This window comes from Sorex araneus, chromosome 1 (assembly GCF_027595985.1).
Source record: "Sorex araneus isolate mSorAra2 chromosome 1, mSorAra2.pri, whole genome shotgun sequence".
Classification (NCBI taxonomy): Eukaryota; Metazoa; Chordata; class Mammalia; order Eulipotyphla; family Soricidae; genus Sorex; species Sorex araneus.
Genome location: NC_073302.1, coordinates 20,627,852 through 20,912,559, shown reverse-complemented (window position 1 = coordinate 20,912,559; position 284,708 = coordinate 20,627,852). Strand labels below are relative to the sequence as shown.

Genomic DNA, 284,708 nt, shown 5'->3' with positions numbered 1-284,708 from the left:
TATATTTACGCTTGGGGATAGTTAATCTGTGATAAAGAAACCCGTTGCTTAAACTGGAGAAAGTCTCTTCCGTATGTCCTGTGGGGAAAATTGGGTGGCTTTATCCAGAAGAGTGAAATTGCTTCCCAGTCTCACATCTGCAAAAGTGTTAACTCAAAATGGATGTTAGACCTCTAATCATAAGATGAATTTTATAAAAACTGGGCAAAGCTTTGTTTGGGGGGCCACACTTGGCTATTCCTAACTCTGTGCTCAGGAATGACGTCGAGCAAAAACTTGCTCGACGGTGCTGGGGTTTGAACTGCGGGGGCCACAAGCAAGGCAAGTGCCTTCACCTCCTTCCTGTCTCTTTGGCTCATGGCTGAAATTGAAGATGCTGATCTCGGGAGAGTTCCTGCTTGGGATGAAACACGTAGGGAGTGGTTGGCTCAGAAGAGACACGGGGAAATTTTGTGACGTGATAGAAGTGTTGTCTTTCTTGACCGTGGCTTGGGTCTGACTCATCCAAAGACACACTTGAGAGCTTGACCATCTAGGGATTGAAGCACTTGCCTTGCTCTGGCTGGACCCTGTTTGCTTATCTCCTGAGCACTGCAGAGTGTTCCTCTCAAACAAAAACCAACGAACAAAAAAGGCGTACTTTAACTGGGTACTTTCTAAAATCTGTAGTGGACCCACAAGTACAGTAAAATTAATTCACTGTATCACTGTCATCCTGTTGCTCATCGATAGCTCGAGCGGGAGCCAGTAGTGTCTCCATTCATCCCTGTTGCATGCTGATATAGCCCAATGGCGTGTGCTTGCTCCACGAACATGAAGAGCACATTGTTGCTACTGTTTTTGGCATAACGAATACGTCACAGGTAGCTTGCCAGGTTCTGCTGTGCAGGCAGGATATCCTCGGTAGCTTGCCAGGCTCTCCGAGAGGTATGGAAAATGAGTAGTCAAGGCCGTGCAGTCCAGGAATATGTTCACTCATATGTGAGGCTTGGCCCCAGTGTGTGGAAAGTGGCCTAGAGCATGGCAGCAGCTGGATTGTGGAGGTCGACTGCCGAGGTTGGGCCCGTTGGGTGGAGAGGGCTCTCACCCACCCTGCTCTGGGGTGCCCCGAGTGAAAACAGCCTGGTGCAGAGTCCAGCGGCATGGTTATGGGGCCTCCTTCTATGTCCCCTTCTGGGAGAAGCAGCCGTGAATTCTGGAGGGTGGCCGATGAGGAGATTATCTGGCGCCAGCAGGAGGTGGCTTATGGGCACGGCCCCTGGGTCGCCGGAGACTGGGGGAGGCAGGCAGAGGACCTCTGCTCCCGGGTTCTGTTGAGCCTAGAGTCCAAGGTCACAAAGGTCTACATTGCCTGGGTTCTGTGGGACTTCACTCATGTGTGAGGCTCGGCCCGAGCATGTGGAAAGTGGCCTGGAGCGTGGCGGAGGTTGTGTTGTGGAGGTCGACTGTCTGGACTGGATGGCCTGGGGTGGGGAGGGCTCTTGCCTGCCCCCCTCTGGGGCGCCCCAAGTGAAGACAGCCTGGTGCGGAGTCTGGTGGCAGGGTTATGGGGCCTCATTTTATGCTACTTCCAGGGGAACCAAGAAATAATTATAAATCCTTACTAAATCGAAGAAGGAAGTAGAGGAACTGAGTCACATAGTTAAGTGTGTTCGGCAAGAGGGAAAAGAGAGTGAGATAGAAAGATACTATTACTCTCAAATGTTTATAAAACAGATTTTTTAAATGGGAGATTTCATAGGCAACCAAGAAAACAATATCTCCTATACAAAGTACTATTTCAGGGGCAATACTACAGTGGTAAGGGTACTTGAACACAGAACCAAGAGTAATCTCTGAGTATATCCAGTGTGGGCCCTTACCTCCCCAAAAGTAGGATTTTATTGACAAACTAACAAGCCACAATGATATAAAAGGAGCGGATCATAAAATAATAAATATCACTAGGAACATAGACAAAGCTCATAGATAAAGCTCAAGTGAAAACCAAAATAGAATGGCAACTACAGGCTGAAAAAAATATAAAAATGTATTATCAAAACTTATGAGGCTCCAAGGTAATGTTCAAATGATAATTCATGGTTTTTATTGTCATTTTTCCTGAAAAAGAGAATAATCAAAATTAACAAACTAAGCATTCATTTAAGAAGTGAAAAAGGAAAAGAAAATGATTTAGCTAACAAATAAGGAAAGAATAGTGTTAAATTAATGAATTGGAAAAAGGAAAACATACTAATGAATTCTATATTTTGTTTTTAAATTATTAATAGTGAGACAAGTTTCTGACAAAGCTAATAAAAAGAAAGCGATAAAGAGAAAGTTAAATTAACACAATTTGAGTGAAGTCAATGAAAATGGAAAATAAAGATTGTCAAAATGTTTTCTCCATAATAGTATGAGAAAACTAGAAAAATAAAAATCAACTTTTTCAGAACCTGGGGAATTAACCAAAGGTTTTCAGCAATGTGAAGAGTACTTATTTAAAAAAGAAAAATAAAACCGAATCTCTGTCAGAACAGAAAACTTTATGGTATTTTAATTGTTTTAATCTGATCTTTCATTATCTGGCTCTTAAGTGGTCTTGAAAACTAACAACCAAATCTGAGTTGAAAACAGGAGGTTGGTAGCTACTGGAATGAACAGAACAGGACAGTATCTCTTGCGGGACCCCATTTCCAACTAGTTTTCATTATAGACCATCTGGGGAGTCTCTGGAAGACTAGGTGTTCAAGAGTGCCTTTATTTGACCTAATTCAGTTCTTGCCCATTAAAAACAGTCTCTTCTCTAGAGATGCTTGTGATAAGCAACTACAGGTAATTTTTTAATATCTTGGACTTCTAGGGATGGGAATAATGGTTGGACCAAAAAGCAGACAAAACATAATTGAATCATTTGGGAGATAAATGTGCACTGGGGCTTTGAAAACTTCTCACATTATATTAAAATTCAGCTGTTTTTTATAAGTTGACAAGTGAGCCTAAAATCACATGGCAATGCCAGGGGCCAAGAGTAGTCAAAACAACTTGGGGGAAAAAAATTGGAGAACTCATACTTTCCAATTTAAAAATGTAATAGGATGCTATGATAATCAAGACAGTATACAACTGTGGGCCCGAGCAATTGTTGGCAATTGCCTTGCACATAGTTGACCCAGGTTTGATCTCTGGCATCCCAAATGGTCCCCTGAGCACTTCCAGGAATAATTCCTGAATGCAGATCCAGGAGTAACTCTTGACCCTTGCCAAGTGTGGTCCACAAACAAACAAACAAATAAAAAAATCAAATAAACAAAAGCAGTATTGTACTAGCATAAAGAGAAACATATAAGTCAGTGGTTTATAATTAAGAATTCAGAAATAAACCCATGTATCTGTGGGCAATTGTTTTAAAGAAATACACAGGTGACAAGACAATTCAGCAGGGAAAATAACATTCTTTAAGATAAATAGTGATGGAATAACTTACCACTCATATTGCATAAGAATGAAGTTGACTCCCTACTGTAACCATATACAAAAGTTAACTTAAAATCAATCAAAGGTGCCAAAGAGAAAGCACAGCGGGTAAGGTGCTTGCCTTGCACACAGTTGATCCTAGTTCAATCTCCAGGATCCCTTAGAGTCCCCGAGCCAGCCAGGAGTGATCCCTGAGTGCAGAATCAAGAGTAATCCCAGATCACAGCCTGGGATTGCCCAAAAGCAAAACAAACAAAAAACCAAAATGGAAATAAAAAACAAACCAACAAAAAACTCCAACAGATCAAAGATGGCATATAAATACTAAAACTATAAAATTATTAAAAGAAAATTTAAGTAAGTCTTTTAGATTTTTTGTTTGGTTTTTGGACCATGCCTGACTGTGCTTAGATTTCACTCCTGCCAGGGATTTAGGGACCATACATGGTACCAGGTATTGACCCCTTGGTTGGTCTAATGCAAGTGCCTTACCCACTTAACTATCTCTTTATCCCCAATCTTAGTGATTTTTAATTAAACAATATTTTCTTATATATATAAAATTTAAGCAAACAAAAATGAGATAAGTTGAACTTTATCAAAATGCAAAACTTTTAGGCTTCAAAAGAAACCATCAATAAAGTTAAAAGAAATTATCCACAAAACAGGAAAACATTTGCGAATCAAATTATAATGGAACTGACTTGCCTTCAGCATTCACAAAGAACTCCCATATCATAATACGAAAGAATATCCCACTGGAAATGACCAAATAAGCAAAACAGGCATTTGTCAAAAAAAATATTGTTGGGCAGCGGTTTTCCATCATGATCCTTCCACCAGTGCTGATCAGCAGGTTTAAAGAGATTAAAACCAGGGCCACACAATAGTACCAAGAGGAAGGCATTCACCTTGTACACAGTGGACCCAGATTCGATCCCCATCACCCCATATGGTTCCCCAAGTCCAGAGGGTTGAGTGTAGAGCCAGGACTAAGCACTGAGCATGCCTAGAGTGGTCAAACAAAAAAAAATACGGAAATATTCCTCCAAGGAAATGGGAGTAAAAGTCACAATAAGACAGCACATCACATTCATGAGTATGCCCGAGATTTAAAAAGCCTGGAGCGCACACAATGTCCACAGTTAGAACTCTGGCACCGTACCACACTGAGAGCCCTAAATCACACTGAAAACAACTCTTGAGCACCAAGTCAGGCTGATCCACTGAACACTGCCAGATGTGGTGCCAAATAAAAACCAAAAAGGAGAGTATTTACAATGCTTTCACAAAATTGCTTTGAAAACAATAGTTTACCACCTTTCAACCTGCCAATGTGTGTTCAGTGGAGGTACTTCTCCCTCAGTTAACGAGTCTCTGTTCAATTGGCCTCTCGTGACCTTGAAACCAGACCTTCACGGTCCTAATTTGGTGAAGCCTATCAGGTATGGAGTCTGCAGAGGCAAGCTGAAAAGCGGATGGGGAACATTTCAGGTAACCTCCTGGGGCCAGTAGGGCTTCATTGCCCTCGGATCTGTCTCCTCCTTCCCAGCCCAAATGCTGGCTCCCTCTCACGGCACTGCTAAAGGGTCAGAGGAACAGCCAGGAATAAGCACATTGATTGTGTGTGGCCACTTTGGGGTCTGTGACTAGGGAAAAGAGTCTTGGGCGTGCATGTTCTAGAAACTCTTTTCTCCCCCATCTGGGTTTCATATCCTCGTGGACCTGGGGCAGTTCTCTGAGCATGCATACAAATGACTGGGAATGATAGTCATTGAAGTCAAAGATCTAGAGAAAAATATTGCTTGTAGTGCATATTTCAAAGAAATTATTTTAAGAATTATGTATTATATATTAGACTATAATGTCCAACTAATGAGCTCCAAAAGCAATAGAAAACCTATATACTAAAAATCATAGCTGAATATGGTATGGTTATCAAAGAACTCAACCCAGAAGGCATCAAATATGTATTGTGTCATCAATAGATCTTTCTAACTCAAAACTGATAACACTTAATACACAGAAAAGAAAACTAATAATGAGTCATGCTTTGAGTTATGGATATAAACTTTTTTAAAGACTAAAAGAATGATTGAATCCAGATGTATATTTTTTTAAAAAGCAGAATCACTAAATAGAACTCATTATGAATATAGGCCAATTCAATATTAAAAATCCACTATTCTAATCAATCATATTAATGTGTCAAAGATAGGAAATCATGTTATTACTCTTTATATACCAGAGATAATACCTACCCAGTTTTATTTTTTAAACCTCTATCAAATTAAAGGTTGGCAAGTGATCAAGCACTAGAAACACTAAATAAAATTAGAAAAAAGGCAACCAGACCCTCAATATTACTTGACTTTATGATGTAAGTGCCTGCCAATGCAATTAGTAGATGAATTACATGAACAAAAAAAATGAACAAAGCTTTGGGTATATATAAAGTACTTAACAAGAAGTTTAGCTATATAAACTGATAGTTACTAAAATTTGGTCCTTTCTTGTGTGTGTGTGCGGGGACTCTTTTTGGGTCACTCCCAGTGATGCTCAGGGCTTACTCCTAACTCTGTGCTCAGAAATCACTCCTGATGGTGCTTGGGGGGACCATATGTGGTATTGGGGATCAAACCTGGGTTTGCTGCATGTAAGACAAGGGCCCTATCTGCTTCACTAATGTTTTTTACTAAGAAAACTAACCTACATCATAAAATTGTTTGCCAATTAATAGAGACCAGAGTTAAGATTCTTCATCAGGTAATCCCCAAAATTTCAAAAACTGCTGATTTTCAGAAATGGTTGGTGCATTGGAAAATTTTATAGCCATAGTTAATTCAATGATGCTCTCTTTGAGCTATAATCTGACATATAAACTAGGTCAAATTTTTTCAACCACATGCCATTAGTTGGAAATCGGTGAATAACTGCATAAATATGCATCTCTTGGAATCCAAAACATTGTTCATAGAGTTCATTTCTCAGCTTCTGCTGAACATTGAGAAATTAGTTTAGAATTTTTCTACCTTGTAAAATAGTAGGGATTTTTATACAGCTATCTTATCAAATACTCACAAAATCTCTACTATAATACTGTAGAGATGTTTCATATCAATTATCAACTTTTAATGCAGGGAATCTCATAAACACTATTTGGCCTCATCAGGGCCGAAGTAGCATTACTAATTTACTAAATTAAACAACACAGTTTAATGAAGAAATGTAGTTAAAATTTAAAAACCAATTTGGGGAGAAAGTATAGTGGGTAGAGCACTGGCCTTGCATGTGATCTATCCGGGTTTGCTCCCACTATAACTGGTCCCCAAACACCACTGGGATTGATCCCTATGCACAAAGCCAGGAGCAAGCCCTGAATACTGACAGGTGTGGCCCCAAAACAAAATAATAATTTTTCATTTTTTGTCATTAAACAACAAAATATATTTCTAATAATGAATCCATTAATTATATTTCCCCTTTTAAAATATAATTTCAGAGTCTGTTGTAGTTTAAAGGGTTTGTTTTATATCTATGTACATCGTTTTCCTTTCATTTCATAGGTTCAAACATTTAAAGTTTGTAAGCACTAATCATCTGCTTAGCAAAACTACCTAGAAAACATATTATTAATATTTTAATTAATAAGTTAGCTTAATGTGCAATCTTTTAAAAGACAGTTTTCTAAACATTTGCTCCTATTCTGCAATTTTTGTACGACTGGTGAACCTGGAATTATTTTCAAAGTGCTTTTGAAACTCTAGAAACAAGACTCAGTCATTCTAATTTTTATTGTCTCCACTTCCAAATCCTCAACCAAATTATAATTTTTTCCTGATGTTATGTGATATATGGTGATAAATTAAGAAAACACTTATAATTACTTACTTGCTGTATGCATTTTATTGCTTCATTTGGGGATAATTGAATTCAGTGACTTAGACAGTGCCAAATTAAAACGTTCAAAATTTCCCCCCAATTTGGCTGAAACTGTACACTCTTTCCCTAGTTATTCACAGACACTGTTTCTATAAAATCCAATAAAGCTTTCATGGAAATATTTCTCATTGAAACCATTTTTCTCAGGTGTCAACAATAAATTTTGATAAATTATTTCAGATGTCATTCCTTCCTGTTTCATGATATCAACAAAACCCACTAAATTATCTTCAAAGTCTTAAATTTCAAGTTTAAGTCAATTATTAAAACAATTTCATAAGGAACAGTTGAAGCTTCATCAATAATGGTTGAAATTTTACTGTCTTGATTTATACATTTTTACAAAAGCATTGTTTTCTCATATCAGTAGATAAATATTTTGCAACAAGCAAGTCCATAAATTCAGGTTGCCATAAGCTTGTGTTGAGATTGCTCTTTTTTTGAAGTTCTAGTAAATATTTTATGTTTGGCATTGCTCAATTATTTTTAACCAGACAGATGTTATTTTTTAGATGTTTTTCATTTGCTTTATCAATATTCTGATAATTTTTAAGAAATATTTTATTATTGCTAATGTTATTTATATGAACTGTATTTATTTAACTTATTTACAATGCCATTATACTTTTCTTCAGGGATGGAAGGAATTTTTCTTTACTCAAAATATGAGTTTTCACAGAGCATAATTGCCATTCTGATGAAATGTGGAATGTGGAGGTGGTCATTTTCAACTACGTTTTGGACTTTCTTTGCTCATCTGAACAATGTTTACATTCTAACATTATAAAGTTGCTCATGTAATTTTTATTGAAATTGTGTTTGCCCAGTTGTTTTCATTTTACTGTCCATATTGTTTTATTTTGCATTATTTCTTCCATAGTTTTTTGTTTGTTTGTTTGTTTTTTGCTTTTTGGGTCACACCCAGCAATGCACAGGGGTTACTCCTGACTCTGTACTCAGGAACCACCCCTGAGTGCTCAGGGTACCATATGGGCTGCTGGGAATTGAACCCCGGTTGATCGCATGCAAGGCAAACGCCCTACCGCTGTGCTATCATTCCAGCCCCATCTTCCATAGTTTTTTGAGGGAGGTGCCAGGTTGGGTCATGGCAAGAGATGGCTGTGAACTACTATCTCTGTGAACTACTATCTCTGTGAACTACTATCTCTGTGAACTATTATCTCTGTGAACTACTATATCTGTGCTTGGGTTTTGATCTCGGCAGTACCATGTAGTTCTGGGGATTAAACAGGGGTCAATTTCATAAAATGCAGGAGACTTAATCTCCAGTTCCCTCTTTCACTGACGTAATAGATATCCTGGGTTCTCAGAAGCTATTGCTGGTGTCATTTATTACCAGTAGAATTGTTTCTTTGTTCTTCCAGTCAGAGGATTCATATTTGTACTTAACAAGAACACTAGAAATTTACCCAGGGGCCAGAGAGATAGTGGTGCTCACATTGCACGCAACTGACCCGGGTTTGAGCTCCAGATTTCTGTATCGTCCCCGAAGTGTTGCCAGGAGTAATTCTTAAATGTAGAGCCAGGAGTAAAACTTGAGCATTGCCAGGTGTAGCTCAAAAATTTTAAAAAGAAAATAGAAAAGAACAAAAAAGAGAAGAAAGGAAAAGAAATTTACCCAAATGTTGCTGTGCTTTATGTGGATTTTATTTTAAATATTCTCTTGTTACACTACCATGTGACCCATAGACTGCACTTCTTGCCTCTTATCCCCAAAGCACACATACACACAAAAGCATTCATTGTAAGGATGTATGCATACCTGTGTTCATTGCAGAACTTAGTATAGTAGTGAAGATATGGAAACAACCCCAAATGTCCAACTACAGATGAATGCTTTAAGAAGTTATTTTATATATATTATATATAGTATATGTATATGTATAAAACGGAATCCTAGGCAGCTATAGGAGGCATGAAATGATGCAATTTGCCACTACCTGGATGAAACTAGAGTACATTTCACCTAGTGAAGTGAGTCGAAAGGGACGGGTACAGGATTGATCTCTCTCATATGCGGGATTTAAAGATATACAGTAAGAAAGCAACAAATGACCTGAAACGATAGAACTGGACAGTTGGTCAGGGAATGGAGTTGGGTCATGGTATAAGAGGGAGGGGCCTCTGGGACCTTAAGGTGAAGCAAAGTGAGTATTCTGATGACGGGTGTGGTATGGAGTGATGTGCACATGAACCTATCATCAGAAGCATTGTAAACCACTGTACTTCGAGAGAGTTAAAAATAAATCAATACATTTTCTCTTATTAGATCCTAAATTTATAAATATTATAATACTGAACATCCTCCACTTGCACAGAATTAAAGCATAATAAGAAGTAAAAAAAATCTACTTAGATGCAGAGGACATTTTTTTCATTTGGTCATAAATCATGAACTGTCCTTTATCAATGAGCCTCAAACTTTTGAATCCAAAACACTTCCACAGTGCTTATAATTATTTAGAGCACCTTTAGAACTTTTATATCATGACATGCACAAAATGATGCTTAACAATATCACAAAATAAAACTTCTAACTTTTCATTCTGTATGTTTAGTCTGCTAAAAACAGCATACCAACTGAATGCTAACAAATAAAATTTTCATGAAAATAACAATTTTTTTTTGCTTTTTGGGTCACACCCGGCTATGCACAGGGGTTACTCCTGGCTTTGCACCCAGGAATTACCCCTGGCGGTGCTCAGGGGAACATATGGGATGCTGGGAATCGAACCTGGGTCAGCCGCGTGCAAGGCAAATGCCCTACCCACTGTGCTATTGCTCCAGCCCCGAAAATGACAAAATTTTTAATGAAATCACCTTGAATTTCAGAGTTACGAAGTTATTCACAATTAAGTGTCAGAGCTGCAATGTCCCAACACCAATCCCTTCACCAGTGTCCACTGCCCTCCACCAGTGTCCCCAGGCTCCTTCCCACCCTCCAGTCCACCTCTCTGGCAGGTACGGTTCCCCTTCACCATTATCTTCATATTCCATACTCTGACTTATTTCTCCCCACCCACCCCACCCCAGTGGCAAAGCCTCCGACTAAAGATCAGTTCTCCTACTCTTGACAATGATCTGGTTTTTTTTCATGACAAAAGAGCGGGGGGAAAGGTGCCGTTCTTCAACAGTTTTTGCAAAGCTCCTTCATATTTGGTTCATTAGAATCCAGCTGGTTCTTAGATCTGCTTCTGAATCCAGCCCTGTGTGATATCTCCTATGCAAAACACCATCTTGCTCAGGGGAGAATGTAAGTGGAAAAAGTCATCTTTGTATTAAGGTAAAACTTTGTCCTCACAGACTCCTGGAAGGAGCTTGAAGACCCATCAGTATTCGCCAAACCAGTGACGGAACAGTGACACAGTGCTAACTGTGCGTTCACAAAACGTGTGTGGGTGCTCTTGGCATGGGTATTTGGTGGCTATGAGCCATTTCCCCACCCCAGCTGCCACCTCTGTCAAAAGACGCATAAAGGAGACCACAGGGCTACCAATCTGGTTGGCGATCAGTTGCCATATATTCCAATCTCCCCACTCGCCTATTCCAATCTCACTGAGAACCCCATTCCGGTCTCACCCTGCCCCTCCTTCCTGTCTCTCTCACAGCCTTAGTCAAGAGCCCAACCACCAATGTAGGGGGTAGCAATTACACATAGATCAGATAGCACAATCACCACACGTAAAGCCCTTCCTTCCAGGGAAGCTCTTCTAAGACAAAGATCTCCTGCTGATCCCCTCAAGGGCAAAATTCCACCAAGGGGTGTATTTCTCCCTTCCTTAGTCCATATACATTTAAACAGTCATCTCAGATTTACTTCTTAATAATCTTTCTAGTCATTTTGTATGGACACAGTTAAGAGATATAATAAGCTTAAAGTGTGGCTTTCACTATAAATCTCAGATGACAGACTTCACGCCAGATTAGTCCTTCCTAACCCTAGCAGGATCATTGTCCAGTCACTTCTCTTTGGGTCATGACAGAATTTGTCCACGACCGTGCTCTTAACTTATTTTAAGTTTTAAGGCACTTGTGGCAAGTCCCATTTCAATGCCAGGGTAGCTCACAGTTTGCCCTGGGTCCATCCAGTCCCTTTGTCAACACCCTGCTTGGTGGGGGGGGGGGGGGAGTGCTAGAAACTAATGGCAACTGAGGCTTAAGTACATATGGCAGATGCCCAGGAGTAAATATTTTTTGGAGTCAATTAACTCCCAAGTTACAAAAGCATTGCATTAACTGTCTTCCTGTGTCTATACAAAAAGGACATTGCTCTAAAGTAAACTAGGTAAAGGATCTAAGGGAAAGAGGAAAGCAATATTTCACTTACGAATACCGAGGGCCCTGAAGACTTTGACTTTACAAGTCACAGGGTCTGATTTGGGGGAAATAGGTGATTAACAGATAGGGGAAGCAGAGCACAGAGAAGTTAAAGATAAACACAGAAAAATGGGAGTGCCTGGAGAGCACTGTGATAGGTGTAACCCAATAAACTTTGCAGCAAGGGAGAAAGGACAAACCAATTTTATCTTACAGCTAACAGTGCTCAAGTGTGTGTTACACAAAGCCTTAGGCTTTCTGTTAAACGTCACACTGGCAGGAGATGTTGTGTCAGCTCCAGCTGCCACAACTGGCCAAGGCCCATTGATCAGCAGTTGTTTTCACATGCTCTAGCCATTAGCTTGAGCTAATGGGTTTAACTGATTTTGCCATACCTTGCTTTTCTGCCAGATTCTTCACTGACCAGCTGGTGTGGAAGTATTTCAAAATTTAAAGAATCTAAGCCATACTGATAAGCATCACAGAATAGCAACCCTGATGAAAGTTGTACATCTTTAAAACAAAGAGTTATAATTGTTATTCTCTGCCAGTAATGAATCGACATATGAAAGCGAAGAAGACCAACAGAAACATTTAAATCTATTAGGGTATCTGGTGAGAAAATCTCATACAAAATTCAAATGTGCATGTGTGTGTGTCAATATCTATAACTATATGCATAGATACTTAGTTTTCCTATATAGCAAGGATAATTAAAATTAAAAAGAAGTAGTCAAAATATGTATAAGGGACAGAGTGCAACTAGAAACATATAAAGAAGATGTATTAATATCTCATGTAAGAAGGGTCGATATTATAACTGTCCCAGGTATATGGAGGCTGAAGAGACAGTACAGCCAGTAAGAAACTCACTGGATTTGATCCCGGGCATCCCATGTCATATGGTCCCCCAAACTTAGCTAGAACTGATCCCTGAGCACAGAGTCCTGAGCACCACTGGATATAGGCCCCCAAAATACAAAAAATATATATCCACAGGTATATAGTTAACAATGTCTTTACTATAACAATGCTCTTACTTTTACTTTCTAAGTAACTTTAACCTTCTTTATGTTGAACTAAGTTTGATAAGTACAAAATGTAGGAATAGAGAAAAAGTTGAAAAATGGGGCAGAGAATGTTGGATTTATTTTATTAAATAAGAATATACTGCAGACCACAAATGCCCAAAAGGAGAGAGAAAGAGAGAGAGAAAGAGAGAGAGAGACAGAGACAGAAACAGAGAGAAGAAAAGCCCCTGCTATAGAGACAGGCTTGGGGATGGGGGGCTGGAAGGGGAAGATGGGAGGGAACCTGGGGACTCTGGTGCTGGGAAATGTACATTGGTGGAGGGATGGGTGTTGGAATACTGTATGACTTAAATCTAATCATGAACAGCTTTGTACGGGTCTATCTCACAATGATTTAATAAAAAAATTTTTTAAGAGTGTATATGTAAAATTTACAATATAACTCTAATGTAATTCTGAGAACATTCAAATTTGAAAGGAAAAATTATTCAATATATAGTGGTACAACTGGCTAGTCATTTTGAAAAATAAAAGTTAGATTCCTGACTTACATCGTATATAAAAATAAACCCCAATAACATTAAAATTTAAGTATCAATGAGCCATTTAGAGCAATTAGATTAAAACAGAGAAATATTGATATGATCTTGAAATAGAAATGGTTCTATGCTTCTATAGCTTCTATTGCCGGAACAATCATGGGGGGGGGTTTAGGTGGCAATTTGGAAATATTTAAGTTTTTGAAACATATATAGCCTTTAATATAACAATTCCACTATTAAGGAAATATCCAGAAAGGATCTTAATAAGGAACGTTCAAAAGGCTCTTGGCATTGTTAATAAAAATATGAGAAAGAAGCTAATTTGTCAGTTATAAAAGTTTGGCATATTCTTATGTACCATTTATAATTTCGCATGAATCATAATAAAGTTATGCATGACATACTAATATGATAAAATATGATACTGTTAAACATGGTATAAATATGCATTTATTGATTTGAATATATGATTGCACAATTTGAATAGTAAAAGCACTATCTATAGATGGAACATGCTTCAACATAATAAAGTCATATATGAAAAAGCCACAGACAACATTATTCTCAATGGTGAGCAACTGAAACTTTTTCTCTAAGATCAGGAATAAGACAAAGAGATCTGCTCTTACCTCTACTGTTCAATATAGTATTGAAAATTCTTTCAAGAGCAATTAGCCAAGAAAAGGATATAAAAGGGCTCCAATTTGAAAGGAAGAGGTAAAACTATCACTATTTGCTGATGACAAGATAACATATGTGAAAACGATAGTGAAAAAAAGTCTTTAGAAATAATAAGTACAGAAGAGTGGTAGACTAAAATATTATAGAAAACGCTGCTTTGTTTATTTTTATGAACAATAACCTATTAAAAAGAAAAATTGGGAAAATTATCTTATTTTAAATTGCAGCAAAAAGAATTACCTTAAAATAAATTTAACCAAAGAAGTGAAAGACCTGTACATAGAAAACTATAAGACAAAGTTGAAAAAATTTGAAGAGACAAAGAGATGGAATGCTATTTCATGTTCATAGATGAGAAGAGTTAAGACATTATTAATTGGTGATGTTATCTAAAGCAGTTGTTTTCAATCTCCAGCTCAGGAACCAGTGCCAGTCCACAGGTATAAAAATGTTGAAAACTACTGACATAAAGCAATATAACAAATTCAGTGCAAATCCTATCAAAATACCAATGAAATTCTCCTTAGAAATAGAACCCCAAAAGTCATGAAATTGATTTGGTAGCTGGAGCGGTAGCACAGCAGGTAGGGCATTAGCCTTGCACACGGCAGACCTGGGCTGACCCGGGTTCGATTCCTCCGCCCCTCTAGGGGAGACTGGCAAGCTACCGAGAGTATCTCGCCCACACAGCAGAGCCTGGCAAGCTACCCATAGTGTATTCAACATGCCAAAAACAGTAACAAAAAGTCTCACAATGGAGACGCTACTGGTGCCCACTCAAGCAAATCAGGATGACAGTGATACAGTGATACAGCACAAAAGACCTAGAATAGCAAAAACTTCCCTCAGAATAAGAACACAAATGAAGATGTCATAGTTCCACACTTCAAATTATACCATCAATTGGTAATTATTAAAGGGTTTGAGATGAGTTAAAAACAGATACACAGCTCAGTGGAACAGAATTGAGAGACCAGAAATAAAATTAGAGAGAGAGAGAGAGAGACTCACATACAATTTTTGATAAAGTATCCAAAAGCATACAAAGGAGAAGAGAAAATTACCTACAATAAATGATGTTGGTTATCATGTATATCCCTTTACCTACTTTCAATAGTCAGTTCTTGTTGAGAGTGATCATTTCCAACTATTATTGTCATTATGGTCCCTTCTCTATCCTAACTGCCATTCACTCCCCACATACTTGAGACAAGCTTTCAATCTTTCAGTATCTGTATTGCAAACCATAACGCCTAGAATGAGAGAGACAGACTGAGACAGAGAGAGACAGAGAGAACTGTCTACCTTAGAGTTGGCGGGGGGTAGAGGGGAGGAAAACTGGGGACATTGGTGGTGGAAAATGTACACTGATGAAGGGATGAGTGTTAGAACATTATATGACTAAAACTCAATCATTAACAACCTTATCACTGCATCTCACTGTGATTCAACTTTAAAAATGAAAATAAAAAAGAAGTGATGTTGAGAGAACTAGATAGCCACACACAAAAGAAGACTAACACCATGCACAATAAATATAATTCAAAATTAATGAAAAACTTGATTTTAGACCTAAAACCAGAAAGCACGTAGAAGAAAATGTAGGCACTACAACCTTTGATGTTAGCTTTGGGATCTGGAGACTTGACTCAAATAAAAGGGAAACAAAAATGAGAATAAACAAGTGGGCTGCACTGGAAAACCTCTGCAAAACCAAAGTAGCTGGCATCAAAATGAAAGACAAGCCTACTGAATCCAATGTACAAATCCTACCCTACACCTGACAAGGAATTGATAGCCAAAATACACAAAGAACACATAAGACTCAACAATAGTAAGCAACAGGGCCAGAGAAATACCTCAAAGGAGGTCACATGTAGAAGAACCAGTGTCTACCTCAGGCACTGCACGGCCTCCTGAGCGTGGAACTGAGATGCCCTTGAGGACTGCCAGTGTGACCTCCAAATCAAAAACATAAAAGCAATTGGAAAATGGGAAGACTATGAAGATGGATCTGAAGTTAGTCACGAGAGGGACAGATACAGAACTATCTCTCATGTGTAGGAACAGAGCCTAAGAACTGGCCCACAGAACTAAGCTTGCCACGGGCTGGATGGTGGGGGTGACACCGAGGTAAGGGTGGAGGGAAGACGGTGTGGTTTTGGAACATTGTATGCATGAAACTACCACTAGCAATATTGTAAGTCATGATGCCACAAGGGCTGGAGTGATAGCACAGTGGTAGGGCCTTGCCCGCGGCAGACCCGTGTTCGATTCCTCCACCCCTCTCGGAGATCCCGGAAAGCTACTGAGAGTATGGAGCCCGCACGGCAGAGCCTGGCAAGCTACCCATGGCGTATTCAATATGTCAAAAACAGTAACAATAAATCTCACAATGAGAGACATTACTGGTGCCCGCTCGAACAAATCAATGACCCGGGATGACAGTGATGATGCCACAAATAAATTTTTTTTGTGGGCAAGGATCTGAACAGATACTTCTTCACAGAAGATGTACAGAGGCCAAATGTAATATAAAAACTTGTTAGTCATCTCTTATTGTTTATTTAAAAAATCAAATCAAAACACCGAGATGGTTTCCAGAGCTATGAGCATGGCCATTATTCCAAAGATAAAAAGTAAGTGCTGGAGAGGATGTGGAAAGAAGGGGTGCCTGTTTCAGTGATGATGACAATGAGATGGGAGTCAGAATTAGGGAAAGCCAGTAATGTTTTTAGATTCCTGGAAGATTTAAAAATAGACATATCATAGACTTCAGTTATTCCATTGTTGGATAGTCAGGAGAGAAAGAAAGAAAGAAAGAAAGAAAGAAAGAAAGAAAGAAAGAAAGAAAGAAAGAAAGAAAGAAAGAAAGAAAGAAAGAAAGAAAGAAAGAAAGAAAGAAAGAAAGAAAGAAAGAAAGACGGAAGGAAAGAAAGAAAGAAAGAAAGAAAGAAAGAAAGAAAGAAAGAAAGAAAGAAAGAAAGAAAGAAAGAAAGAAGGAAGGAAAGAAAGAAGGAAAGAAAGAAAGAAAGAAAGAAAGAAAGAAAGAAAGAAAGAAAGAAAGAAAGAAAGAAAGAAAGAAAGAAAGAGAAAGAGAGAAAGAGAGAAAGAGAGAGAGAAAGAAAGAAAAAGAGAGAGAAAGAAAGAAAGAAAGAAAGAAAGAAAGAAGAAAGAGAGAGAAAGAGGGAGAAAGAAAGAAAGAAAGAAAGAAAGAAAGAAAGAAAGAAAGAAAGAAAGAAAGAAAGAAAGAAAGAAAGAAAGAAAGAAAGAAAGAAAGGAAGGAAGGAAGGAAGGAAGAAAGAGAGAGAGAGAGAAAGAAAGAAAGAAAGAAAGAAAGAAAGAAAGAAAGAAAGAAAGAAAGAAAGAAAGAAAGAAAGAAAGAAAGAAAGAAAGGAAGGAAGGAAGGAAAAGGAAGGAAGGAAGGAAGGAAGAAAGGAAGGAAGGAAAAGGAAGGAAGGAAGGAAGGAAGAAAGGAAGGAAAAGGAAGGAAGGAAGGAAGGAAGGAAGAAGAAAGAAAGAAAGGAAGGAAGGAAGGAAGAGAAAGAAAGGAAGGAACAAAGAAAGAAAGAAAGAAAGAAAGAAGGAAGGAAGGAAGGAAAAGGGAAGGAAGGAAAGAAGGAAGGAAGGAAGGAAGGAAGGAAGGAAGGAAGGAAGGAAGGAAGGAAGGAAGGAAGGAAGGAAGGAAGGAAGGAAGGAAACTAATTTAAGGAGATATTTGCATCATCATTGCTGTATAGGTTTGGTCATTAGCACAGAGAATGCAAGCTAGGGCATTAATTGTCAAATTCGTCTAGAAATAAAAACTGATATAACTACAAAAGAAAGCTGTAGTATTTTAAACATTTTGAGTTTTGATTTCTGTGCTATAGCTCTAAAATATTTCTTTCTTCCTTCCCAGTCAATTTCAATAGACCTATCTTTTCTCTGGGCTTTTGACAAGTGATGAGACTCACAATTCTTGACAGCTCTCAAGCTTGGATTTTACTGAACAAAGTAGAGCTTTAGTGGAGCAAGTGGATTTCATATTTAGAACTTCTGGTAGGGGTGCCCGTTTGGGGAAATATCAGACTATAATTGTTCTTATGGCATCCTACATCCATCCTTTTAATGCTTCAGAATTCCTCCTGAAAGAGAAAGCATATTTCTTTTTCTTTCTTTTTTTTTGCTTTTTGGGTCACACCTGGCGATGCACAGAGGTTACTCCTGGCTTTGCACTCAGGAATTACTCCTGGCGGTGCTCAGGGGACCATATGGGATGCTGGGATTCGAACCTGGGTTGGCCGAGTGCAAGGCAAACACCCTACCCACATTCAAGTCACAGTCCATCTTTGTGTTGGATAATATAACTTTTTTTTTTGTGACCTTTTTTTTAATGTGACTTTTAGAGACAAAGAGAGAGCTATCAGCCTCTTGGCCAAAAGGCACACTTTCAAAGAGCAGACTAAATGGATAGAGGTATAGACCTGCTGTCTCATCCTACAATGTGGATTGTACCATTAAAGATAGTACCAGACAAGTATGCTCATTAAAACAATATTCATCATAGTGAAAAAAGGGCCCTATAAAATCTGGAGGCAATTTTTTATCCAATGGAGTAAGCAATATCCATTTAGATTTATGTTTCTTTACATAAACTACTGTAAAGTTTATACTATATTAAGGAAAAAAGAAGACGCAGAAAGTATTCAAACTGATAGACATGAGTATGTGTGTAAATGTGTCTGTGTGTGCACATAAGTGTCTCAAAAGAAATGCTCACTAAACTGTTAAATAATTCTGATTCATGAGTTTTTGAATGATCTTTCCATTTTAATTTTTTTCTGTATTAACAAATTGAGTAAGGGATATTTATATTTATAGAATATTAATTTTTATAAACTCTTCTTTAAAGACATAAAAAGCATATTAATTTTTGATGCTCCTTGAAAGCATACAGATAAGTAGTAGAAGCAAAGATTAGGGAATAAAACATCATGAACAGTGTTATGAGAAGCAAATAATTAGAATACATTGGCTTCTTTCTCAAATGAGAAAGTATGTGAAAAGTGTATTCATACCTTGCAAAATTTCAAACAAGGTGTAAATATTCCTGTAAGATAAATTTTCTTGAGATGCTAAATGGTGAAAGGATCAAAGCTTAATAAAGATGAAGGGATGTAAAAGGTTTGAGAATTCTTTTTTATTTTTTTAATTTAAATTTTTTTTTATTTTTTAAAAATTTTATTTTATTGAATCACCGTGACAAAAGTTACAAAGCTTTCAGGTTTAAGTCTCAGTCATATAATGATCAAACCCCCATCCTTTCACCAGTGCACCTGTTTCCCCACCAAAAACTTCAAAAACTTCAAAAAAAAAAAAACTTCAAAAACAACTCCTTACAGACCTCAAAGAGGACATCACTAACAGCACAATAGTAGTTGGAGACTTCAATATCCCCCTATCACCTCTGGATAGATCAACAAGAACAAAACTCAGCAAGGAAACACTGACTCTGAAAGAAGAAATGGAAGAGAGAGGCCTAATAGACCTATACCGGGCTTTACACCCCCAAAAGAAAGAATACACATTCTTTTCCAGTGCACACAGAACATTTTCCAAAATAGACCATGTACTGGGCCCCAGAACATACCTCAATAGAATCAGAAAAATAGAAATTGTATCAACCATCTTTTCAGACCACGAAGCGCTGAAGATAGAAGCCAACCACACACCGACACGGAGAACCAAATCAAACACCTGGAAACTAAACAACTCAATGCTGAACAATGAGTGGGTCAGAAAGGAAATCAAAGAAGAAATCAAGAAATACTTAGAAACAAATTAAAATGAGGACACGAGTTATCAAAACCTATGGGACGCAGCTAAAGCCATGTTAAGGGGAAAATTTATAGCTCTCCAAGCATTCCTCAGGAGGGAAGAAAGGGCCTACATAGAGAATTTGACATCACAGCTCAAGACCTTAGAAAAGGACCAGAAAAAGGAACCCAAACCAGACCGAAGGAAAGAAATAATAAAAATTAGAGCCGAAATTAATGACATAGAAACCAAAAAGACAATCCGAAAGATCAATGAAACAAAGAGCTGGTTCTTCGAGAAAATAAATAAGATTGATAAACCGCTAGCAAGACTCACAAAGAAAGAGAGAGAGAGAACCCTAATAAATTGAATCAGAAATGAAAAGGGGGACATCATAACAGAAACCAGTGAGATTCAAAAGATCATTAGAGACTACTTTGAAGGTCTATACGCCACAAAACAAGAGAACCTGAAAGAAATGGATGAATTCCTTGACTCCTACAATCTCCCAAGTCTGAACAAAGAAGACTTGGAATACTTGAATAGACCCATTAATGTTAAGGAAATTGAAACTGTAATAAAAAATCTCCCCAAAAGCAAAAGCCCAGGCCCAGATGGATTCACTGGTGAATTCTTTCAAACATTCCAAGAAGACCTGTTGCCAATTTTCCTCAAGCTTTTCCAGGAAATTGAAAAAACAGGAACTCTCCCAAACAGTTTCTATGAAGCACACATCGCCCTAATACCAAAAGCAAACAAAGACACCACTAAGAAAGAAAATTATAGACCAATATCCCTGATGAACACCGATGCGAAGATCCTCAACAAAATACTAGCAAATAGGATCCAACAACTCATCAAGAAGATCATACACCATGACCAAGTGGGATTCATCCCGGGGATGCAGGGATGGTTTAACATCCGGAAATCAATCAACATAATCCATCATATCAACAAAAGTAAAGATAAAAACCATATGATCATATCAATAGATGCAGAGAAAGCATTCGACAAGATTCAACATCCGTTCATGATGAAAACTCTCTCCAAAATGGGTTTTGGAGGAACTTTCCTCAAGATAGTCAAAGCCATCTACCACAAGCCTACGGCAAGCATTATTCACAATGGAGAAAAACTAAGGGCCTTTCCTCTAAGATCAGGCACAAGACAAGGATGCCCACTCTCACCACTTCTCTTCAATATAGTACTGGAAGTACTTGCGATAGCTGTTAGACAAGAAAAAGAGATCAAGGGCATCCAGATAGGAAAGGAAGAAATCAAACTCTCACTATTTGCAGATGATATGATACTATATCTAGAGGAGCCCAAAGCCTCTACTAAGAAACTCTTAGAAACAATAGACTTATACAGTAAAGTTGCAGGCTACAAAATCAATACGCAAAAATCCATGGCTTTCCTATATACAAACAATGAGGCAGAGGAAAGGGACACGAAAAAAGCAATCCCATTCACAATCGTGCCCCAGAAAATCAAGTACCTCGGAATCAGCTTAACCAAGGATGTAAAAGACCTCTACAAAGAAAACTATAAAACGCTACTCCATGAAATAAAAGAAGACATGAGAAAATGGAAACATATACCTTGCTCATGGATAGGGAGAATCAATATTGTCAAAATGACAATACTCCCCAAAGCATTATACAGATTCAATGCGATCCCTATAAGTATACCCATGACATTCTTCAAAGAAATGGATCAAGCAATCCTAAAATTCATATGGAACAACAAACGCCCACGGATAGCTAAAACAATTCTTGGGGAAAAGATGATGGGAGGCATCACCCTCCCCAACCTCAAACTCTACTACAAAGCAGTAACAATTAAAACAGCATGGTACTGGAACAAAGGCAGAGCCGTAGACCAATGGAACAGGGTGGAATATCCCTACACACAACCCCAAATGTATGATCATCTAATCTTTGATAAGGGAGCAAGAGATGTGAAGTGGAACAAGGAAAGTCTCTTCAACAAATGGTGCTGGAACAACTGGACAACCACATGCAAAAAAATGGGCTTAGACCTTGAGCTGACACCATGCACAAAAGTCAGATCAAAATGGATTAAAGACCTCAACATTCGACCACAAGCCATAAGGTACATTGAAGACAAGGTCGGCAAAACCCTCCACGATATTGAAGATAAAGGTATCTTCAAAGGTGACACAGAACTAAGCAATCTAGTAAAAACAGAGACCAACAAATGGGACTACATTAAACTAAAAAGCTTCTGCACCGCAAAAGATACAGTGACCAGAATCCAAAGACTATCCACAGAATGGGAAAGGATATTTACACAATACCCATCAGATAAGGGGTTGATATCAATGGTATATAAAGCATTGGTTGAACTCTACAAGAAGAAAACATCCAACCCCATCAAAAAATGGGGCAAAGAAATGAACAGAAACTTTACCAAGGAAGAAATACGAATGGCCAAAAGGCACATGAAAAAGTGCTCTACATCACTAATCATCAGAGAGATGCAGATCAAAACAACCACGAGATACCACCTCACACCACAGAGACTAGCACACATCCAAAAGAACAAAAGCAACCGCTGTTGGAGAGGATGTGGGGAGAAAGGGACCCTTCTACACTGCTGGTGGGAATGCCGACTGGTTCAGCCCTTCTGGAAAACAATATGGACGACTCTCAAAAAATTAGAGGTTGAGCTCCCATTTGACCCAGCAATACCACGGCTGGGAATATATCCCAGAGAGGCAAAAAAGTATAATCGAAACAACATCTGCACATGTATGTTCATCGCAGCACTATTTACAATAGCCAGAATCTGGAAAAAAACCGAATGCCCTAGAACGGATGACTGGTTGAGGAAACTTTGGTACATCTATACAATGGAATACTATGCAGCTGTCAGAAAAAAGGAGGTCATGAATTTTGTATTTAAGTGGATGGGCATGAAAAGTTTCATGCTGAGTGAAATGAGTCAAAAGAGAGAGACAGACATACAAAGATTGCACTCATCTAGGGTATATAGAATAACAGAGTGGGAGACTAACACCCAAGAATTGTAGAAATAAGTACTAGGAGGTTGACTCCATGGCTTGGAGGCTGGCCTCACATTCTGGGGAAAGGGCAACTCAGAGAAGGGATCACCAACTATAATGTAGTCGAAGGCCATGTGGGGGAAGGGAGTTGCGGGCTGAATGAGGGCTAGAGACTGAGCACAGTGGCCACTCAACACCTTTATTGCAAACCACAACAGCTAATTAGAGAGAGAGAACAGAAGGGAATGCCCTGCCACAGTGGCAGGGCGGGGTGGGGGGAGATGGGATCGGGGAGGGTGGGAGGGATGCTGGGTTTACTGGTGGTGGAGAATGGGCACTGGTGAAGGGATGGGTTCCTGAACTTTGTATGAGGGAAGCATAAGCACAAAAGTGTATAAATCTGTAAATGTGCCCTCATGGTGATTCACGAATTAAAAATAAATAAATTAATTTAAAAAAATTTATTTTATTGAATCACCGTGACAAAAGTTACAAAGCTTTCAGGTTTAAGTCTCAGTCATATAATGATCAAACCCCCATCCTTTCACCAGTGCACCTGTTTCCCCACCAAAAACTTCAAAAACACCCGAGTGGCCAAATCTTCACTTTATTCTCTTTATACTTTGGATACATTCAATATTTCAACAGAGAACTGACTATTATTTGGAATTTTCCCCCAACAATCAAACCTGCTGAAAAGGCATCATTTGATAGTTTATTTTCCATTGCTAAGAATGAAGATTATAGGAGCTCTGTTGTTTTAGCTCAGTTTACAGTCTAGATGCATTTCTATGAGTCTCTGGGTGCCAAAATGGGTTAGTAGACCTCCCGGATCATAGTCTTTAAGGAGCAAAGGGGCGGGTCCAAGGGTGGGTCAGTGGGCAGGTGGGGTGTCTAAGGGCGTGTCACAGGGTGGGTCAGAGGGCATGTCTAAGGGCGTGTCTGAGTGGCTCATTTGTTTAGAGAATGGTGGTTTGACTGGTTGGCTGCATCTGTTTTATCCCTTTCTTATACTTTTATTACTTTTATTAATCTTTAGTTGTCTTTGCATTAAATAGCAAAACAAAACCAAAACATTCTACAGAGCACCATTGATAAAATAGAACTTGAGAGCCAAATCCAAAATAATAAAAATAAAATAATAATAATATTGAGTAACCTGTCAGAATGTCAGAGCAGTTTGGTTGTTTAATTTGATCACCAATTGGGGCTGGAGTGATAGCACAGCGGGTAGGGTGCTTGCCTTGCACACGGCCGACCCGGGTTCGATTCCCAGCATCCCATATGGTCCCCTGACCACCGCCAGGAGTAATTCCTGAGTGCAAAGCCAGGAGTAACCCCTGTGCATCGCCAGGTGTGACCCAAAAAGCAAATTAATAATAATAATAATGATAATAATTTGATCACCAATATACATATCCCTAATGATCTTGACAAGAATTAAGGACAAATTGGGGAGGTTCTATTAGAATAATTTCTGTATTCTAGGATGTTTTTAATGTTTTTAATGTTTCTTAAATAAACTTTTTCTTATGGAAACATATTCCACTATTTCTCCCTCCTCCCCCAAATATTTGCTTTTAAAAATAATTGCAAGAATGGGGCTTGAAAGACAGTACAGCCCTTAGCATGCTTGCCTTGTACTCAGGCACCCCAGTTTGTTCCTTGGCACCCCACATGGTCCTCTGAACCCTGCCAAGGGGTGATTCTGGAGCACTGAGCCAGGAGAAACCCCTGACACTCACTAGGTATGACCTCAACCTCCAAATAATGATAATAGTAATAATGGCAAGAACTACTATCAGTGGCATCATCACATTTTAAAAATAAGTTACATCATCCTATTTATTCTTCTTCTCGATATCATTTTTTATTTCTATCAAAGCTCCCCTATCAAAGGAGAGAGTCTCTTGCCCGCACACCTGGCTGTCTTCCCCGGGGCCCCTCGGAGGGGATGGGCTCCAGCTTCCCTCCCTACCCTGAGCAGAGCTCCCCGAGGCCCAAGACCACTGAAACCTAGCTACAGCCATGCTCGAGGCCCCTCTCCACACGTTCGGACAGGCCTCACGCATGAAGGTACGGGCAGAGGAACCCAGGTGTGTGTAATTCCATCAACGACCAATATCCAGAGACTTAAAAGCAAGCTCCCAGAAGTGATATCTTGTAGCCTACTCTGGGAGAAACTGGCAATCTTCTGAGAGTTTCCTGCCCACATGGGACAGCCTTGCAAGCTTCCCATGATATATTCATATGCTAAATCCAGTAACAAGCTGGATCTCATTCCCCTGACCCTGAAAGAGTCTCCAGTGTGACATCCTTGAGAGAGACTTCTAAGATCTCAGGGAAAGGACGACTGGAGAGGTTACTGAGCCCGCTTGAGAAATCGATGATTAACGGGGATTTCGTGATTCATGATTTGCATCATCATATTAATTTCATTTACAATAACCAAGCACTGGAAATAATCTAAGTGACAATCGACTTCTGAATGAATAAAAAAATACTTTTGACACACACACACACACATAATGGTATACTATTCAACTGTGAAACAAAGAAATACTGCGATTTACAATGCAGATGAACCTAGAGGATACCACATTTAGTGAAATAATCCAGATAGAGTAAAGCAAACACCATATGATTTTGTGTATATGCTATATATAAAGAAAACAAACATGGATTTAATAAAACAGTTACAAACTTTTGGACTATAAGACCAATTAAAAGTTACCAGAAGGAAATAGGAGGGTGGAGTGGGAAATCAGGACAAATGGGAGTAATATCTGGTAAGAGCCCACATTGGACTTTCAGTGTTGAACTGAATGTAGTATAGACACATGTTGATTTTCAATGATGCACACCTGGAACTTATACAACGTTAGACTGCAATGTTACTTCAATTTAAAATTTCTTAAATAAAATAAGCAATCAAAATGAAAAAAAATACACTCTCTGGCAGTGCATAGGATCTGATTTTATTGTTTCTTAAAGCTCATTATTCACAACTTAGTTTTACAGATGTAAGTATGAAGTGTCTGCCAAGATCTGCGGTAAAATACTAATTCTCATCTTTCGTAGTAGGTTTAAAGATGATTTCATGTTTTTTGCTGATGTATGCTTTTATTCAACACTTAGACATAGATGGCCTCTGCAAAATATTCTTAACGTTAAGTCTTACTTATTCTGCCACCCAAATTGAATCCTTAACACCTTACGCGTGTGTGTGTGTGTGTGTGTGTGTGTGTGTGTGTGTGTGTGTGTGTGTCTTGGGGCGGTGCAGGGGGGGGGAAGGGGGAGCTCTGTTCTCAACCTAGAGGGGAACGGGGGTAGATGGGGACAGAAGGACACTCTCCAGCTCTGGAGCGGATGCTTGCTGATATAAATGAAATAAAGGGATGAGGGAAGGCTGGTAAACCGCCTGGCTTGCTGGTGTGCATCTGATTCCTCTTGGGGCTGGAGGGAGGCCTTCAGGCCCCCAGGCAGTTGGGAAGAATATGTGTGTTGCATTGTCCCATTACACAGATCTGTAATGTTCCTCCCTCTGGCATCATACGCCAATTGCCGGGAGTTTGGGCTTCACCCTAAGCCCTCTCTGGCAGTGCTCACCCTTTGTCCTCCTTTAGGTCCCAGGAGAAGGGTGATCATGACTCTGAGTGTCTCCCCAGTAAACTCTTCCATCTTCAAAAACTCCTTTGTGGGGCCGGAGCAATAGTACAGCAGCTAGGGCACCTGCCTTTACACAGTCAACCCACATTTGATCCCCAGCATCCCATAGGGTCCCCTGAACACCACTAGGAGTAATTCCTGAGTGCAGAGCCAGGAGTAACCCCTGAGCATCTCTGGGTGTGAACAAAAAAAAAAAAGCCAAAACGAAAAAGTCTTTTGTTCTGAAAATCCAAGGCACTTATCACCCTGTGTCATTATTTGTTGATAAGCCTATGTCTCCCCTAAGATGCTGTCTTTAACCATCCCAGAAACTCACCATCTTTGAGGCCCTCACTCGGACCCCAGTGCTGTTAACCCCTAGACATTTGTTGTGCAATTTCATTTCGCTTGTTTGATCCCCAGTACCACCCACTCATTCCACAAGTGCTCTTCGAGGAATATTTCTGTGCCTGACACATACTGGCTTTCCTGCCTAAATAGTGCCTCCCAACAGCTGGCAAAGACCCCAGTCCCTGGTGGGAAGCCAAGGTATGTGGGGGTTTGGCATGGACTCGGAGTGAATGGGGAGCCTTCCTTCCTGGCTCCCTCACTCAGAGGGCCGAGCCAGCATTTGAACAGAACATAGGATTTGGGGGATCAATTCACAGCTTAATTGTTTAGATGCCTGAGGCACCTGAATGAACTTTTCTGAGTTTGGGTTTGTTTTTGTTTTTTTTTTTCTGGCCTGTTAACTTGAGGCCAGTAATGGCATAACCTCATGGAATGGTTTTGATTATTATGTCAAATGATGCAAGTGAAATCCACGGGTGAGGATCAAAAACCAAAAGGTTGGTTGTTGCTGTCATGTCCCCTAGGGCTATGAGTAGGGTCTGGTGACAACTCAGCACGTGGGTCACGGTGAGGTCTGGAAACTAACTCCCGTAGGCCAGACTGAGCTACTGAGGCTCAGAGAGATGACTCGCTGAAGCTCGCCCAGAGAAACTTGTCATGGTCGTTAAGATCCAGGTTTTCTGTCGCCCAGACTTCTACCAAGCCCCTACCTTCTTTGAAGAGATGAGCCTTGGTCCAAATTTTAATAGTAGGAGGAGTCCTCCACTTCACTGTCTTGGCCCCATACATGAGAAATGAAGTTGGTGTTTCTTAGTACCTGATTTACATTAGCCAATTCCAGCTCAGCTGCTAAACACTTGTAAACCCTGATTATACTCACTGAGGGTTTCTGGAGGAGGTGAGATTCCCTTATCTTCAGCGACTAAGATGCATCTTGGCTGTCACATGTTTTATGGACCTGGAACATGGTACACCGGATATTGTAGCACTGTCGTCCCATTGTTCATCGATTTGCTTGAGCGGGCACCAGGAATGTCTCCATTGTGAGACTTGTTGTTACTGTTTTCGGCATATCAAATATGCCACGGGTAGCTTGCCAGGCTCTGCCATGTGGGTGGGATACTCTCGGTAGCTTGCCAGGCTCTCCGAGAGGGACGAAGGAACCGAACCCCGGTTGGCCGCGTGTAAGGCAAACGCCCTACCCACTGTGCTATCACTCCAGCACCAGATATTACAACACTAGAATCCCACTGCCTTCTCCCAACAAAACCACACCGACAGTTTCTAACTAAGGACCATGGTTACCCATTCTCTGAGGTTACAGTCCAGAATTTCCTGTGGACAGGTGGTTCTGTAGGCTCTTATGAACCTAGAGCTTGGCCAGAAAAATTAGGATGTGGTGTTCATCTTTATTTCCCATATGATATGATCATTGCATTTGACACTATAAAACCCCAGAAAAACAACTTTTCAACACCATGACCAAGAGGAGTGTATTCTAAGAATGTCATGAAAAACACATCAAAGGAAAGTAGCAACTCACACTCACACTGATCACAAGAAAATGTGATCACAGAGTAAAAGTTTTTTATATTTTAATTTTTAACACTGTGACTGACAAAGTTGTTCGTTATGCAGTGGCTTCCAGCATTCACTGTTCCAACACTAGTCTCACCACCAGTGTGACCTTCCCCCCGCCAATGTCCCAGTTTCCCACCCACCACCAAAGTCTGCTCCCCTTTGTAGGTACAAACAAATTTACTCCACATTGCTTGTTACAACGAAAAGGCAAAGGCAAATGGAATTATTGCAAAATGTACCACTGTCATGACATTGTTCATCGATTTCCTCGGGCGGGCACCAGGAATGTCTCCATTGTGAGACCTGTTGTTACTGGTTTTGGCATATCGAATACGCCATGGGGAGCTTGCCAGGCTCTGCTGTGTGGGTGGGATACCCTCGGTAGCTTGCCGGGCTCTCTGAGAGGGATGGAGGAATCGAACCCGAGTTGGCTGCGTGGAAGGCAAATGCCCTATCTACTGTGTTATCATTCCAGTCCTTATATATAAGCATATATATATGTATATATATATATATACTCAATATTTATTGAGTACTCCCCAGGTCCTACCCGCTGTGGTATCACTCCAGCTCCCCTTTGGAGGTTCAAACAAATTTGCTCCATAATGCTATTACAACAAAAAGGCAAAATCAAATGGAATTATTGAAAAATAGAGCAATAAAAATCACTTTATGATAATTGTTATATTCACAATGGTGTTAATAAAGTCACTGAGAATTTACTGAGCTGGTGTCGAGCTTTTGTGTTACTGCTTTCTCTCCTTGAGCGTGGTGGTCGTCTATGCAACTTTCTCATCAAATTTTCTGTGCTTTTACTGGTCTGTGAGTACAGTAAAATTTGGAGGTGTCGCATGTATGAGAACTCATGCTCCAGGAGCCATGAAGCTGGAATGATTTGTATGTCTTGGTGGCTTTGTTCAGTGGTGCAGATGAGCCCTTTCTGTGTTGGAGGATGTCAGGTGTGGGTGAGGGCAGCTACACCTTCAGGCTGCCCACCCCCATTCCAAGAAGGTTCCAGAGTTCTCAGCCTGGACCAGTCTACGTGGGACAATTCTGAAGCATCCTATTTTTCTCCCAGAGTGCAACTTTTTTTGTTTGTTGTTTTACTTTTTGCTTTGGGACTAAAATCAACAATGTTCAGGAGTTACTCCTGGCTCTGCGCTCAGGTATTACTCCTGGAAGTGCTCAGGGGACCATATGGAACACTGGGAATTAAACCTAAGCTGACTGCGGGCAAGGAAAGAGCCCTTCCTACTGTACGGCTGACCTGACCCCAAGAATACAACTTTTTAAAAACGCAAACTGTTAGCATGGCTGGTTCCCTCAGTTGAACTTCTCTCTCAGATGAAATGTCATCTCAGAGTGAAATTTTCTGGGGCTCCTATCTAAATCACCAGCCCCCATCTCTTTGCATCTTCATCCTCTTTATGTTTTTTTCTAAATTCGTACCCAGTGCCACATTTGTTTTTGAATACATGTAAATTCGCTAAATAATGTGCAGGTGCTGCTACAATGACTCATGTGCATTCGTGGCCCAGCGCTGCCTCCCGTCCTCCTCATGCCTCCCTAGCAGAGAGACAGCGAGACAGCGAGACAGGGGACCACAGCCTAATGATGAAAACGTCCCCACTTAATGCAGAGCTGCTAGCCTACTTATAGCACGTCTGAGGAGGGTTGAGGCATAGCACCTAGGTGTGATTGATCATTTACGTCTGGAAATACACCTAGATCATTTACATGTACAGGAAAGGAAATTTAGCACAGGAAATTCCCTTGGGGAGATTAACTCAAGGGACGTCTACATTGCATTTATCTTTCTCTCTAGTTGTATATGTTATCAGTACCTGCAATCGTTTGGATAAACACAGTGAGAGACAAAGATCCCAGAACTCAGTTTGCTGGAGTCTGAGACCAAGCAAGGCTTTTGCAGTAAATCCCAGAATAAGTCTCCTCAGGCCAGTCCAGCTTATCCTTCCCCACATGGCGTTCCTGTCTCTTAGCAGCTTGCATCAGGACCATGCATATATGCTTTCTAGACTGTCCTATTTTGATGCTGGTGTAGCTTTGCCATTCGCCCCAGGTCCATCCCAGTCCCATGGTGGGACCTCCCTTTTGGGGTGTTAGAAACTACAGCAACTGGAGCTTGAGTCAAGGAATTATGACCAATGTCCAGGAGTAGATATAGTTCATAGTCAATCAACTCCCAAATATTAGGAACATAGCATTAATGGTCTTTCTGTGTTTAACCAAAAAACATTGCTCTATAGTAAAATATAAAAAGGCTTTAGGGAAATAGAAAAGCAAGTACCAACACACAGCACTACAAATACAAAGTTCAGAATTTAATTTTTTTTTCTTTTTGGGTCACACCCAGCGATAAACACGGGTTTCTCCTGGCTCTGCACTCAGAAATCACTCCTGGCACCATTACATGTGATGCTCAGGGGACCATATGGGATGCTGGGAACGGAACCCGGGTGGGACGAGTGCAAGGCAAACACTCTAATTTCTGTACTATCACTCCAGCCCCCAAAGCCCAGAATTTCCAGAAAGTTTTGGCTTATAAGTAATCAAAACTGACATGAAGAGCTGAGACAATGAGAGGTAAAATACAAAGGAAAGGTCAAAGATAAACTTTAACTAAATTAGGGGATGCTAGCAAGGGCACGATAAACTTCTCTGGGAGGAGGAAAAGGGACAATGAAGCCTAAAACACTTCGGGTTAATATCCAACAGATACATTTATCTGATTTTTGTTTGTCCCTCTCCCTAGGATGTGAGCCTCATGATAGGGCATTTTGTCTTTTTTCACTTCTCTCCTTCCAGTCTCTGCACATAGTCGGAGATAAAGCGATGCTTGTTGAAGAAATAAAATGTTCTGCAAAATAATTCAGCACCTACTTTCTTAGCAATAAAATTTCCATGGATGTCAACCAAAAGGTGATCTGGGACCATTTCTTTGCTTCACACCTGAATTTCTTAACCAATAATTTGCATGTACAAATTAATGTAAGCTTTGTGAAAAAGGAAATAAATAGTCTGAAAAAAATTGGCTGACTTTGACCGTGAGCGTGGAAAGGTCAGACTGCAGCTGAATCTCACGAAGACAATGTTCACGAGAAACGAACTAGTCCCTGACGTTCCATTTGCTCTCGACAGAACGAACATCTCCGAATGCAGCAGTTTTGTGTCCCTGGGTCGAGAACTCAACATGACGAATGACTTGGTGCCAGAGCTGTGCAGGAAGAAGAGAGCGGCATGGAACGCCTTCAAGAGCGTTGAAGAATTTGTAAAGAGGACAAACAACCTCCGGCTCCAGGCACATCTTTTTGACTCCACCGTTCTTCCTGCACTAACATACGCCTCAGAGACCTGGGCCCTACGAAAACAGGATGAGAACGCTATTCGGGTCTCCCAAAGAGGAATCAAAAGAGCTATGCTTGGAGTATCACATTTCACTCAAGTGAGAGAAGGAATCTGGAGTTCTGACCTCCATTGACGACCAAGGATCAGGGACACTGCCTCGTTTGCCAAGGTGATGAAAATCAGATGGGCTGGACCCTTAATACTATTTGGAGACGACTGCTGGACTAGAGTCATTACCGATTGGATTCCACGGGATGTCAAAAGAACACCTGGCCGCCCCTCTACAAGATGGTCAGACTTCTTCGTCAAGACCCTGAATGATGCTTTGATGCTCTTTGTGTTCCAGGAGCAAGTAGACACCATTGGACTACACTAGCACGTGACAGGGTCGAATGGAGACATTACTGGCGCCCGCTCGAGAAAATCAATGAGCAACGGGATGAGAAATGATATAAGTGATAAAATTCAGAAAAAGCAAAAGGGTTGTGATAAAAATAGAAACAGAAACACAGATAACACCTTAAAAATTGTTCTTACCTACATCAGAAGTACAACATGGATACTTTTATTATAATAGAATTGCTTTATTTGAATTGTTTCTAGTATATGAAAATATTTTTTTGTATAACAATCATGTATCCTTCTGGACTTTCTTGACTTAATTTTTGGTTATAGTAGTTCTTCTATAGATTCATTGGGATTCTCTATATAAAAGATTGTGTCACCTGAATAAATGGAATCTTACTCTTCTCCCTTATTCTATAAGGTCATTTTTCCTTACTATTCTGGAAGAAACAGTCTATAATGGGACATAAATAGCACTTAGTCTTTAACCATTAGGTTTGATGTTAATTGTGAGGATTTTGTAGATTCCTCTTTCTAGTAAATTGGAATTTTAACATAAAAACTTGTTGGATTTTTTCAAATGATTTTTCTCTGTTAAGATGGTTAAGTGATTGTTTTCTTTTTTATTCTGTTAGTATGTTATATTACAATGATTAATTTACATTTGTTGAACCAATCTTACATTCCTGGGATAAACCCCACTCAGTCATGGTGTATATATTTCTTTTAATATGATAGTAAATCCACTTACTAATATTTTATTGAGAATTTTTTGCATCCATATTTACAAAGAATAGTAATTTAGTTTTTATTATATCTTTGACATTGCTTTCAAGTTCATATAGAATTTAAGGAATAAATTAGGGAGTACTCTCCCTTTTTGTATTTTGAAAGAGTTTGATGCTATTCATATTATTTCTCCCTTCAATATAAAATGAAATTCACCAGCAAATCCACCTGAGTCTTGACTTTCCTTTGCAAATATACTTTAAATTTCCAGTTAGGTTTTTTATTTACTAGAGTCTTTACTTATTGTAGAAATACATTCTGATTTTCTATTTCTTCTTGAAACAATTTTTGATAATTTGAATATTTCTAGGAATTTGTCTATTTCATCTAAGTGGCTAGACATGCTGACACAAAATGTTTACAAACTTCCTTTATAATCCTGTAATCTTTTTTCAAAATTTGTATCAAGTGTTCATGAATGACTCCTCTTTCATTCTTCATCCTGGTAACCTACTTATTCTCTCTTTTGTTCTTGGTCAGTCTAAATAGAGGTTGTGATTTTGTTGACCTTTTATAATAATCAAATTTTGCTTGAATTTTCTCTATTCTTAAACCTTAAACATTTATTTCTCATTTTTATTTCCTTTCTACTACCTGCTTGAATTTAGTTCACTCTTCATTTTTCAAATTTCTAAAAGTGAGGGTTAGCTTATTAATATGATTGAATACAGGACCTCACAGATGTACTTAACTTCATTAAGTTTTTTATCACTTATAGACTGTCACTGTCACTGTCATTCCATTGTTCATCAATTTGCTCGAGCGGGCACCAGTAACATCTCCATTGTGAGACTTGTTGTTACTGTTTTTGGCATATCAAATACGCCACGGGTAGCTTGCCAGGCTCTGCTGGGCGGGCGAGATACTCTCCGTAGTTTGCTGTGCTCTCTGAGAGGGGCAGAGGAATCGAACCTGGGTGGGCCCGCGTGCTAGGCAAATGCTATACCCGCTGTGCTATCACTCCAGTCCTATTATAGACATTTAAAGTTATTCATTTCTGGAGCTGCAGCGATAGCACAGCAGGCAGGGCATTTGCCTTGCATGAGGCCTACCCAGGTTTGATTCCCCGAATCCTATATGGTCCCTTGAGCACTGCCAGGAGTAATTCCCGAGAGCAGAGCCAGGAGCAACCCCTGTGCATTGACGGATATGACACAAAAAGAAAAAGTTATACATTTTTTTCTCAGTACTCCTTTATCTGCTTTTTTTTTTTTGTTTTTCTCTTTGGTTCACACCTGTAAGAGTATGCTCAATGGCTAATCCTGACTCTGCACTCAGAAATTACTACTGGTCTTCAGGAGACCCTATGGGACACCAGGGATCAAACCCAGGTCGGTCCCGTGCAAGGCAAACACCCTAACCGCTGTACTTATTGCTCTGGCCCTTGTTTTCATTTTTAATCGGTTAAACCATTCTTTGTGATATCTTCCTCTTGTGGGATGGTGGTGAGAGATTTGGGGCATACCTAGCCCGGTCAGGGCTTACTCCTGTCTCTATAAGCAAGGATTAGTCCTGGGGGGTCTCAGGGGATCGTATGAGGTGTCAGGGATTGAACCTGGTTTGGCAGCACGCAGCACAAGTGCCTTACTTCCTTACTGTCTCTCCAATTCTGATATTCTCTTTAATTAATTTGTTATTTAGAATTTTATTTGTTGTTTAATTTCTAAATATTTGTTAACTTTCAAAACTTCCCTGTGCTATTGGTTCCCGACTTAATTCCGTTGTGATTTAAAAACATATTTTGTATAATTTCAGTCCTTTTAAGTTTATTGAAGCTTCTTTTATTGCCCAGCATATGGTCTATCTTGGAAAGTGTTCCATATGTGCTCTAAAAGAATGTAGACTCCCCTGATATTGGATGGAATGTTCTATGGCTGTCATGTTTGTGCAAGTTAGTTGACAGTGCTGTGAAAATCTATTTCCACGGTGACTCTTGGGCCCAGGACAACTGAGAAGAGGGTCTCACTGCCATACTCCGGCTCTTAAGCACAAATGATTGAAACTTCTGATTCAGATCCGCTGATCCTGTTATCAGAGCTCAGTAGAACTCAGCAAATGCTATACCGCGAAGCACAACTTTCAGTTCAGGAGAGAGACAACTCAAAGAGCATGCTAGCCAGTATGCAGCAGCTCGAAACTGCAGGCAACAGAGTAAACGCAAAAGCAAAAGAAAAAAAAAGAAGAAGACTCTGAATTTCATTAGAAACTCAGTCTGCTTATGGCCCTCATTGTAGACCCCACAGATGTGACTTGCTTTTGTCACTTCATATTCCATCTGGGTGTTGAATCTGGTGATGTACCAACAAGGGTTAGGAAGGGCCTGTTTGTTTGTTTTTTATTGTTGTTGTTTTGCTTTTCAGATCACACCCAGTGATGCACAGGGTTGCTCCTGGCTCTGCACTCAGGAATTACTCCTTGTGGTGCTGGGGGGCCATATGGGATGCTGGGAATCGAACCCAAGTCGGCCACACGCAAGTAAACAATCCTACCCACTGTGTTATTGCCCTAGCCCCCAGGAAGGGCTTGTTAATCACACAATGTTGTTTTCTATGGAGCTCATCCCCTCACTTGCTAGTTAAATAAGTTTAGACAGCAAAGGAAAAAGACTAGTTAAGATTTTCTTTTTCTCTTAAAAATTTATATATTTTCTAGCCAGAATTTGGGAAAAAAAACCCAAGTGCTTGAGAACAGATGACAGGTTAAAGAAACTTTGGTACATCTACACAATGGAATACTATGCAGCTGTGAGAAAAGATGAAGTCATGAAATTTGCATATAAGTGGATGAATATGAAGAGTATCATGCTAAGTGAAATGAGTCAAAAAGAGAGGGACAGACATAGAAGGACTGCACTCATTTGTGGAATATAAAGTAACAGGATGGGAGATTAACACCCAAGGATAGCAGAGATAAGGACCAGCAAGATTGCTCCACAGCTTGAAAGTCGGCCTCACGTGCTGGAAGAAAAGGCAGCGCAGATAGAGAAGGGACCACCAAGCAAAGGACGCTTAGAGGGCCCACTCAGGATGGGAGAATGTTGCACTGAAGGCAGACTATAGACAGAACATGATGGCCACTTAATGCCCATATTGCAAACCACCACACCCAAAGGGAGAGAGAGAGTAAAAGGGAATGCACCTGCCACAGAGGTGGAGGGGGGAGGGGCTGGGAAGTGGGGTGGGGGTGGTGGGAGGGATACTGGGAACATTGGGGGTGGAGGGATGGGTACTCCATATCATTGTATGACTGAAATGTAAACATGCAAGTTTGTAAGTCTGTAACTGTACCTCATTGTACCTCATTGTAACTGAACCCAACTGTACCTCATTCCATGGTGATTCATTGAAAAAAATTTAAAATGTATTTATTTTCATAATGATTGAGAATTTCATTTTACAAAGATTGTTTTCATATTCATGTAATGTTTGTATCTGTACTATTATTAAAAACAGAGAGCAAAGCAAGGTAGGTGCCATTTTAAAACTATAAAAAGTTTAGGGTTTGTTACATTTTTCTTTCCATTAGATACATGAGAATTTTTTTTTGGGTCACACCCGGCGATGCACAGGGATTACTCCTGGCTCTGCACTCAGGAATTACCCCTGGCGGTGCTCAGGGGACCATATGGGATGCTGGGATTAGAACCCGGGTCGGCCGCGTGCAAGGCAAACGCCCTCCCCGCTGTGCTATCGCTCCAGCCCCTACATGAGAATTTTTTGATGGTTATGAGAAAGGGCCATGTTGAGCTTCCCAGGTCCACAGGTTGACTCTCTGCAGTACCAAATTCTCCGCTATTGTTGTTGTGGTTTTGTTGTTGTTGTTGTATGTGTGTTTCTCTTACAAACTTATAAGATTTTCATGACTGTGAGACTGCATTATAAGATGCACATGTAGCTGTTATATTTCCCCATTGTATGTATCATTACAGTACCATATTCACCTCTTTGTCTCTAGCTACATTTCTTATTTTAAAAACTATTTTTATGAAATTAATACAGCTAAACTCCCTCTCTCATTGGGCTCTCAGATACAGGACATATCTTTTCTGTCCTTTATGTTTTAACAGATTAAAGATATAACATCATTCTATCATAGAATTTAGCATCTTTTGTTTTTTTTTTCATTTTGAGTCACATCCAGAGATGCTCAGGGGTTAAGTCCTGGCTCTGCACTCAGGAATTACTCCTGGCGATGCTCAGGAGACTATATGGGATGCTGTGGATCAAACCCAGGTCGGCCGCATGCGAGGCAAATGCCCTATCTGCTGTACTATCACTCCAGCCCAATATCTTTTGTTTTAATCTTTATGTGTGACTTTGAATCAGAGGTGTGTCTTTTAGAAAGAAAGTTCTGCTAGATTGGACATTTTTACCCAGTTTGACAATATGTTTTTGTTTACTAAAACATTTACATTTTCATAGAGTGGGTTAACATTTGCTATTTTGTCATTTGTTTTCTATTAGTTCTCTTACCTTTTTTTGTTCTTATGATTCTCTTTTAATTTCTTATTTTGTATTAATATTTTGTGTTTTATTTAAATGCATACATATTTTTGGTAACTTCTTATAGGTTGTTTTACAATTAAAATAGGAACAGTAAAATTGCCATGCTATTTTTTACATTATAAAGAACTAAATTCAGGTAAAATATGGAAACTTTGCTCCATTTCTTCTTTCCTCCTTAAGCTATTATTGCAATGCATAAATTTAACAATGCAACATTAAAATATCGGCTTATAAAATCTAGATCTCTATATAATTTTTGCCTATTTTACATCGTGAAAACTTACTTACTAAAAGAGTAATATTAACATCCACAATTCCACCATCTAGAGTCAAGAGTTGTTGTAAGTGTACAGTGATGGAATTAGGTGCATGAGGAACCATCATTAAAAGTATTGTAAATCACAGAACCTTGAGCTTCGTGAATTCCATTTGACTTTTCTCAAGCTTCCTCTTACCCTTTCTCTTTGCTGAAATTCTCTTTCACCGCTATCCTCACTGGAGTGAACACAATCAGGACTATTGCTTTGAAGTATTTTCAGGCAGCTCGCATTGCTCTGTTTCATTGGGAGTCCTTACCAGGCTACTGTCTTTACCTTAATGACATATGCTTATGTCATTTAAAATAATAACTCATCATGAGTGGCTGGCACCAAGGTAATATAAACTTGGAGGTGACCAAGACTTTGAGACGCCAGTACTCAAAAGGTTTTGTGCACGACATTCAAATAAGTATTGGTGGCAACTAGGAGTTCAGGATTACAAGTGCTCGGGGGTAGCTTGACCAATTTTGAGCACGCTTGGGTGGCACCAAGGGATCAAGGTCTCCAGTGCTTGTAGCAGCACATCCGGACCTGGGGTGTGGCAGCATAATTCGTGCAGAGTGTAGGTTTCAGAGGAGACTGGGGCCGGAGAGTCTGTGCACTGGGACTGTCACAGAGTCTGGTTGATGTGGGCCAGCAAGGGATCACAGCAGGCCAGCAGGTCCCCTCGCTAACTCGGATACGTTTTTGCAGGTTCTCGGGTCTTTTTCGTCTTTCTAACAACAGCTGCCAGAAATCAAATGTGGATCGATAGGGGAGAGGTCTGTTTACTAGGATAATTGTCTAGCTGCACACTTGATAACTGTCTGTCAGAGCCCAGATCGCCCGGTGGGTGGGGGGAATACTGCTTACAGACATGCCCTGAGGATACGACTTCTGGAAAGTGAAATCCAATATGGCACCCACCTGCACTGTCATCAATAAGGGTGGGAGAGATAGACAAGATAACACCTGCCGCCTGCTCCAATCCCTGCCAGAGATTCCTCTTCCCATCCAGTCTTTGTCAATGTAGGATCGTACGGGTGGGGTGCTGGCTGTGTATTACAAACTCCTTTTCTCCCCAGGATGGAGATCTCTTAGAGATCTTAGAGATCTCTTCTCAGTTGCAGCTTGGAACTCCTTAGTGTTTTGTTTATTTATTTGTTTGTTTGTTTATTTATTTATTTTTGTCCCTGTGTGTAAGTCTCTCAATGAGAGACGTTACTGGTGCCCGCTCGAACAAATCAATGAGCAACAGGATGACAGTGACAGTGACAGTGTCCAATACAGGGTGCTATCTTTTGCCCCCTTACTGTGGGGGCTATTTGGGGTGAGGGAATAGGAGGGTTAGATCAATTTCTGCATAGATTATTTCAAGCTTTAACTTGCTGCGGTTAAAGGAGGAGGATCAACAAGTTTTGACTAATTCTATCTTACTCTCCCACATAGCATTTATCGTTGTTTTTTTAATTAAGAGAATAAAACTTAAAAAATTAAAGATACTTTCCTATCAATTCTCTTGTTTCAGTCTTGTTGCACAGTTGTCTTTATTTCTTCTTGTAGATGGAAATTACCATCTGGTGTCAGTTCCTTCCCGCCCTGCGCACACTTCATGGACTTTTTATAGTATCTCGTGAGGCAACTCTGATAACTACGGAATCTCTCGGTCTTTTCTCTTTGCTTGGTTTGTTGTCTGTCCGATTTTTTTAAATTTTATTTTATCACTATGTGGAAAGTTACAAAGTTCTCAGGTTTATGTATCAGTTATACCGTATTCAAACACCATCCCTTCACCAGTGCCCATACTCCACCACCAAAATCCCCGGCTGATTTTTTTTAAAAAAAAAACTCTGTCTCTTAGCTTTCCATTTCCATTGGGTTTTAATATAGAATTCTTGGTCGGGAGTGCTTTGTATTGCCAATGCTTTAACATCTTTCTGGTCGCCATAATTTCACATGGAAAGTCAATAACTGAAGGTTCAGGTGCTTCCCTGTATGTGTTGAGTCATTTTTCTCTGGCTGCTTTCAAGACCGACTTCTTGCCTTTCTATAGCTCTACTCTGATGCACTCAACTATGGACCTTTTTAATATTGATCTTGTTTGGCGCGCACCTGGGGGCCTGGGGTGAAGAACCATTATCTCTCTCATTTCCTTTCCTGCTCTCTCTCACTCTCCTCTTCTCTTAACACTGCCGTGGCTCAGGTATTGGGGTACTTGACATTGTCCCGCAGGCCCTGGGGGTTCTATTTATTTTTCTTGAATCTCTTTTCTCCCCGTCCTTCAAAATTGATCATTTCTAATCTCTTTTTATATTTACTGATTCTTTGACTCGATCTGAAATTTTTGGCGAAAGGTCTCTTGGTGACTTTCTCGTTTCAGTTTTGTGCTTTTGGTTCTAGAATTTCTATTTAATTTATTCAATTATGTTCATTTCTTTCAATAATTCCCCTCTCTTTATTAAGATTCTCTATTGGCTTGATTGTTATTTTTATCATTTCTTTTAAATTTTAACACATTTTGCTTTATCTGTTGGAGACAAATAGCTATTTTGAATTCTTTGTCTACCACATCAAATAAATATCTGGCAGTACCCAGAGGTAATTTCTATTATTTCCTTGTTTTCGTGAATATGGCTTGCACTTCAGTTCCAGATTCCCCCACCAATATCTCTTTTGTTTGACATTGGATATTAAGAACTAGACAATATACTTTAGAAAGTTTCATTTCTGCTCTACCTTCCCTTAAAATGTTACTTTTGATTTTGTTTCTATTACTGGTCCGGTAACCTATCTGAACTAATTCTGTCTTTCCAGTGGTGTCTTCCTTCTGCTGTCTCTATCCAGATTTGCTATCTTACTTCTTTGGAGCTGGAGCGATAGTGCAGCGGGTAAGGCGTTCGCCTTGCACGTGGCTGACCCGGGTTCAATTCCTCCATCCCTCTCAAAGAGCCTGGCAAGCTACCGAGAGTATCTCTCCCGCACGGCAGAGCCTGGCAAGCTACCCGTGGCATATTGGATATGCCAAAAACGGTAACAAGAAGTCTCACGATGGAGACGTTACTGGTGCCCGCTCAAGCAAATCGATGAACAACGGGATGACAGTGACAGTACTTCTTGGATTTAAACTTGGTTTCCCAAGGTTCCGCCCATGTCCAGGGAGGCTGGTAGTCGGTCAGCCAGTCTTTGGACAGAAGCTACTCTCTGTTAAAAACTGTGTGGGTAAAAGACCACCTCCGGGCAGTTTTTAATTCTACCCCAACATTTTGCCTTCTCTGTGTGTTTTTGGATCCCTCACATCCATGTGAGTTTCCTGTGTGTCTTCCTGTGCCCTTTCTGCTCCCCCTTGCCTACCATGCACAGAGCCCCAGCCAAGAACAGACCCTCCTAAGACCAAGATCTCAGACCACGGACCAGTTGTTGTCTCAGCTCGACTGCCACTTCACCCTCACAAACACTGCTGGGACTCGCTCTTTCCAATCAAGTCCCCTCTGCTATCAGCAGTGCAGCCGCATGGTCCCCTGCCCTGTCTCTCCCTGGCAGGACGTCTGCACTGGTTCACCCAGAGGGAGGTGGGGGTCGGGAAGGTGCACAGGCAATGACGCATCTACTCTTCTTGTCCAAAGTTCATTCATTTTCTTGAGCACAAATGTTTCTCACACAGACTGTCGTATGTTGTCGGCAGACTTTCAGGAGACTCAAGAGCTTGCGTCCCTGCTTCCTAATTGTGCTTTGGGGAGAATATTTGCTGATCTTCTCACTTGGGTTGAGGCAAAAGTCTGATGCTGGAGGGTCTGGTTTTAAAGTCAGGCTTACAGTTCTTGAGCACATGCTCTTTCTTCTTTACCATGTGGCTTCCACTATGGCAACTTTATTTTCTTATTCGCGTATTGGATATGCCAAAAACAGTAACAATAAGTCTCTCAATGAGAGATGTTACTGGTGCCCACTTGAACAAATCGATGAGCAATGGGATGACAGTGACAGTGACAGTATTCACCTTATTTAGTGATAAATTGCTCACTTTACTCAATGTAGTCCTGTTTTTAAAGAACAAGTTTGCTTCTGTGAGTCCACTTTTAGAGGTAAGGTAGGCATAAGAGGCACTAGAAATGAGTATTTTTAGGTCAATGAATTCAGATTCAACGAGAAGGGCCAAGGAAATATAAGAAATTGATGACTTCCAGGATGAGAATTTGGGGCTAATTCCCATAAGCTGAGGGTCCTGGTGTATCTCCTAGATATCTTCCTGTGGTTGAGAACTGAGGATTAGAGTAGCCTTCTCCTGTTCCTCTTCTCCCCTTTTTTTTATTGCTATTCAATCTTCAACACCCTTCATGGCCTTGTCTGTCTGTATATAAACAAAAGCATTAGGTCAAAGAAATTAGCGCATAGGCATTCCCTGCCCCTAGAGGGCGCTGCTCTTTCTGTAACAGATTGCCTACAAATTACACGGGAAAGCATTTTGGACTGTGGCAAATGCATACATTCTTTCAGTCTAATTATAGCAGGATTAATCTGTCTCTAATAGAGGACTATTCATAATTTACATTGTTTTCTTTAATAATATAGTTCTGCTAAAAATGGCCTTTTGCACTGCTCCGCTCAGAGACTCGCCCTCAATGAATGCCAGTGGGGTGTTCAAGTGGGAATTCAGAATTGTCTATAAAATCATCTGTGATTCTGTAGAGGGGGCATTTACCCAGGCAATTCATAGAGAAATAAAGATCAGTATTCAAGGAAAGGAAAGCCTCCCAAATTGCAAGTAGAGGTCGGCGGATCATAGTTAAGGAGCAAAAACCGGAAGTCAGTCTACACCCCGAAGGCTTCCCATTCACAAACAGAGACACTGGGATTCTTTGGGGGAGGGGAGTAAAGTCTCCTTACTTTGCCTTGACTTGAAAGCGTCATCTTTTTGTCTAAATCCAAGTGTCAGGCCAAATGGCACGGTGAGGGCTGGAGAGGGTACGTGGAGGGACAGGCGTGCTCTGCCTGGAGAAATTGCAGACTCTCTCCCTGGTTCTACGTGGTCCCCTGCGGGGGGGGGGCCTCCAGGAGCCCCTCCCTCCAGAAACTCTGAGCTGGGAATAGCCTCTGAACACCAACAGGGGAGGCCCCTTTTTCCATTTGTTCCCAGTTTGGGGGCCTCAGCCAGTGGGCTACACCTGGCTCTGTGCTCAAGGTGGCTCTGGGTGGGGGAAGGGGACTCTAAGCTGTGCCCGGGACTGAACTGAGGTTGGGGGCTTGGCTGCACACGAGGCACTCACCTTAACTCCTATCCCATCTCACTTGCCCGTGACCTCCCCCTCCCCCCTTTTTTGGAAATACTAACCACTTAGCACAGTGGTAGGGCATTCGCCTTGCACATGGCAGACCTGGGTTCCATACCTCTGCCCCTCTCAGAGAGCCTGGCAAGCTACCAAGAGTATCCCGCCAGCATGGTAGAGCCTGGCAAGCTCCCCGTGGCGTATTCGATATGCCAAAAACAGTAGCAGCAAGTCTCACAATGGAGACGTTCCTGGTGCTCACTTGAGCAAATAGATGAGCAATGGGATGACAGTGACAGTGACTAACCATTTTGCACCCAACAAATATTTTTTTGGTGACCCTCCCAGGTCCGCTGCCCTCTCTCCTCTCTTCTGCTCTGCACCCAGGTGACGCGTTCCTAGGACTCTGTCCACCGGCCCCATCGCTTCTTGGCTTCTGTCCAGTTTGGCCAGGGGGAGAAGTAGTAATGGGTTCCCCCAGTGACTCCTGCTAACGGCTTTCTCACTCTGCTCCTCTCGTTTAAAGGGACGGAGGGGACCCGCCTGCCGGCTCGCGTGTACGATGGGAATGGCTTTGGGCTTGCGCGTTAGGCCTGGGGATTTTGCCAGTCCTGTTGCTCTCCTTCACCCTGCCCTCACCTCTGTAAACAAACACATGATTAACTTTCCTGCCTTGTGTCCTTTCTGAGCGCTGGGGCCCGCGAGGACTCTGATTCTGAGACGCAGCACGGACGAAGGGAAGAGGGAAAGAGGGAACCCCGTTAGGGATTCCCAGGGCTTCCCTCTTTTCTTTTTTTTTATTTTTAATTAGAGAATCACCGTGAGGGTACAGTTACAGATTTATACACTTTTGTGCTTATACTTCCCTCATACAAAGTTTGGGAACCCATCCCTTCACCAGTGCCCATTCTCCACCACCCGTAAACCCAGTGTCCCTCCCACCCTCCCCTCTTTTAAATCCATTTTACTCCCTGGATTTTAAGCATCGCATCTGTAAGATTAGAAAGCTTTGCACATGTCTTTGCTTATCTACCTCCAAAGGAATTCTAAAAATCCATATTATCACATAATTAAAACTTGTTTAAGTAGCACTGTTTTTTTTTTACAATGTTCCCAGATCATTTTTTTTTTTATTTTAAAAATTTTATTGAATCACCGTGAGATAGTTACAAGCTTTCATGTTTGGGTTACAATCTCACAATGATCAAACACCCATCTCTCCACCAGTGCACATTCCCCACCACCAATATCCCAGGTATACCTCCCCTTTCCCACCCTCCCCCTGCCTCTAAGGCAGACAATATTCCCCATACTCTCTCTCTACTTTTGGGCATTATAACTTGCAACACAGACACTGAGAGGTCATCATGTTTGATCCATTATTTACTTTCATCATGCATCTCCCATCCCAACTGGTTCCTCTAGCCATCATTTTCTTAGTGATCCTTTCTCTATTCTAACTGCCTTCTCCCCTCCGCTCACGAAGCAGTCTTCAGTTATGGGGCAATCCCCCTGGCCCTTGTATCTACGGTCCTTGGATGTCAGCCTCACGTGATGCTACCCTACACTCCACAAATGAGTGCAGTCCCTCTATGTCTGTCCCTCTCTTTCTGACTCATTTCACTTAGCATGATATTGTCCATATTTATCCATTTATAAGCAAATTTCATGACTTCATCTCTCCTAACAGCTGCATAGTATTCCATTGTGTAGATGTACCAAAGTTTCTTTAACCAGTCATCTGTTTTAAGGCACTACTAAAAGCCTTCCCTCTAAGATCGGGCACAAGGCAAGGTTGCCTGCTTTCTCCACTCCTATTCAATATAGTACTGGAAGTCCTGGCCATAACAGTTAGACAAGAAAAAGATATCAAGGGCATACAGATAGGAAAGGAAGAAATCAAGTTATCACTATTTGCAGATGATATGATACTATACTTGGAAAACCCTAAAGACTCTACAGAAAAGCTCCTAGAAACAATAAGTTGATATAGTAAAGTGGCAGGCTACAAAATCAACACCCAAAAGTCCATGGCTTTCTTATATACAAATAATGAAAGAGAAGAAAGAGACATTAAAAAAACAATCCCATTCACAATAGTACCTCAGAAGATCAAGTACCTTGGAATCAGCTTAACCAAAGAGGTGAAGGACCTATACAAGGAAAATTACAAAACACTACTCCAAGAAACAAAGGAGGCCACTAGGAAATGGAGACACATCCCCTGCTCATGGATAGGGAGAATTAACATTATCAAAATGGCAATACTGCCCAAATCACTATACAAATTTAATGCAGTCCCTATTAGGATACTCATGACATTTTTCAAAGAAATAGACAAAACACTCCTGAAATTTATAAGGAACAATAAACCCCCACGAATAGCTAAAGCAATCCTTGGGGAAAAGAAGATGGGTGGCATCACCTTCCCCCCAACTTCAAACTCTACTACAAAGCAGTAGTCATTAAAACAACATGGTATTGGGATAAAAACAGACCTGCAGACCAATGGAACAGAGTTGAATATACTGTCACAGACCCCCAAATATATGGCCACTTAATCTTTGACAAAGGAGCAAGAAATGCAAAGTGGAACAAGGAAAGCCTCTTCAACAAGTGGTGCTGGGAAAACTGGATAGCTACCTGAAAAAAAAAAATGAACTCTGACCTCTGTCTAATGCCAGGCACAAAAGTCAGATCAAAGTGGACTAAAGACATCAATATCAGACATGAGTCTATAAGGTACATAGAGGAAAATGTAGGCAGAACTCTCCATGACATTGAAGCTAAAAACATCTTTAAGGACGAAACAGCACTGACCATGCAAGTGGAAGCAAACATAAACAAATGGGACTACATCAAACTAAGAAGCTTCTGCACTTCAAAAGAAACAGTGACCAAAATACAGAAAGAGCACACAGAATGGGAAAGAATATTTACCCAATACCCATCTGATAAGGGATTAATATCTAGGATATACAAGATACTTGTAGAATTGTATAAGAATAAGTGGCACTGTTAAGTAGCACTGTCGTCCCGCTGTTCATCAATTTGCTCACGCAGGCACCAGTAACGTCTCCGTTGTGAGACTTGTTGTTACTATTTTTGGCATATCGAATACGCCACGAGGAGCTTGCCAGGCTCTGCCATGCGGGCGAGATACTCTCAGTAGCTTGCCGGGCTCTCCGAGAGGGACAGAGGAATCTAACCTGGGTCGGCCACGTGCACTGCAAACACCTTACCCACTGTGCTATTGCTCCAGCCCAAACCTTGTTTATTTGTTTATTTTTATCAGTTTTAAGTTGTTATAAACCTTGCATAATGTAATTTGATTTTCTTTTCCAGTCACACTGAGCCAGGTTTAGAGCTCTGAGCTCAGGGATCACTTCTGGCAGGGAAACCATATGTGGTACCAGGCATTGAACCGTGATCAGCCGCGTACAAGATAAGCACCCTACCTGCTTTTCTGTGTCTCTAACCCAGTAATGTTTATAAATAGAACTGTGACTTCACTCCTTTAAATATATTCAATGCAATTTAAATACCATAGTGATTTTATACTCACCGTCATCCATTTAAAAACATAGATAAACAAACTCTTATCAGCTAGGAATTTTACAATGTTTCTCCTTCTCCTTTAAATCATTTTTTCCATTCCACTTCCCCCACAGAATTTTATAGGAATATAATATTTTTTTTACTTGTGAGTCTCATATGGGTTGTCTTGGCATAGTCACTAAATCAAAAATATGTTTATAAATGGAAAATTCTAAATGTTCACATTTCCTGTGATCAAAAGAGTCTATAAGAGTTACACATTTTTCTAAATCGAGTCACCGACACAATTAATTTTAGAAGAGTTGATCAAATTTCAATAATTGTTAGAGAGAGAAAAAAACAAATTTAGGAGAATTTGTATCTTAATGAGATGGGAAGCGGTGTTACAGTGTCTTAAAAGAAACTTCTGCTTCCCAGTATTGAAAGGAGACCTATTTGGTGCCTTATTTGGTGCTGTCTTCATCCCAACCCTGAGTTTCCCACCGGGGAAATGCCCTCTCGCATGATTGGGGTGGAAGGGCCAGTCAGAGCTCAGTAGGCGAAGTGTTTGCTTGGCCTGTGGGCAGTCCAGGTTCAATCCCTGGCTCCACATGGTCCCTTGAGTAACCTCTGTATAAAGCTAGGACTAGCACTACTTGTGTGTAACCCAGGAAGAAAGGAGGAAGGAAGGAAGAGGGAGGGAAGGTGGGAGGAAGGAAGGAAGAGGGAGGAAAGGAGGGAGGAAAGAAGGAAGAGGGAGGAAGGGAGGTAGGAAGGAAGGGAGGAAGGAAATCAGGAAGGAAGGAAGGAAGGAAGGAAGGAAGGAAGGAAGGAAGGAAGGAAGGAAGGAAGGAAGGAAGGGAAAGGAGGAAGGTAAGAAAGGAAGGAAAGAAAGGAAGGATGAAGGAAGGAAGGAAGGAAGGAAGGAAGGAAGGAAAGAAGGAAGGAATGAGGAAGGGAAAGGAGGAAGGGAAGGAAGGAAGGAAGGAAGGAAGGAAGGAAGGAAGGAAGGAAGGAAGGAAGGAAGGAAGAGGGGAGGGAGGAAAATTGGAATGGAAAACAGATCATCCTTGCTTTATCCAACGGAGAAGCACGGCTGAACATGGGAGAGCAGATTCCTGCCTCCACACCCAAGTTCTAGGCGAGTCGGCTTGAGGAAATCTTGCCCACGGAGCCTGGGAATCCAGAAATGCTTCTCATGACAGTCTCAATGGCAACTACTCCTTGAAGCCTGTCTCCCGAGTGGACGTGCCTGGAATTTGAGGCTGGGCTTGGTACTGTCCAAAGAGCAGCCCTGCAAGAGAGCCGACATGGGACCCACTATCAGGGGCTGGACTGGACTTCAAACTGCCCCCAGTGCAGGGAGATGTAGGCAACACAACTCTGCACCTCGGCTTCCTCACCTGTGAAATGGGCTGCATGCAAAACTACCTCCGCGAGATTCTTTCAGAAAGAATTGAGGAAACTGTGTAAAGCACCCAGATTGTGGCGAGCAACCCAGAAAAAATTGCAGTGGTCCCCCCCCCAGCTCTGGGAAAGGGTGTTCGGACCCTCTGAGTGTGGTCTCCAATAAGCCTGTCTCCTAAAGACAAGGACCCACCATGGTAAATGTCCCGATAACTCTGGAATAGGAAGCTGGATGCTTTAGGCGCTTTGCTTTGGGAAGTTCTGTTGACTGAGGTTTTTTCTGACATTTCTTTTTATGTTGTTGTTTTTTTAAAAAAACAAAAATTGGTTATGATTTATCCGCAGGGCTTGCCCTTTTCCACCTCCAGGAGGCTGCTATTTCTGGCACATTGTCCTGGCAAAGAGGCCATAGAATTTAAGGTTTAGAACCCTGTTCTGCTGCCTCAATAGAGCTCCCCAGTCTCCAAGTAAGAACTATAATCAGGCCATGTGCAGGGTATGTGAGCCCAGAAAATCGCAGTTCCTGCTCTCCCGGAGTGAGGAGGAGGTTTTCTATCCTCCTGCCCCCTCCTGGAAGTAGCGGGGGACCCAGGGCCCAATTTCCAGTGGTGCCAACCCATGGGGTTGGAGTCTCCTTCCTCTCCAGGAACAAAAAGAGAGGCGAAGAGGCTAGAGGCTGGGAACAGTCGGTCTTGCTGTCACCTGCTTGGACGTGGCTTTTGTGCCTACATCATTGCTCAGACCCTAGTCCTGCACCAGGCTCACGGAGGGCCACTTTGTCCCCGGAAGGCAGGCCTCCTCTGGATCTGGCGGACCCCTGCTCTGTCCCTAGATTAGAAACGGTGTGTTGAAAATAAAAGAAATGGTGTGTGTCTCAGAGCATAGATTCCAGTTATGGACTTGCACTGCATTCGGTCTAAATGATTTTTTTATACCAAAATTTAACTTTGCTCTGGCAGTTTTTGAGAGGAGAGCAAGCTGGAGGTCAGTCTGGTAGATGCAATGCTCGCATGACCCTGGTTCTTGAGCCTTCTGTGTATCCGCCCCGCGTGACCCACAAGGACTGTCCCCCCCTTGTTTCTCACCAGGGGCGTCCACTGAATGTCTGGCACTGGCCAATGGGGTGACTGCAAATGTGGCTGCAACAGAGGCTGGGGAAGTGTTACACACTTTGTTTTGTTTTGTTTTTTGCTTTTTTTGGGGGGGTCACACCCGACGATGCACAGGGGTCACTCCTGGCTCTGGACTCAGGAATTACCCCTGGCAGTGCTCAGGGGACCATATGGGATGCTGGGAATCGAACCCGGGTCGGCCGCGTGCAAGGCAAGCGCCCTACCCGCTGTGCTATCGCTCCAGCCCCAGTGTTGCACACTTTGGAAGTGTCTGTGTTTCTCCCCTGCCCTTGCCAAGTGGACCTTCCTGGGCTAGTCTGCCTGAAATGAGGGTCCCAGAGCCAACTGGCCTGCAGTGTCCCAGTCATGGCCAGCACTCACCAGCAGACACGCAGCCAATTTCAGCCACAGGAGTAAAACCCAGCCAAGACTGAGAGAACCAGCTGACCTGTAGACTCATGAGCTCAACTCACCCTCATAATATGAAGCCACTGAGTGTGGGACTGTGTGTTACAGAGCGGTGTTACGGTGACAGGCAGTGGCGATGGTAAGCTTTAGAGGCTCAGTTGCCCTTAGCATCAGCAGCAGCATGCAATGTCCCCCAAGACTCCAGAAACTGTGAGGTTAGAGAGAGGACGGAGCCTTTCTAGGGAGGCCCAAAGGCTTCTGTTATGGGTGTAGGAGTGTGGGGTGTGGGGGGGGGGACTTTCAGCTGTGGGATTATGGGTAGGGGGTGATTCGCAACTGTGAGGACCAGGGTAGCAATGTAAATTTGAGGACAGGGGGCTGAAGTGATAACACAGCGGGTAGGGCATTTGCCTTGCACAAGGCCGACCCGGGTTTGATTCCCAGCATCCCATATGGTCCTCCGAGGACCGCCAAGGGTTATTTCTAAGTGTAGAGCCAGGAATAACCCCTGTGCATTGCTGGGTGTGACCCAAAAAGCAAATAAATAAATAAATAGATAAATAAATACACTGTCATCCCGTTGCTCATCAATTTGTTTGAGCGGGCACCAGTAACATCTCTCATTGAAAGACTTATTGTTACTGCTTTTGACATATCCAATATGCCCGGGTAGCTTGCCAGGCTCTGCCTCTTGGGCTTGATACTCTTGGTAGCTTGCCAGGCTCTCTGAGAGGGGCGGAGGAATCGAACACGGGTTGGCCGCGTGAAAGACGAAAGCCCAACCGCTGTGCTATCACTCCAGCCTAAATAAATAAATAAATAAATAAATAAATAAATAAATAAATAAATAAATAAATAAATAAATTTGAGGACAGGTCCTGGAGGAAACACCCCCACCCCCCGAGCATCTGAATCCAGATTCAGTAAAGACCTCGGTATCCTTGATCAAGCTGTTTGATCGCTTTGTGCCTCAGTTTCCTCATTTGTAAAACAAGGAGGATAATAAACAGTACCTGCTTCAACAGTTTATTCCAAGGATGGATGGTTCTAAAGCAGAGGGATGTCTCACTGCACACCTGAGGTAAGTATTTGTTAAATCAACAAGTAAAGTGTAGTACATTCAGTGTCTGTGTTGCAAGCCACGATGCCCGAAAGTAGAGAGAGAGTATGGAGAATACTGTCTGCCATGGAGGCAGGGGGAGGGTGGGGAAGTGGGGGGGTATACCGAGGAGATTGGTGGTGGGGAATGTGCACTGGTGGAGGGATGGGTGTCTGATCATTGTGTGATTGTCACCCAAACATGAACGCTTATAACTCTCTCACAGTGATTCAATAAAATTAAAAAAAAAAAAAAAGTAAAGTGTGACCTCATCTGCACCCACAGGCTAGTGCGGCCTGGAGGATCTGGACTGCATTTGTCTTTGGGCAGAGAGAACACAGGTGGATGCGGAGGGCTGTTCCTCATTTCATAGAGCCGAACATTGAAACTTCTGAACGAAATATTCAACAGATCGCAAAGATCTGGGTTGGGGGGGGCTTTCCCTTGCCATATTTGCTTTTCAGTTGCTGTGGGGAACCCCTCCGGCCACCTCCCTCCCAGCACCACCAGGCAGAGGTGGAGGGATGCGGCACGTGGTGTCCAGGATCAGTCTCCCGGCCCCCTAGGTGCAAGGCATGTGCGCTATGAACTCAGCCACTTCCCCGGGAGATCTGCCCGGTGTTGTGGAGTCTGGGGCTCAGTTTTTTTCTTTTCAGCTTCCTGGGCTCTAGGGCCCTGCTCCATGGGAAATTTCGGAGTGGTTGGGGTTGGGTGTGGAGCTGTCTGTTGCTTAGCAGACAGGGGAGGATTTCCACTCTGAATTATTGAAATAACAATGCCACGCATAGATCTTCTTCCACTCACATCTTGCGTCTCAGCTGCGACGAGTCGGAGGTTTGCTCCGGGGGTCTCTTGTGGACCCACAGGCAAGAGCGAGGGCCTCCCTGAAGGCTCCCGTGGCTACTGTCTTGGGCCCCATCCTGGTTTGGGTAAAGACTGGGCAAGTGTGAGGCTCTGCGGAGGACAAAGCGCCAATGCAACAAGAAGTGTGGCCTGGGGAGGGGCGTGCTCGCTGTGTCATGTGATATTCTAAGGGTGACCCTAGCAGTAGGCGGAGGCTGTCTTCGCAGGAACCAGGCGGGACAGCAGGCGGCTCCAGGACTGCCTGAGCAGGACGAGCGCTCACACCTGCCCTCGTTCTCCCTGTGTTGGGGGTCAGTCTGGGGGAAATCATGTTGTTTTAGGGTGTGTCTCTGTGTGTGTGTGTGTGTGTGTGTGTGTGTGTGTGTGTGTGTGTATTGGAGGACTTTGCCTCAAATTTGCGAGTGATGATAAGCCATGATAAACCACATGGCTTTTTCATAGTAGTGGGGCTGACAATACAGCAGAAAGTCCCAGGACAATAAGTAACAATATGATCAAAATGGGCTGGAGCGATAGCACAGCGGGTAGGGCGTTTGCCTTTCATGCCGCCGACCCGGGTTCGATTCCTCTACCCCACTCGGAGAGCCCAGCAAGCTACCGAGAGTATCCCGCTAGCATGGCAGAGCCTGGCAAACTCCCCGTGGCTTACTTAATATGCCAAAAACAGTAACAACAAGTCTCACAATGGAGATGTTACTGGTGCCCGCTCAAGTGAATCAGTGAGCAACGGGATGACAGTGACAGTGATGATCAAAGCATGACTACACTTTGGAAGCCTACCTCATGTGCTAGGGGAGTTGGCAGATGGGATAGAGAAGGGACCACTAAGTCAATGATGGTTGGAGAGATCACTCAGGAAAGGGAGATGTGCGCTGAAAGTAGACTTACGACCAAACATGATGGCCTCTCAGTGCCTGTACTGAAAACCATAATGCTCCAAAGTAGAGAGAGAGTAAAGAGGGAATGTACCTGCCACAGAGACAGGGGGTAGGATGAGGCGGGGGCGGGGGGGTGGCAGGAGGGATGCTGGGGACATTGGTGGTGGAAAATGCGCACTGGTGGAGGAATGGGTGTTCTATCATTGTATGACTGAAACTCAATCATGAAAGATTTGTAACTGTATCTCACGGTGATTCAGTAAGAAAGTAAATTGAAAAAGAAAACATGACCCAGAAGGAATACAAGACAAAATCATTTCTTCGGTTATGAGGGACCTGCTTGTTAAGCCAGGCTCCAGTGGGCTTCACAGCAACAAACAAGGTAAGACAAAACCTTAAAATACTTTTCTTGGGATTCATATAACTAAAAGTACAGAGAAAGAGGAAGAGAGAGACAGAGAGAGATAGGGAAATAGAGAGAGAGGGAGAGAGAGATAGGGAGAAAGATAGGGAGAGAGAGGGGAGAGAGAGAGGGAGGGAGAGAGAGAGGGAGAGAGAGAGAGAGAGCTTCAGGCCAGGTGGGATCTAGGGTATCTAATCCTGCCATAAGAATTTCGGTCTTTCCCTCTGTGCTAGCAGTATGTAGTTGGGCTTTTCCTACACAGCAATCCCACCTCTTCAGTGGAAAAGGAAACTTTGCATTCACATTCTTGAAACAGCATGGCAGAGCCTGGCAAGCTCCCCGTGGCGTGTTCAATATGCCAAAACCCAGTAACAATAAGTCTCACACTGAGAGACATTACTGGTGCCCGCTCGAACAAATCAATGAGCAACGGGATGACAGTGACCGTGACAGTGATTCTTGAAACGGACTCCCACGGGTTTGGCCTGTCCGGTGGCCATTTGAGGCCAATAGGGTGGATTGGCAGGATCTGGTCCTTTGTGGAGGGCTCTGAGAGATGAGCAGGGCAACCCTTCCCACACACAGGCTGCACATAGGCTGAGACGGGGCTCTCTAGGCAGCGATATTAGACTGCAGGGCCCGAGAGAGCAGGTAGTCCCCATTCCCAACAGACCAGACAGAAGATGAGAAGTGAGCCTTTAGGCTGTAGCTGCCAGGCGTACACTAGGCCAGCGCTGGCGATTCCTACTCACAACCTCTCCGTAAGACCCGTTGTCTTAGCACCCAGCAACAGATGCACGAACTGCTTCCAATTGGCCAGGAGAAGGGGGAGAGGTATTGGTCAGCTATTGCCACAACATTGCCACGTAGCACACGATCCAGAACTCAGAGACACAGAGCAGCCCGTGTTTATTAAGCGCTTGAGCGTGGGGTTTAAGGACTTAATTGGGATGGTTCTTCAAGCCTCTCCTGAGCTGTTTAATACACTCACATCCCATAGCTGGGGGCTCCCAGGAGTGAGGAGGGGAGAAGGAGCAGCTTCAGCTTTCTCTTCTCTTCTTCTAGGAGGAGGCTAGCCTGGGCATATTCCCACGATGAGGGTAGAGAAGCCAGCGCCAACACAAAACTAGGGACGCAAACACTTCCAAAGTTGCTACTTATGCAAAATTTGCCAAAGGTCCCCCTTGATCAAAAAGCAAGTCATGTGATTAAATTCAGAATTAGAGGATGGGGAACTAGACCCTGTCTTTTCAGAGAGGAGGTCCACGAAGATGCACGTAGGAGTCGATGCACAGAGCTGTGAAGAGTTGACGCTTTCCGTGCAGTGAGTCTACCATGGAGACGAGGGGGATGCATGATGTCCCATGATGCTCTGAGGCTGCCAAAGATAGATGTATGGATTTTGTTTCTCAATAGACTTGGGATGAAAGTCATGAATGATTAATCATTGTGCTACCTTTATTAAAGTGGCTTTTAAAAATGTTCCTTTTTTTTAATGCTATAGAAAACATTATGGTGATTCATCAAAAAATTAAACATAGTATTACCATATGATACAAATATTCTGCTCTGCAGTATATACCTGAAAGAAGCCAAAGAAGAGACTTGAACAGGTATTACATATACAAACACTTAATTTATACCACTAGCGAAAAGATGTACAATCTGAATGTTTTGGATAAACAAAATATGACCCAAACATACAGATGGAGTATTACTCAGCCTTTAAAAGGAATGAAATTTATTAACTGTAACATGAAGACATTGTGCTAGCTAGAATAAGTCAAAGACAACGGGACATATATGGTTTGATTCCACTTTACGCTGTAGGGAGAATAACATCCAAGTCAGAGGGGAAGAAGGTGAGAACAGAGGTTTCCAGAGGCTGGGAGGAAGTGATGGAGAGTTACTATGGAATGTTACAAAGTTTCATTTTGGAACCATAAAAGTCCTAGAGGTGGACACACAAAACGGTGAGTATACTTGATGTCATTGAACTGCATACTTGAAGATGGTTAAATTTGGATCATTTATTACATATTCTGGGGGCACACTCAGAGATGTTCAGGGGCTAAATCTGGCTTGATGCCCAGGACTGATGCCAGGCAATGCTTGGGGGAACCATATATGGTGCCAGAGATTCATATCAGGGTTAGCAGCGTGCAAGGCAAGTGTCTTACCTCCTGTACTATCTCTCTGATCCCTGCTATAAATATTTGAATCACAATGATAAAAGGAAGTTCCTTCTCTTAATACCGAAAAGAGAGTCAAGGTCTGGGTTGATTCAACAATCAACCGGCTAATATTTTTTTCAGCCTAAGATCCATTTTTAATGGATCTTAAAGGCTGTGCTGGCCTTCTAGAGATCATGAACTTGTTCAGTCTTCCCAGTCGGTTTGGCTGCTTAGCAATAAAAGGCAAGCTGGCTGCCTTGACAAGCAATGGGCCAGTGACTATTCCAGATACTAATTGGTGAGCACTTGTTAAAATTACAGGTACCTGGAGGCCAGAGCGATAGTACAGTGGGTAGGGCACTTGCCTTACATGTGGCCGACCTGGGTTCAGTCATCCTATACGGTCCCCTGAGCCTTGCTAGGAGTGATCCCCTAGTAGAGAACCAAGAGTCAGCCCTGAGTACCACCAGGTGTGGACCAAAGACAAACAAACAAAAATTAAAATTATCCATGTTTTACCAGACAAGCTGATCCAGAATCTCGGGGGTTGTGGGGGCAGACAGAGGCTAAGAAGCTTGTCTATGTCAAGAAGAAAAAAAAAACCCACCTCCCAGCCCCCCACCTCACCCAGGCAATTCAGATGCCTTACTAGGGTTTATAATCCTCCTAAACTATACAATAATCATTTTAGAAAGGGGGAAAAAAGTCTGACTTTGATGAATTAAAAAATCCTTCAGTAATACTGAAAATGACAAATTCTGCAGAAGAAAAATAAAAACCTAACGTGGTAAAAATAAGCAACAGCAAACTAAACAAAGACAAACACTGCACCCAGCAAAGATTATTACTGGCTCACATTGCCTGACAGACCCTCAGTTTGCTTCAGAAAGAGTTAGAACACCAAATTTGCCTGTGAAAATTGGCACTAGTATGAGTAATCATCACAAAAGGAAATTCCCGTTACTCACATTTTGATGGGTACAGTAAAACATTGATCAATGAATCAAATTTTATTGTCAAATATATAACGAAGACTATATTCTGGTGAAACAATTTCAGTAGGCTTTGGACTTTTGAAAAACATTTCAGCAATGTTTTCTTAATTTTTGAAATAATTTTGGTTCCATAGAAGGATGAAAAGAATAATACCAAGAAGTCTTACTTATTCTGACTCACTGACATTGATAGACAGCCAAGCAGCCCTGTTCTATTGCATATATGATAAATGTACGCATACATGCAGGCATGTGTATCATATAAATGCAGTGTTTTTCTTGAACCCTTTGAGAGTTATAGGCGTCATGTTCAGCACATCGAAAGTATGTACTTTCAGGCGGGACAGATAGCACAGGAAGTAAGGCACTTGCCTTGCCTGTGGCTGACCCCAGTTCAATCCCAAGGACCACACGTGGATGCCTGAGCATCACAGGGGCCACTCCTAAGAGCACAGCCAGGAACACGGGGGTTTTTACCCAAATCCCTCCCCTTTCCAGTAAAAAGTGTGTACTACCAAAGGCAAGAACATCAGCGTCCTGGGTTACAGAACATCTATCAATTTGGAAATTTAGTATGAGCTGATACCATTATTGACACTGTGATCCCGTTGCTCATCAATTTGTTCGAGTGGGCACCAGTAACGTCTCTCATTGAGAGACTTATATTACTGTTTTTGGCATATCCGATACGCACGGGTAGCTTGCCAAGCTCTGCCGCTCGGGTTCCATACTCTCGGTAGCTTGCCGCGCTCTCCGAGAAGGGCGGAGGAATCGAACTCAGGTCTGCTGCGTGAAAGGCAAACGCCCAACCACTGTGCTATTGCTCCAGCCCATTATTGACACATCTACTATTATTTAGGACCTACCTCAGCCAACGCTTGCCAGTTGTCCCCAGAATGTTCTCAAGAGCAACTTTCTGCAGCCTGACCTGGGGTCCACTTCTAGATCGCTCACTTTGTGCGTTTCCTTTGCAGCCGTTCCTCCATGTTTCTTGTCTTCTGGAGCATGAAGCATTTTTTTAAGCGCCCAGGCCAGCGAGGTTGCAGGATGCCTGGCCCTGAGGGCCGTCTTGTTTCCTCACGGTTAGGGTGGAGCAAGGCACTTCCTGCTGGGCTCTCCCCATGTGTCAACGCTGCTTCTTGGTGTCTCACGTAGGGAGGGCCAAGTGTGTCCATCGGTCCGTGTGCCCGTTTACTGGTGAGAGGGGCGCTGTTGGCTCCCGTGCCTCAGACTCTTCCCCTGGTTATGGGGGTTCCCTGAGCAGCACAACCAAACCAGGTCATTCACACATGCCCACACCCCAACAGCAACACAGCTACGCACGGGGAGGCCCGGTGGTGATTAGAACCAGCCTCACTCACACCTGGAGTATGGACTGTGCAATCTATGAGCACCTCTATGTACACACAGCGTCTTTTCTGCGCTCCTGGAAAATCGGTCTGTCTGTAGTTATTCCCATCGAACCCCAAAGGCGAGGGCAATGTGAGGCCTCCACCAAGAGGCGTGTAGAGCTGGAAAGTGGCTGAGCTGGGGTCAGAGGCTGGAGCCTGAGCCCTGTCCCGGGCCAGCTCATGCGCCATCATTTCTCCTTCTTTCTTCCCCGAACTGGGTCCTCCTCCAGCTGTGATTCCCACAGCAGAACTCAGGTTTGCTGCCCTCTCCTGCCGGGTGGGGGGTTGGGGGGGGACACAGTCGTCCACACTGAGAAGCTGCTGCCTCCAAAGCTGCTTGGATGCCTTGTGTGGCCAGATGACCTTGTGCCGGGAGCTTAGCCACCTCCTCCTACCTACCCAGGGCGATGACTCCCTTCAACGTGTTAAAAAGAAAATGTGTGGGGACAGAGGCTAAAATGCAGTTTGTGCATCGGGGGTATAAGTCCTTGAAGTAACCTGCTTTGGTTAGCTCCGGGTTTTGCCCATTTTAGAGATGAGGAAGGTGAGACTCTTCGCTGGATCCCAGGTCATACTCTGGTGAATGCAGATCAGTGATTCCTATGCAGGTCTATCTGGAGACACGGGACGGCATTGTCACCGCCACGCTGGTCTTTCTCCAGGCTCCGGGAGATGCGACTGTGCAAACAGTTGTTCATGCAGATGCACAGAAGCATTTGCTGTTGCTCTTGGGCACCGTGTGCACCAGAGATGGGCTACTCCGATTTGGCCTTGATTCTGAGTCTGGGTCTGGGCCAGTCATGAGTTTGAGTTATTTTTTTGAGGACTGGTCTCCAATCCTGGAATCCCTTCCTTCTGCCTTTCTCTTCTAGACTCACCTCCCCTGGGTAGGGGGAGGAGAAAAGAGGGGGTTGGTTAGGTCCTATGGAGATGTGGAAATCTCCTAAAACCTCACCAGGACTCACTAGGAACTTAACTGAGGAATTAAGTTGCTCCGACCTTTTGCCACTTCTTTGTGCTGAGAGAAATTTGGAAGAAAGGCAAATGGGAAAAACGACAGCTCCATAGCAAGAGGCTTGGAAGTATCTCTTTTGCTTCCAATCACCAGAAAGTTCCATGGGCTCAGCCAGAGCACCCTGGAGGGAGTATTGCAAGCAAATCAGATGGTCTGCCATGGAATGTGTTGGTTAAGGATCTGAATCTCAAATTCCTTATCCTTAAGACAAGGGAGGCAGAATCTCCTGCCCCCATGCCAGGCTGTCTTCACCACGGCCCCCTCAGAGAGGGGCGGGTTGAATTTCCCTCCCCTCCCCAAGCAGAGCCCCGGCAGCCAAAAACCTCCAGAACCCAGCCTCAGTCATGCTCAAGGCCACTCTCCACACACTCGAGCAAGCCTCACGCATGAAGGAAACGACAGAGGAACCCAGGTATGCGAGACCCGTGGCTGAGATCTCCAAGCCTGCTCAGATCGGGACTGGGCCTCCTTCACCCAGATCCCCAGTTTTCCAGTAGCTTGGCAGCCACACCCACAAACTTGCCCCTGGAGCCATGTAACCTCATCAACGGCCAAGATCCAGAGACTAAAACAAAGTCCCAGAAAGAGAGCGACACAGTTTTTCCTGGAGTTCGAGGCTGCGATACTCTAGCCCACTGATGGTACCTAAAGCAGCACACAAGCTTATCATACTTGCTTGTATTCTCTTATATATGGGCTTAAAGTGCCCCAGAATGAAAGCAACAACCTTTACACACTTCCCTCTTTTTTGTGATTGGAAGATGCTTGCTGTTTGGGTGGGTGCTTGAGTATTATCTGTAATGAGCTATTGTGAACTACTTTATGAAAATAAAATGTATAGAAATTGCAAAGACAGGGAGATGTTGTCCTCTCTGCACAGAGAAGAGGCGAGTGATATAATGATAATATTTTAGAATGACAGAGAGATCAGGCATCAGGGGATGTACTTTGCAGGTACAGGAATCGAGTTTGTCCTGGCACTACTTGGACCCTGAGCAGCATCGGTGGCCCTGGTGGTCCTGGTGGTCCCTGGCAGCACTGGGAGGGAGCAGTAATGCTCACCAGGCCCTGGCACTGCACCATCCCGGTAGGTAGAGTGTTTGGGTGACCCTAGGCCACTGGAGCAAGTCGCCGTCCAATGAAGACGTCGGAGAACATTTAGGACTGGGTTGTGTGGTTCCTGCCCCAGTGTAGAAACCCAGGGAATCCACATCGTCCCTGGGGGGTGGGGGCTGGTACAAACAAGCACTTCCATTATTTTTCAGACGTAGAAGAAGAAACCCAGGGTGCAAGAGGTGGGGAGGGAAAGAGTACCGTGGGTTGGGCACTTGCCTTGCTCACGGCCAAGCCCGTCTGAGCCCAGCCCCGCACAGGGGTCCTAAACAGGAGTGAGCCCTGAGCACAGAGCCGGGGGGAAAGCTCTGAAACTGACGACAGTTAAAACCAACAACACTCACAAACAAACAAAGAGCAAGCAAGCAAGAAATTGGGCTGGCAGAAGAGATGATTGCACAGCATCTGTCCCTGCCGTCCTTCTGTCCCACACACACCCTTGAGAACCTCCCATGTCACCTAAACAGCATCTTCTGCAGCTAGACGGAACTATAGGAAGTTAGCCAAGCCCCAGATTCTGTTCAGGGACCCACAGGCAACTTCTGAGACACTCCCAATCTCTCTGTTCTCCTTCCCGGCCTCTTACTTTTCTGTGACACTTGTCATCTATTTCATACCCTCATGGGAAATATTGCCCCATGCTCAACTCCAGATTCCTTCTGCGTGACACATGCCTCCTGAATGTGTCAGCGGGTCAGGATCTGAGCCCCACAATCTCAGCAGTTCCTCATGGTCCTCTGTGAGCTTCAGCAGGGGAGGGGCCAGTGACCTGCCCCTAATGTGGTCTGGTTCCTGGGGTGCTTACTGTCTGGTACCTGAGCCACACTCAGCCCTACAAGTTCCTTCCTGAGTTGCTGGTGGAGGCTGTTTTGACCTGTGTCCAAAGAAACAGAAAACATGGACTGGTGAGAGGCAGAGAGGGAGAGACAGAGAGACAGAGAGAAACCCAGAAAAGAGGGGTGAGGGCTCAGTTAACCTAAGCCTGTGCCCCAGAATGAGGAGAGCTAAACCAGGTCCTTCGGACATCCTAGTTCTTCAATTCTTTCAAGGCTTTCTCCCATTTCCGTTCCTTAGGTTCCAGGATCCATGTCTTCTTTGAACCAAATAATACCCCCCCTTCTCTCTCTCTCCTCTCTCTCTCTCTCTTTCTCTCTCACTCTTTCCCCTTCTTTGAGTCTCATGTGAGTTTCTTTTACTTTTTATTTATTTATTTTATGAGAGGGTCACACCAGCGATGCACAGCAGTTACTCCTGGCTTTGCACTCAGGAATTACTCCTGGCAGTGCTTGGGGGATCATATGGGATGCTGGGAATCGAACCCGGGTCAGCCGCATGCAAGGCAAACACCCATACCCGCTGTGCTATTGCTCCAGCCCCTCATGTGAGTTTCTTTCTGCTGATGACCACAAAAGCAGTGTAGCTCAGGCCACGCAGCTGGTTGGCATCTGAGATTAGCAGATTCTTTCCCGTTCCCGTGCTCGCTGGGTTGGAGGGCATGCCTGCATTCTCAGGGACACTTGTCAAGGTTTCACACGCAGGTGCTTCCATTCCCGCATACTCCCGAGGAAGGGGATGCTGTTACTGTCAGTCAGTGCCAATTGAAGGGGAGGGAGCGAGGCATGGAGGCGGGGAGCCGTAGGTTGCAGATCATGGAGCATGGACGGCTGGGGCCAGGCTGGACCCGAGGCAGCTCATTCCACTTTGCCAGGCTCTGGAGAACCATGTTATGTCAGTGCTGTGGAGCATTGCTGGTTCTGGGGGGCAGCGTGCTGGGTCAAGAAGATTCCAGAAATGTGTTGCGTCAAAGCGTAGGTCCTTTGAGGTGGGATAAGCTTTTGAAGGGCCCCAAATGACTTCGTTTCTGTCTAATGTAGAAATCGGTTCTTGATTCGGATTTTTGGCTTTGGGGGGGTCACACCTAGTGATGCACAGGGCTTCCTCCTGGCTCTGTACTCACAGGTCACTCCAGAGAATGCTCGGGACCCTGTGTGGAGACAGAGATTGAGCCGGGGTCAGCCGTGTGCAAGGCACAGTACACACTGCAGAATCTCTCTGAAGGATTAAAGGGGAGGGGGGGAAGCCTTCCCCTTACACACGTACATACACACACACACAATGACCGAATGTTATCTGGTTTTGGCTTTGTTCTGCTTCAGGGTTGGAGACCAGGTTAAGAAGACTTGAGACTGGTCCTAGGAATCTTTGTATAGAGATGGAATCAGAGAGACATCCAGCGTGGGGTATGTGTGGGTAACAAGAGCTTAGAGACTTGATGGCTGAGGGATGGCTGGGCAGGAGACTCATATGCCCAGAGTACAGGTTCCTAACTGTGCCGGACCCCGGAGGTTGTCCCACTCACCCGCGCCCACTCTTTAGCAGCCTTGGCAGAGGCGGCCAAACCTCTGCCAGAAACATCCTGGCCGTGACCGGCGTCACTTTTCTTTAATGACTCCTAGCCTCTCGCAGGGTGGGGGGCACCGTTAACAGATTCTCCTCAGCCTTCCCTGTGTGTTCCACCCATCCTACCTATATTTTCATCTTTCAGGGAGAGAAAGCGTCTGCTGTGCCATCCTCCAGTTTTCTGACATTTAAGCAATAATCACTTTGCTGGGAGTTGCAGAGGAAAAAAAAAATTGGGCAACCCTTCCGGTGTCATTGCCGTGCTATTCTTCATGCATTACGACTTAGAAACGGATTTTTCTCTTTTTGAAAGATAGGGTGGAGAAAGAGAGGCTTGCCCTTAATTGCCCATGCTTTTATTTCTGAAAAGTACTCTTCTCTTGGTCTCCCGGGGAGGGATAGAGTTTTCTCCTCCTTGACAGTTGTTCAAAAACTTGGTGTCAGGATCAATCCATGGAGGGAGGGGTGGGGGCAGTCCTACAATCTTTCGGGAATTTTGATGGGTCCTTCACCCTTTTAATTTAAAGAGAGAGAGAGAGAAAAAAAACCTAGTTCTGATTTGGGGGAACGGAGAACAAGCGGAAGAAGAAATCCCCTTCGAACTTTTCCTAAGTCGCAAAGAGGCAGTTGATCAGCTTTGTACGAAATCGGAAATTTTTTGCACGGCGAACAGAACAACTTCCATTCACTATGAATGTCACATCCGCACAGCGTCTAAAGTTTTCATTTAAAAATCAACTTGATGGTGTGTGCGTGTGTGTGTGTGTGTGTGTGTGTGTGTGTGTGTGTACCCATCTGGGATGGTGGGGCTGGGAGGGGGGGGTAGCTGTCTTGAACCTGCCACCATCCTGGTCTTCCCTGGAGCCAGTCGTTGTTCAAACTTTCATTCTGACAATAAACATGTTCTTAAGAACAAAAAAAGAACAAGAACAGGAATGGGGGGGGGGAGAGAGAGAGAGAGAGAGAGAGAGAGAGAGAGAGAGAAAGAGAGAGAGAGAGAGAGAGAGAGAGAGAGAGAGAGAGAGAGACTCTTCTTCCCGCCTGTCACCGAAAAGCAGCTCCTCAAATATTTATCTTAAACATCAGTGTGATTGGGGGGGGGCGCTGAATAGGGCCCCCTTGTCTGACGGGCAGCCAGTTCCCCAAACTTTTATTCCTAAATCGCCTTAGAATTTGGGGAGTGGGGGAGGCAACACTAGGGCTGGCCCCATTAACCCCGGAGAGTCTCCCTTCCACCAGGCCAGCCCTGCAAACTTTATTTGAAAAATCCATCTGATTTTCTTTCTTTCTTTTATTTATTTATTATGTGTGCGGGGGTGTGCGTGTGTGTGCGTGTGGTGTGTGTGTGTGTCTGGGGGTGGGCGGGCTGCGGGAGCGTTCCCAGGACCCCCCTGTCCCCCCTGCCCAGCGCCAGCTCCCCAAACTTTCCCCCCACCCCCTACCTAGGTCCCCCGGCCCCCCGTGTCCCCCGTCCTCCCCCCACCCCCTCCACCCTCCAACGTGACCATGACCCCGCGGAGGGGCTCGCGCGAGCCGGGGGTGTGGGTGGGCGCGTGCGCGCGTGCCGGCGGGGGCGGGCGCGGCGGCGCGGGAAAGTTTGGGGGGCGTCGGCGCGGCGCGGCCCGGGGGGCCCGGCCGGCTTTGTGTGCGCGGCGCGGAGGCCGGCGGCGCCCAGGCCGAGGCCAGGCCCGGAGCGGGCGGCGGCGGCGGCGGCGGCGGCGGCGGCGGCGGCGGCGGGGGCGGGCGGGGCGCGGGGGGCGGCGGCGGCGGCGCGGCGGCGGCGGGCGCGGGCCGGGCGGGGGGGCGAGGCCGGGCCCCCCCCCGCGCGCCCCCCGCGCCCCCGCCCCCCCGGCGGCTCGGGCGGGGGAGGAGGCGGCGGCGGCGGCGGCGGCGGCGGCATTGTGCGCGCGCGGGCGCCGGAGCAGCGGGACGCGGACCCATGAGCCAGCCGGGCGGCGCGGCGGCGGCTCCGCAGGTACGCGGGGGCCGGGGCGGGCGGCGCGCGGGGGGCGCGGGGCGCGGGGGGCGCGCGCGGGGGCCCCCGCCCGGCGCCCCCTCCGGCCGCGGGCTGGGGCCGGAGCCCCGAAAACAAAGCGGCCGGAGGACGCGGCGGCAGCAGCCATTTCAGCCTGGACAATTCTCATTTTGCAAAAAAAAAAAAAAAAAAAAAATTTGCCACCCCGGGGGCAGCTCTTTGCCCCCCTCCGCCCTCCCCCCCAGTTGCCAGTTTCTCCCTGACCCCCTGGGCGCGCGGGGGGGTCCCCGGTGACCCCCTGCCACCCCCCCGGGAGGTCCTTCCTCCCTGTCTCCCCCCCCCACCCGTCTTTGCAACAATTTTTTTTTTTTAGGCCCTATTTCCCTTTCTCAATTTTTTTTTCTAATTTTTCTTCAAACGGTAGTTTTTTCCCATTAAAACGACGCCACCTAGAGGATACTATTTTGTAAATAGAAAAAAAAAAAAGAGAAATTAAAATTGAAAAGAAATAATTCTTATTTCTTATTTTCCCCAAAGTTTGCACTTTGCAGACAGGGGAGGGAAGAGATTCTTTTTTCTTTTCTCTTTTTCTCTTCTGGGAGGGTGCAGATTTTCACTTTGATCTTTCCAGGAATATGGAGACAATTTTTTTTTTTATTTCCGAAGCCAAATCCAGATAATATGTAAATGAAAATTAAGCTAGAATTTGAATGAATTTAGGTTTTTGAAGGGGAGAAAGCAAAAATGTTCCGAAAACCAAAGTCAGTTTGGCTGCTCAACTCATTTTAGTTTGAGAAAAAAACTAATTGAGATGAGGAAAGGAGGGAAATTGTTGAGTTTAGGGAAATCTGAGAGAATTGGCTTTATGAAGCAATTAGAAATTGTACTTCATTGCAATTTGGAACTTGTTTAGCTCAGCGGGTAAAAAAGACTAATTTCACCATTTGGCAATATTTAAAGTTTTTCTATTTCCAAGAAGGAGGATTTAAAAAGGGAAAATAGATTCTTAAAATATTGGCTTTGGACACACCCAAATTTGTGTTTTTTTTTTTAAATTTGCATTTACATTTTACTGCATTTAAACCCTAAGATTCTAAAGAAAAATAGAAACTGGAAAAGTTAGAGTGAAACCTTGTCTTTTTTCTCCTGCATTTGTTGGGTTTTGTGTCTTTTTTCTTTTTTGATGGAATAATTAAGATTGTTTTCTGATTTTGTTTCCTGAAAGGTCTAAGCATTTCTTTTTTTGTTGTTGTTGTTTCATCCAGAAAATATGAGGAACCTTTTTTGAGCAATATTCTGTAGGAAAAAAATGGAAATTTATTGCATTATACAAATTGAGTAACCCACAGATTTGTAGGAGAGACCGCCATTAAAATAAGATATGCATAATTAACATTATTATGAAAAAACTAACAGTGGATTCACAGAAGCTCATTTTTTATGACATGCAACTGAATCTGGTGATAAAGACAAGGTTTGAGGAATCCTTGGTAGAAAGAAATTTTCCTTCTCTATGCCTGCTTACTCTTTCAATTTGAAAATTTTATGATTTAAAAAAAAAATCCAGATTGGTTTCTGGCCTCTCTGATGGTGATGTGAGGTTGATAATTTATTAACATTTGGTGTTTTCCTTTACAATTTTGATTACTTTCAAAAGGAGAAAAAAATCCATAGCTTTCATTATTTGGTGGGGGGGTGGTCTGTGAAATTTTTTTTTTTTTAAGCACAAATTTTACTGACTAAATCAGAAGGAAAGAAGAAGAGGGAAGAACAGAGGGAGACGCTTCCTACCCTTCTTCCCTAATGGAACACTTACTTTGAAAAAAATGGGGGTAAACCAGCAATTCAGCTGATTCTAACCTCAAAATTTAATTTCTTAAAGGAAAAAAATAAAAAGACAAACAAAAGCTTAAGCCAAGGGCAGTTGTCTCTGGAAGATGAAAGCCTGTATGCAAACAGTATTTGATGTAGTTTTTTGGCCTTAAGATGAATCAGATGAAGGTGAAACAAACAAAAAAAAATCCCTCCCCCCCTCCCTGGCAAATATTGACTGAATTGAAATTTAATTTAACAGATGAAAATAAGGTACCCACCTCAAGTTGAAGGTTTATATTTATGATTCATTAGGAGCTGATTGAACATGCTGGGAATTTTGAATTTAAAAAAAAAAGTTACTTTTTTTTTTTTCTTCCTTTCCAAAGGAAGAGCAATATTGTCGGGTCTTGCAGGGTGAGATCTGGACGAGGCTGTCGATCAGATTGCCCCCTCCCCACAGGGTCCCGAAGGGAAACGCGTACCTCCTTTTGCTAGCCTCCAGATGATCTTGGAAGAAAGGGTGCCCCAACTCTTGGGTTGATTGCCAACTCCATTTTGTGGGGATTCAAATTTCTAAGGGGAGGTACATTTTGTGAAATCTATTTGACAATGGCAGAAATCCCACACTTCCCAACATGGCCATTGCATTTAGGACATTTTATACACACACACACACACACATATATATATATATATATATATTAGTAACACAATCCGTCAAGGCTGACTGGCCACATTCTGACATCTTCAGAATGAGATTTTTTTTAAATAGCATAATTAAAAATTTTCTGTTTCCTTTTGAATTATTTAGGCCGATGCCTTAGAACCGTCTAAAAATTTATCATTTTTAAGAACTCAGGACGTTTCTTGCAACGGTGGGCCTGAGTTTTGCAAGTGATGAAGGGGGAGATGGGGAGGAACTGGGACTTGGAAGGGGGTAGCTGGGCCCCCGTCTGGACCGCCTACAAGAAACCCCAAATGGTAGTAAAGTGCGATGGTAGATAACAGGTCCTGGCTGGTGCAAGGAATGAAACCGTCTCGGCCCATCCTTTTGTCCTGACACCGGGTTCCGAGTCCTTGGTTCCGTGCAGCCAAAATTTGGTTGGTTTCAAAGAGAAGCCGGCGCAAGAAGTTGAAAATCACTCATTTCTGGTGTGTCGATTCCTGTGCCCTTTCAAGAATAAAAATATTGGTCCCGCGGATCGAATTGTTGGAAGGGCACTTGAGGTGCAGGATGGTCTGTGGCGGGGAGACAGGGGTCAGCTCTTTGTTTCTGGTCGTGTCTACCCAGATGCAGGGCTGACCTGGCCTGGCCCCCTCTCCCGTCCTGCTCCTCGTGCCAGTGGACCAGCAATGGCTCTATGCGTTCATTTTTTTTACTAGCCCGAGTCTGTTCCCCGTCCTTGCCCACAGCCCGGCATTGGCTGGATTTTGTGTCCCTTTGGTTTGTGTAGAATCACGAAGATGGTTCCCCATACTCCCTTCCAACATCGGGCGAAAAATCTGGCATTGTGGACTCGCGGGGTGGTAATTTGATGATGGGCTGAGTTATTTTGGTGAAAGGTCATCATTTATACAGTTTCACAGTGGAGACTCTTATTACTTAATGTTTTGCTTTTCTGCCTTAGGAGGTTTTTTTTTTTTTTCTAATAAGGTTTGAAATTTCAAGGGCCCTCTTTAGAGCTTGACTTTAGACCAAGCTTGGGGGGGGGGGGGGGGGAAGAATTTGCTTATAGTTTCAGCCCCGCACAGAGGTGAACTCAAACAAGGCCTCTGGCTAAGATGGCTCGTCAGTGGGCGGCTGACGCTCTCTGGGCCTTGGAAGGAAACGGCCAATGGTTTGTTTCATTGGGGACACGGAAATTAAAAACTCCCTCGTTGTTGTACCGTTTCCTCTTTCCCGCCTTTGGCTTCGCTCTTGTGTGTTGTTCCCCATGTCGTCCTTCTCCGCTGTGATGTGAGGTGGCCATCCATAGCCTCTTACTCTGCGAGGGTTCAAACTGAGTTTGCATGATCGTGGTGGAATTTTGAGTCCCCCCCCCCCCCCCCCCCCCGCAATCCTTTTGTGTGTCAGAGGCATTATCACCCTGGTGATGTGGCTAGCGTGGCTCTGGGGGTCTCTTGGGGTCTTAACGGTAGTACCGCTTTGGCCAGACCTTGGTTTTTCCCCCCTCTGTGCATATGCTTACGGAACGACTCCAGCTTTGGGTCAGAACATGGGTCGGTTAGTGGGATTCTATCCGGGTTTTTGACACCAAGTGATTTACCAGAGCTGCCCAGGCCAGTGCGTGGAGGGAGATGTTGAGGTCACATCTGGAGGGGTGCCTTGGCCCAGCCGTAGTCCCAGCCCCAGTGGGGAGACTGCCCCTCTCTTTCTCCGCACCCCAGCGAAGCTGGGAGGCAGGGCCTGCTCGTGGCTGGCCAGATCAATGTCTTGGATCTCAATTCGCATTAGACCAATACCAAGAATCGAGTTCGGGGGACAGGAAATGACAGAGGCTCTGTCTTAAAGGGAAGGCAGGGCTCATGAAACGACTGTTTGGTTTCGACTGGCCCGTGTCTGTGCATGGTGAGAGCTATTTATAACTCCTGCCATGACCCCTGGGCCCAGGATTCGGAGAGGAACAGGACCGGGTGGTCCTTTGGGAGGTGCAACTGTGTCGTAAGGTGCGTTCGATTCTCATGCCGTGTTTTTTTTTTTTTTTTTTTTTCTTCTCCCCCTGGGTCCTTCCAACTGACTTCACTGGGAACCTTGGAGGAGGAGTGTCCTGTGCCACATGCCTTGGCCCCAGTTGAGCTTGTCACAGGGCCATCTATGAAGAAGCCTGAGCTTTGTGGCAGCCAAGTGTTTGCAGGCATGGGCCGTGGACGGAGCATGGGGGGTGGGGGCAAGCAGGGAATACGTGCAGGCTCTCCTGCCGTCGAGGGCGCTTCGCGGGGTGGGGGTCCCCTGGAGCACACCCTTCTCTTGGTGGCAGAGAGAACTGTCCCTTTTATTCCTCACTTTTAGTTCAGGTGGTCCGGGGCGGTGGAGGGTGGTGATGTGTGTGTGTGCTTCTGGTTAGAGAGTTCCTGTTTGTTTTATATTTATACTTTATCCAGCCACCGTGAGTGTCGATGTCTCTGTGTGTGTGAACGTCCCATACAGTCGTCAGTTTCCACCAGGAACGCTGTCTCAGTCTTAGCCAGTTTTTTTGCATATGTCGGGTGGGTGCTTGACCCGTAGGAACAGGCTCCACGCCGGACACGCGAGCCCCCTAGGTACCGTGTCTAGTAACGCTCCGAGAAGGGAAGAAGAAACGGGTGAAATTCCTTGTCCTAAGACGGTGCAGGACGTCCCTCGTCCGTGCTGGAACATGTCACCCTCCCAGCCTGCCGAGTGCCCTCCGTGGGGGGATTGTGCGTGTTTGTCGTGTTTCGTTCTTCGAAACCTGGGAGAGGGTGTGTGTGTCTCCAGGCACATTCCGGGTCTCAGAGAGGACCCGGGGCTGGAGCAATAGCACAGCGGGCAGGGCGTTTGCCTTGCATGCGGCCGACCCGGGTTCGATTCCCAGCATCCCATAGGGTCCTCTGAGCACCGCCAGGAATAGTTCTGAGTGCAGAGCCAGGAGGAACCTCTGTGCATCGTCAGGTGTGACCCAAAAAGCAAATAAATAAATAAATGAGAGGACCCTCAGCTCAGCAGTCTCGGGGGGCCAGTGCTTCCTCACCTGCCTGCCAAGAGCCAGGTCCACATCCATCAGGGCTGGTCATCCCTGGGTGGCCTCAGCCGGGCCCCCGGAGGCTCATCTTTCCAACCTCTCGCTTTTCTTGGTGGGGTTCTGTTCCGAGCTCTTAATGGCCGGGAGGCCTTTTGACCTCTCAGTAGTAGAGACCCGTTTAGCCGCATCCACCCCCCTGCCCCCGACGGTTAAAGTACTGCTCACCTCCCTTTTACGTGTCCCAGAGCAGTCTGCCGGGGGCAGCCCAGAAGTCTCCTGGTAAAAATGACAAGGAGGGGGCAGGAGTCTGGGATTGGTGGCAGATTCAGCCCGTGTGCCCGGAACGTGGGAAGTGCAAGTTGATGAAAGTGAGTTTGAACTCTGGGAAGTGGATGACGGTGGCTTTTTAGTCTCCTGAATGAAGAAGACGAGGAAGATGCTGGGGAGGAAAGAGGGAGGGGTGGTGAGGGATGGGGGTGGCAAGGAGGGTCTGCCAGTAAAACCCTTTTCCAAACTGAACAGACACCCACCAAGAAATCCCCCCCCACCCCCCGGACTTGGCCGTCCGCTCTATACAGAAACTTTCTCCCCGCCATGTCCCTACATGGGTGATTGGATCCTCCAGACCAGAGTTTGAACCGCAGCCTGACTGCTGGGAAAATCATGTCTGGTTGGAGAATCACGGCTCCTGCCCCTGGGAAAGGGCACCAGCACTGCCCAGCCCGGCCCGATGTGCATTTGACCACGAAATGAGGCGTCCTGGGGAACCCCCCCGCCCCCATCTGGCCGTCAGCAGAGGGTCCTTCAAAGGCAGGCCGCACGTGGTAGATGACCGTTGGCCCATGAGTCTGGGGGTGATGCTCTGACCCTGGTATTTCTGGGAATTTGTTGGTTTGTGGGTGCAGCAAGGGAAGAGTGGGAAACGTCCCACGTGGGGGTGTGCTCTGGAATGAGGCGTCCTTGCGTGCGGTCCGTGCTTCATCTGGGGGGGCCCTCACTCCTTTGGGTGAAGCCCAGTGTTTATGCAGGGGTCCCTTCCTTCCCAGGAGAACCTTGTGTGGTGGCTCACACCCCTTTCCTCTGCTCCCCAGGAAACGATACCTCCTCAGGGCCCAACCTTCCCTTCTGCTAAGCGGCCCGAAAGTCCGCGCAGTACATCACTCCCGCCCTCAGCCCTTCCTGACCAGCGCAGGGCCCACCCGAGAATGGGGGACACGCAAGGCTGCTTTGCCCACGGGCTTGGGTGGTCCCTAAGAGTCCAGCACCGAGCAGGGCTTGCCCCGTGTTCAGGGTCTCTCTGGACTTTTTTTTTTAATTTCATTTTCATAAGGTTGTTCTCATTAATTAATGACATTCAATATTTCAACACCAATCCCACCCCATTACACCTTCCCACCACCCTTATTTTGAATTTTCCCACCACCACTCAAGCCTGCCTGCCAGGGGCAGATAGATGCTGGATAATTTATTTTCTGTTGCTTATTATGAGCGATAGCACAGCGGTTGGGCGTTCGCCCTTCACGCAGCCGACCTGAGTTCGATTCCTCCACCCCTCTCGGAGGGCCCGGCAAGCTACCGAGAGTATCGAGCCCTCTCGGCAGAGCCTGGCAAGCTACCCGAGCATATTGGATATGCCAAAAACAGTAACAATAAGTCTCAATGAGAGACGTTACTGGTGCCCGCTCGAACAAATCGATGAGCAACGGGATGACAGTGACAGTGATTATGAACATCACGAGAGGTCGCGCAGCCACGTTAGCGGCTGCGTGCTTCTGGAATTCTGGAATTGTGAATGGTTGGGGTCCAGACATCTCTCTGTAGGGAGCTGGTCCATTCTGAGATTCTTTTGGGAGTCTCCGGATCAAGGCCGTCGATGCGCTGACTTGGCTCCCGGAGGCAGATCATGGGCGTGACAGCCAGGACCCCAATCGAGCGAGCTGGCCAGCCTATCTCCGCCACCACCACGTGGCCTGGACTCCTAGTCCCTGACCCCGCGTGCCTGGGTTCTGCTTCTGGACGCTCTCGGGGGTTTCTTCTGGAGCGGGCAGAGAGGGTGCCCCTGCTCCATCTGAAGTGCCCGGTGGAATTGGCTCAGTGCGGGGCCCTTCACTGGACTCGGGGAAATGTGCTCCCGGGAGTTTGGTATCCATGCGTGGTCTGGCCTCTTAACAGTTGGGCTGGCTTGGCCCGTTTCCTTAGGGCCGGCCCCAGCGCCCATAACCCGGGCAGGCGCCTTGATGAGTGCAGAGTCCCTTTGGCCTTCCAGGTCTCGGGGTTAGAAGCTTCCCCGTGCCTCTCACTGGGGTGACCACCCAGGTGGCTGGTGTGGGGAAACCCCTGGAGGTGGGGAGGACCTGGTGGTGCTCAGTACCTACTTTGGGTGCTGCTCCTCTTGGCTGGGTTCCCGGGACCAGTGGGGGCTGGGTACTGACACCGCCCCCTCCCCTCCCCTCCCCCTCCCTGCCCTCCACCGCCCGCGTAGTAGAGAGGTGGCGAGGTGGCAGATGCATGGTTCCTTCTCTAACCAGAGCCCAGCGTTGATCGGGTTCTGCTTCGCAGATGGCGAAGGTTCGAGGCGAGTTTATTAGAAAGTCGAGGACATTCTGTGTAACTAGTTGCTAAACAAAAATTGTTGTTTCTATAAGTTTTTGGAGTCAGTCTTTCTCGCCCCCCGCCTCCCCTCTTTCCTTCTTCGCTCTGGTGACCCGAGGTCACGTGCTTTAAAGGTGGTGCTCGCCGGGGGGTTCTCAACGCTGTGTCGTGGCACTGGAGGGTCTCAGACAGAACACACTGGTCACCTGTGTCCTCAGGCCGGTGGGACCCTGCCCTCCCCGCCTCCCCCCCCCAGAGTCACTTGTTATTTATTTATTTACTTTGGGCCACGCCTGACAAGGCTCAGGGCTCACTCCTGGCTCTGTGCTCAGGGATCAGTCCTGGAGGGGCTCAGGGCCACGTTAAGGTCTTCCGGTCCCGCTCAGCACGTGAGCCCAGGAGTCCCAGTGGGGGGAGATCAGTGTCTGTCCCTAGTAGCCAGGCAACACATTCTCTTCTTTTTCCTTTTCCATTTTTTATTAGGGGGGGTCACACCCGGCGATGCACAGGGGTCACTCCTAGCTCATGTTCTCAGGAATCACCCCTGGCAGTGCTCAGGGGACCATATGAGATGCTGGGAATTGAACCTGGGTCAGCTGTGTGCAGGGCAAACGCCCTCCCCGCTGTGCTATCGCTCCAGCCCCCTACCAGTCTATCCTCCCAGCTGATGTTTCTCTCAGTGCACTTCCCCCCGTCTTTCCTTCTCAGGAACGTGAGGTCTCGGCGAGGGTGTGTCTAGGAGTCTCTCTGGGCTGCACAAATGCTGGGGTCCCGATTCCGGGGTGGTGCTGACCCGTGCGCCGACGGGGAGTGTGACTGTTCTGTCTCCCCTCCCTCCTTTCTGGGCTTGGCTCCTCTTCCTGGCCCGGGAGGACTGGCCCCGACCTTGGAAGGAGCATCGGGAACTGTGACTCTCAGGGGGGTGTCATCGCTTTGCTGTGGCCGCCTTGGCGAGGTGGGAGTGGGCAGCGGGGCGGAGGTGAGGGTGGGCTGAGCTGCCCCCCGTCACGGGCACCAGGGTGACGTTGGGAGAATGGTGCCACTGGGCCTGGGCGCTGAGCTCGCCGGTTCGGTTGGCTGAAGACCCCATCTGCAGAAGACCCCAGCCCCTTGAGCACTGCCGGGGGGTGGGTGGGGGCTTCCCCTGCTCCTGTCCCAGCAAAACAGAGACAACAACAGAAAAAGGGTCGACGCTGGCGGGACAGGGAGTGGTTCCTCTCTGCTCTGCCCCTTAGCCCTCGGACTTCATCCCCTGCCTTTGGTTTTCCTTATCTGGCTTGGCCTCACCGGGTGGCGGGGAGGCTCAGGGTGGGCCCGACACAGGGGCTGCTCCCACTTCTGTGCTTCCGGGCTTACTCCCGGCTGTCCTTGGGGGACCATGTGATCCTGAGGCTCAAACTCGGTTCTCCTTCATGCAGAGCTCGTGCTCAGCCCGTTGAGCTGTCCCCTCTGGCCCCTGTTTTCCTCATCTGTAAAGTGGGCCTGATGGTTGTCAGAGACTCCTGCACTTACTTGGCCTTTGCCTCCTTTCCAGAAAAATCGTTAGTCGGTGCCCCCCCCCCCCGAAATTGACCCTGTGTGAACAAGCAGGAAGCGTCCTCCCCTCAGCTCACCCCCAGACCAGTCCAGCCCTCCACGCCCCCCTACTTAGTGGGGAGTGGCATCACACACAGTGGCGGAGGTGGGTGCTGAGATCTGGGTCCTTGGGAAGCACGGGAGTGACGTGGGCACAGGTTGCCGCTTCCTCGGGCTGGGGTTGCCCTGTGGGCTCTGCGTCTGCCTCTCCCAGGCCAGGGACAGGAAGTCAGGACCAGGCCGGCCACTGCTCCCGGCCTCCCAGCACCTGGCGGACAAGCCTCCGCCCCCGTCACCTTTCCCGCTGAGGCCTACCGTCCTTCTGCGTGTTGAGGGTTCGGGCCTGACCTCGAGGTGCCCGGGGCCTGTTCCTGGCGCTCTATGCAGGGATGACCCCTGGCGGTGCTCTGGGGAACCGTAAGTGTAAGGGGACTCGAACCTCGGCCAGCTGAGTGCAAGGCAAGACCCTAATCCCTGTGCTGTCTCTCTGGCCCCAGAGCCCTGCTGGGTACAGTGCCACTGGGTAGTTGGGTTTGACGTGGGACAGGAAGCCAAGCTCTCTTTACACACACACACACACAGACACAGACACACACACACACCCTCTGAACCTCTGAACTGGGAAGGGTCTGGCCTCCTTACACACCACACATACACACACACACACACACACACACACACACACACACACACTCTGAACCTCTGAACTGGGAAGGGACTCTATACACATCCTCTATACACATACACACACAGACACACACACACACCCTCTGAACCTCTGAACTGGGAAGGGTCTGACCTCCTGTACACACCACACACACACACACACACACACACACACACACACACCCCTAGGACTTATCCCCACACCTCAGTGAACCGGCAGAGGTGTCCTGTTAAGCCTGGACCCCTCAGCCCTTCAGCCCATCCCATCCTTGCAGCCTGCACATACACTGTCAAAAGGAATTGAAGTTCGGGGCCGGAGCGATAGGACAGCAGGTAGGGCGCTATCCTTGCACGCAGCCCATCTGGGTTTGATCCCCGCCCCCCCCCCCGGACGTGACGTACTCAATATGCCAAAAACAGTAACACCAACGTGCTCTTCGTGTTCCTGGAGCGAGCAGACGCCATTGGGCTACACCAGCATGCGGCAGGGACAAATGAAGACGTTACTGGTGCCCACTCGAGCAAATCGATGAGCAATGGGATGACGGGGATACAGTGATACCCCAGGGTGTGGTTCCTGATAGCTGAGTGAGGAGTAACCCCTGAGCACTGTCAGGTGTGACCCCCCCCCAAAAAAAAAGCACAAAAATAAAAAAAGGAATCCAAGTTAGTTTAATTTTGAGAAACAGCTGAGGGATTCTCCCTCCCCCCCTTCCGGCTATAATTAGCTCCCCCTGACCTGCTTCTCCGCCGGCTCCCAGCGCCGTCAGGCTTCCAAGGGGAGAGGGTGGTGGTGGTGGGGACAGTGGCCTGGGCAGTGTCCCCTGGAGCCTGGCTCCCGCCCGGGCTGGGTGCTGTACAGGTTTGCCGTGAGCTGCAGTTTCCAGGGTCCAGGCAGCCCGACGAGTCCTTCAGCTCTTTGGGAACCCGACTCTCTCCATCTGGGAAATAGGAGGGTAGGAATCCTGCACCGGGATGCGGTGGGGTGGTGCACTGGGAAGGGTCTCTACCGCACTCCAGCTCGGTGAGACTGATCTTTAGTAACCCACACGAATCCCTCCCCCCTCGGCACCAAGTTCCCTGGCAGATATATCGTGTCAGACCTCAGTCACAGAGTGGGCGGATTTGTCCCTTGATTTTGTTTTTGGGGGACTCCTGAGAAGTGCTCAGGAGGCCCACCTGTGGTTCTTGGCCAACTGGGCTGGTGTTCACTGCAAGGGAATGAATGTCGGGGATCATCCCGGCTGCCCTGGCGGAGTCACATGGCTTCTAGGCTTCACCCGGCCATGCTGGAGGGACCCTGTGGTTCTTGGGGTTGACTCGGGACCAGCCACATGCGAGGCACGAGCCTTAACCCCTGGATTATCGCTCCAGCCTCCCCCCAGACCCCCCATTTGTTTTATTTGCCTCCTGAAGTTTAAGACATTGGGGACCTTTGCAAGAGACTGTGCCCTCCTGTGTGGTCAGGCCACACCTCCCATGGTTTTCATTTTGGGTGGGATGTGCCTGGTGCCAGACGCTAGGACGGGCCCACCACCTCTGTTTGCTCATCTGTAAAGTGGGAGAGCAGCCCGCCCCCTCACCCGCTTTAGGCTCCCCCCCAACCCCGCAGGAGTCAGCCCCTCAGACGCGCTCCATCAGCAGCACAGACGAGAGCCCCGGTGCCTTTCATTTCTTAAAGATGCCCAGGTGAGGATGGCGCCCGTCAGCCGAAAGGGAGATGACCCTCCGGCTGACGGGACAGAAGGCTAATGTGTCTACTCTGGTGTGTGGTGGGTGCACGTTGGCTCCGGACACACAACAAACTTGCTTCCGAGTGAAGCCAGGTCTCGATCGGGATGGGAGGGAAAAACGGGAAACCCTTCCCCATCGTGGAAATGACGGCGGCCAGCGGACGAGGCCCCAAGTGTCTCTTGGCACGTGTGCCCCAGCTACTGGTTCTGCGGGAACATGCAGAGCCGGCAGCTAGTTTACGCTGAGTGATATTATCCCAGACAGCGCGCCCAGGGGCCTCTGCCTTTCTGCGTGCCGGCTCAGAGCCTCTGTATACAAACTCCCACTAGACCACCCCCTGTTTTACAGAGCACCGGGGAGGGGAACATTTACATCCAGTGATATATTTTATTTTTTTGCATAAACTTTGCGTCTTATTTTCAGCTCAGAGTTTCGCAAGCCAGGGCACTTGGAATACCCAGAGAGGAAAGAACACAAACATTTTTTTTTTTTCCTTTTTTCTTTTTGGGTCACACCCAGAGATGCACAGAGGTTACTCTTGGCTCTGCACTCAGGAATTACCCCTGGTGGTGCTCGGGGGACCATATGGGATGCTGGGAATCGAACCCAGGTCAGCCGTGTGCAAGGCAAACACCCTACCCGCCCTACCCACTGTGTGCTATCACTCCAGCCCTTGGTTTGCTTTTCAAAAATAATTTCATCGACTACGAAAAAAATAAATAACCGAAAAGAATTGAAGTGTGTTTAGATAGGGCTTATTTGTTTGTTTGGGGGTCGTAGGGCTTATTTGTTTGTTTGGGGGTCACGCCTAGCACTGCTCAGGGCTTACTTCTGGCTCTGCTCGTTCGTGGGTCTATGGAGACAGGACTCGGGGACGGTACCTGGTGATGGGGGATCCCACCCCAGTTGACCTGTGCAAAAGCGCCCTGCCTGCTGTCCTAGCCCGCCACTCTTATGTGGGTGTTTCTTGGACGTTTGTAGAGCAGAAACTGAAAGTGATATGAAACAAAACTGAAACTGGCGGTGATGAGGCCTGGGGGAGGGGATGTTTCCCCGGGACTCTCCTGGGCTTGCGGGGGGAATTGGCTGTGAGGTTTAGTCTGGAGCTAAAAGGTTCTCGGAGGACAGCTAAGCTGGCGCTCTTGAGTAAATTGGGCATTGCCGGTGGCGTGCATTTGTGGAGCAGTGAAAATGTGACAAAACATACTTCAGTGCATCGGGTTTTAAGAATTAGTGGGGGAAAAAAAAATACGAGGCGGTGGAAGAGCTCGGTAATTATTTGTGAACAGGAATTACAGGTTAAAATGATAGCGTGTTGTATACTGGGCTAAATGGTATTATTAAGATGCATTTCGCTTGTTTTTATGTTTTACAACTGGAAATGACTGCGGTGGCTGGTGTGACATTTCTCTTCCACGGTGCTGACCCCAGACCTCCCATTTCCTGCCCGGGCAGGGCCGGGTGGGGGTGGGGGAGGTGGGGGCTTGTTCAGCGTCACTCGGCGGCTGCGTCAGGTAACTGGACAGACGGGAGAGCCCCGAGGTTTGGCGTGAGAAGGCAGATGTCCAGCGAGGCGGGTACGTTGGAGGACTGGGAATTTCGGAGCAGGTGAGATGGGCGGAGGCAGGGTTGGGGATTCAGGGTGAAGATTCAAGTATTTCCCGCTTTGCTTCTGCAGCCCTTGAGCGTCAGTCACATGGCAGGGAAGAACCTTAATCTAAGGAGGCGAGTGATGACTCCCTGCCCCCGACAGAGATGACTCCCAACAAGTTTTTTCTGTGTTGCCCCCAAATCCCAGAGTCTGTGTAGTCTTTGGGCTTTCACCGAGGTCTCGTGGGGTCACGGCGGGGCAGGCCCGGGTGATGAACGGGAACTCAGGTCACTGTGGGGGTGGTGGGGTTGGAGTCTGGGGCTGCTGGAAGCCCTGGCATCTCCCAGGGATGGTGTCGGGGGCGAGGCTTCTACTGCTAGGAGCAGAGGGGGCGGGCGTTGCCCTGCCGTTGCCATGCCAACCAGCTCCCAGAGCTGCCCCTTTCCCTTGTTGTTTCGGGGCCATGCCCGGCGGTGCTCAGGGCTTACTCCTGGCACTGTGCTCGGGAGTCACACCTGTTCAGGGCGCAGGGGATGTGGTGCCGGGGCTTGAACCCGGGTCTGTTGCGTGCACGGCAAGCACTCTCATCGCGGTGCCGTCTCCCCTGGCTTCATCCAGAGCAGCTTAAACTTCTTTCCACTCGTGACCCCCTTTTGCCCAAGGAGGTCTTCCATGATCCCGAGTACCGAGGCACAGGAAGTAGGTCTACAAACCAAGCTTTCACTGAGAAGAAATCCTGCAGAAATTTATGTATGTTTTTCTAAACTTTTCTAAGCTTCTTTTTCCTTTGTTTGGTCTTGGGCCACACCTGGCGGTGCCCAGGGCTTATTCCTGACTGTGTGCTCAGGGATCACTCCTGGTGGGGTCAGGGGACCATAAGGGGTGTCAGGGGTCGAACCCAGGCCAGGTGCCTATGGGCCAAGCACCCTCACTGTACTCGCTCTTCAGCCGAAGGTATCAGTTTTAAAATGTACCCTTCAATTTAAAATTTTAAATGTTAATTTAAATTTTATTTTATTTTTGCATTTTGGGTCACACCCAGCGATGCACAGGGGTTACTCCTGACTCATGCACTCAGGAATTGCTCCTGGCAGTGCTCGGGGGACCATATGGGATGCTGGGAATCGAACCCGGTTCAGCCACGTGCAAGGCAAACACCCTACCTGCTGTGCTATCGCACCAGCCCCCTAAATGTTAATTAAAATTTTAAAATGTACCTTGACAGGGGGCTGGAGCAATAGCACAGCGGGGAGGGCATTTGCCTTGCACACGGCCGACCCAGGTTCGATTCCCAGCATCCCATATGGTCCCCCGAGCACCGCCAGGAGCAATTCCTGAGCGGAGAGCCAGGAGTAACCCCTGTGCATTGCCGGGTGTGACCCAAAAAGTAAAAAAAAAAAAAAAAAAAGTACCTTGACATTTTGACTGGAGTAATAGCATAGCGGGTAGGGCATTTGCCTTGCACGCTGTCAACCTGGGTTCGATTCCTCTATCCCTCTCAGAGAGCCTGGCAAGGTACCGAGAGTATCCTGCCCACACGGCAGAGCCTGGCAAGCTCCCCGTGGCGTATTTGATATGCCCAAATCAGTAACAACAAGTCTCACAAATGGAGACATTACTGGTGCCCGCTTGAGCAAATCGATGACCAGCAGGATGACCGTGCGACCGTGCAGTGCTGCCCTTACATTTAAAATTTAAAACTTAATTTTAGAGGTGCTCAGGGATGGTTCCTTGGTGGACTCTGGATTTTTCGACCAACCCTGGTCAACTACAAGCAGAGCAAGAGTCTTCACCTTGAGATGACCTCTCCAGCCTCACGTGTCCCTCTTGTGATCAGGAACGCTCCTTCCCATCAGGAGGCGGGGAGGTGGCCCCGTGAGCAGGGGAAACCGTGGATCCTGGCTCTTGGCCCGGCCGAGCGTGGCCCTGGAGGATCCTGAGCAGTCCCTGGGGTGGCCCCCAGCCCGGTGAAGTGGAGCTTCCGAAGTTCATGTCTGGGCCGCAGCATTGAATGTTCCTGTGGCCAACCGAGAGTGGCCCTGGGCTCCCGGAGCATGGCTGGGGAGGTCCCCGCCGCTCCCCGGACACACAGAAGGCACGTGGGTGTATCGGCCTCGGGCATCATCCACTTGGTACTTTGCGGACTGGACTCTGCCTTGAAGTTTAATCATTGTCCAGCGAGTGTGTGTTTCCCGCATGCCAGGCCCTGGACACGGAACATCTCATTGACTGCAGTCACCTTCGGAGGGCGTGTCCTCCCGTGGGGCGCTGTGGTTCCCACAGGAAGGGGGTTACCCAGGCGGACGTGACTGCCGCCCCTTTCACACTCGCTGCAAACCAGACGAGATGGAGGGAAGGAGGGAGAGAGGGAGGGAGGGAGGGAGGGAGGGAGGGAGGAAGGGAGGGGGGGAGGGAGGGGGTGGCCATGGCTCCCCACCTCTGAGGAAAGGAAGGGGCATGTCCTGCCCGAGAGGGAGGTAGTGATTGATTGCTTGGGATTTGAACCCACATCCAGTAGAGGCTCCATCAGTGCCCCCACTGTCGAGGAGGCGGTAGGTTGTGCCTCCCGGTGTCATGGGAAGTTGCCCTCCCCACCTCGGGTAGGGGTCCCCTACTCCCGTCTCCCGGCTCCCCAACCCTGGAGGCCCAGCAGGCTGTGGGTCTCAGCCACACCGAGCCTTCAGTACCGCGTTTGGAAACAGTTGCAGAAGGTTTGCTGTAATTAATTACATTTGACATACTTGGAACCGGGGCCGCCTGCATTCAGAATGCAAATTTATGCCCAGACAGATGTAAGGGAGCTTGACGCCAAGAGCCAGTGGCATGTCCCAGCCCTGGCTTGCAGTGGCCCGGTTGCTGGCTGGGGCTCATGGCAGCGAGCGGAGGAGGCGGGATGCAGGTTTGGGAACACCCGGGGACCCGCCGGCTGGTGGAGGAGAACTGAAATTTGGCGCAGGACCCAGGGGGACGCTCCTGCCTTAGCCCTGGCACTGGGTGATTGCTTGCGCTCTTCCGGTTCCCAGTTTCCCCTGCCAGACTCTCGGACGGGGCATCTTAAATTCTGTTTTCTACTCTTGACCTCCCCTTTTCAAATTTTAAAAATTTGAGACACTGGGATTTACAAATTTATTCATAGTTAAGTTTCAGACATACAGTGTTCCAGCACCAGTCCTGCCACCGGCCAGATGAGACGGGTGGATGGGGGCCGGGGGGGTGGGGTGGGGGGATGTCATTGCTTCCCGCTCAGAGGGAAGGAAGGGGCGTGGCCTGCCCCAGGTGGGAGGTGGTGATTGCTTGGGATTTGAACCCACATCTGTCAGAAGCTCCATCTCTTTCAGCTTTCCTCCACCAGTGTCCCCAGGTTCCTCCCCGCCCCCCCCCCACCCAACCTTGCTTCTTTGACTGACAGGTGCATTTTCAAGTTTTCATTGTAGTTTTGACCTCATGCTTTCTTGCCTCTGTGGTTCAGATGTCTAGATATCCCACATCTCTGCACCAAAGGGTCGAGGCCCCTTTTGTCCAAGGAAATCCACATTGCCCCCGGCAGTGCTCCGTGGTCACACCTAAGGGTGCTCGGGAGGCCGTGTGTGGAGGCCGGGATTCAGGCTGGAATCGACCGTGTGCAAGGCGTGCGCCTGGGCACCGGTACTGTCTCTTCAGTCCAGAGGGAGAATCTGATGCGACCCTGGCAGTATGAAGTAGGGCTACAAATCAGGCGTTGAGTGATGATAAGTCGTGCATTTATTTCAGAACAATTGTTTGCAATTTCCATATTCAGTTATGACCTATGGTTGAGGAAGCTGAGCTCGAAGGACTTGGGCTCGGAGAATCCAGAGGAAACTTTGTCGGGTGGGGGGGGAGAAAGTGCTCAAAGTGGTGGGGGGAACTCAGGCTTTGAATTTGGACAGGCTGGTTTCGTCTTGAGCACCACAGACCCCATAGCCTGCCCGCCTCCCTCCCCCCTCCTTCTCCCTTCCCTCCCTCCTTCTCCCTTCCCTCCCTCCCTCCCTCCCTCCCTCCCTCCCTCCCTCTCCTGCACGAGGTTTCTCACCTGACTGTTCCACGCGGTGCTGTAAGACTCTGAGGGCGCTTGCCTTGAGAGGGGTTCGGAGTGGATGTGCCACCCCCTTGCTGTGGCTGCCCCGGGAGCCACACACTCGCTTCCACCCTGCTGTGGGTTGGGGAAACGACAAAGCTGTGCCAAGGTCTCGGCAGACATTCACCCCAGCTCTCTAGGCACTCATTCCCCTCTCACCTGGAGCCCATGGGATGGGGTGTAAGTGAGCGTGGCCACGTCTGCAAATTCTGCCTGTTACACTCACTGCCCACCTGTCCGTCCATCTGTCCTGCTCTTCAGGTCTGTTCATCTGCTCTTGCTACCCACCTGCTTTGTCCTTTCATTTTTTAAAAATGTTTGTCCTTGCCTGTACATCCATCTATCATCCATCCATCTTCCACCCATCATCCATCTGTCCATTTATCATCCATCCATTCATCATCCATCTATCCTACTTTTATCCATCATCCATCATCCATCCATTCATCGTCCATCCACCCTCCATATATCCTCCATCCATCATCCATCTGCCCATTTATCATCCATCCACCCATCATCCATCCATCCATCATCCATCACCCATCCATCATCCATCCATCATCCATTCATCCATCACCCACCATCATCCATCCATTTATCATCATCCATCCACCCTCCATTTATCATCCATTAATCATCCATCCTCCATCATCCATCCATAATCCATTCATCCTCCTTTCTTCCATCACCCATCCATCACCCATCCATCACCCATCCATCATTCATCCATCATCATTCTGTTATCCATTCATCATCCATCCTTCATCAACTCATCCATCATTAATCCATCATCCATCCATCATCCATCCTCCATCATCGATTCATCCATCATCAATCCATCATCCATCCATCGTTCATCATCCATTCATCCATCCATTTATCCATCCATCCATCATCCATTATCCATCTATTCTCCATCCATCCATCCATCATCCATCCATCCATCATCCATCCATCCATCCATCCACCCACCCATCCATTCATCCATACACCCATCCATCTATCCATCCATTCATCCATCCATCCATCATCCATCCATCCATCATACATTATCCATCTATTCTCCATCCATCTATCCATCTATCCATCCATCCATCCATCCATCCATCCATCCATCCATCCATCCATCCATCCATCCATCCATCCATCTATCCATCCAGCCATCCAGCCATCCACTGGCCTGCTGTGTGCCAGGTACTTCACAGTGATGGGCTAACGGGAGAGAATGAAACTCATCCTTACTGAGAAGCTACCAGATCTTCATGTCTTTGTCCTCAAAGTGGCTCAATGATATGGAATTATTGTCATCTCACTTTCACAGGTGAGGAAGTCAGGGCTCAAAGAAGCTGCAAAGCTTGTCCAGATCATTTGGCTCATTAGCATAGGATCAGAACTCAATCTCAGGCTCTCCCCACCACGCTCTCCTGAATAGCGCCCCCTGGTGTCTCTGTGTGAATTGTTTCCGTTAGAGCTTGTCCACCTCCTCTTTTGTCCCAAGTGAAAATCAGTTTTTTTTTCCTCCCCTGACTATACAATAATACATTCTTTATAAAAACACTCAGTACCAAAAATGCAATTCTTTAATAAAAAAACTTCCCAAATTCTACCACCCAGAGATAATCAGTGTTCACATTTTGATGAACATTGTTTGAGTCTTCTTGCTATATATTTAAATATATATATATATATATATATATGATTCCAGCTTTATACAAATGGGATTAGACTGTACGTGCTGTTCTATAGCTTTCTTTCTTTCTTTTTAAATGCACAACTATCTTTCTTTATCAGTCTATGTCTTCTGTATTAGTTTATTATCTCCATTGTGCTCTCACTGTGACCGTGTCTAACAAACTTAGCCCCCTCTAGGATTTGGGTGATTCTTAATCTTTTCATGCGTAATCTGTCTCACTCGTACGAGATTCTTTTTAGTATCATGGTCTATACAGAGAAAAAAATTGGGCTGGTTGCTATTCTGCGTGTAGACAGAAATTGTCAAATGCCCCTAGGAAACTTACCATTCCCCCTTTTCACTGGGAGATAGTGTGTGCTCATTTTACTGTTATTCTTTTTGGTGGGGGAAGGACCACCCAGCTGTGGCACCCAGGGCTTTCTCCTGGCTCTGTGCTCAGGGAACACTCCTGGTTCTGTTCAAGGGGCCATATACAGAGCAAGAGGCTGAACTGGGTTCAACCGCATGCAAGGCAAGGGTCTTAATCCCTGTTTTACCTCTCTGACCTTACATGCTTATTGTGCAAGCTGTGACCAATTCCTTGTATTTTTGATCTTAAGTTATTTTCTGGACAAACCAATGAGGTTGAATCTTTATTGGTGTATATTTATGAGCCACTTGTATTTTCTCTCTTATGAGTTGCTTGTTCAAGCATTTTGCCCGTTTTCCCCCAGGGGGTATGTTTTCCTTTATTGGTTATTATTATTTTTTTGGCTTTCTGGGTCACACCTGGCGACGCACAGGGGTTGCTCCTGGATCTGCACTCAGGAATTACTCCTGGCTGTGCTCAGGGGACCATATGTAAGATGCTGGGAATAGGACCCAGGTCGGCTGCATGCAAGGCAAATGCCCTACTTGCTGTACTATTGCTCCAGCCCCTTATTTATTAATTTTTAAAGCATATTTTGATGTAGATGTGTTCAGTCTTTACTGTTTAGGTTCCAAGTATTTTTCTAGACTTAAAACAATGCTACTTAGTAGTGGCTGAATACAACGTTTATTTTTAAAAATATTTCCACTTTTTTTTTGTTTGGGATTCTGTCCCTATTTTTTGGTATCACACTCAAAAAGGCTTCATCACATTAAGAATTCATAGAAAAGACAGCTTAGAGAGCAGAAGATATTTACAGATAATTTATCTGCTAAAGGGTTTTATCTCCAGAATGTATTAAGAATTTTTCCCACACAAAAAAATATATACCCAGAAAACCAAGAGATTGATCACCTGATTTAAAAAAAATAAAAGATGGGCAAATGAGTGAATGAGACATTTCTCCAAAGACAATCCCTTACGTGAATGATTGGCAAACGTGTGAAAATATTGTCAGTAACGAGAACCACTGAAGAAATGCAATTCAAGCTTCCTGAGAAATCACCTCACACCCACCCTTTAGGTTGGCGATTATCAGGAAAACCAGAGGATACAGGGTGAGGGTGTGGAGAGATTAGAAGCTTCTTGTGTTGTTGGTTGCGACTGCCTTGGTATGGCTACGGTGTTGACATTTCTTCGAACAACTGAAAATAGAATTGCCCTCTGTCCTCCTTCTTGGTGCAAAGCTGGCTGAATTCAAAGCAGAATCTCAAAGAGACAGTCCATGAACCCCTTGTTCATGTAGCATCAGACATAGTAGCCGAGTGTCTCGAGTGCCTGCCATTGGCTAGTATGTACCTAGCCAGCTGCCTACCACTGACAGGCGATTGGCTAACGGAAATGTGGTACCTCGGCAAATAGAATCTTGCTCTGCATTAAGGGAGGAGGCGCGCCTGTCACCAGGTGAGTCAGGACTCAGAGGATGTTTTGCTAACTGGAACAAGCCAGCTTCAAAAAGAGACCCACTGTCCCGTTGCATTCACACCGAGTGTTGAACAGGAGCATGGCAATGGCCAGAGGGAAAGACAGGTGCGGAGATGTCCACGGGGTACGGAGTTTCGGTTTCCTTAGTGAAAAACTTCTCGACTTTTGAGTGTGTTGCTTCGTACAGCACTTTGAATATACTGAGCTGTCCTCTTACAAATGGTGAAGATGGTAAAAATTTTTTTTTGAACATTTATGTAAACTGACAAATCAGCAATTTGTCTTTTAGAAACACAAATTTTTCTGTGTATGTGCCCGAGTACTCACGTGAGCACTCTTTCTAATATTAACTGCCTGGAACCAAAAAAAAAAAAGAGTTGATAAAAATATTTATCTTTTTTCTATCATATAGGTTTTGCTTTCCTTTTATTTGAATTGTTTTTAACTATTTGGAAGGCATTTGCTTTAGAGAAGGGCTAGAAGGACAGGCACCATTTCCCCACCCCTGTAATGGTAAGTTACTTGCTGGAACAGGCATCGTTCGACGACCCTTATTTTCCATCCTGCTCCGAAACGCCATCTTTATCTTATATTAAATTTCCATACACCTCTGTCTATTTCTGGACTTTGTTATGTTCTCTGAGAGTACAGCTGTAACACTGTTTTAATTGGATGACGTTAAAATAAACTTTAGCGCTAGAATCAGGAACAGACCTATAAGCTATGGTACAAATCACCACATATGGGGTTCCCCAGTGTCGGGCAACTTTCCGGGGTTTGGTGGGGGGGTGTTCTGGATAAGACGGGCGTCTTGCTACATAGATAGACTGGCCTCAGCTTCATTATAGAGATAAAAATTGGGGCCCAATGAGGTGAACTCATCAGGGGTAGGTCTCTACCTGTGCTCATCCACCATTTCTGGGAAGGGCGGGTGCGAGTGGTCTGTCCAACTGTCCCGCCTGTGAGTCCTGACCCACCTGCCCCATCCCTGAGGACCTCAGGCTGCCTGGTGCTCGGCACAGGGCAGTGCTTGGATGGGAAGCTGGAGTCCTGGCTTCTCCGTCACGCTCCCCTGGCCGCACTTATTTATGTGCTGACATTTGTTGTAATTAGTTGACTTTGAAATAATTCAAGGAACATCATGATGCTGCCAAGTCATCTGAAAATAAGGAAATGAAAAGTTTGTGCAAAATGATTTTCCCAGCCCCTTGTCCTTACTATTAAAGTCTTGGTGCATTTTCTTCTAGTTTTTTTTTTTTCCTTCTAGTTTCTTCTGCATTGCCTTCCATGCAGACTTCTGTTATTTGGATTCTAAGGTAATAGAGTTTTGCCTCCGGCCTTTTCCCTTTATCCTCATCCTTTTAGTTCCGCCTCTATGTTTTTCTGAAGAGTGATTTTTCAAGACTACATAATATTCATAAGCAAGAATCAGTGTAACTTATGTAACCCATCCTTAATTGGCGAGTCATTATGTTGGTTCTAGTTGTCTTCTTTTATAAAGCTGTACTAGAGTGAGCATCTTTATATATCTTTATATAAGATATTATGATATTTTAAAGCCCTCTCCAAGAAAAATAGCTGAATCAAGAATAAATATATATTCTTGATTATATATCAAGAATCAATTATATATATAATTGCCTCTTTATGGACATTTATTGGTACTAAGTTGAGAACCTGAATTGATTTGGAAGAAAGATATAAACCTTTATCCTTAAAAGTTCTCTATGGTCTAGAGAAATAGTACAGAGATTAAGGTGCTTGCCTTGCTTGCGGCCAATTCTTATTTCATCTGTGGTACGATGTGGTCCCCAAGCACCACTGGGAGTGGCCTCTGTAGAGAGACAGGAGAGGTCACCAGGCACCGTTATCTGTGATACCCAATGCCAAAAAACAAAGTAAAATATGAGAGAGGTCATGTTTAAGGAGGAACCTTAATCCTATACCTCCCCAGTATGACCCTGCTAATTTCCTATCCTCGTATTATTTATGCAGTATTTTTACCTTTCATCTTAATTTGTTATCCAAAATTTTCTACTACCGTGCCTTTCTGTGTTTATGGTGATGATCCTTTGTCTTTCAAGACCCTAAATTTAGTCTTCTGAGTAGATCCATCTGTGAAATGTTTGTTCCAGCTATAGAGTGATGCCAAGGTGTGGAGTCAGTTTGAGTTCTCTCCATAGAGTACGAGGCCTTGTCACGATGTTCTGACTCCAAGAAAAGTTGTTTAGTTTTTGCTTAGAGAAATGATACAGCAAAGTGGCAAGTGGGACTCCTTGAATACAAAACCCAGAACTTTCCCTTTTAGACCTGTGGCTTTTGGCAAATCGCTTTCCTTGGTTTATGTGCTCACCTACGAAACAGACAGAGTGAGCTCAGATGGGAAATATAAACACAACAGAGCAATGCTTGAATGGAGCACCAGGTCTCTAGAATAGTTAGCTGGCTAATTTAGAGTGAATTGCTTTTCTGACAGTAAATGGGTTTTATTTGTTCTTCTTTCTAGTTCCTTCAGGTGGGCGGTTCGGTTGTCTGTATGAGATCACGTTTGTCCCTGATGTAAGCTCAGATCGTTCTGAGCATGCCTCCAAATACTGCTGTTGCTGTTTCCCATATGTCCTGATAACTTGTATTGGCGGTCTTGTTTGTTACTAGGATTTTTTTTTTCTTCTTCTTTGATATTCTCATTGAACCAGAGTTATTCAGCAACATGCTCTTGAGTCTTCAGATATTTTGTTTTCTCTTCATGGGGATTTCTAGTATTATCCCAGCATTTTTCTTTTTTCTGATAAGGTCCTTGATGCAATTACAATCTTAATGACTTTGACATCTTATTTAATATCCCAGCATGTGATCTAATCTTTGAGAATATTCTGTGTACTGTAGAGAACAGATCATATTTAGCATTATTTTTTTTGGGGGGGAAAGAACTTGCATAAAGGATATAAATCTTGTGTAGAGATGTTGGAGGTGTATATGGGTCCCGTTGGAGTTTAAGATAGAGAGTGTGGAAGGATATTACTCCCAGATGCAGAAAACGTGGTATTGATGGCTGTGGCCCTTACCGGCTCCCAGCTGCCTTTTGGATATTATTCTCACTCAGAAATATTGTTGTGTAGAATATGAGATAGTGAGATTATTTTCCTCTCTGCCTTACAAAATGATGATTCAGTTTTAAAACTTTGTTTTTTCTTTTTCAGGTCACACTCAGCGATGCTCTGGGGTTACTCCTGGCTCTGCACTCAGGATATTAGTCCTGGCAGTGCTTGGGGAACCAGATGGGATGCCAGGGATTGAAGTCAGGTCAGCCACATGCAAGGAAATGCCCTACGCGCTGTACTACTGCTCCGGCCCTGCCTCGCAAAATTAGTAAAAGGCTAAATGCGGGGCTGGAGCGATAGCACAGCAGGTAGGGCGTTTGCCTTGCATGCGGCCGACCCGGGTTCGATTCCCAGCATCCCATATGGTTCCCTGAGCACTGCCAGGAGTAATTCCTGAGTGCAAAGCCAGGAATAACTCCTGTGCCTTGCCAGGTGTGACCCAAAAAAGAAAAAAAAAAAGGCTAAATGCTGGTCCACCCATAACACGAAGGGATTGCATGGTACAGACGCTGGAGTGTTTTCATTATGAATCCCAGCCGTGGCTGTTTGGTACCAGTCCCGTGGGTCAGCCCTGGTGGGACAGTGATGCTGGGAGAGTGGTCAGTGATATCTCTCCTTAGAAGGTGACTTGCGATGGGCAGGACCCACATTGGCCGACCCAGGCTGGCTGGCCGGCTTTGAAGTTCACGCCTTTTTCTTACTTGTGTGGTGGGGTTATGAAAGGATGGAGAAATTGGCCGGCTGGAACTTTGACCAAGAGATGGGTGGGTCTGAAGCCATATTTCCTGAATGTATTTGTTTCAATGTATTAAAACTCTAGTCCTGAAAAGAGAGTAGGAATGACACGGTTAGGCCTGGGCAGCAGGGCAGATGGGACAGGTGAAGGCGAGGGACAAACATGCCGTGTATTAACTTTACTTCCAACAGCCCGATTTGGGTTAGTGATGCTTTAAAAAAGATTTTTGACACAGGACGGTCTTTCTTGATTCTGTTTTCAGAATTTTTCATTAGTCTCACTCGTAAATTCCACCAGTTAACTTCAGAATTACTTTGTTCAGTAAAAGTTGCTTTGTGATTGTCATTGTAGCCCATTTTTTGACTGAATGGAGTTGGAGCGATAGCACAGCGGGTAGGGCATTTTGCCTTGCATGCGGCCGACTCGGGTTCGATTCCCAGCATCCCATATGGTTCCTTGAGCGCCACCAGGAGTAATTCCTGAGTGCATGAGCGAGGAGTAATCCCTGTGCATCGCCAGGTGTGACCCAAAAAAACCAACCAAACAAAAAAAAATGAATGGAGTTGGAAAGACATTCTCAGAATTTAATTTTCTCTGCCCGATTATTCTATCCAGGAACATGGTCTGTCTCCTTTGTGACCCCTAGCCTGACCCAAGGCAAACATTTGCTGTTTTTCACCTGTGTTTTAGATATTATTATTAGGTGGATTCCTCTTCTTTTTATTGAAAACGTAATAATCTCATATATATATTTTCGATCATTAAATATGAACATAGAGAAAGACTACCAATTTGTGTGTTTTATTTTGTCTTTAGCGGGTACGTTACTATATTCTTTTTTCAGTTCCTGTGTGTTCAGAAAGTGTGTGTGTGTGTGTGTGTGTGCTCTCTTGCCATGTGCGTTCCGTGGCCGTGGGCCGCCTCCCCGTCCCGGCCGGCAGCCGCCAAGGGATGCTTGAAGGAAGGAGCAGAGCTGTCGAGCTGCTTGGGGGTCAGTCCCCGTTTACTCCAGTCTCTGTCCCGCTGTTCATCCCATTCTCCCCGCGCGCCTGTTCCCATCTCTTGAGCACCCCTTCCAGCCTCACGCTGCCCCTCATTCCTCTCCGACCCTCCCCAGGCTAAGTTTCCTCGCCAGGAGCCCAGCCTTTGCAATGGGCCGTTTCCGCCCGTCTGCTGCAGATGGGGGTAGGTGCCGCCCCTCCCTCCACCTACCCCCTAGGATCCCGGCGGGCGCCGTTTTCTAGAAGCCAGCCATAAGCTCCAGGTACGAGTGACGGTGGCACCAAATGCCAGGCCTCACGGGAGGAGGGGAGGAGGAGTGGGCACTCCTTCATGCCCCCTCCCCGGGACTCTGAGATGATGCCACACCCGGCCACCGTCTACTGAAGCTCCCACGCGGCCAGGATCCAGAGACACACACAAACGAACCTCGTTCCTGAGCAACTTGCTGCAGCGACCTCTTCAGACCCTAGTTATTAAAATTTTAGAATTCCTAAGACGAGAGCGGCTGCACAACATTATATTGCATCTATTACAAACAATACAAAGCTACATTGTCTAGCATTGCCTTTTTGGCAGGTATGAGTGGTGGTGGGTCTGGTCTCGAAATATCGAAGGTAACTAAAATAGAGAAAGAGAGTATTGTACAAATTGTCTGCCACCCAGGCAGGGGGAGGTGTGGAATGGGGGGAGGGAGGTGGCTGGGGATTTTGATGGTGGATAATGTGCACTGGGGAAGGGATGGGTGTTGGATGACTGTATGATCGAAACTCAAACATGAAAGCTTTGTTACTGTACCTCATGCTGAATCAATAAAAAAGAAAAAGAAAAAGGAAAAAAGAGCCCAATCACCAAGGTAGGGGGTAGCAATTACACACAGATAGTACAATCAACATATGTAAAGCCCTTCCTTCTGGGGAAACTCTTTTAAGACAAAGGCCTTATCCTGCTAAGGGATCTGATTAAGGGCGAAATACCATCCGAGGGCGTATTTCTCCTTTCCCTTAGTCCATAAACAAATGGTCATCTTAAATTTACTTCTTCATAATCTTTCTAGTCATTTTGTATGGACACAGGAAGAAATATATTAAGCTTTAAGTGTGGCTCTCCTGGGGACATCTCGCTATAGATCCCAGACTACGGTCCTCACACCAGATTAGTCCTTCCTAACCCTAGCAGGGTTGGTGTCCAGTCACTTCTCTTTGAGTCATGACAGAATTTGTCCACGACCGTGCACTTAGCTTATTATAAGTTTTATGGCACTTGGCCTGTCCTGTTTTGATGCCAGGGTAGCTTACGGCTCACCCTGGGTCCATCCCGTCCCTTCATTGGGACCCTGCTTTTGGGGTGGAAGGAGCTAAGGGCAATCAAGGCTTAAGTGGAGTAAATATGACAGATAGATGCCAGAAGTAAATATTATTCGGAGTCAATTAACTCCCAAGTTACAAAGGCATAGCATTAACTGTCTTCCTGTGTCTATACCAAAAGGACATTTCTCTAAAGTAAATTATGCAAAGGACATAGGGAAAGAGAACAGCAGTATTTCACTTACAGGTCCAGAGAGCTCTGAAGAATTCGACTTTACAAGTCATGCGGTCTAATTTGGGGGATATAGGTGATTCACAGATAGGGGTAGCAGAGCACAGAGAAGTTAAAGATAAACACAGAGGAATGGGAGTGTCCCGGGAGCACCGTGTTGGATGTAACCCAATAAACCTAAGCTCCCTGCAGCAAGGGAGAAAGGACAAACCAGTGTTATCTGACAGTTCCAACAGGTTTGTATGGTTCCTGGCCTGGGATAATGTGTAAGAATAACTATTCCCCTTTCGTTTCCTTTTGGTTGCCCACAAGGTCTGGGGGAGTAAGAGTAGGGTATTAGTGTGGTATTTGTTATTTTCGTTGTTCTGGTTTTACTTTGTAGGACCAAGAATTGAACCCAGAGCCTCACACATTCAAGGCATGACTGCTCTCATGGTCTTCTAGCACTGTATCACTGTGTCCCGTTGCTCATCGATTTGCTCGAGCGGGCACCAGTAACGTCTCCATTGTGAGACTTGTTACTGTTTTTGGCATATCGAATATGCCACGGGTAGCTTGCCAGGCTCTGCCGTGCGGGCGGGATACTCTCAGTAGCTTGCTGGGCTCTCTGAGAGGGACGGAGGACTCGAAACGCCCTACGGGTTGTGCTACCGCTCTCTTTTAAAATTCTACCTCTCTCTTTTTTTAAAAAAAAATAATAATAATAGGTATTGACTGGACTTTATTCAGTCATTTCAGTAATAGCAAGGATAACAAACATTTTTGTACTTATTTTAGTGGAAAGGATTGTGGTGCCTTGTAATCAAGCCTGCAGTTTTATTTTGATTTTTGATATTGTTTGTCATGAAATAAGCATCTCTGGGAGTTGCTAAGAGTTTGTTGTTCCTATTAGTTTAATTTTATCATGATGGAGGTGAGCGATTCGATTCAGGAGTGATTTTTCACTTCACTCTCTGAATTTTTCTTTGGCATTAGCCTGAGAATCGCTCTCCTTCCCCCACTATAAAGCTATTTAGTAATAAGAAGAGAAAAAAGGATGATGAATTTTTCACAAATGCCTTTTCATTATGTGCCCAGATGGCCATATGGTTTTCTTACTTTGATCTGCTGATGTGATGATTTATATTAATAGATTTCATAATATTAAACTATCCTAGAAGGAACCCATTTTGTTCGTGTTTCATTTCCCTTCCCCCCCACCACCACCACTGGATTTATTTTTCAGGATTTTGTGTCTATACTCTCTGATAAGAGTGTCCTGCGGTATTATTTTGAGTGTTCCCTTTTTACTAATAGGAGCTATGCTAGTAGATTGGATTATAAATTGTTGAGTTTTTTTTTTTATCATTCTCAGTGATCTGGAGCAAGAAGGATAAATACATTTTTAATGGATCCCCTATTGGTAGTTATTGCTGAGATGGTTTTGTCGAGGCTTGTGAGGCCCTATCATGTGTAAACAGTTTAGTATTTTGTTAAGAGTAGAGGAAGTGAGAATTGAAGCGTGCATGCCAGATGTTTATTTGTAATTCCTGCTTGGGATGATTGATATTGTATGGAAATTATCTATCTTTTGGAAGTTGAAAATGACTTGGCTTTAAAACCATCCTGTTAGGTTTTGGGAGATAATTATTTTCCACTGTATTTCTTTTTCAGTATTTTTTTTTTTTGGCGTTTACCTTTTGTTGAGATAGTGTTGGTCATTTTTTAAAAAAAATTATCGAGAAGTCTCTTCATTCCATCAGGTATTTGACATATTTGCCTAGAGCAGAATATAATGTTTCTATAGGGAAAAAAAAAGCCCTCTTACTATATTTCCTAAAATACTACATTTTTGTAGTTTTCTATTTTTTTCTCTTTACTTTTTGGTTGAATAATAGTACCCAGTCACACCTTTTCTTTTTTTTAATTCTCTTCTAAAAGTTTAAAGTTTGTTAAAAAATCAATTCTAACTGCTTAAACTGTTTATCAATAATTATATATTTGTGTTAAAAGAATTCACCTTTTTTAGATGTCTCTGGAATTGAATGCTTGTTTTTTTTTTTTGCTTCTTTTATCCTGCTTCAAAATAATAGTGCTTAGTCAATGAATTTTTCTCTGACTACATTTTTGGTTACATCCCATAAGCGCAGTCAAGTGCTGTCTCCCCTGTCTTCCTCTCCCACCCTACCCCCCCAATGTGTTCTGTAATTTCAGTTTAGACATTTTCCTTTGCTTAGTATAATTTATTCTTATTTTTGGTAGTTCTTGCTTTTACATTGGTGTTTATTTTTTATTTATTTTTAGTTTATTGTGGGAGAAGTTTTCAGGGACTGTTTTGCTTTAAAAAATTTATTGAAATTTTTGGATTTCTTTTTGGATGATAGATTGTATAAATATCTCTTCTGCTTGTAAAAGAAGTTATTTCCACTTTTAGGGTTTATTGTTTACTCCCTGTGTATATACTTTAGTTTACTGTGTCATTACTTTTATTAATTACATTTTTCAGATTCCCTATAGAGTCCTTATCATATTGGGGGTTTTGGGAAAATTAGCTCAAGGAATTGAGAAACTGTTAATGTCTCTTGATACCATAATGTTTCATTTGCTCTTAGCTTTTGTTTTATGTATTTTCCTTCATCTCTTTATTGCTAGGTTGTTCAGCAGAAATAGACCTGTCTTCGATGTTTTATTATAAATAGTATCTTTAATCTGTAAAAGTAGCCCTGTTTGACCTGTTTTATGTTTTCTACTTTTCAGTTCTTGATTTTCTAACTTTTAGCAGCATTCATTTCCTACTTTCACCTCTAATTTTGTGATTGTTATTGAATACTTCCTGCTTTCTTTCGTTGAAAGTTACCTGGCATAGTTTGCACGTTTATTTCACTTAACCCTTCTCTGCCTTTTAAAAAACTTTATTTCTTTTGATTAGTTTCTCATTTATTGTTTGTGGGTTTTTTTTTTTTGTTTTGTTTGTTTGTCTGTTTGGTTTTAGAGTCACACCTGGCGGTGTTCGGGGGTCGACTCCCGTGTTGGTGCTTGGGTGTCCTTCATGGTGTTGCTCAGGGGACCGTTTGGTGCCGGAGTGAGGGCCCCCCTCCTGTGTACCAAGCGGGCATTCACTCTGCTGAACTGTCTCTCTGGCTCAGCCCATCATTTGTTTGTTCATATTTAAAAAATTCAGAGTCTGAGGGGCTGAGTCTTTGACTCTGAAGCCTACACCTACTTACCTCGTTATTTATGTAGTGTGCGACACTTTTCCTGCTAGTTTTCTTTTTTTCCTGAGGACTTGCATAACTATTTTTTTTTATTTCTTCACATGTGAGCGGCATCTTGGATGAATAGAACTTATTTATTGAAAAAAATATATAGTCACCTATTTCCCCCTCAGCATTCTAGAACTGCTCTTTGCCTGATACTATTAATATGGCGAAGGATAATTCTGACGTGCCGTGCTACATTATTTTTGTGGTCAGTTTCCTTACTTGCAGCCCGCCGCCTTCCCGAGTGCCGGTGTTATTCTTGAAATCCAGGGGTTATCCCAGGAAGTATCTCTGTCTTGGTGTCTTAATTTGTTTGCTAGGTACAAGGCGTATATATATATATATACATGCCTTGTACAGTTGCAGAGAATTTGTGTTCCCCGGCAGGCTGCCAGGAATTCATCTCTTGTTTGGAATTTCAGTTATCCATCTCTTTCCAGAGATCTCTGTTGTTTGTTTTCCATAAATAACTGTGTGTGTCGGGGGGAATGAAGAGAGGAAGGGGTTTGGACCCCACAACTGTGCTCAGGGCTTACTCCTGGCCCTGTGCTCAAGGAGAATACTCCTGGTGGGGCTTGGGGGGGGCGTGTGTGGTGCCAGGGATCCAACCTGGGTCGACCACCTGCGCAGCAAGCGCCTGACCTCCTGTGTGTCTCTCCAGCCTCACAGCGGGCTCTTCCTTGGCTTCTTCGAGTGTCTCTCTCCTCGAGTTCTCCGAGTGCCCCTCCAAGGGGTCCTCTGCATCCCTTCTCGGTTTTCTGCCCAGCCATCGCTGCTGTCCGCTGCTTCCAATGCCGCAGTCAGTCCTTGATTCTCCGCCCTCGGCTCTCTGCGCCTCGATTTTCCTTTTCATCATTGTGTTCCCTTGTTTTCTCCTTTTGTCACGAGTGCAGGGAGAGCGGGTGTCAGAAACCGCTCCTTTCTGGCTTTCCGCACTTCGGCTTCAGTCCCTTTCCTCCGACTTGCTGCCGTTGATCCGTCCCCCATCGGGAAGGGCCTGGGTGGGTCTGCCGGCAACCCCCAGTGATGCCGGGCGCTGCTTCTTCAGAGCTCAGGCCGTGGTCACTGGTCGTCTGTTGCTGCGATGGCTTGGTGATGCCTCTCCAGGCCGAGGGTCCCGGGAGGGGAGCTCTCTCTCTCTCTCTCTCTGGGTGCTGTTGCTCGCTCTGCTGTCCTCTGCTGTGGCTCCCATGGGCTCTTCTGGCTTTTGTCTGTGTGGCTTTATGGGTCACACCAGGAGATGCTCAGGGGTTACTCCTGGCTCTGCACTCAGGGATCACTCCTGACGGTGCTCGGGGGACCCTATGGGATGCTGCCTATTGAACCCAGGTCGGGCGAGTGCAAGGCAAACGCCCTCCCCGCTCTACTGTTGTTTCGGCCCCTCACATTGGCTCTGGATGAGGTCAGGGGGCAGCCGGAAAGCCCTGCCTGGACGCAGCTTGGCAATTTCCGGGGCCCTCTGTGGAGACTGTGCAGGGGTCCCCCTTGGTGCTGGCACTTTCTGCACCTGCCTTTGTTGCACTTGCCGTTCACCGTAGGAGTATCAGAGTCCCAAGCAGGGCAGCTGTGAGAGGGGCCCCCCTCTTGCCCCGGCCCCATCTCTATCATGGTGTGGTCTAGTGGGGAAGTCCCTTGGGTTTTTTAGAACAGGATCTTGGTTTGTTCACTCTGCAGAACTGTGCATCTGTTTCTGGGTTCACTTTGCCTTACCTGCCGGTGTCCATCGTGCAAAGCGACCGCCATCCCGGTGCTAGCGTGGACCATTTTACTTGCTGCTTTTTCACTTACTTTGAAGTGTGGCATAGTCGGGTACCTCCGTGAGCTGTCACATTGATGTGGCTTTGGGGAGGCACCATGCCCAGTGGCACTCAGGGGCTCACTCCTGGCTCTGTGCTCAGGAGTTACTCCTGTGGCACTCAGGGACCCCTTGGGATGCCGGGGATGAAAACCTGGGTCGGCCACATGCAAAAGCAAGTGCCATAACCACTGTACTCCCTTTCTGGCTCTGGGGAAAAAATTTCAACCTTTCAACATAGAACTTGTGGAATAATATTATCTCCCGAAGCCAGCGGTATTTTTATGTTCATTATTTGGTCTTCAGGCCGTGCCCAGTGGTGCTCGGGGCTTACTCCTGGCTCTGTGCTCAGGGCTCACTCGGGGAAGTTTGCTCAGGGGATCACACGTGCTGGGGATTGAACTGTTGTTAGCTGCGTTCAAGGCAAGAACCTCGACCCCTGCACTGCCTCCTGGCCCAGTGGGCAACTTCCTGAGTGCTGCGTGCGTGTGTCTCAGAATCAGTACAGTTGTCACTGGGACATTCCTGCTCACCTCCCTCTCCCCCACACACCCATTTTGCAGATGGAGTGTCTGAGGCCTAGCAAAGTCGCACATTTGGTGAGCAGGGAGGCTGGGGGCCAAACTCAGTAACTCTGCCTCTTCTCCCCACACTTAGGCACAGTCCTGAACGTCACCATCCCTCTTCACAGCTCCTTTACTGCCTCATTTTCATGGGTAAACTGAGGCACGGAGAGATTGGAGCACCCTGCCTGGGGTTAGGCAGTGAGTGAGGCCAGCCCCGTAGCGCTGCCCGCTCCCGTGTTCCTGGCAGGTTTGGGGCAGGGTCCTGCTGGTCTCTAGCCCTGCCTCGGGTGCAGTCACTCCTTTTCCTGAGGCTTCTAGCCTTCCTTTTTCCTTCCTCCTCTGCCCTCCTTCTAACAGCTCCCAAGTCCCCTGGGAGTGTCTTGGGCCTCAGTATTTTCATCTGTAAAACGGGCATCTCCTCCCCTTGCCCGTTTCCCAGGCCCGGCCTACGGATTGCAGCCGCTGTCCCGCCCGGGCCCGCCTGGCGCGTGCCAGCCCCTCGCTGGGGACTGCTCCAGCGGCGGAGCCAGCATCTGCTTCCCCATCTGGTCCCAACTTTTCCCCTAATTACCCACTGAATTGGCTCTAACGAAACGCTGACAACTTGAATGAGACATTAGCGGAGACATCAGGGCCCATGCCAGGGCCTCCCGGGCTTCTCTGGGGCTCGCGGGACCCGGGCCCGGCGGAGCCCCCCCCCCCGAGGGTAAGGTCCCGCCAGGGTGCTGGGTTCCCCCCCGCCCCCCGGGTTCTAGTAGCTCAGGAATGGCAGCAGGGAGCAGCCCCCACCCCCAAGTTTTTGTTATTGTTGTTGTTGTTGGATCTGGAGTTGGGTCACAAGCCTGGAAGCTTGGCCCTCGCTCCCGCCCCTCTCACTCCTGAGCACTCAGGGTAGGCGCCACGCTGCCACCTGCCCTGGGGTGAAGAGCACGGGCTCTGGGGCCAGCCAGCCAGGGTTCAGATTCGCTTCTGCTACTCCCTTCTCTCTGTGATGTCAGACAAGTTGGATCACAGGCAAGATGTCACCGTGTCACTGTCAGCCCTCGAGCGGGCACCAGTAACAACTTGTTGTTACTGTTTTTGGCATATCACATACGCCACGGGGAGCTTGCCAGGCTCTGCCGGGCAGGTGGGATCCTCTCAGTAGCTTGCTGGGGGCTCTCCGAGAGGGGCGGAGGAATCGAACCCGGGTCGGCTGCGTGCAAGGCAAACACCCTACCCACTGTGCAAGTTGGCTGGAGTTCATTATTGTCAGTGAATTATTTTCAATTTCGGGCACTCCATCCCGGGTAGTGTCTAGTTCCTGCTCTCCTTGCCTCCTGCTTTTTCCTTCCTACCTCCAGGCAGTTCGTTCGTGTGTTGAACGCACACCTCTGAGTCGATGACTTGGAGAACACGTGTGGTGGTTCTGTGTTTGGAAATCTACACGGTTGCCGGGATGTCTGGATCTAATTGTGTGCCTTGCTTTAGCTCCTCCGCTCTAAGTCTTTCAGATTTGTCACCTTCCTTTGACGTGGTTGGGTATAGCTGCCGAGTCGCACTCATTCACCTCCCAGCAAGGACAACCTGGTGGCCTTAACTTCCTCCACCTCCCTCCCAACCCACAGTGCTGCAGTGGCCCTGGGGCTCTGTGGCCTTGGAGGCAGGGGGAGGGTGGGAAAGGGGGGGTATACTGGGGATATTGGCGGTAGGGAATGTGCACTGGTGGAGGGATGGGTGTTTGATCATTGTGAGATTGTAACCCAAACATGAAAGCTTGTAACTATCTCACGGTGATTCAATAAAATTAAAAAAAAAAAAAGATCTGATACGTACACAGGGGCAGAAGTTAGGTCTCATGAATGAGAGGGTTGGAAGGAAGCAAAGGGGGTGCCTGTTTTTATTTCATCAAGTGAGGACCTCAGAAAGAACCCTCGGGAAACTGAGGCACTGACGATGTTAAGACTTGCCTTGAGTTCTCAGGAAGGATGGCCTCTTACCTTTTTTCATTTTTAACTTGAAATCGCACAAAGACATATTCTTTGAAAACAATTCAGAGGATACAGAAGGAATAGGAAGAAAGGAAGAATGAATGTGGTATGCCCCTGCTCCGTCAGGCCCGGTTTCCGGTGGGTAGGTACCCACTCCTGAGAGTGGAATGTAGCCTGTTGGGTCTTTACTTAACCCATTTACAGTACATAGGAGACGCCTTCCCGGCATTTTATGTCTTAGCTTGGCTTACCGGCTGGGATGTCATAGGTCGTGCCCGGGTAGTGTGATAAATTATTTTCATCCCACAGTTTTCATCCGTGTAGGTATCTATCCCAACCATCTGCCATCGTTTATGTGACTCACCCCCTTGTATATGGGTATTTTCCCGGGTACTGCCAGTTTTCTGCCTCTAATAATCCTGCACCAGCCCTTCTGTGATGTAGGTCTGCGGGTCGTGAACTGCATTAGCTTTCGTACTTCTTCATTTGGCCTTGGTTTTTCTACAGCGTGTTTCCTAGCTAGAGAAGTCTACACCAGCAGCTTTCTTCCCCCTCGAAGGCCTTGAGACACTGCCCCACTGTCTCCTGTCTGCCTTGCTTCCCGTGAGACATTGGCCGCGCCTCGTGGTCCTCACTCCACAGTGTCTTCTTCAGTGTGGGGCTGTTTTCAAGATGATGACTTGATCTCGAGTTTCGAGCAGCTTATTATGATATGCCCAGAATGGGGCTTCTTTGTATTTCTTTTTGCTTGGGATTCATTGAACTTTTGAGTTCTCTGGGTTTATAGTTCGCCCCAAATTGGAAACGGCTGGCCATTATTTTTCTTTCCTTTCAAAGGTCTTTTTCTCCAGACTTCCACAGCTCCATAATCCTCCCCATGCCCAGTGACTTCAATTGCATGGATATTAGACTTTTACGACCAGTCCCATAACTCACCAGTGGCCTGTTTATTTTTGGTTCCTATTTTTCCTTCTTCGTTTCTTTTTAATTTTTTTTCTGGTTTGCAGGGCCACACCCAGTTGTGCCCAGGGCTTACTCCTGACTCTGTGCTCAGGGATCACTTCTTGCAGTGCTTGGGGGAGGATATGGGGTTCTGGGGATCGAACCTGCCAGGGAAGTGCCTTAACCACTAGACCATGTCTCCAGCCCATCTCTGAGTTTCTTGTGTGTGTGTGTGTGTGTGTGTGTGTGTATAGGTGGAATTTGGGGGATATGCCCAAGAAGAGGTCAGGTAGCCCCGGGATTACTTCCTGTGACACTCAGACTGACGGTGCAGATCTGGTAGTTGAGTTCTGGAATCCGGCCATGTGACGCTGGTCAGGCTCAGTGGAGCTGGGGCCATCAGGGCTCACAGAGTGGAGCTCATGGGTGACCACGTGGTGCCGGAGAGTGTTTGTGTGGCCTCGTGCCTGCAAAGCTTGTGTTCTGGCCCTTTGAGCTACTATTCTGTGTTTCATTTTTAAGTTTCCCTTCAAGAATCTTCAAGTTCATTCATCTTTCCTCCTTTAGTATCTGTCTGTTCTCAAGCCGTCCAATGTATTTGTCATTCCAGGGATTATGTTTTTAATCTCTACAAGTTTGATTTGGATCTTTTAAAATACCTTTTATTGTTCTCCTATGCTCATGTCTTTCCATATTTTCTTAACCTTAGGGGGTGTATTTGTGATATATTTTATAGCTATTTCAATACATGTAGTTGCTTTAGCGTCCTTCAAAATCTATCTTCACTGTCATTTTTGGATGTCTGTTAATTTTTCTCTTTCGTGTCTAGTAATTTCTCATGATCAGACTATGAATTTTGTAGTGCAAGGTGCCAGAAATGTTAGTAATCCTTAAGTATTATCTTTGTTTTCTTCTGGTACTGCAGTTGTATTAGTTTCCTTGTGCTACAGATTACCACAAAGGAACTGGGGAAAAAAAAAACACACTTAATATATTTTTATACTTGTTGCTTTGGAAATGTAAACATGGGTTTCACTGGGCTAGAATCAAGGTGTTGGCAGGGCTGTGGCTTGAGGGAATAATTCGTTTCCTTTTCCAGGTTCTAGAGGCCACCCACGCTCATTAGCTTTTGGCCCCATTTCTTAATCTTCAAAGCTGTCAGTGTGGGGTCAAGCCCATCTCATGCTTGACCCAGCCTGTCTCTCTGGGCCATGTGCCTGGATTCCCAGGAAGGACTCTTGTATTGGGTCAGGCTCTTGTGTTGTATTCTCCGAAGGACTCTTGATTGGGCCCTCCCCAATATCCTGCCCGATATCCTCCTCCCTGCTCATCTGATTTGCACGTGAATTCCCCTTGCACGGATCCTACTATTATTTGCAGGTTGTAGGGACTAGGATCAGACTGTCCTTTGAGCCCCTTATCCTGTCTTCCATAGCAGCGTCACTGGTTTGGGGACCAGCCAGTCTTTAGAATGAAGTGGGGCTTGCTTGAGAACGACCCACGGGGCAGTGTTGTGGGAACCCAGTTCTACGGTCATTCTTCCCTATTTCGTCAGAGGCTGCTTGCCTTCTACATTGAACCCCCCAAGCTTGAGATGTGTACTCTTTCGCCCTTCGCAGGAAAGGTGGCCTGTCTTCTACTCTAGGGGGCCAGGTTGGTAAAACCATTCCTATGCATGGTATGAGCCCACAGTGCCTCTTCCAGGATGCTGGCTTCCAGGAGGAATAGCCTCAGTACAAATTGAGTTTAAATGAAGAAGCACGGGGGACAGGAAGGGGATGGACTAGTTGGGACAGAGTGAGAGTGAGAGAGAGAGAGAGAGAGAGAGAGAGAGAGAGAGAGAGAGAGAGGGGCCAGATTTACCGCCCACCTCACACAACCAAGAAACCAGGAAACAATGGTTTCTAGTCATTGGGAAGCAGGCAGGGCAGGGCAGTAATTACTGACCGAGCAAAGCAAACAAGGCGAGTTGGTCGTTTGTCCCAGCCTACTGCCTGGAAAATTTCCAAGCTGCAGCGGAGGGAGAAGGAGCCCAGGCGGGAGTTCAGGGTTGCCTGTGCACACAGGAGGCAGAGCTAAGAATTTATGGAAGGCAGGGGAATGAAAGGTGCCGCCACTTTGTCCTTTGGAGAGTTTCATTCTATAATAACAGGCTTGTGAGGTTAGATGATGATACAAAACTGCTTTGAGCTCTGGCAAGTGCTGGGAGCATGCCCAGGGTGACGGTTCCTCCAGAAAGGGCTTTTCCGAGCTCTCCTTCCTTTAGCTTGGGTCTCTGAGGGTCGTTTTGCTCAGCCAGGCTCTTTTTAGGCAGGGCCTTGGAGGATTTTTTTTTTCTATTTCATTAATGATGGGCAGGGGGGAAGGGGTGGTAGGAGTAGGGGGTCCTCCAGGGAGCCTTCTTTCCTGGCATCTCGGGGGCACCCAGGCATGCTAACGAACTACAAGCACATCAGCTTTGCATAGTGATGGAATTTAGCTCCCTTCCAAAGTCTTGGGGACTTGGGGTTGAAATGGAAATTTGGAGAGGTGACTTGGCTTGCCCACGATCATACAATGAATTCCCCACTAATCAGGGCTCTAGCTGCCTTTTAAACGGGATCTGCTGGTTCATGCATCATTTATTACATGCAATTTATTCAAAACCCTGTAGCTTGCAAGTGACAGAAACTTCCCTTAGACGGACTAACCCCACAGGGACATTGATTGGTATACTTAGTGAAAAGCTCAGGGATGGACCCCGATTCTCTGATGCTTCCACGTTTTGCTCCCCATCTCTCAGCTCTTGTTTCCCTGCACTGACAAGGTCTGCAGGCAGGTCCTCCCCAGGTGCTGGCATAAATGACAGTGATGTTGCCAGTGTAGTTCTCACCCTTGGGACTGGATTCAGTAGGAGGAGAAAATCTGTTTCCCCAGAAACAATCTCAAGGAAGACTCTCATTGGCTCATTCCTGAGCCAGTCACAGTACTAGGACTCTCATTGGTCCATCTTGGATCAACGGCTCATTCCTGGGCCAATCGGTGTTAGGAGATTACTTTCTTCTGATTGGATGGACTGAGATCACTGCTTCTCCTCCAGTAGGGAACTGAAGAAGTCCCGTTCTAAAGACTTATGTGACAAGGACCAGCCAGTTCTAATTTGGAAAAAGGTGCTGCATAGTGGCTAGAAACAAAACACGTACTACTGCACCCGACTTTGGCCTCCGAAAGCTGGTCAGGCCCCCCTTGTTCTTCATGGTGATCACAAGGTAATTTGGTACCTGCTTGGCCGGTAGCCCTCCTGATGTGGCTGTGGATGGACAGGGACCGTCCACCCCCGTGGCTAGCTTCTGCACTCTCTGTACCAGCCTGGCAGGCGAGGGTCCCTGGTCAGCACTCCTCTTGTCCGGGATGGGGGGGCGTCATTTTTGTTTCTTGGTGAGGTGCAGCGAGAGCAGGGCGCAGCAGGCCTCTGTATCCCGGGTTCCAGCTGGCAGGTTCACCCGCGGGTGCTAAAGATGGACAGTGCCCTGAGGCTCCGGGCTGGACTCGCAGATGTCTGTCTCGGTGTTATCCCCCGAACAACACTGTCTTAGCAACTATTTACATGGCATTTACACTGTATGCGGCCTCGAGATAATCCAGCGATGATTTTTGGGTTCTTTTTTTTTTGACGTAGGAGCAATGCTATTTATTCAGCCATTGATTAAGCTGATTGAATTGGGCATGAACTCCACATTCCTTTTTTTTAAAAATTCTATTCTGAATGTTAACTTTCTTTTATTATTACTTCTCCTCCCCCCCTTTTTTTCTGATTCACCGTGAGATACAGCTACAAAGCTTTCATGTTTGAGCTTCGGTCATATAATCATCAAACACCCATCCCTTCACCAGTGCACACTTTCCACCACCAAAATTCCAGCATTCTCCCTCTCCCCCTCCTCCCCTGTTCCAATCGTTCCCCTGATTTTAGGTTGATGGGAAGATGGGAGGATTTGATCTTGGAACCAGCACTCTTGGAACCCTTGCTCCAGGGACAGTAAAGGATGGAAAAGTGTGTGTGTGTGTGTGTGTGTGTGTGTGTGTGTGTGTGTGTGTGGTGGGGTGCTGCCTAAGAAGAGAGCCCCTCAGCACTGTGCTCGTTCCCCTTCCAAGGCCGTGCACCCCTGCGCTGTGGAGTCTGCCCCAGTAATCAGCCCCAGGAAGCAGGATGCCCCCCACGCTCCCCCTTGGGTGAGTGTTTCCTTGAGGCGGTCCTAGGACCTACAGCACCAGGGGAGCGGCACATTCGGCTTCCCGCATCCTCAGATCGAGAGGGGAGGGGACGAGCAGTGGGACGGGGCCTCTGACCCTGACACCTCCCGTGCGCCCCCCTCCCCGCTGTCCTGCGCTGTGGGTGGGGTCCTTTGCAAGGGCTGTTTTGGGGTCACTAGTTGTTCCTGTGTGGAGCTTTTCTTTAAAGCATCTACCCGCATCCTGATGGCCCCGAGGACTGGTAGCCTCCTCTGATCCCGCCATTGGGTCAGAACCACTGCTTTCAGAGTAGGGGCGGGGTCGCGGTGTGAACATGGGGATCTAAAGTTGGGGTCCCTCTTGGAGGTCCGTGCGACCATTCTCCAGCCGACACTTGCCGAGCCTCAGGATGCATCTTGGACTAGCGGAAAGGAGGGTGTGCCACGTGCCTGCATTTATTTATATTTTGGTGGGGGATGGGGGTGACTTTTGGGCAGTGCTTCGGGGCTATTCCTGACTCTGTGCTCCCTTAGTGGTGCTCTGGGAACCGTAGGTGGTGCCTGGGATCAAACCGGGCTTAGCTCTGTGCACACCAGCCTTGTTCCCTGTACTGTCACTCCAGCCCAGTGCCACGATTTACCTGTCTGTTCAGTCCAAGACTCTGCCGGATTGCTCCTGTGGGTTGCATGCACTGTGAGGGGCACTGTGCCCAGAATGGGGCCATTGCTTGGAGAAATAGGACTCATTGAACCCCACCTTTTATTTTTCTTTTAAATTTTTTTTTCTTTTTGGGTCACACCCAGCAATGCTCAGGGGTTACTCCTGGCTCTGCACTCAGGAATTGCTCCTAGCAGTGCTTGGGGGACCATATGGGATGCCGGGGATCGAACCCGGGTCGGCCGCGTGCAAGGCAAACGCCCTACCCGCTGTGCTATCGCTCCAGCCCCTTAAAATTTTTTTTAATGAATCACCGTGAGATACAGTTACAGACTTACAAACTTTCGTGCTTACGTTTCAGTCATACAGTGATCAAGTACCCATCCCTCCACCAGTGCCCATTCTCCACCACCAGTGTTCCCAGCATCCCTCCCACCACCCCTGTCTCTTCCCACCCCCTGCCTCTGTGGCAGGCACATTCCCTTTCACTCTCTCCTTTTGAGTGTTATGAGAACCCCACCTTTTCTTTAGTTTATAATAGAACCCTAATATTTTGCAGGGGGAAAAAAAAAACCCATGATTTTACCCACCATGAGATTCCCGAGTCTCTGTAGCCAAAGCACCCTTTCATTGGTGAAGTTATATATCATCATGGTGCTCAGTTCTGTGGATTTGATAAAAGCGATTTCTTTTTTAATTGGGGGAGGGAAGACCATGTTATGATTTTCGTGGGCCCTAGGCACTTTTGCCATCCCGGGCTGCTTCCTCCATAAAAAATATTAAAAATTCTATTTTATGACTGCATGGGTATAAAGATGAGTCGATTAATATTCTATGTTAACAATTTTCTCCCACCTAAAAAATTCACTTTCTTCATTCTAATTTTAAAAAGAAGTGAAAGTGTTTGAGGCAGCCGGGAGCCCAGGAACTTCTGTGTCCAGTGGGAAACTGGGCCTGGGGAGATTCACCCTTTCCTGCCTGCTCGCCCTGGGGAGGCCCCCGGGAGGAGCAGACACAGGCACCCGTTTGCAAAGGACCTTTGCCGAGAGGCCTCACTTAGCCCTAATAAGAGCCCTGAGATGCCGTGTCCAAGCTGGCCCCTTGGCTTTGCCCACTCTGGTGTGTCCTTTTATCCTTGGACGCTGTCTGTCCTGCGCTGCTCGAACCCCTCTGGAGACAGGGAGCTCATCCATGCGTCCAAGCCCCCCTCTCTGGCCCAGTTCTCTAGGGTGTGTGAGACCCCGGAGCTTTCCTGTTGATGCCAGAGCGACGCTCCTGGTGCTCGAGGCACCGTGGATGCAGGTTCGGAGTCAGGGAATCTGGGCTTCCTGGCCTGGCATGCGCCTCCGCAGTAGGGTGGCCCGAGTAGGGAGGCCGGGGGTGGGGGTGGGTCGCTGTTCATTGCCAAGGGGCGCTCGGGCCAGTCCTGTGCCCTGAGCCCTTGGCCAGCTTACCCCGGGACGCAGAGCACTTTTGGCCTTGCTGGAGGTCTGGGGACAAGGCTCTGGGTGTCCTGGTCTCTCTGTTAAAAGCTCTGACGGCAGGTGCGGAGGAAATGCAGGGACCGGGATGGGAGTGTTGGGGGGACTCAGGGTGGCCGGTCCTGGTTTCTTTTTTATTTTATTTTATTTTGCTTTTGCCGCCCCCCCCCCCTGGTGCAGAGGGGTTACTCCTGGCTCTGCACTCAGGAATTACTCCTGGCGGTGCTCAAGGGGACTATCTGGGATGCTGGGAATCGAACCCAGGTCAGACATGTGCAAGGCAAACGCCCTCCCTGCTGTGCTATGGCTCCAGCCCCGATCCTGGTTTCTTGCCGCCGCAGATGGACTTTCCCTGGAAGGTTTAGGAAAATTGCATCTTCCCAGAGCCCGGGGGTGTCCCCCCAGGAGCTCTCTGCTTGGTTGGTGGGTCTCCTTGGGGTCTGTTTATCTCCCCGGGGGCAGGAGCGTGGCAAGGTGGAGACTCTGTTTCCTTCCACCCTCTGTCCTGGAGACTTTGTTTCCTTCCACCCTCTATCCTGGAGACTTTATTTCCTTCCACCCTCTGTCCTGGATACTTTGTTTAATTCCACCCTCTGTCCTGGAGACTTTGTTTCCTTTCACCCTCTATCCTAGAGACTTTGTTTCCTTCCACCCTCTGTCCTGGAGACTTTGTTTCCTTCCACCCTCTATCCTGGTGCTTGGACCCGGGATGCCCCCCTTCATCCCATGCCACACCCCCCTCCATCCTCCTGCCTCACTGGTGATCCCGCCCTGCCCTCGTGGGAGAGACCACTACTCCCCACACTGGCCCTGGGCTCCCCTCCTTCTGGCATCATGGTGGGTATGATGATGGGTGGGTTTTTGCAGATGACACAACAAGGGCGGGTGAACAGGGTGAGCCCTCTACTCCAGTAAGTGTCGTCCCGGATGTCCCCCAAAAGCACCATGAGGGTGACCTGGTGGTCCCTGGCATCACCTCCAAGGGGCTGGAGAGAGAGGACAGCAGGCAGGGCACTTGCCTTGCACGCACCCGACCAGGGTTCGATTCCCCAGATACCCTGTTTGGTCCCCCCCCATCCCATCCCGTCCCAGCTGAAGTGATCCCTCAGCTCAGAGCCAGGAGTAAACCCTGAGCACCTCCAGGTGTCGCCCCCGCACCCAGGGAATAAGTAAATGGACAGTGGGGCTTAGTTCGCCGGGCTCACTGGGCGTGCCTCCCTCGCCACGTGGGCGGCTGCACCCCGCTCCACAGAGCAGCTCTGTCCTTCGGGGACAGCGCTGGAGAACAGCGTGGTGAGGAGGACGCTCACCCCGGATCCCCGCTGACTCTCACACTTTGATCCGCCACTTGTAATTTTTTTCTTTTTTAACCAAGAGGTTGAGATTCTCCTCCGTGTTTGTGTGCTTTTTACATCACAAGTTACCAGCGTTGGTTTTCCAGATTCTGCTGTCCCTGTGCTGGCTGGGGCCGCCCGGTGTCCCGGGAGCTGACCGTCCCAGATGCGCCCGCAGTGCTGTTGGGGGACTGGGGACCGTCTCTGGCATCCCTCATTCTGAATTCTGCTCTGAAGATGCTCGTGTGAGAGACGGTTTGCAGGGCGGTGGGTGGTGGCTCGGGGGACCCTGTGGGTTTAAAAAAGCACATCCAAGCCAGGTGTTGGCATGCCCTCGGCGTTGAGGTACCCAGGTACCCAGGGATGGAGCGGGTGAGGCAGAGAAACAGGCCCGAGGATGCTGAACCGCCTTGAGAGAGTGAGTGACAGCTGTTCCAGGAAGCAAGGGGTTAAGCAGGCACGGCGTCCCCGGAGCCAAAGGGGGAACTCAGGAGTACGTGTGACTGCCTAATTAATTCAATTAAAGCCCTGTATAAGCTCCGCTGGTGTCAGTAAATTGTTAAAGTCTATTAAAAAACGAGTGGAACGTGCTGAGGGTTTGGGGACACCACATCACCTTCCTGGAATCCTTCACCTCGCCTTCCTCCTCTGGAGGAGGGGCGTGCCCAGGAGGGGGACCGGCTGGCGGGGTCTGCTGTGTGTGTTGGGGCCGAGTACCCCCCACCCCACCTCCTTGGGCTTCCGTTTCCACATCCGTACAGTTAACTCACGGCCCCTTCAGCGCCAGACTTACCTGAACTTTCCATTTGTGGTAGAGGCTGCTCGCTGTCGCTGCATCGTTTCCTCCCTTCCTTCCCCTCAGGTCCCGGCTTCTTGGGGCCGGGGCCGGGCAAGACTCTCTGGGCCGGGCCTGGACAGGCTGTAGGGAAGGGAGTCAGCTCAGTGCATTTGTCTAGGATGTGGGCACCGGTGACGGCTGCCTTCTACCTACTGCTTGGTTTAAGGAGGAGAACGGGCTGATGTTTGGTCAGCGCCCCTCCCCACTGGGTCTAGGAAACCTCATTTTTATGTAATTTCTTTGGGGGATGGGGTACCAGCAATTCTTGGTCAATTGGCCCAGCAATCTGGTTCCATGCCAGAGCCCAAGGCTGCCCGGGGTCCTGCAATGCTCAGGTCACTCTGGGAGATGCTCAGGGGACCTTGGGGTGCTGAGAATTGAACTGGGCTTGGGCACCTACCTAGCATGCATCCTAAATAGAGTCTATGTTTGTTTGTTTTTTATGGGGGACCACATCCGGTGATGCTCAGTGATTACTCTTGGCTCTGTGCTCAGAGATCCCTCCTTGAGGTGCTTGGGGGACTTCATGGGATGCCAGAGATCGAACCTGGCCGGTGGCATGGAAGGCAGGTGCCCTCCCTGCTGTACTGTGGCTTTGGCCCCTGACTGCTGTTCTAGCTTCTGGCCTAAACACCCAGTCGGGGGTACAGTGGGGGTTTACGAAAGCAGGGCTGCCCCCTTCCAGGGTCCCGGGAGCAGTGAGCTCTGCCTGCGCATGGTTTACACCAGCGCTGCCCTCCGCCCCAGTCCAGACCCTCTCTGCGTTCCCCGTGCAATGCCAGGAAAGGCCAACGCCAGGAATCTTGCTCTTTTCCTCTTTCCAGAATCCAGATGCGAAGGGAGGAGGGTGACACTGTCTCTGGAGGGGTTCGAGCAATGGTGCATCTTTGCTAGTTTTATTTCTGGCCACACCCGGTGATGCTCAGGGTTCCTCCTGGCTCTGCACTCAGACACTACTGTTGGTGCACGGCAGACCGTATGGAGTGCTGGGGGTCAGGCCCGAGTTGGCTGCGTGCAGGGCAAGTGCCCTCTCCGCTGTGCGATTTCTCTGACCCTGCAATAGCATATTTGACTGATTCCTCCCCCCGACCCGCAGGAAGCCTCAGGGAAGCCAGATTCTGGAGTTTAGGCCTGACCATTGCTTTCGTGGCTCATGAGCAGGACGTCGTGCTTTCCAGTGCTGGGACACTGGCCTCACTGTCATGGTCAGGGTGGGTCAGCCACATCAGCAGGCCAGGGCAGGGGGCTCCCGAGGGAAGGTAAGGGGGGGTCCATCCATCTGCAGAGGCTCTTGTGCCGCCGTCCCCTCTCCCGAGTGGAGTTTAGACAGTTCCCCTCCGCTTTGAAAGGTGCCTCCCTGCTGGCCCCCCGGGGAGAGGGGACGGGCAGGCTGTGTCGAGGTCAGTCAGTTCTGCGTGTGACTCCAGTGCTGACTCACGGTGATCATTGCACCGTTAAAGGCTCTTCCTGCTGTCTCACGGGGGATGGAGCAGCCGCCTCCTGGGCATATACCTGGGATTGGGTGAGTGGCTATGAGGTCAGAGGGCACGAACACTGCAGAGGACCCAGGAGAGAGCCGCTTCCCCCACTTCTTTTTGGGGTTCATTGCAAGGCAGCTTCGGGAGCCAGCCCATCCCATGGTGCCCATGGATGGGAGCCCCAGGGCAGTGCTCGCCACAGAAGTCATCCCCGGATCCGTGTGCCCGCGTGAGAACGCCCTGCCCTCCCTGCCTTTCTGGGTCTACCCGCGCCCACGCTGGCGGCCCTTAAAGCACATGTGTTGGGGAACGCAGAGACCCTCTCTCTCTCCCCGGAGCCTCCCACTTGGGGCCGGGGGCGGGGGAGGGACGCCCAGGAACAGTCAGGATGTGGAATCTGATCCTCGCGGGTGCATTGATCTGTAGAATTTGCTGCGGTGGCAAGCCTGTGGCGGGGCTCGGGAGCTGTGGGAACGCACGAGGAAACCCCACTCGACACGGCCAGTTTGGGAACCCGTGAACTGCGGCTGACCTTTGCCGAGTCTGGTGTGCTAAGGAAAACGGGAGTGTAAACAAGAAATTTAGGGTGGGGGCATGGGGGAAGGGGTGGAACTCGAAGGTGTGTAAGGAATCGTCTATTTTTAAACCTGAACGCTCCTGCGGGAATATCAACACTATGCTAATTATAAAGACACCTTTTCTGTTCCAAATGGTAAACAAGATGGGGGCCGGGTGGGGCGGGGAGCCTTTTCTGAAGCGGGGAAGTTCAAGCAGACATTCGTTGTGGGTTTTTTTTTAATTAATTAATTATTTATTTTTAATTTTTTAAATTTTATTGAATCACCGTGAGATAGTTACAAGCTTTCATGTTTGGGTTACAATCTCACAATGATCAAACACCCATCTCTCCACCAGTGCACATTCCCCACCACCAATATAATATCCCAGGTATACCCCCCCGCCCTTTCTCACCCTCCCCCTGCCTCCATGGCAGGCAATATTCTCCATAATCTCTCTCTACTTTTGGGCATTATGGTTTGCAACACAGACACTGAGAGGCCATCATGTTTGGTCCATTATCTACTTTCGGCACGCATCTCCCATCCCGACTGATTCCTCCAGCCATCATTGTCTTAGTGATCCCTTCTCTATTCCATCTGCCTTCTCCCCTCCGCTCATGAAGCTATGGGACAATCCCCCTGGCCCCTGTATCTACCATCCTTGGTAGATACAGCCTCATGTGATGCTACCCCACACTCCACAAATGAGTGCAGTCCCTCTGTGAGCAGGCATTTGTTGTTGTCCCATGAATGATGAGTTGACTTTTATTTTTTTTTTGGTGGGGGGGCCGCAAGGGGAGTGGTTTATATTATCTGTTTGTTTCTCGGTCCTATTGGTGATGCTCAGGGGCTGTTCCTGATTCCGTGCTCGGGAGTTGCTCCAGGCTGTGCTTCCGGGACAGAGTGTCGGGGATGGGATCTAGAACTCCCACGTGCAATACGCGTGCTCAGCCCTCGAGCAATCTTGGCAGCCCACAGTTGCTCGTTCAGAACCTGGTTGTCCCACGTGCTCTGTCTGATCTCCGGGCATCCGGGCGGTGAGCCTGTACCCCACTAGCAACTTGCTTGGCTTTCTTCTTGTTTCTGTCGGTCCCCACCCTGGGGGGCTGTTCCTGGCTCTGTCCTCAGGGGACCACTCGGGGCCCTGATTCAGGCCTCCAGCCTGCAGAACTTTCTCTCCGGCTCTACTGCCCTGCCCTGCGTTGATTCTAGGAACAGTGGCCCTTAGTGCCTAAGGGTGTACTCAGCATGTAATCGCCTGTTTCCTCTTCACCCGCAGGGACAGGAGTCTTCTACTTTATTCAGCGCGACTTTCCAGGACAAACAGTTTCAGTGACATCCCGGCTGCCGCTACGGCTCCAGGCACTGGGCATGGCCGCACGGCCCTGGAGGGTGGGAAACCGCCACTGGACCCTGCACACGTGCGGCTCCGTTCAGGCTGCCGCTCCGCCCCGCTCACTGGACCGTTCCCCAGAGCCGCCCTGGCCCTGCCGTCCTAGACAGGCTCCTGACCTGGTGGGCGGGCGCCTTGCTGGGTCAGGAGAGGCAGGGCAGGGCCCGGGGGCATGCCCAGCAGTCTGGAGTTTGAGGGGTGCTGAGGTCCAGGGAGGGGCTGGTGGGGGGACCTTGTGGGGACTTCAGGGGTCTCCCCTAGAGCCGGAGGAGGTGAGGGAGCGTGTGCGGTGAGAGGGGACTGGGGCTGGCCAGGCTCGGGGGAGGAGCCGCAGGGATTATAATTAGCGGGGCTTTATATGCAAATGGCATTTCAAACTGCTTAAAATATCTTCCCAGGGAGGCGGAAAGAACAGGTGGTCTCCTTCAACAGAGTGTGTTTGGGGGAGAGGGGGGCCCGCGGGGAGGTGGGGAGTAAAGGGGGCAGGGAAAGGAGAAGAGGGGAGGGGGGACAGGTGGATGTTGGTCGCTAGGTGCCCTTGGGAAGGGTCAGCCTAAAACCGGGCGGAGTTTGCTGACCGGTGAGGATTACGCAGGGCCACAAGCCTGCGGGTCTGTTCCGTCCCCAGCACAGCCTGCCGCAGGAGATGGCTCTTCAGTATCTGCTGGGGGAAGAAACGAAGGGCGTTAGTGGGATTTACCGTATTTCTCTCCATGGCCGTCCCATGAGGAGATAGTTTCACTTTGTGCTGATGAAGATGGGACTGTGTGTGAGGGTGCCTGTGTTTGTGTGTGGAGTTTGTGTGTGTGCGTGTGTGTGCGCGTTTGTGTGTCTGTGAGTGTGTGTGTGTCTGTGGGTGTGTGTGTGTGTCTGTGAGTGAGTGTGTGTGTCTGTGAGTGTGTGTTTGTGTTTGTGGGTGTGTGTGTGTCTGTGAGTGAGTGTGTGTGTGTCTGTGAGTGTGTATTTGTGTTTGTGGGTGTGTGTGTGTGTCTTTGTGTGTGGAGTGTGTCTGTGTGTAAGTGTGTGTGAGTTGTCTCTGTGTGTGTCTTTGTGTGTGGAGTGTATATGTATCTGTGAATGGTGTGTGTGTGTGTATGTGTGTGTGTGTACGTGTGTGTGTTGGAAGAAAGCTCGGGAGTGCCAGGAAGCCTGTGCGTGTTCCTGTGCCGTGAAGTATCGATCAGTTTGACTCCATTGTGTGACCCGGGAGCCGCTGTCCTAGCAGGAAGTAGGACCATGGTGGGTGGCTGCTGTAAACGCACACCCAGGCCCAGCTGGCGCTGCTGGTGGCTCCAGCCTGGGCCCACGCGGAGCAGCAGAGCCGCCGCAGGACGTGCTGGGGACCGGCCTCCTGCTGGCCGGGCGAGCTGCCTGCCCGGCCTGGCCGAGGTGCGTGAGGCGCAGCAGCCTGGCCTGGGCGCGTGGCGGGAGAAGAGTCCGAAGCCGGCGAGACACAGAGCACTGGCCGTGGAGGAAGGGCGGAGGCAGCCGTGGGCGCGGGGGCAGCTGTCCTCCCCCCACCCGGAGCCCCCGCAGACTGACTTGGATGTCTCGCCGCTCGCACTTGGGTGTCTGGAGACGCGGGAAGGCCGTCTGCAGGCGCCCTCCCAGGAAGGGCCGCTCGGATGTTTGAGCCAGGCGCTCTCGGCCTTTGGTTGCTCCCCGGCAGAGTTACTGGTGCCTGTGCTGAGTGTGACCTCATCTTCCGGGGGCCCAGGTGACCACTCGTCCTGGGGCCCTGGGACGGGAGGCGCAGGGCGGCCAGGCTCACGCGGCCAGGCTCACTCTGGGCTTGCGTTCTCCCTATCACACCAGGTGCTGCCACAGGGCCTTTATACCTGCTGTTCCTTGTCCCTCAGTGTTCCCCACTCCGGTCCTTTTCTTGGCTCCTTCCCATCCTGGAGCAAGTGCTTCTCTGTATCCCTCTCTGTGCTGTTCGGAACGATGCGTGCGCTGCTTGGTTGTCCCTCTTCCTCTCCGCAGCGCTGTTTGGCCCCTCCAGTCTCCTTATTCCCTCCCTCCCCTCCCCTCCGTGGCTGCTGGGGTGGCGATGACCAGAGCTCATACCTTTTACTTGTCCTGCTCAGTTATGTAGAGTTTACCGGGTATCTGTCCTTTATTGTGAGGGCGGGGGGGGGGGTGCGTGTGTTCAGTTAGACTTTTTCCATCTCCCCGCTTCCCAAGTGCTTAAGCTTGGCGGGGGGCCGAGCATCACCCTTCCCACCCTCTTCCTTTTCCTTTCAAGAGCACATGAGGCTTCTAAAAAGTCACGCGTTTCATCAATCCGCGTATCGGCAGGTTCCGAGCGTCTGCGTCTGCGTCCATGGTACCCACCTCCTCCGCTGTTGGCACCTTGTGCAACCTCGTCGGATGCCCCCGTTGCAGAGCCAAGTCAGAAATCCAGGACAGGACCAATAGGACAAGTCTGAACCTAGTGACACGGCGTCCAGCCCTCCCTCGGGGGCCCACCAGTGACCTCATGTGGGGAGCCGGCATCCAGCCCAAGGCCCCCCACCCCCATTGCACTCCCTGGTCATTGCCCCGTGGACTCTGCCAGTGTTGGAGGGACCCTTGACCTTTCCTTGGGATTCTGCCCCTGACCCCTCTGCAGGGGCTGGCATGTTACCCCGGGGGACGCCCCGTGGGCTTGCTGGCTGTGAGTGGGTCAGGTGCAGCTGTGCCTTTCTCCTAGGGTGTGGAACCCCCACGCCATGCTGTGGTTCCTTCTCTGCGCAGTGTGGACGCACCGGCACGTGCAGGGGATGGCATCTCTAGTGGACCAAGACCCCCCGGAGGAGGGCGGCCCTACCCCTCGCTCCCCTTTGCACTCGTCAGTATTTCTTGGTGCCACTGTTTTTCCTTCGCGCTTTCTGTCCACGCCTTTCAGCACCGCGGGGTGGTTTCCTGCACCTCTTGGCGCTGCGTGTCTGCCAAGGAGCAGTTTCCCATTCCCGGCGCGCCTCCCTCCCTCCTCACTCGAGTGGTGGTGTGGAGAGCGCCCATCCCCGACGTGCCCACCCCCCTGTTTCCTCCTAGACTTATTCCCAGTGGCCGAACCATCCTGGCTGTTTCTCATCCCGGCTCTAACCCCGGGCGCTGTAACACTGTCCTCGGAAGGTTCTAGATTGGGCGCTGGCGACCCCTTCCTGTGGGCTGCTCTCTGGTCCTGCTGACGTGCCCCCACTGTTCTGCGAGGCTTCCTGCTGCTCCACGCACGTGACGTTCCACACTTGCCCTTCGCTCTCCCTGCCCAGCCCCCGGCCGTCCCGCATTCCACCAGGGGTTTTTTCTCTGTTGCCCCGTTGCTGGCCCGGAGTCCAGTGCAGAGCAGGCCATGGCGGGGGGCGGGGGTGAATGAGTAAATCTAGAGAAGGGAGATCCCGTAGCTCAGGGCGTGGCGGCTGACATGCAGGCCTGGACCAGCCCCTCTGGGTTCTCTTGGTGAATTTGTGGTGGAGCCCCACTAGCCGATGGGGCTTTTCTTCTGGGCTCCCTCCCTCCCTTCCTCCCGGGCTCTGGCCCCTTGAACAGTTTTATTCTGTCCCTTTCCGCGTCCTAGAGCTGCCCCGTCTGAAAGGGAACCCAGGGCATCCCCGCGCGCGTGGGGCAGCAGCCAAGACCACGGGAGTTGGCTGGCTGCGGCTGCGGGAGCTTGGCCCCGTGTCCGCTTAACGAGTGGGTTTGCAGCCCGTCCGCGGTGGGCAGGAGGCTGCCGCTGCGGCTGGGGGCATGGCCCCGGGCCCCCACGGGCGTGCCAGTTGGCTGGCGGGGGGCGGGGGCGGGGTGGGGGGCTGCTGAGAGCCACGGCTAGTCTCCTGAGACACGCAGGCCCGGCTTGAATATTTTATGAGTTTGTCTTTATAAAAGATTAAAACTCAGTCGCATTGGCTTTGGAAAAGCCTGTGATAATCAGGTTTTTATTTATGAGTTGAATTGTGTATGTACGCGCCCCTGAAGAGGAAAGCTGGGTGCCAGAGTGGGTTTGTTTTTTTTTTTCTCCTCTCCCTGTTCCTGCTGGTAGGTTTTTATGCCAGGCGTGGACTTGGCCAGTGCTGGCCTTGCGTGGTCAGGAGAGAGGCCTGACTGGCGTCTGGGCCCTGGGAATCCTCCCTGAGGAAACCGATACCCTCAGTGACCAGTCAGTCCCCCCTGAGAAGGAGGGTGGCACCTTGACTGGGCAGCTGAGGTTGGCCCCTTCCTGTGTGTCCTCACTCGTTCCACACAAGGGTCCTGGGAAATGGGCCAGGTGGGGAAGCCTTCCCCCGGTTTACAGATGAATAAACTGAGGCCTAGAGTCGGGGTGGGGGGGTTGGGTCTGGGTATGTGACTCTAGTGGTACAGTACATGCTTTGAGTATGTAAGGCCCTGGGCTTGGTCCACAGCAACACAGGGTCCCGTGAGCACTGTCACGTGTAGCCCATAGAGCGATAGCACTGCACTGCACTGTCGTCCCATTGCTCATCAGTTTGCTCGAGCGGGCACCAGTAACGTCTCCATTGTGAGACTTGTTATTACTGTGTTTGGCACATCGAATACGCCACGAGGAGCTTGCCAGGCTCTGCCATGCGGGCGGGATACTCTCGGTAGCTTGCCAGGCTCTCCGAGAGGGGCGGAGGATTAAAAAAAAAAGAAAGAGGCAAGGTACTAGTACAGGAGTTAAGATGCTTGCCTGGCACTTGTCTGTTGGTTTGATTGCCAGCCCCAGATATAGAGCGCTGCCGGGAGTAAGCCCTGAGCATCACTGTGCTTGCCCCGCTCAAATAAATTCCCCCAAATACACACACACACACACACACACACACACACACACACACACGTGCGCACACATGCAATTCTGAGGCAGCTGGAACCCGGGGAAACTGGAAACGTGTCATGAGAAGCTAGGAGCACCTGCAGGGGGAGGAGCCCCACATACCAGCTCCTACTCTCAGTCCCTCCCGGGATGGGGGCCGTGGTGGGGGAGGTGTGGAGGGGGGAGGATGGAGAAGCAGGAGGAAGAGTCGCCGTGCCGGGGCGGTTTCTGGGGGGAGGCGGCCGCGTGAGCTTCCTGCCGGGTGTGTCCATTGAGCATCTACTGTGTGGTGCTCGGGGCCCGGGCAGGTGTGGAGGGACGCCAGCAGGGCCCAGAGGGAGGTCGCCTGTCGGGGACCCTGGGCCTTCCGAGGTCTCCGGTTCGGGACGTTGGGGGCCTCCTGCTGCTCTCCGGTGTGTGCTCCCCCTGGTTCTCCCCGAGCTTCGTCCTGGCGGGCAGGACCATGTGCAGGCCATGGCTCACCACGGGGCCCTTGCTGCCCCTCAGGCTGACCGCCGGAGAAGCAAGGAGGGTGCCCGCAGTAGAGCGGGCACTGTTCGGGTCCGACCTGCCCCTGGCACTCTCCCGGGGAAGCTGGCAGGCGGCGTCCGCTCTGTGGAGAAGCGCACGGAGAGTGACACCCCGGGAGTCCGGGAGACCTCGGGCCACCCCCAACTCTCACCCCCGATGGCCCTGGGAACAAGTGCTCCCATCCTGCGGCTGGCCCGCGGGGAGAAGCCTGGCTCGGCTGAGCCGGCTGGGGCCCTTTGCCCACTGCCCAGAGCGCCCAGTCGGCCCGTGGCAGAGCCACACCGAGGCTTCTCCCGTCCCAAGGGGGAGGCGGCAGCGGCCCGGCGTCCCCTCCCGGGCCGGACCCGAAGGCTGGGTGCCGCGGGGAGCCCTGGAGCCCTCTCTGGGCTTGCGCCCCTCAGAGCTCATCCCTCCCGAGGTCCGTGGGACTGACGGCTGCCCCGCCCTGCCCCTGCAGACGTCACCTCTGAGAGAATTCTGCCCTGAAAGACTTGGTTCCGGAGGAGGCCCCTTAGCTTTGGGGTGTGTGTGTGTGTGTGTTTGTGTGTGTGTGTGTGTGCGTGCGCGCGGGCGGGATGTTTTAGGGGGGGGGGCTCCCTTGGGGTGCAGCACATGCCGAGGTACTTCTGTGCCGTGCTGGGGAACTCCTACCGAAGGATCTTTTGTCAACTTCCTGTTCTCAGTGTACCCCCCTGAGAAATGGACAGAGAGGAGAGTCCCCATGACTGGGGGGATTTCGTGCAGACTGTATATGGTGGGCCGGGCCTGGGGCCCGGCCCTTGGAATGCCTGCCACCCCACCACATGTGGCCGCCGCAGCCACTTGACCACACATCCGTGTCAGCAGGCTGAGGACTGAGTGGTCTGCAGCAGCCTGTGAGGGGTTTCCTTGGGCCTCTCCCCAGCCTGGCACATGCGAGGCACTCAGGACCTTGCCATCTTTGGGACATTCCGGATGGTGCCGCCGTAGCGTCCCTCCGGCCAAGGGTGGCGTCCCTAGGCTGCTGCTTCCGAGTAATGGCTGGGGGACTGTCGGCAAGTTCCCTGCTCTGGGCGTCGCTTCCTTCACCCCATCCGTCCCTCCTGATCCTGTTCTGCCCAGGCACACAGGCTGAGCTGGGCCCTGGTGGCCGTGCGGAGGGGCTGCCGTTTCTCGGGGGACCCCTTTTGAGGTTTGGGGGGTTCATGAGCCCCATTCTGGCCCAGCCACATGGGAGGGCTCCTTCCCACTCAGCTCAGCGTCTCCACTGGCTTGCTGGAATCTCCAGGAACTGGAGCCAGCTCGAGTCCCTCGCAGAGTTGGGGGCCGGGGTGTCCGCGGAGGCCTCCCAGGGGTGGGGGAGAGGAACACAGCCCCGTGCCTGCTATTCTGGAGACAGGACACCAACCATCACACCATCCTGGAAGGCCACCGGAAATCACTGGGGCTATTCCCTGCACCCCCGAGAAATTTTTATCCCCAAACTTCATACAAAGCCAAAACCAAAACCAGAAACATCCATTGATGCAGTGAACCATCACTTTTGGTTTAAAACTTGACCTTCGGGTGTGCTTTTGTTGCTGACAATTTTTTTTCTTTGTTTCTTATTTTTACTGTCCAGAGTGATCACTGTATAGGACACTTTGGAAATCCAGATGAGAATATTAGGGATACAACAACAACAGAATTTCAGAATGGCCCATCGCCTTCCCACTGAGATGACGTCTGAGGGGTTGGCGTTTCCCTTAGGTATTTGGACACCGAGGGGTGGTGGGCACATGGCTTAGCCCCAGAGCACACTCCTTAGGCAGAGTGCGTGTTGCCGTCCACTGCGCCCTGTGGGAAGAGTCAAGTTGAGGAGAAGAAACAAATGCAGTGCCTCAGTAGGACCGGGCAGGATCAGAGCGGACACGGCGGCACGGAGGAAGTTCCTGACCCTGACGGTGGCAGAGGTCCGGGCCCAGAGCGTCCTGGCCTCACTCTGTTCACAGAGCAGAAGGAACAGACACCGTCAACGGCTCCAACGAACTGCCCACGGGAACGGTTTGGGATTGGGGTCTGCACCCTGGGGAATGAAAGACCTGGGAGGAGGGTTTCGGGTTTGTTTGATTTAGTTCCTAGTGGTTCTAGAACTAACTGTTGAGAAGAGTTCTTCATTGAATCAGTCGAAGTCCACTTCCAAAGGCGAGTTAACTGTATTTGTGTGGCTCTTCTTCTGAGCTCTCCACTCTCTCGTATTGACCCATCTGTCCACACGTTTGCCAATATCACAGTCTCTCTCTCTCTCTCTCTCTCTCTCTCTCTCTCTCTCTCTCTCTCTCTCTTTCTCTCATCAGTCTCAAAGTGGGTGGGTAGTGTAAGTGTTCTGGCTTGTTCTCCTCGAATATTGTGCTGATTGTGTATCGTCTGTCTTTTCACATATTCTTTGGCATCTGTGTATTGCTCTCCACAAAATAACTTGCTGGCCTTTTGATGTCCGTGGAGTCTTATAGCACAAGTTGAAGGACTGACATCTTGAGTTTTCCTTCGAGGTCTGTAATTTTTCTGATGTTGTTTCCTTCATAGATCCTTTATATGTTTCATAGATTTATACCTAAGTATTTGGGAGGTGCAAATAGACGTGATATTGTGTGGTTGATTCTAGCTATTCTTCGTTGATGTAAGTGACGGAAACTGATTGGCTTTTTTTCAGGGGAGGTTGCTGTGGACAGACAGTTGGGAGCTGCTCAGGGCTTTGTGCGTGGTGGTGTTTGGGGGGATGGTGTGGTACCAGGAAATCGAAACTGCGCCTCTTGCATGCAAAGCTTGCACGCAGCTTGTTGTATTCTCTCCTGCCCTAACCTTTCTGTATTAAACTTATATTTTGCAGCGATCATGTAATCATTTTTTAGGTTGAGTTTTTCTAATTGGTTCTTTGGGGTTTTCTACATAGTCACATTATCTGTGAATAGTGATTTTTTTTCCTTCCTTTCCAATACATACACGCCATCTGTTTCCTTATCTTGTCATATTGCATTAGCTGGGACTTCTAGTCTGATGTTGGGTAGGAGCAGGGAGAGGGAGCTTGCTTGCCTTGCTCTCAGCTCACAGAAAAGCCATCCGATGTCTCAGGAACAATACTGCTCCATATTAGCTCCATATTAGGTTTCTTTGTAAATGTTCTTTATCAAACTTCCTCAGTTCCCAGTTCTCAGAGTTATCATGAAAGGGTATTGAATCTTGTTAAATAAACATCTCTTGGTATGAGATAATTTCTTTTTTTTTTCTTTTTGGGTTACACCCAGCGATGCTCAGGGCTTACTCCTGACTCTGCACTCAGGAATTACTCCTGGAGGTGCTCAGGGGACCCTATGGGATGACAGGGACCAAACCTGGGTTGGCCTCATGCAAGGCAAATGCCCTACCCACTGTACTGTCTTTCCTGCCCCGAGATCATTTCTTTAGCATCTTGCTAGAATGGGTTATGTTCTTTGATTTTTCAGATATTGAGCCATCTTTGCCTACCTGGAATACAATCCATTGAGTCTTGGCATACACTTATTTTATACTTGTTGGGGTTTAGTTTGTTTTAGTATATTATATCTCTTAAAAAATTGCCCACCTGAATGCCGACTGGTTCAGCCCTTTTGGAAAACAATATGGATGATTCTCAAAAAGTTAGAAATTGAGCTTCCGGGGCCGGAGCGATAGCACAGCGGGTAGGGCGTTTGCCTTGCACGCGGCCGACCCGGGTTCGATCCCCGGCATCCCATATGGTCCCCCAAGCACCGCCAGGAGTAGTTCCTGAGTGCAAAGCCAGGAGCAAGCCCTGAGCATCGCTGGGTGTGACCCAAAAAGCAAAAAAAAAAAAAAAAGAAATTGAGCTTCCATTTAACCCAGCAATACCACTCCTGGGAATATATCCTGGAGAGGCAAAAAGGTATAGTAGAGATGACATCTGCATTTCTATGTTCATTGCCGCACTGTTTACAATAGCCACAATAGGGAAAAAAACAGAGTGCCCAAAAACAGATGACTGGCTAAAGAAACTCTGGTATATCTACACAATGGAATACTACGTAGCTGTCAGAAAACATGAAGTCATGAAATTTGCATATAAGTGGATCAACATGGAAAGTATCATGCTGAGTGAAATGAGTCAGAAAGAAAGAGACAGACATAGAAAGATTGCACTCATATGTGGAATATGAAGTAGCTGAGAGGTACAAGCTTACAATGTTGCAATTTCTGACAGATATTTCTCTGGACTTAGTTACTAAAATACTAAAATATAGAAATCCAAAACTGTGTGACTGCTTGTGCGGCCTCCCGACCTCATATCTCTTCATTCTCAGCAATGGAAAACAAATTACCAAATGCTTTTCTTTTCAGCAGGTCGACTTTACTGGGGAGAAACTCCAAATCAATAATAGTGAATTTTTTTTTTGAAATATTGAATGTAATCAAAGTAAAGTGAAATTAAAGTGAAATTTGCCAGTTACACATGTGGGGTGGGGGGCTGGGGAGGTGGGGGGAAGGGGGAAGGCATACCGTGATTCTTGGTGGTGGAATATGTGCACTGGTGAAGGGATGGGTGTTTGAGCATTGTATAACTGAGACTTAAACCTGAAAGCTTTGTAACTTTCCACATGGTGATTCAATAAAAGAATTTTTAAAAAAAAGAATAAAATAAAAAAAAATTGCCCACCTAAGTTATCAATTTGTGGACAAAGTGTTATTCATGGCACACCTTTGTTATCCAGTTTGTGTTTTTGATCTCAGTACTAGTAGCTTCTCTTTCACTTCTCATCTTAGTCATTTATGCCTTTTGTTCTTTTCTTTTGGTTAGCCTTGACTAGACATTTATCAAATTTATTTCATTTTTTTCAGAGAAAAATTCACTTCTTTCATTAATCTTCTCTGTTGTTTTCAAGTTCAAATCTTATTGACTTCTGCTGTAATTTTAATTTTTCTTTTCTTCTGATGTAGCAAGTTTGTACTACTCTTCTTTCTCAAGTTTCCTAAGGTAGATATATAGATTATTGACTTTTAGATTTGCTTCCTATTTTGTGCTATAAAATTTCAAGCACTGAATTTGCTGCTTCCCACAAATTTTTGACAGATGTACTTTTATTTAGCTCAAAATATTTTAAAATTTGTCATGAGGCTTCTGTTGACCCATGTGTTATTTAAAAGTGTGTTGTTTGACCTCCAAATATTTTTGAATTTTCCAGAAATTATTTCCAGCCAATATTATTTAACAACAATTTGCTTTGGTTATTTCTGGCTATTTGTTTCTAGTTTATTCCATTGTGGTCTGAGAGCGTACTTGGTTCCTGTTTTTTTTCCAAGCCTGTTCAGATGTGTCTTGTGGTTCACAGAGTGATCTGTCTTGGCGAATGTCTTCTATGAACTTGAGAAGCACGTGCATTTGCTGTTATTGGATGAAGTACTCTATAAATGTTAGATCCCGTTGATTGATGATACAGTTCAGTAGAGCTAACTGATTTCCTGCTTGTTACATCTGCCAATTATTGATAGCGGAGACTGATGGTGGATGTTTATTTTTCCCCTATCAGTTTTGGCCTCATGTAGGGTGCTGGGATACCATTAGGTGCATATGCGTGAAGAATTGTTGACCTTCTTGAAGATTGGTTTCCTTGTAGTGATGTGATGCCGCCCTAATTCTTTATCATTTTTCCTCCTTCTGACTCTGCTTTGTCTGAAATTAATTTATAGGTTCTACATGACTCTCGTGTTGCCTTTAACTTAGTGGTATACCTTTCTCCATATGTTTTACTTGTAATCCAAGTATATGTGACCTTTCGGCTTGGAGACTCAGCTCACAGTGCTCAGGGCTAACTTCTAGCTCTGGGCTCAGGGGTCACTCCTGGCAGTGTTTGGGGAACCCAGTGTGCTGGGAATCCATCTGGAGTTGTTGATGTACAAGGTCAATGCGTTAACCCTGGTACTGTCTGCAGCCCCTGCAACTTTACAGTGAAGTTTTATATAAATAGTTTTGTAGATTATAGTTAGGTCTTTTTTTAAGAAAAAAATTAATATTCTCTGTGAGTCTCTGCTTTTAAACTATTTAGGCGATTCACAGTTAACTTATTTCATGCTTGTATTAATATCTGCCTTATTTGTGCTTGTTCTTTTTGCTCTTGACTCTTTGTCTTCTACTTTTTCTCCTGCCTTCTCAGTTCTGAGTGGGCTTTCTGAATTGCAGTTCCCTCCCTTTCACAGAATGTCAGCTCCTAGAAAACGCTTTTCTGTGCTTGCCTTTGGCTTTGTGATATCATTTCCAATTGACCTATACCCCTTTTAAGGAGCATCAGACTGCTTCATACATAGTATCGGTGCCTTACAGAGAGTATTTCCAGTTGTTTCAAATTATCCTGTGTAGCATCGCTGTTGTTGTTTTGATTAAACTGTTACCTTTTAGGTCAATTAAGAATAATTTTTTTAAAAAACAGATCACCCATGAAGCCATTGTTTAGAGAGGAGAAGGACAGAGAAGAAAAGAAACCCAGGGTGGAGGAAGAGAACAGGAAGTAACGGGGGAACGGGCATTAGGGCTTCAGTTAGACTGTGATACGGGTGAGTGGTATAGCCACACAGCCGAAACACAGACTCAGCAAAACCAAAAACATGGGGTCAAGGGAGATCATTTTTATTTTTGTTGATTTCTTTTCCTTACACAATTCCTTTCTGTGTATGTATGAAATTCCCAGCCTTTGTTATTTTCCTTCTTTCTGAAGAACTTTGAACATTTCTTGCAGGGCAGCAGTACTGGTGATAAATTCCTAAAATTTTTTCATGACTATTCCACTTTCGAAAGATAATTTTACTGGAAACAGACTTCTAGATTATTTTTCTCTCCTCTTGATACTTGGAATATTTTACTCCTTTATATTCCAACCGAATGGCTTCTGAAGAGAAATCAGATGTAATTATTATATTCTCCTGGTATAGGTAAATCGTTTATTATTTTCCTCTTCTGACTTCTTTCGTGGTTTCCACAATCTTTTTGTGTCTTTGATTTCCTGCAGTTTAAATGGCATACCTGGGAGTACGGTTTTTAGTTTTCGCTTGTAGCACTGTAGCACTGTCATCCCGTTGTTCATCGATTTGCTTGAGCGGGCACCAGTAACATCTCCCTTGTGAGACTTGTTGTTACTGTTTTTGGCATATCGAATACACCATGGGGAGCTTGCCAGGCTCTGCTGTGCGGGCAGGATACTCTCGGTTGCTGGGCTCTCCGAGAGGGATGGAGGAATCGAACCTGGGTCAGCTGCGTACAAGGCAAATGCCCTACCCACTGTGCTATCACTCCAGCTTGTAGTTTGACTATCATTCATGACTCTGTATCGTGCCCTCTGAGATGTCACGATCTGCTATTAATTTTGGAAACTGGATTAACATTACGAAATAGCACAGGGGTCTAAGTTCTTGCCTTGCATGTGGCCGACCACTGTTTGGGCTTCAGTACCACCTGCATATGGTCCCTTATAGCACTGCCAGAAGGCGTGACTGAGCACGGGGCCAGCAGTAAGTCTTGAACTCAGCTAAGTGGGGCCCCCAAACCAAGCTCTATCCTGTCTATTTCTTCCTTCTTATATTTTTTATTAAAGAACTGTGATTTGCAAAGTTGTTGATAGTTGCGTTGTAGGCATATTTCAAACACCAGCTCCACCTCCAGTGTCAGCTTCCCTCCACCAGTGTCCCCATACTCCCTCCACACCCCAGTCCCTGAACCCATCCCCACAGGTCAGCTTGTCAGGCACATTGCGGAGTTCCAGTGGTTGCAGCTTGGATCTTACGATTTCAGTGTCGTTGAGTCTCTGGTGTGGATATATAGCTGTAACCACTCACACACGTCACTGGTATTACTGCAGCCCTGAGACCTGTCCATCCGTTACTCCCTGTGTTCTTTGTCCTCACCCCCTTGATTTACTTCCTTCTCTGTCCTTCTCCTCTCTAAACACTGGGGTGAAGGGTGATCTAGGGATCTCCTCTTTACCACAGTACACTTCCTCACCCAGTGTTCTATCGACCAGAGTATCTATCTCTTCTGATCCTTTCTGTCTGCTCTTCTGAGATTTTCCTATGCCTAGGAACACTTTTTGTAATTGTGCTACAGTTCTTGGATATTCAGTTTTGTCTTGTTTGTTCAGGGTGGGAGGGGGGCGCGCGATTATTTTGGGGCAACACCGGGTAGGTTCTCAGGAGCTACTTGGCTTGGTTCTGCGGGTCACTTTTGGTTCAGCGGGACTCTGCATTCTAGGAATCCAACCTAGGACGCCTGCATACGCTCCCAGACTTCCAGCCATCTCTCCAGCTCCGTTTTACATTCTCGTTTTCTCTGTCCACTTGGGAAATTTCTGTTTCTAGCATTTCCTTTTGATTTTTGTCAGAGTCCTCATCTCTGTTTACATTCCCGTCTATTTTTGTATGCCGTCCACTTTTTCCGTTGAGGCCCCGAGCAGACGAATCGTGATTACCTTCGGTCTCTGGTTTCAGGATTCCCAAATCTGTGTCCATTGAACCGGCTTCTGCTGCCTGCCTGCCTGCTGTGTCTCTTCAGACCGTGCTCTTTGCCTTTCGCACACATTCTGATTGTGTTTTATTGCTAGTCAGATATGCCGCAGCTAGCGCTGGGAACTGCAGCGATCAGCGTTTCGTGTGGAGTTCACAGCCACACATGTGAGGTTAAAAGCCACCTGTTCTGCTTTAGTTTCTGTTTTTGGAGATGCGCCCAGTGATGCTTGGGTGCTCTTGCCCGCTCTGTGCTTGGAGGTCACCCCCAGCAATGCTCAGGCCTGACCCTTGGCCTCCTGCAGGCAACGCATGCTCTCAGCCCATTGGGTTCCATCTCTGCTCCAAACCCACCAGTTTCACATTTTTTAAAAGTGTGTTTTTTTTACATTTTTACTCCGGCTATTTGATCAGTAGATCGACTGTATTCAGGTATAGCTAATAGTTTGGTCCATAGCAGATTAAAAAAAAAAAAAAAAACAAACCCAAATGAGATGAGTCGACCTGTTTATGTAGGAGAAAGAGGGAGTGTAAACTCTTCCTGGGAGACGTAAGCAAGACACTGTGGCCATGATGGTGGTTCCTTCCCTCTGGGAACCTCAGCTTGCTGTTGATGTGATGGGTTTATTTTTATTTTGCTTTGCTCCTCCCCCCTCCCCTCTTTTCCACCCCACACCCTTCTCTTTCCCCCCTCTCCCCCCGCCCCCTGCTTCCCATACCCAGTTGTGCTCAGGGATTATTCCCATCTCTGTGCTCAGAGATCACTGCTGGCCATGCTCAGGGCACCATAGGGATTCTGTGCCAGTATGCACGGCAGCTGTCCTACCCACCGCACTATCTCTCTGGCCCTTATCTACTTTGTTTTCTTATCCTGCCTGCCTTGGTGGAATGATCCACTATCTGTTTTGTCTCCTCTGACTTATTTTGCTCTGTACAACCCTCTCAAGTTCCTTGCATTTTGCTGCATATTTCATCATTTTTAAGAGCTGAAGAGCATGCCATGGGATGTGTAGACACCGTGCATTTATCCATTGATCCATTGGTAGACACCTAAACGGTCTGTCTTGCTCTTGTAAAGAATGCTGCACTAGAACTTAGGGTGCATATAATTCTTGGAGTGAATGATTTCCTGTTCTTTGGATAGGTACTTAGAAGTGTGTTGCTGGATTGTGGCTCTGCTTTTAGTTGTTTTCTTTTCTTTTCTTTTCTTTTTAATTCCATATTGTTTTCCCAAATAGTTTCGCCAGTTGATTTACCCACCAAATCTTCGTGGATCCTTGCTGTTGTTATTTTTCGGTCTTTCTGGTAGAAGCCATTCTCACACGTGTGCCTCACCGTGGTTCTGATGGGGTGTCTCCCTGATAATAAGTGATGATGGGAAATCCCACGTGCGTATTCAGCCATATATTCTCTTGGGTGAAGTTGCTATTGAGATCTTCTGCGCATTTATTTATTTCAGTTTTTGGACCACACTTGGTGGTTCTCCTGGCTCTACAGTCAGATTTACTCCCGGCATGGCTTGGGGGAACCATCGAAGGGTATGGGGATTGACCCTGGGTTGGCCGTGTGCAAGGAGGCGCCTTACCTGCTGTACTCTCTCTCTCTCTCTCTCTCTCTCTCTCTCTCTCTCTCTCTGATATGCTCAATTTTAAATTGGGAACGGATTTTTATACTCTGGTCTTTTCAATGTGGTGAAAAATACTGGAGAGACAGGAAGTGATTTATTCTCTGAGGATTAAATCTCAGGCATTATTATTATTATTATTATTATTATTTTATCTTTTTAAAGTGAACTTGAGTCCCCCAGTGGTGACTTCTAAAAGCAGTTCAGATTGGGTTTTTTTTTTTTTTCTGTTCTTTATGTGAGACAGGGAGACTGATGGGCCGGTTGACCTGGGTCAGTTTTCCTTTCTAGGGTCAGAAATGATGTGTGGTGCCAAGTGTGGTGCCTCCTATCAGACTGTGGAGACCTGAACACACAGTTGCTAGCTGCAAGGCAAGGATGGTTTAACTGCCCCTCCCAGGTACCAGCACCGGCTTTCTCCTCTAGCTCCCAGCAAGACTTGATTCTCTGCCTCTGCCCGTCTTTCCAGGCTTGATGTTAATGGTTTGATCTGCAGCCTCACTCTCTGACCTAAGAAATACTGTTGGTTTGGGGTTTGGTCAGGTTTTTATCTTGCTCTGAGAATAGGAATGATGACCAGTAACCCCCATCCCATGTGGGAGCGGAAACCCCGGTCCCCATATGGTGGATATTGAGGGTTCTGGCTTATGATACTTCTGGAGAACTTGATCATTTGGTGTCCTTAAATTTGCCGGTGGAGGGGACACGGCCCAGGCCTGTAGCTTAGTTATGCCCGTCACCTTCCCCTTCCCTCTGGGCCCTGCTCTCGGTCTGTGACTTGGGAAACATGCCTGCTTCTCAGGTGGGCGCTGGTGCCTGGAGCAGCTTGCTGGGTGGGGGTCCAGCATTCAGGTTCCCTCTGGGCTCTTTTCCCAGCTCTGCATTGGGAAAACAGGGACGGGGGAGAGACCTTCTAGCTCTCCGAGCTCTTAGAAGACCTCAGACTGGCACATCCCTGAGCTGATGCTTCTCCCAGAGAGAGGGAATGACTTTGTTGTGAGTGTGTTTTATGGAAATATTTCCAGTTGCCAGCTCTGCCCTTTGTTCTTGTCAAGCAGTAAAACGGTTTCCTAAAAGGAATTGGGGAAACAGCAGTCAGATGAGGGCATATGAAGCACTAGTGACCCAGAATGTGTTTATTTTGACTTTTCTTCTTGTGATGAGTGGTTTGTTTTTTCCCCCAGAGTATTTCCTCAGACTTGGGTGGGGGGCTATGATGGGGAGCAGAGGGGTTACAGGGTAACCTGTGGTCTTCATTTGTTCGTCCTTGGTTGCAAAGGCAAGCCAGGAAAGGCCCTTTCTCTGGGTCTGACGCCAACACTTGGAGGAAATTGCCTTCTTTCTGCAAGACTGGGATTGGGGGCGGGGAGCTGAGACGCACGTCAGGGTTATCGCTCGTTAGTTTCCGTAGGTCGGGCATCTCCAGCCAGTCCGAGGCAGGAGAGGAGCCACACATCTCCATTGGACCACGTACTTGGTCTCTTAAAGTCCCTTGACCTTGCACTGACCCTCACGACAGTGAACTTCGTCACGGGTTTCAGGGGCCTTCTGTTTCTTTGTGCTTTGAGTCACATCCAGTGGGAGGTGCCATTCCCGTCCTGGGGTCCAGCCGCCACTGTAAAGAAGGGCTCGTCAGCGTGTTTGGGGGTGGGGTGAGTGAGCGAGGGCAGGGCCCTGCCGGCCCAGGCTGGCTCTGGCAGCTGCCCCCTCGCCCCGAGGCTCTGCCCCCTCACCTTCCACACGTGGGCCACTGGTCTTTTCCCTTGAGACAACAGCAGTGGCCCCTGTGGGCGGCGGCATCGACCTGGGTGGCTCTGAGCGACTGGCGAGAGAGGACAGGCAGACGCCCTGCTCTCGGGAGGGTGGCAGGCAACAGTAGTGGCAGGGTCCCAGTGACATTTTATCTCTCCTTCAGGGCTGAGCTCACTCGGTGGTGCTCAGAAGCTGCTCCCGGCTCTGTGTTCAGGGGTCTCCCCTGGCAGCACACAAGGGTCCACGTGGAACCAGGCCTTGTGCGTGAGAACATGTGGGCCCAGCCCAGTGAGCTAGCTTGTCCATCCCTAAGTACCAATTTTATTCACTTGCTTGCTTTGAGGTGCTCAGGAATATCTCCTGGCGGTGCTTGAGGTGGTGGTGGTGGGAGGAAGGACCATATGGGATGCTGGGGATCGAACCCGGGTTAGCCACGTGCAAGGTAAGCGTCTTACCCACTGCTCTGGCCCCTGATTGCTGATGTAAATACATTTCCGCCAGGAAAAGAAAGAACGGGGGGCTGGAGCGATAGCACAGTGGGTAGGGCGTTTGCCTTGCACGCGGCTGACCCGGGTTCGAATCCCAGCATCCCATAGGGTCCCCTGAGCACTGCCAGGGGTGATTCCTGAGTGCATGAGCCAGGAGTGACCCCTGTGCATCGCCGGGTGTGACCCAAAGAGCAAAAAAAAAAAAGAACGGTAGCGGAGTACCAGTGGGCCCCTGAGAGACTGTCCTGGGGAGAAGCCGGGAGAAGAGGTGGTGAGGCGCGAGGAAGAGGAGGCGTCCCTTGTGGCTGGGTCTTGATGTCAGAGCCCATCAAACTCCATGGTGGGCTGGCCATGCCCCATGCAGAGCAGCGTGGCGAAAGCAAGGCTGAGTCCAGCCTCGGCGCTCGGGAAAAGCTTGGGGTTGTCAACCCCGTTGCCAGAGGTGATGAAACACAGGGAAAAGCAAGGCTGGGGGTGGGGGCGGAAAACGGGACCTTCAGGTAGGGCACCTGTCGGTGGCGCAGAGAGCAGTAAGCGGTCGACTAGTAAGCAGAAAGAATAAGTAAGGGAGGAAATAAGTAGTAGTAAGAAGAATCCAGAGTGTAGACGAGCAGCGGTCAGGCCAGTAAACGGGAGCCACAACAGTGGACGAATCACGTACTCACTGTTGATAGATAACTCTGGGGGTCGTGCTGAGGTCACCGGGACATGAGTGTCGGGAGGGTGGTGTCCCCAAAGGAGCACCTCACACCCTGACTCAGGAGGGATCGATGACCCTGCCACGTGGGTGGGCGGGGAAAGGGGAGGAGAGCAGACCCCCAAAGCTAGGCGGGGAGAGTTTCGGGAAGGACGGTGCCGGCAGCCACTTCCACCAAGGTCCCCACCAAAGGCTTGTGCATTGGGTAGCTGGACAGCAGCAGGGTCAGTCACTGGCCAGTCACTTGAGGGACTATGGCTTCCGAGACCAGTTGGAGTGTGACTCCGTACAGGGGGGTGAACCGATGGAACAGCGGATAGAAGGGCAGCCAGTGTGTGTGTGTGTGTGTGTGTGTGTGTGTGTCTGTGTGTGTGTGTCTGTGTGTGTCTGTGTGTGTCTGTATGTGTCTGTGTGTGTGTGTGTTCGATCCTGGATCTGCTCTCACTGCTGGTTCTGCACTGTGAGAAGGTTCTGGAAAAAAAAAAGCTGAGATTGCAGAGAGATGGGAGTGACCTTGGGCTGGAGGAGGAAGGGATGGGCCCTGAGACTCCAGCTAGGAGGGGTCCAGACCGAAAGGGGGACCCTCCCATGTCGATGATGGGTCACCTCCCCAATTTGGGAATAGAAACCCGAGTTCTCTGTTGATTGCAATACTTTTTTTTTTTTTTTTGAGGGGAGGCGGTGGTGGAGTTTGGGCTTCCCCTAGCAGTGCTCAGGAATTACCCCTGGCTCCGTGTCCAGGGATCACGCCTGATAGTGCCAGGGATGGAACCCCGGTCAGGGTCAGATGCATTGCAGGGCAGTGCCCTCACTGCTGTGCTGTCGCTCCGGGTCTTGAGTGCTTTGTTTTTTCTCGGGGGAGGTAGCCAGCTGCCCGCGGAGAGCAGGTTGTTTGAGGCTGGAGGGGGAGAAGCACATCTCAGACCCTCGTGGAGGAGTGTGGAAGGAGGGAAACCATTGGGCTGTGCTGAAGACCCCCGGAGGGCTGTGGCCACTGACATCAGCAAGACAGCCAGCACGGTTGCATGTGGTCCTCCAGCGGGGGCAGCCCGGGACCTGAGCTGGGGTCCTGCCGGGGACTGGACGGGGAGAGAGCTGGAGGGTTGAAAGTGTACGGACGCCAAGGGTGGGTTTTCATGACAGGCCAGGTCTTATTATTATTTTCCTTCTGGTTGACAATGTTTTTTTTTCAATTTTTTAAAATTTAAATTAAGGAAAAAAATTTTTATTGAATCACAGTGAGATACACATTTTCAAAGTTGCTCATGATTGGATTTCAGTCATATAATGTTCCAGCACCATTCCTTCACCAGTGTATTTCCCCACCGCCAGTGCTCCCAGCTTCCCGCCCGCCCCACCACACTGCTGGCCACTTTTCTTGGCAAGCACATATCCCCCACCCTCTCTCTTTCTCTCTCTTCTCTCTCTCTTTCCTCTATTTTTTTTTGAGCTTTGTGGTTTGCAATACAGATAACTAAAGGTTATAAGGTATATCCCTTTACCTACTTTCAACACTCAGTTTCTGTCCAAAGTGATCATTTCCAACTATTATTGTCATGTTGACTCCTTCTATTCTGATTGCTCTTTGCTCCCTCCGCCCCCTGCAACTCTCCCACTCTTGTGCCAAGCTTCCAACCATTACCCATGTTTACTTTGTACCCTGGCCTGGATATTAGCCTCATCTCTCTCTCTCTCTCTCTCTCTCTCTCTCTCTCTCTCTCTCTCTATCTATCTATCTATCTATCTATCTATCTATCTACTTATCTATCTATTTATCTATCTACATATATAGGAAGAGAGAGACATATATTCATATATATATATGTTTTTATATCCCACAAATGAATACAGTCATTCTATACCTGTCCTCCTTCTGACTCATTTCACTCAGCATGATACTCTCCATGTCCATCCATTTATAAGCAGATTTCATGACTGTATTCTTCCTAATGACTGTGTAGTATTCCATTGTGTAGATGTGCCATAGTTTCTTTATCCAATCATCTGTTCTCGGGCACTCGGTTGTTTGCAGATTCTGGCTATTGTGAATAGTGCTGCACCGAACATTCAAGTGCAGATGGTGTTTCTGCTGTGTGTCTTTGGGCACCCAGGGTATATTCCCAGAAGTGGCATTGCTGGGTCAAATGGGAGCTTAATTCCTAGTTTTTTGAGGAATATCCACATTGTTTTCCAAAAAGGCCGGAGCAGTCGGCATTCCCACCAACTATGCATCTGTGCCAGCACTGATTGTTCTTGTTCATTTGGATGTGTGCCAGTCTCTGTGGTGTGAGATGGTATCTCATTGTTGTTTTGATTTATGTCTCCCTGATGATTAGTGATGTCGAGCATTTTTTCATGTGCCTTTTGGCCGTTTGAATTTCTTCTTTGAGAAAGTTTCTGTACATTTCCTCTCCCCCTTTTTTTGATGAGGTCAGATATTTATTTTTTCTTGTAAAGTTCTACCAGTGTTCTCTAATGTAACTTTGATATTAACCCTTTATCAGGTGGGTACTGGGTAAATAATTTTCCCATTCTGTGGGCTGTCTTTGTCTCTTAGACACCATTTCTTTGGAAGCTTCTTAGTTTCATGCAGTCTTATTTGTTTATCTTTGCTTCCACTCGCTTGGTCATTGGTGTTTCATCTTTGAAGATGCCTTTAGTTTCAATGCTATGAAAGGTTTTGCCTGCGTTTTCTTCCATGTACCTTATGGATTCAGGTCTGATGTTGAGGTCTTTGATCCATTTTAATCTGACTTTTGTACATGGCATTCGGAAGAGGTCTGAGTTCATTATTTCACATGTAGCTGCCCCGTTTCCCAGCACCACTTGTTGAAGAGGTTTTCCTTACTCCACTTCATACTTACGGATCCCTTATCAAAGATGAAGCAGTCATATATTTGAGGGTCTGTGTCAGGATATTCAACTGTGTTCCACTGGTCTACAGGCTTGCTTTTGTTCAGTGCCATGTGGTTTTAATAATTACCGCTTTGTAGTACAGTTTGAAGTTGGGGAAGGTGATGCCTCTGATCTTCTTTTTCCCAAGGATTGCTTTGGCTCTTCGTAGGGGGTTATTATTTCATGTAAATTTCAGGAGTGTTTGGTCTATTTCTTTGGAAAAAGTCATGGGTATCCTTATACGGCTGCATTCAATCTATATAATGCTTCGGGAGTATTGCCATTTTGACCGTGTTAATTCTCCCATGGGAGTGTGCCTCTTTTATTTCTTGGAGTAGTGTTTCGTTGTTCTCTTTATTCAAGTCCTTTATCTCTTTAGTTAAGCTAAGTCCAAGGTACTTGATTTTCTGAGAAAACATCGTGGAAGGGATTTAAAAAGAAATCTCTTTCTTCTCTTTCATTACTTGTGTATAGGAAAGCCGTGAACTTCTAAGTATTGGTTTTGTAACTGCCATTATACTGTGTAAATCTGTTGTTTCTAGGAGCTTTTGCGTCAAGTCTTTAGGATTCTCTAAGTATAGTATCATATAATCTGCAAGTAGTCAGAGCTTGACTTCTTCCTTTTATATCTGGATTCCCTTAGTATCTTTTTATTGCCAAACTGCTATGGCAAGTACTTCCAGTACTACACTGAATAGAAATGATGAGAGTGGGCAAGCTTTTCTTGTCCCTGATCTTAGAAGGAGGGCTTTTAGTTTTTCCCTGTTGAGGATAATGCTTGCTGTGTGCTTGTGGTAGATGACTTTGACTATATTGAGGAAAGTTCCTTCAACTTCCATTTCACTGAGAGCTTTGATCATGAATGGGTGCCGGGTCTTGTCAGATGCCTTCTCTCTATCTATTGATATGACCGCGTGGTTTTTATCTTTCCTTTTATTGATTTGGTGAATTATGTTGACTGACTTGCGAGTGTTAAACCATCCTTGCATCCCTGGGATGAATCCTACTTGGTCCTGATGTACGATATTTTTGATAAGTCGGGTTTTGTTTGCTAATATTTTGTTGAGGGTCTTTGCATCTGTGTTCATCGGGGATGTCAGATAGGCCAGGTCTTAGCTGGGGTAGGAGAACAGGGCCGGGAGGAGCGTTAGGTGCTCGAGTTAAGGACTTAACGTGCAGGCGAGCAGATGGCAGGTCTGAGGGACTGGGCTTGGGGTGGCCGGAGACCAGGCTGTGTGTGGTGTTGGTACCCATGGGGTGAGGTGCTACTGCAGGTTTGAGCAGAAGGGTGGTGGGGATGGGTGGGGTGGTCAGGAGGGCCCCCAGAGGGAGATTTGTTGACCACATGGCCCTTCACCCCAGCTGTTCCTGTGTCTGAAACTAAAGAGGTGTCATGGAGGGGGATAGTGACCACCCATGGGATCTTTGGGGACGGGGTGGAGATGGAGAGGGTGGCCTCGGCCACAGGCCTCAGACTTACTCCTCCGTTAAGGGAGGATGCCCTGGAAGGGCACAGGGGAGAGAGTGGACAGATGCTGTCCACTGGGTTGGCGCCCCCAGGGCGTGCCTTGGCCCTGTGACCAATGCTAGCCACGGGGCTGGTGGCGTCTCCCGCTCTGCAGAGTGGGCCCGACCAGGGAGCCAGCCTCACCCCTCCACCGTGAGGATGGGATGGAACCAGTTCATGGAATGTGTGCGGTCCTGGTCCTTGGGGGATTGGGAAGCAGCCGGGACAGCTTGACACCAACCAGGAAGATTGGTTTCAAGACTGGGGCTTGCAGACGGGTCCTCCGAGACCAGATAGTGGCAATGATGCGAACAGTGCTCCCCCCCACCCCCCACTCTCCCACCAGCGCCCTTTGAAGGGATCATACTATCAGTCATAGGCGTCTGGGCTGCTGCTGAGCGTTGATGTTCCGGTGGCCATCGGAGACCCAGGTCACGGTGGGGCAGTTTCGTTCGGATTCAGTGCTGTGGGGGGCTCAGGGCAGATGTGAGGTACCAGGAGACGCTGTGTGTGAGGATGCGCTTCAGCATGGCCTGAGCATGGAGACGCAGGTGGTGGCCTGCCGGGGGATGCTGTTTGTCCAGCCCCTGATGCTCAGTGCCCTAGCAGCTCTGTAAGGAGCTGGGGCAGGGTTAGCGCAAAGGACACAGGAAGCCTGGCCCCCCTCTTCCTCAAGACCCTCCCCACCCCAGCCTGTCCACCTGGTAGTGCCCGGCTTCAGGGACAGGCACCGGGTACCAGAGAGGAAGCGGGACTGCAGGGCTGGGCTTGAGCCACACCCCTACTCCCTGCCTGTTTTATTTAAATCTCATATGAGCACTTCCTAAGGCTTTTCTTGGCTGTGTAACTGATACACTAGACATTGATGCCTGTGAAAGTGTTCACATTTCTCACTCTTGCCCATTATTGACAGTGCTTTCTTGGCCTCTTCTGATGTTACTTAATAGAACTGTACCCAGGGGGAGTTGAAATTGAAACCCCCCCTCCCCAGTCTCTATCCTCTCCCCCTCGAGGGCGGCAACAACCGAGAATTTGGAGTCAACAATTCCCAGACGTGTTGATGAGTCTGCCCCGCGTGGATGGGACACAGCGGTCCACGGAGCCGTGCGGCTTATACTCACCCGCTTTCAAGCTGACTTTAACATCACTTCAGGCTTCCAAAAAAGTTGGGAGAACAGCCCAGAGAAGCCCTGCTCTGCCTTGCCCTCAGTTTCCCCTACGTCAACGTCCCCGGCACTCACTTTGCCCCCCCCCCCGCCCCATTCCCCCACTGCCCCGGCTTCTCCTCCTCCTTCTCACTCTCGACACATGTATTTTTCGGAATCTCTGAGATGGAAGTGTGTCCTTTGATAGCCCCTCAGGCTTAAATCGTATCATGGTGCATATCGCACAGCGGGTAGGGCGTTTGCCTTGCACGCGGCCAACCCGGGTTCGATTCCTCCGTCCCTCTCGGAGAGCCCGGCAAGCTACCAAGAGTATCCCACCCGTGCGGCAGAACCTGGCAAGCTCCCCGTAGCGTATTCGATATGCCAAAAGCAGTCACAACAAGTCTCACCATGGAGACGTTACTGGTGCCCACCCGAGCAAATCGATGAGCAACGGGACAACAGTGCTACAGTGCTATGGTGCATTTCTCAAAGCGAGAGCCCCCTGCGTACCTGTGCTGAGGGCCGCGCTCTCCGTCAGGAAAGGCGTCTGGTGAAGCCCTGCTAGCTCTGCGGCACACACCCCTTCCTCCGCTGCCCCCTGTGGAGCACGAGGACTGGGAAGCCTGGGCCCCAGGCTCCAGGGAGACACCCTGCACGCTCGTCTCTCCCGCCCACGGGGACCTCCGTCTTTGCCTTGACGAACCTTCCCGGGCCTTCACACTTTGGGGGATGTGGCAGGTGGGTCTGGCCGACGGCTGTTTCCCCACTCAGGGCCCCCAGGCTCGAGGCCCAGCCTGGGATACCTAGGCGTGATGGTCCAGGTCAGGCGCTATTCCTGGGCTTCCCGAATTGCTCGGTTGTTTGTTTTCTTTCCTGGTGTGGGGGAGGTGCCACCCCCAGAGCTGCTCAGAGGGAACTCTCAATTCAGTGCTCACAACCTGAAGGTACTGGGGGCACCAGGCAGTCAGTGCAAGGGAGCCAACCCAGGGTTCCTGATGTGAAGAATGTGTCCTGTCCTCTTGAGCTCTCTCTCTGTCCCAGATTGCCTGTTTTAGTCCCCCTCTGGTCTGAAACCACACAGCTACAGTTTTCTAACTTACTGTACATATATATATATATATATATATATATATATACATATATATGTGTGTGTGTGTGTGTGTGTGTGTGTGTGTGTGTGTGGTTATGCCTCTAGATGTCTTTAAAAGGATTAGTTTGCCTAATTCCGTGGCCTATTTTTAGCTGTTCTAATGACTGTACTTCCCTACTGTGAAATGTTATTTGCGGTGGGGAAGGACGGGAAGCGACACTCAGCGGAACTTGGGTCTCAGTCCTGCTCTGCGCAGGAGTCGCTCCCGACAGTTACCCAGGGACTTAGACCAGGGTCAGAGGGATACAAGGCAAGTGCCGTCATCCCCGTACATATCTCTGACCCCTTTTCTTTCAAGGAGTCAACAGTCTTTAGAGTTTAACTCCCTAAGTTCTCCCAGAAATCCTATTGGGATGATGATTGGATTTCATCATCGTAAACATCACAGTAGGTTTATGAATGAGTTCTGAGGAATGTGACGTGACACAGGAGTGATACATACATCTTCCATAAAGGGACATGACAGCATCATCTGGGGTCTTTGAGGGTTGTTGTTTGGGTTTGTTTTTTTTTTTTAAGGAAAATGACTTTGTCTTCTTAGGAACCATACAGAGAAACAAACTATATTTGTTTGGTGTGTTTCTGAGTGTTTCATTAGTAGATTACTCATGGAAATGAATTCTTCCTTGCGTTCCTTCCGTTATGCTTTCTAATTGATGATTATTGATGAAGGGAAGCCATTGATTTCTGAACAGTCATCCTGTGTGTTGTTACTTTGCAGCATTCCCTTGTTCTGATAGTGTCTCAGTTGGACTCTTTATGTAGATAATCACATCTACAAATAGTGACAGGCACTAGGAACTTTCTAAAACCTTCATAAAAGGCTCTCACTCCAAAACCTTCTTCCGGCACTTAGAACAACACCTGGACTATGCCAAATTTAAGTAAGGAACAACCAAGAACACTCAATATCTCTGCCAGAGCACTGCTGAAGTTATCCTGAAGATACTGGTCGATGTGAAAAGACTAGGGGAAAACATTGTAAGTGTTGTAGAGAAAGGGACAAGCTTGTCAAGTTAACCCCCAAGTATCTAGATCGGAGTTGTAGTTTAGTGCCCTGGTTTGTTGCTGGGGGGGGGGGGGGGTGGGGGGGCGGTTGGGGGTAGACCCAGTGATACTCCTGATTTACTCCTGGAGCTCTGCTCAGGGGTCACTCCTGGCGGGGACCTGGGGATCATATAGGTGCTGGGGATCAAACCTGGGTCAGCTGCATGCAAGGCAAACAGCTTACATGGCTGTGCTCTCTCTCCAGCCTCCTTGTTTGCTAGCTTTATGTGAGAATTTTGAATCTGTATCTTTTTAAATTAAATCGTAATTTTCACTTTTTTAAAATTTTCTTTTTCTTTTATTTTTGGCAATTTCTTTTTTTAATTAATTTTTTTTACAAAGCTGTTCATGATTGGATTTCCGTCATACAATGTTCCAACATCCATCCATCCCTCCACTAGTGTAATTCCCGGCACCAGTGTCCTAGTTTCCCTCCCGCCCCTCGAAGCCACTCCCACCCCCCACCTTCCCCGATGGCAGGTACCTCTCTTCTCTCTTGCTCTCTCTCTGTAATTTTCTTTCTTTTTTTGAGTGAGCCTTTCCCCATTTTACCAGAAGTTTGTTGACTTTGGCACAAGAATTGGAATGTTTCTCTACCCACAACTGTGTAGAAACACAGCTACAACCCTTTGTACTGAGAGTTTGGTAGGATTTGCCACCAAAATTATTTGCATGTTCACAGTAGATTTGTAAGTCAAATTTTTTCCCTCAGATTATTAGTCTATTCAACTTTTTTATTTCCTCTTTTTTTTTTCTTTTTGGGTCACACCCAGCATTGCACAGGGGTTACTCCTGGCTCATGCACTCAGCACTCAGGAATTACTCCTGGCGGTGCTGGGGGGGGGGGACCATACGGGATGCTGGGAATCGAACCTGGGTCGGCTGCATGCAAGGCAAACACCCTATCTGCTGTGCTGTCACTCCAGCCCCTTGATTTCCTCTTGAGTCAGCTTCAGTGCATCTTGTTTTTTAATCCTGAGAAACTAATATTTTAAATGTTATTATTAGTTAAAAATATTTTTCCTTTGATTTTGTTGTTGTTGTTTTTGTTTTGTTTTGTTTTGCTTTTTTCGACCACACTCATCTGTACAGGGGTTATTCCTTGCTCAGCATTCAGGGATCATTCCTGGTGGGTCTCGGGTACTGGGGCTTGAACCTAGACGGACCGTGTGCAGGTAGACACCCTACCTGCTGTATTTCTATCTGGCCCTTGCACGCATTTTAAAATAGAGAGGAAGAAGTATGTTTTTCTTCACTCAATCCCTCCATCTAATTCCTCAGTTATAGTAAATTTCTTATTTCTAATTGTAGATTAATTTCCAATTTTCCTGGCCAGATTGGAATTGGGGAGGAGAGGAAAAGAGGAAGTAGTGAAGGTTAACTAACTACTAAGTTAAGGTTAGCTTTTGTTTTGTTTTGTTTTGTTAATTTCAAAGAACTTGATTTTTTAATTAAGTCTTTCAGCTTCTATTTCCTTAATTTCTCATAAAGTGTATTTTTTAAAACTTTTTTAGTTGTTGTTTAGTTGGATTTATTTTTTCTTCATTTTATTTTATTTTATTTTATTTTATTTTGGTAACTGCTTTGAAATACCCCATGGCTTTTACTATATAGTGTTCTCCTTGTTCATTTTAAACAGTCTGCAGTTTGTTCAATTTCTTTTCTAAAATACTTTCTAAATAACTTTTGGGTTACAGGTCCAAGTGGTTGAATTTTTTGTGACTTTTAGTTTAGTTTTAGTTTAATTGCTTCATGGTCAGAGAATACAGTCTGTATAATTTCTAACTTAAAAATGTGGTATTCTGGGGCTGGAGCGATAGCACAGCAGGGAGAGCGTTTGCCTTGCATGAGGCCAACCCAGGTTCGATTCCCAGCATCTCATATGGTCCCCTGAGCACTGCCAGGAGTAATTCCTGAGTGCATGAGCCAGGAGTAACCCCTGTGCATTGCCGGGTGTGACCCAAAATGCAAAAAAAAAAAAAGTGGTGTTCTGTTACTTAATCAGTTTGTGATTGTTACATGGATTTTGAAAATCGTTTCCTAAGTATATATAAAATATATATATTTTATATGTATGTATATGTATATGTATATGTATATGTATATATAGCTGGCTAATAATCCTTTATTCTCTTGTAGCACTGTCCTCCCGTTGTTCATCAACTTGCTCGTGCAGGCACCAGTAATGTCTCCATTGTGAGACTTGTTGTTAACTGTTTTTGGCATAATCGAATACACCACAGGGAGCTTGCCACGCTCTCTGAGAGGGACGGAGGAATCAAACCTGGGTCAGCCTTGTGCAAGGCAAACACCCTACCTGCTATGCTATCGCTCCACTTTCTTTCCTTTATTCCTTTATTTATAAAAAATCTTCATGATCTGCCTCTGTTTTTTTTTTTTTTTTGAAATGTGTTTCTGGGGACTGTGATTGTTTTTCCATTGCTCCTTGCATTTTCAATAGTTTTTTGCTGTGTACTTTATGAATGTATGAAATTTCATAATTATATATCCTTTTGGTGGTTAAATTTTATGTCAGCTAAAAGAATCTTTTTGTCCTTTGTGATTTTTTTTTTTTCCGCCTTGGAGTCTGTTAACATGTCTGCTTTTTATTGACACACGCCTGGCATCGTCTAGTAAATCCTTCTTTAGAAAAAAAGACAAAAAACAAAAGCCTCCTTTGTTTTTAAAATAATGTTCAGTTTCACAAGGAGTTTCAGGTAGGGTATGGCGTTCCCTGTGCCACTTGCCCAGTGTTTTCCATTGATAGTATTTTCCGTCACCATACTGCCCTCTCTTCTAGAATCTCCTGTTTCTGGGCTATCACACACCCCTGCTTGGGGTTCCCTTTCTACGCAGGGAAATTTATAGATCATCCGTGCGTTTTGTGAGTGCTTGTTTAAGCTTCGCCTTCTCTGCTGCCATATTTGTTTTGGGCTTCCCTTGAACTTTTCTCTTGATTTATGTGATGTTTAGTCTTCCCTTTTTCTTAAGTCCCACTCTGTTCTCATCCCTGCTGCTTGCACCCTCTTCAGTTGGGAGATCCAGCCCGCTTCTCATTGCTTATTTTTAAAGATGTGTTTAAACTTGTGTAAGTATAAATTAATATCTGTAATTATCCTCAAAGAGTCCCTCCCCAATAGTTGATACTTAAATGCATATATCCTTCCCTTTTCCCTCTCTCTCTAATCCAGTCTTGGTTATTATGGTGTGAAATTTCAGTTTCGACTTTTAAAAATTCTGAATGTGGGCCAAAGAGATCGTGGAGCAAGGAGGACACTGGCCTTTCATGCGGCTGACCTGGGTTCAATCCCTGGAACCCCAAATGGTCCCCTGGGCCCCACCAGGAATAATCCCTGAATCAGAGCCAGGAGTAAGCCCTGAGCGCCGCCCTACACACACACACACACACACACACACACACACACACACACACACACACCCAGGAGTAAGCCCTGAGCACTGCCCTACACACACACACACAGACACACGCCCTACACACACACAGACACACGCACACACAGACACACGCACACACAGACACAGGCACACACACCTACACCCACACCCCTGAATGTTACCTAAGAGCTTCCTTAAGTTTTATCATTTTGTGTTGTCACGAAACTCTGTTTTGCTGGGTTCTTTTCTTTTTAAAATTCTGTGGATGTCTCTCCTAGACTCATTTTCCTGAGAGATTTGAGATGGACTCGCCGGCCCAGAGTCCATTTTCTCAGACCCTTGTCTCCCGGCCCTTGAGCTTACAGATGAGAGTCTGATACTAGTCTGAGTCTTCTCTGTTACTATATATATTTTTTTTATGTCTGTGAAGCATTTGGGAATCCTCTTTCGTCCTGGAACTGGAAAACTTTATCAGGGTGTGTCTCGATATCTGGTTTCATTTCTCCTCCCCAGAGCTGTGGGATCTTTTACTCGAAAAACTTTTAGTGTCTGTTTCTGTTTTTCCCCCTGGAGAGTGACTGTTGGGGGTCTCTCTCAGGTCTCTGGCGTGAGAGACCGAAGACCTGGCTGCCAGGTTTCCTGGAAGGCAGGTGCCGCTGGCCCGCTGGCCCACACTGCCTTGCGTTTCTCTGGAAAGGCAGATCAGAGTAGCTCCCGACTCGCTGTGGGGAGATGAAGGTGGGCACAGCCAGCAAAGCCTTCAGGACAGAATCTCGCACTGACGTCAATGATGGACACTCTTCTTTCTATGGCCCTTGGAATGAGCTGAGATGGAGGAAGGAGAGGGCACTTTGCTGGACTTTGCAGGATCCACAAAATTGGACCTGAACTGGAGTGATAGAACTTGATAAGTTTACGCTTCATTGTCTTCTTTTTAAATTTTTTTTTTCTTTTTGGGTCACACCCGGCGATGTACAGGGGTTACTTCTGACTCATACACTTAGGAATTACTCCTGGTGGTGCTCGGGGGACCATATGGGATGCTGGGAGTCGAACCCGGGTCGGCCGTGTGCAGGGCAAATGCCCTCCCCGCGTGCTGTCGCTCCAGCCCCTTCACTGTCTTCTTTACAAAACAAACTGTGTAGAGGAATGGCTGCAGAGAATTTCTCACCCTAAATCCCAGGCCTTGCTTCTCTTCCCTCTTCCTCTCCGTTCTCTCCTTCCTCCCCCTCTGTCGCTTCTATATTAGCAGAATCATAAAGCAGAATTTTCTAAAGCTGAAATTAAAATTCTGTCATCTTAACCAAGAACAGAGAATGGAGGGGAGAGAAGGGAAGTATCCAAAGTATCAAAGCATATAAAGAATGGTTTTTTGTGAAGGGGCGACTTGAAGGATAACTACACATGCTCACTTATTCTTGCCCAGGTTTAAATATTTCCTGAAAGATGAGAGTAAGTAAGAAAGGAAAAACAGAATTATGCCTTCCTGAGCTTCCTGTAACTTGCTGAAGATAGCTCGGCATCTGCCAAGAGGAAGGACCACGGAGTTGCCTCCTTGAGCCTTTTTGGATAGAGCAAATGAAAAGTTAGAAGTCCTTGGGCATGATCGGAGGCTGCATGCCCCCCAGGCACCCCTGAGGACCCCCCTGTTCCTGCTCTGTATACAGTTGGTGCCCTCAGAATGTGTACAGAGTCTGGCTCTGCCCGCTCCACTCTCCCTGCACGGAGAAAATGATTGCCCTCCTTGGACTGGGCAGGGCCCCTCACATTTACTGATTTATGAAAGATTTTATTTGTGGTTAAGTGACAGCCAGTGCTTTGAGGAAAACAAGAAGAACTGGTTTCGGGCCATTATGAAACCTCATGTTCATAGCAGCCAGACAGGGCCCCGACAACTTCAAAAAGGGCAATCAGGACAGTCTGTTTGCTCGACAGAAAAGCCCGATGGAAGGTTGTTACACCGATTCACAGACACTCTGGATTCCATCAGGTTTCCCCCCTGGATGATCCGTCAGCCTCCGAGGCACTGGGCGGAAGTGCTCTTCGTTGACGGGGCTCTTCCGGGCTGGCTTCCCCAGGCGGGCAGCTGTCCTCAGCGTCTCTGGGGTCAGAGGACACCCCGCGGGCAAGGAGGCAGGGTCGGGCCTGTGGGCTCTCCGCCGGGCCTGGCTCCCAAGGCAAATCTTTTCGAAGGTCTTGGTTTTGATCATTATCCGTGAGATGAGAGAGAAAAGCTGGAAGTGACGCTTGCTTGCCCATAACTCCATGTCCACAGGAGGGAAGGAATGATCGTGGGTGAGCGTGGTTAGAGCAGGCACCGTACATGGTTTGAGCTTGGGGCCGGGAGAGTGGAGTTGGTGGCATGGGAGAGGAACGGGCCTAACAGGCAGTGGTCAGGGCTGGTACAGGGACTCGAGGCAGGAGTGCCCCCAGAGTGCAGGGAGTATCTGTGCAGTATAACAAGCTTTAGGAATGGGAGGTGCCCACTCCCCACCCCCCCCACGCCCCGTCATCCCCTTACTCCAACTGGACATTTGTTACTCCAGCCGACTCTGGCAATGTCAGAACATGGACCCCAGGTGGTCAGAGCCTCGTCCTGTGTTGCTGTCTGTCTGTCGGTTTCATGAAGAGAAGCTCTGAATCTGGGGCTTAACAGAAAAGATCCTGAATTCCAGATTAGGGCGTTGACGAAGGTGAGCGTCAAGTACCCCCTCGCCAGGCCCTGGTCTGTGAAATCCCTGGAAGGGACAGGGGGAAATCACGGTGAGGAGGGACCCTGGGCAGGTCCTCTGTAAGTGTCGTGGCACAGAGGATGGCCTTGAGCTTGGAGGGGGCCAACAGGTGAGTGGAGAACCTGGATCTCCCTGCACTTAAAGGGGGTTTTACGACCCAGGGACCCAGGGATAGAGCTCAGTGGGCTAAGCTCGGGCTTGGCATGTTGGAGCCCTGGGTTTGCTCTCTGGCATCTCGCTGTCCACCCCCAGTCCCCAAACTGCTGGGAGCTGCCCCTGGGCATGGCTCCAGATGAGGCCTCAGAAACAAAATACCCAAGTTGTAGGGTCTTAGTTTTTTTTTTTATTTTTTATACTCTTTCTCCCTTACTAGATGTAGGTGGGGAGTTGGGATGGGGAGAGTCGGGGGTCTGGTGTGCCTCTTAGAACCTCTAACTTCCTCTTGCCTATTTGCCCCTGCCCTGCTGTGTCCATCTGTGTGAAATCTCAGCCCTTCCCGCCCTCTCCTTCTGGGTGGAGAACAGGCTGGAAACATCCAGAGAAATACGCTCTGGGGCCTGACCCAACCGCGGCGGCTGTGAAGGCCGATCTCCTCTCTGCAGTAGGTGGAGTATTCAAGACTCACAGATTGCGGGGCCAGAGAGATGACACAGTAGGTGATGGAGTAATACATTTGCCTTGCACAGGCAAACCAGTCTGACCCCAGCACCACGGATAATTCCTCAAGCACTCTCCAGAATGATCTCTAAGTACTTAGCCAGGAATCAGCCCTGAGCACCACTGTGCATGACCCAAAACCGCTGTCACTGTCATCCCGTTGCTTATCGATTTGCTCAAGCAGACACCTGTAACGTCTCCATTGTGAGACTTATTGTTACTGGTTTTGGCATATCAAATATGCCACGGGGAGCTTGCCATGCGGGCGGGATACTCTCGGTAGCTTGCTGGGCTCTCCGAGAGGGCTGGAGGAATTAAACTAGGCCAGCTGTTTGCAAGGTGAACACCCTACCCACTGTACTACCGGTCCAACCCCAAACCAAACAAACAGAAAAGTCATTGATGACCTAACGTCTAGATGTCCATCCGTGTAACTTTGACTTTTCTAAGCGCTCTAGTCAAAATTGAAGCAGGTGAAGTTTAGAGGCATAATCTAGAGTTCATTCTGTATCTCTGGCGCATTATGTCCACGTGTCATCAGTATACTTCTTTGGTCATTATACATTTTGGAGTATGTGGGGGGGGGCACAAACTCTTTGTAACTGGTGTGGATTCGCCAGAGTCAGCACAGTCACTGTGGCTCCAGTGCCTCTGTGCTCGGCAGCTATGGGGGCAGTGCAGGGTGGGCGGCAGTGGTGCTGGACCATGTGACCATACAGGTACAAGGAATGGCGGATAGATGCACCTGGTCCTGAGACACACAGGCTGGCCAGAAGTTAGGGCTTCTAAGGGACACGTTTGCTTGCACGGAGTCACGGCTAGATCTGCATTCCCCTTGGGACGACACGGTGGCCGCCTTCTCCCGCCTGCTCTCACTGCCTTCCTCCCCCTGCCCCTGAGGGCTGCCCCTCTCCTCCTCCCTCAGCCAGGCTTCCAGGCTCCTGAGTCCTCACCGCTGCCATTGCTCCCCCCGGCCTGGGTCCAGTGGCCCTCTCCCTCCCGTGCCCTCTCGCGCCTGGTTTTCACCGAACCACCTTCACCTTCAGTCACAGCTTTTCAGGTAGAACCCTTCTCGTCTCTGGCTCCCCGTCTAAGCCCATCTCTGGGGGAAGTTGGGGTCTTTGTTTGCCGTTAGAATGATCCTGGTCGCCGTTGCGTTTCTCTACCCTGTTAGCCCATGGCGCCCGAGAATGCATGCTTCCTTGGCTTGTTTTATTTTTCAGTGCTCTAGGACTGGAGCAATAGCACAGTGGGTAGGACATTTGCCTTGCATGCGGCCGACCCAGGTTCGATTCCTCCATCCCTCTCAGAGAGCCCGAGAAGCTACCAAGAGTATCCTGCCCGCACAGCAGAGCCTGGCAAGCTACCCGTGGCGTATTCGATATGTCAAAACCAGTAACAAGTCTCACAATGGAGATGTTACTGGTGCCCACTCGAGCAAATCGATGAACAATGGGATGACAGTGCTCCAGTGCTCCAGGAGTGGCTGTAGGGAAGAGCCCACGAACAAATAGAAGATGAATAGTGCTGAGCTGGGGTTCAGTCTCGGGGAGTAACTGTGCCCCCCTGGGCCCCGTGGAGGGCTCTGATCTCTAACAGTGAGGTTAGGGGCCTGGCCCTCCGACCAGAGCTGTCACCCCTGCTTCTCCTCAGGAATCTCAGCCTCTCGGCCCCTCTGTCTGACTGACTTTGGTTGCCTGTAAATTATATTTTTGGTGGCTGTTAATAAAAATATAGGGCTGGGGGGAAAAAAAAAAGACTTCTCCTAATAGAATTTTATTAAATGGCACTAGTTTAAAAATGTCTCGTAAAAAGTTAATTAATTTGGGATTTGGGGATGAAAGGCGTGATATAAATGTCAGTTATTATTATTACAATTTCAGCCTCACGCTTACGCTCTTGATCCAGTCCCTGATCTGGAGTTTCTCCTGCACCCAGGGACTGGCAGCTCTGCAGAAATGCCAGAGGCTAGCTGGAGCTTCGGTGGTCCAGTGGGGACCGAGGGGACACTTCCATGTTAGGCTTGTCCCGTCCACACATCCTGGATTGTGCATGGTCTGGAGAGAGAGACACAGACAGACAGACAGACAGACAGACACACACACACACACACACACACACACACACACACACACACACACACAGAAAGAGAGAGAGCGTCATTCAGAGCAAGACGGTCAGTGCTCTGGGGAGCTTGGGCCGAGAGGCAGCAAGGACCACCAAGGTCACATTCTTCACGGAGCCCCTTCACCGACTCCTGGAACATGCAGCTGCCAGGGCCCCAGAGGAGAGAACCCACCTCCGTTTTTACAGAGAGGGAAACTGAGTTTGAAAAAGGGACGGTGGCTTGCCTCACCCAAGGTCACACACAGGATAATTAAATTGATGGATTTAAAAGAAAAAAAAAAAGGCAGTGAAAGCAATTAGTGAAGTGGGGGGTGGGGTCCGGGAGGTGGGAACCTTAAAAAAAAAAAAAGCCCAGATTCAGGCAGTTGATTAGTTGATGCATCTAGAAACTATATTTCCAAGGAGCAGGGAATTCTGGGATTGTTTGCCGAGACAGAAAAAAGCCCTTCCCCTCCTTCACAGCATCCTGCCTGCGTCCCCGTCACTGCAGCCCAGAGACCTAGAGGGAGGGTCCCTAGATCTGACCCGGCATGTAATTACTTCCGCAAGGTGGGGGGCAAGCTGGGATGTTAATCAGCTGTGTGGCCCCTTCACTTTCTCTACCGGTGATGGGCCAGGGGATGAGCAGACTCGTGTGACCGCCTCCGCCCTGCTCTGGGGGATGCAGAGCCCCCTGCAGAGATGGAGGGTGTCCTGGGGGGGCCCGGACGACAGCGCTGATGCTGTACTAATGGCCGCTGGTGAGCTGGGCCTTCTGGCTTAGACACCAACACCCCTGGAGGTGAAAGGGGAGCGGGGGCCTGCTTGTTCGGGGCGGGGGGACTCTCCCTCTGCTGCTCCAGGACCCCTGACACGTACCTCTTGCTCCCGGTGATGGGAGCCCCCTTCTCTCTCCCACCTTCTCCTGGCTCTCCTCTCCCCGCCCCCCGCTGTTTCTTTGGCCACCTGGCCCAGCACGCTGGCCAAGTGGAGGCTCAGAGGAGGGACTCGGAGAAGGTTAGCCAGTGTAGGGCCCTGTCGCTGCCCTGGCCAGGGTCGGCCCTGGGGGCCTGGAGGACTTGCTCAGAGAACTCGGAGCCTGCCACCTCCTGCCCTGGCGGGTGGGGATGAGCCGGGGGCCTCGGGCGTCAGAGCTGGGTTTGCCCCTTGGACCACATTCATCCCCTCCATTGCTCATCCTGTGCTCGCCTGAGCAGCTGGGGTCTGGGACACCGGCTCCTCGATGCCACCCGGGAAGCTCTCGGCCCCCGCCACAGACCCCCGCTGAGCACTCAGGCAGTGCCGGGACTCACAGTGACCGGGATGTGACTTCCGCATGGCACCATCTTGGCCCTCCTCCATCGTGGGTTCTTCGAAGTGTCATCTGGTAAGCCCAGGGCTTGCCAAGTAGGATCCTTCTAGAACCTTCCAGTTTCCAGAGCCACGTGGCCTGCTTGTGTTAGTAGTGGCTTCAAATTGAGCGGAGTAAAGAGTTTCGGCCCATGACTTGGGCACCTCAGGTCCCGAGTGGAGACCTTGTTGGGATTTGGCCCTGTCTCCCGGCTGCTCTCTGGGCCTGGAATAGCCCTGGCCTCCGTGTCTTTGGGCATGTGGCACCAGCCAGTGGTTGTCTTCACGGGAAAAACAAGTGCCTTGGCGGCTCTCTCTCTGTCTCTCTCTCTGTATCTCTCTCTCTGTCTCTCTGTCTCTGTCTCTCTCTGTCTCTGTCTCTCTGTCTCTCGATCTCTCTGTCTCTCGATCTCTCTGTCTCTGTCTCTCTCTCAAATGTTTTATTGTCAGTAAAACTTTCCTTCTCTCCATTCCTAGCCCCCTCAGGGAAGCCCTCGGGGGGCAGCTGCTTAGACTTTGAGGGGGTCTCACTTAAACGCCAGGAGGTGGAATCCAGGGCGTCTCCTCGGTCGCCATCCTGTTGACAAAGAACGTTCGAACGGTGCGAGCGGACCCGGGCAGCTTGCGTGGGGAAGGGGGGGATTCGGGGGAGAGAGTGGCCTCACCTCCCGCCCCCCATTTTCCCTGAGTTTCAGCTGGTCTCGCCGAGGGTCGCCCGCGCAGTGCAGCCTCGTAACCAGCACCGTGGCATCCTCACTCGCTGTGCCGGCGACCTCATGCGCCCCCGTCCATACACATTGTCGGCCCAGAGTGGGAAAAGCGAAAAAAAAAAAAAAACCTGACAAAACTCAATTATTTGAGTGACCATCGGATTTGGAACGTGAGGGTGCCGTGTCTAGACCCAGGGCTCGGGGAGGAGAGCTGAGACCCCCACGGACCCCCGGCTAGCCGACCTCCCCTGCAAGTTCAGTCTTCACATGTCTCGGCGGAAAGTTCCAGGGCCCCGTAGAGAATTGCTGCGGCTGGGTCTCTGGACCTCGGCATTTCCTGGTTGTCCCATCAGAGAAGCCTCCCGTGGCTGTGGGAATTAGAAGTTTCTAGAAGGACCGGGAACCCCTTCTTCTCTCATCCTGGAGAGCCCAGATCTCAGGAGTGTCGTTTCCTTAGGCTGCGAGTGGCTGGTGAAGTGCCAAGGCGGGTGGCGGGGAGCGCTGTGGGCTCTGGTCCCCGGGGTGGCAGCGCCCGAGGTGAGCTGTTCCCTCCCCTTCTCCCCAGGGAGGGGATGAAAGGGTAGCGGACCCTCGAGCTTTGCTGTCTTCCCCCCTAAGGAGCCCGGAGAAGCCCGAGTTCCTTGGGCGCCGTGTGCAGTCCAGATGTTGAAGCTTGTGTCCCTGGAGGCCCAGACTCGGGCACAGCGGGCCCGGGTGGTGGGGGGGGGGGTTAGCCTGTTTGGTGCACGGACTAGTCTCACTTTGCCTCCTCCAGAGCTTCCCCTGGCCCACGTGGCTGTGTGAATGTGGAAATGGGAATGTGAGTAGGGCCCAGGTGTGAGCGTGAGTGATGTGGAAGTTCCAGGAAGAAGGCCGGGAATGACTCTTACTCTTTTTTTTTCTTTTTGGGGTTTTGGGGCCACACCTGGCAATGCTCAGGGGTTGTCCTAGCTCTGCACTCAGGAATCACTCCTGCTAGTGCTTGGGGAACCATATACCAAGGGTGAAGCCTCGGTTTGGCTGTGTGCAAGGCGGTAGTACCTACCCACGGTACTATCACTCTGGTGCCAGAAAGTGACTTCCTTTCCCCCCCCCCCTTTTTGTGGGCTGGAGCAATAGCACAGCGGGTAGGGTGTTTGCCTTGCACACGGCTGGCTTGGGTTCGATTCCTCCGTCCCTTTCAGAGAGCCCGACAAGCTACCAAGAGTGTCGCACCTGCACGGCAGAGCCTGGCAAGCTACCCGTGGCATATTCGATATGCCAAAAACAGTGACAAGGCTCACAATGAAGACGCTACTAGTGCCCGCTTGAGCAAATCGATAGTGCTTTTTGGGTCACACCCGGCAAGGCACAGGGCTTACTCCTGACTCTGCACTCAGGAATCACTCCTGGCGGTGCTCGGGATCGAACCTGGGTCAGCCGCATGCAAGGCAAACGCCCTACCCGCTGTGCTCTCGCTCCAGCCCCGAAAGTGACTTCTGATATGAAGGAAGTCCCCTCTCTCCCGCACTGACCGCCCCCCCCAGACCCCTTTCCGCTCTATGGCCCCCGGGTGCACAGCCCTCAGAGGTGCTCTGCTCTTCTCTGTGGTGCCTCTGCCTCCCCTGCCCCCACCGTTGTGCTTGTTTACCTCCGGGGTCGGGAGTTTCACTCCTCATCATCTTCTCTCCCTCTCTGTGCCTCATCATCCCTCGGATTCTGCTCCCAGAGCCCCAGAGCCCCGAAAGGCACCCCCCAGCCCTCACCCGGGGCTAGGGAGGGCGCGTCCAGCCCCACGCAGCCCAGTCCGGCCCTGCCGTCCGCCACGGCGCTCGCCCGGCCTGGGAAAATCCCGCCGGCCCCCCGGGTGAGCGCTGCCAGCCAACGTGCGGAGGCTCCGAATCCAGGGCCTTTCTAGGATCGCCTCCTGATTAATTAGGTCAGCGTCTCCAAAATCCATTTGCAGCAAAGTCGCGCCGCCTGGCAGCGCCGGGAGTCGGTGCGGGAGGCGATTCCCTGGCCTCCGGCGCGCGTCTCCGACCTCGTCTCTACCTGGGAAGAAAGTCACATTCCACGTCTCTTCTGTGATTATCCTGACTTTTTTTTTCCCCCCCTCGGCCCTCCCCCCCTCAAATCTTCCATTAAACCCCCGTAGATCCTGCTTCAAACAGGCAATTAGACTAACAACGTAATTATATCCCTCCATGCTAATTGTAACTGGTTTAGGGGAAAAACAAAGAGAAAGAGGCTTCAAACTCGCTGGAATCGGGGAGCAGCTGTGAGAGTTCCCAGGTATTCCTTCCCCGTGCGTTTCTCGGAGCACCTGTCGCTGACGGCCGAGTGTGTGTGGCTGCCAAGGCCCGAACCGGCCCCCGAGCATCGCCGGGATAAACGTGGGCTGTCTCCCATGGACCCTCAATGGGGGTACCCCTTGGGGGCCGCTCCTCTGCACATCTCAAGGTGGGGGTGCTCTTGTCCCTGCTTCCCCCAAACCCCTCCATGTTCTGGCCCTTGTTTCTTTCACTCTCTCAACTCTTTTTACGCCTTGGTGGGAAGAAGGTGCAGGCGAGGGTGTAGAAGGTGTTGGAGAAAACCACTTTTCTCTGTGCTCCCGAGAACCCATCCCGAGAACTCCGGGTGCCCCTGGGCTGCGGGTGCTTGTGATTCTCGGTCGGGGCCCAAGGCTGGCTTGGAAACTGGGGGGGTGACAAGATCACAGCTGGGAGCTGCCACCCTGGCCATTCTCCACATTTCCTGGGGTCCCGTCCTGTACTCTCAGAACAGGCCGTGGTCCCTGACTTGGGGGGAACCCTTGGAAAGGGGGGGTCCATCCGGGACCCTAGGTCCCTGGGAGATGGGGGTGATGTCAGGCACGATGGGGATGACCTGGTTGAGAGTGTCCAGGAGGAAGACGGAGCCCTGGGCAGGAGTGTGAGGCCACAAGGGAACAGGGCCAGGAGCCGGAGTGGGGGTGTGTGTGGGGGGGGGCGGTCAGGGCTGCCAAGTGCGGGTGGAGAAGGAGCCTGGCCGTCACCTCGCCAGGAAGCGGGGATCTGGGATTTTAAACCAGGACCTCGGCAGGGACAGGCCTGACGCCGTCGCCCAGCCTAGAGGCGGAAGTCGGCGGGGTTGCGGGGGGCTTGAATGGGGGCCTTGGGGAAGCTGCAGCCTGGTGTTCTGGGTCCTGATTCCCCGCAGGGATGCAGCTGGACCAGCTGGGGGGCTTTGGAGCAGCTCCTGGACTTCTCTGAAACCCACCCCCAACTTCTTTTCTCCATTGAGTGACCATTATACCTCGGCATTGCTGGGGTCAGAGAGAGGGCCGGTGAGAGTCCCAGCTCTGTGCTGGTAGAATAAATAGTCATGCAATACTTGGGGGGCATGCGGATTTGGATGTGCCGGGGGGGTCCTTTATCAGAATATGTGCCCCCTCTCCTGCCTGCTTTCTCTTGGACCGATGCGGGGCCCTGAACAGTTGCAGCTTGGTTGCTCCCACGGGGAACCCCAGCATTCCCCACAATCCTGGCCTGACGCTTGGGACCAGCGTGATGTCCTGGCCTTGCCCTTGGCTCCAAAAGGGGCTTCCCAGCGTGACACGCGCGAGTCGGACCTTACCTCTCCCTGCCACGTGGCTCAGGTAGCCCTCGGAAACCGGATGTTGGTGTGCTCATCTTCCAGCAGGCCGGGAAGCCTGGACTCTCTCACTCAGTGCTCTGCAGTGCTCTTTGCCCCTGGGGATGGATGGCCCTGCCAAGCCATCTGGGTTGGTCTGGCCCTGGGTTGGTCACCAGTCCTGAGGCCTGACTGTTTTCATTAAAATTTCCATGAACTGGTTTTTACTTTTTTTTTTTTAACCAGTGAGCAATTTATAGATTCATTAACTTTTTACTACACTTGTGAAGCCAGGAAGAGGGGCATAAAGGAAATGAAATATTTGGTCCGCAACATTTCACTGAAAGGTAGCAGCCCTTAAATTGGAGGACCAGAAACGCGGTGTAATTAAGGCGGGTTCGAAAAAGTGGAAGGAGAGACAGGTGTCTTCCAGAAAAATCTAGAGCTGAAGACCCTGGCAAGGATACCCCCTTTTGAAAACGAATCCCCTCTCTCCCGCCCCACCCCAGGTTTCCCTAATAACCGAGCCAGGCTTTTGCTCTGTAGCCGGTGACTATTTTTTTTACCAGATGACTGTCTGCCCTCTGATTATACACTCTTTTCTCGGGAGTCCCCCACTTCAGGGCAGACTCAGCCTCTGAACAAGCTGCTTTATACTGTGGTTCTTACAAGGCCCGTGTTTCCTCTCCATGCTTCGGGGAGGGTGACATTCATCTACATTGCAATAACGGTTGAGTGCCTGGGCTTTGGGGGCCAGAAAAGCTTGAGTTCCAGTGGCTTGCTAGGCCCGTGGCTTGCTCCTGGTGTGATGATTTTTTCTTTTTTTCCAAGAGGCTCCACATCTCTCAGCCTCCATTTGTTGATTGAAGAGCTTCCGGTAGTTATCTGGAAGTCTGGAAAGACCCAGAAAACGGCAGTCCCACTCCTGACCACACGGGTGAGAGGTGAGGAGAAAGGAAAGGGTTTCTAAAGACACGTGGCCCACACCCCCCTTCCAGACTCAGTGCGACCAAAACATCTCCATTGGATCCAGATTCCGCAGCCAGCTGTAGAGTGGCGGAACTATCCCGAGTTCATGGGGATGTTGGATGAGCTACGCCGTCTTTAACGAGCGTCTGAGAGTCGTTGGTCGTGATGGTATCAGGACCTGCCCGCATCCATCCATCCAGCTACTGTGACTGCAGCTCCGAGCAGTCACGCTCCTGCTGGAGAGATTGTGCAGGGCCTCAGGTGTTCGCCTTGCCGCCCACTGACCTGGGTGTCATCCTTGGCCAGAATAGCCCCCGCATGCCACCGGGTATGACCACACTGACCCCCTCCCAGAAAGAACCCCTAGAGAGGGGCTGGAGTGATAGCATAGCAAGGTAGGGTGTTTGCCTTGCACGCGGCCGACCCAGGTTCGATTCCCAGGAGCCCATATGGTCCCCCCGAGCACCACCAGGAGTAACTCCTGAGTGCATGAGCCAGGAGTAACCCCTGTGCATCGCCGGGTATGACCCCAAAACAAAACAAAACAAGAAAAACCCCAGATAATTCAAAGCCTGACTCGTAAGGTCTGCCGTATTATAGAGGCAGTTGACTTCAAGTTTACTGCGTCCCTCCAAAGCCTGTGAAAAAGAAACACTCAAAGTTTCTAGGTTTGCTTGGGACCCTCTTGTTCAACAGTGAGAAGCAGGGTGGGGTGATGTGGGGGTTGAGGTGTCCGGAGTAGCTGGGGATGCCCCCGGGCCCAGCAGCCACCTCAGCAGAGGCCAAACACGAAGTGGCAGGTTATAGAGTCAGAGAGCCTTCAGAGTTCTTCTCTCTGGAGGAGGATGGAGCCTCCAGACAGTCACTTGGCCCAATTCCTGCCTCTATGGACGTGCGGAGACTTGGAGAGAAAGGGGTTTTCCTTCCACATAGCTTGGTCATGATCTGGGGGCTGGCGGGATCAGAGAGCCTATGCTTGCCTCACTGGTATCTGTAGTTTGGGTTCGGTCCTTGACATTTCACTTACGGCCGTAAGTATTTTTTGCATCACTCTTTGCCATCCATGAGCACGTTCTATCAGAGATCCTTGTTTGCATTGCAGGTTATATTACAATACATTATGTATATACATTGACAATACAATGTATTTATAGTACAAGTTATATATACTATGTTATCATGTATGTATTACATTACAGTAATGTAATGTAAGCTGCACACCACCCCAGCTTGGATTAGAAACAGTGCAGGGGTCCATCTTTACGCATGAAACCCTTGCCTTCTCTTGCATGAGTTGGTGGGATTCTGGGGGCCATGAAGGAGAGCGAGGGGTGTGATGGATGCGGGCGCAGAGGTGTTCTGCTGACTCCTATAGAAGGACCCCCTTTGGAGAGCGGGGAGATACCACAGCAAGTAGGGCGCTTGCCTTGCACACAGCTGACCCCGGTTCAGTCCCTGGCATCACTTATGATTCCTGGAGCCCCACCAGGGGTGAGCCCTGCTGGGTGTGGCCTCAAAACCCAGAAATAAAGAACCCCCTTTGGGAAAGTTGCCAGAGCTTCCTTCTCACTCTTGCACCTTAGCTGGGCTTGGTAGCTGCTGACTGGACTTTGAACCGGAATACCTATTCTCCTGGACCTCCAATGCTCCCCTAATGGCACATCTCCACGCTGGGCTTGGCAGGCAAACTGGCAAAACTCAGAGGCAGACTAGCAAAGCTCGGAGGCTCCGACCCGGGGAAGGGTCCTGCAGGTGGCATCTTACCGCCTGTGTCCTGTGCATGAGACTTGTGTTTGGAGCCTTGCTTTTCTCTCTTTGCAACCACCCCCCATGAATATAGCCGGCTGGGAGCCCGTGCAGAAGTGCTGTGTTCCGCGCCCTGCCAGCGTATTCCCTAGACACCGGTCTTCTGAAGGGAGATTCCAGCCTAGTTCTGAATCTTGTGGGTGGACGGGTGAGGGCACGGGGGAGGCTCAGGACCAGCCCACAGTGTCTCCCAGCATCTGCTCTTCATTGATGAATCGTCAGGTTTCCCAGGAGTTCCCAGTGTGGATTAAACAGAAGCATTTCCCAGTGTGAATTTAACAGAAGCATTTCCCATCGGAAGTTTGCTAATTCTTGGAGTGGCATTGGGTGGCCTTTGGGAAATGAGTCCAGTGGCGAGGGAAAAGTAGGAATACTGATAAGTAGGGTGGCCAGGACTTACACAGTCAGTCTGGGCCAGGCACTGTGAAGGCCTTATGCTTCTTAACTTTTTTTTATCACGTAAGGCTTTCATTCAGTCAGGTCAGTACATCATTGCAGGGAAGTAAGAGATGAATCCTCAGGCCAGGGAAGGGAAGGGACTTGGTATTTACCTTGGAGGAAGACATGGATTTGAATCTCAGCCCTGCCAGTAACTCAGTGATTTGGGGTAAATCTCCCTGTTGACCACTCTCCGCCCCCTCCCCCGCATCTGAAATGGGAATCAGGACTCCTGGATGGTGGAGTCGCTAAACGCATGCGCGGCATTGATAGGCTGTCTTATTCGAGCCTCGCCGGAGACGTGGGCTTCTGGGAACCCAGGTCGGCTTTCTCTGCAAGGGCACTGGGTGGGCGCGTTGTGTGTGCGGTGCTGGCTGGGGGACTCTGGGGATGCTGGAGGCACGGCCTCTGTCACGGGGAGATGTATGGGCCAGCTGGGAGGACAGGTCATAAAAAGATGACAGAGTGTACCAGCTGGTTGATCAATACTGTTGGAGTGGTAGTCGGTGCTCGGAGGATGGGGGTGGGCCATGGACCCCTGGCCGGGGGGAGGCAGGAAGAGGAGGGCTGTCTCTTTCTCTGCAGAACCGAGCCGGAAACCAGGCCTCCAGCGTCAGCCAGGGCTGAGGCCTCAGGGTGGAGTCTGTGCCCTGTGGGGCAGCAATGGCCCTGTCCCTTATAATGCTCTTTTATTTAAGAGAAAGAAAAGAAAGAAAGAAAGAAAGAAAGAAAGAAAGAAAGAAAGAAAGAAAGAAAGAAAGAAAGAAAGAAAGAAAGAAAGAAAGAAGAAAAAACAGCACCTACCTCCAGAAGGTTGCCCTGGGTATGATTTTTGGAAAGGGAAGGTGCTGAGATGCTAAGATAGTGTCTCCTCGACTCCTGATCCCTGAGAACATTCTAGAGTATTCTGGCGAGTCTGGGGGTGCTGGGATCCTCTGAATAATGGGTGGAGAACAACTAGCCCTCCGGGTTACTAGGTTGCTCTCAAGAAGGGATGTGATTGTGCGGAACAATTTCGGCACAGTCTGGAAAGGCATTGGTTCTGGGGACCACACACACAGGATGCCATGAGGCCTCACACTGGGACCCCGGGCTCTGTGAGGACAGATGGGGGGTCTGGGCCTGGGTGGGTGGACGTGGCTGAGCTGTCCACCCAGACGGAACACAGAAGTTGCTCCTGGGTGGAAAAGGATCAGCCCTGGCTGGAACCTCGGCTCCTACCCCCCCCTCCTACCCTCTGGGCTCTGTAGGGCAAAGAACTACATTTCCCAGGTGTCATTACTCTTTGGCATCTGACCCGTTGGCCAGAAGGACAGGAAGGGAGACGGGAAGGTGGGAGGATGGAGGGGGCCCAGAGAGTTTCTCCTCCCTCATTCTCTGCCCTGATGGGTCCCCCCACCCCCACCCTGCAAGTGTCCATTCATTCCCCTTGGACAGTGCTGACGTGGCCAACTTCCGGCCACACCTTCATTTGAGTCTCAGGGATGGTTCAAAGCCTTGACCACCTTTCTCTTTCGCTCTCTGACTCCTCAGCGCGGCTACCAAGGGTGCCCTCAACCCCCTGCAGGAACCGCCCCCCTTGAAGACCTCTCAGAGTGGCTTCTGTTTTGCTGACCCTCCAGGGCGGAGCACTGAGACCAGAGCCTTTGGGGCCATGGCTCCAACCCCTGGTCCCTTGGTCTGGCCCGCCAGTGTGACCGTGAGAGGCCTGGGTTTAAGGCCCGGGCTCTGCCCACCTGGAACAATGCCGTGGAAGATCATGGCTGCCCTCACAGCTTCAGCATACCCTACTTTTTGTTTGTTTGTCTGTCTGTCTGTCTGTCTTCTCCTCCTGCAAAGAAAAGCAGGATTGTGGGATACTTTCAGAACAGTCCGGCTGCCTAGATTTCTCAGCGGGCACCCACCGGGATGCGAGTAGAATTACAATCTTCCTTTTTCTCCCCGGCCTTTTCATTTTGTAGGCAAATGGGTGAGTCCTTCCTTTCCAACTGTGAGAGGAACTATTTTGATTTAAAAAAAAAAAAAGAAAAAGAAAATTCATTTCCCTCCCCTCCCCCATTTGCCAGGGCTGTTGATCTTGTGATATATTTATAGAGATTGTGGTTGGCTGACCAGGAGTTATTTTGCAATCGGAATTTGTAAGATTTCTACTTTGAGCATGGGTTCCAGACTTTCCTTTAAAAAAGAAAAAAAGAAAAGATCCAGCTTCGAGCGCCCACTTTGCTCTTCTGCAGTTCCTGCACCACCAGGCCCGCTCCGTGTCCGCCAGGCCCGCTCCGTGTCTGCCAGGCCCGCTCCGTGTCCACCCCGCCGCTTTATTTCTCTGCGTGTTGCCGTGGTCTCTGCTGTTGGGTGCCTCCTCGGGCTCTCGAGTCGGAAAGGCCACAGCTCCTCCTTCCCAGAGAAGGAGTTCACAAACTAATCATTACCCACGACTCAAGGAGGACCGCGTGGGGGGCGGGGGAGGGGGGACCCTCCAGCTGGAAAAGAAGGAGCTGTGTTGGGCGAGACGGAGGGGGCGAGCCCGGGGCCACCAGCAGCCTTTCCGTGAGCACTGCAGACAGGAGCAGTCAACGCCAGCTCTCTTCTCAGCAGAGCGCAGATGTGGCCCCAGGACCTTCCCGGCACATCACCCCAGCCGGCTTCTACTCCTCGGTTAGCGTTGGCATGGAAAATAAAGCCCAAGCCAAAGCCCCCTGTGCGGGGTTCACTTCCAAATACAGAACCCACGGCCAGCAAGCAGCTGACAAAATAGGAACGTTTGCTCCTCGCTGGTTCCCAATCAGCAAGAGAATCTGAGCTCAAAATCAGGGCCCAGCTTCATTCATCTCGAGATGTCCACCAAAATAGCACCAAACTTTCATGCCACACTCGCTTCCCGGAAAATAAACATCAATTGTCTTTTTAAACCTCAAAAAAAAAAAAGAAAAAAGAAAATAAAGCCCATTTGCCACTGTTGCCCAGAATGGGCTCCCCCCGTGACTCTGGGTTGGCAGTACCGTGCCTTCTCGGGGAAGCCAGTTGACACTGGGCAAGCTCCCGTGGGTCCCGTGGCACCAAGTGCGCTCGCGTGAGTTAGTCACCCTCCCGGCCCTTCCCGCTTGGTGGCCAGCCACCCTGCTGAGAGTAGTGGGACTTCCTGGGGTGTTCAGAATGCTCTCGGTGCTCCAGGAGGGCCACCTCTGATGGGGCTTCCTGGACCACGGGCCAGAGCAGACTGGATGCGTCTCTCTGGGCAGCGGGGTCACAGGAGCGAAGATAGAAGAGGCTGGAGGGGCTGGAGCGATAGCACAGTGGGTAGGGCGTTTGCCTTGCACGCGGATGACCCGGGTTCGATTCCCAGCATCCCATATGGTCCCCTGAGCACCGCCAGGGGTAATTCCTGAGTACAGAGCCAGAAGTAACCCCTGAGCATCACCGGGTGTGACCCAAAAAGCTAAAAAAAAAAAAAAGGCTGGAAAGATGGCTCAGTAGGTAGGTGCTTGCCTGGGCGGGCAGCTGAGCCAGGCTCAATCCCCAGCTCTGCGTAAGGCCACCAAGTTCTGCCAGGAGTGACCCCTGGGACAGAGCCAGGAACAAGCCCTGGTTAAATCTACAAAATAAACAGGAACAGCGGAACCCGCCCGTTTCAGAACTTAGGGGGTATCCTCTAAGCCCAGCTAGATCCAGTTCTCCAGTTTACGGGGAGGGAAGCGGGGACTCAGAGTGGGGGAGAAGGACTAGCCTGAACTTTAATTAGTGATAATGATATGGCTGCGGTTTAATAAAGGAGAAACCATTTGAGTCAGTGACAATTATCTGTATAGTTAACACTCACGGAGCACTTACTCTCTGCCAGGCGTTGTTTGGACGGTTTTGGCATTTATTAACTGATTTCCTCCTAAGTAAAGTTGAAGCAGGGGTTGTTGAGTAGTAAGGTTAATACCCCCCATTTGACACAGGAAGGAATTGAGTCAGTGAGGGTTAAGTGACGAACTCAGCACCCCGTGGTTTGTAAGTGGTGGGGTCGGGACTTGAACCCAGATTATCTTACTTCAGATTCTGTGCTGGCAACGACCAGGTTGAATCAGTGTGTTGTTGGGGAGATTGGAGAGTAAATTTTTTTAAATTCGCGTCCATGTTTTATTAAATCTTAAAAGATGGATTCATGTCCCTTACCTGCCAGTGTCATCCGGAGGTCATTGCTCAGACCTGTGGCTCGTGGGGGACAGTTCGCCCTGACGGAGAAGGCTGAGACTTTGTTAACCTTTTCTCCTCCCCCTGACTCCCCTCGGTGGGGAGTTTCTCACTTACGCTGGAGAAACTGAGGCTGAACGAGGGGATGGGACAGGGACAGGTTGCAAAACTCCTTAGTGGCAACCGAGGAACTGGGTCCGACTTAGAAGGTTTCTAAGTCAGCTTAGAAAATGACCCACGAAAGTCTCCTGGTATTTGGGGGCTACTGCTCCTCTCGGGGGTTGCCTGGACCTGCCCACACCCCCTCAGCCATGTTGCTGGAGGCTTGTTTGATCCCTTTGAGGAGGTCTGAGAAACCTTTTCCACTTCCTTAAAAACACCCGAGGTGGGGGAGGGGTGCCTTTCAAAACTCTACCCCTCGGTTCCGTGTTCGCCCAATTTGGAGCTTGCAAATTTAGAAAACCTTATAATAGGTTATTTTTCTTTTTCCATAAAGCAAACAAGTTTTTCTTTTTCATCCCGGTCCCCCAACTTCCTGCCGCTCTGCGGCAAATATTTATCATGTATTTAATGAGTAATCTGAGTCTTGGCTTGGTGAGGCTGGACCAGGAAAGGTTTATGGCTGATCTGGTTTTAACTCGCTCCAGGCGGTTTTCCCTGGAGTTTTCTGTAAAATCATAAACCTGGAGAGCGAATTTTTGGGAACCCAGTCACATGGCGCGCTCTTTTTGTAAATTGGGAGATTAACTGTGTGGCAAGCCCCCAGACACGCTTTTTTTTTTTTTTTAAGAGAAAACAAACAGCCACACTTGTGTCCCCCGAGGAGGGAGCATGTCCACTCACAGAGCTGGGGGCGGGGGCCAGTGGGGAGACACTCGCCAAGGTCACCCCGCGGGGCCCTGCAGGCGGGGTGGCAGGGGGCTCGAGGTATAAAGGGGGCATCTGGGCATCCCGTGGAGAGCCTGCCTGAGCCTCTTCCCGGCTCAGCCCTCTCCCTCCCGAGCTCTGGGTCACGGCCTGCACAGGGACAGCCCGTAGTGCTCCCGGCGGCCACGGAGGGCGAATGAGAGGGTGCGTGCGTTGTCTTGGGCCTGGCGTTCTAAAAGGTGCCCAGGCTGACTCCCTTGTGCAGGACTGGAAGATTGAGCACCCCACTGGGGCCACAGGGCTGCCTCAGAGGACAAAGCACAGGTCTGGGACCCAGAGGCCAAGCCGGGCACTGCCGGGGTGACCCTGGTGGGGCCCTGAGCACCGCCGGGCCCGAGCATCACCATGCTCTCAGGGCTGAGCATCGAGTCCTCAGGTGGGCACATAGGTGGGCTGGGTACCACCAGCAGGGCGCCCTGTGGCCCGATGTGGGCACGAAGACCCCGCGAGTGCCGGCTAACTTGGTTAGAGGGGTCAGTAGTGCCCCCACTTCACCGAGCACAGAGAGGTCCCGGCAGCCCATGGCAGGGCTGTGTCCCCTCCTCCCCCCTAGTCCTGGAACCTCGGGCGTGGGGGACCAGGGTGGGAGTCCAGGAGCCACCGTGCCCCGGCTCAGGCCCCGCAGGAGCCCCCTAACCGGTCTTAGGGCCTCTGCCCGCTCCATCAGCCCTGCTGCGGAGAACTCCGACCCACTCCTTCCCGGCCCGAGCCCCGTGCTGGTGGGCCAGGCTGGAGGAGAACGCTCGGACCTCCTCTGCCCACTCCCACGGTGACTTCCGGGTCAGACATTCACCCTCAGCAGCCCGGGACCCCACAGCCTGCCCACACCTGACCTCGGGATCAACTTCTCCCTGGTGGTACTGTCCTCGTGCCCTGGGCACTGCGGCACGGCTCTGTGTGTGTGTGGGGGGAGGGGGTGTAGAACGTCCGTCACCCGCAGCTCTCAGCGTGTGCCCGCCGGGCCCTCCATAGTGGGCTGCAGCCAGCACCGGGCAAGGTGATGAAGGCTGCAGGTCTGTGTGACTGTGGCGTTGTCACTCGCCCTCCCCGGGGAGGCCAGCCCCCCTTAGCGTGGCCCAGACGGGCCGGGCACGCTCAGCAGCCGCTGCAGAGGCCCTCGTACCCGGCGCCAGCTGCACACATGGTCTCCCGCACCACCGCCGTCCCCAAGCCCTCCTCGCCTCGCCTTCCCCGACAGGCACCCGTGGCCTGTGCGGTGGCCCCTGCCCGGCCCACGGGTGTGTCCCAGGACCCCCCAGCTTCCCAAGGCAGCCTGCAGGCATTGGAGGGAAGCCCAGGCTCCGTGGCGGGACTCACGGGGGCACCGTCACGGCTGTCGATGGTGCAGAGGCCGTGAGGAGGAAGAGGGTGAGGAGGAGGAGGAGGAGGAGGGGGAGGGTCACAGCAGGGCAGCGGTCATGCCGCAGTTGGCCTGGATGCCCACCAGAGCGAGGGGGCAACTGCCCGTACTTAGAAATGCACAGGAACCCCCCGGGCCGACCTCCGTGAAGCCCTGGTGGTGGTTTTCTCCACACGGGCCCTCAGCGAGGCTCTGGGGCCGGGCCGCAGGGGACAGTTTTGTCACTCGGCCGGAGAGAGCCAGGGGTCATTGCCCGGGGGCTTCCCCTTCTTGTTGGAACGTGGGCCCACCAACAAGGGGCGTCTCTGGACCACGCCCTCTCAGAGGCTGCCTGGATGGGAGGGGGGAATTTCTGTTCCTGGGAGGGGCAGTTAGTGTCGCCAGATTGGGGCGGGGGGGACAAACTGTGGCCCATCCTCTCTCGGATGCCGCCAAGTTGACACGAAGGCTGGGACTCCCTCTCAGGGCTAGTCAGGATCTCTCTCTCTCTCTCTCTCTCTCTCTCTCTCTCTCTCTCTCTCTCTCACTACTTTCTCTCTCCATCTCCCTCTCTCTCCCTCCTTCCCTTCCCCTCTCTCTCTCCCTCTCCCTCCCTTTCTCCCCTCCCCCTCCTTTTTCTCTCTGTCCTCTCTTTCTCCCTCTCTCCCTCTCCCTCTTCTCTCTCTCCCTCTCCTCTCTTTCCCTCTCCCTTTCCTCTCTCTCCCTCTCTCCCTCTCCCCCTCTCCCTCTCTCTCCCTCTCTCTCTCCCCCTCCCTTTCTGTCCCACTCTCTCTCTCCCTCTCCCTCTTTCTCTCCTTTCTCCTCTCCCTCCCTCCCTTCCTCCCTTTTTCTCCCTCCCTCCCTCCCTCCTTTCCTCCCTTTTCCTCCCTCCCTTCCTCCCTTTCCCTCCCTCCCTCCCTCCCTCCTTTCCTCCCTTTTCCTCCCTCCCTTCCTCCCTTTCCCTCCCTCCCTCCCTCCCTTCTCCCTCTTCCTCTCTCTGTCCTCCCTCTTCCTCTCCCTCTCCCTCTCTCCCTCTGTCTCTGTCTGTCTGTCTGTCTGTCTGTCTGTCTGTCTCTCTCTCTCTCTCTCTCATGTGCCCTGAATGAAACCCGGGTGTGAAGTATGAAGCTCCTCAGAGAAGGCTGCAGCCCTTTGGGGTGCCCAGGGCCCTGCTGGGCTGGAGGGTCCCTCATCATCACTCCTGCCGCTGGGCTTGGCACATCCCAGTAGCATCTAGGGTTGGGCTCCCCCGCCTTGGGGTTCAGCAACCCTTCCTCAGGGCTGCGGCCCTCAGACCCTGACCCCAGAGCACGGAGCCCAGTCACTAATCAGACAGGGATCATGTGATGGAGTCACTTCCTCCCGCTCTCCTTGTCACTGCCCCCACTCACGCCCCCGGTGCCCGGCACATCGGAGACACTTTGTATGTAATAGCCCGGCAAGCTGCCGAGAGTATCCCGCCCGCATGGCAGCGCCTGGCAGGCTCCCCATGGCGTGTTCGATATGGCAGAAACAGTCACAGCAAGTCTCACCATGGAGACGTTCCTGGTGCCCGCTCGGCTCGAGCCAATCGATGACCAGCGGGACGACAGTGCCACGGTGCTACCTGGTGAATAGCCACGGAACCGACCGTATCTGATGCTTCTGAGTATCAGTACTAAGTCAGAGCCACGTGTGGAGTCTGAACGCCTCAGCGTGTGGCTGCCGGCACGGCACGGCAGCCTGTGCTAACGGGACTGAAGTGCGAGCCCCCGGGGGTGCCCGAGACCCTCGGTGGGCTCAGTCCCTGCCGGAAAATGGCAGCACCCTTTCCTCTCCGGGGATTTTAACCCAGAGCTTTGCCCACTCACTCCTCCGGCTCGGCCTGGCGGGCGGTCCACTGGGGGGGTCAGTAGCCAAGTTCCAGGCGGGAGGGATAGCCCGCGGCTTCAGGCCTCGCAGGACGCTGGGCCCGGCTTGATCCCTGCACCCTGGGATCACACCATGGGCTTTGTCAAGTGCCACTGGGAATGACCTTCGAGCCCGGAGCCAGGAGTGGACACTGCTTCCAGCACCGCTGGGGTGGCTCTCTGATGCCAGAGGGCAGACCCTCCTGCAAGAGCCGCCCACCAAGCACCCCTACCCCCGCTTCCTTTGGTCTGAGCGCCCCCACTACCCCTCCCCCACCCCACCCGAGCACTGGGTTCCGCTCTGCCCTGAGCACGGACGGAAATGGGCTCTCCTCCCCGCCCCCAGATGCCACCCAGCCACCTCCCTCACCTCCTCAGCCCTGTCCCCGACGAGGCTACTCTTGTCACCTTACTTCTCTGTTTATTTTTTTAGCACAGAAATTATTTAAAGTTTCGTTCATGACAGATAAGACATGATTATTACCATAATGAGAACCAAGTACAAAATAACATTTAAATGCACTCTGTTTTATATTCCACAATCGAAAACTTACCTAAATGAGGAAAGTGGTTTTATTACATTGTATTAAATGGTTTTAAGTTCCTTATTTCATAGGTTAAAAATCATGTGGCGATCAGAAATGGACCTTTACGGATTTATTTTCTGTTCATTCGATTGGCCAATTCTTCAAGTTTTGTTGGAGCAAGCGATATCAAGTAAATTTGTTATGTACGTAAGGGGGCAGGTTGGGGTTGGTAGGCTGGGGACATTTGAGGAGGGAGGAAGGTCACACTGTGACAATAAAACACTAAATGCCTGTGGGGCTGGAGCGATAGCCCAGCCGGTAGGGCATTTGCCTAGCACGCGGCCAACCCAGGTTCAATTCCCAGTATCCCATATGGTCCCCTGAGCACCGCCAGGAGTAATTCCTGAGTGCATGAGCCAGGAGTAATCCCTGAGCATCGCTGGGTGTGGCCCAAAAAGAAAAAAAAAACACTAAATGCCTGAAACAAATATATTATGAACATTGTAAATCATGGTGTTTTGGTAAAAATTAATTTTATTTATTTAAAAATGTTTTCATTGAAGCCTTCATGACTGACATTCAGTCATACAGTGACGGAACGCCCATCCCTCCACCAGTATAAGCTCTCCCACCAGCCTCGTGGCAGGCAGTTTCCTCGTTACTCTCTCCCTTTGGGGCACTCTGGTTTGCCCTACGGATACGAGAGGCATGATGCGCGTACTGATTGACCGAGGCCTTGATGGGTTCCCGTTGACCTTATGACAGCGCTGTTCCCGCCTCCCTTGCATCTCACGTTCCTGTGACCCCCACGACCCCCACCTCCCTTGCGGCTGCCGAGAACAGCGTCTGCTGTGTAGGAAGCTCTCGTGTGTGTGTTTGTTAAGCAGATGACTGGCTCCCGACGGACCTTCCACCTCCGTGGGAGAGACAGGAAGCTCAGGTTTCATTGTGCGTGGACGTGTGGGGTGTCGGTGCGCCTACTGGGCATTGGAAAGGCAGGATAAGTTCACGGGCCTCGAGTGTCTGGACCCACTGTCGCCTGTCGTGAGAGGCAGGTCCTCAGGCTCTAGAAGGTTTTGTGCCTCCTTGAAGCTTGTCGGGTACCTTGGTTTCCATCTTCTGAGCTGAGTATCTTTTTCCTGTACCAGTTAGTCTTTTTTTTTTTAATTTTTTGCTTGTTTTTTGGTTTGGGGGCCACACCTGACGGTGCTCAGGGGTTAACTCCTGGCTCTGCACTCAGGAGTCACTTCCAGCGGGGCTCTGGGAACCATCTGGGATGCCGGGGATCAAAGCTGGGCTGGCCACATGCAGACACGCGCCCTGCACGCTGTGTCATCTATCGCTCCGGCCAGTTGGTCCTTTCCAACAGAACTTGCATGTCCAGGCTAACAGACATTCACGTGCATCGACTAATACATCACGGAAGTTGTGAGTCCGGCCGTCACAGGGCTAAGGAAGAAAGAATAGAAGACTTGGAAGACATTTCCGCCTACACGACACACTCTGGGAACACATAGCTGTGCCCTGAAGTGGGAGAGAACCCTGGAAACACTCGGCCTTGTGGGCTTGGAATTCCCCCCTACCACACACACGCACGCACACACACACACACACACACACACACACACTCTCTCTCTCTCTCTCTCTTTCTCTCTCTCTCTCTCTCTCTCTCTCTCTCTGGGGTTGTCTCACCCACAGTGCTTGGCACATAGTAGGCCCTCAGATGACCTGCCAGACATCTGATAGAGTGATTATTTAGGGTCGGTTGTGAGCTTGCCCCCTCACTGCTAACGGAATTCGTCTTTCATCGTGGCCACCTCATTATCAATTTTTTCCTGAGAAAGCATAAGGAAACGACCCTATCTATCGGCTGAATTATTTGCCCTGTGCTAGCCCCTGAGCTGGGGCCCGAGAGACATGGCCAGGTGGGGGGCATGGGCGGGGGGGGGGCGCGTTTGGGGGGGGGGAGGTGGGCATGTTATTCAATCCCGGAGGGCGTCAGAGACCCTGGGGCCCGGGGTCCCTGTGCCACCGGGCGGGCGGGATTGTTGGTGGTGTGTTTGCACTGGGAGAACAATGAGCAGGGACAAATCAAATCTAGTGGGGGGAGGGGGGAGGAGTCCTGGAAGTCTCCAGAGAGGAAGCAGCAATTGTTGAGTTGCGGTGGGGGAGGGAAGAGGCAGGATCCTAATTACACCACCAGGGAAATGAGCAGCACTGGGCTTGGGCTTGGGCCGACAGGGCGCCATCTTGGAGATGTCCCCTCCAGGAAGAAAGGGGGGTGGGGGCCCCCCGGTGTCTCCCACCCCCACCTTGGCCGGGGCACCTCGGCTCCCCGAGCCCGTGGCTTTCTTATCGCAGAAAGGTATGTCATTCTTCGCGATCAGGCAGCCAGGACCCGAGGAGCTGTTTTCCTCCATGGTGCAAGCATGACAAATCATTAATTTTTGATTGATTTGCTTAGAATTATGGGCGCCCCAGCATTCTTTCCGCCGCCGAACAGCTGTATAACAAATGAATATATCAGTGTGCACAAAAGATTGGAGATCTAAGAGAAGCAATTACATTGGCCACCCTCCCCCACCCTCCGCCCTTCCCGGGCAATGAAGGGAGGAAATTTTTACCAGAAATTCCTCAAGTGGCTTTAAAAAAAAAAAAAAGCCTTTTTTTTATAATTGAATTAAATCTTTATCTCTTCATCTTTTGCTGCAGATTTCCAAACACACACCAGTGCTCCACGTACACCGGGTTCATCCAGGAGGAATCTTTAATAATGAAATTTCAACTTGTGAATTAAAACCAAAATGAAAAAAAATCCCACCAATTCTACCCCCTCCTTTTTTTATTTTTTTTTTCCTTTTTCCTTTCTTTCCTTTTTTTGCCCCCCCTCCCGTGGCTGCTATTCCTTTAAGATTTTGGAACTGTACCAATGCACTAAATGTGACCTCCATAACTTTTAAATTAAGAATTTATGCTGGCTTGAAATTTATGAAATATTTCAGCATGAAAGAAAGCCTTTTTCCCTCAGGAAAATTGAGCAATAAATCACAGCACTGTGGATTTACTGCCCTAGAGCCAGCGAGAGATAGGATTTTTTTTTTTTTGCTTCATTCTGAAAAAAAAAAAATGTAATCATATAAGACAGCTTAGCTGCTATCCTCCCACTCTCTAGAATTTTTAATTTCAGCTGTTTCTGCTTGGATTTATTTCCAATATTCCTGCTCGGCTTTTCAATTTCCTCAGTTATTAAATTTTAATTCAGTGCATTAGCATTTAAATTAAAAAAGGGTTTATTTTATCGAAATCGTTGGCCAGCCCCCATCCCGTAGCACACGAATTGCCTGTTTCTGCCATTTGCACAAAATGTGAAATGCAGCTAATGTCTTACAACTTACATTTGCACAAATTTAGAAATAAAATTTCTGGGTTTGGAATAATATTTTCTTTCCAAGAAAATCCTTAATAAGAGAATGGAAAAGAACAACTTAACATTCACTTGGGAGGGGAGAGGAGGGCTGAATGAGACCAAAAATAGCCCTGCCGGATCTTCGGGAGAAGGGGGGGGTCTTAGGCACGGCGGGGGAGAGAGGCGGGCACTGTTGGGGGGCTGGGCGAGGTGGGGGCGCTAGAACCTTCACCCCCATTCACGGGGGAGTGGGAAGGAGGGTCTTTCATGGGGCTGCTGCCCCCCCACCATATTTGGTTTTCCACCGAGGGATTTGGGGGAGGTTTGGTCAGCTCTGTGGAGGGACAGATGGAAGGGGTGCGAGTAATCTGACCGGACCCTCACGCCGCCTCTCCCCGTTTTTACTGAGAACCTTGGGTGCCGGGAAAGGAAGGAGCTGACCCAAGGTTCATTTTCTTTCTTTCTTTTCGGGTCACACCCAGCGATGCTCAGGGGTGACTCCTGGCTCTGCACTCAGGGATTACTCCCGGCGGTGCTGGGGATTGAACCCGGGTCGGCCGCGTGCGAGGCAAATGCCCTACCTTCTCTACTAACGCTCTGGCTCCGGGTTCATTGTTCAGACCCAAACCAGCCCGAGCTGGGAGAGGAGGAAGCGACGCCCTAAAGGAGCCCAGTGTTCGCACCAGTGCGTCTCCAGGACAGAGTTCTGGGAGGGGGGACGCATCACCCTGGTCTGAGCGTCTGACCTACCCCGCTGTATTCTGTGTCACTCGGGGCCGGGGCGTCAGGACTGGTGGGTCAGCTGGATGCATACGCCGGCTTCTACACCTCCCAGGTCCCCGTCTGTAGGTCCATCCGTAGCTCTGGGTCCCGTTTCCTAGACCACGTGGTACCGGGACTCGAACTGGAGTTGGCTGCCTGCAAGACGAGTGCCCCATCCTCTGTGCCGTCTCTAAATATGTTATCTTACATATGCCCATCCCGTGAGGTATGTCCTCAGAGTCCCACCCGGCCATTTTGCATGTGACAAAACCCGAGGGCTTTAGCAGGCAGGGTACATGCCTTCCATGCTGCTGCCCCGATTCTCTCCCTAATATATGGTACCCCGAGCACTGCCAGGGGAGATCCCTGAGTCCAGAGCCTGAGCAGAGCTCGGTGTGGTTCCCGCACAAACAAAACGGCTCAAAACCCAAAGTGTCAGGACTCCAACTGAAGACCCTCACACCAACCCTCCTGTGAGCTGGCACATCGAAGGGGGCAGTTGCTGTATTTGGGAGAGTGCAGGCGAAGCCCAGCCTGCAAGTCCCTACTGTGAACATCGGGCACCCTTAGCACCGTGGGTTTCGGCGAGAGTCACCCATAGCCCTTCCGGCCACCCAAGGGGCTCACGAGGCTCCACTGAGACTGACGGGTGTGGCGAGGCTGGCATGTGCTGTCTTGGAAAGCGCTCGCTTGAGCCCACTGGCCAGAAACGCCCCATGCGTATCAGCTACCCAGATCTATCCTCCAGGGAGCACTTCCCTCTTCTCTTCAGGGGTCCCGTTTCGCCAGCACTGCCCCCTGTGTCTGCAGAAGGCCGTGTTTGGACAACTGCTGGAACAGTCTCTTCTGTAGCGCGTTGCCTCCGTCTTATAGAAAAGGATGGAAATACTAGGGGCGATACCGACGAAGCCCTTTCGAGAGGTGAAGTGCATCTGCCCCCAAACTCCTGTACTTACGTTCAAAGAACTGTTTCCCCACCCAGCGGGCCCCGTGTTTACTGCCCTGGAGCTGGTCCATCAACCTCGTGTGGAATGGTGAAAGAAAAGGATGGAAAGAAACAAAAAAACAGACAGAATTTCAAAATATACATGAACTGTTGGAAACGAATGGCCAGAGTCGAGTCTAAAAGGCGAGCGATCATTGGGGAATTTGCAGCAGTTCCTAAGTTCTCAGGGCAGAATTCCCTCTCGCCCGACGTCACGTTTGTGGCTTAGCCATCCGTGTGAATGTTCAAACAACTTCTTCCCCGCTCGCTTTGCGGACACGTTTGGAGGAGTGCGCGCGGGCTGTGGTGGGTTCTGTCGCTTGCTCCCAGTGAAATGATGCACCAGCCACTTCCCGCTTCCTGGTTACTTCCGCCAAGATACTCTCTGTCCCGTTAATACTCCCATTTATCCTGGTTCCCAGGCCTGGTTTCTCAACCTCCTCACTCATCTCTCCTTGACCTTTCCAGTGGCTTCCTGTGGTCAAGGCCGGGAGGGGGCTGGTCACTCTTTGCACTGCTTTGGTTCTCCTCAATATTTGCAACACTGAGGACGGGGCGTGGGCAGGATGCGGGGGCTGGGGGGCGGGACGTTGGAGAGACTAGCCTGGGGCTTCTAGCTGTAGGATTTGGGGTAGCACTGTCACACTGTCATCCCACTACCCAGGGGTAGTTCATCGATTTGCTTGAGCGGGCACCAGTAACGTCTCCGTTGTAAGATTTGTTTTTTAATTATTTATTTTTAATTAGTGAATCACCATGAGGGTATAATTACAGATTTATACATTTTTGTGCTCGTGTTTCCCCCATACAAAGTTCAAGAGTCCATCCCTTCACCAGTGCCCATTCTCTACCACCAGTAAACCCAGCATCCCTCCCACCCTCCCCAGTCCCATCTCCCCCCACCCCACACTGCCACTATGGCAGGGTATTCCCTTTTGATCCGTTGTAAGATTTGTTGTTACTGTCTTTGGCATATCGAATACACCATGGGGAGCTTGCCAGGCTCTGCTGTGCGGGCGGGATACTCTCAATAGCTTGCCGGGCTCTCTCTGAGGGATGGAGGAATCGAACCCGGGTCGGCCGCGTGCAAGGCAGACACCCTAGCCGCTGTGCTGTCGCTCCAGGATTTGGGGTAAATGAGCTTAATCCCTGGCCCCGCCGTCTTACCCACAGTTGAGGTGATGGCAGGAGAGGCTTTTAATGTCCTCTCCCTGGTGCCCACTGGGCAGTTTGCCGGGAGAGGGTGGTAGAAGGAGTCTGGCTGTCCACAGGGGCCGTGGTGGGGACTCGGGGGGTCAGCTCCCCCCGGCTGGCTGGTGCACCGCGGCTGACTGCTGCTTTCAGAAGCAGAGAGGGGCCCCCATTTGGGTGCCCTCCCCTCCTTTCTGTATGTTGACAGTTTGACCATCCTCATGTCTTGCCAGAGGCAGCTTCTGAGCACAGAGACCGAGAGCGACAGCTGGTTTGCTGCAGGTCAGAGGCTTCCAGACTTTTGCCCGACGGCACTCTTTCCTGGAAAAAATAAAAATCACTCAGGGCGGGAGAGGTAGTACAGGGGTTAAGGCGCTGGCATTTTACTTCTAACTTTAAAATGTGATATTTGGATGTTTACATGAATGAAGAGATAATTTTGGATTATTTTTATATTCCAGGAATGCTATCTTTTAAACAGAATAAAGCTGGTCATAGGGGCCAATAGTAGTAGTTCATAGTGGGACACATTAGCACTGTATCACTGCCGTCCCGTTGCTCATCGATTTGCTCGAGCGGGCACCAGTAACGTCTCCATTGCGAGACTTATTGCTACTGTTTTTGGCATATAAAATGTGCCACGGGTAGCTTGCCAGGCTCTGCCGTGTGGGCGGGATACTCTCGGTAGCGTGCCGGGCTCTCCGAGAGGGATGAAGGAATCGAACCCACTGCATGCAAGGCAAATGCCCTACGCTGGGCTGTCGCTGTGAGAAAACATGATCACTTTTATAGTGTGTCTTTCTGTTCCCAGACACGTTCATCTGTCTCAGCTCACTTTTTTTTTTTTTTTTTGGTGAGGGGTTAAGGCGTGGGTAACATCTGCGTGTGCTCAGGGCTTACTTCTGTTTCTACACTCAGGGCAGGCTTGGGGGACCTCATGGGGCTACCAGGGATTGAACTGGGTCAGCTGTGTGCAAAGCCAGTACCTTGATCCCTGTACCATCTCTCTGGCTCTGAGTACCTTATTATTATTATTATTATTATTATTATTATTATTATTATCATTATTATCATTATTATCATTATTATTTTTTTTTTGGAAAGCAAAGGAGGCCCAGAAGTCTGGGAACCCCTGACCCGCGTCTGAATCCCCAACACTGTGTCCGCCCCCCCAACCAAAACTAGGGGTCACCGCTGAGCACAAAGCCAGGAATAAACTCTGAGCACTGCTGGGGATAATTCCCACCCCCAATCAAGAAACAAATTATTCGGTACCCCCGAAACCTCCCAGTAAGGGCACCCCACCCCACCCCGAGTTGCACCTGAGGCTGCGCTCCCGCACCATCGGCCCCCGTACCTCCCCTGGGTTCGGGACTGGCCATTCAGAGAAAGACGCGGGCGGGAGCTTGGTTGGCTCACAGCCAGCCAGAAACCGAAGCTCGAACCCAGGAAGTTTTCTGGGTACCACGTGACCCGCCCCGGGAGAGGAGTACGGGCGTGCTTCCTCTTCGCGCAGGGGCGCCGGCCCCAGCAGGTTCCCGGAGACGCTGCAGCCTGCACCAGCCCAGGGCTCCCGGGCCTGGCAGGGAGGCCTCCGAATACAGTGCTCTTGCACACCTGCTGGAGACGGCTCTGGGCGTGGAGACGCTCGAGCTCTGTGGTTGGGAGCCGGCGCTGTTCGAGCGCTGATGCCTGTGCCTGTGGAGGTCACGGCGGAGGTGGGGGATGCGTTTTCAGGTGTGGGGCTGGGGTGTCAGGCAGTCGCCCCTCCCGTATAGACGCTGCAGAGTCGGCCCGGGGGTCAGGACCCCGGGGTCTCTCGCACCCCAAGGGACATAGAGGCTGCTCCCTCCGCCTCTCCATCTGCACCAGGATTTTATGTTATTTTTTTTTCTTTTTGGGTCACACCCGGGGATGCTCAGGGGTTACTCCTACTCCTGGCTCATGCACTCAGGAATTACCCCTGGCGGTGCTCGGGGGACCATATGGGATGCTGGGATTTGAACTCAGGTCGGCCACGTGCAAGGCAAACACCCTCCCCGCTCTGCTATCGCCCCAGCCCTCTTGCAACAGGATTTTAGAGTTTCTAAAGTTTCCGAGTGGTCAGCTTTATCTCCCAACCTTAAAGACGTGAACCATCGGCCACATTCTGGCCCCCTGCGCCCACTTACTCTCAGGGCTGGGGGACAGAATATTTTAACCTAACAACATCCCCCGCCCCCCGTTGCATTGCAGATGTTGCAATACAACCTCTGCAGCTACTGTTGTCTTGGAAATCACGGCGGAACGTAAAACTGGTGCCATCGAATCTCAGATCCTGCTGGTCCCTTCCCTGTGCTGTGTGTCCCCCAGCTCTGTGGGTGCCGCGTTTGCGTTGGCACCAGGGGCAGAGCTGCAGCTCAAGGCCCAGGCTGACGGGAGGGGGTGGTGCCCTGGCCCCCACTGGCCACTGGGGGCAGCCTGCAGGGGTGGAGGAGGGCGGTGGAGGAACGAGAGGCGTGGGGGTGACTGTGGGGTGGCGCTGGGCAGTCCGGTCTCCCCACTGTGCTGACGATGGTGTTTTGGCTTATTTTATAGGCTGACGGAGCCAGTGCAGCTGGAAGGAAAAGCACGGCGAGCAGGTAACTCCCCCATCACGTGCACACACATACACACACACACACACACACACACACACACACACACTCACACATACACTCACATACTCATACATACTCTCACATTAACAGACATACATACACACACACTCATACACATTCTCACACATTCATACACACACACTCTCGCACATATTCACACATTCATGCACACAAGACTCACACGCATACATATCCGCATATTCGCACACATATTCTCACATGCACACACATACGCACACTCACACACACACTCTCTCCTACACACATTCTCACATTCTCAAACACACACATGCACACACGTACCCCGTGTTGACCTCCTCCCGCCTCTGAGGAGGGCAGCTCCCCCTGCCTGCTGGGGGCTGAGGGTGGCACTCTCCAGTCCCCCGGTGTCTTCTGCGGGTGGACCCGAGGACAGCTCAAATCCGAACTGGCCGCAGGCTGCCTGAGAGGCGGAGATCTTAGGGCTGAAGCCCTGGAGGGGAGGAAGTAGGCGATCAGCCGGTGCATTGCATTGCAGCAGTGAGGCCGTGCCCGGTCTGAACTTCCTTGGCAGGCTTGGGGTGTGTGGGGCCCCCTGGGCCGTCCCTCAGAAGCAGGGTTGGCGGATACAGGCCCGTGAAGTGTTCCCCCCCCCCACCCCCCAGCAGCAGCCTAAGGCAGCTTCGTGGAGCGCGGTGTGGTAGGAACCGTCCCTCGGGGAGAGCAGGCCCAAGGTGCTGGGTGGCCTTTCCCGGGGCTCCGGAAGCTCTGGGCTGAGTCTTACCGAGCTGGGCTGCTGGAGAGAGGGGAGTCCCGAGCACTGTTAGTGAGGCCTGCTTGGGAGTCGGGAGGGGAGGAGGTGCCTCGTCTCCTCTGGCCTTGACTCAGTGTCGGAGCTTGTGTCATTCCCCTGGGCCCTGCAGGGACACCGGTAAGAACCACCCGGAATCTGAGGGTCACGTGTGCCGCGTGAGGCAGAGAGGCCAAACACGTGAGCCCACGGCTGCCAGTTCTGCAGCACTCACATGTCGGACGCCAAGCAGTCGGCGACATGGAGCTTCACTTGAATGTTGAATCGATGTCATTCTTATAAACATTTGGGGCCAGAGCGATAACACAGCGGGTAGGGCGTTTGCCTTGCACGCGGCCGACCCGGGTTCAATCCCCAGCATCCCATATGGTCCCTCGAGCACTGCCAGGAGTAATTCCTGAGTGCAGAGCCAGGAGGAACCCCTGAACATCGCCGGGTGTGACCCAAAAAGCAAAAAATAAAAATAAACATTCTATGGAGGAAATACTGGATTAATTTTTTTTTAATTTTTTATTAGAAAATCACTGTGATGTACAGTTATAAACTTGTCAACTTTTGTGTTTGCATTTCACTCATACACTGATCGTTTACCCATCCCTCCACCAGAGCCCATTCTCCTCCACCTGTGATCCCAGTATTCCTCCCACCACCCCCACCCCATCCCCCACCACCCCACCCTGCCTCTGTGGCAGGGCATTCCCTTTTGTTCTCTCTCCTTTTGGGTGTTGTAGTTTGCAATAGAGGTATTGAGTGGCCTTCATGTTCGGTCTATAGTCTACTTTCAGCTCGCATCTTCCAACCTGAATGGGTCCTCCCAACATCTTCTACTTGGTGTTCCCTTCTCTATCTGAGCTGCCTTTTCCCCCAGCATGTGAGGCCAGTTTCCAAGCTGTGGGGCAGACCTGCTGGTCCTTATCTCCACCACTCTTGGGTGTTAGTCTCCCACTCTGTTACTTTATATTCCACAGATGAGTGCGATCTTTCTATGTCTGTCTCTCTCTGACTCATTTCACTTAACATGACACTGGATTAATTTGTATGTGGAGGGACAGCACTGACCATGCTCAGCCTTAGTGACCGGCCTGCTTGGTGCTCGGGAGGGCCGGGCAGTGTGGGGATCCAGCCCTGACCACCCGGGTGAAGCAGAGGCGCTGTCCTTTTGAGCCCCAAGTCTGCGGTTGAGGAAGGAGGGATGCGCTGTGCTTTCGGGGGTTCAGGCTGCCTCTGGGGAGGTGAGCGGCAGGGCCCACCAGGCCTGCCCTGGGCTGGCTCTGAAGCCCTAGCCCCCACCGTCTCCCAGGAAGCCATCGGGTAACCGCTGGGGGCGTCCCTCGAGCCTGTGGGCTAGTATGGAGTCTGTGACGGAAGCCGAGGGTTGCCGTGGGAAGTGGCACTTGTGATCGAGACTGTGACGAAAGTTGAGCGTCTCCTTGGAAAGAGCAGGGTGTGGCTAAGGTGCAGTGACCCCAGCGTCCAGTCAGACACAGGAGGCCACGTCAGACCTCCAGAGCACGTGTCGTGTGGCCCGGGCACACACCTCTGGGGAACGTGACCCTGGCCTCGGGGACCCACGGCCAGATGGGGTAGAGACGCCAAGACACTACTCCCGCGGGCCCTGTTTCAGCCCAGGGTCTGTGAAGTCCAGCTGTGGCTAGCTAGCCCCGGTCAGCAGGGACCTTAGCTCTTGACCTTCTGCCATGGGACTCCCTCCCAGCAGGGCCGGGGAGCGCTCCGTTATTCCCGCAGGGTTCTGGTTCAGGGCCGGGCCTTCCTTGGGGCCCGGAAGGCCTCATTCTGTTACTTCCCCAGGGGGCCTCTGGCGAACCCCCAAGACCAACAGCCGGGGCTGCTGAGGAATTAGTGTTCAACGGAGGGGGCAAGGGAAGGTGGTATTTTGATCCCAAGAAACCAGCCGCCAAGTGTGGTTTGGTTTACGTCCCGGTAACCTAGCCCAGGCCCATTGTATGAGACCAGTGATCCCAGCACTGGGGCTCACACGGCTCTGGCATGTGGGTCGCTAGTCATGGACCCTCCCGTGTTCTCGGGGCAGGGCGGGCGCTGTGGGGCCTCACCCAAGGAAAGGTCTCAAGGAAATACACTTTCCTAGTCGAGGACGGGGAGCCCTGGGCGCTGGTAATGATCAGCTACTAGGTCAAGTAGAAGGTTTCGGAATCAGAAGGACTCCGTCCTGGGGGCCGGCCCTCTCACTCTAGAGGGAAGGAGACCGCGGCAGAAGGGGGTGGGCCTTGTTTGGTTCACGGCACGTGTACTGGTGGGCGCTGACCTGTGGCTGGGGCGGACAGGACAGTGGGACTGGGGAGGAGATCGTGCCTCATTCACTAGTCCCACAAACCCTTGTTGGGCATCTCCTGAGTGCGGGGTCTCACCTCGGTGCTAGAAACACGGCCATCGGCCAAGCAGCCGGGCGTCCTTGGTGGTTGTTGTTGTTGTTGTTGTTGTTGTTGTTGTTGTTGTTGTTTTGCTTTTTGGGTCACACCCCTCGATGCACAGGGCTTACTCCTGGCTCTGCACTCAGGAATTACTCCTGGCAGTGCCCAGGGGACCATATGGGATGCTGGGAACCGAACCCGGGTCAGCTGCGTGCAAGGCAGATGCCTTACCCACTGTGCTATGGCTCCAGCCCCACAGCCAGGTGTCTTTGACTGTTGAGCTGGAGCTGATGTTACTGGACCCGGAGGAGGAGGAGGAGGAACCATATTAGTGATCTATGGTCTGTTATAGGGAAGAAACGCTTGGGGAGACACAGAATTGAGCACCCGAGGGAGTGTTGCATTACCCTAAAAGGGTCTGAGGGATGAAACCTTGCAGTCCTCTGGGGAGGGGTCAGTGGGAATTGCATATCCAGGCCGCCGAAACATCAGGTGCAAAGGCCCGGGGACAGTTTGGGTATTCCTAGGGGTGGGAATACCAGCAGGGGGCCAGTGTGGCAGAGTGGGGACCTGGAGTCTGTTGTCCAACTCTGGCCTGCACCTGTGTGAGCTTCTGGAGACTTGGAGCAGAAGAGAGGCTGATCTGTTCCTACTCACCACAGCTGCCTGGCCAGCCCACATTTCTTTCCATCTCCACTCAGCAGAAAATTCTCTCCTGTCCCTTTGTGCTGACCCCATCTGCGACCTAGAAGTTTGTCATTTTCATTGTCTGACTGAACTTTCCCCATTTTTGTCCAGACAGTCCTTGGTTAGCACAGGTGGGGCAGAATGACAGGTACTGACCCCTCTCTCCCATACTGTGCTTCAACTTCCTCCTCTCCTCCACCTCCTTCTCCTCCTCCTCCTCCTTCACCTCTTTCTTCTTTCCTTCTCCTCCCCCTCCTCCTCCTTCTCCTTCTCCGTCTCCTTCTCCTCCTCTTTCCTCCTTCTTCCTTCTTCTCCTCCTCCTTCTCCTCCTCCTCCTCTTTCCTCCTTCCTTCTTCTCCTTCTTCTCTTCCTCCTCCTCCTCCTCCTTCTCCTTCTCCTCCTCTTTCCTCCTTCTTCTTTCTTCTTTCTTCCATCTTCCTTCTTCTTCTCCTCCTCCTCTTCCTTCTTCCTTTTTCCTTCTCCCTTCTTCCTTCTTCTCCTCTTCCTCTTCCTCCTCCTCCTCCTCCTCCTCCTCCTCCTCCTCCTCCTCCTCCTCCTCCTCCTTCTCCTCACCTGAGAGGTGGGTGGGCTTGCTCCTGATTGTATGCTCCAGGATCACTCCCGACGATGCTCAGGGAGCCGTATGTGGTGCCAGGGATTGAACCAGGATTGCCATGTGCAAGGCAAATGCCTGATACTATTTCTAGAGTCCAAATCGAAGCAACCATGAGAAGCAACATGTGCAGTGGGTACCCACGGGCAGGGAGGCGTGGGCAGGGCCCCAGTGTTGCTGTCAGGCCATGAATCCCGTTGCTCACCCCTTCCCCCAAGCCCTGGGAGGACCATTTGTGAGGTTAGTGATCTCATGCATGTGTCCGAGGGCAGGCAGGGAGCACGCCGGGAGCCCCTTCGGTACTCAGGGACCAGATCTGGTGGCCATTACCCCCAGCGCTGCTGCCAGTGGGTCTCAGAGAGCGGCACGGGGAGAGGGACTGGGTGGGGGGGCGGATGGACATGGCAGAGCCCAGTGGGAGAGACGGCAGCCACGCAGCTCTGGGCATCGGTCAACATGGGCAGGACGTCGAGGGGAGACAGTCCTGTCGGGGACCTTCTCTGTCTTCCACTCCAAGGAGACCGTGGCCAGCAGAGTCGTGCAGCAGCCTCACCCAGAGGGACCGTCGGCCCGTCACAGCCGTGGCCAACGGTCTCGATGGAGGCAGGAGGAGCCTGTTGGTCCTTCGTTTCTGTGTCCCCACGGGGGCTGCGGGATGGCCCGAGTCTCCCTGGGGGAGTTACCTGAGGGCCCCGGGGGTACCCTGAGGGCTCTCTGCGGGGTGGGGACTGTTGGCCTCCAGCTAAGTGAGAACTCTCACGGCCACAACATCCCGACGGCAGTGAGAGAGGACACAGCCCAAGGTGGGCCTGCGACGCTTTGCGTGGTGCCCCCCGCCCTCTGCCTGCGCACACCTGCGGGGAGGAAGCTCCCCCACCCCGCCCAGGGAGCGCAGCCCGCCCACCGCCAGCACCGGTGACTTGGCACCGCTGCTCGGGACCCCCGCTTCTCTCCACTTGAAGTTTAAATTAACCAGGGAATTAACTCTTCCCCATTTAAATCCCCGTGCTGTCTTTCCTGAGCCGTGGCACACACAGCCCAGCACCGCGGCTGACTGACACCATACATTGAAGGGAATTAAGTGCCTAGGAATTATCTCCGACTAATGACATATTTATGCATTGTAGGTTATTTTGAATTTCTCGGCTGTTAAGAGTTGTTTAATAGGTTAATAGTTTTAATCTATTAATCTAATCTCTTCGACTTGACTATTTATTAAAATAGATCACTGTCTCGTGACAGGAATGGAAGCGCAGATCATTTTTGGGGTGGGGGCGGTGGGCCTGACATGGAGTTTGGAAATGGGTGGGAGCATCAGTACAGACCTGTGCCTCCTGGGGTGGGTAGACAGGGGAGGTGACAGTAGCCTCGGGGACAGGGGGCGGGGGGGGGGCACACTTTCTATTTGTTCATTTAAAGAAGGTAGATTGGGGGGGGCGGGGGGACACTTGGTGAATTTTTTTCTTTTTTTTTCTTTTTTCTTTTCTTTTTCCTCTTTGGACCACACCTAGTGGTGCTCAGGGCTTGCTCCTGGCTCTGCACTCAGGAATTACTTCAGACAGTACTCGGGGGACCTTACAGGATGCCGGGGATGGAACCCCGGTTGGCGGCGTACCACGCAAGCACCTTACTTACCCGCTGTACTGTTGCTCCAGCATCCTGAGTGATTCCTTTTCTGAAATCGAATAAGTTTGGGGGTCTCAGGGCTAAAGGGAACACGAGGAACACCCCTGGAATACACTTTTGATTCAGAGAGGTAACGGGGGCCAAGCTCAGCAGCACCACGTGGCATGCCCGGACAATCACCATAGCACTGTCGTCCCGTTGCTCATTTATCTGCTCGAGTGGGCACCAGTAACGTCTCCATTGTGAGACTTGTTGGTACTGTTTTTGGCATATCAAATACGCCACGGGGAGCTTGCCAGGCTCTGGCATGCGGGTGAGATACTCTCGGTAGCTTGCCGGGCTCTCCGAGAGGGGCGGAGGAATCAAACTCGGGTCGGCTGCCTGCAAGGTGAATGCCCTACCCACTGTGCTATTGCTCCAGCCTGGACAATGCCCTGGGTTTTATTCCTGGCACTGAATGTCCCCAGAGACTCTCTGTGAAACAGCTGTGACCTGGCTGCTTCTCTCCCGACGGACGGATGCGTTTAAATCAGCAGCAACCCTTCTTGGGCTCAGGGGATGGACAGTGGATGAGGGTCAGCAGCATTCCAAGGCCGGTGGGCATTGACCTGTCCAGACCCACCCCTTGGGGTGATGGGAAGTGGGGGGAAGCTCTGAGGACTCTTCGAGCTTCTGGCTGGGCTAGAGGCCGAGCTCAGGGTTAGTGGGGAGACCGGGCAGAGGTGGGGGTGGGTTACGGCAGGTGACACCCAAGGTCGGAACAGGGAACGGGGCTCGGGGGTGTGAACGGGAGAGGCCTGGGGTATCGGCATGCATGTGGGGCACAGCCTGGGGTCCCGAGGCCGGACGAGCGCACAGGATTCTGGGTGAGCTGAGGGGAGACAGGACCGGCTGCTCTGGCTGGGCAGGGCGGGGAGAGACGAGGAGGCCAGGCAGCCCCGAGCACTGACCGCAGGCTGCCAAGGAGCACTCCGTGCTGTGTTCACAGGGAGGTATCTCCAAAGCAGTGCTCCCTGGGTGATCCCGGGGCCCCTCCCGTAGCCACTCAGCCACGTGGGCTGCAGTCCGGGGCTCCAGTCCACGGCGGTGGCGCTGCTGGGACCCTGTGGGGCCGAGACACCAGCAGGGCCACCCCGGGGGGCTGCTCCCAGGCCTCCAGGGTTACACCGCGATGCTCGGGGGACCGTGCGGTACCAGGGAAGGAACCTGGGCTGGGGACATAGTCCGTAGCCAGGACGCCCTCTCCGTGCCCCCATCTGGGTGTGTGTGTGGGGGAGGCTCAGGGGACACGATCTGGGGGAGTCCTGGGTGGGCACGGGGAGAGGGAGGGTCCGGGTAACCCCCGAGTCAGTCTGGCCAGCCGGGCGGAATTGTTGTGCGGTGCTGTCTTAGACGGCGGGGTTGGGAGGGAAGAGGCTGGGGGGGCGGGAGGGGGGCCGGGGGAGGCCACATGACATGGGGGCAGGGGCCCAGCCCGCGCTGCTGACCCAGCTGGAGCCTCGCCCTCGCAGAGCTCACGTTTTTGCACGCGTCCAGCCGAGATCACTTCGGGAGTGAGTGAGTGGGTCCACGTCGGAGAGAGGGTCTAGAGCCCATCCCCGAGCTCGGGTGACTCAGGGGCGGGTGGGAGACGGCACTGCCGGGGAGAAGGTGGGACACAGAGGGGAGCTGGGCCCGGGCCGCTGAGTTCTCTGAAGACCGGAAGGTTCTGGTCACGGCACGGAGGCCGTGGGGAGGCCGTGGGATGACCGGGCAGCACCCCCGTGGACGGAGGCGGCATAGCCAAGGAGCAGACCTGTCGTCATCTCCGGGCAGAGAAGGTCTCTGCACCCCGCCCCCCCGCCACATGGCCTGGCAGGGAGTGTTAGAGCACCCTGTGACTGCAGACGCCACCCCAGGTCGTGGCTGCACGAGCATTCGTTCCCCCGGGTGCCGCGGCATTCGTGGCGGGAGCAGTCAGGCTCCGTGTGAGGCCAGCTCTTGATGAGCAGGGTCTGGGGCGAAGGTTTACCCCACCGACTTCACCGAGTTACAGCGTTGGCGACACCTCCACCCCCGCCCCGTGCTGGTCCATCCCGAAGCAGGAGCCTTTGGAGGGGGTGGGCTGGTTCTGCAGCCCACTGTCAGGACAGGAGGCTCTCGTGACTCCCGTCTTATACAGACCACCCTGGAGAGGGCCCCCCCAGGGCTTGAGCCCCACATTCCAGAGACAGAGCAGCAATGGGATGGTGCTACCACGGGCAGAGGGTTCCCTGGGATGATGTTACCATAGACAGAGGGTTCCCTGGGATGGTGTTACCGCAGACAGAGGGTTCCCTGGGATGATGTTACCTCAGCTGGAGGGTTCCCTGGGATGATGTTACCTCAGCTGGAGGGTTCCCTGGGATGATGTTACCTCAGCTGGAGGGTTCCCTGGGATGATGTTACCTCAGCTGAGGGTTCCCTGGGATGATGTTACCTCAGCTGAGGGTTCCCTGGGATGATGTGACCACAGACGGAGGGTTCCCTGGGATGATGCGACCACAGACGGAGGGTTCCCTGGGATGATGTTACCTCAGCTGGAGGGTTCCCTGGGATGATGTTACCTCAGATGGAGGGTTCCCTGGGATGATGTTACCTCAGATGGAGGGTTCCCTGGGATGATGTTACCTCAGCTGGAGGGTTCCCTGGGATGATGTTACCTCAGACGGAGGGTTCCCTGGGATGATGTTACTTCAGCTGGAGGGTTCCCTGGGATGATGTTACCTCAGACGGAGGGTTCCCTGGGATGATGTTACCTCAGCTGGAGGGTTCTCTGGGATGATGTTACCTCAGCTGGAGGGTTCCCTGGGATGATGTTACCTCAGATGGAGGGTTGCCTGGGATGATGTTACCGCAGACAGAGTTCCCTGGGATGATGTTACCTCAGACAGAGTTCCCTGGGATGATGCTATCTTGGGTGGGTAGAGGGCTCTCCGGACTGAGGCTACCTTGATCAAGGTTTTCCCTGGGATGATACCACTCTGAGTGGACAGAGGGTTCCCTGGGATGATACTACCCCTGGCACAGGGTTCCCTGGGATGATGCCTCCCTGGGCAGAGGGTTCCCTGGGATGATGCTGCCCCGGGTGAACAGAACATCATCTCTGGGATGATGCTACCACAGACAAAGGGTTCCCTGGAGTGATGCTACCTCAGACAGAGGATTCCCTGGGATGGTGCTACCCCGGGCAGAGGGTTCCCTGAGATGGTACTACCTCGGGCAGAGGGTTCCCTGGGATGATGCTACCCCGGGTGGGGAGAGGTTTCTCTGGGCTAATGCTAACCCAGACAGAGAGTTCTCTGGGCTGATGCCACCTTGGGCAAGGGTTTCCCTGGGATGATACCACGTGAGGTGGACAGAGGGTTCCCTGGGATGGTGCTGTCTCAGGCAGAAGGTTCTCTGGGATGGTGCTATCTCGGGCAGAGGGTTCCCTGGGATGGTGCTACCCTAGACAGAGGGTTCCCTGGGATGGTGTTAACTCGGGCAGAGGGTTCCCTGGGATGGTGCTACCCTGGACAGAGGGTTCCCTGTGACTTGTTAGATCTGGAAGCATCAGCCTTGGAGGTTGGTGAGGAGGAACAAAGGTCTCTGATCCCCACACACTGGGACTCTTCTCCCACAGGCCTGAGCGCATCAGTCCCTGGGGTCAGATCCACCGGCCTGTTGCCTGTCTTGGGCCACAGGGTTTCGTGGGCACGGCGTCAGGATGGTTTGGGACAATCGCCTTCAGTTGTCCTTCCTCTCTGTAGTGTGTGACCTTGGACATGCCCTTCACCTTCCAGATACTACTGCCACCCCTGCCGGGGCACAGGACAGGGACGTGGAGGAACCAGGCCTTGCACAGCTGCTCGGTGGGGGGGGGGGGGGCACATTTGTTTTGCTTCTCCCCAGGCAGGTGCAGTAGGTCTGTGACAACAGCTGGGGTGGGACAGCGGAGTTAGGATGGGGCGGAAGAGCTCAGGGGGCGGCAGTGGGGTGGGGAGCACTGGCCTGTGCGCACACTGTTTCACCTACACTCTAGCTTGTTTCCCCACTGATTTGCACACTGGCTCGCTTACATTCTGGCTCGCTTTCACACCCTTTCACCCGGCGTGCCAGCACACTGGCTTACACACCGGCTTCCTTGCACACTCCTTTCACCCAGCTTGCCGGCACACTGGCTTCCTTGCACACTCCTTTCACCGGCTTGCCGGCACACTGGCTTACACACCGGCTTCCTTGCACACTCCTTTCACCCAGCTTGCTGGCACACTGGCTTGCACACCGGCTTCCTTGCACACTCCTTTCACCCAGCTTGCTGGCATGCTGGCTTACACACTGGCTTCTTTGCACACCCTTTCACCCAGCTTGCTGGCACGCTGGCTTACACACTGGCTTGCTTGCACACTCCTTTCACCCGGCGTGCCGGCATGCTGGCTTACACACCAGCTTGCTTGCACACTCCTTTCACCGGCTTGCTGGCACTCTGGCTTACACACTGGCTTGCTTGCACACCCTTTCACCCAGCTTGCCAGCACACTGGCTTGCACACTGGCTTCCTTGCACACTCCTTTCACCCGGCTTGCCGGCACACTGGCTTGCACTCTGTGACTGGAATGCAGGCCGGCCTGCACGCTGGCCCACTAGTTAGGATGGGGCAGAAGAGCTCAGGGGGCGGCAGTGGGGTGGGGAGCACTGGCTCCCCAGGAGCCGCTGCTCCCCTTTCCGCCCGGGCCGTGGAGCAGTGTCCCCTGCTGCTGGGACCCGGGCCGCCTATCAGCGCAGCAGTTCCTGCCCCGTTTCTGGAGCCCCAGGTCTGGAATCACGTGTGGGCAGAGCCCCGCCTCTCCCGGAAGCCCTGGGGAGCGCCTCTCCTTCGCCAGCTTCCCTCTCCCGGCCTCGGCAGCCTTGACTTGGCACACTTGCCCTCCCTGCCTTCTCTGCGTCACCCTCTCTCCCGCGCGCATCTTCCAGCTCTCGTCCAAGGACACTGTTGGGGGAGTCAGCGCCCCTCCGGGAGTCCAGGAGCACCTCGTCTCAGGGTGCTCAGCCTGGCCGCTCTGCAGAGTCTTTTCCAAACAAGGTCACAGCCTCCCCGTCTCACCGGGCGCCTGGGGTTAGGGCAAGGGCTTGACTTCCACGGCAGGGTGGGGTGCTGCCGATTAGCCCACTGGCGGAGGGAGAAGCCCAGATCCACGTATTTATATACGTGTTCATGCACTTACTTGATATGTGGTTATATAATAATGTAAGCACACCCACTCCTATAAATACTTCCTAGTCTATATGATTTATGTATTTGTAATTTATATAGCAAATCACCATCTTGTAATTATATAATATGTAATAGGCTATTTATGTATGATTGGACTGGAGCAATAGCACAGCGGGTAGGGCGTTTGCCTTGCACGCAGCCAACCCGGGTTTGATTCCTCCATCCCTCTCGGAGAGCCCCGCAAGCTACCGAGACTATCCCACCCACATGGCAGAGCCTGGCAAGCTCCCCATGGCATATTCGATATGCCAAAAACAGTAACAACAAGTCTCACAATGGAGACGTTACTGGTGCCCACTCAAGCAAATCAATGAATAACGGGACGGCAGTGCTACAGTGCTATGTATGATTAGTGTATTGTGTATTTATCAATGGTATGATAATGTGTATGACTATATCAATGAGTATAATTTATGTAATCAGTTATATATTAATATAAGCACCCCTGTGCCTACATAGACGCCCAAAAGCGAAGCTGTGTATGCCCATGGGAGACAACACTTTACCCACGGTGTGTGTCCTCCTCTCTCAGGATGCTTGTATGTCTGGGTCACTGCGGTGAAACCCCTCGGCCTTGAAGGAACACACTTTGAGAACCAACATCTTAGGGGATGGGCAGGGTTTTTAGGGGAGCCAGGGGTGGAGACCCCACTTGGGCTGGCTCTTCCCGCCACGTTCCCGAGTGGGCTGCCACCAGTGACCACGGAAAGTGGGTCCTTAGGGAGAAATATCCCTTTTCGTGCCTGACTTTAGATTTTATGTTGAAGTGTGACTCGGGTTAAATATAAAATTCATCGCATATCTTGAGCAACTATTTTGTGGTTATCTATATATAAATCTATTTTACAGCGACACAAATAGAATAGATTATGGAGTGTCAGCATGTAGATAGATTCCGAGGGCTTTTTCACTAATATACCTAATGATTCGTGCTGAGAATATCCAAGGGCTCCACTGTACATTTAAATGGATATAATTAAAATAATGAGCTCTATTTTAAAAATGATATATGAAAAAAAATTTTTTAAAGAAGTTAGAAGGAGCTGTACTCCTAATTCAAAGTGATATAAGTACTCACGCGATTGTTATTAGGCCACCTCATTAAATGCAAAGCATCCGAGAAAAGCAACGTCGGGGCTTGTAAATCGAAAGCATGTCGCCGGGCGGGGATGAGAGGCGGCTCGTGCCGGGTACCAGCAGGGCCATCACTCTGAAAAGGGGCGAAGTGGACGGTGGGTTGGATGGGGACTAGTCCATGATGAGGAAGGGGCAGCTTCCGTGGCTCCGTCCTTCTGTGAACTCAGGCTGATCTCCCCACGTCCGTGTTTGCTAGCACGGCCCGGGAAGCTGGGGTGGGGGGGTGGACCTTCGGGGTGAGCCCAGGAACAAAGCCGTGTCTGCTTTCTTGGGAGGATGCCCTCGCCCGCCCCCACCGCCCAGCCGCCATCCCCGATGTCTGGGGGACGTGTCGGTGACCTGAGGCTGGAGGCTCCATGGGACGAGGTGGCAGGGGCTTTCGAGCCTGCAGAGGGCGCCTCTCCCGGGCTGGGGTGTCCAGTGTCCTCAGGGGGATGGCCCTCTGCCCTGCCCGCTCTCCCCCAGCCCGGGGCTCCAGCCCAGCGCGCCCTTCTGGGAGGCCGTTGGGGACCGTTCAGCCCTTCGGCCCCTCGTGGCCTCTTCTGAGTGTGGACCCCACGCACCCACCGCCCGGGGCCGCGCCTGTTCTTAAGACCCAGATGATTTGGCGAGACAGTCAGTGAACAGGGCACTCCGCCGTGGCAGCTGGCGGCCGGGGCTGTGGAGGGTATGAGCAGAGGCCACCGCTGGGAGCTCGGCGGGGAGGGCGGGGCGGGGGCGAAGGCTGAGACTCCGAGAGGGGCTTAGTTGATGTGGCTGCCCTGTGAGGGGCAGGTCCGGGCAGGGCCCCGGGGCTCTTGCCCATGACTCCAGCATAGCCCCTTCTCCCCGCAGGACACAGCCGCTGTGGCTTCCAGGCCAGGATGTCCCCCCCCGCCCCCCCAGCTGTCCCGGGCGGGTGCCCTCCCAGAGCCCAGGAAGCGCCCGTGCTTCTGAGCTGGGGGGAGGCAGGTGTGGTCCCCTCTGGGGGGTGCAGGACTGAGTGGGACATTTAGCTCTATCTCCCACGGGGCCAGTCCCGGGCTCTGCCAGGCAGCCCCGTTCCTGGGCCTCCCCTCGCTCCTCCCGGGTCACAGCAGGTCACCGTTGCGTGCTCCCATTCTCAGCGGGGTCCCCCTCGGCTGCCTGATCTCCGAGAGACTCATCAGGAATCCCCTCTCTCCCTGCCCTCTCCCCGCCTGGAAGCTGGGCCTTCCCGCTCTCTCGGGTCAGTGCGGGGAGGGGTTCGGGGGTCGGCAGACTCGAGGCCTACCCTGCCCTTATGACAGTTGGAGCCCAGAGAGGAGAGGGGGTCCTGCCCTGGTCACCCGCAGATCCAGGATAAAGACCAGGACCCCCCCCACCTTCCCTACACTCTGGGCCTCCACTGACCTCCAGCTGTCACGTGGGCAGGCCTGGGGGGTGGGGAGTCCCCAGTGCTTCTCAGAGCATCAGGGAGGACGTAACGATGCCAAGGTCACGCTCCCTTTCCAGGAACCTGGCCGTGCCTGAATGTCTGAGGGGTACCCAGCTGGCCGTCTCTGTTTGGAAACAGACGGCATGGCGCTGACCCTCCCCCCCACCGTTTCCCTTGGGGTGACGCACAGTCACCAGGGAAGCTGAAAGACTTGGGAACAGAGGGCCGGGCCCTGGCCTCGGGCCTACCCTGCCACTGCCCCAGGAGGCTCAGGGCCCCCTCCCCCCCCCAGCCCCGCCTCAATGCCAAGCACCTTAGCTCTGTGCTAGCCTGTCTGGAGCCAAGTGACCCCGAGGGGGCCTCTGGCAGGTCGTTCCTGGCCGGTGAGCTGAGCCAGGGGCAGGAGGCCCTTTCGTGAGCTCACCCACCCTCCTGCCGAAGCCCCCCCGCACACACCTCGGCTCAGGCCTTGCCCCTTGGGATGTGTGTCAGGTGGGCCAGAACCTGCATCTCCTCCAGGAACTCAGTGGGTCTGGGTACACTCAAGGCTGGTTGGTGCGGCCTCCAGCCAGCCAGGGCTGCCTTCGTGGCTCTTCCGTGACTCCAGCCATTTATTTTCCCCACTTTGGGGAGGCGGGGGCGGGGGGGTTCCCCTCGCAGTGCCCAGGGGTCACCCCCAGAGGTCCTCAGCCACCCAGCCCGGTCGGTACCAGGCCCAGGTTGTGGGACTGCTTTGGTCCGGGTCCTGGGTCCCGGGTCAGGCAGATCTAGCCCAGCAGGGCTGGTGGCCTTGAGGGTGACCTCCAAAAGATGCTCCCGGTCCACGCGGAGACCCACAAACCTGCACTCGCCCCACCCCTGCTCCACCTCCGCAGCCCCCTCCCCAGCTGCCCCGTTTGCAACTTGGGGGCGTGTGGATGGCCAGGCCGGGGTGTCGCTGGTTCCTCAAGGGACCCTCGGGGAGTGACGAGAACCCCCCAGGCAAGGCTTCCCGGAGGTCTGGGGAAGGCTGGGAGGCGACCCCACCCCTCACCCCTCACCCCCACCCCACCCCACCCCGCCCCAACTCGAGCACCGTCTGTTCTTCCCAGGGAGCGCTTGAAGCGCAGCCAGAAGAGCACCAAGGTGGAGGGGCCGGAGCCCGCCGCGGCCGAGGCCTCGCTGAGTGCCGAGCAGGGGACGATGACGGAGGTGAAGGTGAAGACGGAGCTGCCCGACGACTACGTCCAGGAGGTGATCTGGCAGGGCGAGGCCAAGGAGGAGAAGAAGGCGGCCGGCAAGGACGGCCCCGGGGACGTGCCCGCCGAGATCTGCGTGGTCATCGGGGGCGTGCGCAACCAGCAGACCCTGGGTGAGTGCCCGTGCGTGTGGCGGGGGTGGGCCTGGGCGCTCGGCCTGGCTCCGGCCTTCGGGGGCTTCTCTGCCCGCGGGGTCCGGCCAAGGCTCTTTGGACTTGCCTTTGCTCGTCCGGCCCTGGCCAGTAGCGTCCGTGGCCGTTCCTGCCCCCGCTCTGAGAAATCCTCTCTCTCCCAATGTCCCTGCGTGAGCCAGGGACAGAGGCGTCTGGGTGCCACTGCGGAGGGTTCAGGCAGATGCCGGGCAGCAGCTGGCCCCCTGCCTCGGTGCTGCGTCTCTGAGGCTGTGAGAGTAGCTGACTCGTGGACTTAGGCGGGCCCGAGCACAGTGCCAGCTGGGAGCCGGGAGCGAGTGTTGTGACGCGAACTCCCTTGGCGTTCGGTGTTGGCCACGGGGCCGACTTTTGGGATCTGCGAAGCGAAACAGTGCTGGGTGGCAGAGTTCGGCCAGGAGGGCCCGAGTTGGCCAGCCTGGAGCTGGGGCCCGGTGTGGCCTGGCCCCGGCTGGTCCTGGACCTGCCTCCTCATCCCAGCCCACCTCCCCGCCCCCTGGCACTTGCTGTGCCCCGGGTGTCCTGAGATACACAGCGGCTCCTTCCCGAGCTCTGCCCATGCTCCCGGCCCGGCTGGGGCCCCGCTCTGCCGTCGAGCTGTGTCCCGTGTCCGCTCCCCCGCCCTGCTGTTGAGACTCAGGACCTCAACAGCACCCCCCCACCACACCCTTCTGCTCCCTTCTCTGCGGGAGCCTTGCTGGGTGTGGACCCCTCAGCCCACCTGGGCCTCCGCAGCCTTAGTGCCGCCTTCCCCTCCTCGGCCTTTCACACTGGCCACCGGGGGCCGTGGCCACAAAGGAAATCTGTGAGCATGTTGCCCCCTGCTGACCAACGTGGGACTCCGTCGCCCCGGGTCTCGGGGGTGGACGTGGCGTCATCCAGCCCCATCACAGCCCGAGCCTCCCTGCCTCCTCTTCTGCCTCGCTGTCGCCCCTTTATTCCGGCTGCTCTCCCGCCCCATTCCCTGCACGCACAGGTCCCTCTCTCGGGAGTGCCTCTGCCCATTTCCTCGCACTCAAGTCCCACCCAGCCCTGAGGTCCAGTCCAGTGCCACCGCTGCCTCCCAGAAGCCTCCCTGGATCTCCTGTGGTCAGCAGTGGCCTCGTTTCTCTTATACCACTCAGCACCCCCCTCCCCAGCCCCAATCCAGTGTAGAGGAGAGAGGGTCCACGCCCGTCTCTGCCACCGGGACCGTGAGCTCGGCACTCCCACCCCACCGGGCCTGCTGTCCAGACGCTGTAAGGCCACTGTGCCCCTGAAACACTGATCTTGGAAGCTCAAAGTTGTGACTGGTTGCCGAGTCAGCCCACATACCCATCTTGTGGGCCCGTGGGGGGCTCCGTGCCACCCCAGGGCCATGACTTGGAGGGAAAGCGAGGTTTGGAGGGGGCCCTGCCGTGGCCGGAAGCGAGAGGGGCCAGTTCTGGGTGGGAACCAGCCGCAAGGCCGCTCCCAGCCTCTCACGTGACTCGAGGGGACAGCCCCTATTTGATAAAGAGCCAGGATGGTGTGGCACAGTGCTCAGCGTAAGAAGAACTGGGGGCTGGGAGGCTGTAGGCGACCTCCTTCTGCCTCAGTTCATCCCCTGAAGCCCCTCGTGCGTCTCGGACTTGACCCTTAGGATGTTGCCCTGGCTCCCTTATGTGGATGCCTTAGGGGTGAGTGGCCCCAGGAGAGGCCCTGTGAAGGCAGCGGCGGGGGATGCGAGTCTCGGGACAGAGCCAGGAGGCCAGGCAGACCTTGTGCAGCCACGCGGGGGGCTTGGAGGGCGTCTCTTCCCCACCCCGGTGCCTGTGCTGTGAGGGTCCCGTGGCCTCCAGGCTGCTTCTTGGACATTTGTGCAGGTTTCCAGCTCAGCTGCGGTCCCGTGGCAGAGGGTCGGGGTCATTCAAGGCCGTGGCCGTCCTGCTTGTGATTGGGGCCTGGCCCCTTCCTGGGGGTGGCCGTGGGAAGGGGACGGTGTCATGTGGGGAGAACCAGGGTGTCTGCTCGGTCCCGGGGCAGGCTGCTAGCCTCTCTCTGCGCCTCCATGCTCAGCGTCGCCAGTCTGCGGGGTTACGCGAGGATTCGGGAGGGTGATGTAGGTGCAGCGCACGGCGCCCCGCTTGGTAGAGGAGGGGCTATTATTAGCACCAGGCCTCGTATTAATAGTTTAAAGCACCTCTTCAGGGGGAAGAGGAGGGGCGGCTGCTCCTCCTTACCCGTGTCTGAGAAATAAGCCAGTGTGACGCCGAGGGGGGAAGCTGGGGGAGTCGAAGGTCGGCGCTGGAGGAGGCGTCAGGGGCCTGAGTTTGGGACTGGAGAGGTGGCACAGACCTCACCTTGCAAACGCCAACACCCGGTTTCACCCCCAGAGACCACTTAGGGTTCCCTAAGCACCCCCGGGAGTGAGCCCTGAGCACCATTAGCTGTGACCCCAAAACCAATAGCAAAAAAACGACCAGGGCTCCTTCTTACCCGAACACCAGGCAGGGTCACCTCCAGTGGCCGCAGCCCCTGCGAGGACTTCCGGGATTCAGAAATCACCCCATTGGCCTTTCTGAAAAAGTGGCTTAGGATGTCCGGGTGAAAGGCGCCACGGCATGACGGGGGTCGCCGTGCTCCGTGGGGCTCCGCTGTTTCAGATCTTACACCCCGCCCCCACCCCAAACTGGCCATGATGATGACTCCTCCTGGGACCCACCCCCACCCACCTACCCACCCCCGAGCCGCCTGCCTTCTTCAGATCATTTCTGCCAAGTGTTGAGCTCCGGAATCTGGCGTGGAGCGAAGAGCCATGGGGAAGGGGGGAAAAAAGGAAAATTGTGGTTAGACCAGAGCCTTTGAGCTCCTCTAATCCAAGACGGCAGATCTGATCAAGTGGGGCCAGACCAAGTCGTGGGTGCTGGCCGTGGCACTCGTGATTGGTTGTTGATGTGACATGAGCTGTAAACCCAGCGCCCTTCATTTCTTCTTTATTATTTTGGGGGCTGAGGCCCACACAGTGCTCAGGAGACGGGGGAGGGGGCGTTCAGAAGGCCGTGGGTTCCGTGAGAGGGAGGGTCCAAAGGAATGGCTTCTCCTGCCACCCTCCTGCCCTGGGGCCCACCAGAGACATGGCCCCGGGCATCCCACCAGGGTTGGCCCCATGCAAGGCCCGCGCCCTGCCCCCTGCACTACCTCCTCCCCCCTCCCCGCCCGGGATAACCGCAGTTTCCTGGAGAGGCCAACAAAGGCGTGTGGAGAGGAAGGAGCTTCCCTGAGCCTGTTTCTCGGGGCTTGGGGGAGGCTGTGTCACCTCTCTGAACCTCTCCCTGGGGCAGTAGCAGGGAAGCTGTTCCAGGGAGCTGATGGCATCTTCTAGTTGGTGACGCAGTGCGCCTCTGGGCACTGGAGAGGTCCCGCAAGCCGGGGCCCTTGGCTGGAGGCACGGAGCAGCCCGGGGCCCCCACCCGCAGGGCCCCGGGCTCCGAGCAGAACAGAACAGCCTTCCTGCCCGGCTTCCAGTCTGCACTACTGACAGCTCCCCCCCCCCCCCCGCCCCGTTCCTCGGACACCCGCCCGCCTTGGCCTCCCACCCTGCCCTTCGGTCCCCTCCTGGCCCCTGACCAGTCTTCAGTTGTTCCCAGCGACATAGATAATTAGCCGGGGCGCTTCCTGTGGACACGTGTGTGGCTCTGGCAGCCCCCGGGGCTGGGACGCTGGGAAGGAGCACCAGGACTGTTGGAGAACCAGCGACAGGCGTGCGTGCGTGCGTGTGCGTGCGTGCGTGTGTGTGTGTGTGTGTGTGTGTGTGTGAGTGTGAGTGTGTGTGTGTGAGAGAGAGAGAGAAGGGGGGGGGGGGTGCCTGCCCCAGGGGTGGGCGAGTAGAGGGGATCCAACTGGGCAGCGGGAGAGAGGCCCCCGTGAGCAGGGAGCACCCGGAGCCGCCAGGGGGCAGCCGGCTAATGCTGGGGCAGGGGGCGTCTCCACGCTGCCGCCACCGCTGGGACAGGAGCCATTCCGACACGGCCACATGGGTTTGGGCCCGTGACAAAGCCGGGGCGGCGGCCGTGCCAGGTCCTGCTTCCCGGTGCCAGCCGATCGCTCGTTTCCTGTTGCAGTACGTTGGTTGCTGGCACGGCTTCTTCGCGCCCGAGCCAGCCAGAAGCAACACCCGCTCTTCCCCGCGGCGTTTAGGAAGGACGGGCGGGCGCTGGCCGCGCTCCAGGTGCGCCCTGAATCAGCTCCTGACTCTTCCCCTCCGGGCCCCGGGAGGGGAGGGGAGGGGAGGGGGCTCTGTCGGAGAGAGTCCCTGGGCCCCAGCCAGGAGCCGGCCCTGCCCTGCGGGCCCCGGGGCCGGCCTCTGGCCTCCCTGGGCCACTTCCTCTGCAGGGGTCGGCGGGTCTCCGCGGGTGGCCCCGGCTCCCCGGGCGGGCTGTGGGGGGCAGGAGAGGTGATGGGGACCAAGTGCTGTAAAGTGGGCGACAGATGGGTGAAGCAGCAGCCCCTGGTAGCAGCCTCGGGATGGGGGACACCTTTGGGGTCACCTGTGTGGGGATATCAGGGAGCGGAAGGGAACGAGCTTCAAACCCGAGGGTGGCCGTCTCTCAGTTTTTTATCTGAAACGGGAAGAACGGCCAAGGATATCGTTTCGGGGATATCCTTTTTTAATTTTTTTTTTTAAAGTGGCATTTTGCAAAGAAAACTGTGACTCACTCACTCTCTTTGGATGTATTCTAGGGAATTCAGCCCCTCCCTGCCTTTTCCTATCTTCCATCATCTATTTTTATTTAGCTTGGGGGAGTTAGTTAGGGGGTGGGGGGTGAATCCTCTCAAGCAGTACTCAGAGGGTCAAAGAGGCCACTCCTGGAGGTATTCGACCTGATTGACCGGAAAGCTCACTGCTTGTGCCCGGCGGTGGGCGGGGGGGTGGGGGGCGGCACTGGAATGATCCCCTATCGTTTGGGGAGCTAGAGGGAGATGACCTCGGAGCCTGGGGGTTGGGGGGGTGCTGGCCCTTGGAGCTCTCTCCCTGGCCCCATCCATTTTTAAAGCATGCAGGGGCCAGAGCGATAGCACAGCGGGTAGGGCATTTGCCTTGCATGCAGCCGACCTGGGTTCGATCCCCGGCATCCCATATGGTCCCCCAAGCACTGCCAGGAGCAATTCCTGAGTGCAAAGCCAGGAGTAACCCCTGAGCATCGCTGGGTGTGACCCAAAAAGCAAAAAAAAAAAGCATGCAAGGATGTGCGTCTCGAGCAGTCAGAGGCCTCAGGTCTTCCCTCTTCCCTCTCTGCACACCTGTCCCCAGCCCACGGCCCCTGTGAGTCTCTCCTGTAAAGCATACTCTCGACGCGCACGCGTGTTTGATCACAGTTTCACGCTCATCTCCCACAACAAGACGGACCCGTTTGAAATAGAAATTTCAGTTGCTGAAGTAGAAATTTGATAGAGGGGGCAGGGAAGAAATTGCGATTCTCAAAAACCAAACACATACACACACACACACACACACACACACACACACACACACACACACCATCTTTTTACATTGGTGGGGGTCCGAGTCATCTCCCACTTCAGAGACATTTTTCTTCCCGATCCTTTTGGTAGTCGTGTACCATTCGTCATCGAGATAAAACAGTGAACAGGGAATGCTGGGGGGCGGGGCCCGTCGAGGGCCCGGGTGAGAGGGGGCGCGGCCTCCCCCCCCTTGCTGCCTCGTGCCCCTGCGAGTCCGAGTGTCCCGGGGCCGGGAGCTGTCTGCGCTGGGTTCCCCCAGGCGGCTCTGAGAGCGCGTGTGTGCCTGGCAGCTCTGCTCCAACACGCGCCCAGTTCTTGACTCCCTTCCAGCACCGTCTCGGGCGACCTCCTGGTATTTCCCTGGCCTACTCTGGGAGTCCCGCCTGCCGTTCCCTTGAGTCCAGGAGCTGGACGTTTGCACCCTGTTTGCAAAACGGACCCCACCCCCAGCCCGCCCCCTGTGGGACCCTCCTCCTTCCTCGGCCTTGCACTGATGTTTCCCGCCCTCTCTGTGGGGACCTCTGAGGGGTACGGCCCCGTGTCCTGGGATGGGGCGGGGGGTTGGGGATGGAGGGAAGGAGGAGGGGGTGAGAAAGACTCTTCTTGTAGGTAGCAGACGGGGATTTTTGGAGTTGGGCGTCCCTGCCCCGCCATGGCCACCCATGCGTTAGGGAAGGGCAGGCTTTGAGGTGATACTGGTGTCTGGTTCTCTGGGGCCACCAGGGCCTTGGGGTGGGCACTTCCCCTGGGAGGCCAAGTGCCGAGGGGCGTAGCCCAAGCCCCCCTTGGCCTGTGGAAACACGCCTGGCCAGGAGTTTGGTGTCCAGGTGCCCTGGGCCTGTCACCTGCGGTGCCTTAGACCCCCGAGGGCAGCAGCACCCTCGCCACCTTCCCCACCCCAGTGGCTCTGTGTGTGTGGGGGTGCTGAGCCGGGTGGGGTGGGGGTGGGGGTGTCCCTGTGGAGAGAGCTTCTCTCTGTCCCCTGCTCTGCCTGTCACTCTCCGTACTCGCCTGCTCTTGCTGTATTTCCCGAGGGGCGTCTGTGCTCCCCCAGAGCGGTGGGCTCTGGCGGGGGAGGGGGTAGGCGGGAAGGGGAGAATTCTCAAAAACAGAGGTGTCCTTCTGGCATGTTGCCACCAGAGCCAGCACCCCCCGGACCTAGACCCACCTGCTCTCCGCTGGCCTCACTTGGTGACCGGGAGCTAAGCCAGGCTTTCTGCGAGGTGGGGACAGGGAAAACTAGGTGGGTCGCTACGCTGGCCTGTGGGTTCTTGGTCGCTGGTGGGGGGCAGGTGGGGGAGGAAAAGGTTCAGCTTCCTGGTGCTGGCCTGGCAGAGCCTGGCAACCAGACCTGGGTGTGTGTGTGTGTGTGTGTGTGTGTGTGTGTGTGTGTGTGTGTGTGTGTGTGTGAATTGGGGGTGTGGGGTGGGAGGGGGCGCTGCCCCCCCACAGGTAACCAGACCTGGGGTGTGTGTGTGTGTGTGAATTGGGGGTGTGGGGTGGGAGGGGGTGCTGTCCCCCCCGCAGGTAACCAGACCTGGGGTGTGTGTGTGTGTGTGTGTGTGTGTGTGTGTGAATTGGAGGTGTGGGGTGGGAGAGGGCGCTGCCCCCCGCAGGTAACCAGACCTGGTGTGTGTGTGTGTGTGTGTGTGTGTGTGTGTGTGTGTGTGTGAATTGGAGGTGTGGGGTGGGAGAGGGCGCTGCCCCCCGCAGGTAACCAGACCTGGGGTGTGTGTGTGTATTGGGGGTGTGGGGTGGGAGGGGGCGCTGCCCCTCCCCGCAGGTAACCAGACCTGGGGTGTGTGTGTGTGTGTGTGTGTGTATGTGTGTGTATTGGGGGTGTGGGGTGGGAGGGGGCGCTGCCCCTCCCCGCAGGTAACCAACCAGACCTGGTGTGTGTGTGTGTGTGTGTGTGTGTGTGTGTATTGGGGTGTGGGGTGGGAGGGGGCGCTGTCCCCCCCGAAGGTAACCAGACCTGGGGTGTGTGTGTGTGTGTGTATTGAGAGTGTGGGGTGGGAGGGGGCGCTGCCCCCCCGCAGGTAAGCAGAAGCCCCGAGGTTGGAGCCGGGTGCGCCATCTCCCGTTTCCCACCAGCCCTGGCTCCTAGAACTTTGTGGTTCGTGGGTTGGAGTTCTTGCCCTCTGGGTTTTGGCTCAGGAGACTGTGAGGGACTCAGGAGTAACCTGGGGCCCCACCATGCGGAGTCTGTGCTCTGACCTTAGGAGCCCTCGGGGACAAGGGGCAGAGGTGCGTGGGGGGCCTGCCGCCTCCTCGGGCAGATTCTGGGGCTCCCCCCGAGGGCCTGGAGTGAGGCATATCCTGGCCGTCTGTGGCCACGTGAGTCACCCCTCACCTGAGAAATGGGGGGAATGGTCCCCTTTCTCTCAGGGGCTCACCAGGGGGGTGGGCAGCTGTGCTAGCAGCCCGTGTGTGTGTGTGTGTGTGTGTGTGTGTGTGTTGGGGGTGTGTGTATTGGAGCATGGGCTTAGCGTGGACCTCTCGCCCCCCCCCCCTCGCCCCCATGAGAAGTGGGCAGGAGGCTGCCCTCCTGGTCGGCTCCTGTCCCGTGCCCGTGTGGAGCCCAGGGCGGCCTGCTCTTGCCCGGGTGCAGCTGAGGCTCTCCCCCGGGGGGCCAAGCCCCCTCCCGGCCCTGCCTGCCTTGGCGGCGCCAGCATCTCAGGCTCTTGCTGATGTCCTGCGTAACCCAGATGGAGAAGCACCCAGGACGCGGTGCCCGCGGGGATGTGCGCCAGGTGGCTGCTGAGGGTGCGGGAACGTTGGACCAACATTGAGCCGTGCATCTGGCATCCGGGGCAGGGGCACAGCAGCCACACCGACATCTGCAGGGCCGTGGGTGCCCCCCGACCCCTCCGCTGCCACTGGGCAGCAAACAAGCTTCCCAGGACCCCGGAAGTTGGGCTGCGAGCAGCAGGGGTGATGGGTGAATGGGAGTCTAGCCGGGGGTTTCTCAACCCATTTCCAGCCGTGGTGCCTTCCTGGGTATCCCCCCATTCTACCAGTTGGCCCCCTGGGCTCTTTCCATGGCCTCTCGGTGACCATTATTTTCTCCTGTGGCCCCCTTGGAATGTTCGGGGGCTCAGAGGGACCAGGTGGCCCCACAGGGATGTTGCTGTAGGACACAGGGGCTGTCTCGCCTGGGCCTCCTTCCAGGGGCTGCCCTGCCGTGTGTCCAGCCGGCCCGTCCGCACTCAGGGCTCCTGAAACCTGGGGTCCAAAGGCCAGTGGTGGGGCCAGGCAGAGCTTTACACTTGCTCCTCCTGCCTGCGCCCACTGCCCTGTCCTGCGACTGGGCCAGGCAGGGGTCCCCGGTCAGCCCCCTGGTTCTGGAAGGAGCAGAGAGGCCTGCACCTCCGGGTGTCAGGGCTGCGTGAGGACACCTGTGGGGGTGCAGGGACGAGAAGGGGTTCCTGGGCCGTGGCCACTGGGTCTCTGCAGGTCTGGGGAGCCAGGCAGGTCCTCAGAGACCCCAGGGGACCTCTCTGCCCAGGCAGCCCTGTGTGAGAGAGATGCTTGGAGCCGCACCTCACAGGTGACCAGAGGCTGAGGGCATCATGGGAAGGAGCAGGCTCGCTGGGGGTGGGGGGGCAGCTGCGGGGGTCCACGTGTGTGTAATCCCCAAGCGACCAGGAAACCCCGAGACTCTCTCTCACCGCCTGCGTTCGGCGGTCTCGGGCCACTTCCCCACCCGGGACGGCCGAGGCCATGGGCGGACAAAGGAGGAAACGAGGGCCAGGCTGGTTGGTGACCCGTTGCCGGTTATTCCCGTCTCCCCTCGCGGCTGTTCCAGTCTCACTAGGCCCCTCATTCCCGCCTCCTCCTCCCTCGCTCATCGCTCCGTGCTCCCACTCGCCGTCCTGCTCACTCTCTGGTCTCTCCCCAACTGCCCAGCATTGGGGGTGGCAGCCATACACATGGGCAGCAAAATCAACATAGGAAAGCCCTTCCCAGCCAGGGGGTCAGGGTCAAGGGCAAAATGCCACTCAGGGGTTTTTCTCCTTTCCTTAGTCCAGTAACTTAATTTACATCTTAATTAACATCTTAATTCTACTTCTTGAAGAGATTTATGTTGTATGGACACAATAAAAGGTACATTAAGCCTGTAGGGTGGGACATCTCTCCTGGGGACATCTCGCTAGAGATCCCAGACTACAGTGCTCAGGCCAGATTAGTCTTTCCTAACCCTAGCAAGGTCCTAATCCAGTTGTTGCTTTTGGGATCATGAATTTGTCCATGATCATACTCTTGACTTAGAGTTAAGTATTATGGCGCTTTGGCCTGGCCCATTTCAATGCCAGAGTAGCTCACAGCTGGCCCTGGGTCCATCCAGTCCCTCATCAGGACCCTACTTTTGGGGTGCGAGGAACTAAGAGCAACTGAGGCTTAAGTCAAGAGAACAGATGCCCAGGAGTGAGTATCATTTGGAGTGAATTAACTCCCAAGGTACAAAAACATAGCATCCACTGTCTTCCTGTGCCTCTACAAAAAGGACGTTTCTCTGAACTAACTATGCAAAGGACACAAGGAGGAAAGAAAAAGCAATATTTACAAGGTAACAGAGTCTGATTAGGAGATAAAGGTCATTGACCGGTTGGGAAAGCAGAGTACGAAGAAAGAGGTTACAGATAAACACCGAAGAAATGGGAGCACTGTGATGGGAGTAACCCAATAAACCTAAGCTCCCTGTGGCAAGGCAGAAAGGAACCCATTGTGAATCTGGGGGTGCATCCTGGCCCCATGGTGGCAAGGAGGCTGATGCACAGGGGTGAGGCTTCCCAGGCTGTGAGGGCCTGGGCTCCTCGGCCCTCCCCGAGCGGAGGGAATGTCCACGCCCATCCATCATACAGACAGCAGAAACAGGCGCAGAGCCAGGAGGACAGTCTTCCCCCCCCACCCCCAGTGAGTCGTGACGTGCCCAGCTCCACGCGGTGCTCGGTGCCTCTTTGCTGGGTGAGCCCGGTGCCCTGACACCGCATGAGAGGTCCCGGGAGACGTCCCACCGGCCAGGGGGCCTCTGGGTGCGTGTGTGGGTCCTCGCTGACCACTCCTTACCCCTTCCTGTCTTGCAGGGTCCTACGAGTGCGGGATCTGTGGCAAGAAGTACAAGTATTACAACTGCTTCCAGACGCACGTGCGCGCGCACCGGGGTGAGTGCGGGGTGGGCGGGGGCGGGGGGCTGCAGGGCCGCGCCTGCCGGGGTGGTCCTGCCTGCACTTCTCAGGGTCGCCCAGGCCTGCAGAGCCCCAGGGGTCTCCCTTGTTTGTGTTCTACTGTAGGAAGGGGGGGGTCTCCTTGCCCTGGGGAGCAGGGGTGGGAGGGTACAGTAACCAGGCTTCTGCTCCCCAAGCCCCTGGTGTGCCCACCCCGCCCGGCCCAGGGGGCTGACCCCCTTCTGCAGATGAGGACCCCAAGGCGGAGGAGTCTGATGGATGGCAGGAGGGGAGGTGGGAGGCGTCCCTGGTGCTGGAAGGGCTCCCCGAGGCTAGGGGAGGGGGCCCCTCTCTGCCCCCCATCCAGCTCACCCCTTCTCTCCATCTCTTCCAGACACGGAAGCGACGTCAGGGGAGGGGGCCCCCCAAGGCAGTGAGTATCTTCCTCTCTTCCCTCTTGGGGGCGGGGGACGGGGTGCGGGTGGAGGGGGACTGCCCCATCTGAGGGTCCCGAAGGGCTCTCCGAGGGCTTGTCCCCGCCGGGGGCATGGCAGGGGCTCCCCGGCCGGGTAAGGAGGGGAGCCCGGGGGGGTCCCACCGAGGCGTGGGGGTCTGGGCTGGGCCGCGCTCAGGTCCCGCGTCCTATGTAGGCCAGTCTCCACTCCTGGTCCGGGGCCCCTTCGGGACCTTGGGCCGCGTGGAGCGCTCGGGTCTCGCCACGGGGCCTCCTGACTCGCCCTGCCCAGCAGCCTGGAGAGTCGGAGACAGATGGGGGTAGATGGGCAAGACGTCAATGCGCCCACCCCACTCGCGGGCACTCAGGACCCCGCAGCTGTGCTCCCGGGCCTGCCGGAGGCTGCGTGCACGTGCCCGGGTGTGCGTGCGCGTGCTTGAGGCTGCTTGCGTGTGCCCGAGGCTCCGTGCGCGTGCTGCAGGCACCTGGCTGCCTGCCTGAGTCTGTGCTCATGCTCGAGGCTGCGTGCTCATGCCCGAGCGGTGTGCTCGTGCCCGAGACGGCATGGCCAAGTCCGTGTGCTCGTGCCTGAGACGACGTGCACGTGCCCGAGGCTGTCAGCGCGGCTGCGTGCTCGTGCCCGAGATTGCGGGCGCGTGCCTGGGGTTGTGGGCACGTGCCAGACGTGGCGAACCTGTCCCTGAGATGTGCTCGCGCCTGAGCGCGCGTGTCCATCAAAGGGCGGGATTCAGCTCTCCCCACCCGCCCCTGCAGACTCAGTTCAGAGAGGGCAGCTGGCCCCGCGCTCTCGGGGATGGATACATCCGTGACCCTGTGCATGTGTTCATCCCAGAGATGCCACAGTGCCCGGGAGAGCCACGCCCAGAGCCACAGAACTCTGATCTGGAACCTCATGGCCGTGCCCGGAAAGTGCCAGGTGGAGGGAGTCAGCCCCGCTGGTCACAGCTGGGGCTCTGGAGGAGGTGCTCTGAGGTTGGGTTTGGACCTGGTCGTACTGGAGGGCTGAGCTTATGAAGACTGAACGGGCAGAACTCCTACATCAGGCTCAGCACACATTTGAGGGGAGCCAGAGAGTTGGAGACACTGCAGGCTAGACGCCCACATCCCAACTGCGCCCGGGTGCCTGGTGGCCAGAGAGAGTGTGGGAATAACTACTTTACGGGGGGGAGGGGGCAGGGTACGGGGGGAGGGATGGGCTCTCAGTTATCATTCCTGGACTGTGTGTTTGTTAAACCTTCCCGAGACATTCAAGAATAAGTAATCATCACACACACACACACACACACACACACACACGCACGCACGCACACAGGCACACACGTGCGTACACATCCTCCTCAGAGCCAGGGACCCCGCTCACTGCTGGGGCACAAGCTAGGCTTGTGTGAGGCCTGAGGCCGTGGGCTGGAGCCCCAGCCCTGCAGGCCCCCAGCCATCCTGTGTGTGCCCCATCTCTCCCCCCAGCACCCTTGGGCGTGGTACCTCCTTCAGGGTCCAATGCCCAAGCAGCCAACCCCATCAACACCACAGGCACATACCTCTGGGTTTGGCATTGTCTGGGCACGGTCCTGGGGTCCCCCCAGTGCAGCTGGGCCTGTGGCCTCCTCTTCTTAACATTCTAAACCAGGCATCCTGAGAGAAGGTGCCCTCGTGCGTGCGGGTTGTTTGGATCCTCTTGGCATTCTGCAAGGCCCTTTCTCCCAGCCCTCTAGATTTCTAGGTTTTGTTCTCTTTTGAGGGGGTGGGCTGTACACTGCAGGGGTCTGGGCTTCACCCTGCTTCTGTGCTCAGGGATCATTCCGTGGGGAACCTTTGTGGTACCCAGGATGGAACTCGGGGGTGGGGAGGTGGGCTGCATGCAAGGCAAGTGCCCTCCCCGCTGAACTGTCTTTGCAGCCCATAGATTCTTAGTTGTTGTTGTTTGTTTGTTTGTTTTTAATGTATTTGTATTGGGCTGGAGCGGTAGTACAGCAGTAGGGCATTCGCCTTTCACATGGCCCACCCAAGTTCAATTCCTCCGGCCCTCTCCGAGAGCCTGGCAAGCTACTGAGAATATCGAGCCCGTGCAGCAGAGCCTGGCAAGCTACCTGTGTGTATTGGATATGCCAAAAACAGTAACAATAAATCTCTCAATGAGAGATGTTACTGGTGCCCACTCGAACAAATCGATGAGCAACAGGATGACAGTGACAGTGACAGTATTTGTATTGAGGTACTGTAGTTTACAAAGTTATTCATAGCACCCAATTTGACAATCAGCCATGACCAAATTCCGTGTGTACAGTTTTCCCGACCCCAGACCTCACCCCCATCACGCCAGTATCAAAGCTCACTCCCGCCTGGGCTCAGGACCAGACCCAGATAAGCCGCATTGCAAGGCAAACGCCGTGACCACTGTCCTGTCATTCTGGCTCTGGGTTCTTAGGCTTTGTGAGAGGCCAGCAGGGCTGTGTTCCCGGGGAATCCGAGTCTCGGGTCCGCCAGGCGCAGCTTGATGGGGGGGGGAACGCCCCTCCTCCCGGGCCAGCCGGGCTCCTGGCTCCTTCTCCCCCACCCTCAGCGCCCTTCTCTTCCGGCCCCCGTGGTCAGCCTGTGGTCATCTGCACATCTAAAGAGCTTCCCCTCCTTGTCTTTCCTCCCTTGGCTATTCTGGGCCCCCGGCCTCTCCCACCCCCACGGTCCCTGGAGCTCCACCTGGCTTCCGAGGCGCCCAGAGGTGCCCAAGTGGAACCCGTCCCTGCTTCTCTGTCCCCGTCCTGCTGGTCTTCTCTCCGGGCCGAAGGGCTTTATTGTTTATCTTCAGCCCCGCGTCCTTGGGAGGATCCTAGCGTCAGGACTTCCTTGGAAAGCCTGGCACCCCTCACACCAGCCTGAAGAGAGACCACGGAGGCCTGGCAAGACGAGCGAGTGTGGGGCGCTGGAGGGATACGACAGTCGGGAGGGCATCAGCCTTGCATGCAGACAGCCAGGTTCAACTCAGCGCCCCATATAGTCCCTATCAAGAGTGGGGACCTGCGGGGCTGGAGCAATAGCACAGTGGGTAAGGCGTTTGCCTTGCACACGGCCGACCCGGGTTCGAATCCCAGCATCCCATATGGTCCCCTGAGCACTGCCAGGGGTGATTCCTGAGTGCTGAGCCAGGAGTAACCCCTGTGCATCGTCAGGTGTGACCCAAAAAGCAAAAAAAAAAAAGAGTGGGGACCTGAGTGCAGGACCAGGAGCAAGCCCTGAGAACTGCCGGGTGTGGCCCCCCAAACAGAATGAAACAAGAAGAGCCAGTTTGGCCAACCCCATTTTTCAGATGAGAGCACTGACTCCTGGAGAGAAGGCCTTCCACTTGCAGGGAAGGGCTGGGTTAGGTCTAAGGACCAAGTCTGCCAGCTTCCGGCCAGGGATCACTTCATTTCAGAAGAGCCCAGTAGCCAGCCCCGTCTGCGGCTGCTGTGTCCTGTCACCTGAAGTACAACTCTCCGTTATTGGCAGAGGCCCGTTCCCAAGCTCCACTGGCGGCTCATGGCTGTGATTGTTCCGTCTTCGTACTGCTCACCTCTTACTGGGCCGACCTCGTCAGTCAGACACTGTCAGTGTGTGTCTAAGAGAGCACAGAGGGGCTGGGGAGGTGGTCTGACAGGGAGGGCTCTTGCCTTGCACGCGGCCGACCCAGGTTTGATCCCCGGCGTCCCATATGGTCCCAGGCACTGCCAGGAGTAATTCTCTGAGCATAGAGCCTGGAATGCTCCGTGAGCATAGCCGAGTGTGGCCCCCAAACCAAAATAATAATAAAATTAAATTAAATCCTGGAGCAACTCTGCTATGAATAACTTTCTGAATCCCAGTGTCTTAATGAAAAAAAAGAAAGAAAAAGAAAAAGAAGCGGCTGGAGTGATAGCACAGCGGGTAGGGCGTTTGCCTTGCACGCAGCCAACCCAGGTTCGATTCCCAGCATCCCATATGGTCCCCCGAGCACCACCAGGAGTAATTCCTGAGTGCATGAGCCAGGAGTAACCCCTGTGCATCGTGGGGTGTGAGCCAAGAAGCAAAAAAAAAAAAAAAGAGTGAGTATATGGAATTTAGTTTTAATCACAGTTTCAGGAATCCAATGGGGGTCTTGGAACAGGTCCGTATGGAGAAGGGGGAACCCTGTCTGAGGCATAGATTGTCCCCCCCAACACCCCCCCACACACACACACAGCTTCCAGCTAAGGAAGTGGAAGATGCGTTCCGTGCCCCATTCTCCTCCTGCCGCTGTTGACTGATTTCTTTTTGTAAAATGAAAGTGGGTGACAGTGGCCAAGCCCTTGTGTGCCTTCCTGGTGGGGTGTGAAGAAGCACACCCGGGACCCGGGTGACAGGTGAGGAAACAGAGGGGCGGGGCTGGGGGTGTGGCCGTGCTGAGTGGGGCTGTAGGGAAGGGTGGAGTTTGCATCCCTGGCTCGCCGCACAGATCCCCCTCGTGACATTCTGGGAGATGCAGAGCTCGTTGGGGCTTCAGAAAATACTGCCCAGACAGACGTCCTTGCTCTCTTGTCTCACACCGCCCCCCCTTAGGGTCGAAACACGGAACCTGTGTGAGAGGAAGCGCCCCCCCACCCCCGGGTGGAGCCTTCCAGGGTACGGGTCTCAGGTGTGGGGCCAGAAGGAACCACCAACCTCAGGAGGTCTTACTCCCTCGCTGTCCCTGGGCTGAGCCATGGCGTGATCATCCATCAGCCCCTCCAGGTTGGGGAGGGAGGTGGGAAGCCCAGCCCGGAAGGGGGCAGCACTCGCTGGCTGCCCCCCGTATGGAGCACAGCCAGATTCCCACACCAGTCGTCTCTCCCCCAGCCCCGCTTGCAGGGGCATGGAGCCCCGACAGCGGCAGCTTCCTGGCAGGGGTGGGGCAGAAGGGGCTAGACTGTGCCTGCCCGCACCCCCGCAGAACACCGTCACTGAGACCCCAGGCTGACTCGGGGGGTCCTGGTATCCGCTTCCAAAGAGGACAGGTGCGGGGGAGCACGGGTGCAAGGGAGAGTGGGGCCTGCTGGCCAGGGTACTGCGTGTCCCCCAAACTTCCTCTGCTGAATTCATTAACACCCCGCCAAACTGCTGGCGTGTAGCCATGGGAGACGGGCTCTTGGATAGAGCGGGGAGCTGGCTAGCAGCTGAGGCGGCCCAGGGGTCCGCGGCCCAGCTCAGGAGCGAGGCGCAGTGCATGCAGACTGAAGTGCATGCAAGAAGGGCTGCATGGCCAGCCCCCCCCCCCCCCCGCCACAACGGGCACCCTGAGGCTGGCCACCTGGGACCAGGCAGCACTCGGGAGGATGGATGGCCACAGGGATGCACACCCAGGTCCCCCCTGGGACCAGGGTTAAATCCATCCTGGCGTGCAGAGGAGCCCTGCAGGCCGTGAGCCCTCCTGCCCCCTCGGCTGACTCATGGCCGTGGCTGCTGCTTGTGTATTTACTAATTCTCCTCTGATTCTGCTCCTGCTTCTTCCTCCCCCACGCTGCTTCATTCTCTTTCTGGATCCCACTTCAACCTCCTCCTTCCTCTCTCGTTCTCCTTCTGCTTCTGGCTCCCCCAGCCCCCTCTGCAGCCTAGTTAAATCCCTAAACAAGAGGGGTTGGGGCTTACACAGAGGTGTGGTTGTGCAATCCACAGGGGTAAAGTCTTTCCCTCAGGGGAAGCTTCTTCCAGGAGAGATTCTCATTCAGCAGGACGACCCGCCCAAGAGCGGAATCCCATGGGTGTGTTTCTCCTCTCCTTGTCCAACTAACATATAAACATTCATAAGATGAATCATTTGGGGGGCTGGGGGCTGATGACTTCATGAAGTTTGCCCATAAGACTGTGTTCATCACCAAGCAAGTGAACAGGAGAACAGGACTCCCAAAACTCATTAGATGCTGAAAGAACAGGGACGGACAAAAAAAATAAAAAATCATTTGGGGGCTGGAGCAATAGCACAGCGGGTAGGGTGTTTGCCTTGCACGCGGCCGACCCGGGTTCGATTCCCAGCATTCCATATGATCCCCTGAGCATGGCCAGGAGTAATTTTTGAGTGCATGAGCCAGGAATAACCCCTGTGCATCACCAGGTGTGACCCAAAAACAAAAAAACAAAACATAATATTAACCATCTTGTATGGACAGAGTAAGAGATACATTAAGGTTATAGAATTGCTCTCCTAGGGCCATCTAGATCTCAGACTACAGTGCTCAGCCAGATTAGTCTTTCCTATCCTTAGCAGGGTCCTAATTTCGTCGTTGCTTTTGGATCATGACAGCATTTGTCTACGACCGTGCCCTCAACTTATAATTGAATATCGTGTGCTTTTGTTGGACCATTTTGATGCCAGGGTAGCTCACAGCTTGCCCTGGGTCCATTCAGTCCCTCGTCAGGACCCTGCTTTTGGGGTGCTAGGAACTAGGGCAACTGAGGCTTAAGTGGAGGAAGCAGATGCCCAGAGTGCGGATTGTTGAGACAATTTACTCCCAAGTTACAAAAGCATAATATTAACTGTCATCCTTTGTCCACACAAAAAGGACGTTGCTTTAAAGTAAACTATTCAGGGGGCTGGAGCAATAGCACAGCGGGTAGGGCGTTTGCCTTGCACGCGGCCGACCCGGGTTCGATTCCCAGCATCCTGTATGGTCCCCTGGGCACCGCCAGGGGTAATTCCTGAGTGCAGAGCCAGGAGTAACCCCTGTGCATCGCCGGGTGTGACCCAAAAAGCAAAAAAAATAAATAAATAAAAAATAAAGTAAACTATTCAAAAGATTAAAGGAAAGGCAATATTAACTTACAATATAAGTTCAGTGTCCTAGAAGGATCTGACCTTACAAGTAAACAGAATCTGATTTGGGGGAAAAGCTGATTAACTGGTTGGGGAAAGAGAGCATAGAGAAGTTACAGAAAAGCACAGAGGAATGGGAGTGACTCGGGAGCACTGTGATGGGTGTAACCCGATAAACCAAAGCTCCCTGTGGCAAGGGAGAAAGGACAAACCAATGTTACCCTACAGCTGGTGACCTCTCTCCGTCTCTTTGCTTGGGTCCCAGTGCGTGAGTGTTTCTGGCTACAGTGTCAGCCTGGGTCGGTTCTTCCCAGGGTTCAGGGTTCAGCCTGGAAGGTTCTGTGCCACGTGGACTGGTCCTTCCCAGTGTGGGCCCTCCCCACCCCATCCCACCTCCCCACCCCCAGATCTCGAAACTTGGCAACAGGCAAGAGAGAAGGTGAGAACAGGAAGTCATCCGCGCGCCCAGACCCAGACCACATGGCCCTTGGGGTCGCCTGGATGAGTTCAGGCCGCACTGGGGGTTGACGTGGCGGCTTCATGCTGGCCAGGCAGGCAGACTTAGCTTTCAGCACCCTCCAGGCCCCAAAGGACAGGGTCTCCTGGGCCCTCACCACCGTGGAGGTGACGTCCCGTTGACTGCTTACTGTTCACTGGAGGCCAGGCAGCGCGTCGGCTCAGACATCGGGGACCTACATGGCCATCTTGGCGTCCCCAGGCTGAAGAGGCTGGGGACGGTCTGGCCAGGTCCTTCTGCCCCCACAGTTTCCCCGGTGTTAACTGTGTGCCCATTACAGTAGCTGCCTGCCTTCGCCAGAGTCACAGGGAAGTGACTTCACAGCCGGCTCCTTGCCTCGTGGGCCCGGGAAGTGAGGGGCGGTGGTGGGCGGGCGCCTGCAGTCTGGTGTCGGTGGTGGTGAGCCTCCTGGCGGGGCCGGAGGGAATCTCTGCAAGCCTCCCCCAGCCCTCAGTCAGTGGACCCCTCGGCTCCCACCCCAGTGCTCCCAGGACGCAGTTTTTCAGCCACAGGGCCTTGGACCGCCCCAAGATGGGACCTGCTGGTCTCCCAACAACCCTGAATGCATCCGGGGTGAAGCAGGAGCCATTTCCAGGGAGGTGGGGGGCAGCTGGTCCCCGCGCCACGCACTGTGATTCCTCTAGTGGTGAACAACCCCCCCCACCCCCCGCCGCCCCGCCTGACCTTGGCCCCACAGGGACTGCAGGCCCTGTAACCACGTGCGCCTCTTCCTGCCCCGCAGACAATTTCAGGTACACGTGTGACATCTGCGGCAAGAAGTACAAGTATTACAGCTGCTTCCAGGAGCACCGGGACCTGCACGCCGTGGATGGTGAGTCGGGCCCCTCGATTCCCGGATGCACGGACGGTCGGACCCCAACTCTCGGGAAGCTGGCCGTGGGCTGCTTCCCTGGCCCATGCCCTCCCCGCCCTGCCCCGAGGCCAGGGAAGGTGCGGGAAGCTGCCGTGTTTATTAGGCCCACATCCGTCAGATCCCGCAGCCCCATCTGATTCATGTCACCGTCTCAGATGGAGCGCTCGCATGCGCTCGAGAAATTAAAGCTATTTTTAAAGAAGAAGGATGGTATTTTCGTGCCTTATAGAGTTAGAAATTAGAACGATAAATTTGAGCCGTATATTTTAGGATCTTAAAAATCCTAGAAATAGGTTTCCGACCTAGAAAGGGTCTTGGGGGGCTCCTTCTGCAGCCCCGCCCTGAGCCCCATCCCCACCGGGCTGTGACATGCACTTCCTCTCTCACCTCCTCATTCCTCTCACCTCCTCCCCTTCCGCTTTCCTGCCATCCCGGCCTCTCCCCTGGGCCATGCGGTGCAGGCCAGGCAGTGAGCCCCTTGCCTCAGTGGGCCCCTGCCCGCAGGGAGGGTGAGGGGTGGAGGCCCCGGCCGTGCCCTCCCGTGGGCCGGCCCTGGCTTTCTGGTGTGCCCACACTGGCCAGCAGGAGAGAGGGGCAGGGCAGCTGCGGGCAGGGTCTAACGGGGGGCTCCTGTTTGCTTCTTTCCTTCTGCGGCTGCTGCCTCCCGCCCGGGTGCAGTGTTTAGTGTGGAAGGGGCCCCCGAGAATCGGGCAGGTAAGTCCAATGGCGGCTGCCCCTCCCTCCCCTCCCCCAGTCTCCGGCTGGGCTCCCAGTCCCGGGGGCCCCACGTGCTAAGGCCCTGTGTTCTCCCGCAGACCCCTTTGACCAAGGCGTCGTGGCCAGTGACGAGGTGAAGGAGGAACCCCCAGAGCCTTTCCAGAAAATCGGGCCAAGTATGGGGCCTCTCCCTGGGGCTGGACGGGGGGTGGGGAGGGCCGGGAGACGGGGGTGGGGCGGGAGGGCGTGACCCCGTTGTCCATCTTGCAGCCTCGGGGATGCCTCCCCGGACCTCACTGTGCCCGCCTGTCTGACGGGTGGGCCCGGGGCGGCGGAGTGCTGGGGTGCAGCTCCACGGGGGCCTGGCGGGGCCGGGGAGTCTGTTAGCCCCCCTGAGCCTCGGCGCCTCACCTGTCCCCGCCCGCACCCAGGTTTGTTGGGGGATTAAATGAGACCACGGACACAGAGCAGCTGCTAGCTTTAGCACAGTGCCTGGTACATGGCAGGAACTTAGCTCTGTCCTCCGGGGGGCCCCATGCAGACCCCGCCACCTGGCCTGCCTCTGCCCAGAACTCTGCCTGTGGGGGTTGTGCCCAGGGTTGGACGGGGCTGGGGGTCCCGTCAGCAGATAGTTCTCAAGTCATCCAGGGGGCTGTGGGGGACCCCGGGGTCAACCGATCTGCCCGGGAAACCCAGGAGGCACCCCCATGGGGACACGGGTGACGCTGAGACCTGCCCATCTCCAGCACTGGGAGGCCAGTGGACATTGAGTTCAGGCCTCCGAGGGTCCCTCCGGCCAGAGGAAGGGCTTAGCTTCCCCCCTCTGAGTTGGGGGGCACTTGAAGGTTCTTTTAGGAGCTGGTTGCCCCAGAAGTGGCGGGGAAGTCCCAGGAGGGGTGTCACGAAGTCCAGGCTCGCCCACGATCCACTGGCCTGTCCCAGAAAATGTTCCATTCGCACCCGCAGGGCTGCAGGGCGGCGTGGTGGGCGGGGGGCTGGGCCTTCGCTTTCTTGGAGCCTGGAGTCAGGGCCTCTGCCAGTGGTCGCCAGCACAGAGCAGCCCATGCGCGACAGCCTTGGCATGACCTGGAAGAAGGAGAAGGTGCCGCCGTGCTCCGTGCTCAGAAGGCTCCCAGGGTCCCCGCGGCAGCAAAGGGCCAAGCACCGTTCCGTGATGGACGTTCAGGGACGGATACGGGCTGGGCTCCGAGGGTTCTGAGCCCTTCCCCACTGCACCGTCTGCTTTGCCCACCTGGCTCGGAAGGCTGGCACCCCCGATTCGCCCGCTGTCTAAACCGCAGAGGGCCCTTTAACCCATTGGTGGAGGGTCGACAGAGACTTCCCGTGACTCCCTCTTGTCAAATGCCTCGCCAGCCCCTGGCGGATGCAGGCCAGGATCCACGAGAAGTCATCAGGGTTTGAGATGGATCCCACGCCAGACAAGGACGCTGATGAGTCCTGGCTCTGTCCTGAACGCCCGTGCGGTGCCCCCTGTGATAGCACAGCTTCCCTCGGTGTGGACGCAGGGGCCCGAGCAGGGCACGCCCCTCCCGGCGCTGTGTCAGGGAGCCCGCATCCTGCTGAGCGACTGAGCCCTCGGGAGGAAGATGCTCACGGGCTTGTTCACTGCCCGGGCGGGTATAGCACACACCGAAGCCTCGTTCAGTGTCGCTGGGACTGAGCCTGACGGACAGTGCTGGGAGGAAGGAGCAGAGTCCCCGGCACCCGGAAGATGCATTAATTAAAAAAAATTTTTTTTTTGCTTTTTGGGTCACACCCGGCGACGCACAGGGGTTACTCCTGGCAGTGCTCAGGGGACCATATGGGATGCTGGGAATCGAACCCAGGTCGGCCGCGTGCAAGGCAAACGCCCTACCCACTGTGCTATTGCTCCAGCCCCCTAAAAAAAATTTTTTTAAAAAAAAAAAGCAGGTGGGGAGAGCCTCGACTTCCCCGGAAGGAGATTGTTAGCCGAGCACAGCCTTCCCCCGTCACCACTCCCGAGGAGGGAAGAATGCAGCTTCTCGGGCTCCTGCCCTTCTTGTCAGCAGACTCGGCTGCAGGAGCCTGGGGTGATGAGGCCGGGGAGAAGGGGAGCCAGCCGAGGCCGGGACTCGGGGCAGGGACGTCGCCCGGCAGAGCTCTGGGGTGGGGAAAGGGAGGCAGATCAAGGGATGTCTGCCTTTCCACCCGCATCAGCCGAGCGTCTTGGAGATTTGGGTCCTGGTGGAGGAGGCAACGGGAGGCTGGGCAGAGCGGCACAGTCAGAGGAGCTGGTGTGGGGGGTCCCGGGGGGTCTGTTGGCTCAGCTGCAGGTCCCAGAAAGTGAGCGCCCCATCCGTGGCCAACACAGTACGTCACGCCACTTGGTAACAGGAAGATGGGGCACACCTCTGCCAGGTGGACCAAAAAGCAAGACACTTGGGTGCCTTCGCGGGTTAGTTGATGTTTATCTCTCGAGAAGGAAGAGCCACTTCAGGGACGGACGAAACCTGGGAACGATGAGAATCCCACAGAACAAGAAAAGAAGTTTCTGGGCTGGAGCGATAGTACAGCGGTTAGGGCGTTTGCCTTGCACGCGGCCGACCCGGGTTCGAATCCCAGCATCCCATATGGTTCCCTGAGCACCACCAGGAGTAATTCCTGAGCACAGAGCCAGGAGTAACCCCTATGCATCGCCGGGTGTGATCCAAAAAGAAGAAAAAAAAAAGTTTCAGAAGCTTGGAGGGAGAGCAAACCTTGGAAAATGATTGGCCTCAGAATCTTCTAGAAAATTCTGTCCGACAGCCATAATCAAGGATGAGAAAATAGGACTTGAGCTGGATCTCCTGGGCCTCAGTGCCAGCATGCTGCAGGCCAGGGACTTAAATGATAGGAAGTCACGTGCTCCCTTGTGAGATCCAGGGACCATCGTGCCGGGGGGCTTGTGAGGGCGCTCTCTGGCTTACAGGGCCCTCCCCACCTCTGCTCTGTACTCATGGGACAAAGACGCAGTGAGGTCAGTCTCTGGGCTGCGTCCTTACGAGAGTGCTCCTCCTTTGCGCTCAGGAGGGCCCTACGCCCAGTGCCTCTGGCGCACACCACACACTCCCAGTACCATCCTGCCGGCAGACAAGACAGCTACACCTGAACTTAGGGGAAACTCCTTCCTGGCCTGGTCTTAGTGGGAAAAGGAGCTTGAAGCTTCATGATGAAAAAAAAGAAAGGAAAAGAAGCCAGATAGCAAAGGCAAGGGGAGAGGTGGAGTAAGGAAGGATGGCAGGAACGCAGAAAAATCTCAGAGCAGAATTTCACACCTAAGTTCTAGGTTATTGAGAGCAGAATGAGGGCACAGAAAAGGCAGACCAGAGGGATGGCATAGTATGTAGGACGCTTCCCTTGCACACGACCTACCGGGTTCCATCCCTGGCATCCCAGGAGAGATTCCTGAGTGCCCAGCCAGGAGTAACCCCTGTGCACTGCTGAGCGGACTCCCAAACAAACAGCAACAACAAGAACAACAAAAATGGAATTGGTGGCATGCAGTCTTGGACAAAGTAGCATAATCAGAAGAAACCCTCACGTGCAGACACTGTATCACTGTCACTGTCATCCCCTTGCTCATTGATTTGCTCGAGTGGGCACCAGTATCGTCTCCGTTGTGAGACTTGTTACTGTTTTTGGCACATCAAATACATCACGGGTAGCTTGGCAGGCTCTGCTGTGTGGGCGGGATACTCTTGGTAGCTTGTCGGGCTCTCCAAGAGGGACTGAGGAGTCGAACCCAGGTCAGACGCATGCAAGGCAAATGCCCTACCCGCTGTGCTATCGCTCCAGCCCTACATGCAAGATAATTGACAATTTTGTACCAGTGGGAGAAATGCAGGAATATCCACACACACAGAAAATGTGCTCTGGGGGCCGGAGAGTGATCTCAGTGGGCTGACTGCCAGCTTTGCATGCTAGGCGCCTGGGTTTGATCCCCCAGCACCACAGGGACGCCTGAGCACATAGCTAGGAGTAGCCCCTGAGCACTGGTATCCGATCACTGCCTTTGAACCAGTGGGATCAGTACCTACAACTCCATCCTGCGGAACTGGTTGCAGAGAATGAAACAGACTCAGTGACTATGCAGCAGCAAAACAGCCTCGTCAGCCCAGAGCAAGTGGGTTTTTTATTAGTGAAGCAAGAGTTTTTGATTAGTACAGCATCACCTTCCCACTGGTTTCTGCCAGGGCTGTTATTTACCAGATAACATATATGTTAAGAACAAAATCTGAAATATCCGTTGCTGATAAGTGAAAGGCAAGTTCCTTGAATGTATAGTTTTGAAGCCACGGCGATCTCCCATTCCACCCTGGAAGGACTTTCCTCCTGCTTAGCTGCGCATTTGCACCCTCCATTTTCTCAGCGAGGCCAAACTCCCTTTACCCGGGGGACTTTCCTGGCCTTAGGGTGTTTTATTAGTAGGCTGATTTCCCATACCCCAGCCACCAAATAAATAAATAAAACTGTGCTTTGCTAAAGGAAGACCTCTGTGTCCAGATTTAAGGACTGATTTCATGTCAGGTGGTGTTGATAGGAAGAGACCCTTAGCTTAAGTAGATCTCAGCACCTTTCAGAAGTGATAAAGGCACAAACTGTATAAGCAACTTCCTTACAAGTGAACACAAAGGTAATGCCCAAATATAAGAAGGCAAAAAAAAAAAATTTTTTTTTTTTTTGCTTTTTGGGGGGAAGGTCACACCCAGCGATTCACAGGAGTGACTTCTGGCTCATGCACTCAGGAATTACCCCTGGCCGTGCTCAGGGGACCATATAGAATGCTGGGAATCGAACCCGGGTCGGCTGCATGGAAGGCAAACACCCTACCCGCTGTGCTATCACTCCAGCCCCAACAAGGAGAATTTTTTTTTATTATTGATTCACTGTGAGATAACAGTTACAAAGCTTTCATGTTTGAGTTTCAGTCATACAAGATCGAACACCCATTCCTCCACCAGTGCACATTCTCCACCACCAGTGTCCCCGGTATCCCCCCAACTTTCCTACCATCCCCCTGCTTCTATGGGCAGACAGTTTCCCCCATACTCTCTACTTTGGGGCATTATGGTTTGTGATAGAGATACAGAGAAGTTATCACATTTGATCCTTTATCTACTTTCATCACACATCTCCCATCCCGAACGATCCCTCCAACCATCATTGGCCTAGTGATCCCTTCTCCATCCCAGCTGCCTTCTCACCCTGCTTATGAGGCAGGCTTCCAACTGTAGAACAGTCTTCCTGGCCCTTGTCTCTACTGTCCTTGAGTGCCAGCCTCATATTACGTTGCTTTATATTCCACAATTGAGTGCTGTTATTCTATATCAGTCTCTCTCTTTCTGACTCATTTCACTCATTTCACTTACTCTCCATGGCCAAGAACAGACGACTGGTTAAAGAAACTGTGGTACATCTATACAGTGGAATACTATGCAGCTGCTAGGAAAGATGAAGTCAAGAATTTTGCTTATAAAAGGGCAAATTTTTTAAAAGAGCTTTCCATCAAGTCAGACTATGACCTACATGTGTTAAAAAAGAAAAGGCAAGGACTCAAAGACATTCTGTTTCTTTTACGACCCCTCATCTTTTAAAAAACCATCTGCAAAAAAGCACTGAGCGGAAAACAGGTAGAAGGGCTCAGGTATACATGGTCTTGTAATAAGAATATAAACAGTCCATTCTAATGGTTGCAAGTCTCATTACAAAGCAGTGCTGAAGACTGTATCACTGTATCACTGTCATCCCGTTGCTCATCAATTTGCTCAAGCGGGCACCAGTAACGTCTCCATTGTGAGACTTGTTGTTACTGTTTTGGCATATCGAATATCCTTCCATGTGGGCAGGATGCTCTGGTAGCTTGCCGGGCTCTCCGAGAGGGGCGGAGGAATTGAACACGCAGGTCGGCCAGCCGTGTGCAAGGAGAACGCCCTACCCACTGCGCTGTTGCTGCTCTATCGCACCAGCCTAGCTAAAGACTAAGATTATTATAAATATAATGAGTGAATTTTTACAAATCAGTCCAGCGGGATGGTACAGAACATAGCGAGCTTGCCTTGAGTGAAGCCAACCTGGGTTCAGTCCCCAGAACCCCGTACTGTCCCCCAACACTGCCAGGAGTGAACCCTGAGCACAGAGCCAGAAATAAGCCCTGAGCGCCACGGGGCGTGGCCCAAACACCCCAAACAGACAGACAAACAGACAAGCCAGTATCCACCAGTATCAGTATATCCTCGAAGCCTGCTGGAAATGTGAATGGGCCCCTATGCCAGGCCAGTGGAGGCAGAGTCTGTGGGTGGGACCCCATCCCTGTGCCGTGCCAGCCTCTCCGGCTCACTCACACAGGAGACATTTGAGATGCCCCGGATTAAATGACCTTTCTCGATCAGAATAGACTTGAAAGTATCATTTCCTGCCTGGACCTGGCCGTTAGAGAACCACATCTCTGGGGCTGTCTGAAGCAGCGGAGACGACTGGGGAATAACGGAAAGGCAGGGGGAAGAGCTTAAACATCAGTGTGCTGAGACAGTGGACCACGGGAGAGGGAAAACATAAGTAGAATCAGTTCAGAAACCCGGTAAGACCAAGAGTTACAGGCATGGGAGCAAACGGCTCGACCTCCGTTAGTTAGAAAGCAGAGGCTCGGGTTCATTTAAAATAATCCAACTCCGGGGGCTGGAGCGATAGCACAGCGGGTAGGGCGTTTGCCTCGCACACGGCCGACCTGGGTTCAATTCCCAGCATCCCATATGGTCCCCTGAGCACGGCCGGGGTGGTTCCTGAGTGCGAGCCAGGAGTAACCCCTGTGCATCGCCAGGTGTGACCCAAAACGCAAAATAAATAAATAAATAAATAAAATAATCCAACTCCTAGAGGTTTATTCAAAGCAAGCACGAGCCTCATCCCTTCTCCGGGACCCTCTCCAGCGCGTCACGGTGCTTGTTAGGGTTGTCCTGGCCCTGTCTCACAGTGTCTTCAGACAGCCTGCCACCCCCCTACCCGTCCGCTTTCCGACTGTCTGTGTGATGCCTCGACTCTCAGCCTCCTTCTCGAGCCTGGAAAGCGGCATGAAGGCCAAGCCTTAGACGGGGGGTGGCCCAGATTTTATCCAGGCAGATAGCACCGTTCCCATTCCATGAATGAAGGGACACGCACATTGAGGCACAGGCAGCCTCGGAGAGGAGAATTTGATGAGTCGGCACTGTGAGCAGCGACTTGTATTAGTTCATCTAGCAGGCGTTTGGGTGGCGGTTCTTAGGCTTTCCTGTAAGAGTCTTCTAGGGGACCTGCTAAGACACAGATGGCAGAATTTCTTTTTTTTTTCTTTTTCTTTCTTTATTATTATTTTTTCTTTTTTTTTTTTTTTTTTTTTTTTTTTTGCTTTTTGGGTCACACCCAGCGATGCTCAGGGGTTACTCCTGGCTTTGCACTCAGGAATTACTCCTGGCGGTGCTTGGGGGACCATATGGGATGCCGGGGATTGAACCCGGGTCGGCCGCGTGCAAGGCAAACGCCCTACCCGCTGTGCTATCGCTCCGGCCCCCTATTATTTTTTCTTAATTTTATTGAATCACCGTGAGATAGTTAGAAGCTTTCATGTTTGGGTTACAATCTCACAATGATCAAACACCCATCCCTCCACCAGTGCACATTCCCCACCACCAATATCCTGGGTACATCCCCCCTTTCCCGCCCTCCCCCTGCCTCCATGGCAGACAATATTCCCCATACTCTCTCTCTACTTTGGGACATTATGTCCTGCAACACAGACACTGAGAGGCCATCATGTTTGGTCCGTTATCTACTTTCAGCATGCATCTCCCATCCCAACTGGTTCCTCTAGAGATGGCAGAATTTCATTCCGTGAATTGTTCTCATCATGTTTGGGGCAGATCCTGACATATGCTGTATTATGGGGATCACTCCCCATAAAGGGGCTTGACACACTCTCCTCTCTCTCTCTCTCTCTCTCTCTCTCTCTCTCTCTCTCTCTCTCTGTGTGTGTGTGCTGTGTGTGTCTGTCTCTCTCCTCTCTCTGTATTTCTGTTTCTCTCCTCTGTCTCTGTCTTTCTCTGTCTTTCTCTCTCTCTCTCTCTCTCGCTCTCTCTCTCTCTCTGTGTCTCTCTGTCTCTCTCCTCTGTGTGTCTTTCTCTGTTTCCTCTGTCTCTGTCTTTCTCTCTCTGTCTCTCTCTGTCTCTCTGTCTGTCTGTCTCTCTCTCTCTCTCTCTCTCTCTCTCACACACACACACACACACACACACACACACATTCTAACTCTGTAGTTACATCTGCAACCCCTGGGATTCTGCATTTGGAAGAGGCCGGAGACGGGAGGAGATCTTAAAAGCTGTGCTCTGCAGACCCCGGGGGATGGGGGGGCTCCCAGGAGTTCTTGGCCAACCTGACCACCAGTGGTTCAATTCAAGGGTCCAAGGATGTGGTGTTGCTGACCCTTTGGTGAGGGGGACCACCTGCAGTCACCAGAGTGCCTCCCAGGCTTCACCCCGCAATGGTCAGGGAACTGTGGTGCCAGGGATCAAACCGGGGTTGGCTGCTTACAAGATGTGCACCTCACTCCCTGTACTTCGAAGTTCCGCGGTTCTCATGGGTCCCCATAAGCGGTGCCCAGCAGGCCTGGCGCCACTCTGAGAAGCAGTCTAGTGTAGGGCGGTAGAGGCTGCAGCTCCCCATGAGGGGCTTAATCTCATGAACCTGAGTACATCAAGCCACATTGTGTCTAAAGTTTAAAGCTAGGGTTACATAGTAGGATCTATCCCAACGTTTAGTCCTGAGCAGGGCAAGCCAATAAGATTGTATAAGAATGGTTGTTAGGGGGGACTGGAGCAATAGCACAGGTAGGGCGTTTGCCTTGCATGCGGCTGACCCGGTTTCGATTCCCAGCATCCCATGTGGTCCCCTTAGCACCGCCAGGAATAATTCCTGAGTGCATGAGCCAGGAGTAACCCTTGAACATCGCCAGGTGTGACCCAAAACAAACAAACAAAGAATGGTTCTTAGATCTCACAACTTTGAAGGCTGCAAACAGAGTATCTTTCGATGTTGCCGAATCGCTTACAGAAACTATTGAACTACAGAAAGACATTGGAAGTGTCTCTCTCGAAGGCCGAGGAGACAGCGTAAAGGGGGCCGGAGCACATGCTTAGCATGTGGGGGGCCCAGGATTGATCCGGGAGCTCGAGCATCCCTGAGGGTATTCCCCATGCTCCACTGGGAGGCTTCCAGTGTCGAGAGGCAAACCACGGACGAAGAAAGAGCCTGAGAAGGAAACACTTGGAACACAGAGAACAAAACACGTCGGCTTCAGAATGGTTGTTAATGAAGATACGGCAGATCTGCCCACGGAAGCCTTGGATGCAACTGGGAAGGTTGCCACAACTCATGAGCCAGGAAAAGAGTATCGTGTCCCCTCCCACCCCCCCCTCCAATTAAGAACTCAGATAAATAGAAAATAAAATTGGCTGTGGTAGGAGATCACCATTCTCCACCACTCGGGCATTACCCCCCGCCCCCACCCCAACCTCCATACCTCCACTCAGAAAGCTTTCAAGTAAATGATTGTACTTCCGGTGGACGTGCTGCAGGCAGAGTCTCAGCCTTTCTGATTGGCCTGAACATCAGCCCAAACTTTCGCTGGGTAGTTTATACCCTGGTTATCAAAAGCCCGGAAGACGCGTCTTGCTTTCGCAACAATGTGCAGAAGTAACGAGCAAGTTTGCAGACCTTCCGAGGAGGCCGTCAGTCCAGCGGTATTTTCTTCGGATGAGGGAAAGACGCTGGCAGCAACCCAGGTGTCCCCTGCTTAAGCGACTGGCTGACTCAGTGGCCTGAAAGTGCGGTGGGCCCTGTGCAGGCGAATCCCGCTGTAGAGATCGGTAGCTGTAGACCGAGCAAGATGTCCTGCCAACACCGTCGATCGCCTGCTCCAGCTTGCCCAGAGCCTGTAGGCTGGGGCGGGCTCACTCGAGGCCGTAGGGGCCAGCCAGGATGTCAGTGAGAGGAGCTTGGCCCCGCCAGCCGGGGAGAGAGGGGTGGGCCCTTAGCCCCGGGGGCAGCTGGCCAGTTGCACGCTTTACCCCAAGGGTAGCTGCTCTTTTTGGTCTGGGGGTAAATAGGTGTGTGAAATTTCTCTGATTCTTGAGCTTTTGTATTTGTATTTATCAGTATTTTATAATTTTCCCCCAGTGAACAGTATTACATCAGAAATTTTTAAGAAGAAAGAAGTTAGGCAGTGCCAAAAGAGAGGTAAAGATAAAGTCTGGGGGGACTCTAGGAGAAGAAGTGACCCCATTTGCTGGGGGCTCGGGGGTGCTTGGGGGGCATGTGAGGTCCTAGAGACCAGGGGACCCCAAGGACTGGCCACTGCAGGGCTTACAAAGTGGGTGATGGAGAGGTCGGCCCTGGAGGTCAGAGGGACCCACCAGGCATTTCTCGGGCACCTGTAGGGAAGCGAGGAAGGAGACTAGCATGTACCAGGTACTGTTCGAAGCATTTGACGTACAGATTTAATCCTCACAGCAAACCCCCGCCTCCCCCCGCCATGAGGCAGTCCGGTATTGCCCCCATTTTACAGATAGCAAAGCTGAGGCACAGAGAGGTTAAGAGATTCGCCCAAGGCCACCCAGCTCCAAATGGGAGAGTTGGGACTCGAACCCAGGTGGGCCCCTGATTCTAGCTGGTGGTCCCAGGGCGAGGCGGCATTGGGGGGCGATGGGTGGGGAAGGGAGCCGACGGCTGCTGCTTCAGAACCGGGTCGCGGCGCCCCTTCCCACACCCTCCTCTCCTCCTCTTCCTCTTCCTCCTCCTCCTCCTCCTCCTCCTCCTCCTCCTTCTCCCCCACCCCTCCTTCCCCTCCTCCCCCTCCTCCCCCTCCTCCTCCCCCTCCTCCCTCTCCTCCTCCCCCCCCATAGAAACCGGCAATTACACGTGTGAGTTCTGCGGCAAGCAGTACAAGTACTACACGCCCTACCAGGAGCACGTGGCCTTGCACGCCCCCATCAGTGAGTATCTCCTCCACTTGGGGGGGCGGGGAGGTGAGGCCTCCCGTCTGGAGGTCGGGACTCTGCATCCCGGCCAGGGCAGGGGGGCGGGGACACAGCCCAGGGGAGCTGCGTGAGGGCTGGTCTCTCGGGGTCACTTCCGGCCCGGTCCCCGAGGACGGCACAGCTGGGAAAGCCCCATCCGTGGGTTCGGACTGCCGAGTCCTCCCCCGGACCAGCGCCCCGGACCCGTGATGGGGCTTGGCTCTGGGAGACGGGACGTTCCCGGTCTAGATCCCTCAGTGGCCCTGGCCCCTCCACCGCAGGGCTTGTGCCCGGCGCAGCAGCCTCGGGGGTGGGGGGGGGGGGGACCCATCCCAGGTGGCAGCGTCCACTCGCGGGCAGGCCACACCATCAGACCCTCAGGGTGGGGGCGGGGACACGCTAGAAGGGGCCCTCCTCTCCGGGACTCAGGACCCCGGGGTGTCCATCTGGGTCTCGCCCTTGCTGCGGGGCCTCGGGCGTGCCTCTGCCTGCCCCCGACTGGGGGGTTCTTCGGGGAGCAGGGGTGGGGCAGGGTCCCGCCCGTCTGCCAGGCTCTTCCGAAGGCTGGTGCCTCGGCTCCAGAGCCCGCGGAGGTGGGGGAGCAGGCGCTCAGTAGGTCCGCAGTCAGGGGGAGCCGGTCAAGCGTCTTGAGTGTATGAGGGGGTCCCACCAGAGGGTGTGGGGGGGCCCACACCTTAGTCTGTGCATATCCAGGGCTGGAGAGAGATCGTGTACGGTCTGGGGGTGCTTTAGGCTGCTTCCGGCGGGCGGGTGGCACCCAAGGCTTTCAGGTTAGCAGGGAGAGGTAGCAGGGTGCCGGGCAGATGGGCACACCCTGGGCGCTTTCCTCTCAGGCTTCTGCCTCCGCTCAACCCGGGCCCCTGGGGTGACCCCCTGCCTCCCCCGCCCCCTCTCAAGACTCTGACTTCTCATCTGTGGGAGATCCCGGGGAGGGGAAGGGAGGGGCCGGGGGCTGGATCACAGGCATCACCAGAGGAAGACGGGCCCCAGGGCGGCCCCGCTGGAGGGAGCCACACTGCCGTGCAGACCCAGTGTGACGGCTCACCCAGTGACCCCCCGCACGGCTGCAGAGCTGGGTCCTGGGTGCGGCACGGGGAGTGCGGGGGAGACCCAGATTCCACAGAGCTGGGCCCAGAGGGTGGTGCCAGGGCTGAGACTGCAAAGCCAGGGATGAGCGAAATAGGATTCCAGGCTCCCGCCCCCGGCAAGGCGGCCACAGGACAACTGTGTGGGCATCTGGCACCCTGTGCTTGCCAAGGAAGTGGCGGCTGCCTGCCGCCTTCCCCTCCCGCCCCCAAGGGTGCCCCCCAGAGTCCATTCACAGGGTAGAGCCACAGGGCCAGCCACAACTGGGGTTCCTGCCTTCGGAGGGTAGTGTCTGGGCACCCCCCAAAGCCCCCAATGACTTATACCAGAACAAGAAGGTCAGGGAGTTAATAGAGCGGAGTTCAGCCTTGAACTTGACAGCTCCAAGCCCAGATGCTTGAGCACAGGGTACCTCACAGCAAAGGGGCACAGGGGCACACCCGGGTTTCTTTCCGTGCACCCAGGGGCTTCTCTCTTCTGAAGGCCCATCCTCCTCTCTGTCTGGTCCTTGATTTCTCTTCCTGCTCTCTGTGGACACTTCCTTCTTCATCTTTTGGCAGCCATTTCTTGAATGAATCTCTCTTCTCTATTTCTCATGGAAGATTCTAGCATCCTCCTTTGCATGGAAAACCTGCGTTAGTTGGGCTGCGACAGGGATCGATTCTCTGAGGCCAACCCAGAAATAGCCCCTCTGGCAATGTTTGGAGCCCATGGGTGTATGTGGAGTGTTTTAATTTCTAATTTTTTTTTAATTTATTATTTTTTGGCATTTTGGGTTACACCCAGCAGTGCTCAGGAGTTACTCCTGGCTCTGCACTTAGGAATTACTCCTGGTGGTGCTCAGGGGACCAATGGGATGCCGAGGATCAAACCCTGGTCGGCTGCATGCAAGACAAACGCCCTACCTGCTGTGCTATCGCTCTGGCCCCACGGCATGGAATTTAGAGACTGGGCCTGCTGGCTGTATCCGGTGGGACACTTGGTTCTGCTGAGAGCGTTCAGCTGGCCCCAGAAGTTACAGATGGAGACTTAATGTGCTTCCCTTTGCACCCCGGCCGCTCAGCGATATTCCATTGTCTGAATTGACTGCAGGCTGTTGGCTGTTGGGTATTTGCTTGTTAATTTTAGTTGTTTTCAGTCTTACAGGGAGCCGGTGGGAATGCCTGGGGATCTTAGTGGACGTCCTTTTTCGTTTCCTTCACTTAAACCCCAGGGAGTAGAGGGGCCTGGTCACGGGGGCGAGCACCTTCCACTGCGACAGCTCTGACAAACCGTTTTCTTAAGACGACTCCAGCATTTTGTTTTTCCACGGGGCCTCCACCTGCTTCCCGTCCCTGCCGGCCTTGGATGTCGCGCCTTCTCGCTCTTTCATTCCAGTGATTCCTCGCCTTGGCACAAGTTTCTCTCTTCTGATGCCTGATGAGGTCAAGTGCATTTGCATTTGCTGATCGGCCCTTTTGTAATCTTTCTTCCCGCTAACTCCTAGGGGTTCTCTTGATCTGCTCCAGCCACCACCCTCATCTTGGAGTGCACAGTTGCATGCAGAGTGAATATTTGCTCCCAGATTTCACGAGCCGGCTGAGGTTCAGAGTATTGTTTGATGATCAGTTTTCCTTTTTATTTCGGTGACATCTTCTTTACAGTTGTTTTTTTTTTTTCCTACTATGGATCATGGGATGCCTTGGGTTCTCTTCGAGACACCCTGGCCTCTCTGTTGATGGTGTTAATAAAGGTTATTCTCCTTTATTGACTTTTTTAAGTTTTTTGTTTTTTTGGGTTTTTTTTTCTTTTGGGGTCACACCCAGCAGTGAATAGGGGTTACTCCTAGCTCTGCACTCAGGAATTACTCCTGGCGGTGCTGGGGGGACCATATGGGATGCTGGGAATCGAACCTGGGTCAGCCGAGTGCAAGGCAAATGCCCTAACCATTGTCCTATCGCTCCAGCCCCCAAACTTTTTAAAGTTTTATCATTTTAAGTTTGTGTTGAAGGCTGTGTTCCTTTCCAAGTTAGCATTGTGTGAATGGGGAGATTCGTTTTCCATTCAGATAATCTGGCTGACCCAACATCATAGGTAGAAAAGTGTCCTTTTCCGTTTGTTTTGGATTGGAGTCTTTGTTGAAAATCAGCTGGATATTTACACAAATACAGGTTCCTATTCCAATGGTTGATGTATGCCAACATAGTCATTTTACTTTTTGTAGTGCATCTTAAATCAGGTACTTTCATTTTTTTCTTTTAGCATCTTTTTTTAAAAAAATATTTTATTGAGGGCTGGAGCCATAGCACAGCGGGGAGGGCGTTTGCCTTGCACGCGGCCGACCCGGGTTCGATTCCCAGCATCCCATATGGTCCCCTGAGCATGGCCAGGGGTAATTCCTGAGTGCAGAGCCAGGAGTGACCCCTGAGCATTGCTGGGTGTGACCCAAAAAGCAAAAAAAATTTTTTTTTAATTTATTTTATTGATTTACCATGAGATATAGTTACAAGCTTTCATGTTTGAGTTACAATCACACACTGATCAAACACCCATCCCTCCACCAGTGCACATTCCCCACCACCAGTATCCCCAGTGTATCCCCACCTTTTCCACCCTCTTTTTAGCATCTTTAAGAAAAAAAATACTTGTCTATTCTAGAGATTTTTGTTTTTCCACATAAGTGATAGTCATCTTGTCAGTTTCTACAAAAACAGAAACTTACACCAATCTGGGGCCAAAGTGATAGCACAGCAGGTAGGGCGTTTGCCTTGCACGCTACTGACCCAGGTTCAATCCCCAGCATCCCACATTGTCCCCTGAGCACTACCACGAGTAATTCCTGAGTGCAGAGCTAGGAGCAACCTCTGATCATCCCCAAGTGTGACCCAAAAAAGAAAAAAAAAAATTACACCAATCTATGCACCAGTTTGGGGCTGGAGCAATAGCACAGCGGGTAGGGTGTTTGCCTTGCACGTAGCCTACCTGGGTATGATTCCTCCACCCCTCTTGGAGAGCCCGGCAAGGTACCAAGAGTATCTTGCCCAAACGGCAGAGCCTGACAAACTACCTGTGGCGTATTCGATATGCCAAGAACAGTAACAAGCCTCACAATGGAGATGTTACTGGTGCCCACTCGAGCAAACCGATGAGCAAGGGGATGACAGTGATACAGTGATACACCGGTTTTGGGGAAATAGCCTCATAATACTGAATCTCTCAGTCTATGAACTCTGTATGATCTTAAGCATGTAGGTTATTTCATCTGTCTTAGCAGCAGTTAGACTTTTTAGAGTAAACTTCCTAGACTTATTTTGTTAAATTACTAAGTATTTTTGTTTTGATGCCTCTGTGATTTTCAAATTTCTGGTTTGTTGCTCCTACCTATCAAAAGAGTTAATTTTTATAAATTGAAGTTGCCAAGTTCACTTGTTTAGTTCTAACAGTTTTTCTGCCAGTATATTCCTAGGATTTTCTTTGCATATCCAAAGGCATCTGTTGATAATAGTTTTGCTTCTTTCTTTCTGACATATTTCTTTTATTGCTTTTTTTTCCCCCTTTGTTTGCTAGACTAGTTACAACCCTAAGTGCAACATTGGATAGAAAAAAATATGTCTCTCTCTGCCTTGCTCCCAATCACAGTATGAATCTATATAATATAAAATTCAAGCAAATCGATGAACAATGGGATGACAGTGATACAGTGACAGTGATAAAATTCATAGTAATTTTCATCTAGTGTGAACCTTTTTTTATTAGTTAGGGACATGTAAGCACACTATATTTCATAGATGTCATTTGTCATTTATCAGTTGATAACTTACTTTTTATTATTAGTTGTCTCAAATATTGGGGAGGGGGCGGGGGGAAGGCCATACCTAACAGTGCTCAGGGCTTACTCCTGATTCAGTGCTCAGGAATCACTCTTGGCGTTCCTCACGGGCGAGAGGCAGTGCCAGGCACCTAACTGGGGCTGGCCGTATGTAAGGAAAGAGCTTTGCCTCCTGCGTTACCTCTCCTGACTCCTGCTTAAAGTTTGCATCATTAATTGATATTTTGCATTTTTTCCTACATCTTATTTATTAGGGTCATTTTATGATTCTTATCATTTATGTAGATAAAAGTGAATGATTTGGATTTATTTTTTTCATAATGTGCCATGTTTATACTTTCCTGAAACAAATGAAATAAGGCTATCAAAAAAATTAAATCTTGAAGTGAACTGAAGAGGTTAGGATGTTTCTTCATTGCCAGAGGACTGAGTTCCTCCTGTGAAGTTTTTCTTTTCTTTCTTTTATTTTTTTAAAATTTCTAATTTATTTAAAACCTGGGGTTGTTGGGGCTGGAGCGATAGCACAGCGGGTAGGGTGTTTGCCTTACATGCGGCCGACCGGGTTCAATTTCCAACATCCCATATGGTCCCTCAAGCACCACCAGGAGTGATTCCTGAGTGCAAAGCTAGGAGTAACCCCTGAGCATCTCCGGGTGTGACCCAAAAAGAAAAAAAAAAAAAACCTGGGGTTGTTTGTGGAGATAATTTGCCTTTATGAATTTGTTTTCTGATCCCATCTATCTAAAATTTCCCAGGAATTTTTTTTCTTTTTATATTACTTCCAGACGCAACTCTCAGCCCAGGGAGCTGTAGTCCAAAGGTAATAGCATCACATCTTTAATCAATAGTTTGTTACTGATACTCGTAATAAAGAAAATTGTATGGCAGCTTTTACATCTGTTTGAAATCATGATTTCTAAATTTTAAATTCCTGATGTCAAGTCATCTCTTTAAGTGGAGAGGGTTTGTTTGGTTGTTTTGCTCTTGACGTGGTGGTAGTAGGGTGGGGTGGGGGGTAGTTGCAACACTAGGGATTAAACACAGAACCTCACACATGCAAGGCATGTGCTCTAAAACTGAGCCACATCCCCAGCCCCGAACAGATTTTTTTTTTTAAACTAAAAGATAATACTAAGTTTCAATTTAAAAAAAAAAAAACCACTATCCATTAGACTGATACAAATCTTATTCCCCCATGTACATAACACTCTCCCCCTCTGATAACCACGATTATGTTATTGATCTTTTCGGGGTTTTTGGGGGTCACACCTGGCGATGCTCAGGGGTTACTCCTGGCTCTGCACTCAGGAATTGCCCCTGGCGGTGCTCAGGGGACCCTATGGGATTCTGGGAATCGAACCCGGGTCGGCCGTGTGCAAGGCAAGCGCCCTACCTGCTGTGCTATCACTCCAGCCCCTATGTTATTGATCTTTACAGGCAAATATTTCTTTCGTTTTGCCTGTTCATCTGCTTCGTTTCAATATATTGTACATATGAGAAGTTCTCATAACTTGTGTGTTCATTTTTATTTGCCTCCGAGTATTTTAATTTCTGCTCTACATTCTTCATTGGTCCCGTGATTCTTGAGAAGCATGTTGCTCAGGCTTCAAATGTTTGAGGTTTTTCCAGATTTCTTTTTGTGGCTGATACCCCATTATACAGCATTGCGATCATTGAAGATACTGGTATGATTTCAGTCCTCCTAAGTTTGACAGTTTCTTTGTGTTTCAACATATGGTCTATTCTTAAGAACGTTCCTTGTGCGCTTATGGCTATTGTTCTTGAAAACATCGATTAAGTCCATCTGGTCTAGTTTGACATTAAGGCAATTACTTCCTTATTTATTCTCTCCGTGGTTGATCTCTCCATGGTTGTGAACGGAGTGTTAAAAGTCTTTAGTCTCTTTGTTGCCTCCGTGTTGCTCTTCTGTTAGTAATTGCTTGATGTATGTTGACGTTCCAACACTTTGTGGATGTATATCGGGGTTGCATCTTCTTGTTTAAAGTCCTTATTCAAGATACAACATCCATCCCCTGCTTACCTTTTTAGCTAGAAAAAAAACAATCTATTTTATCTGGGCTGGAGTGATAGCACATGGTAGGTCATTTGCCTTGCATGCGCCCACCTGGGTTCGATTCCTCTGCCCCTCTCGGAGAGCCCAGCAAGCTACCAAGAGTATCTTGCCCACACGGCAGAGCCTGGCAAGCTACGCATGGCAATTTCGATATGCCAAAAACAGTAACAAGTCTCACAATGGAGACGTTACTGGTGCCCACTTGAGCAAATTGATGAGCAACGGGATGACAGTGACAGTGATTTTATCTGATATCAAGTGTGGCTGTACCTGCCTTTTTTCGGTTGCCATTTGCTTGTAAGATTGTCTTTCAACCTTTACATTGAGTCTGTATTTGTCTTTTGAGCTAAAGGAAGTTCATATTGGCGGCAAAGTGTGGGAGTTTTGATTTGCCCTAATGCTGTATGTAGCTTAACTAGTGAATGCATGTCACTGGTGTTTACAGTAATTATTGCCATTTTCTTTGTAGTAGGGAAGTATTTTCTTATACATTGTTCCTTTATTTTTCTCTAGTTCTCTTGTGTGCTGATGTTTTTATTTTGTTTTAGGTTTTCATTTCCTCGCCAAATGAAAGAAAATTTTCTAGTCTGAAAATCTCTGCCTTTTAACTGAAATATTTAGCCATTTATATTTAAGATAATTTATTGAGCGATAGCACAGCAGGTAGGACGTTTGCCGCCCGCACAGCAGAGTCTGGCAAGCTATCCGTGACATATTCGATATGTGAAAAACAGTAGCAACAAGTCTCACAATGGAGACGTTACTGGTGTCCGCTCGAGCAGATTGATAGCAATGGGACGACAGTGCTACAGTGCTGTTGATATGGTTAAATTTAATTCTCCCATCTTGTATTTTTTTTTCTATTTGTTCCATCTTCTCTTATTTTCCTTTTCTTGCATTCTTTAATAATTACTGTTTTTTTAAAATATGTTGATACCAGTACTGCAATTTGTGTTAATTATGCCACATCCAAGGGTGAGCCACCAGTGATGTACACCTACTTCAATGCATGCTTACGTTTTTTAAGTGAATTACCACAAGATACACTGTTACAAAGTTGTTCATGATTGAATTTCAGTCATACAATGTTCCAACAGCCATCCCTTCACCAGTGTACATTTCCCATCACCAATGTCCCCAGGTTTCCCTCTGACAATTTCTTCCAGCCTTTCTCTATGGCAGGCACTTCTGTGTGTGTGTGTGTGTGTGTGTGTGTGTGTGTGTCTCTCTCTGTCTCTCAGTCTCTGTCTTTCAGTCTCTGTCTGTGTGTGTGTCTCTCTCTGTCTCTCTCTGTCTCTGTCTCTCTCTCTCTCTCCCTGTCTCTCTCTCCTCTTGGGCATCATGGTTTACGGTACAGGTACTGAAAGGTTACCATGCATATCCCTTTACCTCCTTCCAGCACTCAGTTCTTGTCCAGTGTGGTCATGTCCAACTGTCATTGCCATCGTGGTCCCCTCTCTGTCCTAACTGCCCTCCCCCCACCAACACTTTTCATCTCCCCAGGACTTTGACTGTTTTCTTTGTGGTCTGCAATAAACATCTGTAACATATCAGAACCGCCTATGAATCATGCATCACACATAAGAACCCCATGGCAGGACGCTTCCGCTTACTATCTCTAATTATTTTTGCTCTTTATTCCATATGCATACGCCTACGTGTGCTATAAATCCAACAAGCATTTTTATTCCTTTAAATTGTCATTTTTTCCTTTCTCATGTACATTGGAATTTCATCTCTTATCATTTTTCTTTCTTCAATAAAGAACTTTCCTTAAAATTTCCTTAAGGATCAACTGGTGAATGAATCTTTTTTGCCAAAGATTTTTTTTTAAAGGTACTTTTTCTGGATATGAAGTTTTAGGTTGAATTATTTTTCAGCACAATAACAATATCATTCATTCTAAGGGTGGGGTGTGACTTAGCAACAGAGTACATCCCACCCACCCCAAATAATTCATTTTTTGCCTCATGTTTTCCGTGAGGAATCAGAGGTCATTCCAGTTGTTAACTCTATATTGTGTCTATTCTCCCTGAGTATTTTTATGTACTTCTCTCTTCTCTCTATAAAATTGATTTTCAGCAAGTTGTTTATGGTATATCATTTTCTTTGTGTTTATTCTGCTTGAAGTTCATTGAGCTTCTTGGATCAGCAGATGGATATATATTTTTCATCAAATTTGGGGAAATTTTTCTATTAGTATTTCATTAATCACTTGTCTTTCACAATCTCTCTTTTCTGTCCTGTGGAGGCCAAATGTGTATATACATATGTATACATATGTGCGTATATATGATATAAATATATATGTTAGACTGATGACCAGATCAGCTGAAAATGTTCCAGTTCTTAATCTTTGTTTTCTAGAGCCCTGTCTTCAGTCACCCGTCACCTAAGGAATCTAGTCTGTCTTATTAGAAAAAAATCCATCGAGTGAACATGGACTTCAGCTATCATATTTTTACCTCTGTCCTTTCCATTCCATTCTTTTAAGCATCATTTTCTTCATTCTGTTTATATTTTTCTTTAAATCTTAAAGTCCTGGTCAGTCCCATCATCCTTGTCCTATATGGCTCTCTTGATGGGATATGATGAGTTATACTTGATTTTCAGTCACCTTTTCTCTGGATTATTAGTCACACTTTCCTGGTTTAATCTGATGATGAGGTTTTTATTCTGTTCTACCTGGCATAGGTGCTCTCGTTGAATGTCTGGATTTTGTTGTCTCTCTTTGAAGATTGGCTGCGTGAATGCGTGTGTGGTTGTTCAAGCATGTGTGTGTGTGTGTGTGTGTGTGTGTGTGTGTGTGTGTGTGTGTCCAGCAGTTCAGTTGTTTACAGTATCAGCTTGATACTGGCAAAGGTTGAATTTCACTTTGTGGTAGAGGAGCTTTAGGAAACCCTTATTCTAGGGTTGGAGAATTCCTACTAGCACGTGGTATGTCGGGGTCTCAAATAAATAGACGCCCCATGTTTTCAGCAGCATCCTCCCCCCTGCCGTTCGGGAACTCCAGTGGCCTCCCCTTGCGGGAACCCTGAGTCTTCACTCAGCTCCTGGCCCTTAAGCATTGGTGGTGGCCAGCGGGCTCGGCAGACGCCCTTCCGCACGCATCCCTTTGGCCTCCGGCCCGAGGCCTTGCCCTGGCCTTCTCTTTCTGTCCGACTCCCACCCCTCTGTTCGTCTCCTTCTCTGCCGAGAGCAGGAGCTGGGTCTCTGATTACCATCTGCTCGGCACGGCCGCAGAGAGCTGGGGTGTCGGGGGACCCTCAGTGCCCATCACCACCGGGCTACTGTCGAGGGTCTGGAAACGGTTGTTTTCTGTGCTTTACAGTTGGGGCGGGGGCGGGGAACACGGGTTTCTCCACTGCGTGCCTGCGCCCTCTCCAGTGTTCTGAGACTAAAGTCTAGGAAGGGCGTGTCAGACCCCGCTGGTGTTGCATTCCCCCCCCAACCTCCCCCCCCGAGTCCATTCCCACCTGTGGTCTTCGAGCTCCCAGTTCCCGTTGGACGGGAATGCAGTTTTCACCTTTCACAGCTTCTGCAGGCGGATGGGATGGGCGGGGGGGGGGGGGGACACCCCCAGTGTTTCCATCTCCCCCTTTCTCCAATCTTCACGTTCAAGACCTTGCACCTCGATGTGTTCCTAGCTGCAGCTGAAGCTTCTGCTCTACAGAAGCGGGACAAGGCAGCGAGTCTGTCTCTCTGGCCGCTCTTCGCTGGTCACATCTCATTCATGTTTCCCTTCTCCCCCCACCCCTTTGGCTTTCGGGCCACTCCTGGCAGTGCTCAGGACATACTCCTGCCTCTGCACTCAGGAATTACTCCTGGCAGTGCTCAGGGGACAGTAGGACATGCCAGGGCTCGAACCCTGGTCAGCCGCATGCTAGGCAAACACCTTACCTGCTGTTCCATTGCTCCGGCCCCTCATGCATGTTTCTTACGGGGGCAAGCAGCTCCTCTGTCGGAAAGTCTGCCTCTCCTGGTGCAAGCCCAGGTAGGAATTCCGGCGGCCTCGCAGGCCATGTGAGGAGGTCCACAGGTGGAACACACTGTAAGTGACATGCGTTAAGAGCCCCCAGAGGGGCTGGAGCGATAGCACACCGGGTAGGGCGTTTGCCTTGCACGCAGCCGACCCGGGTTCAAATCCCAGCATCCCATATGGTCCCCTGAGCACGGCCAGGGGTAATTCCTGAGTGCAGAGCCAGGAGTGAGCCCTGTGCATCGCCAGGTGTGACCCAAAAAGAAAAAAAAAAAAAAAAAGAGCTCCCGGAAGTTTACCCTGAATCACGCCAGCCTGCTCTGGGAGCAGTGCCTTGCCTCCATATCCCCTCCGTATGCCTCTGTATCCCGCCCCCCCAGCCTGACCCTCTGGGTCCCTCGGGTAAACCCCATGTGAGCCAGCTTCTTACATCTTCCCCGGGGTCACTCCGTGACCATTTCCCCGCTGCGATGTGCTCCGCTGATGTCGTTCTCCATTTCACCTCCCTGGCCATTCCGCCTTGGATTCCGTGATCCCACCATCTCTTGATCCCTTGCCTTGTGTGTCTCCGGGTGGAGGCCAGAGGCTGAATGCCAGGCGGAGGCCAGCGGGCAGCCTCCCTGCCCTCACAGAGCCCCCGGGTTGATGGGAGCAGAAGCGTGCCCCGTGGGGCATGATCCGTGCTGACCCCTTCTCGGGCGGGGAGAGGCGAGGGGACTGAGGGCAGGCGGGGACTCGGAGAAGTTGTGTGGTAGCAGAGGGACGACCAGCAGGAGTGACGGCTGCTGCTGGCGGGAGAAAGGGCTCTGTGGAACCTCAGAGTGTCCCCGAGCCGAGGGGGCAGAGGGAGGTCTGTCCCAGAGAGTGCCCAGGTCTGGGCAGCAGGCGTCATCACTGCCCATGGAAGGGGGTGACCCAGAGGGTCTCCTCAGAACCGCCCTTTGGGGCCACGCACAAAACCTAAGGGAGCACTGCGTGCTGCTTAGGTATTGTGGTCCTGGGGCCAGAGCCATAGCTCGACTGACACTGCAGCCGACCGGGGTTCGATCCCGGGCACCCCAGATGCCCCCCCAGCCCTCCAGGAGTGATCTCTGAGCCAAAACTCAGCCCTGAGGGACTGGAGTGATAGCACAGCGGGTAGGGTGTTTGCCTTGCACGTGGCCGACCTGAGTTCGATTCCCAGCATCCCATATGGTCCCCTATGCAGCACCAGGAGTAATTCCTGAGTGCAGAGCCAGGAGTAACCCCTGAGCACTGGTGCGTGACCCCAAAATTAAACAGAACAAAATAAACAGTGTTCCTGTGTGTACCCAGGGGCCCTGGATGTGTGGGGACTCCGTGACCTCATACAAGGGCCTCCAGGCACCCCACTTCTGCCAGGGGTGGGGGACTAAGGGCCAGAGAGGGGGGGAGACAGGGGGCTTCGAGGGTCCTGACTCAGCTGCAGCGGGGCCCTGGCCTCACACCCCCCACTAGGCCCTTAGAATGACCCACCGTCCACGGTCTCCAAACTGCCCTTCAGGGGGAGGTGGTGGAGCACTCGGGCATGACCGCCCCCACCCCGGGTGTGCCTCGCGGGTCTATTCTGCGGCTGCAGGCTCTTGGGAAATACTGAGGTGCACTTCCTTTCTGGTAGGACTTGGGGGGCTGGGGCTGGGTTTAGGGGCTCCAAGCTTGTGCGGGGCGCAGACCACTCCCTCCCTTTCCCTCCCTGCCAGCCCTCCTGCTCCTGCATCAGAAGGCAGGACCCCAGGGCCCGCGGGTTGGTAGAGGTTTGGGGGCGTCGTCTCAGACTACCGGGAGCTCGGGAGAACCAGTGACGGTGCCCCAGAGTGGGTGGGACGGGCTGGCTCTCCGGGGGGGGGGGGGTGCTCTCGCCTCACCCCTCAGTTCCCCGGGGGGCTCCCCAGCCAGGCTTCTCTTGTCCTGCGCCCTGCTCCGGGCCGGGAGTGGTGGGTGCATCTTTGTTTCTTGGCTCTGGAGGGTGTCGGGGGATGTGGGAGGCCCAGCCCGGACACTGGCCGGGAGTGGGGTCCAAGGACCCCCCCTCTGCTGCTCGAGGGAGGAGCCGGACAGTGCTGGGCACTGCAGCTGAGCTCTGGCTCCTGAGGGTGCCCCGGAGATGCGGCCAAGCCCCAGGGGGTGCGGGAGGCCCCTTTCTCCCAACCCCCTGGCCTTCAGGGGCCACCGCGCGTCCCCCTGCCCGCCCCTCTTGCCCAGAATACGAGAGGTGCCGGGCAGTGAGACAGGGAGCGTCACAGATGCCTGAGACTCCACCTGCGGGGAGACCCCTTGAGGGTCAGCCCTGGGTCAGGTGATGGGGCAGGCCACTGGCCGACAATCACAGCACCTGCCCCAGAGGCCAGCAGGGAGGGAAAGCACTGGGCAGCAAGAAAGGAACTGCAGCGAAAGGAACTGCAGCGAGAACTGCAGTTCCCAGCCAGCACCCAGGGGGCGCCAGCGCACTGCAGCCCCGGGAGTGTTGGGTGAGGGGGCGGATCTCCCAGGCCAGCCTGTCTTTCAAGGGGAACTTAGAAGTGAATGTTCTCGGGGCTGGAGAAGCGGTGGGTAAGGTGCTTGTCTTGCACGCAGCTAACCCTGGTTCCCGGAGCCCTACCAGGTGTGAGTGCAGAGACAGGACTAAGCCCTAAGTACCTCCAGTTGGCCCAACATTCAACCACACCCCCGCCAAAAAAAAAAAAAAAAAAGGTGGGGTTGGGGAGGCGGGAATGTTCTAGAATATCCTTGGGTCTGACTTGACAAATCCAGCTGTCCTCAGCACGGGTCACAAGGCTGTCTCCTTAAGTGCTCAGAGCCTCAGCCATTCAGCTGTCCCGGCAGTGACCTCCCAACTGAGGACTGGCCAGTGGCCTCCTGGGAGCTGGCCCCCTCCTCCTGGTCTCTCTCCGGCTCCGGGGTGGGAGCAGGAACCTACTTATGCCAGGTAGTGGGGATGGAGAAGAGGCATCCGGCCCTGCGCCTGGGGGGGGGGTGCCAGGTCCACTCCCAGAGGGGCGGCAAGGGGCGCTGGACACTGAGAGCATGACCCTCTCAGGTACCGGCCCCGGGTGGGAGCCGCCGGAGGATCCAGACACGGGCTCCGAGTGCTCACATCCAGAGGCGTCCCCGTCACCACGCTTCGTGGCCGCGAAGACCCAGTCGAACCAGTCGGGGAAGAAAGTTCCGGCTTCCGTGGTCCGCTGCGCCACCCTCTTACACCGCACCCCTCCGGCCACCCAGACCCAGACGTTCCGCACTCCAAACTCGGGATCTCCGGCGAGCAAGGCAACCGCAGGTACCAGTGGCCTCCCTCCCCCCGCCCGGCTGGGCCCGGCGTCCATGGTGGCCCTGCCTGAGTGGGAGCGGGTTCCCAGGGCCCCCCACCCCAGCCCCGGCCGCCTCCGTGGCCCGGCTCGGCCCTTGCTGGCTTGCGTGACCGCGGGGGAGCCCTCGAACCTCTCTGAGCTTCGGTTTCCGTACCTTCAATCAGAGGGTTCTGTGAGGTGATTTTGCAAACGTTTCATCTTTCAAAGAGCAGGGGGGAAATAAAACTCTTTCCCCGCCACCCCCACCCCCACCACCAAGTTCTGAACCAAGGAGTTTTAATTTTTTTTTTATTTTCAGATCAATTCAAACATTTGAACATGGTTTTATAGTTTATATAAAACTTTCGACCTCGGAGGCTGGAGCGATAGCACAGCGGGGAGGGCGTTTGCCTTGCACACGGCCGACCCGGGTTCGAATCCCAGCATCCCATATGATCCCCTGAGCACCACCAGGAGTAATTCCTGAGTGCAGAGCCAGGAGTAACCCCTGTGCATCGCCGGGTGTGACCCAAAAAGCAAAAAAAGAAAAAAAAAAAACTTTCGACCTCTTGCTGCCCGGTTGGGACTGGTTCTCCCGACCCACTTTCCTGCAGGGCAGCTCCCGGGGGCCGGGCCACAGCTGCCGCCTCGGACAGGCCACGTGTGCTTCCCTTTGCCACAGTCCTCACCACTCCCTGCTGCCTCCCCACAGCTCACGGCTGCGTGGCAGGTGTCAGTTCTCACAGTGATCACGTGATCGCCTGCCTTCCATCCTGCTCGTCTGTGCCCATCACCTACCCCGTAGCATGCCTTTGCAGCCCCGCCCTTTCAGGAACCCCGTCTGAGGACCCACGGCTCCAAAGATGAGTCGGTGGCTCTGTCCTCTGGGGCTTCCTCCTCCTCGCCCTCCCGCCAAAGCCCTCCACAGAGCCCAGCAGAAACCCACACGTCTCCCCCACCCACCCCACCCCCGGGTTTGGTGGGCCTCTACGGGAAGAGAGTCTGGGGGCGGCAGAAGGTTGAGCAGATGGTGAAAGTTTTCGCGTTTCCTCCAGGGAGACAGGAGGGACGCGCTGCGGGTCTCTTGCCCACGGGCATGGCACCTGGAGGCAGCCAGCCAGGCCTGGACGATGGAGTATGAGGTGGCCCTCGGGGGCTGTGGGCCCTGCCCTCTCCCTCAGAGCCCCATGGCCATCTCTCCAGTGCCCGTGTGGTCAGACCCTGGACTCAGTCTGCCGACACGGCAGCTGGGCCGAGGGCTGAGGGAGAGATGCCGGGGGTGTTGGCCTCAGCTCTCCGGTTCCGGAGGCAGGTCTTGGCGAGGATGCCTTCCTGCCATCTCTGAGCACCCGCTTTATTGTGCCTGGGTCTCCCCAAAGGAGAGTGGCCGGGGGCCCTGGAGCTCATGGCCCTCCCCGGCTGTGAGAGAGAAAGGGTTCCTGGGTGGGAGGAACCAGCCCCACCAAACCCTGCGGGCCCCAGTCTCCCCTCTTGCCCGCCCTTGACTCTGGGGCAAGGTGGGGTTTGCACCTGCAGGGGCTTGGGAGAAGGATGCTGCTAGGTTTTGGGGCAGGGAAGCTCTGAGGTGCCGGGTGCTGGGCTGGTCCACCCTGGGATGACAGATGGGGAAGGGCAGAGGTGTACATGTGCCCTCGCTCTCGAGCACCTTCCCGGGAGAACTTCACGTACCGTGCACACGCAGGCTTCCAACTGGAGGCGGAAGTACAAGACGTGCCCTGTCAGCTCAGCGCTCCAGGACTGTTTATGAATGGGGGCGGGGTGGGGGGCGGGGGGGACTCAGTAGTGGTCACTGCTGCTGTTTCATGGGTCTGCCAGAGGATGGGGGACACGAGGACGTAGATGGGGACTCGCATCCCCACCCAGACCTTCCCTAGAAGAAACTCTCTTCCAGACCCCGAGCGTCGGCTCCTGGTTCGGCCCCTTCTGCAGATCTGTGCCAGCCTGGTCCCCCCTCCCAGTCCCCGATTCCTCGCTAGGGAGGGTCCAGGGGACCGTGGCAGAGCCGTGGCTGGTGCACTGGCGGTGACCGGTGGCGAGACTCGGGAGCTGAGCGCCCCCCTTTTGCTCCAGGCCAGGCTAGACGCGTCTGCTGCTTCCTCCCGAGACCCCTCCTCACCTGAGAGAGGCAGCCCGGGCCAGCCCAGCCAGCAGCGCCTCAGCTTGGTGACGTGGCTGGTCTGGAGTCCATGTTGGGTCGTGGCAGGGTCAGGAACGTCTCCCTGTCGCCCAGGTCTTTACAGCCCCACCTGGACAGTGAGCACCTGCGGGCCTTTTGTTGGTGCTTCCCGTTGCGTTTGGGTTTGGTGGGCCCAGGGCCTCGTCTGTGCCAGGCACAGTGCTGCAGGGGCCGCTCCCTGAGGGGCGCTGCTGCGTGTCCACTTCCCTTCCCCTCCTCCCCCGGCCACCCTGCAGAATCCCAGCCCCCCACACCCTGAGCGCCTGCCCTGCCCATGTGGGAAGGCGTAGGACCAATGGCCTCTCCCCAAGCAGGGACCACCCCCGCCCCCCCCACCCCCGGGCAAGGCCCTTAAGGAACTGAGATTTTGAAAAGTGACTTTGCCGGCCCCTCTGTTCCGGAAGTCTGCGGTGTCCAGCTGGGGCCGGGCTCAGCGCGTCGGAGACCTTCCTGTGCAGGGCTGGCCTGGGGGCAAAGGGGGGTGCCCAGGCCAAACTGACTCTGGGGCACACCCAGCCTCCCCCGACAGTGCCAGGGGGCACGGGGGAACCCCATTGTCCTCAACCCGCCACCACCTCAGTGCCTTCTGCAGGGCTCTGGGGACTGGGGACGCTGTCCTCTGGGGTGTCCGGTGACACCTGGCGGGAGACGTGCCTTGTGGGGTAACACTGGCGACCCCGGAGCAGACCCCTTCCTCCAGTGACTCTTCCTCCAGGCCTGGCCCCCCCCTGCCTGGTGGCCCCTGGAGACCCTCTGCTCTGGTTGCCGGCTGCCCAGGCCAGGGCACCCTCTGTGCAGTGGGGGTCAGCGGGCCCAGTGACAGTGTCTCCTGGGAGGAGCTGAGGCCCAGCAGCGTCTGCCTGTCGGGGTGCTGGTCCCACATGCAGCCCCCCGGCCCGCTCCAGGCACCCTCCGGAGGGTCTCCAGGGCGAGGCAGACGAGCAGGCAGCTACCACGAGTGAGTTGCTGGGGGGCGTGGCTGTGGCTCCCGGCCTCTCCAGGAGAGACCCCCGGGTACCACCCAGCCTGACCGCTGGCCTGCCCACCCCGGGGCCCGTGCCCGCGCTGACCCACCCACCCCTGCCCTCCCTCCCAGCAGAAAGCGCCTTCAGTCGCCGAGCGGAAGGCAAAGCACAAAACCACTTTGAAGAGACCAACAGCAGCTCCCAGAACTCCAGCGGTAAGTGGCCCCCGGCGGGCGTCCGGGCAGGGTCCGCACGGAGCCCAGGGCTGCGCCTGGAGCGGGGAGGGCAGGGAACTGCGGGGTGGGGGGCGGGGGTGGGGGGCGAGCTTCTCAGGACCTGCCCAGGCTTCCCGTCTGGGTCTGAGAGAGCGCGCTTTTGTGGGGTCACTCCCGGGCCCTTTCCGGGAGAGGTCAAGTGGCCTTGGAGCCGGAGGCCCCAGCGTCGGCTCCCCTTGGGACCCGGAACCTTCCAGAGTTTTCCTTCCGGCAGCACCAGCATTCAGCTCGGGCTCCTGGTGGTATTTGGTGCCCCCTGGCGGTCTCTTCTCACAAGCCCCCAGAAAGCCACGAGCCCCAAGGGAGTGGGAAGGCTCTGGGATGGTCCAGAACCTTCCATTGTGGCAGGGCGCCCCACGCCGTGGGAATCCCATTTCTTGGGTTAGGAGCCAAACTCTGCCGCCGCCACCGCGGTGCCGCAGTGCCGTGGTAGAGACCCTGAGGCTGGGGTGCCCCGGGCCCACCTGGGCGTCAGGTGACCGCTGGCTCCCCTGGGAGAGGATCCCGCTGGACCTCGGGCTCCCAGCAGGGGACACTGTCACTCTGCCCCGCAACCCCCACTGCACCCCAACCAGATCTCGCAGGAGCAGACGACTGGTCTCGGCCCCAGGGGAGGGCAGAGGGGGCCAGGCCTGGGTGACTGTCCAGGGGTCACCCGTGTTACCCCACGAGGCACATCCACTGCCGGGTGCCACCCAAGACCAAGAGGACAGCGTCCCCGGTCCCCAGAGCCCTGCAGAAGGCACCGAGGGGGTTTCCAGCTGAGGGCCAGCGGGTGTCGGGGGGCTGGGTGTGCCCCAGAGTCATTTGGCCTGAGCGCCCCCTTGCCCCCAGCCCTGCCCAGGACAAAGGTCTCCGGGGGCTCAGGCCCGCACACAGTGGCTGCTGCCCTGGTCTCTGGCAGAGGTGTCGGCCCGAGCCTGTTCTGAGTGAGGGGTGCCGTGGAGAACCCCCGGGATTACACAGGGCCCTTTTTTGTTGTTTGTTTTGTTTTTCATTGTTTTGGTCATACCCAGCACAGGGGTTCCTCCTGGCTCTGCTCTCAGGAATTTCTCCTGGCGGTGCTCAGGGGACCGTATAGCCTGTGTGTCCGGCAGGAGGGATGTTCTCCTGGACAGGGCTGGAGACCGCTGCTTTAGCCCAGAGTGCGCTGGCGGCTTCCCCTCAAGGCCACGGGGTGAGGTCCGGGCTGGGGAGGGTCCCCCCCGCCTCCTCCTCCCTGCACTCTGGCCGTGTGTGTGCCTGGTACTGCCCCCCACGTGTGTCTCCCATCTCCCGTCCCCCTCCTTGTGCCCGAGGCACGTGGGACTCTTACTCCCACTTTCCCGACAGGGCCCTGGCGAGGTGTAGACCCGCCGGGCTCCACACTGGAAGGGGGTGGAGTCAGGATCAGCCAGCCCCCTGTCCGGGTCCCCCCTCAGAGCGGAGAGGGTCCGGGGAGGAAGCCCCCCGCTCTGGGAGCCCCATTGTGGCTTCCCCTCGCCCCAGACAGAGGGTAGCAGTCAGGAGGGTTGTCCAGCTCCAGCTCCGGGTGAGACCTAGGCACCCCCTACTCTCCCAGGCCCCCCCCACCTATAGATGAAGTGATGGGTGGGGGTGGGAATGGCGGGCGAGGCAGGGCAGCGACCTCCCCAGACCTCCTAAGCCCCCCACCCCAGGACACAGGGGGCCCAGCCCCAGGCGCAGGAAGGGGTTCGACAAGAGCAGCCCCCTCGGGAATGTGGCCACTCTCCCTGCGCCCTGGCTCCTGACCCCGGGGGCAGCCTCAGGACACCTCTCCCAAGCCCTGGCTCTTCCTCCTCCTCTTCCTCGCTCCTGCCCTTTGCTCCTTGGCACTGCGTCGTCCTGCTCCTGCCTTCCTCTGGCCTGCACCGGGCTCTGCCTGGCATGAGTGTCCGTCCCTCTGTGTCCCTCCTACTCCCTGTCCCCTGTCCCCCCCTACTCCACCCCTGTCCTGTGGCTCCTCCTGTTCCTTCCCTGGATCCCCTGCCCTTCCTCCCCTCCTCGCCCTGCCCTGCCGCTTGGTGGGCCCGGTCTGTGTTCTAGGCCCGGCTTGCGGCTCTTTCCCTGGCAGAGAAGGGAACCAGAGCACCGCCCATGGAGCCCTCCCCAGCCCCGGGTCCTGGCGTGTCATGCCCGTGCCGTGCCCGGCTGGCACCCAGCAGACGCTCAATCACCGGCTGCGCATGCTCCCTCCGTGCCGGGTGGGGGGGGGGGTGCAGCAGGCCGAGCCCCGTGCCGGGCCCCTCCCCGCATGTCTGGGCCCCCAGCTGGCCCCGCCCTCACGCGGCCGCCCCGTCTCTCTCCAGAGCCCTACACGTGTGGCGCGTGCGGGATCCAGTTCCAGTTCTACAACAATCTGCTGGAGCACATGCAGTCCCACGCAGGTGAGCGGGTGGCCCTGGGCCAGAGCCAGCCCCGTGGGGCGTGGGGGGGAGGCGCGACCCCCAGGTTTGCTGCAGGCCACATCCCACCCGGTGCTCAGGGGCTACACTCCCACACGCTCAGGGCTGCTCCCCATAAGTGCTCTGGAGCCTGCCTGGTGCTGGGGATGGAACCCAGGGTTCCCACATGCGCCCCAGCCCTTTGACCTCCCCAACTCTTGTCTTGGATTTCCGGGAGCCCCGGTCAGGCGAATAGAACACAGAGGGATGGGGGTGGGGGCGTCTGTGTTCTGTGGGGGGGGGGGTGCAGAGGATGGAGTCAGAAGGCCTCCAGACCCCTGGGCCGGGACCAGAGGCCAGCAGGGAGCCAACGGGGACACAGAGGCAGGAATCGCGTGGGGTTGAGCATAGGGGTGAGTGGAGGAGGCGCCGTGGGCGTCACCAGGTCTTGTCCTATAACCTGAGCGTGTGCTGGCATGTCCGGGAGAGCGTGGCTCCTTAGTTTCCCCGCCCGTGCTCCTCACGGGCCAGCCCTTCGCCACCCCCCACCCCTGCCTAGGCTATGGGTCCAGAGACCAGCCATAGAGCCACCACGCAGGCCGGTATGTCACAGCCTCCCCTCAGCCCTGGGACCACCCCGCCGGCTTTGGACCTTCTTCACTCGAGGCCCCCGGCCTGCCCCCTTCGGGCATCTGAGCCGGGCGCCGCCCACTCTGCTCTGCTGTCAGTGGGCATCCTGGAAGCACCCAGGGCAGCCCCAGTGCTCGGGGGCTTAAGAATCATTACCCCCGCGGCCACACCGCAGGCCAGTGCAGGGGCCTTAGGTGGGTGGCCTTCAAGGGCGTCGCTCGGGGGCCGGGATCCTTCCTTCTTGGGCTCCATCCCGGATGGGTGGGAAATGGGGGCACCCGTCCTTCTGTGCCCAAGACCCCCCAGGGACACGTTTGCATCCATAGACCAGCCCAGCCTTGGCGGAGGTCACAGGATCGGGGCAGGGCTGGAACCCTGGTGTTTCTCGTTCCTCGGGAGGCCGGGGTGGAGCCAGGACAGGGCCTGGTGACCCGGGGGCCTGCCACGCAGCTGCCCTTGTTCCAGCGGGGGCCCGTGGCATGGCCTCACTCATCCCATCGCAGTTCTTAGGGCGTTGGGATCACTTCCGGTCTGTCCCGAGTGACCTAGGGCTACGCCAAGGACCGTCTCTCTGAGGGAGACGCAGCCCAGACTCTGCTCCAAGTGACCACTTGGCTGGCTCGCTGCCTCCTCGGTTCACCTTCTGCTCATGGGGGTCTGCTGTCCACGGACAGGGCACTAGCTCTCGCAGTCTTTGGGGAAGGCCCGTGATGGCGGCCGTGTCTGGGCGCCTCCCAGCGTGGACGGCAGGGGGCGGGGGTACCGTGGTGTTGGGACACAAAATGCTCGGCACAGCTGTATTATAATGAACAACTTTGTAAATCATGCTGTGGTGCCGGGGATTCCAGCCGGGGCCCCCCACATTAAAAACACGTGCTCCACAGCGGGTAGGGCATTTGCCTTGCACACGGCCGACCCAGGTTCAAATCCCAGCATCCCATATGGTCCCCTGAGCACCGCCAGGGGTAATTCCTGAGTGCATGAGCCAGGAGTGACCCCTGTGCATCTCCGGGTGTGACCCAAAAAGAAAAAAAAAAAACACGTGCTCCAGCCCTTCCGGTCCCCACCGGCTTCATTTCTAGTGGACCCCGACTCAGGAGACGTCCCCGCCCGGCTCTCCTGCGGACCTGCCTCCCGGGGGTGTCCCCTCAGACAGGGACGGTCTCCTTCTCAAAAGGAAGGGCACCGGCCTGGCACCGCCGACCCCCACGGAGACCCCTGCTGTCTGAGCCTCATCCCTCACGCCCTGAGCCACCGCCACACACTCAGGCCTGGCTTGAAGCGGGGCTGGGGGTCGGTTGTGTCCCCCCTGCCTGGGCAGCCCTCGGCCTCGGCCTGTGGGTGTCGAGTCTCTGAACTCCCAGACCCTCACCCCGCCCCTCGCACCTGTAGGGTCCCTGTGCGTGCCGATCTCTCGGACTGTTTAATGGGTGCAGTCCAATGGAAAAGCAGATTGAGCCGTGGCCTAGATGAGGCCCACCAGCAACCCGCTCCCAGCACCTCCACTTGTCGCTCCCCCCTCACCCCCCCCCCAGAGCAGGGACTGCTTTGTTCTGGTCCAGCGCTGACCGAGAATGCCGGCCCCGCCATCCAGAGCAAAGCCAGCCGGATCCCAGCCAGGCAGAGTCCGGATTAAAGGATTGACTCCTCGGAGAGAAATTAAGCGTCATGATCTGTGCGTTCACCCCCGCAGATAAGGGGGATCAGCGTGGAATGACAGCAGGGCTCATTAAGAAGCTGCTGCCCGGGGTGGGGAATTCCCACGAATCCACTTCCTGCCTGCTGCAAGGCGGCCGGGCCGAGCCCTGGGGACGGGGGTCGCGAGTGACGAGGGCACCTGGGGAGAGTGCTCAAGCACGTGTGACTCGCCTCATGGGGAATGTCCCCATGCAGAGGAAGAAACGGAGGCAGCGCGTGGTGACAGTGGCGGTGGGAAGGCCGTCGGGATAGGTGGTTTGCTCCACCACCTCGAGAAACTGAGGCACACATAGTCACGTGACTTGGCCAGGGCTTGGGAGTCACCAGCAGGCTGCAGTTCCAGCCCTTGTGCAATTCCAGCCTTGAGCTCTCAGTGGACATCCGCTGCCCACCCCCCCGCCCCCCCCATACCCCCCAACCCCCCCACACACAGCTTTTTGGGTCACACCTGGCGATGCTCAGGGGTTGCTCAGGGCTCTGCACGCAGGAATCACTCCTGGATGTGCTCTGGGGACCCTGTGGGAATCCGGGGATCAAACCCAGGTCAGCCGTGTGCAAGGCAGATGCCCTCCCGGCTGTACTGTCGCTCCGGCCCCCTCTGTTGGGCTTTCGTGAGGGCTGTCTTAGCGTGCAGGAACGGCATCTTACTGTGGCTTGGTGGCTCAGGAGACGGAGCAGCGTTAGTTTCTTGTGGCTTCTTTGCTGTTTGAGAATCTTCCATGGAGAAATGTCTCTTCAGATCCTTCCCCTCTTCTTCCACGGCTTGTGTTACTGAGTTGTAACAGTTCTTTCTGTCTCATGGGTCCAGGGTCTCTGCAGATGCACGCTCTGAGGCTCGGGATCTCTGGATCTCGCAGATGCATGCTCTGTGACCAGGGATCTCTGCAGATGCATGTTCTGCACCCCGGGATCTCTCCGATGCAGGCTCTGCCGCCCGGGGTCTCTGCAGATGCACGCTCTGCAGCCCAGTGTCGCTGCAGATGCATGCCCAGGATCTCAGCAGATGCACGCTCTGCAGCTGGAGTCTCTGCAGATGCACCTCTGCAGCCCGGGATCTCTGCAGATGCACGCTCGGCAAGTGTTTCCTCCTGTTCTGCGGACTCTTCATTCTCATGATGTTACCCTTTGAAGTACAAATGGTTTTCATTGTGATGATGTCTCTATTTTTTTTTTCACTTTTATTATGTTTACATCATACCTCAGAAGCCATTGCCAAACCCAAGGTCAAACCCAAGATTTAACACCTGTCTTCTTAGAGGAGCTTCCTGGTCTGAGCTCCCACACACGTGTCCACACTCGCTCTGAGTTAGTAGGAATCAGATGTAATGTGAGGTAGGGATCCAGCTTCTTCCTCCTGCTTGTGGATATCCTGTTGTCCCAGCACCACTGTTAGTGAAAGACTGTTCTTTGCTCCAATGAATTGTCCGGGAGCCCCTGCCAAAAACAAATTGGCCATAAATGCAAGGGTTTTTTTTTTTTCTGGATTCCAAATACTGTTTCATTGATCAATATATCTTTCTGTGTATGCCAGTGTGCACTGTATTTGATTATTCTAATCTAATCAGGAAGCATGAAACCTTCCAACTTTTGTTCTTTCTTCAATATTGTTTTGGCAATTCTTCATTTCCTTCATTTCATGTGAGTTATAGGATCAACTTAGCAAACTGTGAAAAAGACTGCCAGAGTTTTTGATTTATGTGCATTCTAGACCAATTTGGTTAGTATTGCCATTTTAATAACGTCGTCTTCCAGTTTGGGATCACAGAATGTTTTGCAGTTAAGTATTTCAGTTCTTTCATACATATTTTTAGTTTTCATGAGTATGTCCTGCACTTCTTTTGTAAATTCATTCCTTAGTACTTCATTGTTTTGAAAGCTATTATAATGGAACTTTTTAAAAAAATGTTTTCAGTGTTTATTAATAGTTTTTGTATGGCATTGATGTTTATTTCGATTTTTTCTTCTTTTTTGGGTCGCACCTGGCAATGCTTAGGGGTTGCTCCTGGCTTTGCACTCAGGAATCACTCCTGGCAAGGCAAACACCCGACCCGCTGTGCTATCACTCCAGCCCCTCCATTGATCTTTATTTTGCAAGCTCCATGAACTTACCTGTAGTTTATCAGTGGGGTGGGGGTGGGGAGAGGCAGAGAGATAGTAAGGTACTCGCCTTGCACACGACCAACCTGGGTTCTATCTCTGGTGATCCATAAGGTCCTCCTGAGCCTCACCAGGAGTGATTCCTGAGTGCAGAGCCGGGAATAAACCCTCTCAGCACAGCCAGGTGTGGCACAAAAAAAAAAAAAAAATGTGTGCGTATGAATCGACTAGCTTTTCCTGTCCACACATCATGTCACCTGCAAATATAGGCAATTTTGTTTTTTTCATTTTAATCTGATGTCCTTTCTTTCTTTGCCTGGCCATCTGATGTAACTATTTTCTAGAGGTTTATCCAGCTTTTTTAAGGTTTTTTTTTTTCTTTTTGGGTCATACCTGGCGATGCACAGGGGTTACTCCTGGCTCTGTACTCAGGAATCACCCCTGGTGGTGCTCAGGGGACCATATGGGATGCTGGGAATCGAACCCAGGTCGGCCACATGCAAGGCAAACGCCCTACCCGCTGTGCTATTGCTCCAGCCCCGGTTTTTTTGTTTTTTGTGGGGATGGGGTTGCATACCTGGCAGTGTTCCGGGCTTACGCTTGACTCCAACTCAGGGGACCATATGTGGTGCCAGGGATCGAACCTGGTTCAGGCACGTGCAAGCGCGCACCTTACACGCTGTGCTGTGTCTCTGTCTCTGTCTCTGTCTCTCTGTCTCTGTCTGTCTGTCTGTCTGTCTGTCTCTCTCTCTCTCTCTCTCTCTCTCTCTCTCTCTCTCTCTCTCTCTCTCTCTCCCCAGCCCAGAGTTTATCAGCTCAGTAGATTCAAGCGTAAGATTCCCCGTAAAGAGGCTGAAGAAGTTTTTTGCTCTTCCTAGTTTGATGAGAATTGTATCTTGAGTGGGTGTTGACATTTTTTCATACATTAATATGGTTTTTACATCTGTAGGGATTGTTTCTTTTGTCTTCCTCAGCATAAAAAAAATTACATGGAAGCCACATTTACATTTCTGGTATAAACTCCACATAACCGTGATGTATTATTATTTTCATTATACTCTCGTCTTCTAAATTTCGGAGGGGTGGTCTCTCTCACCCTGCTCGGGACCCAGGTCCGCTCCTAGTGATGCTTAGCCTGACAGAGCCGGACAGGGCAGTCCTCTCAATCCACTGCAGGCCGCACCCCCCCCACCCGCCACACCTACCCGTGCTCAGTGCATGGGGTACTGAGCACCAAACCTGGGGGCCTCACACGGGCATAGCATGTGCTCCATCCCTTTGAGCTATCTCCCTAACCCATCCTTTGCTAATGGAGCAATAGCACAGCGGTTGGGTGTTCGCCTTTCACACGGCCGACCCAAGTTCGATTCCTCCACCCCTCTCAGAGAGCCCGGCAAGCTACTGAGAGTATCGAGCCTGCACGGCAGAGCCTGGCAAGCTACCCGTGTGTATTGGATATGCCAAACACAGTAACAATAAGTCTCTCAATGAGAGACGTTACTGGTGCCCGCTCGAACAAATCAATCAGTGACAGTGACACTTTTTTATTTAAGCTAATTTTTATTTAAAACACTGCAATTTGGAGCTGGAGCAATAGCACAGCAGGTAGGGCAGCATTTGTCTTACACACGGCCAACCCGGATTCAATCCCCAGCATCCCATATGGTCCCCCGAGCACCGCCAGGAGTCATTCCTGAGTGCAGAGCCAGGAATAACTCCTGAGCAACACCAGGTGTGACCCAAAACGAAAAAAAAATCGCAATTTACAAACTTGTTCATTATACAATTGTTTCAAGCGTTTTGTGTTCCAACACCACTCGTTTCAACATCCCCAGTTTCCCTCCCAACCCCCATCCTGCCCCAAATATTTTGGTCACGATCACTGATGTACTCCTATTTTCTTCATGAGAAGGTAACTATCAGTTCAATGTTAATTTTTTTTCTTTTTGGGTCACATCTGGCGATGCACAGGGGTTACTCCTGGCTCTGCACTCAGGAATTACTCCTGGCGGTGCTCAGGGGACCATATGGGATGCTGGGAATCGAACCTGGGTCGGCCGCATGCAAGGCAAACGCCCTACCCGCTGTGCTATCGCTCCAGCCCCCTCAATTTTAATTTTCAAGTTTTAGACTATTTTAGTTTTTTCTATTTATTTGGAAGTTAACTTTGATACTTAATGTCTTCCAGAATCATAAGCGGTCAAATGTATTGAGACAGTTGTTCATAATCCTTATCAATTATTTTTAATATCTGTTGCATTTGTGGACTGGAGCGATAGCACAGTGGGTAGGGCGTTTGCCTTGCATGCGGCCGACCCAGGTTCGATTCCTCTGTCCCTCTCAGAGAGCCCAGCAAGCAACTGAGTATCCCGCTCGCATAACACAGCCTGGCAAGCTACTCGTGGCGTATTCGATCTGCCAAAAATAGTAACAACAAGTCTCACAATGGAGATGTTACTGGTGCCTGCTCAAGCAAATCGATGAACAATGGGAAGACAGTGCTACCGTACTACAGTGCTATCTGTTGCATCTGTAGTGGTGTCTCCTCATTCATTCCTGTTAGCTTTAGTTGGTGTGCTCCTTTTATTTAGAAAAAAATCTGGAAGTTTGTTTTTGAATTTTTTTTTTGTAAAACACCGAATCAGATTTTCATGGCATTGATATTTTTCTCCCTTCGAGTCATATTAGCATACTTTTCACATTGTGTGAGAAAGTTTCAACAGTGGCCTCTGTTTCCCCTTCCATACTTTGTGCTATTGTCATATAAATTAATTCTACATTTAACTATCACAGTGCAGTATTATTTTCCAGTAAGAGGTCAGTTTTCCCCCCTCCCTCTCTCCCTTTCTTTCTTCCTCCCTCCCAGCCTCCCTCCCGTCCTACCCAGGATAGAACACTAAACCTACATCCCTGACCAGAAGTCAGTTATCTTTTGAAGAGATATAAAATGCACTATAGCACTGTTGTCCTGTTGTTCACCAATTTGCTCGAGCGGGCACCGGTAACATCTCCATTGTGAGACTTGTTGTTACTATTTCTGGCATATCGAATATGTCACAGGTAGCTCGCCAGGTTCTGTCGTGCGGGCAGAATATTCTCGGTAGCTTGCCAGGCTCTCCGAGAGGGATGGAGGAATTGAGCATATAAAATAAATATGTATAATAAATTACTTTCAAAAAAATCATTAATCAACCATGTAGTTGTTTACTCTCTTCCTGTAGCTCTAGGTTCTCATTTATGGTCATCTTTCTTAAAACAATCTGTTTTGTGTTACTGTCCTCATTTACTTATTACTTGTTATGTATTCTTCCTTGGGCTTTGGGGCTACATCTGGCAGTGTTCAGGGTCTGCTCCTGGCCCTGTGCTCAGAAGCTACCACTGGTTGTTATCTGGGGACCATAGGTGGTATGGAGACCATAATCCAGGTTCATGGTCACCACCTCTGTGTGCAAGGCAAGAGCCTTATCTCCTGTATTACATCTCAGGCCTCTTTTTTTTGCCTTTATTTCATCTTCATGACTGAAAGATGTTGTTACTTGAAATAGAATTTTAGGTTGATGTTTTAGTACTTTATTCTGTCGCCTGGTGAATGGCATAATTTCTAATAAGAAATCAGTTGTCATTCTTTTTGTTGTTGTTGATTATATTAAATTATTGTTTTAAATACATAAGGAAGGTAACACCAACTTAGACTAGAATAAATACCTAAATGGTCAAGGTAACATTCAACATTTTAAAACTTTTGAAGAAAACAAGCAGCTTCATGACCCATAACTAAAGAAAAACAAACTTCAAGACAAAAATACAACCAAAACAGAAAATTTCTATTAGATCTTTTAATCAAAAGATAATGAAAAAAATGCCAAGAAAAAGACATAGACCAGGGCAGGGGGTAAGAGGGAGTATTTCTAATACATAAACCAACTCAGAATTAATATCTAGAATTTGTGATGGACTTGATAATAAACAAAACACAATCTGTTGTTCAAAATTGCCAAATGACATGAACTGATCCTTTCAGAGCCGCATTACTTTTATGTTTGTAAAAAGTAACCTCAGCCTAAGTCAGGGACCCGGGAATTAAACTTCAGAATAGAATATCATTTCACACCCAGCAGACAGGCTGAGAGCGGCAGGTCATGGCAAAATGAAACCAGGACGTGGAGGAACTGGAACTCTGACATCAGTTGTCATCCTTACGTTTGTTTGTCTGTCCAGAACTGTCCTGCTCCTGTGGCAGTTTCGAAGAGACTCGCAGGTAAAGAACTCACAGGTTCTTCACAGTGCACGGACCCCCCCCATTAGGCCTTGATAGTATTTATTTGTTTTTAATCTGCAGGGGGTCAGTTGACTTTTTCTGAATCTAAGTTTATGGTCTAAGTTTATGGCCATTTCTTCACATTTTTTCCCCCTGCATTTCCCTCTTTTCTGGGTCTTCTATTATATGCCTGCTAAACATTGGATGTCATCCATACTTTATTCATTTATTTTTGACTTTTATTCTCTGTTTTTCATGTTGAATAGTTGCTGGTTCTCCTGCTCTGTCTCCAGGTCCCCTGATGGTTTTCTTATCGTGGAATTTAATGTGTTTTTACCCCATACCTTATCCCAATGTTTATTTACTGCCGGCGAGTGGCAGGAGGGGGCACACGGGGGTGTAGGCTTGGGCGTGCCCCTCAGTGCTCAGGGATATTCCTAGCTCTGTGCTTCAGGGTGGACCTCTGGTGAGCCCTGTGTTGCCCAGGATGGAAACAGGGTCTGCCAGAGCTGCTGCATACAAGTGCCTTGCTTCCAGCCCCTTATTCTGTTTCTTATTTTATGCTTTGGTTTAGGGGCCACACCCCAGGGCCCTCAGGGGGTCACGCCCCTCAGAAATCACTCCTGGGAGTGTCTATTGGGTGGAGAGCATATAGGATGCCAGGGATCGAACCCAGGTCGGCTGCCTGCAAGGCAAACACCCTCCCCACTTGGCCTGTTGCTCCGGCCCAGATTCTGTTTACTCGAGTATCTTTGCTCCCCTTTCTTCCTCTTCTGTGTCCTTGCTGTGCTCCCCGGAGGTCACGTGTGCTTGGCTGCGGTGCTCAGCGGGACTCACACTCTGGTTTCAGTGCGTGTACACGTGTCTGCTGGGGGCTGCACCCGTTCAGCTGGGGCGCTCCTGCTCCTTTTGGTTGTGGTGTTGTTCACCGGGGCTCACGCATGTCCAGTTTCTCAGCAGGGATTGCTCACTTTCATGGCTGTGCTCCCACACACTTTCGTGGCTTAGCCCCGAAGATGCCACTTTTTTTGTTGTTGTTGTTGTGATGCTGGGATCTGGAAACCGTTTGGGTTGCTCTTGGCACACGGAGGGCGGTGCTGAAATCCAGCTAGAGAACATATGCGTACAAAGCATGCTCCACAGCTGAGCTCTCTCGGGCCTGATGCAGTATACTTTGTTTTCTAGACATTTCTCTTGGGTTGGTTAATTTCATTTTATTAAATTTTTTCATCATCCATTTCTCCTTTTAGGATAGTTCTCTTTGCATTCGGTGAGCATATCAATGATATTTATAACTGTTTTAAGCTCCTCTATAGCTATTATTCCATTATTTCTTTTCTTTCTCCTGATTATAGGTATGATTCTCTCTACTACTTTGAATGCCTAGTACTTTTTCATTGAATTCTTGACATCATAAATTGCACATTGCCCAGTGCATATAATCCTATTTTTTAAGAGTATCAGATGTGAGGCCAGAACAAAAGTACGGCAGGCAGAGCCTTTGCCTTGCAGAGGTCACATCCCCGGCATCCCATAAGGGCCCCCCAGGTACCACCAGGAGTGATTCCTGAGTGCAGAGCCAGGAGTAACCCCTGAGCACTGCCAGGTATGGTGTCCCCAAAACTGAACTGAAGCACCAGCTGTGCTCACCGTGTTTGGTGGGTCGTGACCCTGGATGCTTTGGGAGCTTCTTTCCATCAAATGGTCAGGTCTGGCACAGCCCTTCATCTCGAGCTAACTTAGCCCCATGGGAAGAGCTCTCCACCCAGTGCTCCCGCATCTCTCTGTCTAGGTAGAGAAGAGACAGATGGTTCCTGCCACATGGGAGCCACGAGGTGTCCCCGCCGCCTGCTTTCTACTGGTGCTTTCCCCCCCCCCCCCCCCGTGTGTGGAGTTTCACTCTGATAGAGCTGCTCAGTGTTCAATAACAGGGGGTGGGGGGTGGGCACGCACCCCCCCTCCCAACATGGACGTTCCTCCCCAGTGTACTGTCCCCTTGAATCATAGCTGCCTACCTAAATTCTGACCCACGTCCTTCCGAGCCATCAGGACCACCGGGCTCACCATCCCTCTGCTGCCGCTGGGAACGGCCCCCAGGCTCTCTGCACGGTCATCACAGGGGGGTGCGGCTGAGTGCCCTCCTGCAGCCGTATCTGGTAGATCATGGCCCTGTCAGCCCCTCCCCACCAATGGACGGAAGTGGAAGCCCTCCCCACCCCCGTCTGGATGCAGATGCTTGTCATTATTGGGCTCACTTTAGTACAATGTTTATTTTAATTGAATCAAAGTGAGATATATAGTTACAATGTTGCTCGTGGTTGGGTTTCAGTTATACAATGTTCCAACACCAGTCCTTCTACCAGTGTTACATTTCCCTCCCATCACTCCCTACCACCCCTGCCTGCCTCTATGGCAGGAACTTCAGGAACTTCTCTCTCTCTCTCTCTCTCTCTCTCTCTCTCTCTCTCTCTCTCTCTCTCTCTCTCTCTCTCTCTCTCTCTCTCTCTCCTCTCTTTCTTCCTCCCCTCCACCCTTCCCCCTCTCTCTTTCCTCTCTCTCTCTCCCCTCCACCCTTCCTTCCCTTTCTCTCTCTTTCTCTCTCTCCTCTCTCTCCCTCCCCTCCCCTCCACCCTCTCTCTCTCTCTCTCTCTCTCTCTCTCTCTCTCTCTCTCTCTCTCTCTTTCTCTCTCTCCTTTGGGGCATTATGGTTTGCAGTACAGGTACTAAAAGGTTATTATGTGTATCCCTTTACCTCCTTTAACACTCAGTTCTTACCCAGAGTGATCATGTCCAACTATCATTGTCTTAGTGGCCCCTTCTCTGTCCTAACTGCCCTCCCACCACCACCACCACCACCACTTGTGGCAAGCTTCTAACCGTAGACCAGGCCTCCTGGCCCATGTACAGTATTTTTAAAACGCCCAAAATCATGATTCGGACTTGCTTGTTCATGGTCTTCCCCATTATTGCATTCTGCGTCCCCAGCTTTCTGGTGCTTGCGTGTTCCTCCCGGTATCTGCCTCAGAGTTTCATAACTCGCCTGGGAGGCGGATCAGAGAGATGCTGGGAAAGTCTCTTCTGGGTATGGAGGCGTGGCCTCAGCCACCCCATGTCTGCTTCCTGAATGGAAGCGTGGATGTCCCCGTTGCTTTGACAGTGACAGACCCCAGCCTCACAGCTAAACAGTGACAGACCCCAGCCTTACAGCTAAACAGTGACAGACCCCAGCCTCAGCGCTTGCATGTAGCCACGCAGCTGGTGTTTCTTCACCTGAAATGACTGTGGCCATTTGTCAGCGCACTTAGAACTCACACAGAAAGGAGTGTATTAACATGTCAAGGCAGGCGCAGCTGAGTGTCCTCCTGCAGCCGTATCTGGTAGATCAGAGTTTCAGGGGCCAGAGCCATGGACAGCAGGGAGGGCGCTTGCCTTGCATGCAGCCACCCCAGATTCAATCCCTGGCATCATCCCATAGGGTCCCTTGAGCCCCACCAGGAGTGTTCCCTGAGCACAGAGCCAGGAGTAATCCCTGAGTACACCACCGGATATGCCCCCCCAAAACTGTCACTGTATCACTGTCATCCCATTGGTCATCGATTTGCTCAAGCGGGCGCCAGTAATGTCTCCATTCATCCCAGCCCTGAGATTTTAGCAACCTCTCTTTACTTGTCCTTCCCCATGGTGTCATATTGGAGGCTATTTCAGGGTCAGGGAACGAGACCCGTTATTGTTACTATTTTTCACATACCGAATACACCACGGGGGAGCTTGCCAGGTTCTTTCGTGCAGGCGGGATACTCTTGGTAGCTTGCCGGGCTCTCCTAAAGGGACGAAGAATGTATATAAGAGAATACAAGCAAGTACGTTAAAACCAAATACATGTGTGCTGCTTTAGGTATATCAGTGGGCTAGACTATAAGAGGTTGCATGGCCTTCCAGGAGCTTTGTTTTATCATCTCTGAATCTTGGCCGTTGATGAGATTACATGGCACCGGGGGCAGTTTTTGGGCGTGACTGCCAAGGTACTGGAAAATGGGGGATCTGGGTGGAGGAGGCCCAGTCCCAATCCGAGCAGGCTTGGAAATCTCAGCCCCAAGTCCTGCATCCCTGGGACCCCCAAAACTAAATCAATAAAATGCCCCGGGTGACTGTGAAGAGAGGCTAAGGGCATATTCCACTCCATCATAGCTCATGGAACTGCATATGTGAAGTTAATAATGAGGGAAAGGGGGCCTGGAACATGGCTTAAGTAGGAGAGGTCATGCCCAGCATGTCCATGGCCCTGATGGCTGGCATTGCACGACTCCTAGGCACCACTGAGGGACACTGCGCCGAGCACTGAACAGTCAGGCCCTCGACCCCTGGGCCGAGCATTGCTGGAAACATCCACTGGATGCTGCCCCTCTCGACAACAGGAGCGCGTCTGGGGGCCTCTTCCCCGGTGTCTGCCCCCAGCTTTGGGGCCCCCACACACTCCTTTCCTCTCCTCTGCACTTCACTTTCTCGTCTGACTTGGCGGCACTGAGCATGTCCTGTGCCCTGTCCTACCGGGCTGTGCCTTGGTTCAATTTCAATTAATTTTCTAGTTAGAAAAAAAAAAAACTGAGAAGATAATCAGACTCTTTTTAATACATGGGCTGGAGCGATAGCACAGCAGGTAGGGCGTTTGCCTTGCATGCGGCTGACCCAGGTTCGATTCCTCCATCCCTCTCGGAGAGCCCAGCAAGCTACGGAGAGTATCCCGCCTGCACAGCAGAGCCTGGCAAGCTCCCCGTGGCATATTCAATATGCCAAAAACAGTAACAACAAGTCTCACGATGGAGACGTTACTGGCGCTCGCTCGAGCAAATCAATGAACAATGGGACAACAGTGACAGTGCTACAGTGCTATGCCACCCTTGGGGTGTGGTGACACCCCCTGTCCCATGTCAGAGCAAGCAGGGGCTGTGACGGACAGCATGGGAGTGTAGGCCCCCAGTCACGCTCGGGTCCCCCATCCTCTGGGCAGCCCCTGAGCCCCGCTCTGGCGCTGCACCCTCTCTCACCGGCGCTGCCCACCCCGGTGCCACCTTCCGTGTGCTCCCTCGGTGTATCCCCATGATGCGATGAGCAAAATGAGACTCTCTCAGCCTAAGATTGGGGGGTCTGACAGAGAGTTGGAGCTCGAGCCCAGGCCCAAGCCCCAGGGGCTGCAGCGACCGGCCTGGCCCCGCCTGGCCCTGCCTGGCTCTCATCCCGTGCCCCCTCTGGCCCTCCGGGGTCACGCGCTGTCCCCTCTGTTCCTACAGCAGACAACGAGAACAACATCGCGTCCAACCAGTCCCGATCGCCGCCCGCTGTCGTGGAGGACAAATGGAAACCCCAGGCTCAGAGGAATAGCGCCAACAACAGTAGGTCGCCCCCAGAGCCCGGCCCCGGGCCCGCCCAGCTTCCGTGCTCTGCATGTTCGCCCCGCCACCCACCTTCACCAATGCAGACACACACACACCCGCGCGCACACACACACACAGATGGTGCAAGACCATGCACGACAGTCTCACTCACACACACACACACACACACACACACACACACACACACACACACACAACACTTCCCTGAGATCTCCCGGTGGGACCTGGGGCTTCTCTGGCTAGGACCGTGACACTCGGGAGAGGCTGCAGCCTCTTGTGGGTAAATTCCTTCCTCACAGTTGTTATGGGCTCACGCCGTGGCGTCCCCTTTATTAAAGTGGCAGCTCCGAGGCGGAGGAAGGGCTTAGGCCAGCGGGCCTCAGGGGCCCAGGCGGAGGGCACGTGCGGCAGCTCACATGTGTTGCACGTGCTGGATCATAGCTATGGTGCTCCCCCCCGCCACCACCACCCTGCCCCGACAGGCAGGACTCACCCACCCCCCAGTACCTCTCCCTGCGTGCGTGTGTGTGAGACGAAGTCCTGGTCTCCAAGCGGGAGGTGCCTGAGGACCCACAGGCTCACGCACGCTGTCTCTCTCCGTGTCCCCTCCCCCACCCCCGCCAGCCTCCACGGGCGGCCTGCCCCCGAACAGCATGATCCCCGAGAAGGAGCGCCAGAACATTGCGGAGCGCCTGCTGCGGGTCATGTGCGCCGACCTGGGCGCGCTGAGCGTGGTGAGCGGCAAGGAGTTCCTGAAGCTGGCCCAGACGCTGGTGGACAGCGGCGCCCGCTACGGGGCCTTCTCGGTCACCGAGATCCTGGGCAACTTCAACACACTGGCCCTGAAGCACCTGCCCCGCATGTACAACCAGGTGAAGGTGAAGGTGACGTGCGCCCTGGGCAGCAACGCCTGCCTGGGCATCGGCGTCACCTGCCACTCGCAGAGCGTGGGGCCCGACTCCTGCTACATCCTCACGGCCTACCAGGCCGAGGGCAACCACATCAAGAGCTACGTGCTGGGCGTGAAGGGCGCCGACCTCCGCGACAGCGGCGACCTGGTCCACCACTGGGTGCAGAACGTGCTGTCGGAGTTCGTGATGTCGGAGATCAGGACGGTGTACGTGACCGACTGCCGCGTGAGCACGTCCGCCTTCTCCAAGGCGGGCATGTGCCTGCGCTGCTCGGCCTGTGCCTTGAACTCGGTGGTGCAGAGCGTGCTGAGCAAGCGGACGCTGCAGGCCCGCAGCATGCACGAGGTCATCGAGCTGCTCAACGTCTGCGAGGACCTGGCGGGCTCCACGGGCCTGGCCAAGGAGACCTTCGGCTCGCTGGAGGAGACCTCGCCGCCCCCCTGCTGGAACTCGGTGACGGACTCGCTGCTGCTGGTGCACGAGCGCTACGAGCAGATCTGCGAGTTCTACAGCCGCGCCAAGAAGATGAACCTCATCCAGAGCCTCAACAAGCACCTGCTCAGCAACCTGGCCGCCATCCTGACGCCCGTGAAGCAGGCGGTCATCGAGCTGAGCCACGAGAGCCAGCCCACGCTGCAGCTCGTGCTGCCCACCTACGTCCGGCTGGAGAAGCTCTTCACGGCCAAGGCCAACGACGCGGGCACCGTCAGCAAGCTCTGCCACCTCTTCCTGGAGGCCCTCAAGGAGAACTTCAAGGTGCACCCGGCGCACAAGGTGGCCATGATCCTGGACCCCCAGCAGAAGCTGCGGCCCGTGCCGCCCTACCAGCACGAGGAGATCATCGGCAAGGTCTGCGAGCTCATCAACGAGGTGAAGGACTCCTGGGGCGAGGAGCCCGACTTCGAGCCCGCCGCCAAGAAGCCGCGCGCGGCCCCGGGCGGGGAGAACCCGGCAGCTCAGGAAGACGATCGGCTGGGGAAGAACGAGGTGTACGACTACCTGCAGGAGCCCCTCTTCCAGGCCACGCCCGACCTCTTCCAGTACTGGTCGTGCGTGACCCAAAAGCACACGAAACTCGCCAAGCTCGCCTTCTGGCTGCTAGCCGTCCCGGCCGTGGGGGCCCGGAGCGGGTGTGTAAATATGTGCGAACAAGCCCTGCTCATCAAGAGGAGACGGCTCCTCAGCCCGGAAGATATGAACAAACTCATGTTTCTGAAATCCAACATGCTTTAAGACTTTGGAACAGAAGGGAGTCAGAGAGATAAAAGAGAGAGAGAGAGAGAGATGAGAACGTTAGGGGAAAACGGAAAAAAAAGAAAAAAGACAAAAATTCAACACTGTCGCAAACCAAGAAAAGGAATTTTTAAGTTCTAAACACTGTGGACCTCATTATAAATTCCCCCCCTGGAAACTTAAGTGCTTTTTTTCAGTGCGTGCGTGCGTGCGTGTGTGTGTGCGCGCGCATGCGTGTGTGTGCATGTGTGTGTGCGTGTGTGTGTGTGCGTATGCACGCATCCTGACACAAGAGCCAGGGCAGCTGGATGGATTCTGATCCCGTCCACGAGTGCACGCACACCCCTGCATTGCGCATGCACGCACACGTGCACACACACACACAGACACACACACACACACACACTCGCTTCCTCCCTGGTGCGTGTGCACGCGCCCTCTCACCGGTGCACGTGTGCATTTGGCTGGGCGTGTCAGGAAAGCTGAGCGTTTGGGAGAGAGGGAAGACACGTCGCCTCCGTTTCTCAGAAGGGGACATTCAAAGACTGTTTCAGGTGTGCAGATTGGTAGAGAGCCGAAGTCGTGAGATGTTCAGGCAGCTGCGATCTGAAGTGACTTGATCTCCTTCCTCTGTCCTTGGCCCCCCCACCCGGACCCCGCCCCGCCCCATCCCTACCTGACCGTGCCCCCCTCCCGCTCCACGGTCCCGGCTGCTCGGCCAAGGATTCTCCAGACCGCATCCAACGGACAGTTCCTGCACTGGACTTTGTTCTCGTTCACCTTCAGGGCATGGAGCTGCTGCCCTCCCCCACCCCCAGCACCTCTGGGGTCCCCCAGGGGGCAGCCGCCTTAGAAACACCCTCTCTATCTCCCCCACCAGGACCGGAGACTCTGAAAGCATAAAGCCGACTTTTTTGCTTTTTAATATAAGAGAGAAAAATGAAAAGACCTTTCCCCTGCCACCAGAAGTCATATTCTAGCTAGTGTCTCCGTCCTCTTTCCCCCCTTAGCGTGTTCACGGTTTTTTAATCCTTTTTCGGTTCTCCGATCTGATTGAGACTCTGCTACGAGGCACTGAATGTCTGTAACTTATGGTTTGGAGTTTGTTTGGGTTTTGTTGTGTTTTGTTTTGTTTTGTTTTGTTTCCGTTTGTTTGTTTGGGAGTTGCCCTGTTTTGTTCCTCAAGCCACACTGTAAACTCGCTCATCTCAGCGGCCCCCCTGGGGTTTGGGTCAGCCTTCCCTGCTCAGTTCTGGGTTGTTGCGGCCCAGAACCAAGATCCTGTGACCTTGGCTGTGCAGGTGGGAGCCGGGGAGAGGGGAGGGGTAGGGTGGGGGGACGGTCACAGGTTCCCCGCCCCCAGCCAAGGCTGATGTGGGTTGAAGCCCGCAGGAGCACTTGGCTTTGGGGCTGCCTGAATGTAAGCCGGCGCCCCCGCCCCCTCCTGGCCCGCTGAGTCTGGCACCGTGAATGTCTGACTTGCAAACCCAGAGTGCATCGCACTGCTCTCGCATCAAGGCCATCACACCCGCAGCCCACCCTTGGCCTGCCCTCCTCCCTCCCTCCCCAGGACCCCAGGGTCCCGCTGGTTCTGTTGCCCACATTGTCACCGCCTTGGCCGTGCTCCGCCCCTCCCCAAGCCTCTGCCCTCCTTCCAGGACAGCCCCGAGCCAGGGGCCCTGTGTGGGACCAAGGGTCGATGTCTTGAGGCTGGGGTGGCCTTAGAACACACTGAAACGGGGTACTGGGGGGCCCAGGGGGGCTCCTCCTGTAGGCTGCCCGGCTCTCTCCACACTCGGCCCAGCTGCGGGGAGGAGCGTGCAGGATGCCGCTTTGCCCTCGGAAAAGAAGGTTCCGTCCCTCCGCACCTCTCTGAGAGAAAGCGCTGGCGGACCCCCGTCTCGCCCTTCCACAGACCCCTCCGCCCCCACCCCCACCCCGGCCGCGCCACAGCCACAATGAAGGCTCAGTATCTGCATCTTCACGGGATGCCGCTCGCCTGCTCCGGTCCCTCCCGGTGAGGAAGCGACACTCACTTGCAACATACCTCGACAAGAAGCACTGTACAAGGAGCAGCAGCGGGGAAAGGCGTCGCGGACGAGCACCCAGCCCTGGCAGGGCCCTTGCCTGCTGCCCCCCGCCTCGAGACAGGCCTGCCCAGGGCCGCCCCCCCACCCTCTGCTGACTTGGACCCTGAAATGCCACAAACGGCTCCTCGTTCCCACCTTCTCCCCTCGCAAGCCCAGGTCTCAGGAGCCGCCTGCTGTCGCCCTGGAGGGGTGCTACGCATTTCCTCTGCGCCCACGATGTCAGCACTCCTGCAGCGCCACCTCGGGGGTGGGGAAGGGGAGCATCCCGACGGTCAGCTGGTCAGCTCCTGTTCCTTCGAGAGCAGTGAGGGAGCCTCGGCAGAAGGGAACGTTCTAGAAGGGGCCGGCGGGGCTGGTGGTCAGTGACGTGATGGCTTCTGGGAAGGGGACCGTGAGCCTCCATGGCAGGCAGCGGAGCTGCTGAGGGGGTGACCCCTCGCGCCCCCTGAATGCAGCTGTGCCCTTGCTGGGCTGACGGATTTGAACTTTGCACCAGCCGGGGCGGACGGGATCTTCCACTCGCGTCACTTCCTGTTCTGGTCTTCAGCCTCAGGGCATGGACACCGGCTCTGTGGTTGAAACAGAGACAAAGCTTTGGGGGGGTGGGAGGGGAGAGAAGGGCAGCAAGAAGGGGAGGGGGGCAGCTGATCACTGCTCTCTCTGGGTCCCCAGAGGCTGACGTCTCCAACGGGAAGGTCGTCCCACACCCCCCTCCCTCCCTCCCAGGCCCCCTGCCCGGGCGTGCAAAGTCTGTGCTACGGAAACGGGCGTAATCAAACCCAAAGATCTCACAGGTCCAGCCACTGGCCCCCTCGCTTCCAGCAATATCCACCTCATCCAAATTCTAGTTCAGCCAAAGGATGGAGAAAGGCTCTCCTGGTGTGTCCCGGCACCCAGCCCTGACGTTGACCTTCGTATGACCTTCAGGGGTGGTGGGTTTTCTTTTTTTTTCTTTTCTTTAAGCTGTCTTCCTTCCGTCTCTGTGGCCACTACAGGGACTTCTCACCTCGAGCCCTTGGGATCCGAGGGGCTGGGAAGTTGGGTCATTTCTGTCCTGTTCTTAGCATCACATCCCCGTGTCTTTGCCACAAGTCACTCGAGCCACGACGTGCTCCGCAGCCCTCCGCGGGCTTGGCTCTGACTCGCCGCCTCCCCCCCTCCCTGGGGCGTGCGGGGCACTCGCTTCCCCCCAGAGTTCTACGTCAGGCTGACGCCTCGGATAGGGAGTGTTGGAGATGGGTGGGGGAGGGGTCTCAGCTCTGCCCCCCCCTCCCACCGTCGCAGTGTCGGGGCCGTCCCCATCTTCCTCCGCGACACTCTGCACCATCACGGTCCTCTCCGGGGCTCCAGCCTTCCTGCCGCTGCCCCACAGTGCCAGGGAGCAAGGGCCGGGAAGCTTTGGTCGCCCGCACTTCATCTCGGGGATTTATGGCACGAAACAGCCCCCCTCCTCCTCTTCCTCCTCCCCCTCCCCCCTCCTCCTCCTCTCCCCTTCATCCCCCTCCTCCTCCCCCTGCCCTCCTCCTCCCCTTGCCCTCCTCCTCCTCCCCCTGCCCTCCTCCTCCTCCCCCTGCCCTTCTCCTCCTCCTCCTCCTCCCCCTGCCCTCCTCCTCCTCCCCCTGCCCTTCTCCTCCTCCCCCTCCCGGGAGGCTGCTTCCCACCAGCCCACCTGGCAGTGCCCCAGTCCACCTTGGAGGTGCTGGGCAGGAGGATCGCAGAGCCATGGCGAGGAGGGGACAGTCCGTGACAAGGCTGCATAGGGCCAGGTCCCCCCAGGAAGTCCGCGCCACGCCCCGCCAACGTGCTTCTTCCTCTCCTAAACTTCCGAGAAACACCCGAGGACGAGCTCCGCGAGGCGTGTTTTCCACTGTGACGGCCAACCAACCGCTGCCTTTGGGGGCGTCCTGTGCTCCCACCCGACCGCCTGCTTCAGCCCAGACTCAGGCTCCTTCGAGTGTGGGCGCCTGGAGAGATGTCAGGGGGCCAGCACACTTCCTCCAGGAAGCCCTCCCCCCTCGATCCACCGGGAAGGATGGGAATGAAGCTGGGAGCACACGGAGAAGGCAGGGCCCAGCCGATGGCCCGGCAGGGGCCAGGACTCGGGTATGGCCACCTCCGTGGCCGAGCTGGTGGAGGCAAGGAAGAGGGGGTGCGCGGGGGCGCTCAGGCAGCTGCCCGTGGCCTGCTGAGACGGACGGAACTGCACCCAGAGCTGCCTCGGGGACGGCAGCGACCCCCGTCCCCCCCAAGACGTCATCCGTTGGAAGACTGTTGGTTTCGATGGAACCCAAAGGCTCAGTGAGGCTCCGTCTGCCCCCTCACACCCCCCCACGCCGAGGACGGCAGGTGGGGGCCACTCCAGGCGGGGCAGCGGGGCGGCTGGGAGGGGGCTGTCCCCTCTTCACTGTGGCTCTGTTTGCTAGGCCAGTTATGGTGAACCAATGATGACATGTTTTCCCTCCTCGTGCCCCTCCGTCTGACCCTCCCTGAAATGCCAGGGTTTTCAGGAAGACTTTGTTCATCTTCCTCTCTCCTCTGGGCGCCAGGGGGGCGGCGGGCGGACGCCTGCCTGCCTTTCCCCGTAGGACGCCCACGGGTCCTGCTCCGAGAGAGAGAGAGAGAGAGGCTCCTGGCCTGGCCTTTGGCGAGGGTGCAGATGGCCCATCGCTGGCCACCACTGCAGTCCCCCGGGCCCCTCCTTCATGCCTGCAGGGGCGTTGCCAAACTAATCGCTGGGCGTCATGCAAGGGCATTGCCAGGCTAGCGGCTGGGCGTGGGCACCAGGCCCGCGCCCCACCAGGCACCAGGCATCTCCACTCTTCGAACCAAAGTTCCTTAAAGGGGCACAGCCCAGCCGTGCCCTCACAACCTCAGGGGTCCTGGGAGCCCAGGGGTCTTCCTGCAGCTCAGGGGGAGCAAAGACCAGGGAGCCCACGAGGAGCCAGAAGAAGAGGTGGCCCCTTTTCCCAATCCGGGAGCCCAGGACCCCCACACCCTCCACCCCCGCCAGGGCCGCAGGTGCAGGGCCTGGCCAGCCGGGAGAGAGAAGAGGGGCCTGGAGGTCAGGGAGGGGGTGGGGGGGGAACCGACTCACAGACACCCCCGCCCCCACCCAAGAGTGGGCAGCGTCTCCTGGACCGCGCCGCTCCCGTGCATCAGGAAATTCATTTTGTACAACCGCCCTGAAGCAGAGATATTTTTAAAAAGCGTCAGTTAATTTCTGTCGTCGTCGTCGTGTCTTCTTCTGTCCACCGCCCCGCCCCCCTCACCCCGCCCCCCGCCACCTCACACCTCACATCAGTGATTCTTTCACATCAGGTAAAAATAAATAAATAAATAAACTCTTGAGAAGGCCTTGGTGGCCCCGGCCCCACGCCCACCCCGCCCCCCTCAGTGACTGCGTGCGCGCCCCCCCCCCCGCCCGCCCTTTCTCAGTAGTACGACGTTCTAGGCAATACCACGGGCACAGCTGACTGTGTCGCTCTCCTGAGTGCAAGAAACTCAAGTCATCTTAAAAAAAAAAAAATCAAAAAAAAACAAAAACAAAAAAAATTTACAAAAAAAAAAAAACAGACACACTCAAAAAAAAAAATATCTTTTTTAGGCCAGAGTTTTTCTACAGGTATTAATGAATATTTTTCTTAATCCTTATAAGTTTTATGTGTTTAATATTTCTTAATACCGGTAGCATTAATTTATACTTTTGTAGCAACACAATATTTTTATAAACAGCCAGCGCTTGGCTCGAGTTCCCCACGAGCGGTCTGCGTGGGGCAGCCTGGGGCCCCGCGCGCCATGTACTGTATTTAAAGTTTCCCAGTGTCACCCTTGCTGTGTTAATGAACAAGATGTCCCTTGCGGTCTCGTGTCGTTGTGTGGACCCAGCAGGTCTCTGTGGAGCCACGTGCATGGGGCTTCGGTCGTCACTTCTTGTCGTGATCTGTGAGCCCCCAAGACCCACCTTGAGGGTTTCTCTTTCCGGGTTTTTCCGTTTTCGTCCTTTGGGTTCTGTTTCCGGTTTTGTTTTCGTTGCTGGTTTCGTTTTGCCCGTTTTCAACTTTATTTGGGTACCGTTGTTTCTCCATTTAGAGCCAAATCTGTTTCTGTGACATGAAAAACCTTTTTTTACTGATGTCCAATGGAGGAAGGGAGTAGGAGAGGGAAAGAAGGAAAAACAAAAAAAGATTTTTACAAAGTAATAAAATTTAAAAACGGAGCTGTTTCCATGTTGCTGTTTTTACCTGTCTGTTATTGTTCCCCCCCACACACACACAAAAGAAAATTTTTAATAAAAAAAAAAAAAGTGGGACATTTCCCAAGGGAGAAAAGGGGAAATGTCCCGCCCGGTTACTTCGGTTGCCAAAAGCCCCGGCCCTGAATTCAGCACCCCCAGCCCCTCCCCAGCGTGAAATCTCACAACCTGCGTTCCCAGTTGATGGTTGGTTGCCAAGGCAACAAGACATCCTTTGAACGGTTAGAGGATCGGTGACTGAAATGATTTCCTGTCAGTGTTGTATTTATGGTTTTACAATAAAACAACCTTTAGGAAGACTGAAGACTGTGGCATTCTCTCTGGGCTTGGGGCTGGGGGGTGTCCTCCCGAGAGCAGAGGAAGGCCAGTGCTGGCCACTCAGCCCGATTTCCCGGGAGGCCGGGGGAAGGGGGGTGTCCGCTGAGTTCTGTGCTCTCTCTGCCCCCCTCCCCCCAGTGCCCGGCCAAGCTCACCCAACAAGTGAGTGTCCCGAGCAGGACACTGCATTGTGGGACCCTGCGGTGGCTTCTCCCCACCCGCCGTGGCTGCCAGCAGCCAGAACGAGGTTTAGGGGTGCTGTGGCTTTGTCACCCACTTCCTGCCCGATATTCAAAGGCACCCAGGAAGGAGAAAGCCCATAATCTGCGGGAACTGGGGACGCCCGAGTCTGGGCACACTGTCCCGGAAGTGGCCCAGGCCAAAGGGTTTGCTCCAGTATCTTTCATCCCTGGAGTGGTGGGCGGAGCCCAGGGCGGGGTGCCCACGGGGCAGGCAGCCTGCCGTGTGGTCCCCGCCGCCCGCTCTGCAGAGGGCAGCCACCTCCCAGGGCGCACTCACGCCCCCTCAGCGGGGTGCTGGCACCCCACTCATGACTTAACCCTACGGCCCCCCACGCCCGCTTTCCTCTCCCTTAGAACTGGGTTGAACTCCCCCGCCGCCCACCTGGACACCCCGCCTCAGATGCTGGCCCAGGTAGGGCTCGGCACAGACCAGGCCAGAGTGTTCCCGCAGGGGGGAAGAGGCGGAACCTGAGTGGGGGTCTGGGTGGGAGGGGAGGGGAGAGGGCTGCCCAGGCCAGGCCACACACCGGCCAAGTGTCCCCTTGCGATGGGGAGGAGGGGGCGGGACTCCGGGGAGCTCGGCCTGCTGATGGGTCCCTTGGGCCAGCTGGGCAGAGGTACGGGGAGCCACGCGCCCAGGCTGTGAGTGGCGGCAGCCCTCGAGGTCTCGGAAGGAGCCCTGGCCTCAGAACCCGCCTGTGCGTGGGATTCTCCTGGGAAGGTCGCCGAGAGGGCGTTTCCAGAGGGGTGGCGGCAGAGTTTTCTATTTTCTTTTCTTGCTCCGTTCCCCAACCCCCCCACCCATGGGAGGGGCCACACCCAGCAGTGCTCAGGAGTGACCTCTGGCATGCTTGGGGGACCATACTATGTAGCTTGGGGACTTGAATCAGCCTTGGGGATGTGCATGGCAGACAGCGTCAACCCTGTACCATTTCTTTGGCCTAGTGGTCGAGATTAAATCGAGATGTTTTAGGTGATTCTAAAAACAAGGCGTCCTGCCACAGAAAGAATATCACCCCCCCACTTCCTCCTTTCTGAACCCCGTGTCCAAACAGACCCGGGGTCCTCACAATGGAAGGACAGACTTCTGGGCTTGGGTTTCGATGGTTTTTGGTTTTGGTTTTGGAGCCACACCAGCTGTGTTCAGGGCTTACCCCTGGCTCTGTGCTTCAGGGGTCTCTCCTGTCTGGGTAAGGGGATCACATATGGTGCCAGGGATCGGACCAGGGGCCCACTCAAGGCAGGTGCCTTAGCTCCTGTACTATCTCTCCAGCCCTTTCCCCAGGGGATTTTTTTTTTTTTTGCAATGAGAGTTCTGGTAAGCGTAGACTGACCTTCCTGACCGCTCCAGCTGGGAGAGCCTCCGAGATGCCTCAACACGAGGACCTAGTCCCAGCTAACTCAGCTGCACCCCTGAACACGTGGGATACGTGTGTCAGGCCAGTGGAGCAAACTCTTCAATAAATCTGGATCTCCAAATGACAGGACTTGGGGTTGGTTGGCTTTTGATCAGTACCAGGTTGTACATTTTTTTTTTCTTTTTGGGTCACACCTGGCGATGCTTAGCGGTTCCTCCTGGCTCATGCACTCAGGAATTACTCCTGGCAGTGCTCGGGGGACCCTATGGGATGCTGGGAATCGAACCCGGGTCGGGTTGCAAGGCAAACCACCCTCCCCACTGTGTTATCGCCCCAGCCCCCAGCACCAGGTTGTACTTGAGGTCTACTCCCAGCCGTGTTTGGGGGACTGGGCGGTGCTGGCACTGAATCCAGGGGTCCCTACACCGAGCACGCACTCCAGCCCGGTGAGACCTTCCTGGACTCGGATGCTCCGGGTCTCAATGGTGAGGCCAGACACGCCACCCCCCCCACCCCCACCCCCACCCCCACCCCCGCTGCCTGGCCCAGCTCCCGGGGCCAGCAACCTCCTCTGGCATTTGTTCTTCCGGTCACTTCTCCCTAGTGGGCGATTTCTGTGTTCGGTCCCCTTTCCCGACCTGCCACGCAGGGTCCCACCACGGGTTTCCACCTGTCTGCCAGCACACACCCGCTCTCTCAGAACCTGCGAGTCCCCAGTTCTAGAGTTTGGGGCCAACGAGAGGGCAGGAGGTCTCCAGGTGGTCTGAAGGAGGGGACCGCTAAGCTCGGTAGCCCCAAATCCTCGCCCCTGGGTTTACCCCCTCCCCAAGAGCCCTGCAGTGCCTTCCCTGGGGGGTTCGGGGGGCCCTGATGGAATCCGAGTGTGGCCGCCCCACGGGCAGAGCCCGAGAGAGCTGTGACTCAGACGCCTGCAAATGCAGTTCTCCGTGCCAAAGGCTCCAGGAGCCGCGGTCCCCAGCCAAGCGGGTTCCAGGACACTCTGGGTCCAGGGCCTTGGGGTTTGCCCGAGACACAAGGCCAAGGTCACTGAAACTCCTCCTGGAGCGCAGAGTGAGTGACCCCAGGAGAGGGAAACTGAGGGCCTGGTGGTAGGCTCTGGGCACTCAGGTTATGGCCTCAGTGAAACACAACACGTTGGCCCTGGAGGCCTCGTTAGGAACGGGGGGTGGTGGTGAGTGGGGTGGGGGTGTGGGGAGGACAGACCTGGACAAAGAACGAACCAGGGATGTGCTTCAGACTGGCGGGCTGCTGCCCTGACCCCACTGGGCACGCCGGACACAGGGCCCAAAGGTCTTGCTTCTGATGCTGGGGTTCACTGATGCCCCACCCCCACCCCCCGCGCCTCCCCTGTCAGCCTCTCCCGGGAACGAGCACCCAAATCTGTTCCTCTTTCCTGTCCTGGTTCAGATCGATCACTCGTTACCCTGCAGCACAGCGAGCTGATGCGTGTGGCTCACAGGTCACGCTCTGTGTAGCCAACCGAGTGCAGCCAGTTCCAACACATGCGCTGCTTCATGTTGGGGGGTGAGCTGGGGTTTCTGGTTTCCGAACAGCCTCCCCAGCCCCTCCCACCACCTCGTTGCCCGTCGGAGGCTATTGAACAGTCCGGATGAACGACAGAGGAGCAGGAGTCTACAGCTCCGCCTTTAATTCAGCCCAGGGGGCTGGCCAGCCCCGAGACAGACCCTGGTGTGTGAAGTCGCGTGGCCTGGTGGCCCTCGGGCACAGCTCGGTCAGCGGGAGGTGGGCAGCAGCTCCTCATCTCCTGTGGACAGAGAAGGCCAGAGAGTGGGTTGGGGCTCTCCCCCGTGCCCCCTGCCCGAGGGTTGCCTCATGGAGGAGGGGGATGTGGGCTCAGCGGAGCCTGACCCTGCACCCAGAAACTTCTGCTCGGCCTCTCAAGGGCTGACGAGCTCCCGGAAGTTTCCGGCAGAGCCGGGGTGCTGCCACCATCCAGCTTCGGGCCCCGCTTTCCCAGGGGAGAAGGGCCCGGCCGTCTTCCACAGTGGCCGTTTCCTGAAACACTGTGACTTGTCAGTACAGTGGGTTATCCCAGTGCTGCTTCTCAGCGGGAGCCCCCCGACCCCCAGGATGTCCAGGAAGGAGGCGCTTGGAGCCCATTCACAAAGGAGAAATCCTAGCAAGCTGCTACAATGCCCCCTGTATCTGTGCCCAGCTCCCCCCGCTCACAGCGGCCCCTGCCCTGTGCCCTGGCGGGGCCGTCATCCCCACAGCATGAGGGGAGATGGGAGTGCACCGTGGAGTTGACCCCGTTGGCTCTCTGGGGCCCAGACAGTGGACAGGCAGGTCACTGGGCAGAATCCAGACCTCAGCTCTGCAGACCCCACCTCCACCCAGGGCTGTGCGTCTGGGCCCCCCGATGCCCGCCTGTCCCCTTCCCCCGGGCCCTACCGTCGCCAGGCATGCCGCAGTACTCCTTGCATTCCTTCTCCGAGTAGAACTTGTTCCCGTTGCCTTGGCAGCCTCCGTAGCTGAAAGGGACGCACTTGCCCTTGGCCGCGTCAAATGCCCAGAGTTCCGTGAACCCTGTGCAGGGGCCTCTGACGATGGGGAGGTTGCAGGCCGCTGCGGGGAGTTGGGGAGCATGAGCCAGCATGCCCGCTGCCGGCCGGGGTGCCCACCGAAGACAGGGCACTGCCCTTCAGCACCCCAAAGCCCTCTCTGGGGTCCTGGCCTCTGCGGCAGCGTCCAGGGGGCCCAGTCGTTCCCAGAGGTGCTATCAGGACTCTGCAGTCCCGGGGACCACGAGGAATACCCCAGTGGCTCTCTTGGGGGGCGCCGGGCTAGACCTGGCAGTCCTGGGGGGTGGGGATGTGATGCTAGGGGTCAAACCAGAGGCCCTGCACCAGCGAAGCACACAGTCCTGAGTCCTCCCCTCAGCGATTGGGACATTGGCGTGAATGGGAGGGGACAGTTGACTTGGGGTCACCCGTGTCCAGATGTGCGATTCCTGTGACTTCGGGAATTCCACCGCGGGAGCATTTCCTCTCGCCTGTGCAGTGGGCGGGTGTTTTGTCGGGGCGGCTCCAGCGTCACGGAGGGGGTCCACACTCACCCACAGTCCGGCAGGTCTGCAGACACTCCTTCTCGGAGGCAAAGTTGTTCCCGTTGCCCAGACAGCCGCCGTACTGGAAAGGCTCGCAGGCCATGGACACGCCGTTGTAGTAGTAGCGCTTGATCATGCCCAGGCAGGGCCCTTCTGCGAAGTCCAGCTGGCAGGAGTCTGGAGAGGGCAGGGAGCGTTGCTGAGGGCCGAGCACAGACTTCCCCGGGCTTCCTCGTTGAGGTTTCATCATCTCCCGACTCAGACCAAACAAGAATCAACTCTTTCTTAGGTGTATGAAGAAATGAATTCTCTGACAGGTAAAAATCACTCGGCTCTTGGGGCTGGAGCGATAAGCACAGCGGGGAGGGTGTTTGCCTTGCACGCGACCAACTCAGGTTCGATTCCCAGCATCCCACGTGGTCCCCTGAGCACCGCCAGGAGTGATTCCTGAGTGCAGAGCCAGGAGTAAGCTCTGTGCATCGCCAGGTGCGACCCAAAAAGAAAAAAAATAAACAATCACTCGGCTTTCAAAGCCATGTGCACCGGACCCCCAAATCCAGGCTTGTTCCCTCACATGACATGGGGAGCCACCAGTGACCCAAGACCCACCACTCCCTGTGCTGAACGTGTCTGTCCCGGGGCTGCCGTGGCAGTCAGTCACTTATTCATTCGCACGGAGCTGATGATTCGTAGAGCCAGCGGTAGTCCAGGGCCCCTTCTCCAGACCCCCTGGGGGCAGTCTCTCCTCCAGGCTTTCCTTCTGTCTGGCTTGGAGCTTCCCCTGAGGGTGCTCGAGGCCTGCTCCTGGCTCTGTGTCCAGGGGTCACTCCTGGAGGTGCTCAGGAGCCCATATGTGGTGCCAGGGGGTTGAACGGGGGTCTGCTGCAGGCAGGGCAAGTGCCTCGCCCCTGGCCTCCCTGGACTCCATCCCCAGCCCTACCCCCTCCATGCATCTGTTTTCACTGTCCCCGCCCCTGGGATTTCCCTTCCGAGGAAGCTGACCTAGCGGGAGCCACTCCTCGTCGTCATCTCTGAAGTCCTTCTCGACTCTGTCCCTCTCCTCCTTCTCGCCTCCAAGCCCATTCGCTGGCTCACCCTTTGGGCACCATCACTTCCTTTTTATTTTTTTTGTTTGTTTGTTTTTGGGTCATACCCGGCGATGCACAGAGCTTACTCCTGGCTCTGCACTCAGGAATTACTCCTGGCGGTGCTCGGGGGACTGTATGGGATGCTGGGATTCGAACCTGGGTCTGCCGCGTGCAAGGCAAACGCCCTCCCCGCTGTGCTATCGCTTCAGCCCCATCACTTCCTTTTTTTTTTTTTTGACTGCCTTCTCCTGAGACCACCCAAGTTCCCAAAAGACAGAGAGAGGGTTTGTGCCCAGGACCCCAGAGCCCAGCCCTGGGTGCGAGGTAGAGCAGGATTGGTGTTCGAGGACTAAGTCGGGCGGTGAGTCACTCCGGGCTGAGATCGACTCGGCAAAGCATCTGCGTGTCCTTCCCCGCCAGAGCCCTTGGAGGTCAGCCCTGCAGGCGGCTGCCCACCGGAGCAGGGCACGGACGACGCCCCAGGGAACACCGGTGATCGGAAAAGGCCAGGACTGCTCATCGCCTGGTGGCTGAGTCCCTACGCCCGGGGACCTGGCCTGGTACGCCCCCCCACACACACAGCAGTGCAGAGGGACGCATCCGCCTCTTTCCTGTTCCCACTCCTTGACTCTAGTAGGAAAACCAGCGACTTCATGGTGGGAAGGGCCACCACCAAGGATGGGGGGGCACCAAGCTGCCCCAAGCCTCCCCCTCTGGAATGTGGTGAGGGCAGGGCTGCCCGTTACCTTCACTCTTGGTGATGTTAGTCATGAGCTGCCCCGTCCCTGATCCTTCCTCTTCCTGGGTAAGCACAGCTCGCCGGAATCTCTGAAGAGGGAAAGAGAGAAGTTGTTGCTGAGACTTGCCCCCCTTGTGCTCACCAGGACCCCAGGAATATATGAACAAGGCGTCTGCTTTGGGGCGTCAGCCCTGACTCAGCAGAATCAGAGTGGGTTGGAACATATCTCCCCAGATGATAGTAAGAAGCGGGATCCAACCCTCTGTTCCGGGCAAGGCGAGAGCGCGTCTCTGTCACAGAGCCAAGAGTTAGGACAATGACAAAGAGGAGAGAAGTAGAAAGTTACTGGAGATGGAAGAGACGCCATTGGATTTAACCACGGGAGCAGAGAACATCAGCTGCAGGGGCTGGAGTGATAGCACAGCGGGTAGGGCGTTTGCCTTGCACGCGGCTGACCCGGGTTCAAATCCCAGCATCCCATATGGTCCCCTGAGCACCACCAGGGGTAATTCCTGAGTGCATGAGCCAGGAATGACCCCTGTGCATTGCCGGGTGTGACCCAAAAAGCAAAAAAAAAAAAAACATCAGCTGCAGCTTAGCTGTTACAGAAGAAAGACCCTCACAGCCTAGACATTTCGGAAGAAGAGACCATTGATACAGAAACAATAGAAGAAAACTTTTCTGAGCTGAAGGAAGGTAAGGGGTGACCGCTTGGAAGGGCTCAAAGGGCATGAGGCAAAATTAGCGAAGACCCCCGTCTCTCGACAACGGAAAGAGAAAGATCGCTCGGAGTGAGTCCTGATACTGACAGGAGCGATAGAGCAAAAGTCTGATGTTGTTTCAAGGGAGAAGATTGCAACCCAAAACATGTTTATTCAGGGGCTGGAGCACAGCGGGTAGGGTGTTTGCCTTGCACGTGGCAAACCCAGGTTCGATCCCCAGCATCCCATATGGTCCCCTGAGCACCGCCAGGGGTAATTCCTGAATGAAGAGCCAGGAGGAACCCCTGAGCATCACTGGGTGTGACCCAAAGAGCAAAAAAAAAAAAACAAGAAAAAGAAAAAAAAACAAACATGTTTATTCAGACAGACTATTGGCCATGTTTTGCAAACACAGAAAGACAATCTCAAACAGGCAAGGACTCAGTAGTTCTCCACCATGTTATGCTTCTGGGAGAAAAGAAGTTATTTGTATAAATATTGAGAAGAGAATCTAAGTAACAATAATTATTTCTGTAGGAATGACAACATTGTCTTTTTTCTTCATGTACTTATGGATTTTCAAGATTGATCCTCCATGGAAATATGTTTGTATGTCCCAGAACAGATGGGAGCACAGGAATACCCCTAGGATGAATCACTGTTTTATAATCTTCAAAAAGATAGAGGGGGAAAAAAGAGTGAAAGACAGCTTTAGCAATATAGCAAAGGACGGGAAAACATAACTCAAGAGTCGAAAAGCTCCATAATCAGAAGGCAGTGTGGGTAAAGAGAAGCTGGAGGGAAAAGAAGCTTGCTCCAGGATTTACTGCATTTTAGGGCGACACATAAATGTTGTTCCTAGGAGACTGGGTATCCTGTGTCATCGTGGAGCGTCGAGCACTGCCATTTCACGCGGGAGTATTTCCTTGCTTCTACACACCGCACTGGGAGTTTGCCCGTCTTACCACTGAATTCTAGCACACACCCTCCACCCAGGAGGAGAATGCAGTTTCCCCCATGTCTCAAAGAATCTGAGGTCCAGACAGGACCACCGGACTGGAGTGACAGTACAGTGGGTAGGGCGCTTGCCTTGCATGCAGCAGACCCGGTTTCCATCCCCAGCACCCCATAGGGTCCCCTGAGCCTTCCTGGAGTGACCTCTGAGTGCAGAGCCAGGAGTAAGCCCTGCGCAGTGCTAGGTATGGCCCCCCAAAAAACAAAAATCAGATGGGGCTACCACCTGCTTAGAGGGTGAAAGAACACTGAGGCCCACTGGGTCAAGCTCCAAACCGGTCCCTGTCTTTCGCCCCATCTCAGTGACTCCCATGTCCCAGGGACCCGAGTGAAGGCAGCAGAGCCCACCCGGGGTGGAGACGGGGTGGCGGGAAGGGGGACTCACCGAGGAGAGAGAGGTCGCCGGCTGCTGCTCCCCGGGGACACATTCACCTAAGCAGAGGACGAGAGAGAGTGAGAGAGGGCCGTGGACAACCCGCCCAGGGGCGAGGCTGGCCGTGGGGGAGGTGTGGCCATGGCAACTGTGTGCTGGCCCCCTCGTGAATGGCCGCATCCCCAGAGATAGCCAAAGGCCACTCACTGGAAAAGAGACAGGCAGGTGGACAGAGGGGCGGACAAACAGGTGAGCAGATGGGTGGACAGACAGGTAGACAAATGGGTGATGAGACGGGTGGAGAGACGAGAGGACAGACCGGTGGCTGCACCCCTCCCCTTGCTCCCCCCCCCACCGTCTCTCCTTCCTCAGCACTGCCCCAGGAAGGGCCATCAGCAGTGGCTTCTGGGCCTGAGCACTCACTAGACCCCAGTGACTAGACCCCAGAGCACTCACTAGACCCCAGGCCCAGTGACTTGCTCTCATCACTCCCCCCCTGCTGTTGTCAAAGAAACAAGGTGACTCCACTTTACGGGAAGTCCCCTATAGAGAAGACTGATTGATCAGTCTTCTCTATAAGGGAGGGCTCCCCCTGCAGTGCTCCATCCAGGGTGCATGTGGGACCATTGGGATCCCATGGCATGGTGGTGGTGGCGGGGGGGGGGGGTGTATGTGGTGGATCCTTCATGCAAAACCATACGCTCCAGCCCTTGGAGTCAGCCCCTGGCCCCTTCCAGCCTGCCTGACGTCACACGACACTCCCCCTCTGAGTGCCCGGCCGCCTCTTAAGAAGCATCTCTAGGGCTGGGGAGAGGGTCCAAGGGAAGACCATGGCCTTGCGCACACCGACCCCAGGGCCAGCACCCCCTGTGGGCCCCCCCCCCCGAGCATTGCCAGGAGTGACCCTTGAGTGCAGAGCCAGGAGTGAGCCCTGAGCTCCGCGGTGTGGGAACCCCAAACAGAAACAACCCAGCCCGAATCAAGTCCCTCTGGGTCCTAGATAAGCCTCTCCTGGACAGGCACGAGCTGGTGCTGGATGCCAGGCCCGGCCAGGAGGGTGCTGTGATGGGGGCAAGCCCGCGGCCCCCCCCCCAGGCCCCTTCTCTCTCCAGCAGGAGGGGCCCGTGGCCGGGCACTGCGACCGGCTGGGAGGCCCAGGGGCTGGAGAGCCGTTCTCGGGGGAGCACCAGGCTGAGGGCGGGGGCTGCGGCTTACCTTGGTCGGGCACGGTGAAGATGGAATCCTCGGGGATGCCCAGGCCCAGCACCAGCTCCCTGAACTCGCCCACCAGGCCCTCCCGGAGCTGCGGCTCCCGGCCTGCAAGGCAACAAACAGCAAACGGCCTAGGACGCCGGCAGCCTCGGCCGCCACCGGGGCTCCCTCTGCCCGAGTCAGCAGAGGGGGGCCCCGTGGGCCCTCCCCAAGACCCTTCTGGAAGGACGGGCTCAGGGGCAGGCGGTGCCGCGTGTCCCCCACCAAAACGCCAACCCAGGGCTCCTGCCCACGGCTCTGGGACGTGCAGGGAGAGCCGGCGTCTGAATCTGAGAGATCAGAGAAAAGAATTCTTGGGAGCTGGAGCCATAGCACAGCCGGGAGGGCGTTTGCCTTGCACACGGCCGACCCGGGTTCGATTCCCAGCATCCCATAGGGTCCCCTGAGCACCGCCAGGGGTAATTCCTGAGTGCAGAGCCAGGAGTAACCCCTGAGCATCGCCGGGTGTGACCCAAAAAGAAAAAAAAAAAAGAATTCTTGCCCGAATTCTTTGCCCGATCGGGGAGATTGAGCTCTACCTTCTCCCACGGTGCCGCCACCTCCAGGAAGCACCCCCCACCCCCACTGCTCTTCCCCTCCTCTCCACCGTGCCTCAGTCACCAGCATCCCCCACCCGCCATGCCCAGCCCAGCCTTGACCATAGAGCTTGGCCGTGAGGGTGGTCCCGTGCCTGCGGCTGTGCTTCTTGGACACCAGGATGGCGTACTCCTCGTAGTTGGTGCGCACCACGTAGGACTCGACAGTGCTGCCCCAGTCTGAGGGGCCAGAGAGAGGGTGCAGTGGTTAGGGTCTTGCCTGGCAGGCAGTCAACTCAGGTCCAAGCCCTGAGCTCCCGCCAGGAGTGATCCCTAAGCGCAGATCCAGGAGCAGACCCCAAGGGCCGCCGGGCAGGGCCGCCACACCCAAACACACTCAAATGGCAAGAAACGTCTTGCAGGGACTGAGACCAGACACGGGGGTCCCAGACCCAGGTCCCTCCCCGCCTCGCCCCCAGCCCTCTGCCCTGCTCCCACCCCTCCCCGGGTTCCTTCGTCCGGTCACTTACAGGGCTTTTGGTACAGGAACTTGCCGGGGGTGTCCGTCTTCTCGTAAGTCCCCGAGCTCTCCTCACACACGCCTCTCCTGGGCATGAGCACGGAGAAGAGATTTCGGGGGAGTGCCAACGGGGGCCTTTCTGTCTGGTTCTGGCTCTTGCTCGTTTGGAAAGCCAAGTCCCAAATCCCAGCCCCGTGAGACCCCCACGTCCCTGGTGGGAAGGCTGTGGGATGGGCAGAGACCCTCCACGGGCTCCATGGCTTGTCCTGAGCCCCCCAGAGAAGCGGGGCTGACCGGAAGCGTTGATGCTCTGGGCCTTTGTTCCTGGAGGGTCTCTCCTGCCTCAGGCTGCTCCCCGCCTGGGGGATGGGGAGAGCTCGAATTCCTGGGTGGGGTGGGAGAATCTGGAAGCTATTGCTGTCACGGCTTGCAGGGAGCACTGTTCAGGGAGTAACTGATGGCTCACCCAGTGTGGGAGCACTGACTGCCTCCTGGCAACAACAGACACAATTCGAAACACAGTTTTGGGGGGGGCTGTTATTGTTTGATAATGTTATTATTATGATGTGTCATTGGTCTGATCGGCATTCACTGAGCAGGTCTAACAGGTTGGTCCCTGGGGCTATGGCGGAGGGCCAGACAAAGCCCACTCCTCGTGTGGTGTGGGCGGGTCAGTCTGTGAAGCACCATGGATGTGGGGGAAACCCAAGGGGTGTGGGTGCAGAATAGCTCTCGGAGAACACAACGAAAACCAGGCTATCTGCACCTGGGGAGGCAGGGGGGCTGTTGGGGGGGAGATCGTAAAGGGCTTCCTGGAAGAAGTGGCACAGACTCTGAGTCCCAAAGGATCCATGGGAATTAGCCTAGGAGTCTGGGAGAGGTTTCCTAGGAGCTGAGAAGCCACAGGAGAGAACAGGGAGAGCCCTGGAGGAGTCTGGAATGTTCGGAGAACCCCCTACTGGGAAGCACTGAGATTAGTTTTCCCGGGTCCCAGGGGGCTTTAGGGAATCCAGCAGCCTTGAGCTTCCCAAAGGTGTGTGGGTGTAGGGGGAGAATGGGCTGAATGGAAGGTTCTGGATTGAGGGCTGGGGCAGGGGTAGAGAATGAACTAAGTGGAAGGTTCTGGATAGGGGGCTTTAGGGGTGGAGAATGGGCTGGATGGAAGGTTCTGTACTGGGGGCTTGGAGTGGTGGAGAATGGGCTGAATGGAATATTCTAGATCAGGGATTTTGGGGGTGGAGACGGGATGAACGGAAGGTTCTGGATTGGGGGCTTGGGGTGGAGAATGGGCTGAATAGAAGGTTCTAGATTTGGGCTTGGGGGTGGAGAATGGGCTGGATGGAAGGTTCTGGACTGGGGGCTTGGAGGGGTGGAGAATGGGTTGAATGGAATATTCTAGATCAGGGACTTTGGGGGTGGAGATGGAATGAATGGAAGGTTCTGGATTGGGGGCTTGGGGTGGAGAATGGGCTGAATAGAAGGTTCTAGATTTGGGCTTGGGAGTGGAGAACGGGCTGAATGGAAGATTCTAGATTGGGGGCCTCAGGGATGGAGAATGGGCTGGATGGAAGGTTCTGGATGGGGTGGGGGGTCTGTAGAGAAGCGGGCACAGACAGTCTTTCTGGTAGCCGGGCTGGGCGGGGGTCAGGAGGGCAGGGAGAGGTCAGCGTGGAGGGCTGGGGGGAGAGGGGCTGGCTTATGGGGGGCTGGCGGCCCCTGGGAGCAGAGCCCCTCCCTGCTCCAGGTTTCCAGGGTGGGTCCCTGGGGCAGGGTGAGCCCAGGGGTGTTGGGGGACAGGCGCAGGTTGGGCCGAGGAGACTGCAGGGAAGAGGGTGGGTGGGCCTGCCTGGCCCCTCCCCCGCCCGCTGTCGCCCGCTCACCGCCAGCGCCTGGTGGTCACGCTCAGCTCCCCGTCGGCGGCCCCCGCGCCCAGCTCCAGGGTGCTCACGGCCATCCTGCTCACGAACCGCTTCAGCCACGGGCAGGTGGAGCCGATGGCCACGTGGAACCATTTCCCGTAGACCTAGGACAGCCACGCAGCGCGGTCGGCCCCGCCCCCTCGGCGCCGAGCCTCACGCTCCCTCCCGCGGACACGGGACTCGGGGCCTCCCAGGCCCCCGGAGACAGAGGGGGTCCCCGCCACGCCAAGGGCCTGTCCCTAGACGGGGCTCACAGCCCCGGGCCGCGGGTCACCTGCAGGATGGGGGGGGCGTATCTGCCCTGCAGGCACAGGAGGCACCCCAGCCTGTCCGTGCCCCCCCCAGCTCTGCGAGAACCTCTCCCCTGGGCCTGCTCTTTTTTTGAGGGGGGCTGGAGGCTCACACTTGTCAGTGCTCTGGGCTGGCTCCTGGCTCTGTGCTCAGGGCTCACTCCTGGTGGGCTCAGGGGACCACACAGGATGCGGGGGATGGAACCTGCTTTGCCCCCACACCCCCGGCCTGTGGCTCCGGCCCCTCCCCCGGCCTGAGGCAGGACAAGCCTGGGCCCCCCCGCCCGCCCACCCACCCAACGAGTGTCTGAGAACCCCCATGTATCTGCAGAGCGGGAAAGGGGGCGGCCCGTCTCCCCCGCACAGCCAAGTGCCGGCTCCCCGTGACCCCGCTGCCCACCCCCCTTCCCCACTGGGTCCCCCTGAAATCAATCAGTGTCATCCTACAGCCCTAATTGCCATCACCCAGGAATTCAGGGTGCAGGTGGGGAAAGCCCCAGCTCGGTCCTGCTTCCCCCCGTCATGTCCCCTCCCACCCCACACCCGACTCTGACACCCCCGGGCAGGCCGGTGAGGACGGACCCCCAATTGCACCCCCAGGAAGACAGCTGTGGGGGAGCAGGAGTCAGGGGACGGGTGGGCAGAAAAATCCAGGGAAACTGAGGACTGGGAGTGGGGTGGGGGCAGCCGGGTGGGGGGGCAGCCGGGTCAGCTGCCAGGTCAGTCTTCTCGGGGGGAGAGGATGGGACAAAGGTCACAGATAGAGGAGGGTGTCGAGCCCCAGATGGGCTGAGCAGGAGGGAGGAAGACCCCGGCGGCCCCCACGCCCTGGGTGCCGGCCCCCAGCGTGGCCCCTCCACGGCCCTGCCGAGCCTGCCGCCTTACCCTGGGGAGGTCAAAGTTCTCCTGCGCTTGGATGTCCTCGGACAAGGTGGCCACGGGGCCCCCGCGCACGGCCAGGCAGGCGGCCAGCAGGGGCAGCAGGACCTCGAGCGTCCGCATGGCTCTGGGGGCCCCTGCGCTCTGAGGGGGTCACTCAGGGGCCGGGAGCTCGGGAGCACGCAGCCGGCCTGCAGGGGCAGCTGGGCGGAGGCTGGGCCCGGGGCCTGCGGCTCGAGGGTGACCTCGGTGTTTGTCCTGCTCGGAGGGACCAATCAGGCCCGGGAGGCCAGGGCGGATCGATCTGGGGAAGCGGTTTCTGGGAAGGTATCGACCAAACCCTGCAGGCCGTGCCGTGCCCTGTCCGGCTCCTCCGGGGCCCTCCCGTGTCAGGGCGGGCGGGCACGTGAGCTGGGCAGCTGCTGGCCTTCACCACTGGCCTACCCCTGGACCTGGTCTCGGGAGGCCCAGGCCAGCGGCAGGGGCTGGTTTCCCGCCAGGCACCGTGGAGGTGGGTTCCGAGAGGCGTGGAAGCAGCGGCCGAGCCCTGGGACCCTCGCTTGCACCCTCACCCTCATGGAAACGGGGTGCTAAGCCCGGACACCCCTCAGAGCTCCCGCCCCCGCTCCAGCTCCCTGCCAGTGTGAACCCCGGCCTCCCCTCCAGGGTCAGAGGACGTTCCCGGGGTCCCAGCTGGGAGACCCGAGCGGCTGTCGAGCCTCGGGTGACCCCACCAGCACAGGCCCGGGACCCAGCCCTCTCCCCGTGCCCCTGGGGGCTGGGTCCCTCGCCTGACCTCTCTGACCCCCTGGGGTCCACACTCGGTTGCAAGTGTCAGGGGGAGGTCCACACTGCAGCCCCAGGACAGAATCGGGAGGAGCAGTGGGAACTGAAGGGGTTCAAGGTGCCCCTCCATGCGCGGGGGAACCTCTGAAGCCCCACCCTACCCTCACCCCCACCCCCGACTCGGCTGTGCCCACCTGAGGAGGGGCTCCGTGCAAGGCCTGTGTCTGTAGGAGAAGTGGGGGCAAGGCCTCACAGAGGCCTGCAGGTGACCGATCACCCTTCCTGCCCTGGAACCGTCTGGAAGACCCAGGCCCTGGGTCTGCCTTGGTCCTGGTCTTCCGGCTCCAGAGTGGAGGAGGAAAGAACTCTGTTGTAGCTGGCAGGCAGGGGTCGGCTCTCAAATAGTGCTGGGGCCAGGCTGGCGGGACTGCAGCTGGGATGGAGAAGGGACCGCTGAGTGAGTGATGCTCGGAGGGCTCACTCGGGATGGGAGATGCGGGCTGAAAGTAGACTAGGGACCAGACATGATGACCGCTTAGTACCTGTATTGCAAACCACAACACCCCAAAGGAGAGAGAGTAAAAGGGGGGCGGGGGTGGGATGGGGTAGGGTGGTGGGAGTGGGATGGGGTGGGGGTGGTGGGGGTGGGGTGGTGGGAGTGGGATGGGGTGGGGGTGGTGGGAGGGATACTGGGATCATTGGTGGTAGAGAATGGGCACTGATGGAGGGATGGGTACCCAATCATTGTATGACTGAAACGTAAGCACGAAAATTCCTAAGTCTGTAACCGTATCTCACAGTGATTCATTAAAAAAAAAAAAAAAAAGATTTTTTTTCCACAAATGATGCTTTTTCCTTTTAATTACTTTTTTTTTTTTTTTGCTTTTTGCTTTTATGCTTTTTGGGTCATATCCGGTGATGCTCAAGGGTTACTCCTGGCTCTGCACTCAGGAATTACTCCTGGCGGTGCTGGGGGACCATATGGGATGCTGGGGATCGAACCCAGGTCGGGTGTGTGCAAGGCAAACACCCTACCTGCTGTGATATAGCTCGGTCCCTCATTAAAAAAACTAGTGCTGGGGCGTCCAGGGGCTCACTCCTGCTGATGGCCAGCCTGTCCAGGGCTTGGGCATGGGGGAGGCCACCAGGACTATCCCCAGCAGTGACAGAGGTCACACTCAGGGCCTTCTGCAGGCCAGGCTACGGCCCTCTGAGCTCGCCCCAGCCCCTGGGGCGACTGCTTAAAAATATATATTAAAGCACCACGATTTGCAAAGTTGGGTCCTCGTTGGGTTTCGGGGCTGCTGTGTCCCAGCACCAATTTCACCACCAGCGTCCCCTTGCTCCCCGAGGGTCCCCAGGCGCCCTCCGGGCCAGCCCCCCCATCCCCCCCGCCCAGCCTGCCAGCCCGCAGGCTCATATCTAAGTGTGGTCGTTGCTGGCTCTGGTTTCAGCGTGTAACTGTGCCCCTCCTTACACCACCAACACACCCGCATCCCCCTCACCCCTGCCGCCCCGTTGCTTCCTGTCTCTCTCCTTCTCCCCCCAGTTTCCTTCCTTCTCAGCCTTTGTCCTTCTATTTTATTTATTTATTTATTTATGGGTCACACCCGGCGATGCACAGGGGTTACTCCTGTCTCTGCACTCAGGAATTACTCCTGGCGGTGCTCAGGGGACCATATGGGATGCTGGGAATCGAACCCAGTATGGCCGCATGCAAGGCAAACGCCCTACCCGCTGTGCTATCGCTCCAGCCCCAATGAATAAAGAACGTCTCTGCTCACATTTTTTCATGCTGCCTCCTTCCCCGGATCTCACGGCCCCTGACATTTTGTCCTGCAGTCAGGAGCACCCACAGAGAGGAGGATGCATCCCTTTGGAAGAGCGAGCACTGAGGTGGAGCCAGCTGCCGACAAAGTGGTCCTGGGCAGCCGGGGTCTTTCCCAGGGGCCAGGATGCTCAGAGCACTGTGTCCTGAGTTCAGTGCCTGCACCGTTCCCTCCGTGGGCCTGTGCCAGCACCACCGCCTGTCTGGGTCAGGGCCGGGGTGCAGGTCAGTAAGGAGGCCTGTCCACCGGGCCTTTGGGGCTGCCCCCGCCCCCCACCCTTGGGGGCTGCCCCTCCCCCCAGCAAGGCAGAGACAGCAGCTCCTTCTCTGTCTGAATTCTTGGGCATTCGTGGTTCCCGGGCCTGATGTCGGGTCGGGCTGGGGGCCAGGGGCGTATTTGGAGCCCCCAGCCCTGCCTAGCGCCAGAAGGACCGACAGGGAGCTGCTTCCCCAGGACACCCTGGTCAGGGGCTCCCCTCGGGGCCCCACGGGGCTGGGCTCTCCTTCCTGCCGCCTGCTGGGGGGGGGGTGCCCCCAGAGGGAGGCCCTGCGGGTGGGGGGGCGGGGGCGTCTGCTCTGCCTCTGTGTTTGCTCTCCCCAGATCATTAACCAGAGCAAACAGGGAGGGCCCTCGGAGGCCCCCTGGACTTTGAGATGCTTTCTAAAATTTAACCCCGGCCTCCAGGCTGTGGGCGGCAGAGGTCAGGGCTGTTGACCTCTCAGACCCCCTCTGACCACCGGGGTGGGGGTGGGGGACCGAGCCTGGCATTTCTGCGCTCCAGAACCGTTTCTCAAGAGGACAGGCTCAGGCCCCATGCCCGAGCCTGTGGGAGGGAGTTGGGGGGGGAGGGGTCCCGCGGTTCACAGCAGTGCGGGGCTCTGGGGAGGTGCGTGTGGTCAAGGCGCTCAGACTGGAACTGGGGAGAGGCTGGGAGGGGTGGGGGCCAGGGCAGGAGCCCCCCCCGGCTCCCTCAGGCCCAGAGTGAGGGGGAGAGAACAGGAGTGAGGCCACGGCAGGGTAGGGACAGGGAGTGGACCCTGAGTGGGTGGGGGAGGAGGAGAGGGTGCTCCAGCCAGAGGGACAGCTGCTGTGAAGGACAGAGAGAGGGAGGGGGAGAGAGAGGGGGAGAGAGAGGGAGAGAGAGAGAGAGGGAGAGAGGGAAGAGAGAGGGAGAGAGAGAGGGATGGAGGAAGGGAGGGAGAGGGAGAGAGGGAGGGATGTAGGAAGGGAGGGAGAGGGAGAGAGAGGGATGGAGGAAGGGAGGGAGAGGGAGAGAGAGGGATGGAGGAAGGGAGGGAGAGGGAGAGAGAGGGATGGAGGAAGGGAGGGAGAGGGAGAGAGAGAAGAATGGAGGAAGGGAGGGAGAGGGAGAGAGAGGGATGGAGGAAGGGAGGGAGAGGGAGAGAGAGAGGGAGAGAGGTATGGAGGAAGGGAGGGAGAGGGAGATGCATTCGGAAATCTAAGCAGAATCCACAGGACACATCGTGGGGGTCCATGGCAGGTGGCCAAGGCCCAGCAGGCAGAGCGGGGCTCAACTGTCACCCGGGGCAAGTGGCCGGGAGAATGAGTGGGAGGCAGCAGGAGTGGGTGCCCAGGAGACACGGGGCGTCCCGGGGCACAGAAGCCCACGACAGGGACCAGCCAGAACATCGGGATAACTGGGCGCTGGACATTGGGACGGGGACCACGGGGGCAGACAAGCTTCGAGCCCCTCAGTAACGGGGGGAGGGGCTGCCCGGTGCGCCCTGGAGTGACCGCTCATGGCTGGGCACTACCGGGGTCCTTGTAAGCAGTGAGGACACTTTTCTCACCGCCAGGAATCCCCAGGGGCCCGTCTCCGGCCCCACCCTGCAGGCCAGGCAGACGCACACAAGTCCTGGGCTGGTGACTCGGTGGCCAGCGGCCACTTTCCACCCATCCAACATTCACCTGACAGGGCTGAGGTCAGAGGCAAGTGGGAGGCGGTTGTGGAAGAAATTGGGGAGCCCCCCGTCTCTCTGTCTCTGTCTCTGTCTCTGTCTCTGTCTCTGTCTCTCTCTCTCTCTCTCTCTCTCTCTCTCTCTCTCTCACACACACACACACACACACACACACACACACACACACCCTGCAGACTCTGCAAGGCTGATGGTGTGGCAAGGGTGTGACTACCCACCAGGGGGCAGCAGAGACCTTCTAGAAATCCTGTGGCGGGCTCAGTCAGCTGGGCGCCTTGGAGCAGGCAGGATCACGGGTCCCAGAAGTGGCCCAACCCCTGTTAGAACCTTCCCCGTGTGAAGCCTGCCTGAAGGGTCCTGGTGCACGAAGCCTTCAGCACCTGCCCTGCCACATCCCCCACTGCAGAGCCGATACGCCCCAGGGCCGAGGGATGTACTTGGGGATGGGGCAGGGGTGGGGGCCGGGGAGTTGCCGGGACTCGGGGGTCACCCCTGCCGCTGCCGCCCACCAGAGTCAGTGCCAGCTGCTGCTCGGGCTCTGCGGAACCGGCCATTCCCGGCCCCCGCCCCTGTCCCAGCAGGCCCGGGGGCTGGCCGAGCTGACGGCCCCCTTGTCCGCAGAGGGGCTGAAACGTGTCTTTTCTGAAGGCTCAGGAGGAAAGTCCCCGGAGAGGTTTCTGAGCAGACGCTGCACATTCGTCCCCACAGCGGCCGCCCAGCCTGGCATCCCGGCGGGCAGGCAGTCCCTGGGAGGTGTGTTCCAAGGGCCACTGCACGGGGGGCCACCACTTGCAGAACCTGCTGTCCACAAGGGCCCGAGCTCCAGACACTGACCCCAGCCCGTACCGGCAACACCGGTGCCAAACGCCCACCCATCCCGGGACCGGGAAGGGCGGCTGGCCTGCACGCAGCACCGCCCGCCTGCCAGGCCGTCCCTGTGTCACGGCTGCACTCTTGGAACCCTCCCGCCATCCCCGGCCAGGCTCTGAGACTCTTTCCCGGGCAGCCCACCGGGTACCCACTTTGCAGAGGAGGACACTGAGGTCCGGGAAGCACAGGCAGCTGGCCCCGGGGCCCGGGGCTGATGAGCTGCACAGACAGAGCTGAGGAGGGGGAGGCTTTGCTTGGGGCTCCAGAGTTGGGCACCCACGCCAGGTCGGGCCAGGGCTCTGTTCACCCTTGCGCCCCACCAAACACAAAGATCGCACCTCCAGGCCCCCTTTTCTTTGTTGTTTGAGGGGGGCTCAAACCCAGTGGGTTTTAATTAGGTATTAATTAATTATTTAATTGGGTATTAATTAAGCCTGGAAAGGTTTGGGGGCCTATATAGAGTGCCCGGGGTGGGGGTGGTATTAAGCCTGGGTCATGCATGCAAACCAAGTGCTCTACCCATTGTGCTATCTCTCTGGCCCTCAGTGTCCCTTTCCTAATTCTCTTGGTTTGGGATTACACCACACAGAAGCCTGCTTCAGGGGGTCACTTGGAAAGAAGCCCTTTATTGGGGGGGTGTGAGCTGCATTATCATGGTGGGAAAGTTGAGGGTCCCCTATCTGCGTCACCGAAGGCATTTGTGTGTTCTGGTCCTGCTGGGTTGTGCTGGACCTGGTGGACACCACATTCCTGGGAGACCACCCCTCTCCCCCTCGGTGGCCCTGGAGCCCGCTGGAAGCTCTCCCTCCACCCACCTTTCCTCTGTGCCCGCGAGGAGGCACCTGGCCTGGAGGCCGAGAGCCAGCCCGCCGGGCAGCCTTGGGCCAGGCCCTCCCCCCGCACCTGTGGAAGGCCAACCACAGCGTCAGCCTGTCCGGGAGTCACAGGCAGCATCTGCCTCCCGCCAAGCCCTCCCTCCGGCCTGCCCCCCAGCCTGCTTGGCCCTATGGGAAGGAAGACGAGCCTCTGCAGTTCAGCCAGCAGCGAGGACCAGAACCGTCACCTCCCCAAGGGGACACACCAATACGCCTCCAAGGGCACCGCATGGAAGCGTCGTGGACAGATATGTGTCGGGCGGGAGGGGGGGGGCGATGCTCTCGGACAGAGTGAAGAAGGACCACGTGGGTCAAGGTGGGCACCTCTGGGGAGCAGGAGCGAGCAGCTGGCACAGGGGGGGCAGCAGGGGGGCAGCAGGGGGCAGCCGGGCGCCCCCGCTCTCACGCCGACCCCAACTCTGGAGACCTCCTAGCCTCGCAGCCCTCGTGGCCCCTGAGGGCACCCTCCTAAACGGGGCTCCCTTCAGTCATGCACCCCACATCCCACCCGGGGTCCCCCGAGGATGGGGAGAGGTCAGCCAGGCTGCGCCTCAGTTTACCTTCAGCTTCGCCGGCACCCTGGAAACTCAGAGCTGGTCTGCAGAGCTCTCGTGAACAACCCCCCCGCCTCCGTCCCCAGTGCTCCCAAAGATGGCAGAGAATCCCCCCTCCACACACACACACACACACACACACACACACACACGCACACACACACAGGCACACACACACATACACACACAGGCACACACACACGTGGACACAAAGGCTTCACATCGTGGGGACATTCCAGGTGGAGATGTGGAACTTGGAGGAGACTCTTCAATCTGCGGGGTTCCCGTGAGGGACACCCTCCCCCACCCCCTCCCCTGCCTTGCCCCTCCCCCCTCCCCCCCCACTTTGCCCCTCCCTCTCAGCAGCAGCAACATTCCAGCATCCGGGGGAAGCCCCGTGGCTCTCTGAGTCTCAGAAGTGCCCCCCACCTTCCCCGAAGCCGCAGGGACCAAGGGTCCCGGGCTGGGAAGAGCCGTGGCCTGCCCCTGGCTGGGCTCCTGTGGCCCCCGCTCGGTGCAGGGCACAGGCTGGCAGCCGTCCTCAGGTGAGGCTGCGAGCCAGGGGGCCAGGGGCCGGCGGGGGTGGGGGGGAGGTGGTAGAGGCCCGGGCCCGCGTGCCTTCCGGGCGCTCTGCGGGGCTGGAGGCCGGCAGCTGGGAACACATGGCGGGCTCCCCGGGAGAGGGGATGATGCAAGCAAGGAGTAAGGCCGGCCCGCCAGAGCACCCCTGGGTGGTCCCTGTCTGCTCCCCACACAGCGGGCGGCCGGTCTCACGCTCAGTGCCAGGGGCTTCCCCTGCCTGAGGCAGGGCTGGGAGCTGGAGGGGAGACTGGGGGGGGCGAGGAGGAGGAGGGGCGGGGACCTCCCAGGAAGTCAAGCCACTGGGCCGGCCGG

General features: G+C 52.3%; 2 protein-coding genes across 5 annotated transcripts; one reads left to right on the top strand and one right to left on the bottom strand.

Moving 5' to 3' along the window:
• The first annotated feature begins 63,632 nt into the window (after nt 1–63,632).
• ZNF618 (zinc finger protein 618) lies at nt 63,633–256,537 on the top strand. 4 transcript variants are annotated; one of them, XM_055121867.1, is made up of 15 exons: nt 63,633–63,736; nt 173,535–173,578; nt 188,602–188,861; nt 199,490–199,567; nt 199,965–200,003; nt 208,080–208,169; nt 208,890–208,925; nt 209,027–209,104; nt 219,153–219,212; nt 219,878–219,967; nt 234,015–234,254; nt 237,558–237,641; nt 240,011–240,088; nt 254,057–254,158; nt 254,786–256,537. In XM_055121867.1, the coding sequence occupies exons 1-15, from the start codon at nt 63,701–63,703 to the stop codon at nt 256,303–256,305; spliced, it is 2,835 nt and encodes a 944-aa protein (XP_054977842.1). In that variant the 5' UTR covers nt 63,633–63,700; the 3' UTR covers nt 256,306–256,537. The 4 variants fall into 4 exon arrangements, with proteins under 4 accessions (XP_054977842.1, XP_054977848.1, XP_054977854.1 ...); XM_055121873.1 differs by having other exon boundaries at nt 237,561–237,641; nt 254,786–256,533; XM_055121879.1 differs by lacking the exon at nt 219,153–219,212 and having other exon boundaries at nt 254,786–256,533.
• A 9,680-nt stretch (nt 256,538–266,217) lies between these two features.
• On the bottom strand, nt 266,218–277,178 carry AMBP (alpha-1-microglobulin/bikunin precursor). The gene is made up of 10 exons (XM_004621145.2): nt 276,970–277,178; nt 275,756–275,898; nt 273,886–273,962; nt 273,479–273,595; nt 272,784–272,885; nt 271,581–271,627; nt 269,488–269,569; nt 267,663–267,830; nt 266,999–267,172; nt 266,218–266,351 (listed from the first exon to the last, which is right to left on the bottom strand). The coding sequence occupies exons 1-10, from the start codon at nt 277,084–277,086 to the stop codon at nt 266,320–266,322; spliced, it is 1,059 nt and encodes a 352-aa protein (XP_004621202.2). The 5' UTR covers nt 277,087–277,178; the 3' UTR covers nt 266,218–266,319.
• Between the last annotated feature and the right edge of the window lie 7,530 nt (nt 277,179–284,708).

Excerpts from the sequence above, each read along its gene's own strand:
- ZNF618 (XM_055121867.1), top strand. The coding sequence starts at position 63,701 with ATGAGCCAGCCGGGCGGCGCGGCGGCGGCTCCGCAG. Across the intron at positions 188,862-199,489 it reads GCGCAACCAGCAGACCCTGG|GGTCCTACGAGTGCGGGATC; the intron begins GTGAGTGCCCGT and ends CCTGTCTTGCAG. Across the intron at positions 234,255-237,557 it reads GGCGAGCAAGGCAACCGCAG|CAGAAAGCGCCTTCAGTCGC; the intron begins GTACCAGTGGCC and ends CCTCCCTCCCAG.
- AMBP (XM_004621145.2), bottom strand. The coding sequence starts at position 277,086 with ATGCGGACGCTCGAGGTCCTGCTGCCCCTGCTGGCCGCCTGCCTGGCC. Across the intron at positions 267,831-269,487 it reads TAACATCACCAAGAGTGAAG|ACTCCTGCCAGCTGGACTTC; the intron begins GTAACGGGCAGC and ends TGCCCTCTCCAG. Across the intron at positions 267,173-267,662 it reads GCAGACCTGCCGGACTGTGG|CGGCCTGCAACCTCCCCATC; the intron begins GTGAGTGTGGAC and ends AACTCCCCGCAG.